Here is a 288,358-nt window from a genome sequence, read left to right on the forward strand (position 1 = left end):
GTTTGTCTTTAATATTTAATTAACTGTGCATTTGTATTCAGATATCGCAGATCAAATTTATTCGTTCATTGTTTAATCATAGGTTTTTTGATTGAGTTAAGTCTGTCAATTGATATTTTATCGTATGTTTTCTTTGTTGTGATGTTATGCTATTGTTTCAGAAAAAGGGAGAAGGTTTGGATCCATTAAAACGTTTAATCCCGCTGCAAATGTTTGCACCTGTCCTAAGTCAGGAATCTGATGTACAGTAGTTGTCGTTTGTTTATGTAATATATACGTGTTTCTCGTTTCTCGTTTTGTTTATATAGATTAGACCGTTGGTTTTCCCGTTTGAATTGTTTTACACTAGTAATTTTTGGGCCCTTTATAGCTTGTTGTTCGGTGTGAGCCAAGGCTCCGTGTTGAAGGCCGTACTTTAACCTATAATGGTTTACTTTTTAAATTGTTATTTGTATGGAGAATTGTCTCATTGGCACTCACACCACATCTTCCTATATCTATTGTTCTGTAAACAACATTACAATTATAACAATCAGTTTTATTATAATACAAACATTAAATGATGTACAAAAATATACTAAATAGTTTACATTTCAACCAAAAAATAAATTTAAAAATCGGATTCTGATGACAATGTATGGTACTAATTTGATTGAAAAGTAGGAAAAGTGTTATATATTTAAAGAGGATATCAAAGATTATTACAAACAATATGAACGTGAATATGTAGTCATAACTTTTCGTCAGTTTTTCTTACTATATACAACATATTCGGCCTCTTTCAGCTTTTTTTTTTAAATAAGAAATCTTGTTTTCTGTCATACCAAAATATACCTTGCTAGATTTTTCATTTGTCAGGCCTTAATCGATTGTAGAGTAAATTGAATTTTGGTTTTTTGTCCTTATAGTTGCCTCATTAATTTGGATACGTCTTTACTTCGGATATATTGCATTTTATCAATAAATGTTGGCTGTTTAATGTATGGTTCGTACTATATAGTTATCAAAGGTACCAGGATTATAATTAAGCACGCAAGACGCGCGTTTCGTCTACATCAGACTAATCAGTGACGCTCATATAAAAAAAATTTACCAAGCAAAACAATTTAAAGAATTCATAATTTACTCTTTTGCCTCTATCATATGTTTGTGCAAAAGTATCGATTGTAAAACTTGATTTATCAAATGAATCGATAATCCCTTGAATTTGTCAAAACTATATATGCTCCCTATCTTGTGTTGATCAATAGCGAATATTTTGAAAGGTATGTCTATTGATTTGATCATGGGAATTGTTGAATTCTTTCGAATTTACATCACTTGCATGTGTTTACCTCTATACCTGTTATCTCTACCTGTGTGACGTATACATTCTGACGTCAATCCCGCGATTCTACACCAGAGTTGTAGTGAACCTAGCCATTCAAATATTTCAATCCTTTAAAGAGGGGGACGAAAGATACCAAAGGGACAGTCAAACTCATAAATCTAAAACAAATTGACAACGCCATGGCTAAAAATGGTTGATTTAAAATTCAAAAAAGAGTAAACAATGAACGTGGTTGTTAAATTTAATTTATGCTTTTTTGTGCATCTTTGTTAAATATTTATTTGTTTTGTTCTGATTGAGATTGTTACACAGTGATGACTATTGTACATCTATTTTGAAATTTTTTAAATATAATTTTGACGCGACTGTCATACAAGTGAAAGATTTAGCACTATAAATTGTTATCAAAGGTACCATGATTATATTTTGATACGTCAGACGCGCGGTTCTTCTACACTAGACTCATCAGTGACGCTCAGATCAAAATAGTTATAAAGCTAAAGAAATACAAAGTTGATTATAAAACCAGGTGCAATCCACCATTGTCTAATTCAAAAATGCCTGTACCAAGTCAGGAATATGACAGTTGTTGTCCATTCGTTTGATGAGTTTCATGAATTGATTTTGGCATTTGATTAGGGATTTTTTTCTCGGAGTTCAGCATTTTTGTGATTTTACTTCAGATAAGTTATCACATGTATATCTGATCATAACTAACAATAAACGATTTTTCATGGGGTTGACCAAATGTCTAAACTAACTATATGTCCAAAATAAGGTTTACCACATTTTTTGTAGCACTCTTGAACAGCATCAGTATTGTATTGGTATGTTGATGCGTTTACTAAATCGAAGCAACCTAAATAATAAAATAGAATGTATATATAGCTTTATATTCAATAAATGCAAAATTAACAAAATGAAAATTATCTGAAAGACAAATAAAGTAATCAGCAGCAATGTTTAATGATAATGATGAACTGTCGTTATATTCTGTAATGTACTAGACCGGCAAACTACGTCAGAATTCCAACTTCCTTGTTCGCAAGGTATCAGTCCGCAAGGAGACTTATCGTCCTTATTGAATACATTATTCTTACACAGTGCCTACTTTTTTGTCCTTAGCAAGGCAGCATCAAAAACAAATGCTAACCTTTGGTTTGACATTGACGGCCACCAAACTCGCATCTGCTTGCGCCTACGGTGAGCATAATACGGTGAGATCACTTTCGCAATCTGCAGTATCATTGAATGGGACATATTTTTAAAACAGTTGATACGAAATGTCATCACACAAAAGCATGTATTGGTCGTGAAATATTTCATTATTTGTATGGAAATAAATGTTTGAAACTGAAGTTAATCAAACTGCTTAAATAGTCAGTTTCGAATCGGCTAACAAAGTTCGTCTTGTTAACATTATTGGTGTTCATAATATTTAATGAAATCCATAATCTTAAAATATGGTAAACATATGTTATAAAAGTTATATCATCAAAGTGAAAACTCGTATATAACAACATTATCAATTACCATCGTACCTGTTTTCCCTAACCATGGTGTCAATACCTGATGATTGCCTGTCCATATCCTTTTCCCCTTTGTCCTGTTGTTGCACCCAACAATGTCGTCTATATTTGACAGCGTTCCCCCTTGACTGATACACTCTTTACGTGCTTCAATTCAATTTGACTTATTTTGGATTTGAATCCATACAGTTCGAGGTTGCCCTTTAACGATTGTTTTACATTGTAATGTTTTTGTAGATATTGCCATATAGATATATATAGCTTCAATAAAACCCTCTATTCATTTAAAAGGTTAGTAAACAAAACAGAATGCCGAACGCAATCTGTTAAAATTGAAGTAGTTTATATTTTATAATATGTTTTCCTGCTTCCCTATTACATGTATTTATAAATTTTACTATTTTGTTTTAATGACATCGACTACTTCATAAGTCCAAAAACTATTCTCCTTACAAATATAGATTTATTTCGTCTTCAAGCCATTGTTCAACTACTAAATTGTCTATTCTTCTTACCAGCACACTTGGTACAATTAAAAACCTGATAATAAATTGTTCAAATAAGGCCTTCGAAAATAGTGGAATAAATTACTTTTGGAGTGTCAAGAACTCGTTGGAAGTACTTGATAAATTGCATGCTTATATTGGTGATTTTGAATCTGTTCAAAGTTTTGATTTTTCTACCCTGTATACCACATTGCCTCACATTCTCATTAAGAAAAAATTCACACACCTAATTAACTGGGCATTCAAAAAATCAGAATGTGAATATATATGTTCAAACTCTTTTAGGTCATTTTTTAGTAGCAATAAACAAAAAAACTATGTCAATTGGACATGCTTTGATACTATATATGCCCTTGAATTTTTACTAGATAACATTTTTGTTCGCTTTGGGGATTCCGTATATCGTCAGATTATCGGAATTCCAATGGGGACTAACTGTGCACCACTTATTGCGGACCTGTTTTTTGTATTGTTATGAGTTACAATTTATGACACAAATAAGCACAGTCCCATCGAAACATCATCTGATAAACAAATTTAATAATACTTTTAGATATTTGGATGATATTTTAGCTCTCAATAATGACGACTTCAGTATGTATATTAATGAAATTTATCCTGTTGAACTTACTTTAAATAAAGCTAATACTAACAATGACCACTGCCCTTTTCTCGATCTTGATATCTATATCACTAATGGAAAGCTGAATACTAAAATTTATGATAAAAGGGATGCTTTTTCATTTCCTATCGTTAATTATCCGTTTTTAGATGGTGACGTTCCCTTGTCACCATCTTACGGTGTTTATATATCTCAACTTGTACGATTCGCTCGTGTATGTAACAATGTTTTAGATTTTAACGAGAGAAATTTATGTATTACTGAAAAATTATTACACCAGGGTTTTCGATATCACAAACTAGTCAAAACATTTACTAAATTTTATCATCGGTATAAAGACATCATTCGTAAATATAGCTCAACATGCAGACTTATGGAAATATTCTTTATAAAGCACAAAGGTGTCAGTATTCACCTCAGAAACTTACAAAACCTTTGAATAGACTTATTAAGAAAGGATATAATTACGATACTGTTGTCAAGTCATTAAAGATTGCATATTTTGGCGTTAATATTGAGTCACTGATAAGGTCTTTGCATCGGAACTAAACACATTTATTCTAAAAACAGTTGTTGGCATGACACGGGTTATATTTTTCTCATATATGTTATGATGGTATGATACTAAACCCCTAACGGGAAGGATTGTGCCTGATGTTCATATGATGAAATCATAATCTTTCAGTCAGTTTAATTGAAGTCTGGAGCTGGCATGTCAGTTAACTGCTAGTAGTCTGTTGTTATATATGTATTATTGTCATTTTGTTTATTTTCTTTAGTTACATCTTCTGACATCAGACTCGGACTTCTCTTGAACTGAATTTTAATGTGCGTATTGTTATGCGTTTACTTTTCTACATTGGTTAGAGGTATAGGGGGATGGTTGAGATCTCACAAACATGTTTAACCCCGCCGCATTTTTGCGCCTGTCCCAAGTCAGGAGCCTCTGGCCTTTGTTAGTCTTGTATTATTTGAATTTTAGTTTCTTGTGTACAATTTTGAAATTAGTATGGCGTTCATTATCCCTGGACTAGTATATATTTGTTTAGGGGCCAGCTGAAGGACGCATCCGGGTGCGGGAATTTCTCGCTACATTGAAGACCTGTTGGTGACCCTCTGCTGTTGTTTTTTATTTGGTCGGGTTGTTGTCTCTTTAACACATTCCCCATTTCCATTCTCAATTTTATTTTTAAGTAAAATTTTTCAAAGTACGTTTTGAAGATCTTTACATTCAAGATTCGATTTGCTCAAAAATTTATAATTTCCCGTTCAACGCCAACATATTGATTTGTTGAACCAATATCTGTAACAATGTTGGTATAAAAATTGGAAAGAAACTTTATGAATGTATAAACAAACTCTCAGTTCTTTAACACATTGTAGGGCAAAATAGTTAGAATCAGAGAAATTACATTAAAATACCAAATTAACCACTCATATTGAATATAAACTCAACGAATAATTATGTTATTCCGTTTAGTGCCATTTACTCATTTTTAGTTCAGAAACCTTTGTTTTTGTGTTCAATATTTAGCTAATTTAACTTAAAATATTTTTTAAACTCGTAACAATTTGTAGCACTCTTTAAATGTCCATGTTATCAGTGGTATTGTGTAATGTTAAGATCGTTACATGAGTTTTATACATGAAATTCCAGTGGAGTACAGTAACATTAAGATATATTATCTAACTCAGTTTATAAACGTTTAAAAGCAAGTACGTATTGATTGTTGTAATCTTTAGATGACAGAAGCTGTGACTACGTATTACAATTTATTAGGACGGGTTCAAATTTCTATTCACCCATTTAAATTTTCGCAAAAACCTACCTAAAATATCCTTTTTTTAATACGACAAACTTATATAAAAAAGATTGAAAAAAAAACTGACAACGTCATGGCTAATCTCACCAAAAACAGAGGATGATCGCAGGTGCCCCAAAAGGTTAGGCAGACCCGTTCAACATTTCAATATGTGACACCCGTCGTGTTGCTTATGTTGTTTACAAATCCGTTAAATAGTCTTATTCGGTAGGTCACATTCGTGAAAAGGGAATGGTATTGTAGCTGAGATATAAGGAACACATCCGAATTGACAACAACTATCATATTCCTGACTTGGTACAGACATTTTTATGTGTAGGAACGGGAGATTAAACCTGGTTTTAAAGTTATCTAAACCTCTCACTTGTATGACCGTCGAACAAAATTCCATTATAGTGACACCGATGTGTGAAGAAACATATCGTTGTGATTAACTTGTCGGGTTCCAATCTACCCCAGTAACGGCAAATATGCAAACACATTTCATAACTTTTGAAAGAAAAAAGTTTCCAATTTGAAATGTAAGGAAAGAGGGAATGACTTCCCAAAAAATTAGCAATGGCTTATGTATCGAAAGCTAGCATATGGACCTTACTTTTTTCTGATTTTGTTGGTTAATTTGTACATAAACTATCAATTTATAATAGGGTTTTAAAAAGCATGTTATTTTGAAACGGAGGGGTTATATTTCTATAATAAATTTTGTTTTCTTTTCATTCATTGTTGCTGATATGCTTTGTCTATATCCCTTTTGTGTTTCTTTGTTACACATGACGTGGCTCTGTACTATTATTTTCCGTCATTGTGTTATGTCATGGTAAATAGTTATTAATATATTTCTTTGTCATTTTTAGTGATAAAGATAATAAGACAATGATGGCTGATGTACCCCAATTTTTGACATTTTTAATTATTATGAATGTTTGTTTTCTTCACACATCGTTGTCAATATAATGAAATTTTTTTATGCGACTGTCATACAAGTAAGAGGTTCAGATAACTTTAAAACCAGGTATAATCAATCCACTGTTTCTACACCAGAAAATATCTGTAAAAAGTCAGGAATATGATAGTTGTTGTCAATTCGTTTCATGTGTTCAAACTTGGTATATTGCCATTTAATTAGGGACTTTCCGTTCTGAATTTTCCTTGGAGTTCAGTATTTTTGTAATTTTACTTCTTAATATCTTTGAAGCTCCCTTATTTAATACACAACAAAGTAGTGTTGCTATAATTTAAGTTACATGTACGAAAAATCAGTCATCCATCTTCTTCACAAAGGATTTTCTTCTGTCTTGAAACAAAATATTTATTTTTAGATAACACAAATATAACTAATGAGATTGATGAATATTGATGAAAACTTGGAATGGGCATGACCTGCAACAAATGATTATTCCTTATATAAAACGGTCGACTTGCGTCTATACATTCAACCCTTTATTTGTTTCTCCATTAAATTTCTTTATAGTCAATAGATATAATTTTCCACATTTTATGAAGTGTATGTTAATAAGTGGTACATACCAGCGGCTAAATTGTATAGTCCAAACGATATAATTAACAGTTTTTGTAATACAATTCTTTGTAGTTCCATATTTTGAATATTTACTACTTCCTTGTTAAGGTACACATTTATCAGATTTGTTTTGTTTATATTTTGTCCTGATTAGATAATGATTTATACTATCTGTATGATAAACTGCATAGCCAATAGACCTGTACTATTTAGAAATTAAACATAAACTGACGAAACTTTAATCATTTTACAAGTATTTCAATTTTATGTACTGTATAAGTAGACAAATTGCGTGAAGTCTCACGATCTCTTTTGTGATTGTAAAACAGTACAGTGTATTTTCATATATAAAAAAGAAAAGAAATGTGTATGTAAGCAAATAAGACAAATATCCATCACATACCATACGGCAATTATGTAACCATATTTCGATAATTTTACTACCTTCAAACATTATCAAAATTAAAAACGTATTGTAAGATACACAAGATTTTTACACATTTCTGAGATGACAAAATTGAGAAGAAGGGACAGATGTAATTTTCTTGTATTAAGGTGAACATCCAGGAACAACCTTTTATTACACAAACATGTATATATCTAAATGTATTTCAAAAAGATATATATGAATGAGTAATGGATGTCAATGAGTACTCGAATACTGCAGTATGGGTTTGTAGTACTAAGTATCGTATTCCAAAATAATACTCGACTAAGCGGTTCTCTTCTAGATGTTTTTTCTATTTGTAAGTTTGTACGTAACTCAACCGTAAATGTTGCTTTGAAGGCTTATCTTAGGCATGAGTTTATTTAATTTGTCATGATAAAATTAATCTTAGAGTAAGAACTGTATATCAGCAAAATCCAGATTTTTTTTTTTTTTTTTAAAGCAATCTCACTGTTTCTGAAACAATACGTATTGGATTCTAAAGAAGATAATTCAGTTAGTGCACAAGTACACAAATTGAACAGACCTTACAAGAACTGAGTTGCGACAGCTTTTAAAATCTAAATACAGATTTTCGTTTTTTTATATATAACAAAATTTAGGAGAATATTATTAGTTACACAGTGTGTAATTGTCCTAATACGAGAATTTATCGGGTCAATAAAATTCATATCGGGTGAGGCGAAGCCAAACCCGATATGAATTTTATTGACCCGATAAATTCCGTATTAGGACAATTGAACACTGTGTAACGAATTTATCCTGATTTTGTTATATTACATATTATTATATTTAAATTCAGTATAAGGACAATAGCAACCAAATATATTTAAGATATTTAGTCATGTAAATCTGAAACTGTGAAAAAAATTAAAAAAATTAGGACTATGAAGCATCTCATTTTTTAATTTTTTTTATTAGGTCAATGGTATAAGGGAGATAATCCCAATTGACGTAATAATTAAGGAAGATAATTCCTATTGACGTAATAAAAAATTGTACTGAAATTTATTAGGACAATATCAGCCAATCAAATTGCGAGAAATTATTCTAATTATTCTTAATCAGGATAATTTGATTTATAAATTTTATTTGGAATAATTAAAATATTATTTATAAACGACTGTCTTAAACACGTGTTTCAGATGTTGAATATTCACGTTAACATACTAGTATTTAATATGTTTTGAATTCTCAAAATAGGTCTTTTAAAATCAGTTTTTATTATTTAAGTCAGATATTTCGATGACTGCAAAAAAAAATTATACTTGTTAAAATTAGACAATTTGAATTTCATATCGAGTGACTGAAACCACATCTGAGGTTTCTTTATCATCAACATGAAAAATCTAGAAAAGAAAACTGAAAAATTGATATTTACGATTGTGTTGCCGATATAAAAAAAAACAAGAGTGTACTATGAAATATATTATCCCTTCGAATTACTGGTACAATATCTCATACATGTATGAGACAGTTTGTTGGTGCTTCTCTAAATACCAACGTATATTTTATTGACCATTATAAATGTATTTGGAGGATTTTTAGCTGCAACTTGGTTTAAATTAGTCGTGTGTACATTTCGTTTCATAGCAATAATATTGTGTGTACATTTCGTATCAAAGCAAATAATATTGTGTGTCATTTCGTATCATAGCAAATAATATTGTGTGTACTCGGTTATGCTTTAAAGGAAACGTTGCAGCAGGCAAACCCTTCCCGACCAGTAGGAATCTGTTACGAATTAAAATGACTGCGTTTAGACAATGAAATGACATTGCAGATTATTAAGGATAGTAATCATACTTTTTCACTTTTTGTGTCGTTTCGCTGTCTGATCTCAAACGGTTGCAATAATCGGCAATGTGTGAATCCCGCATTAAACAGAGGTCATGTAGGTAATTAAGTCATGTTATCAACATTTTTTTTTATTATGAGTATTCATTCTTTGTCTTCTCTATTACAGATATAAATCTTAATCAAAAAAATTCAACTTTGAATACTCAAAAACAAATTGAGTTCTTAAAACTCCAACTTTGACCTACAAACACCATGATTTCTCGAAACTTAAAACAATGAGTTTAAAGTTGAAGTTTTAAAAAGGTTGTTTTTGGGATCGTATTCGTCGCGTTATTCGAAAGTGCTATCGTAATTATTATTGGATCCATCTCTTCTTTTAACATCCATTTGAGAAGTAGTGTTGTATGTGGGGTAATCTCTATCACATAACACGGAATTTCTATCATAGATATTGTTCCAATCGTTACAATCAGGGTTTTTGATATCATAAAGTCTATCCTATTCGTTCTTTTAAACGAGGAATGGAATTTCCACTTTTTGGATGAAACAAGGTTATGTTGTCCCAGGGGTTAATTTCGTAAGGTTTCCAGTCCTTACATTTAAAATGGTCCTCAATGTACATAATAGTAAAACAATCACAACCCTGATAAAATAAAATGAATTATGAATTCGAACCTATATTTTGTTACTTATTTTTTTCTTTGATTTTAAAAAGAAAATCAGCAATAGTTTTCAAGCTAGTATGTGAAAAAAAAACCATTTTGAAATTACAATAACATCATTGGAATGTTATCGTTTAAAATACATTGTGTAAGGATCGACTGAATATAAATCGAAGAACATAAAGTTGTTTGAAAATTCGGATTAAATGAGTATTAAGCTTACAACGCTAAATCAAACATTTCAAAAGCAGCAAAACAGATAAAATGACACAGAAATTAACAACATTTAATCTCTTGTGGAGAGTTGTCTCATTGGCAATCGTACCACATTTTCTTTTTATATTAACTCATCAGATTGATACAAATTGAAATGCATCTGACAAAAACACAAAGTGGACGTGGTCAGGTACTTGTATATCTCAACAACAAAAAGACATTAAGTATTGATCTGAGTGTACTATACTTTATCATGCCCATTTCATTATGATCTTATTGATTAAGCTTCAATATAAATTAATGGAGATTCAAGATCTTCGTGAATTAACATAGAAAATCCCACATATCAATAGAGTAAAGATTAATAGGAATACAAGAAAAATAAAACAAATACTTGGTAAAGTAATATTAATATCGACGCCGAAAATAACCACGTGATAAAGTAGTGAATAAAACTTTGGAATCGATACTGTTATACTTTTTGTAGGCGTTCCATAAGAGACTCGTACTGTAGAGTCGTCTATATAATATATCGCGCGTGGCTTGATGGATAGATTTACACATCCAATAAATTCACCGTTTGGTGTGTAGATAACTAAATTCTTGTTATCTTTATCCAATACGATTCTTTTCCCATCGCGGATGTTGAAACAGACTTTTGAGATGAACTTTCTGTGACTGAGACTGTCGCTGACTTCACTTTTTTACTTACAATCCTTTGCCGAATGTTTTCTCTGCCTTCGGTAACTACATTCTTTGTTTGTTCTAAAACGACTTGAGCTTCACAGCGTTTTGTTTCAGGAGAAAAGGACCCTTGTCTGTTACTGTACTCACTTTACCAATCGATTCGTCTGATAGCAATTTCAATATATTTGGATTTGGAGAAAAAGTGAGGATAACATCACTCAGCCAATTTTGTGAGGCCAAGGATTTCAAATCTTTGCGGGCTTCCTCTATTATTCGTATGTCTTCCTTCATAGCAAGAAAATATTCCATATTCGAAAACTTGTTTTCAGCTAACTTTCTTTCGTTACATCTATTTAAAACATCTCCAATTTCCTTTATTTTGTTATAATCAGTGTGTAACTCTTCCTTGATCTTCTGACAAATATTTGAGATTTCATTATCTATTTTTTCCATTGATTGATTAAATATTTTATCTGCTTTTGATTTCATTCAGAACATCCTTTTTTTCTTCATTAAGAACATTTACAATCTCACCAAAACTCCTTTCTAGTGCATTAAAATCATGTCTGAAATCGCAAATTTGATCTTTCAGTTCGTGTGCTTCAGCAGAATGCTTGATATTGCACAAATCCTTCTCTGAAAAAATATCGTCACATTTATTATGATATGTAGAGACACATTTGTCACAACATGGAACGTCATGTTTGGAGCAGTAAGATCTGATGTTACGCCTGTGTTGAGAACACAAGTGATGATTATCTCCCATTTCTTTTTGTTTGTTTGATGAAACTGTAACAAAAAGTGATATAAAAAAATTATGCAAAACTTATTCTGGATTGATTAATTTATATGTATGTAAAATAAAAAAAAATAAAATAAAAAAGTGGCGTATTGTTTGATTTCGTTTACTTTTATTACTTTTTTTTTTATTATGTTCTATATTAAAAAAACTCATTTCAGCTAGAAATGATTTACACTTCAATTATATGCGTGTTCAACTTTTAAAAAGAAGAGAATGCGAATATTGAGGGTGAAACAAGGGTTAACCATTTAGTAGAATGACTTTAATCACAGCAACTCATTCTTTTACAGCTAAAAACAATAAAATGCATATGTTTGTAACCTACAGTGTATAATACGAAATCAAACAGAACCTAAATTTTACTGTTTCTTTTATTTTATGATGGTGTGCGCCCACTTTCTTTCAGAAAAGCATTTATATTCTATAGATATAAGTAGATGTGGTGTGAGTGCCAATGAGACAACTCTCCATCCAAATAACAATTTTAAAAAAGTAAACCATTATAAGTCAATGTACGGCCTTTAACACGGAGCCTTGGCTCACACCGAACAACAAGCTATAAAGGGCCCCAAAATTACTAGTGTAAAACCATTCAAACGGGAAAACCAACGGTCTAATCTATATAGAAAAACGAGAAACGAGAAACACGTTTAAATTACATAAACAAACGACGCATATTTTTGCCTCAAATGTCAAATATTACACAACCTTATTGCTTCGGACATGGTCATACATTAACAATTATCAAAACATTTTTTTTGTCACCTTTTAGATGTTTTACATGTACCTCAGGAATTGATTACTATAACCTTGGCAGTTTTAGGCAAAGTTTTGAAGTTTCAAACACTTGGTTGATGTCACTGCTGGTGACTATACCTTTCCCGTGTATAACCCCTGCCCAGACAAATTTGGGTTGACATGATCTATAATTAATATGAACATAATTATCAAATAGCTGTTGTCAAAACGTTGAACTTTTCGAGATTCTAAGCATATTTAACCACATAAATAAATGGTTTTAACTGTAGTTTACTGATGACAAAACCTTTAGGACTTATGAGTTCTAAATGCTTTTTAATAAGGTGTTAATATTGGCCTGATTTGATACTCATTTGAGAGTAACTGATTGTTCTTTTGATACCGAAAAGACTCGTTTGAACTACGCATCTAATGTCCTGGTATCTATAATAAGTTTCTACTGTCATTCAAGTGAAATGTTTAGCTAGCTATATTTGGTTTGAGTGTCGCGATTTTGAACGAGTTAAGAACAATGTCACGTGTTTCTTTTCATACTAGGAGCGTGGAACTCAACCATTTAAACCCCTTTCTGTTGATGTACTGATTAACACCCTCAGTGAGAGAAAGTTAGTCCCATCTTCAAACTTCTAAAGTCTTTCTGACATTCATACATACACTACTAGTGTTTAGCTGTTTGCATAAATACTGACATGCACTTTAAACTACAACAGATAACCTACAGTACTTTATCAGTCTGAGACAAGGCTATTCAAACTAGATATTGATTATTTTCTTTGCATGCATTGTTCAATAATGTTTTCCTCAAGTACAAAGTTCAAATTGATAAATGATTCAAACGTGATGTAAAATTAAAATGATTTACTGATAAAAATGTCCAGAACAGTTTCTTAATGTAGACTGCTGAAGATGACGCTGACTTGAACGACTTTAGCTTTTTATGTTTGGCCATTTTATGCTATAAAGATTGTGATGTTTATTAAGAGAAAACCATTGCATTCTCAAATATTGACAGGTTCTTGATAATAGTGTATGACAGGTAGCAAGTTTGGTACACTTTACTGTAAATCACTCGTGCATGTGCAGTTATATGTGTTTTTGTTATGGCAAGCAACACAACACTTACAACCTATTCTGTTATTAACTTATTTATAGTGAATAAAACAAATGAGAAAATAGCAATGTACTATTATTTACTGTAAGCCAATCATGTGTTAAACATCGTCATTATGAACAGGGGTTGTCAAGTGGTCTTGGAAGTTAATATATCACTAGACTTTTAAAACTGAGGTTTTGAGTTCAAACCCCCCAAGTAGCATCCTCTTAAAACTCAAATTGTAATTGACTAGGAGTTCCTGCTTCCTCCACAATAAAACCATACATACGCAGTTGAGCACCATTGTTACTTGATTCAAAAAGACATAAAACATTCACTATATACTATGTCCTGATTGCATTACAATGTACGTCTTATTTTTGGTTAAGTTGGTGTTCGAAATCAATATGAAAATTGTACTTGTAACCAAAGTCTTTAAAAAATAATGGATTCACTAACAAAACTCGTTTTTAATCATTCAGTAGAATAATCTTGATAATTACTATAAGAAAAATTGAATATCAAGCTTTTGTTCATATATCTTCCAACGTTTCTTTGTACTTTTATATTGGATCCCTGGTTTTTGGTATGATCGTTCCTGGTGAAGTAAAATCCGTCAGAGCGTTTTCATTTAAAACTTGCGTTATTTAGGTACTCTTATTATAAAAAGATTGTATACATGTACATACAGACAATATTTCACTTAAAACTACGTGATTTCTAATTTCTGAAAGTACATATTTATTTAAGAATTGTTAGCATTATTTTGATTATCATATTTCGTACATTTGTGGAAATATATTACGCTAATAATAAACATAATATTCTGTAAAATTCAATTATAATAGTACTAAAAAGGATACAATACAAAGCAAGGTTTTACACGATAATAAATTTTGTTACTAGTTAATTGGTTAATATGAAATCATCGAATACAAGCAAATGTACAAATTGTTAAATTCGCAATTCATGATAAATATATTATTTCCCAAAATTTGATGTTAAATTTTTGTTTGTATTTAAAACTTCAATCATAGATATCATGAAAATGATCACAAAATCAAACATTAAAATTTAACGCAAATATGAAAATCATTTAATATACGGCATATTTTGTTAATAGTGAACAAAAAGGTACAAAATGCTACACAGAGGAACAAGTGGTTAGTATGGTGGAGTTTCTTATTGATAATATATTTGTTGAATTTGGAGGTAGACTTTTCAAAACATTGTCGGCATTCTTATGGGACAAACTGTGCGCCTCGCCTTGCCGATCTCTTCTTATTTTCATGTGAATCAGAGTTCATTCAGACACTTTTTAAAAACAAGAAGATCAAAGAAGTAAGGTCATTTAATTTCACTCTCAGAAATATTGAATTTCAAGACTTAAGCCCCCGACCCACTAGACCACGATCGCACCACACTTACCGCGATCTAAAATAAATTCAGATCGTGTTGAGGTCGCGGTATGAGCGGCATGAAAATGTAAATTTTCGTTGCGTTGCTTTCACGATGCTACTACGTCCTCCTTACGCTTCTACAACATCCCGCTACGATTATACCACGTTCTCACTGCGCTTATTCTGCGACCTCACTTCGCTTATCAATATCTTTCTACGCTCATCACGTTCACACTACGACCATACCACGAATAATTTGATTGCAACACGATCTTACCACGCTTCTATTGCGATTATAGCACGTTCTTACCACGATAATACTACGTTCATACCGCGATCTTACTACGTTCTCAGCAATAACGCCAACATCGTCTTCCATTTCAATACAATTCCATTCCTTCTATTTCTGATTAATACGTAGATTTCCCGGAAACAATACAGACATGCCACTAAAATCTACTAGAACACTTGGGAGTGGTGGTAGGGGTTGATGTAGAGGCAGAGGGAGCTCTGATAGTATTTGATCCTGTTGAAGCAGAAATGACGGACCGACCAATCCAACCTAAATTACAGCCTATTGATGGTCCATAAAGCTCAAATGACGATATTTTAGTGAACGATAGCAGATATGACACAGATGTGTTAATAGATATAGGAAGATGTGGTATGAGTTCCAATAAGACAACTCTCCATCCAAGTAACAATTTTAAAATTAAAGTAAACCATTATAGGCCAAGGTACGGCCTTAAACACGGAGCCTTTGCTCACACCGATTAGCAAGCTATAAGAGCCCCAAAATTACTAGAGTAAAACCAATTAAACGGGAAAACCAACGGTCTAATCTATATAAAAACGAGAACAAAATTGAGAATGGAAATGGGGAATGTGTCAAAGAGGCAACAAACCTACCATACACCAGACAACAGCAAAAGGTCACCAATAGGTCTTCACTGCAGCGAGAAATTCAGTCCCGCACCCGGGGAGGCATGGTTGAGGCGTTAGAGAAAATGAACAAAAAGTTCTAATTACATACAGACAAACGTAACTTGGAGAGAATTAATATATTTTTTGTGAAAATGACAATGAGAATGATGGTCGTAGTATGAACGTACTCAGGTCGTAAGAAGAGGGTGATGAGGACGACAAGGGCATGCTAGAATCGTACTATGGTCTTGAACTGCGTGGTATAGTCGTATTGGAAGCGTAGTTTGTTCGCAGTGAGAACGTGATGGTCGTAGTGAGGTCGTGATAACGTCACTGTGAGATCGTAGCGCAGTCTCTCCGAACAGAATCACGCTTTCGCTATGCTCTCGCCGCGATTGTACAGCGACCTTTGCGATCTTACTACGATCTTAGTGCGCTCTCAATACGCTACTACTACGACCTGATTTCGCCTCGACCGCACCACGATTGTTTTGAACATGTTCAATGTTGGCCACGCTCATCACGATCTTGAAGATCTCACCACGACCGTGATACGACCTTACTGCGACCTACACGATCGTACTACAATCATCAAAATTTGCATTTTTTTCACAGATCGCAGTGCGATCTTGGCCTATGGGACTGCGGTATTATACCTCGAATTTGACATACACGGTCAACTCAGTACCAGAACCTATAACAAACGAGACGATTTTAATTTTGAAATTATCAATTTCCACCAACTTAGTAGCAATATACCAAATTCACCTGCATATGGGATATACCTTTCTCAGGTTATTCGGTGTTCAAGAGCTAGCAGCTGTTACTCAGACTTTGTAAAACGTGACCAGTGTCTGAGCAGAAAGTTGATGAACCAGGTTTTTTTTCATCGGAAGGTACCAAGACTTTTTTTAATAAATATTTATTACGTATCACCATCACAAATAATACAAGTTGGTCTTGATGTATAGATTCATCATACTCTTTAGTTTGTTTTTATTGATATCCATTTGACGTGGGTCTGTAATTGTACATCCCGTCATTATGCTATTTTTCTATGATTATTCTCGTATTCTTGTCATTTAATTTTGCTAATGTGCTTTGTCTATATGTCTTTTGTTGAGTTTTTTTCATACATACAACGTGTTTCTGTACTTATAAATCCTGTTATTGTGCTAATGTAAAACATTTTTGTATTCGTATCGTTCATTTTTTCTTATGTGCTTTGTCTATATGCATTTCTATGTTTCTTTGATACATATTTGTTTCATGGTGATTAAGAACATAAAACAATGTTGACTGCGGTAGCCCTTTTTTTGACATTTTTACATATTACGTCTGTTTATTTTGCTCACACATCGTTGTCAATATAATCAAATTTGATGCGACTGTCAGACAAGTGAGAAGGTTTAGATATCTTTAAAACCTGGTTTAATCCACAATTTTCTAAAAAAAAAGAAAATGCCTGTACCAAGTCAGGAATATGATAGTTGTTATTCATTCATTTGATGTGTTTGCGATTTTGAAATTGACATTTGATAAGGGACTTTCTTTTTGAATTTCCTCGGATTTTAGTATTTTTGTGATTTTACTTCTACATAAAAGGCGAAAACCAAAGTTAAAAACATCATTAGTCCAAAGTGCTTATCTGTATTTACATTCAAGCTGAAAATTTGGCGTTAATGATTTATACGATCCTTAATAGTTGAAGAAATATGTAATCAAAAAGGACCTAAATAAAATAGCCAAATCCAACTATGGTGATTGGGTTGAAATCTTTGCCTTGCACAGTCTTTAGTGGGCTGATGATACCCCCGAGAATTGATAGATCACCTGGAGATGTACTTCCTTGGATTATCATTCAGCAGAAACGTTAAAAGTTTGACATAGAAATTAAAGATTGCGTTTATACTTTAGTGAATATTCATGCACCAAATTTATCTTAAATTTGTTTTACAAATTTTGAAAAGTAAAGTTACTTTATTGGAAATGATAATTTAAAAGTGATAACAGTAATTCGGATGATATTGAATATAAAAACATAATAAATGGCCTAATAAAATTGAGAATGGAAATGGGGAATGTATCAAAGAGACAACAAGGTCACCAACAGGTCTTCAATGTAACGAGAAATTCCTGCACCCGGAGGCGTCCTTCAGCTGGCCCCTAAACAAATATATACTAGTTTAGTGATAATGAACGCCATACTAATTTCCAAATTGTACACAAGAAACTAAAATTAAAATAATACAAGACTAACAAAGACTAGAGGCTCCTGACTTGGGACAGGCGCAAAAATTCGGCGGGGTTAAACATGTTTATGAGATCCTAATGCATGCATATGCATACAACCATAAAACAAAACTCACCAAGAATATTCAACACCAATGAGACTTATTCAGAATTTAGGTCCAAAATACATGATTTCACACTGTAAAAGAAAGGCAAAACAAAACATAAGTGAAAGACATGTTTCTTAAATACAATCAAACATCAAATACAAATATTGACCGACATTTTATGAACGAACGACATATTGTAAAGATGAGGTAATAAAACATTTTATGGAGAAATAATATATAATGTAAGTAGATAAAAAAAAAACACAATAAATTAAAATAAAAACAAAAAGAGCTCAAATCAGGTTGAAAATTTAAAGGATAAAAGGAGAAAAAGGTTTGAAAAAGTCAGACAAACCAGGAAAACTTTAACTTCACTTAGATATAAAGAAGGCTGAACCATCCAAAATTTTACAAATAGAAAAAGACTTTTAATAAAAGTATTTATAAACGTACACATCTAGCTTTCGTTTTTTTATATATAGATTAGACCGTTTGTTTTCCCGTTTGAATGGTTTTACACTAGTAATTTTGGGGCCCTTTATAGCTTGCTGTTCGGTGTGAGCCAAGGCTCCGTGTTGAAGGCCGTACATTGACCTATAATGGTTTACTTTTTTTAAATTGTTATTTGGATGGAGAGTTGTCTCATTGGCATTCACACTACATCTTCCTATATCTATATAAGTTTTATAACGATTATATTAATGACACAAATATTGATCAATATCAATTTACAACACTAGAGAGTGATTTTATGGAAAGAAAATAGTCTTGTGTGAAAGAGGGAAATACTATGAAACTGTTTAATCGCGTAGTAGTCTTAGCCATATGCTAATTCTAAAATACAGTTTACATTTTTACCTATTGTGTCTGTTTGTTTTGTTCACACATCGTTGTCAATATTGAATTTCTGTTCGATTGTTAAATAAAGGAATATCAAAAACTTAATGCTGGAAAGCAAATATAAAAATATGAAAAGATTATTTAGAATTGGAAGAAAACACATTGTATCTTGATAGGCAACATAATAGTCATTAAATCATTTATTATACTAAATACTACTTATCTATTTCACATTTTTGCCTTGAAAGACAGAAAAATTCACATTTACTGCATTTCTTTTCGATTTTAAAATATATTAGTTTTTGTTATTTTGCCTTTAACATGTCTAAGGCGGTGTAATATTATAAAAAGTTCACACAATCAGCTACTGGGTATACTGAAATAAATATCGCATGGTCGACAATAATACATTGGCTAAAGTAAATAAATATTTGTTATAGCATAACAACTAATTTCAACAATAAAACCATATAACAAAACATTGTCCAATTTAAAACAAAAGTGTCTGATTTGTCCTACGCTTCAGAATGAAGTTGACATTCAATGAGCATGCTAAAATTGACATTGTTGCATGGTTGATTTTGTTTTGTTACACATGTAAACAACAAAGTTTTTAACTTGAAGATTTACGACGTAGATAATGGAGTTAATAATACTGTTCATGTCTGTCTGTTTATTTCGTTCTGCTCTAACGAAATGCTTACAAAACAACCAGAACGTAAATCAATTTATAATTCACACAAGGTCAAGAAAAACGTCATTGGAATGCGAATGCACAAATTCCGAGGTCACGGAGGTTCATACACCACTCGTCAACATCAATACACAAACGTTGTCCGGCAGTAGGGTTGGAGCTCAAAATCGATATCTGTATAGTATACAGATACTGTAGGCGCGCGATATATTGCAAAAAAATAATAATATTCTGACATTACACAACTAAAATTGTAGTTATAACATAAATGATGTACAATAATATGAACATAATAATTTGATGACAATTATAATGTTCTGTACATACAAGGCAAACTATATGTCTGAACAGAAAACAAATCTTGAGATGCATATTCTTTTTCATAGCAGAATGCATGCACAGTTACAGACACCAAGTTAATATATGAAGAATTAATATTAACTTGATAAAGTCGTCAAACTGTTGTAATAATTTTATGTTTAAAATGTATTCTCTAGAAGAAAAATAATTAAAAGAATATACAATTACATATCCGGGACTGATTTTAGAGAAATAGTTTTTCCTTACACCTACTGGCATAGATTGATACTCTTTATTCTCAGTATGTTATCGTTAAAAAGAGTAGTACACTTATATACTATATTTATTTAGGAATCTTATTTTTATATTGAATTTCAAATTCAGACATACCTGTGGGTAGCTCAAAATAATATATACATTAATAGTAGAGCTTGTTGTTTCCTAACCAGGAAGAGATTTTAAAACGATACTTGTAAATTGAAAACGAAAAATTAGAATCGTTACCGGAAACTATTTTTACCGAACAAGCTTGATGATATATCATGTATATATCGATAAATAAGATTTTTCATATAAACTGGTTTATTTCATGATCGAAAATGACATATGATGATTGAGTTTAGATGTAATGAAAACTACCAGTAATATTGATTACAAGACAGTTATCCTGTTGAAAAATATAAAAAAAGCTTTAGAATTCTAGACCCGTGAAGTAAATTGCTAACATCGTGTAATACATAGGGGAATAAAAAAACAAATGTTGACGTCAGTGACCTCATGACTCACGATCAGAATCCGGTCAGCTTTATTTACTACGTATTACACTCGATTTAAAAACAAAAGACGGTACGTCGCAGTTTAAAAGCGTTCAAACCTCCATTTAACGTGATACCAAGAACACACACAAACAAAGAAATAAAAACAGATGATATTTTCCTTTAATACTTATCTATAAAAACTAAACTGTCGTACTTTATTATTGTGAGAAACGGCTGTTAAAACTATTTTGGTTGATGATTCAGAAACCCTTTGTTTTTGTAGTTATTCTATACAAATATTTGACAGTGATAATAAGTCTCTAGAATTTCAATATTGTTTTGTTGTTTTAAAGGATTGCATATATGAGTTTTATTCATGTGAATCTGGAGTTTTGTTTTGAAATCTGGTGAAAACATTGTGTAATATAAGGTTATGAAAAAAGATAATTTTTTAACTATATAATAATGGTTCTTGGGTATAATATTTCAAAGGAATTTTTCTATTGACTTAAATCTTTGCCTGCATAGTTTTGTTTCGGTTTTTTTTCTATGCAGCTTTAACTACCTGTAGATTTTGATAAGTTGTCAGATCACTGTCTCTACTTATATAAAACAAATAACTGCTAAGGGAAACAGAATTTCAGGCCTCCCATTCATGAACAGCATGATCAGTAAGTTCTTTTTAAGTCCATAATTCTAAATCAAAAACAGAGTAAATGTTTTCTTTAATATTCCATATTAATTGTTTGTTATACAATAAAAAGAAGTTGAAAATAATAACTTAGAGCGATATGAGTTTCATTTATCAGGAAAAATGAAATAACAACTTTGAACAAATTGCATTAAAAATGATCTTAAACAAAGAGGCGATGAACTAAACGACCATTCAAACTCATAAGTCGAAAATAAATTGACAAAGCCAAGAATAAAAAGGAAAAAGACAAACAGACAAACAACAGTACACAAAAACCAACATGGAAAATGTTGGACAAATGATTTTGAACTATATGAATACTAACATATAATCAGATTTAGTAAAAATAAAACAAGTCTCATGTTGGTCTCTTGTGGACAGTTGTCTCATTGGTAATCATACCACATCTTCTTTTTTATAAACTAGCTCATCCCTCTAATTAATAAACAATCCCTTTGAATTAAATGACAGTTTATACTGTTAAATTTAACATGGAACACCAACGTTTTTGTTGTATAATTGATTGGGAAATAACTTTTTTATAATTTATTTCAGTTTTGCAACGGTCCGGTGTATTGAAAAATTTTGGGTGCTTGAGGTTTGACCAGCTGGTTTGTCCTGTTTGAGTACAGATGGACGGATGCGAGTTGAAACACATTTAGGCTTTTGAATTTAAAATATTGCATGAATATACTTTTTACATTTTATGCCAATATCAATTGTCCGTTAGTTTTTTTTATATTCAAATGAAAATTGTACTCAAACAATATGATATGCAAGTAAATTACACCAACTTGTTTAACCACTACTTGTAAAGAAAACAGTATTTGTAATAGGATAACTTTCGATCATCGCCAGTTTGATCTGTATTGAAAATATTTATGGTTTGATAAACTTTGATCGTATTTGAAGAAACTAAATAATGCAAAACGCTTTAGAAAATCAATTTTTACAATATTATTTTTCCTGTTACATTTTGACATAGAACTTCTACTTAAGCTGCTGCCAAAACAGAAGAGAAAAACATTCTACACAGAGGAACAAGTGATCAGTAAGCTGGAGTTTCTTATCGGCAACATATTTGTTGAATTTGGAGGTAGACTTTTTCAACAAATTGTTGGCATTCCTATGGAAACGAACTGTGCCGACCTCTTCTTACTTTCACATGAATCGGAGTTCCTTCAGACATTTGTCAAAAATAAGAAGATAAAAAAATCGAAGCAAGATTATTTAATTTCACTTTCAGATATATTTATGATGTTTTTTCCTTTAAAAATCCGAACTTTTCAGATTGGCTTCCATTAATATATCCCCAGAACTAGAAATTAAAGAAACAACTAACACGGTCTCTTCCGACTCATGTTTAGACGTATTCCTCGAATTTGACATACACAGTCAACTCAGTACCAGAATCTATGACAAACGAGACTAATTTTATTTTGAAATTATCAATTTATCCCACCTGAGTAGCAATGTACAAACTTCACCTGCATACGGGATATACTTTTCCCAACTTATTTCATATTCAAGAGTTTGCAGCTGGTAAAACGTCACCCGTGTATGAGCAGAAAGTTGATGAACCAGGAGTATGTCAAAGAACGTCTCGTCCTTTTTCTAAAGAAAAGTTCATCGGAAGGTAACAAGACCTTGTTAATAAATATTCCGTATCAACTTCATAAATAGTACATGATGGTCCTGGTGTATAGATTCTGCGTACGGACGTTCTTTGTGATCCTAATAACGTGTTATATTGGTTTTTCTATTCATGTGTGTGACGTTCACATTCTGACTTCATACACGCGACTGTACATTAGAGTTAATGTGAACCTTGCCATTCAGTAACAAGATTTCAAATATTTCAATCCTTTATTGGTTGATTCAAAATACATATACAAGTAAGCAATGAATGTGGTTGTTAAATTTGATAGATGCTTTTTTGTGCTTCTTTGTTTAATATTTGTTTTTTCTTTGTTCTAAACTGAGATTGTGACACGATGATGACTGCTGTACCCATATTTATAATTTTACGTATTATGTCGGTTTCGTTCACGCATCGTTGTAAATATAATGGAATTGTATGCGACTTTCATACAAGTGAGAGGTTTAATCCACCATTTTCTACATTTGAAAATGACTGTACCAATTCAGGAATATGACAGTCGTTGTCCATTCGTTTGGTTTGTTTTATCATTTTTAATTTTGACATCTGATTAGGGACTTTCTGTTTTGAATTTTCCTCGGAGTTCAGTAATTTTGTGATTTTATTTTTTGAAATAAACCGGTATACTCTTAACCACAATTTAAAAAAAAAACAAGTGTTTAAACAATCTTTCAACATAGTTAATGATTACAAACTTTTGTTTCATTTAAAGATGGTTTTGAAATTGTGACACGACACCAAACTCTTTGTTTTGAAACTGCAACCAATTACAAAAATTGCATCGATTAAGGAACATGTATTGCTCGGAAAATCAATGATATGCTGTTAACATTACAACATTCTATCTCTTTTTGAGTTTTATCTGTTCATTTGTAGATAAATGATTAGGGTGAATCGAAATAATAATAAGTTAAATAAAAACCAAAACGCCAACAAACAGGGAGCATGATCGTTTATGTTGTAAGTAGAAAACACACATTCAATGCAATGATAAACGCGAACTAAAATGCAAAAATGCCAAACTCTCATACTCATGCAAGCATAAAACAAAGTTATGTAAAGTACAACATGTATATCAAAGCAACACAAAGGTGGGTGGTTTGTCTGATTAATATAAACTGTCTAAACATTCTTAATAGTTATTTTTAAGGACAAATTAGCAAAAACGAAAAACCTCCATGTTGAATATTTTAATAAATAAGAAAAAAGTAAAATTTATAAACTATTTTCTTAAATCACATTCAATAATTGTTTCGGTTGAAATATATCAATTATAGTTCCTGTTCGAATGTTAAAACAAAGGAGTGATCTTGTTGAGGGTCAGGCTTTTTCCAGGAATCCACCATGACCTATTGGATTTACAATTCTGGAAAACTACATCATAATATGCTCCAGTCTGCTGGTTTGAGTAATTCCATCGTAACAAACCATTATCGATACAGAAAATGTCGGCAAGGAAAGTACCAGCCAGAATCAAAGTCTTTTCTGATACTGACAGCCTTTCTGAAACTTTACAAATTATAACATTAGGCAAAGATCATATATGATGCGACATTTTGATATTATGAAAATTTAGAATCAGACACTTAAAGAAGTAGATCTATAGGAGTCATGCTTGTAGGTGAAACTAAAGAGTCCTACAAATTCGGTAATACTTTTATATGTATCAATATAAAATGCGTGCATGTGAATTTTAGGACTCTTCGTAGCGTAATTAAGACAGAAAGTAATTTGCCAAGACATCAATTTATTCAGATCTCAATAGTTTAACAAGAAACCCATGTTCACACATATGAAATTCATAAGTATTCGAATTACTCCTTTTCTGATGATGTTTGATTATCAATTTCATGATTTGTTACTTATATGAATTTTGTAACTTTCTCTGCTATCAGAATTATGTATATTTTGCATAAGCATGTAATTTAATGTATTTTTGTAGTATGTACTTTTTTTCAAAAATCAATATTAGTAGAAGTAGAGTATATCACTGGCGTCAACGTGATGATCGTAACTGCAGTTACGATCATCCCAATATGGTGGACACAAATATAGGGAAATTTTATTAGGCTGATTTCTCCACTTTAACAGGTTATTTTCAGATATGTATTATTTCAAGAAACATCTTTATAAGCATTGCCAATGAAATATTTTTTCGGACTGGATGGAAAAGCAACAAGAAGAATGAAAATCGAGATACAAAAAATCACGATGAAGATCGTAACTTTTATTTATTTTTATAAACGATGATCGTAACTTGTACTTAAGATGATCGTAACTTGTACTTAAGATGATCGTAACTGTCTGTTCCAACGAAGCATTTTCTGATAAATGAGGACAAATAAAGCTGTCTAGTATGCGACAAAATGTACGTTATCAGCTGATATTGTGATAATAATGAGGAATCATCACCGAGGGGAGGATAACGTTCTTTGGTAAGTGCACAAATGGTTATGACTTGGTATTTCTTATTTATCTTGTTCAATATTAAAATGCATTGGGGGTTAACAGCTTTATATTGATTTCATATGTTTTATATAAATAAGGTATTGGACAGTTTGTGAAAATTGAAGATTTTTTTTTCATTTTTTTCCTACACTTTATAGGGACAATAGCACCTGTCGAGGATCTGGTATTTTTGGGGAATTCAGACTTTATAATTTCTTTTATTAACAGATTTACGATTTTTAAGGGAGAGGTTGGAAAAATAAAGCATTAATAAGTGAAATCATATCTTGAATTAAAATAAACCCCAATGAAACCGTCAATAAAGGGAGCTACTATTTGATTTTTCTTTTTCTTTACATAAAGAGTCAACCCATGGTAAATATAGGCAACAGTATTTCAGGGGCGTATCCATAGATTTTCAAAAAGGGATTGGGGACTGGCTGCCTAAGAGTAGGCCCGCTTCAGTCATGCTTTATTGATTCCCTATACAATCAACCAAATTTCCCCAACAAAAAGGTGATGCAAGCACCTTGATCCTCCCTCGAAGTCCACCTCTGTAGTCTTCCAATTTTTAATAGTCATAGTTTGATTAAGAAAAACCAAGATCAGGCAACAATTTAAAACCGATAGAAAGTCATCAAAATAATGTAACTTCATGCCCTCCTTTACTTTATTCAGTGAAAGTTTCGGTCTGTATTCTTAAATTGTATTATGAGAATGATATTTATATCAACTTCATATCCACGTAAATTCATTTTGAATGTTTACCTAATTACTCATAAGAAAATAGTGTTGGGGACATTTGCATATAAGTCTGCTAATCCCCCTTATGTCATTTCTTTTCAGAATAGCGGTTTTCATTTATTCTTTGTTTGATTTTAAAATAATATTTTTTTTTATCGTGACTACTAAATAGGGTATTCATTTAGTGGAAATAAACATTCGCAAATTTTGAGTTACGATCATCTTTTTATAAAAACAAGTCAAAGTTACGATCATCTGTAGACGAAGTCACGATCATCATCGTGATTTTTTGAATCTCGATTTTTGTTCTTCTGGTTGTTTTTCTGTAACTTATGAAAAACACATTCAACGGCAATGCTTATAAGATAAAGATTTTTCTTGATATAAAACAAATATGAAAATAAGCTGTTAAAATGGAGAAATCAGCCTTCTAAAATATCCCTGTATTTGTGTCCGCCATATTGGGATGATCGTAACTGCAGTTACGATCATCACGTTGACGCCAGTGGTATATGAAATGAATTGTACATTTACGTCAATTGGTTAAGATTTCATTTTTGGGTACGGAAACTACCGGTACACAGAGGCAAAAAATACCAAACAGACATTAAAACTCACAAGTCGAAAATAAACTGTTAGCTTTTTATCAAGTCGGACTTTATTAGTAGACCATACGGTATGGAGTTTGTCATTGTGGAAGGTCGTATAGTTGTCTATAATTGGTTACATCCACTTCATTTGAACTTCAGTGGATAATTGACTCGATGGAAATCAAACCACATCTCCTTATTTTTAAAATTGACAAGGACTTGTATTTAAAACCTGTTTCACACGAAGTAGATATAGGTTCAGAAAACAAGAACAAGTCAAAATATAGTATACTTTCAGAACCTTACTATGTTCATATATATAGATAATTTAGCTGATCTGTAAAAATAACATCTCCATGCCTTATATATCATGTACTGTAGTACGACACTAGCGAGACGGCTACAATGCAGGCGATTTGGTGTCACGATATCTCAGTAGCATGGGTTAGAATCCCGGCGAGGGAAGAAAAAAAATTTGAGAAAGCAAAATTACAGATATAACATTGTTGGGTTGATGTTTAGACGAGTTGTATATATATATAATTTTACAAATATTACATTTATGACAAAATATAAATTTCAGAGTTCGCACTCCTCTAATGATTTCATTAATGGAGGGTTCATGCAAACAAGCTGTTGAAACAAGAGTTTCTAGTGGTAAACTTGAAGCCATATTATTCAAAGACAAATGGAAGACTGCATAGATTAATTAACGTTATGGAATACTTAAGTTACATGACCATGAACATGTTCTCATTGACCTTAATTGTAGAATCTCAATATGAGACGTATCACCAAAACTGCAAATGTAGAACAGAAAGTCACGAGACAAAATGACAGAGACAAAAAGTCAAGGACAAACAGACATATCGATTATGAAATAATTTTTCTTTGAATAAGAAAACCCATTTTTAAACCCAATTTTGTATCTATCTTGAACTATAGTATATTAAGCAAATTTGTATTTAATATTTTTAATAAATTTCAATAATGATCAAATAATTGTCAAGATTATTATAACAAAATGTCAAAGTGGTTTGGTTCTTATATGGCTTAATAGTGTCAAGAAATATAACCTTTTCATGCTTAGAATTTAGTAATTTTTCATTTATCAAAGCAAATGCACAATTACCTGAACCTTACAATTAATATATGAAACATATTTTAAGATCTTTCTGTTATAATGTTTTATATTTATTATATTCAAACAATTGTCAATAAATTATTTGTGGCCTTTTTGACCTGTAACTGTTTTGTCCAGTGACCTTCTGTCCGTTTATCCAAAACTGTATGCATAATGATCAATACAAAAGGGTCACTTGGGTTTGCTCACCTCACATGATCACAATATATCATCCCTTGTTTTTTAAAATGGTTTTGTGGTTTCTATTTTGTTTACCCTTCCACTTATATTTTACCTAATTTTTACTATATCGAAAAAGGGTATACTATATATGGAATGTACTATCAACGACAAAAAAATAATAGTTAGCGTCTTTCATAATTAGCTTTCAACTAAAACACCTTTTTGTTGTATTCTTCGAAAGATTTGTTTGCATGTTTGTTTGAATCGTTTTAATCAGTTGTTTAATGTCTGTGGTATATGTTTTCAGAGTTTTGGCAGCTGAATCCCAATTAATTAACATTCACTTATTATATCTGTTACTCACCCAATTTTGTTAATATAACGAAAGTAATAAAAACTGTCATATTAAACAATCAATTAACACATGAAAATGTTCGCACCAAATCAGAAATACGGCAGTTTTTTTTATCTCTTCGATTGATTGATATTGTGTTATTTTGTCAGTTTTTATAAACTTTCCCTTTAAAATTTGCATTGATGTTATTTTTGTTATTCTTTTTTGTTGATCTAAATATAACTTGTTCTCATTTATAATCTGATACCATTGACATCGGATTTTACTTATAGTATGATGCGCTGATGCCTTGAATATTACTTTATGTCGTGATTGATTTCTCAAAGGATATATTAACTGGAAAATTGTTTTTTTTCACTCAACTTATATTCATAGTATGAGCTATACTTACATATTAATTTAAACTCGTTGGTTGTGCCACTTCTGTTCGCCTGTGTAAATACTTTTGTACCTTCCTTTTTCTCTGTAAAGGCATGAGACGTATCTTGAATCTTTCCTATTTCCTTTTCTTGTGTTTTGATCTACAGAAGTGTGATTAATAAGGAGAATATATATATATATAAATTGCATGTACCAAGTCAGGAATATGACCGTTGTTATCAATTCGTTTGATGCGTTTTAGCTTTTGATTTCGCCATTAGAAAGCTTCCAGAACTTTCCGTTTTGAATTTTCCTCGTAGCTCAGTATTTTTGTGATTGTATGTTTTGCCACTTTAAAACTGTCACTAAACGATCAGTTATCACGGTTAAGGAAGTATGTCGTATAAGAGAATTTTTAAAGCATTTAAGTTTAGAATGAAATACATATTTAAATCAAGCATTTTGAATACCATAACTAATAAAAAGAAAAGATTATAATAAATATCACGTATATGCTGTCAGAAAACACACAAGGCTAGGTATATGGATGTCTTCACAATATTTGGCCACACTCTGTTAAAAGGCATACAGTTCCGACTGCTTTTTCGGGTTCTATTTTTTGGTTAAACCTGGAGGTATAATACAAGAGTTGCCTAAGTTGTACTTACTTCTTTCTGACTTGTTAACAAGTTTCATGAAACAAAATCTGATTGTTTTTAAAATATATTAGAATTCAATCACCTTAAATGAATTTGAATGTTCATCTTTAACGAATATACAAACTTCTTTTCCTGCCCCATCTCTTACAGTAAAAGAAAGGTTCTCAGCCGACCTACAAGAAAATCTTTTAAACTATAATTTGATTTCAAACAAATATTGTGGCCTAATTTATTTTGTTATTTTATCTGTTTTTAAATTCAAACCACAGAAGTATAAAAAAAAATTAACTTTATAGAAATAACGTATATTCATAGCATCAAAAAAATAGATACACGTTTCTCTAGTGAGCTTAGGGTTGGCTGGACCTACCTTGTGGGTTCATTGCACAATTATGATAAAATCATTTCTGACCTTTTAATATATATGTATAATTTTCGGGCAAATTAGAAACATAAATAGAAACAAAGGTGAATTTAAAAAAAAGGAAAATGAGTTCGTACAACTTACAGTAAAATAAGTTTAAAAACTCCAACATCAATGATTTTGTTGGAATAATATTGTATGTTGATTCCATAGGTTAAGTAAAAACAATTAATTTTTAAAACCATTAAAGATGAATAATGATAATAGATTGAATAAATAAGGAGGAGACCAAAACTTATCTTGTATCTTTTTTTTTTCATTTCAGTCAGGGTTAAAAGAAGCTGTAGAATACTCACCAAAAATGGCGATATGATTTAACATCAGAAGACACCAAAAGGTAACAATACGTTTTCTATTTTCCGAAATAAACAACCTATGCGCTATTCAGTATCTGGTGGAGAGTTGTCTAATTTACAATCATATCACATCATCTTTATTATATAAAGCTCTATATAAATTGACCATGGACGACAAAACTCAAACAAAACTCCATTTTTCGAGAACAACACTATACAAACCAAGCATTATTTGATGACAAAATCAGATGTAGGGTCCTGTATTCGTGAGAGATATACACATTTAATACTTTGTACCAAAAATCCACAAATATAATGGAACATAAATATTATGTACACTTGAATGCTGACATCAGAAAGGTTTCTGTTTTGGATAAATCAATTAACTGATACATACTCTTGTTTTATATCTCCTAGTTTTAATCCCTTTGGACTGTTAAATAACAAACGTTGCCGACGAAACTGGTATGGTCTTCTCAGTTCCATTATTGTTCTCTTTTCACTATCATAAATCTTTAGAACCAAAGGCCTAGTTTTGCTACAACAGAATCTCCAACATTTACTGGAATCATCTACATTTAGAAATATTAAGCACATAAGAGATAATGACATACCAATGATGGAAGATGTTTTTTTTTCCTTTTTCAGCTATTGTTTACCAACATCTTCGTCGCAATTAATTGAAAAAGAACTGATTCACTCTTTCAAAATGTTAAACTAAGCTTGGTGTCTTTTGTCGTACCTTTAAAACATCTTAAAATGACAATAATGATTATAACAAAATGTGAACAAAATTGCTTTCTCCGATTTATGTATTCTTTACTATGTGATTGAATTAGTTGGATAATTATTATAAAAGACCAAAACTCACTAAACGCAACTGACAATTGACCTATGAAATCAATCGATTAAATTATTTATCTTCGAACTCTTTAACACATTCAAATCAATTTGAAGATAACAATGAATATTCAGTTATATGTATGGCATTACGCGTTAGTTTTACCAACACTTCTATCATTAACCACTATACAAGTTGTGTTACAATATTATTTTTCTACAACAGTTTAGAATTTATATCTGTAGTTCTTGTGAAAAGACCTAAAACTTGACACTCTACATAAAGAATAATTTCTTGCAGGTACTTTTTTTATGACATCTACCTTGATATATGAAACAGTATTTTTGTGTATCAATTATATTTTCAGATGGAAAAAAGTAGATTTTCTACCCTGGAATAGATAACATCAGTTGTATTCGGCAAACATTTTGAAACGTTTTGTCCTTTAATTTCGCACTTTATTTTGTCTATTCAGCTTTTGTTATTCAAGTGTCACTGATAAGTCTTTAATAGGCAAGGCACACGTCTGGCGTATTAAGTGTCAATACTGTTATATATATGTGACCAGCCACGACATATCCAGGCTTATGGAGGTAGTACGTCATTGTGAGAAAAACGCCGTTAACTATATGTGAATAGCCATTTCCAGTCTTAGGAGGGTACATTGTCTAAAATTTGATTTTTGTATATTTATCTAGAATATTCCGAAACAAAACTCTCTGTCATGTTATTATGACATATTTGTTGTAATAGCAACGAAACGAGACATTTCGAATACCGGTATGAAAATGAGACTGTTCTATGAAGACTTTTACTTATCGAAGGCACTAATTTATAAAACACAAAATTATTGTATTTATTGGCTCTTAGTGATGTTAAATAGCGTTTTTGAATAAAATTTCAAAGACTTAAATTTACTGCAATGCAAACAATTCTTATCTCTATTTTAGAACATGTAATTTAAACTTGTTGAAATAAAATTAGTTTAAAATTTGTCAAAGTAAGCTTTAAGAATTCCTTTTTTTAATTTAGATTTATTATGCATGTCTCTAAACATAGTATGCGACGCGTAACAGTTTATAAGTAAGTGTTCTCATATATTAATTTGATACGGTGCATTTATTATAAATATATTTCAGACTTCATTTATGAAAGAAAATATATACAGCAGAGCATTATTTGTTTGTTTGTAGCTCTATTTTAGAACATGTAATTTAAACTTGTTGAAATAAAATTAGTTTAAAATTTGCCAAAGTAAGCTTTAAGAATTCTTTTTTTTTAATTTAAATTTATTATGCAAAAGATGTCTCTATACATAGTATGCGACGCGTAACAGTTTATAAGTAGGTGTTCTCTTATATGCATTTGATACGGTACATTTATTATGGATATATTTCAGACTTCATTTATGAAAGGAAATCTATAGAGCAGAAATTTGATTTTTTTTTGTATCAGTTTAAAATGTAGATTCAAATATTTTTCACTTCAAACGTTAAAGTAAAACTTCTTAAAAACTTATGTATGATGTATATTTCGGCGTCCGCAAAAGAGAAGCAAAGGAAAGTGTTTATCTCTTCTTCACAAATACGTATTTCATTGAATCTCGATATTTATCATGTTTATAATTTTTCTAACAATGACGTTCTACCTCCATAAGCCTGCAAATGTCATGGCGGGTCACATATGATGAGTTCATATAGTCTGGTAAAATACCAGTTTTGACATCCCAATCAACACAAATTACACAATTCAATTAATGTAGGCTTTCCAAATAACATTCATTAAACGATTCACTAGATAAATACTTTGTAGGTGTGTTTTTACTATGTTTGCCCTTGGTAAAAATTCCCAATCTGTATTTTTTTTTTAATAAAATAGCCTAAATTTCTTTCTTAATTTAACAAGTACCCATTACATTGTATTTATCAACCTTGACATATTTAATAGATTTGTGTCAGAATTTCGGTTCTTCAAATAGACAAAAGAGGGATGAAAGATGTAAGAGGGGCAGTCAAACTCATAGATCGAAAATAAAATGACAACTCCATGGCTAAAAATTAAAAAGACAAACAGACAAATAATAGTACATATGACACAACAAAAGTTAGAATGATTTGTCATTTTTTTTTTATTTTCAGGTCATAACGATTTAGTTTTTTTTTTTTTTTTTTTTTTATTGCAAAAACATTAAAAAGTTGTATTAATTCTTTTTTACTAATATCAAAGTATTGTTTGAATGCATAATTCATGTAAGGATGCGATAATTCATCTACTTGTACACATCACTCTTGATTGATAAATACAAAGGGACTGATTAGGAGAGGTGAAATCTACCCAATTAACGAGTTGTTTAAACAGTTAGCAAAAGTACCAGGATTATAATTTTATACGCCAGACGCGCGTTTCGTCTACATAAGACTCATCAGTGACGCTCAGATCAAAATAGTTAAAAAGCCAAATAAATACAAAGTTGAATAGCATGGAGGATCAAAAATTCCTAAAAGTTTTGCCAAATATGTCTAAGGTAATCTACTCCTGGGGTAAGAAAATCCTTAGTTTTTCGAAAAATTCAAAGTTTTGTAAACAGAAAATTTATAAAAATGACCATATAATTGATATTCATGTCAACACCGAAGTGCTGACTACTGGGCTGGTGATACCCTCGGGGACGAAACGTCAACCAGCAGTGGCATCGACCCAGTGGTATAAATAGTTAGCAAAAGTACCAGGATTATAATTTTATACGCCAGACGCGCGTTTCGTATACATAAGACTCATCAGTGACGCTCAGATCAAAATAGTTAAAAAGCCAAATAAATACAAAGTTGAAGAGCATTGAGGATAAAAAATTCCTAAAAGTTGTGCCAAATATGGCTAAGGTAATCTACTCCTGGGGTAAGAAAATCCTTGAACAATAGTCCAGAACACATTTTTTATGAAAGACCTATGGAAGATCCGATGTGCCACAGGCAATACAAAAGGTAATGTCACCTAAATATACTATAGGACCCTTTTTATAGTTTACTTTAAGATTGGTACTAATTCAAAGGTATAAGAAGATGTGGTATGAGTACCAATGCAATGAGAGAACTCTCCATCCAAGTTACAATTTGTTAAAGAAACCAGTATAGATCAAAGTATGTCTTCAACACGAAGACTTGGCTCACACCGAACAGCAAGCTATAAAGGGCCCAAAAATTAACAGTGTTAACCATTCAAACTGGAATACCAACGGTGTTATCTCTATAAAAAAGAAATTGAAAACCAAGAAATACTAATGAACCACATCAACAAACGACAACTACTGAACGTCAGGTTTTTGACAAAGGACAGGTACAAAAAAGTACAGCTGGTTCCAACCGTCACCCGTACCTGAAGCCAACGTGTAACATCACAACATAGAAAGACATATTATAAATATCAATTGGAATAGCTTAACTCAATCAAAAAGAAATATTTACATAGATGAACATACAATAGTTCATGTCTTCTTTAAATTAATCTTTACACTTTTAATTTTTTTTATTTGTAATTCTCGTAACGGCTAGCAATTTATAATGGTCCTTTATGTCTTTAATTTTAGCTACGTCACTCTCTCGTGGCTGAGTTTTAGTGTTAATACTTTATGGAACGGAATATGGTTTTTGACTTTTATTTCATTCATAAAATAAAAAAATGGATTTTAGCCGTATTTTCCTCTGGGTTTTTTTTTTAATAAATCACTAACTCCAGATATTCCTGGAAATATCAAATATTTCCTCCTACGATGTTTGATCAAATTCTTTACCTCAACCAACAATTTTATTTTTCAAGTTTGTCATTTTCATGACATAAACACTCACTAAACTCAGATCAGTTATATTATTTTGTTCGTCTGTTTCAGGCGCATATCAGGCTACAATTGTTAAATTCATTTCAGATAGGCAGTAATGGTAACCTCTTATGTCATAAACTTTGATGTGTTAAATGGCTAATTTCGAAGCTAAAATATTTGCACATAAGTGGTAAAAAGTTTGAGAACGCAGTTATAAACGTTTTCCATACTTAAGCATGTTAAGCACACACTGAAAAGCTTTTTGTAATGCGCCTTCTCGAGGTACAAAATCTTTTTTCACACAATAATTTCTTCTAAAATTCAATAGTTTTTACACCTGTATGCGTTGCTCCTCTGCTCTCCAAATCAACATAAATAGTGACTAGTTGAAACATGTCCAATATCACTGCACAAAGATTTTTTGTTCTGGCACTATTTTTGTGTTCCTCAATTTGAACGCATTAAGGATATTGACACATATGCTTTGATTTGTGTTATGCGTTATCGTTATCGTTATTTTATAGCCTTTCTTTGTAAGACAATTTCTATAATATGAATTCTTTAGAGCTTCTTTCTTAAATCCGGCTGCAGGATTTTCTCGCTGTGTAGAAGATCAATTGGTGACCTTTGTCTATTTTCTGCGCTTTGTCCGGGTTGTTGAATATTTGATAAATTCCCCATTTTCAGTGTCAATTTTATGGTATTTTTTCTTAATTTATCGTACAAAATCAGATCAAGGTGTTTGACCGAAACCTCAAGCACAATCAGAGCATTCTTTATATATTTATCCAATGCTTGTTATATCGTAGTTGGCAATGATTGATGTCTGTCATAATAGTTTCTCGTTTATTTGAAGCATATATCCAGCAATTAAATTTATCCTTTTATATTTATATTTATATTTTAATCATAAGGGAACCTTTCATAACTTACAAATGCGGTATGACTTTTGATAATTGTCTTCTTATTCAAGACCAGGAAGTTATATATCAGAACGAAGGTTAAACATTTGGACATAGTCGTTATCATGAGGTCTTTTTTGGAGAGTTGTCTCATTGAAACACATACCACATCTTCTTATTTTTTTATAAGACTCAATAAAAAAACGTTTTGTTTTTTTAAATCATACGATACTTACCTAATTCTTCTATCGCTTCCATAATTTTTTGATTATGCAGATCACATATATCAAACTTATATCCTTCAAAAGAATTATATCTATGGTCATATTATATTTTATCGTTATGAATATGTGACCCGTGATCAGTTGTAAGCATCGTTTCAAACAATGAATTATGAAGTATAATGTTCCAAGAGAAATTCAAAACCGTGTTTTGTTACTTTAAACGATGCACAGAGAGAAATAAATAAAAAGGTATGTTAGCTGATTATTGTGTCATGTGTGTATAGCCATTGGTGTTAATTTTAAGTTGACCTTATCACAATTTTATCTGTATTTGATGTAGCTTTCAATATGCGTATGGAACATCACACAAGAAAACTAATAAGTCCATTACATTTTTTTAACAGCATGGCAAAAAAAATAAAATATGAATGAATGACAAACAACAGTCTAAAAAACACTGCATAAAAAGAAATTAAAATTATTAAGCACCACAAACCTAAAACACTGGATTATCCAGTAGGGTAGAAAGATTAATAAACGGTATATTTATAATTATGGTAAAAATTCAACAGAACTTATCACTTTCAAATGCTGACTAAAACAAATACAGGATGAACTTACCTCTTACCGCAAAATTTGAAAGGTGTTGTTTAACGATTATTTCGTCTAGATCATCGAATTTTGCCATCCATTTGACGGTTTCGTCATGAAGCCTGACCTGTGCCATTTCGCCGGCTTGCTGAATACCGAAATGTTCACTATAAAATTTAATATTTCTATTTCATTGTTAATCCGATCTGTTTATATTGTGAAACTAAAGAAACCTTCGGTGGTTGAATTGAAACCTAAGAAGAAAGTTTGATTGTGCAAATACATTTAATTATAAGGTACTTGCATTAGCAAATAGTTATATCTTATTACGATTATACATTAAAATTTCTTTGTATAGATTTTGTTATTTAAAAATTACGAAGACTGTATGATTTTATCTATATAATTTCACCTTAAATAATTTGTATGCCTTTATATGTATTTAATAAATCAAAACACTGCACGTCGTTGAACATTTGCATGATAACTTGATTTTTATTTTTAACACATATTAACATGTTAAATGCCTAACTGTTATTTTAGGGAATTTTTTGTTGTTAAATTTGATTGTTTGTTTGGTCAAAAGCAAAAGCCTCTGCGTTGTCGAATATTTCTGTAAAATGCGCACATCTATGAAAAATATTTACTGCCGTAAGAAGATATTTCTGTAAAATGTGCACTTCCATGAAAAAGTATTCTGCCGTAAGAAATTTGATATGCATAGTTTTTATTTACCAAAATGGTAGTAGTCCACGAACCAATAGCGAAATTTGTAGGGTTTTTAAAACCATTTTTTACAACACTGAGAAAGACAATTATCATGAAAAGACATGATCAAATCTTTTGGAAGTCAATTCTGTATCAATACTTTAATGTTAAGGGAGTTTTTTGACAAACAAGGGAACAAAAGGGATAGGCTTATCACTGTTATTAAACTTTGCCTGAGTGAGTGTGAGTCTTGGTTAATTGATGACTTCTAAATAATCAACGAAAAGTCTAAGTTGGGTATGCAATAAAATATCGCCAGTACTGAAACTTTAAGAGCCATTTGAACAAATGTGACCTACTACTAAGAAAATGCTAATCTATGTAAGTCATCTTTGCTTAAAGAGCTAGATCCTTAGTTTCGTAATGATTTTTTTTTATTAAAACGTAATCAAGAAAGTTTTGAAGTATGTCAGTCATAGTTAATGATAACCTCAGTCCACAACGAGCTGAACAAAAATGCTAAAAAATGAAAATGAATCTATGAATTTGTGTATCCGGATTCTTTTAAGGAGAAAATTAAATTACTTTTAAAACACATATACTGGTTTTGTTAAATCCATGGTCACTGTAAACATAATGTTCGATTGTTACCCGTTGACGCATTAAATAGTTGTTGTCTTTGATTATCACTTGCCCTTCTTATGCACCTACTGACTCAAGTTATACCAGATCACCTGACATCTACATCCATGCTTCTTTGTGCTTCCAGTAGTGATCTCAGCCGGATATGATTATCACCCCTACATGATCACCCAAGCGTGATTTTCTTTTTCTGTAACATTTTGGCGAAAATGTCATATCCACAATAAAACTTAGAAATATCTATAACTGCCAAGGCTTGTGTAGAAAAAAATCAAGAATGTGTGTTTGAGAATCGAACTAAAGATCTTTAGCATATAGAATTCATACCCCTATACCAGTACGAGTGGATGCAAACTCATGTTAAATAAACATATTTAAACATTTTACTAAGGGATCATAAAGGGTATATATAATATAGTAATATAAGGATTGTGTGGCGTTCTAAACAAAATTTTATGACGGAAAAAATATTTTTATCTTATCTAAAACAGCTAGGATGTGAATAAAAATATTCCATTTTGTTAATCTAACACTGACACACCGCGTCTTCATGTGATAACTATTACAGCAACTGGTTTTTAATCCCCTTGGCCGCTGACACCTAATTGACCTATGTTAGCACTTGTTATCCTATACATATATAGACCTTAATCTTTCGTCACCTTATAAAGAAGTTATATAACACAAATGGTGATTTTCGTTACCTTAAGACACCTTTAACAAATAATTACACCTGTTCACCTTATACATATTATTATGTTAACCTTAATTACCATTGGTGTCTTTTCACAAATATTTGTTTTGGTTATCCCTGTTACCTTAACATTGGTGACCCCTGGTCACTTTTCACAGATGTTTTTTTTTTTATTACCCATGTTACCCATACACCGATTTTTACCTTGGTTACTCCGACGAGTATTTTTTCACAAAATAATATGTTGATTAACCTGGTAACCTCACACCTATATTGCTCATGTCCTATAAACAAATGTTAAACGTTTGTGTATAATTGAATTTTTATTCTCAGAGATTTGATTGTTAAATCACAGAATATAGATGTGTTTACCAGGAACTAATCAAAGATAAATCAGAGCTTCCTGAACTCATGTTTCCCTCCCAATATGTACAAGTTTACAAAAGCAATTCTATAGTAATTGTATGTGTATTTTCAACTGATGGCTACAAACATCTAAAAGACTTCTTCGAGTCAGAAAATGTTTATCATGACCTTCGACTCCGTACTTTATTTGGCTTTCTCATTTTTTGTTTTCATTAGAACGTCCCTGGTGAGTCTTTAGTAGACGAAAATTTTAATCCTGGTATCTATGATGAGTTTACTTATGAAACACAAAAATATAAAAAAGGAACCATTCGTCAATAAAATAAAGATAGGCAACCCCAGACGACTGAATATTTTAATAACACATTATTATTAAGCAAGTGACCGCCGACTATTCAAGGGAACATGTTTCCAAAGAGTAATAACAGAAAATCCTTAAAACCAAATAGAAATGTTTTGATAAAATGATTAGATGCAGCCAAAATTAGCATACTGTAATTTAGTGAAAAAGGTTTAAGTCAAGGATGATAAAAATAATACTAAATAATTCGTGTAGCTCGGTGAATGTGATCAATATTTTCAACTCTTCTGCTCGACGTAGACTCAGTCATGGTCATCGTCATTATACAGCACCTACTCTGCATGATGTCTCTATTAATGACTTGCTTCCATTTATACAGAAGCCGTTAGGTATTCATCACATTCGCACGAAACTGTATTCATAACCCCTTTCTAAACTTCATTCTGTGTTCAATTTATGTTACTGTTACAAACCCTCATTCAAACCAATACAAAATTACAACTATAATTTCGGATATTGCAAGTCACAGACGTTTCAAGCCAGTCCGCATTTGAAAATTTGAAAAAGATAAAAGATCTTTCCTTAATCTTTCCTTTGTCAACAAAGGTCTCGATATCGTCAACTTAGGCAATATACTTCATCATAAATTAGTTCAATCGAAAATACCTCCTTATTTCAAAGATCAGTCTGTACCTATCATTTCTTTTACCTATACCAAAACTATTGCAACTTAAATTTTCAATTTCAAACAGGTTTTTTAGGATCTCAATTTGACGACTTCAAGTCTAAACCTCCTGATTGCACTATGTCGTTTTGGATCATTTGCATTTGAACTTTTGAGTGAATCTTTTTTTTATTTCTTAATATTTTTTTATCTTGATGAGTCTGTCATGAATGAGTCCTTTGATATAGTTAAACTCATAACCAGCTGATAACTAGTTAAAATTAAACAAAAGAAATGGAATTCTTTGTCACAGAAGATATGAATGGTATGGTTGGAACTTTTGAATTGATTACGTTTATTTCTATGGGCTTTAAATGTTTAATGTAGGCGCATAATTTGGGAGTATTTGCATCCTATACATGTGTGTACATTAAAATTATAATATGAAGTTTCGATATATTTGTCAACTTAAAATAAAGTACAGACAAATTTTCACAAAACAGTCGATTATGGAAGGTGCAAATACATGAGAATATTGTTTTGTGTTTAAGCATAAAGTGCACCGAAAAATGATCCAAAAGAAAGATAACAGATTGGCAATTCACAATTTTTAATTTGAAGTGTGTATGTGTTAACGGTTTTCTCATAAAAAATAAAGAAAAAATATCGGATACATCACTTCGTTTCAGAGTTAGTTATTTTATATATTTATATATACATATAGGCTTAATATTGATATAAAAGTATTAATAGAGAGGGACGAAAGATACCAGAGGGACAGTCTAATTCATAAATTTTCAAAAATTCCGAAATGAAGTATATGGGAAAGTAAAATACATTTCTAGTGAGTCTTTCAACAGAGAAGGTGTTTTAATAACAAACGAAAAAGTTTTGTGCTTTACCAAATGTTAAGAAAAGTCGGACACGCCGTATTGAACAACCATTTGATCTTTTTTATTTAAAACCCTTGACGAAATTCAAGGCGATATTAAAATTTCACAACTTAAAAAAATCCTTTTATATAGGATAATTATCCTTTGAAAATGTTTAGTCTATCCTTCAATAAAATATTCAATATAGAAGAGTACTTTCGCGCTCTTAATACCGATCAGATAAAAGTTTGAGTGACAAAAGGCATAATAATAAAAGTACATTACATGATGCATAATCACTGGGGTAAAGCTGATAACCGTAACTGCATTCACGGTAATCCCAAGATGTCGGAAGAAAAAAAAGGTCAGTATCTGTATTGTCAGTTGCAGTGTTTCTATATATATATCATTTTCTTTACAAAGGAGACATTAATACGATGTAAATTTATAAAAGATTCACAAGAAAATCACAAATTACTTCTGAGAAATGTGCATGAAACAGGAAATTCGATTTTAAAAAATCGCTAAGGCGACCGTAAATCACAATCGGGATGACCGTAACAGAATCAGCAATTCATAACAAGGGTGACCGTAATTGGTTAAAAGATGACCGTTCTTTGTAAAGGATGACCGTTATTTCTAAATAATGACCGTAACTTTTAAAGGATGATCGTCAATTCTAAGAAATATCCGTATTTGTATAACTACCTTTTTGTAGCAAATGATTAATGGTGTTGATATTAAACGTATTTATATGAGAGCACTATCCTATAGGTAGGAGAAAATAAGACGTGCTTTAAATACATAGTTCACCATATATATCATTTTTTACGGTAGAGGGTATAATTTTAGAAATGAACTTACAACAAGACATGCACATGAAAAAGTGAGGAAAACATGCAACAAAAGCGCGATTAAATGACACCTTACAAGTATAATAAAAAAAAAACATTGTGCTGCACAGCCTCCAACTAAAAGCCAATAGATTTTTTTTTATAACTGGAATTCCTTGTAATGACATATAATAAATGCACGTTTTTTTTAAAATGCCATTGGATGTACAGCCATTGATATTATATCGTCTTTGATTTGTCTTCTATTTTGTCTTGCAAGTAAAATAACAGAACCTGTTTTTAAAATACTACGATCAAACTAGTGAAGGCGAGCTCCAGCAAAATAGATCCTTAAAATAGTCTTGTGCGTATAGCGTATCACAAGGGGCAGGAGCGGATTAATCAATTTTTCAAAAAAAGGGGGTCCCAACCCAGGGTAAAGGGGGTTCAAACTATATGTCCCCATTCAAATGCACTGATCGGTAAATAAAAAGGGGGCTCCAACCCCCGGAACCCCCCTTTTGGGTCCACCACTGAGGGGAACCTTGTATATACAGCAATATTATTCATATATAAAGACACACTAAGATTTAAATCTGCTTCCTCTGGAACCATATACACAGGCTCAATTACCGGATATTAATATGTTTGATTAGTGTTTTTTATGCTCCATTTATGGGCATTATGTTTTCTGGTCTGTGTGTCCGTTCGTTTGTTCGTCCGTTCGTCTGCTCGTTCGTCCGTCTGTCCCACCTCAGGTTAAAGATTTTGGTCGAGGAGGTTTTTGATGACGTTGAAGTCCAATCAACTTGAAACTTAGTACACATGTTTTCTATGATATGATCTTTCTAATCATAATGCCAAATTACATTTTTTTCCATTTTAACGAAAATTATAGTGTAGATGAGGCATGTACTAGAGACACATTCTTGTTTCTTCATCTTTTCGTCGTATCTCTGTCAATTTGTATTAAAATTTAAAGTCGTTATCAATAAATATTTCATTGTTTGCGAGAAATTTGCAATTTACTATAATTGTCATGAACTCAAAATACAGCAAATAGTTAAAAATAAATGACGAAACATGTTTATATCAGCTAACTGAGCCCCTATTGAGACAAACAAAACAAAAAGCTATGAATACAAATACGGATATTCTTAGAATTGAGGGTCATCATTTAAAAGTTACGATTATCCTTTATAAATTACAGTCATTCTTTACAAATTACGGTCATATTTTACAAGTTACGGTCATCTGTTTACCAATCACGGTCATCCTTGTTTTATGTTACGGTCATCTTGAAAATATTTTGATAATGATTTACGGACATCTTATCGATTTTTTCAAATTGAATTTCCCGTTTCCTGAACATTTTTCGGTAGTAATTTGTGATTTCTGTGTGAATCTTTTATAAATTTACATCGTATCAATGTATAGTTTGTAAAGAAAATGATACAGAAACACTATAACAGACAATACAGATACTGACCCAATTTTTCTTGGGATATGACCGTGAATGCAGTTACGGTCATCAGCTTTACCCCAGTGATAATAGCTATTTGATATATTTGTCTTTAAAAACAAATGTTTTGTTAGAATGGTAATGATGCTATGTGTATAAAATCGGTTTTCAAGAGATGAAATGACAGCCCGTCATCTGTACAATGGCTTCCATTTTCGAGATTGAAAAAAATAGGTTGAGTAATGGGGAATCAGTTTTGACGAAGTATAATCCTGACTGTGAAAGAAAACTTAAGTTCATATTTCAAAAATTCAAATAACATAAGAGTTAGCCTTAAAGAATCAATCCTGAATTTATTTTACTTTCAATCAGAAATAAAGAACTTTTTTATCGCATTAAAACATATTTTTAACCGTTTTTGTCGGGTAATCTCTTTCTTATATTTGCGAAAGGTGTGATGACAATTATCATAGCACAATATATGAGCATAGTGTATGTAGCTTTTTTTCAAAATGATCAACATAATACACATTGCAAAAAATCGTCAATCAAGCAGTTTATGAAGAACATCAAGTTACTTGTTTGCTATATAGATAACAAACTGCTATTTTATACAACATGTTTTTATTATTTTTAAATATCAATCATTCCTGTGGGTTTTTTTTTTTACATGCATAATTATGTGACATATTTATAAAGCGTTTAAAATTTCTGATAGTGGGTATCTGTATCATAGTATCCGTAAAGGAAAGGGAAGGAAAAATGCTATTTAAAACACTGCATAAAGAAATCCATAAACTTTCAATAGACTATGGAAATTGGCCCAACGCTCTGTTATTAATTTTTTATTACATTTTTCTTTTATTATCCATAGTAGAAATAATTTAACATCATGAAGGTAACTTATAATGTTTTACAAAACCTTATCTTATCTTGTGCTTCTTTGTCTCTACTCTTTAACACAAAGTTTGTGATACATTATGCATAAGGTAGCTATAAAGGTATTCGTACAATATTCAAAAGTAAAATTTCAAAAAATACCGAAGAAATTCGAAACGGAAAATCCCAAATTACTTGGCAAAATCAAATGCTCAAACACGTCATACGAATGGATAACAACTGGGGTATTCCTGATTCGGTATAGGCGTTTTCTTATGCAGAAAATGGTCGATTGGACCTGGTTTCATAGCTAGGTAAATATCACACAAATGCATTCTAGAACATGTAAGTTATATATAAAATAAAACACACACCATATTAAAAGTGTTCGAATGTTAAAACAAAGGATTTATCTGTTTTTGATAGAATCCGGGTCTCCGTCTTGTCATGTTGTATTTACAGTTATAGAAAACAACATCAATAGTTTCTCCAGTCATCGTGTGTGTGTTATGTGTTCTTAAAATACCCTGATCCATGAAGAAAATATCAGTAAGGAATGCAGCAGACAGAATCAGCGCCTTTTCTGATACTGACAGTTTTTCTGAAACTTTAAAAAATATAAACAAGTTAGTTTTTCTTATTTTTACTGTCCGTCTTTCATATTTGTTTTTAAAGATCAGATTTTAAAAAGTGGAGAGTTGCATTGAAATCTACAAAAAAGTCGTTTTATACAATCACATATTCGTAATTCATCACCCCGGAATCTACGCCAGCGGTTGTCTTTTTTAACCAATTTTCTAACCATTTTTTCAGCTAAGGAATCATGTCAGCTGGAAGGTCTTTGATATTTACAATTTAATTTTTTACATATATTCTTTGCTCTGTATCTAACATATTGTAAAGGAACGTTAGTATTCAAAGTAATTGTAAAACATTAATATCTTCAAAATAATGTGTACTATTACTTTTTCTATCTTGATTGCGTTTTTTGTATCTTTGTAAAGTATATCATTAATGTTCTATATACGTTTGCTGCATCATTGTAACAGTGTTGTTTTTCTAACTGTTGTCTAGAAATCGGCACTAAATTCTATTTTGCCTGTAACACAAATTATACGTACTCAGGTTGTACCCTGAACTTGGATACTTTTCATTCAACTGATAATTTATATTTTTTAAACTATGTCTCAAACGCATTTCGGAATTGTCGGGTTTTAAACCTCTTTTACTGGGTTCTAATTAGTCCTTACAAACGATAAGTCAGATCTGCTGGTAAACAAAACAGGCGTATTGTACTTACAAAAAAAACCAATCAAATAGAAGAATCGTTAATTTGAATTTCACAGAGTATCTGAGATTTTAGTGAAAAAAAGAATGAAAAGATTAAATTGAGAACCAATATTTTGAAGTTATAACGGACAACACAGAAAAAACCCAATATGGAAACCAAACAAAACACTACACAGATACAGAATGAGCAACCCTTCAATCATTGAAAACATGATTTGACTTAATAAGCCCTTTCTGTCCACTAGTCACCCCGTTGTAAAAGTCCTGTAAAAACATTGAAAATACGGTTGATAGTGCCAAGACACTAAAGCAGATTGTTAAATGTCTGACTTAATAAGATGGAATATTCTGTTGAGCAACGATTCATAATATCGTCGTATATATGTTTTGTTTCAAGCACATCGTGATAGTTTTGTGTCAAGCACATCATCGATATGTTTGGTTATAAGTCTATTATTGATATGCTTTGTTTCAAGCACATTGTCGATATGTTTTGTTTCAAGCACATTGTCGATATGTTTTGTTTTAAGCACATTGTCGATATGTTTTTTTCAAGCACAGTCTCGATATGTTCTGTTTCAAGCACATTGTCGATATGTTTTTTTAAGCACATTGTCGATATGTTGTGTTTCAAGCACATTGTCAATATGCTTTGTGTGAAGATATTCATCGATCTGTTTTGTGTCAAGCAAATGGTCGATATGTTTTGTTTCAATCACATGCTCGATATATTGTGTTTCAAGCACATGGTCGATATGTTGTGTTTCAAGCATATTGTCGATATCTTCTGTTTCGTGCACATTGTCGATATGTTTTGTTTCAAGCACATCGTTAATAAATTTTGTTTCAAGCACATAATTGATAAATTTAGTTTTATACACATTTTCTAAATGTTCTGTTTCAAGCACATTGTCAACATGTTTTGTTTCAAGCACATTTTGGATAACTTCAAAAACGGATGATCGATCGGCTAACGCAAAGTGATGACAAAAGCGCCACTGACTAGTTAACTAAAACAATGTGAATATGAGTTTTTAAAAGACACTTACTTTTGTCGATAACTTCAAAGACGGACAACTGATCGGCGAACGCAAAGTGATGACAAAAGCGCCACTGGCAAGTTAACTAAAACAATGTGAATATGAGTTTTTAAAAGACACTTACTTTTGTTTTATTTGTCCAAGCTTGAATCAACTTGAACTCTTCAATAAAATTGAGAAAGGAAATGCGGAATGTGTCAAAGCGACAACAACACGACAATAGAGCAGACAACAGCCGAAGGCCACCAATGGGTCTTCAATGAAGCGAGAAACTCCCGCACCCGTAGGCGTCCTTCAGCTGGCTCCTTTAAAATATGTAAACTAGTACAGTGATAATGACAAAAACTGTAGACAACAGAAGCAAAATGAACCAGAACAACGATAAGGTCTTTTCCGTTCCATAAGAGTTTTGTGTTCATAACTGCTTATTCGTATCGCTAAAGTTCTTGTTCTGCTGCAACATAATCTTCAGCAACAACTGGAATCATCTATATCAAATGTTATTAACGAACAGTTTAATCTCAACGCTAGAACATATCGTTACAGGATATAAGCAAATAGGTGTTACAAAATCTGTCTATCGTTTTATGAAGCAAACTTTGACATTATTTGTTTGTGTATCACGTCTCATTTTGTAGACATCTTCAATGATTCTATGCAGGAAAGTTTCTGTAAATACTTGATTATTTATCTTTACCTTGTTCCTGTCTCATCTTTGCTCTTATGTCTCTCGATTTACTTTTAATAGCATTACTATGTATATTTCAAATGAGAATCGGAATTTTGAAAAGGGCTCTAATTAATGCAACGATTGCAGAAGAACGTGCATTTGAAAAGTATATACATCCACTATATATATTGCGGTCTGTATTTAAGCTCCATAGGTAGATAAGGGCCCCATGCATCTATCAAAACTTCTTCTGTCATCAATGCTTTTATGTTACCCTGCACCTTATATTTTATTCAATGTAAATCTAAAATATTATTTAAACATTGCGTTTACTTGTGTTCGACGGTAGACAAATCATTTCAGATAAATCTTAATGGTTAAAATCTGAATAAATACACAACGTAAAGAAAACAAAGCAGTTGCTGAAATACCTTTGTTATGATTTTCATGAGCATCTATACCTTTACTCGTATCTCTTTTATACAAAGGAAATTTCATTTCTTTTATATGTTCATCAAAATACATGTTTAGTTAACGTTTAGAAGTTTTTAGGAAATGAAGCTTATAAAGGAAGAACATTTGTAAACGTTACGGAAAACAACATAATATTTGTCTGTGCTCTTATAAATGGGAGGTTTGCCAATCCATAAAACTAGATCCAACCATGCAATCTGTTTTCCTTAAAGTGTTCTGAACCAAGTCAGGAATATGGCAGCTATTATCAAATGTATCTATGTATTTGGCGTTTGTTTTTGTAGCAGTTCAGTGTTTCTGTTGGTCCGTTGTAGTCCTCTTATACTTGACTAAATTTTACTTTGTGATCCGGATTCATTTCAGCGGTATACTACTATTGTCTTTATTTACTATGTTGTTTTCGATAAAGAAAAACAAATCATCAAATCATATTTACCGCTTTCTTCTACTGCTTCCATAATTTGCTGATTTTGCGAATCACAAATACTAAACTTGTACCCTGAGAAATAAAATTGAGTCTATTAAATATATGTACGTATGTATTATTGGATCATTACATATTCATTTGACAAAGTTATGTCCCTTAATCAGCTGATACTGTGACCTTTATCATGGGTTGTCATTCACCCCTTAATTAATTGTTTTTATTAAATATCTTTTTCTAGATATATAACTACATTTTGTTTTTATTTTAACTAAAATTATTATCTGCTTTGGCATTTATTTTCTCTTTAAAGATGATATATTTAGTGAAATGTATAGTATCATATTATTGTGTATGACTGTTTAATTGTATTTCATTTAACAATGGGGTTCTTTCATTTGCTCAAATTAACTTTTATTCTAAATCTGATATTGGCATACATTGGGTTTAGGTTTCAGTGTCATTTTTAAAAATATTATTATGAAATACTGGGCAAATCATTGATTTGACGTAAATGAGTTTTTATTCAGATAAAAACACAAAAAATATTTTCAAAAGTACTTGTATAAGAATACTTTAAAATAATCTTATATTATTCTATCAAGATGTTCCAACGGTGGTTATAATTTTACAAAAGAAGATTGCATATGCTTTTAGCCAATAAGACGGTAAATAATTATAGAATATAGTAAAATGAAATAATAATCATAATTATTTATCTCCCCTGTCTTATATTATATTAGTAGCAGAACAAGTAATCCTCGATTTCCGTTAAAAAATTAATGATATATCAGTTTCATAAATAAAGCTCTCAAAGCAAATTTAATGAACCTACCTTTTACACCAAAGTTCATCAGATGCTGTTTAACAATAATTTCGTCTAAATTCTCAAGTTTTTTCATAGCCTTCTTGAGTATCATCATGAGGCCTGATCTGTGCCATTTTAGTGTTCAGCTAAATAATACAGTATAGCAGCTAGAGATCTTTAAATGTAGTTCGTAATCCTAATTATTAACACTCACCGAGGATCCAGACTGTTTATGTTTTATTACCAAAGATACCTTCCGGGTTTTAATTGAGAACTCGTTGACAAGAAAAGTAGAGTGTGTCAAAAAAATTAATTAATAACTAAGTACTGTTTGATAATTATATCATATTACTGATGAACATTTAAATTGTGTGTAAGCTTTAATCTTTAATTTAAAACCTACATAATGCAAGTACGCATTGGTATACTTTTTCCTATTTGTGATTTTCATTTCGTATCAAAAGACAGCACGTGTACCTGTGGAATGATTTTTTCAAACGTTTTTGACATATTTTGAAATGATTTATTGGTAATGTACATTTAATTTATATTGTTGGACTCTTATTTTGCTTGGATGGTTTTTGAAACAAATGTTTATTTTGACGATTAGTTTCTGTAAAACTTGCACAGCTTTGAAAAAGTGGGACATATCAGAATTGAGAATGAATGTATTAAAAAAGATCTTATGGCTTTGTCGTATACAAGTATAATTATATGAATTTATCATAGCATAGGTCAAAATCCAGAACCTCAAATTTGCCTAAATTTCCAAGCCAAGGGTTATGAATCCTAAATCGGACGGCTTCGGTGCAAATTTTAAATTTAACAGATTATTGGCGATCCAGCGCTCTTGAACCTGAAAATATCCTATGATTTTTTAATGAAGATACAAAAAATGATATTGCATTAAATACTAGTTAGGACTAAAAAGAGTTTTTCAGTAGATTCAAACATTCTTTCCGGAAGGGTCTTCATCCACCTTAACCGTTGAATTTTTTTTGTCATTACCTATAGCATTATCATTTTGCCTGTTTGTTCAGTTTTTCATCAAACTTGCACATATTTCTTACTTTGCCAATTGTTTTACTTAAAAATGTATGTAGCGATACTTCTCTTAAAAGGATGTGTACGATATTTGCATTGCCCTGCAGATCTATTACACATCTCTTAACGATATATGAAGGTTCCATTTATCCTCGAATCGTTTTTCTTAACCTACTCTACGCAAGTACGTATTGGTATATTTTTTCTATTTTTGTTTTCCATTTCACGTCATAAGACAGCACGTGGACCTGTCGTATGATTATTTCAAACGTTTTTAACATATTTTGATATGTCTTATTAGTAATGTACACGATAATTAATTTTGTCTCTTATTTTGCTTGGATGGTTTTTGAGACAAAACTTGCTCAACTTTGAAAAAGAAAATATTTCTACCAAGAGAAATATGAGAATTGAGAAAACATGTATTAAAACAGATATACCAGTATGAAGTTATAACAAATGTCGAAATCTAGAACCTGAAAATTACCTCAATTTCATGGTCAAATGTTATGGATCCTAGATAAAAAGACCCAATGTCTATAATATATATTGTTTAAAAGTTATTCCACCAAACATCTTATTTTGGATATTTAAGGGGAGAAAACTCTTATAATAATCACTAGAGCACTTATACCTAGAAAATGTATTGGCGTTGTGGCATCTTGCAACATACAGTTATTTTTTCCAAAACTCTTTTACAGTTTCTAAGGAGTTGCGATAACAAGTTCAAAATTTAGAAATTGAGCTAAACATTTGACCTAAACTTAAATTTCCTGCTTATGATTTCCTTGCGTACAACATTTCAATCTTAGTAGCTATGATGCGTTTCTCTCCTTCCTGCTAATGAACCAACACATTCATATCAAAAGCGACTTACGGTTTAGGAGTTACACCATCGTACCACTTATGTCATCCACAAAAAGAGAAGTACATTTTAATACATGTAGCCAGACAGCTTCGGCACAAATATTGAATTTAACAAATTATATTGAGGAAGAATCGATAACTTCATCCCTTTCTAAAAAGAAGCGATAACAAACAAAAAACAGAATATGGGTGATAACTCCCATATGGAAAAGTGTTCAATTGAAAACGGTGATATCCAAAAGCGCAATAACTGTTCGAAATCATATGCAAAGTATCATATTGAAATGCTGCTAAACAAAAGCGACATTTCAGAAACAAAACTTGTGGAAAAAAAAATAATTGAGTGAACAAAATCAAAATGTCTTTCAATTGAAAGGTGGGAATTAAACGCATCTGCGACAAGCGGGATTTGATATCAATGCCGCCGCAGCGTTGACATGCTAGTGATCATTATAAACAAACTACATAGACCACTAGTCTACCATGGCCCTAAGTGTGATAAGTATGGTATCTCAAAGTCACATGATATTTTTTTCGACGTGTTAAAACCGTGCCATGGGATTTTCTTCGATTTATTCCTTGAACTTAAATAATTTTCACTCGTGTCATAATGCCTTGAACGAAAATCATTTTAACTCAAATGATGTTTCCTAGAAGTACAATTATTTTCACTTAGGTTATGATTGGTTGGTGAAAGAAAAAAACTACAACTGTTTCATAATCAGCATATGTTTGTCATTAAATATCACATAATCTTTGTTTCACATTAGAATTTTTGAATTTTAGAAAACAACCTTTGTATGGGTATACTTCCTGTACCCTGTAATATAAACATCTATGAAAATAAGTATAACTGATGGGACAATGATCTGAAATGGGAGTCAAATTATTAACGATCAAGTTATCAATGCATTCTAAAAAAAACAGTGAACTCCATTGCATAGCTAACAAAGCTGCAGCCATTTTATGTTACGCGTGTACATTTACCCATATGATCCCCTGTTGTCCTTCCGTTTATTGTTTTGCTCCCCGATAATTATATTAGTCAATCAATAAATGAAATGGATATATCAAATGTTGGCTTTGATCGTTCCTGATATAGGTAAATCCTGAAAAGAGCGCATTACATTTATAGCATATCAAAAATTAAAAGGGGTATAATTGCCAATAGTGTTGTTTTCATTCAAAACTCCTTTTTGGCCATATGAGAAACAATTCAATCTATTTCATTTGACTTTGGAAATTCTACTACGAAGTCAGAAATGGTGTTTGTAAAGGCATTGAAATCGTCTTGGATCACTATGTTACATGTATAGATGATATGTGTATACATCTTACACTTTAAAAAATTGAAATTTATGATTCTTCATTAAATTTCTACTGACTTTGATGCCCAAAATTAACGGGTTTTATGCAATTGAAATACTATTTTTGTGCTATTTGGCATTAAAGTTCATTGGATGATATTTGACAATTAGTTCGTCTAAATTGCAGTTTGTTGTACCTGTTTGGGTATCCTCATGAGGGCTGATCTGTGATATTCTAAAAAAAATATGTAAAATTTTACCCCTACCGAAAATTAAAAAAAATAAATTTATTCATCTTTACCAAGAAAATATTCTGGTTTACAAATTTGTAACACAAAATTCTGATTTCGTAAATGATTATACTGTATCACATAACCGATCTTTGTGTGTATTTTAATTCAAAAACGTATCCATTCAATGCAAGTAAAACATAAGCGGAAGATACCAAAGTGATATTCAAACTCATCATAAAAAAAAATGAACGAAAAACAAATACGTAACGCATAAACAAACAGCAACCACTGAATTACAGGCTCCTGACTTGGGACAGGCACATACATAAATAATGTGGCGGGGTTAAACATGTTAGCGGGATCTATGTTTGTGTTCGATCATACAGTATAATAAGTCGGTAGTTGCCCGCGAATGGATTTTTTTTAATTCTTTGCGTTTTATTTGTTGATTGCAGTTGGTTTTTGTTTTGTGTCATGTGGAGATATGATGTGATTTTGTTTTTCTTTTGATGTGTTTGCATCTTAGATTGGGATTGCACCGAGTTATTTCATGATTTCTTTTGTGCTATATTTTCGATACATTTTTAGTCCATCGTATAGCATCTTACAATTGTCCGGCGACATAATGTGATACTTTTTTTGTTCGCCAATATTATTCATACGATTTGAATTTACTATTTATATCTTTTTCTTTCCTTATTAGTTTACCTACAGTCGAAAATTTGCAAGACATTAAGAGTCTTTACTTATTTAACCGTTTTACATTGGACTAAATTTTATTATAGTTTATCACATAAAGACTCGATTGTATTACAGTACTTTACTTGAATAACCGTCCCACTGTTGGTTGTATGTTAGTTCTTCACAACTCAGAAACAGATTCAAGAATAACAAAGTTGCCTTATATTAATTTTTACCGTATACGGTGGCTCACTCTATTTTTCTCATACTTGCTCACTATTACAAGTCAAGTACTATAGTAGTACACCGGTGTCTTCATATTTCATGTACTGCTGGGCACATGCGTATATATATTACTCAAGTGTGAAACATGCAGACAATACTCTACCAAAGCAAGCCAGAAAACAATCCATCAACAAGGAATTAAGATTGAGCTAAGGGGTGCTCGCTCCAGTCATGCTCCAGTGATTCCCTATGTTTAATCAAACATATTTTTCCGACGAAAGCCCTCTCCCGCCTATATTCTTGAAAACGTTGTTCTTATACATACTTATCTCCATGTTATTGTCTCAAGTCTTCAGTCTCTGCACCGAACACTTACAATCAACCAAGTCGTTGCTAAGACGGTGCTTAAAAGAGCAGCGGCTTGGGTTAAAATTGTACTTACTAGACAGTCTTTGATAATCTGTTACAGTTTTGTACAAGAGTAATGTTTGGGATGCTTAAACCTTTAGCACATTTTGTAAGTTGAAAAATGATTATACTAAAGACCTTTTTTGGGTGTTAACACTTGCGGTTGACTCGCATATTTTATGTTGAAAGTACAACCTGTTAAAAAAAATATGATTCTAAAAGATAACGAAAATTAAGCATATGCTCTTTTAACTGTTCTTGAACAGGGCTCCAATTTAAAAAAAAAGAAAGAGATCAGATGATCAAGTTCTTTGAAGAAGGAGAAAGGGGAAACCAATAGCACTGCTATACCATCTTAGAAATTATATAAATTATTACCATTAGTATTACAAGACTATGAAGGATGCATTCACGTCTCTTCTGTTATGGAGACGTTTGACAAATTCTGTATATATAAAAAACAAGTTCCTTTTGTGACATAACTTTATTCATATATATAGATTATTTATCCAACATATCTTTATATATTGCTTTCTTTAGTTCAAATTGGAATCTCAGATAAGCATCTGGTACTTTAAAACCTCTCCTCTCTGTTCCATGCCTCTGGTCGACATGTGTACTTCAGAATAATTACTGACTGTCAAATGTTATAGCAGAACTACAGACGTCGGAAAGGACGCGTTTTCTGACTCGGTAAGGAAGGAAAAACGACGATTCTATCGGAAAGGAAGCGTTATGAATATACACCGTGAGTATGAGATATAAAATTAAAATGTTTAACTCGATCATAAAGACATATATACTTGTAGCAATGAGATAGTGTTCCGTATCTTATCGATTTGATTTGCATAAACAAGGCATAATATAGTAATGAGACACCAAAACATCATAATAATCAAAGTGGAATCGACATTCCATGACAAACAAACAAACAATGAAAACGACGAAAAGACACAAGAGATTCTACAAAACACAGTGTGCACCAAAGGGATTCTACAAAACACAGTGTGCACCAAAGAGATTCTACAAAACACAGTGTGCACCAAAGAGATTCTACAAAACACAGTGTGCACCAAAGAGATTCTACAAAACACAGTGTGCACCAAAGAGATTCTACAAAACACAGTGTTCACCAAGAGATTCTCAGTGTGCACCAAAGAGATTCTACAAAACACAGTATGCACCAAAGGGATTCTACAAAACACAGTGTGCACCAAAGAGATTCTACAAAACACAGTCTGCACCAAAGAGATTCTACAAAACACAGTCTGCACCAAAGGGATTCTACAAAACACAGTCTGCACCAAAGAGATTCTACACAAAACAGTCTGCACCAAAGAGATTCTACAAAACACAGTCTGCACCAAAGAGATTCTACAAAACACAGTCTGCACCAAAGAGATTCTACAAAACACAGTTTGCACCAAAGATATTACAAAACACAGTCTGCACCAAAGAGATTCTACAAAACACAGTGTGCACCAAAGAGATTCTACAAAACACAGTCTGCACCAAAGAGATTCTACAAAACACAGTCTGCACCAAAGAGATTCTACAAAACACAGTGTGCACCAAAGAGATTCTACAAAACACAGTCTGCACAAAAAAAACCGGAATATGCTGAGAAACACGGGAAGGACTCTATCCCATATTAATCTTCTGTGGAAAGACAATTTTACATATCATATTTTACTACGCAATTTTTTAATCGTTTATTCAAATATAATTTGTGATACCTTTCTAATTGTTACTTTAATACTTTGTGTACATTTAAAAACTAGTATCATGCTGACTCCCTTTATTTGTTTATGTTTTACATGTTTTGTACTTTTTTATCAGATTTTTATGTAACGTTGCCTTTAATGGGCGCAAAATTAGCAATTTGTTTGTTATTTGTCATCATGAATCTTGGTTATACATAACTGAATATATAATTACAATTGCAGTATCTTTGGTAAATTCCAACGACTTGTATTTTTCATATTTTAAACATCACAAATATATTTTACTTAACCTTCTTTTCTACTTTCATTTAAAAGTTAAAGAAAAAAGAAGAAAAAAAGAAGAAACATAATTGGTTTTTTTTTGGGGGGGAGGGGGGTTGAAATTGCACGGGTATTATACCCTTGTTTTATTAGTTTAAAAAAGCAGATAGAAAGAACTCAAATAATCAAATTCTTTTAGATAACTTTAACGCTAGCATTTGTACCGTGTTGGATTAGAATTGCAGCATATCTTTTTCTCCCGAAAAAATAAGTTACATGTTAATAACCCGTCATGGTTTTATTTTTGTCTACCTATTGTAATGTTGCATTTTGCCCCGTCTTGGGTGTACTTTTTGTCTAGCTATTGTAATGTTGCAGTTTGCCTTCTCATGGTTTTTACTTTTTGTTTAGCTATTGTAATACTAAATTTTTACCCGTCATGGTTTTACTTTTTGTCTACCTATTGTAATGTTGCATTTTGCCCCGTCATAGTTTTACTTTTTGTCTAGCTATTGTAAAGTTGCATTTTAGCCCATCGTGGTTTTATTTTTTGTCTAGCTATTGTAATGTTGCATTTCAACCCGTCAAGGTTTAACCTTTTTGTCTAGCTATTGTAATGTTTGCAATTTAACCCGTCATGGCTTTACTTTTTTATCTAGCTATTGTAATGTTGCATTTCAACCCGTCAAGGTTTAACCTTTTTGTCTAGCTATTGTAATGTTTGCAATTTAACCCGTCATGGCTTTACTTTTTTATCTAGCTATTGTAATGTTGCATTTCAACCCGTCAAGGTTTAACCTTTTTGTCTAGCTATTGTAATGTTTGCAATTTAACCCGTCATGGTTTTACTTTTTTATCTAGCTATTGTAATGTTGCATTTCAACCCGTCAAGGTTTAACCTTTTTGTCTAGCTATTGTAATGTTTGCAATTTAACCCGTCATGGCTTTACTTTTTGTCTTGTGTTGCATGTTTCTTATATACATGTAATGTTTGCATTTTGACCAGTCATGGTTTTACTTTTTGTCTTGTGTTGCATGTTTCTAATATACATGTTATGTTTGCATTTTGAACCGTCATGGTTTTACTTTTTGTCTTGTGTTGCATGTTTCTTATTAAAGTGTTGATTGATGTGTGTTTTCAAAATGGCCCTGTCATATGCTCAAGGTCTGTCAAATTGGTCAAGGATGTCTCTAATGGCGTAACAGCCTCTGATGCCATTATCACTGACCGAGGACAAATTATAGGAATAATTTGAAAACACCCAAATCTTAAAACTTTTATTAACCAAACCGTCAACGTTAAACATTTAATCAAGCCAAATATTTTCGGTTAAACGTCAACAAAGGGTCGTTCCACTGTGACTGATCTCTGGCAAATGAGACCAAATGCTGATGTTCAGATACTTCATTAAATATTCCACATAAATGTATATGTGAACAATGAAATCAAAACATAAGTTAAGATAATTAAAGAATTTAGTGAATAAGTGTGGAGCTATTTTCTCTAAGTAAATTCACAGTCAACAGTGTGGAGCTAATACCATGAATACAGCTCCACTGGTCTCATTAAGACCCAGTACCTAATATTTCATTTAATAGTCTATACTTTTTACAAGTCAATTTAAGAAGGTATAATTCCTCCATGACAATGGCAAAATCTTTCAACTGGTATATTCACTAGCTTTCGCAGCGATATAGTTTATTTTGCATCATCTCATATTATAGCAAAGGGAGATAATTTCATCTTCGTTACAGGAGAAATTGTATATATTTATACCAAATGCAACATTGAGATAATGTTGCAAACATAATGCATCAAATCTGTTAATAAACGTAAACATGTAAGCATTTTAACCCTTCATGGTTTTCTTTTTTGTAATAAAGTGAACTGGTATAATACCAATACGTTTGAATGCATTTGATTTGATTTCACAGCAGTTTACAAACTGTAAAAACAGGAAATAACAACGGAAAGTTCAATTTAATATAATATTATATAATAAATATTATTACTATAAAATAAATAAATTATTAAACAAAAAAGAAAGTTTTTACATATTAAAATATTTGATTTGCTTGTCATATCTATAAATAGTTAAGACAAACGCCTGTTTGTATTTATAGAGAGAATGAATAGTGTCTCATACATAACCTATAACCCTAGGCATTACAAATGACAGATTGTGGTGGTGGGAGGCAATCCATCACTCTTAAAAACTCAACCGAAAATGAAAACATTAAATTGTAGACTTATTTGTAAATAAAATTTGTATGCCTGTCTCTTTTTTACGATTTAATTTAGTTTAGACCTAGCGAAAAGTTAAATATTTTCGCTTACACCAGATTTTTATGCAAAGAGTTATTCCAGCTACATGTATTTGTACTTATAATAGTACTTGTTTACATCTTTTTCATTGTTTTATATTTTGCTGATAGCTATATCATTGGCAATAATACCACATCTCTATTTTGATAGTTGTTTCCTTTTTCCTCATACGGATTGTACGGTACGTTCTTGAAGCATAAGGACGAATAATAATTTTAAATGCAATCTTACTGGATAGAATCAGACATATTCTAGTAGTAGCCTTGGTCCTTCAAATGGTTGTCTTCAACATCTATATCAGGTAAAAAGTGTGGCAATATGATTACACAATTCTGGGAGTTTGGATGAGAGGTCCTTAATTTCTGTATTCTTTAAATGTTTGGCTCAATATTCTTTATCTTCAAAGTAATAGCTATTCTGTAATAACATATATGTATTCTGGACATTGTTGTATTCATTAATCAATATAATTATTTTTACCCAATTCTTTAAGTTTTGCCGTTATTCTTTATATCTAACCCCATTATTCTCTACTCTTTATTAACTTTTTGCCCATTATTCTTTTTTTGCCGATTATTCTCTATTCTGTAAACACCTTCCACATCCTTATTTATAATCGGATTGGATTTGGTGAGACTGATGGACATTATACGAATATGCATACATACGAAATGTGCTAATTTTGAAGTAAGAAAAAAAGAAGCTGAAAAAAAACTTATCCATATACCCTACCGGGTATCATGTACAAATTATTCTGTTCTTAGTTCTTAGATGACAATCTAATGCATGTTATACTTTGCAGTAATACATCTTGTACGTTGATTGCCATTAACGTCCAGTAGGATATATCCCAAACATTCAAGAGAAGTGGGGACCATTAGATATTGATTTGATTCTGTGGCAAATATTACAGACATCTTATAAATAATCTTCCGTATACTGCCTTCTTTAAAAATACTGTATGAATTATAAATACGAAGATGTGGTATAATTGCCAATGAGATAACCCTTCACAAAGAAGTACACCACTAATGCATGGTCCCATTGCTTTCTATGTTAAATTCCTCAATTTCAAGCACACACACAGCGCTTTCATTTTAAGTGCAAATAAAGTGACATTTATTGCATGTCAAAGCTACAGGGAAAACGGTACTATTTATTCTGCCATAGGCGACAATACTAACATTTTTTAATTTTAACAATTTTTATAATAAAAACCTGGATAAAACAGTTATGTGTGGTGTTAGTACTTTATTACTCCATTTTAAAAATTGCAGCCAAATAGTATCATGACCAATTTCCTACGGAGCTTGTTTATGTTATCCATGCCCACCGTCATTTTGCAGCAAATTTATAAAATTTTGAAAGCCTTTTCGAATAATTCTCTAGAAAATATTTCAATAGGTTTTAAAATTTATATTGTAAATATAAACACTGCAGTTATTCATAGATAAATAAAAAAATATATATTGTACCCTTACATCCAATCACGGCGCTCCTAAGTTGACTTCCTTCACCTGTCTTGGGTACACAAAAGGCCAACCTAATGCTAGGAAAATGTAATACTACCGTTTTCCCTACACTGACTTTATGAGGTTTTGTACTAAAAAAATCAACATACATTGTATAGCATAAAAGAAAGAAATGGTTCCCGGAACTTTGGATTTACCAAAACAGGTACTTCAGATCTGACAAACAGGCAAAATGTACCCTATTTTTAAAATTTGGTGCAGTTTTTTTAAATATCCAAAATTATAAGTCAAAAAGTGTTATACAATGATCACCAGTCAATCAGCTTTTATTTGATACCAAAAATACATAAATATTCTACATATTTAGAAAGTAACACTCATGCGTAGGAACTATTTTGTGTTAAATATTTACTACTTTCTGGTATGTGCTTTCTGGCTGTGCCCGAATCAGTGGTGTTACACCACAAGAGACCAAATGACAGAGAAATTTACAACTTTAGATCCTCGTACGGCCTTCAACAACGAGCAAAGCCCACACTTGTATATTCATTTTAAGTGACAAACTGAAGACGTTGTATTTAGTATAACATTTTAATTAATTACCTATGACTTGTGGTTTCAAATTGATACAATATCGGAAGTATTTGTTATCTTACAGCGTCTTAATTGTCAAGAGGTATTATTAGCTGTCGTTTAACTAATGGTAAACAAACAACTTATAAGTATTATGAGATCGAGGCTTACTGTAGTTTTAGTTTAAGCTATACACAATATTTTTAATTTGTGTTTATCGTAAAATTAATAAACAACAACACATAGTTTAGAGTATTAATCACTCAAAATAAAATTTTGAACATATCTTAATAATTTGAATGAATTCATTCTATGGTGTGTTTCCATACTATTAAAGCTATGATAACAATAAGCACGTGTATGTGTATGCAGATTTATCAAATGTATGAAAAGGTTGACAACGGTATAGATAGAAAGGTGGAATCAACGTCTTTAATAGTGTAACTTCTGCTCACTGAGAGGTTCCGTTTTGCTGTGCGAGATTAATAAATACGCAGCCACGTCAGGTCGGATTCGGATCATCAAATCTCGTACATACTGTATAGCGCGGCAATATACAATAGTTATATTTCATGACTCGATTTAAAACAAAGAAATTGATTTGTACTCTCAAAAGTAACCAATAATGTACAAATGTACGGGGATATAATCTGAGAGGGTCTCTGTAACGAAAAATTAACAAAAGTAACAAATAACGTATAGGGATTTAATCTAGCATGGTCTCTGTAACCAAAACTAATAAAAGTAACCAACAATGTAAATGGATTTAATCTAGCAGGGTCTCTTTAACCAAAAACACAAAAGTAACCAACAATGTATAGGGATATAATCTGGCATGGTCTCTGTAACGAAAACTAAAAAAGTAACAAATAACGTACACAGATATATTTAAACTGGCAAAGTCCCTGTAAACAAAAACTCACAAAAGTCACCAACTATATAAACTGGCAGGAATCCTGTAAACAAAAACTCACAAAAGTAATCAACAATGTGTATATAATATAATTTTATTATGCTTCACGTTCAAATGCTATATTTTGATTGGCTAATACGAGGGTGTTAATTTACTCTATCACATGGCTGAGCGGTTGACATTTTTTTTTAATGTTTCCCTCTCGTCGAAACCAATCAGAAATCGATGATTTAAAAGACAATGAATTGAATTTGCATCAAGTAATTAAATACAATGATTGAGTTCTAAGTTTTACGTCAGATTTTATTATTTGACTGTTAAAATGAAAAAAAAATGAAACATCTTGCTTAACCCTCTTGCTGCCAAAGGGACATTTATGGCTTCTACACATAAATCTTGTTGATTGTGTAGAACGTCAAAGGTCCATGGTAACGTCACAATACTGAGGGGCACTGACTTTTTTTTCTAATACCCGTAACGTTGTTATGTACGTGATGTCATAGAAAATACTTTTAAAATAAAACTTGTAAAAGACAATAATGTTAGGACATTCAGTATAATAAATTAAATAACACATAGCTGAGAGGATGATAGAGCAGATTGGTACCCCTTGAAAAAGCATTGTCAACCTTGGCTTCGCCGCAGTTGACAATGTTTTCTCGGGGTAACAATCTGCTCTATCACCCTCTCAGTTATGTGTTATCTATATATTAGTTTTCATTGGGCTGTGCAATACTTATTGACGCATGTTCTATCAACGTAGACCAACTTGGCTTGCATGCATAAGCGTCATTGGCCTTTAGTAACTTTAATTAAAAAAAGTGTTTATTGAAGATGAAACAGTGTCTGTAGATCATCACAATGACTACGCACTTGATGATGAAAGGGGATAAAAGATGTATATATGTATCTGACAAGAAGCTGGCCGGATATGAGGTCTTGATGGAGGATTGCTATTTTCCGTACTTGTCTCCATTTGTGATAATCCTAAGAGATGGCCTAATATTGACCTTAATATTTTCAAGTTTAAAACATGCAATTAGTCAGGCCTTGTATAGGTGACGAATTGTGATTTCTACTTGTATTTGAACTTATTAACCTAGATAAAAATTCTGCTGGGGAGGATGATTATAAATTGGAACAGGAGGGGGATTTATATGTGCCAGGTTTACTCTATATCGACGGTATACCAAAGAAGTAACAGTCAAAAGAAACGATATTCTTCGTCTAGAAGGTAATCATTGAATTTCAATGATGATTGACACATTGAAAATCAGAGCTCCCTAGCCGTTTAAGCTGTTTACAACATTATTTTTTGTTCGTTTTTGTTTTTTTTGTAACAAAATCGACAGTTAACAGAATTTGCAAAACAAAATCGACAGTTTACACAATTTACAAAACAAACTTTAAAAGTTTCTAATTTTCATTATCCAATCTTTTTCATATTTTGTTAAAGATACAGGTAAAGGTTACTAAAATTCATTTCCTGATATTAAAAGTATGAATCAAATTCTTTGAGAAACAGACATCATTCACTAAATATAACGCCCAGTTTTAATATTTTATCTTATTGTTTCCTTGTAAAATTAATTAACTTATCAATCAAACTTTTGGTCCACAGACGACATAAATACAACTGACCAAAAACATTGACATTTACACGGGGTTTTTCTTATTCATTTGAGAAAAAAGTCTCGTCTTGTGGTTATTAGATGGATTTCTGTTTGAACAATACAAATATATGTCAACGAAGTGTCGATTTGATGAACCTTGTGTGTCTGAAGACGGCGATCACATCAAATGTTTTAAATCCGAAATGGCAATCAAAAATTGTGTTCATACTTTTAATTGTGCAAGAATATTGATCAAATGGATAAAAAAAAACATGACTCCAAACTGATTGGAAACAGTTGCATGGACTAATTCATCATATTGTTTTTTTAAACTTATCGTACCTTATGAAAGAGCACAAAATAATAAAATTAACAAAGTTAAACAAAGTAACTAAAGGTCACAACTTAGTGTTCGAACGTTCGCCTATGAGTCTAGTATGGAATTTGCGCTAATTCTGATATTATCGCTGATTATGAAATAATTTGCTTTTTTTGCACGTTTGTATTTTAATGGTTTGATGGCATATAATGATTAAACAACAATAAAGCAACAAATAAAGTAAAACAGTATCTTCGAACCTTCATCTGTACCGAAGTACCGACTAGTACCAATATAAATTATTCCTAAAATGTGTATATCATTGCTTGACCAATATAGGCGTACCATGCACAAAATAAATAAAGTATTCCTAAAATGTGTATATTATTGCTTGACCAATATAGGCGTACATGTACCATGCACAAAATAAATAAAATATTCCTAAAATGTGTATATCATTGCTTGACCAATATAGGCGTACCATGCATTAATAAATAAATATGTAAATATGTTGCTATCAAAAAGCAGTTAACGTGTATATATAGTGGCTATACATCGAAGGAACTTATTATGATTTATATAAATGTCATTTTCAAGTGTCACGTGACTTATGGAAAAAGGCGTCATTTTCTCACAACGTAAATTTTATCAGCCTGAGTACAGACTGATACAGTTTATTTTTTTGTTGTTGATTTTTTTGGGGATTTGTACAGTGTGCCTGCTTCTAATAGCTGATTTTCGGTTTTTATATTGAATTCAAATTTTGAGTTGTTTGTTATTATGTGAAATTGACATCTTTCCTGACATGCTTTCGGCAAATTGACAAATCAAGGTAAAGAAAAATGTAAGTAATATGTTATTTATATATTTTGTTTATATTAACATGATATCAACATATTGTAAATATGTTTACATTCACCTAGTAGGCTACCAATTTTTAAGGTTATTTATTACGTTATATTCGGTTTTATAATGCATCATCATGGTATTAGATATTGTATTCTTTTTTAAACAGTCCGCATTAGAACTGAGGACAGAAATCTTATTATATTTATATGTGCATTGGTTTTCTGTTGAACAGTTTGCAACAAACGTTTATATGTGTACAATAATATGTTATTTCGAATTCATACAGAGGTGTAAATGCTTAATAGTAATACAATGCCTTTGGTGACAATTTTATGAATTAAATCAGTATTATAGTACTATATATTAAGGGACGACATCAAAAGTTCAATGTAGGATAAACAAAACTTTAATTCATTTAGTTTTTCACTGACCCCTATCCCCTCTTAACTTAATTTGGGAAAAATTGATTGACCAATAAGGATAAATAAAAAAATCGATGTCAATTAAACAAAACTTGCAGCAATTTTGACCCCCCCACCCCCCCCCCCCCCCCCCCGCCACCAAACTATTTGAATCAAGTTATTTTTTTTATCCTTCATAGATTTTTTATTGGTCAATAATTCAAATAAATCGTTATTTGTTTATAAAAATAAGAAGACCTGTGTTTGTAAAGTTTTTTTTAATGATACTCACAATTTCCATCTTTACATTTATACAAGAACTAAATTAAATCTAAAAATCAAAGTTAAGTTGACATTAGTTTCGGATGATGTCATTTTGTTTTGTTCTTCATTTATGAGAATTGCTGTCTGCATCTTTTTCTCCATGGGCATTGGCGCTAGAATTAAACATCTACCTTAAAGTTTAAAAGTAAAGTGCATGTACACTCCATGACTAATATGTTATTTTGAAACGGATTTTCTTATTGATATATAGGTGTATATGCTTAATAGTAATAAAATGCCTTTGGTGACAATTTTTTTTATATCTCAAGTCAAATAACAAAATGCATCGAATACTAAAGAAAAAATTACGAAATGACAAAAACAAATATCACCCCACAAAATGTAACAGCCAAAAGAGGAATTGACTAATCAACACAAACATGACATAGTCCAGCAGAAACTTAATTTAGATCAGGAGTAATCTTAGGTTAGGGTGAGGGTTAGACACCAACAAGTAACCCAACCACTTTCTGTATGTACAAGTCCCAAGTCAGAAGCCAGTAATTCAGTACTAGTGGATGTCGTTTATTGCTGTAAATCATATTTGTTTTTCGTTCATAGACATAAATCAGTCAATTAGTTAAGTTTCTTGTATGCATTGTTTGACATTTGTCATTTCGGGTCCTGTTATAGCTTAGTAAGCAGTATGTGGGTTATGCTTATTGTTGCAAGACGTAGGTGACCTATGGTTGTTAACTTCTACGTCAGTTGGTCTCTGATGGAGAGTTTTCTCATTGGTAATTAAACCAAACCTTCTTATTTTGATATAAGTTCTGGAGTAGTTTGTTTTTATGTAAGTTTTGATTATTTTAATAAATTTTTACACAATATGCTTTCTTTTCCACCAGAAGAAGTTATCATTCCCAAAACACTTTTGGTTTTACATGTTTCTTAAAATTAAATTTTGAGGGTTTTGCTAAACTTAAAACAAAACAAAACAAACCAAACTGTATTGCTATTTTTCCTTTCGGTGTATCTAATATCAAAATAATTTTGTTTACGACCTGTCATTTGCATAAAACGATCATTGTGTTCCGTTTGTTTCCTTCGCATATATGATAAGTTTCATACAGGGTCATACGTATATCTCGCGGTTTCCTTTCAAAGCTACACACTGATTCAGATTTTTATTGAAGACTTGCCAAAAACATAACAAAGGCCAAGTTTATACATACATGTATACTTTTATTGTTGTCTATATATACAAAACATTATATATACCACAAAACTTTTAGCGGTTTATTACGAGCATGAACACATATCAATCTGATAAAGTTTAAGATGCTCAGCAGTCGAAGTAAGCTATTAATGTAACATGTATTCAAAGATTTGTCTTTCCGTGTTCAAAAAAATAACACTATGCTGCATTTCATTACAAAATCAAAAAAAGTCATGGAACGTCACATTTCTTTCAAAGAGACAATCAATATTCATGGACATACATGTATACCGTGAACCAAATTATTTCTGCGAACGATCTTTTTACGACTTTGGGGCGCCAGGATTATTCTCTTGTATAATTATCAAACTTGAAGTATCTCTAATATCATCCGCGAAAATAAAACGATACCGGCTAAAAGGGCTGTCAATGACAAAAATAGTCATCAAATAGCAAAACCTAAACCTAAAGACAGAACAACATTAATCCTATCAAAACTTAAGGATGAACTCAGTTCGTAATTCTTAATTTTATTGTCATATTAAAAAGGAAAATAATATAACTGTGACAAATTAATACAGAAAATAAACAACAACAAAAAATAACTGATTTGAATACATATAGGATAAATCTTCAAAAATATAGATTGATCTTTTCATTTTTCTATTCAAGTTCAGATGGACTCACTACCCCCTCCCCCTTTTAATCCGATCATTTTTAATTCCCTAGCGTCGACAAAAATCACCTATCGGTAACCGTAACAGATGTTACAGCCGAACTACACATTACCATAAATTGATTACAAGAAATAAGTTTAAAACTTCCTACAAATTTAAAGTATATTTTAATCTAGGATAAATATATTCAACTTAAATTAACGCGAGCATAGTTTAACTTTGTAAAATCTAAAATTGAGAATACAGTACAAAGTTTGAAGAAGGGTGGATGTTTTTCGGAGATTACACTTCTACAGGAAATCTTACATTAATATATATCCTCCAACTTATATTAAGTATACTTAGAATGAATCTTTAGTGATAAAAGTAGCTTCCTGTACATCCATGTACCCTTTAAAGTAGATATAGAGAAAATGTCAAAATTATATGAAGGACTGATTATTTTAAATTTTTCTTTTTCGAAAAACTGACTGAAAAGAACTACGACGCGCTTTTGATCATAAGAACTTAGTAAATCTATTCAAATTATCGTAAAGGAAGTTCCTTATTTAATTGCAAACTTTGCGATATGGACAGATGTGTGTCACTGAGTGTTTACGTTTATCTTTGCAGTATGTATCAAGGTCAAGGAATAAAAACTAAAATTAAGATTTTCATTTTTTTTTTAAGAATTTCGATATTACCAAAAAGGTTGTTCTTCTTATAATTCTGCATATATATTGTACTGAAGGGCGAGTAAGAAGTTGTATCGTTCGGTAACTCATGAACACATATTTAACCGATTTAATCTCTCGCGTATTTCTGTCAATTTTGAAGTTTTCAATGCAGTATTTTGTAGATTTATCTGGTCTTTCGTAAGTTTTTTTAATTTGTTCATGGTATTGCCGTCCGTGCTTCTTAGTCTTATGTTTTTGTCATTGCAATCTTTGTATCATCTGCCTCTGTTTCAGTCGACAAAAAAGAGGTTTCGAAAATGCAGACTCCTATTTTCATATGATATGGTATGTAGCTTCCACTAGAATGTCCAGGCCTATGTTCAGAGGTTTGGACAAAGCAATAACTAATGTTTTCATATGGTAGGCTATATTCTACTGGAATGCCCCGGCCTATGTTCAGAAATGTTTACAAAACAATATCTAATGTTTCCATATGGTAGACTATGTTGCTACCACTAGAATGTCCCGACCTATATTCGGAAGTTTGATAAAGCAATGTCTAGTGTTTTCATATGGTAGACTTTGTAGTTTCTACTAGAATGCTCCGACCTATGTTCAGAAATTTGGACAAAACAATATCTAATGTTTTCATATGGTAGACTATGTTGCTGCCATCAGACTGTTCCGACCTATGGTCAGATGTTTGGAAAAAGCAATGACTTATGTTTTTATATGGTAGACTATTGGGGCTTTTTATAGCTGACTATGCGGTATGGACTTTGCTCATTGTTGAAGGCTGTACGGCGACCTATATATGTTAATTTCTATGACATTTGGTCTCTTGTGTAGAGTTGTCTCATTGACAATCGTACCACATCTTCTTTTTTATGTGTGGAATCCACTAGAATGACCCGGCTTATGTTCATATGGTATGTAGTTGTCACTTAAATGTCCTGGCCTATGTTCCACTGTCAATTTATTTTCACCCTATGCTACATTCATATTTCACAAGGTAAATGTCCATCCTCAACGTCTGTTCAATTTTTGCACAAGTTGACGTTGGATGTTAAACTTTTTTTGTGTGTCTTGGACAGATCTTTTTGGTATTGACAACCTGGCTTTAGAAACTTCCAAACTGATACCACACTTTAAAAAATAATAATTAGATTAATAGATGTACATTCAAAAAGGTGAAATGATTATTTATTTAAATTACAAGTTGACATTTGTAATGCACCATTGCAACATGCTCTTTTTGAACAATGTTAATATAAGAGTGAGGCTTGTGGGTGGTCTTCAATGTGTCTAACCCTTGACAATCATTGAATTGTGTACATGACTGTTAGAAGTCCCGTATCAAGCAACCTTGTCTTATATTTTTAAGAACGGTATAGATATGCGTTTATATAGGGAGAATTATCATGTAAGCAATTAAGATGGATAGCTAAAACTTGATTTGCACTCGGAAACCTTCTTCCGGAGTGACTTGTTTATGACAAATTCAAATATTTCTCCTTTTAATAGGTCTTTCCGGTAAAAGCAGTTCTGTAGTATTACATACGTACATTCATTTGATATAAATGCAACATAAAAAATTTGCGCATAATAATTAAATACTATTACGGTCAGCAACTTCAAAAACAGAATAGACTATTTCTCATCATAAAAGGCTTCCTTTATGTTTCGTTTAATAACTCATAACAACTATAGACTGATCTAGTTTATTTTGTCGTGTGTCCCAAATAATAGAGATATAATATCGTGATAAAGTTTTATTAACAAATACAAAAGCCAAAAGAAAGAAAATAATGGCGGGAAATTAGCATAACAAAATCAGGCAAAATATCGGTCTCTGTCCACGTTTCAAGGGTCTCTTGTAAGGTTCTTGTCTATCAATTGTTTGTCATTTTCGAAGTTTTTACCATTTATGTTATCTTTTATTTGTTCTTTTAAAAATTCAGCTTACAATTCATTTTAAAAAATGCAAATATGGCGCCCAATGTAGTCATCATTCTTAACCCTGCGTTAAGATTTACATTTATTCTCATTATCATAAGTGGCTATTCAAGTTGACATCTTGGACGTATGACATCCAGTCTCGTTTTACGATCATTAGGGTTGCAATATAGGGGCATCCTTCATTTATCTTATAGATCGGAAATTACACACTACGTTGTTCTGGGGTACAACACGGGTTGGTTTTATGCAATTGGGTGTCCTCTTTGCGGTCCGCTTTTAAAAATAAATATGTCGAATTATCCAGAAATCATAGACATTGCTTTAGAATGAATATTATGAACACAAATCGTATGTAATAGCAGAATATACACACTATATTTATTATGTCGGAAAATATAGAATGTATGTGTACGTTCAACGAAACAAAAGAAACCGTCCAACGAGTCTCGCTTTTCTCTCTGAAAAACTTAAACAAACGGGTATCCTTATATAATTTAGCTTTTAGATTACTTTACTAGTATAATTCTATAAAATATGAAACTGATATAACTTTTTAATTTTTTTAACTGGTATAACTCTTTAAATTATTAAACTTGTACAACTCTTTAAATCGTATAAACAACAAATATAACAGGAAGTACATGAGTATCTCTATCTAACTGTTGTGTCCGGTGGCTGTGCATTACCAATTCGACTAGCAGTATTATGAAAGATCTGTACATTTATATTTGAGGACATTTTAAGTTTAATAACGATAATTTGGTTGTTAGTTTCTGTGTCATTTGGTTTCTTGTGAAGAGTTGTCTTATTGGCAATCATACCACACCTTCTTTTTTATACATTAAATAACATATTTAAAATCAGGAATTATTTGGGCATTCAATAATTAAATGATGTTTCCCTGTGTCTGGCTTTAAACTTATTCTAGACCGGAAACTTGCCTCGTATACACTTTTCTTCCTGTTTCTAAATTTGTTCAAATAAGTGCACAATGAGCTTTTAGCGCACCAAATAGATATATCACTCAAGGGACATACAAGTTTGGCTAAATAACGCTTAGTAAGTAGAGAACGAATTTTAAATGAGACTAAAGTTCAATAGATCATTCCTGTATGTCACATTACTTTCCAGGACTCACAACGACTTTACTGCTATTTAATTGTATTTTTCTACATCTAATTAAAGCTTCTGTTTTGTTATATATAATTGTATGATACAAACATTTATTTTTTTAGCTTGGTAATCTACATTGTGCCATTGTGTTGCTCTGTATAAACGATCAAAAGTAAACATGCTTTTAAGCGGTGCAATTTAGAGGAAAATTTGCAACAGTTTATGTTTTCTTTACACGAAAAAGTGACCGAGAATCAGATTGTCCTACCATAATGTCGATAAAAAGTCGAAACATAATATACTGCTGAATTAAAAGTCAGTAATATGAAAATACTAGTAGTCTATTATACATGGTTAAGACTCTGTCTGGTACGATTTATAGCGATGTGATGTTTAGTTTGATCATAAACTGATATGTTTTGTATTGCACAAAAAGAATTGACTGAAGGTCATATATGCAGTGCTTTGCCATACTGTTTAAACTTGAAATTCGATCCTTGTCAATCACAACAGCTCTCCGTGTGCTACTAAAAGTTATCATAACTTGACCATTATGAAAATATGAATGGCCGTTCACTGCATTAATAGTTAGATTGGTTTTAACATATTTTATTTTTTATTTCAGATTTCAATATGGCTATTACAAATCAAACCGACAATCAGACATGGACCCTAGAAGAACTTGAATACAAACAGTTTTTAAAAGAGGACATTTTAGTTGTCTCGTATCTCGTCTTACTATCAGTGGTTGGAACCATTGGAAATGGACATGCTCTTATTGTTTATTATTTTCGGTATAAAGTTTCAAATCACAGGACATTCGTCCTCTGGTTATCAGTTGTGGACTTACTCGCCTGCTGCCTCGGGATACCATTTGAAATTTTTGATCTCCGATATAGTTATACGTTTCAAGCAGTTGCGCCATGTAAAATATTCCGATTTTTAAATCATTTTGTAAGTATGGGATCTGGACTTTTGCTTGGAGTTATTGCCCTTGAGCGGCACCGTAAAGTTTGTACGCCATTCAAACAGCAAATGGACGAAAAGTGTGCAATGAAAGCCTGCGTAATAACAATAGTTGTTGCTTTGGTTTTGTCAGCGCCTAGTTTTGTGTTCTATGGACCAGCTGCTAAGAAAACCGGCTCAATACTTGTCGGTAGCGATTGTACAGTGCTTGCCACATTTAAGGGAAGTTCGTACTTTTGGGCATACAGTGGTCTCTTCTTGTTAATAAGTACCACCATTTTCATAATTTGTGTAATCGCTTATGTCCATGTTGGAAGAGTTATGTACAAGCAAATGGTGTTCAGAAAATCAGCTCAAATTTTTAAACAAAAACCATCAAACGGACTATCACGATCATCTAGTCATGAGAATGGAGCGTGTGTTAATGACGACGAATCGAGTGTGAACACGGATATGCGTGTCAAGATCTCTACAATAGACCGAAAAATTACAAAGCAAAACAACCAAAAACACAAAAAGTTTGTGTTAGATCGATCTAAACGTATAACGCTCATGTTTCTAGTTGCAACAGCAGTGTCTTATTTGGGTTATTTACCATATAATTTTATCATTTTGATAAAAGTGCTAAATCCAAAGGCCTACAGAGCAATGGATCGTGTACTCGGACAATTTATGGGAGTATTACTACGTGGGTATTTCTTGAACAATGCATCAAATCCAGTTGTGTATTGCTTCCTTGACAATAGATTCAGAACGGAATGTAAGAAATTTTACTCACGTTTAAGATTATACTTGTGTACAAGGAGGGAAAAAGAATTATCATTTTAGAATTCCTATTTTGTGCGTTGTATGCATTTTTAAATTACGGTTAAACGTCTTTTTACCAAAGACACACATAATGGCAGCAAATTCGATGATCAAGTTTATCAGTTCATTACATGCAAACTGACAAGACTGTTTGTGTATGAACTAGGCGAGACAATTTCGATGTTGCAGAAGATATTTCACCGGAAGGACCGATGACAATCGAACACAATTCTTAATCCGTTTGAATTTTCTTCGTGTATTCATGTAGGCCTGGAGATACTATTAAAGAAGTAACAATATCCATTCATCACTATATTTCCAAAACACTGCCTTCATTCATTGTTACATAGAAATTTCTTTTTTAAATAGAAGCATTATCTTTTTTTTTTTTTATTAAATACATTTATGCTATAAAAGCGTTTTTATTAAACAAAATGTTGTTTTTTTATTTGTAATTTATTTCAGACTGTGACTGAATCATTTCGGGGCCTTTTATGGCTTACTATGCGGTATGGGCTTCGCTCATTGTCGTTCGGTCGCCTATAGTTGTTACTTTCTGTGTCATTTGGTCTCTTATGGAGATTAGTCTCATTGACAATCATGCCACATCTTCTTTTTTATATTTAACAGCAATAAATGGCATGTTTATGGTAAGATATATAAAGTTTGTTCTAGGTTAGGTGTCCGGTAAAGGTATTGTGTTAGGATAATGTATTGGTTTGGTTCAATGCTATGTTCAGGGTTAGTTTACCTCAATCTTGATTAGTAAAAGTAAAAGAAGGCCGAACAATCATCTGTCTAATAAACCCCAATATAATACAATGAAAAAAATGGCCGAACTGCTTAAGTAATCAATCGACTCTTTATAGATTTATTGACCTTAAATGACATTTTTTTCTATCTATAAAAGAGTGTTTTGATTAATTCATATCCAGCAAAACAGACCAACACGGCAACATTTTATCCAAAACAGTTTCCATTCAAAGCAAGTATTCTTGCATTTGAATCCATCTGCATTAATAAAGTTCGAAAAACATGAAGGCCGAAAATATGATTTACTGAAGCAGCTGAAAGCACCAATAAACCGCTCAATAAAAGAAGATCCAATCCCATTTCTCTTTTCAAGGATGAACAATTCACTGCTATGGAATCGGTGTTCGAGTTTTTTGCACCTGATTCGTGTGCGGAGTCATGAATGCAACCATTGGGCCGAGTTAAATATAAAAATAAATGATACATGTAATTTCTGCTTCCTCGCCATTACCCTGCATTTAGGATTAAGAGCTTTCACACTTAATTGGCCTCTTTATGGTGTTTTTTTTTTCGAGCGTCACTGATACGTCTTTTGTAGACGAGGCGCACATTTTAATCAAGGTAAGTATATCTAGGAAGAATTTATTCGACATCTAAGTATTTAAACCAGTTGTGGTATGGTCGTCAGTTTAAACTTTTAATCCGGTGATAGGAGCCATATTAAACGCGAGGTGTGAATGTTTTCGCTCTGTGTTGAAGGATTCACTATGAATTTGTGATGAAGAAAAGCAATACAGGCGCTGTTCCTTTGATTTTTGTGTTTTGCCGAACATGTTCTGTTATTTTACATAAATGGATACTCACATATCCTTTCTTTTCTAAAAGAGAACCCTAGTTACAGTCTTCAAATATGGAAATGTGGCTGTGCACTGTGGCAAACCAAAGAATATTCTGATTAATCGAGATGTGAATAAATTAAACAAACACTATGAAAGATATGTCAATAGCGTATAATTTTCCATTGTCTTACTATTAAAGAACATATAATATGAAGATAAGACACAAGACAACCACGTGGTCTCCACATTTGATGGTGAACAACCTGTTTTTCGGGAATCACAACAAATTTCAATATCGATCACTGGACCAACAAAATTTCATTAAATCAAAATATCTTCAAATATATGCATAACAGATAAAACAATATAAATAATAACGATTTGGTAGATAGTACACCACAAGCACAGAAGAAATAATTACCAACAATACCGAATCAAAGAATAACCGCAGTATTATAAGGAGGCAACCATTTGATTTTCTAAGGAACCGGGAGATTTTGGAAATACGAATCCTGCTTGGATAGATTTGGAAATAAATAATACTTCCCAAGACAGGATGAAAACTAACATTCTACCACACAAACTGCAGGAAATAATTGTGTTCAAAATAAGAATAAGAAGCCGGCGTAGCTACAGGGGAGAGCGGTGGAAATACATGTTCCCAGTTTGATAAAATATAAAGTTTAAAACAAGTATTATCATTTAACATTTAATTAGTAGTTGTACACCTTTTTCTTATAATTTGAATTGTGATTTATTTTAACACCTTCCCATTTATATCCATCGTCTCTTTGTTTAAATAAAATAGTCATTGGAAATATGAAATTCAAAGCCCAGAAGTCCCCGAACACAGACCGGAAGTTTTGATTTACACTATTATTGCACTTAACCTTGACCTGTTTGGCGAATTCGAACATCGTTATTCCTTTGAACACAAGAACGGTCTGAGCAGTACAGTAGACTATACCGAGTAGTCCACATATAAACTCAATGTATAAATGAACTATTAACAAAACTAGGTGGAAATTTAAATCCTCGGATCCAAGAATCCAACGATATACTGCAATCGGCGGTAAATAATTCGTCCATGAATATGCTACTGGCCAATAAAAAGTTTCTAAATAAATCCATGTAAAGTAAAATGCAACTGCTCCTATAATTATTGAATAAAATGATAATACGTAGAAGTATCGTTGATTTCTAAATCCTATACAAGTTCCCACAAAATAGCAATGGTGGTCACGTTTCAGAATGCAAGTTCTACATATATTACAGTGATAGGCCCGTGGAGGTATGTGTATTTCACAATCCTGGCAGTAATTCCATGAAATTCCACCATCATCGCGTGGACAGTTCCTAAATTGTGGAGCATGACCATTTGAACGTGCTCCGTCTGCAAGAAATGACTCGAAATATTCTGGTGGATTATTCCATCTTTCTTTTGTTTCAATTGAGGGGTTGTCACGTGTCTTAGTTATATTCGTACTATAAAATATCGTACAAAAATAATTCATAAACCATTCGACACAGACAAAAACTGTAAAAACTTTCAACCAATATCGAGTCCATTCATCAAAATCATCAAAAAGTCTTGGGATGATAACACACAAAAACACGTAAAGCTGTGTAGTTGACTGGAACGCAAATGTGAGGCGAGCATATTGTTTTGCTGCGTTTGCAGATTGAATTGAGCGTTCTTTGTCGTTGTATCGATGGCGCCATTTTTCCATGAGCGTCATGTCGTTCCATGCTTTATCTGATTGTTCCTCGTGTTTGTCAATATTTATTCTTACTGTCGCCATTTGTCAAGGTCTGCAAGGGAAAATAACGATAAACATATTTAAAATTTGATCGTCAAGAATATTGAAAATTAAAGCATTTTTAGCGATAATGTCGATAATGGTCAATTGATTTTAATAGTGTATTTTAATGTTTTTCTCATTCTGATTAAAATCAGATCCCACTTATCCACTTGCGTTTATTCGCAAGTGAATGGACTGTTTTTTGCTGTTACACCAGCTTTCCTATAGGTTAGGGTGCGCAAACATGTTAAACTCCGCTGCATTGTTTGTAAGTAAGTCAAACTCCTATAATTCAGTGGTTGTCGTTAGTTGCTTTATATCAAATACTTTTGTTATTTTTGTTTTCTGCATCAATCAGAACGTTAGTTTTCGGGTTTGGATTGTTTTACGTTTATCATATCGAGGACTTTATTGCTTGCTATTTAGTATGGATTTTGCTCATTAAAGGTCGTATGAGGACCCTTAGTTATAGCATTTACGTCATTCGTTCTCTGGTGGAAAATCTTCTCATTTTTGGAATTAAATCTTGTCTTTTTTTCATATATTTTAGGAATAAAAACAATGCGAAGACTGCTTACAAAACATTGAAATCTAGTGTGGAAACAGCACGTTCGTCATTCACGTTTTGGTGGCAATATTTGAAATTGAAACGATTTTTAATTGGTTACAAATTAGAGCTATATTTTTCTGATGTGTGTGGCTTAAAAGTTTGGTTGGCATGTTTTCTTTGTTGGTTTAAATGTTTGCTCAAGCGTTTTAACTATGATTGACATCTGCGATTAATTCAAATATCTATTGTCATATAAACTCTGAACAATAACAGATAGGCAGAGCTTTAGCTTGAATACAGAATACTTATCATCAAAAGTATAATGTAAAAAAGCTGAAGCCCGAATATATCCATGCATTGATTGCAGATGTCAAACTTAATTACAATGCTTGGGCAAACACCAATGCAAACAAAGCAAGCAAGCTAACCAAACATTTAAACTACAAGCATTTGGAAAATAGCTCTAACACGATATTCATATTAAAAAAAAAACCTGTAAAATACGAAGATAAGATGCTTGGATATACTTGGGAAATTTGTTTAAATTTTGGGATTTTTTTTTAATTGCTGCTTGCTGGAGTGTCCCACAATTAGCAGCACTACAAGAAGACAAAACCAGAATCCAAATTGTCCATATAGTGTATCGAAAAAGGGGGTGCATGGTTATCATAATGTGCCATTCTTTAACAACATAATTCACTTTAATTGCCATGAACTTTGATTTATTTGGATACATTAGTGAAAATAACATAAGGTTTTATCAAAGTGAGGAGGAAACACATTAAATGCATATATAATCCTTGTATCTTAACTTTTTTTCTCAACCAGTGTATCCTGTAAAAAGGGGGTTGGGGTCTGAGCATGGATGAATGGGAAGTAAAATAGAGTCTTTTCCAATTGTTAAACGTATAAAATTGCATCACTAGTTTGAACATGGTAAATAAATAGTTCAAATTAGAAAAACACGTGAAATAGAAGTTTCTTACAAGCAGTTGTACGGAAATAACCCTTTTAATACTGCTCTTGTGTATAATCAATGTGCAACTTTCAGTGGCGTATCCAGTGGTCCGCGGTTAAAACCAACCTTTTTTATTTGAAGATCAATAAATTTGAATGGGGACATATAGTTGGTCTTTTAAAAATGACTCAGCCCCCGACTTTACATAGATAGTAAATTACGATCGCCGGCTAAAAAATCGCAAAATAAGCCGAAAAAAAATGTTAAATTATTGATAACAGGAAACCAGGGTTATAATATGTAAACAGTATAGTAGTCCCAGAAGGAACATAATAAAAGGGGGTACGTGCTAATTTAAGATCATTTAAGCTTGTTTGAAAGACACCAAACGTGACTTGTCATAGCCAGATCGGCTCGCTAGCAATTTAAAGGAAGCTATATCAGACTTTATGTATATATATAAATAGTATATTGGATTTTAATATTGATCATTAAAAGTGTGTGTGTCCAGTGTCCTGAGGAGGTATAACAATAACAAGTTTAAGCTACTTTACGTTATAATACTTACATACAAATCAGTTCAAAATAAAGCTTTCTTTTGAAATGTTCGGACATGACTCGTTAAAACGTTTCAGTGATCAGTTCTATTTATATTTATATTCCTTCACTACCAGGTAAACAATGCATACCTGCCTGGACTAAATCAATGTTATAAATTTATAATGTGATCCCGGAACATAAAATGTGTATATTAGTCCCTGAATGAACCTTACAAGACAACTTGTGTGGTTTTTTTTTTAAATATTAGCCTCTGGATTAAAACAAAAGGGTTACGGTCATTAGTAGCTTATAAAGTTTGGTGATGGTTAAATTTTATGCCCATAAAAAGCCAAAGTCATCCACTTCTATTTAGAAGTAAGGCAGCAACCATTTGATTTTCTGGGGGGGGGGGGGGGGGGGCTATGGTTTTTTTTTGGAAAAAAAGTTTGTTTCCAGTTTTTGGAGAAAAAAATAATTTGTTTTTGATTCTGAGAAAAAAAAATTGTTTGTTTCACCCTCAGCTGCCACTATATGTAATGCTAAAATTGAAAGAAAAAAATTGTTTTCGACTTGTCGCGAAAAAAATAGATTGTTTTTCGCCGCAAGTGAAGAAAAAAAGTTTGCACAGAAAAAAAAACCATAGCCCCCCCCCCAGAAAATCAAATGGTTGCTGCCTAATACTGTATGAAATATAAATATATGCTACTTTGAATATATAAAAAAAAAGGAATAAACCTGCATAAATACATTTCACTTTTATCGATGACAAATTATTCTATTCGCTAAATTGAGTAATCTTTCTCATCGTAAAAGATAAATATTCATCTTGCGTCACATGTTTATTGAACTTTCATAAAGAAGTTATTAAAACGAACAAAGTTGTTGTAACATGTCACTTTTTCGTCAATCAATTCAATGCTATACATTTTTAAAATCAATTCTGAGTGAATAACCAAATATCTAAACTTTTCATGACCAGTCAAGCATACACAAAGTTTTTTTTAATTATTTGTAAGCTTATGTATTTGTCATAACAAGTTGGTCGTCAATAATTAAACAGAATCGAGTTATATCGGTCAATTAATTATGCCATTGTTGACCATTGGTCAATTAGTTCGACAGGTAATATTTATTACCGGTGAAAATCTGGTGCTATTTAATTTTTAAAATACGTTGACACATGCTAGCAGTGAAATTTTAAAATTCTACAGGAAAATATAGATTTATGTATCTTTTGAATTGAAAGCACAAAAGTTATTCCACTCAAGGTAAGATTGATCAAATTAAATTAATAGCACATAAAGTAGTTATACCACAAAATACACTTTACACCCGAATTATCCGGCCGACAAGGGGTTATATATATTAATCGACAATGTTTCATTTGAATCCCCCTCGTGTTTCTGTACAATTGTAGGTAGATAGTCTTCTATATATGTGTCCCATTCCATTATTTTTTCATTGCACGTACTATAATATTGCAAAACAAACCTATCGGGTACACTATCAGGTATCTGTGCGATATAAAAACAGCGGGATAGTGTACCTTTTGTTGCTAGGAACTGAGAGTGGTAGATATGATACCCTGCCATGTCCTTCGGTGTTTTGCTTGATATTTTTCTTTGTATCGATCGGATGATACTTTTTTTTATTGTTTGTTGTTTAATACCACTGTCCCCGATTCGGGCGAGGGTCGGGCGATCTGAAACATGTTTAACCTCGCCATATTCTTTATGAACCCATCCCAAGTCAGGAGGCTGTTCAGTAGTTGTCGTTGGTTCACGTCTGTCATATTCGTAAATTGTTTGTTGTAGATTAGGCCGTAACTTTCCTCTAATGAATTGTTTTATATGACGAGTTCTTTTATATTCGACTATACGGCCAGTGGTGGTTCCAGGGGGTGCGGTGGGAAATGCGCCCGGACGTTACGAATAAACACAATTTCTTTCATAACTTCATGATATCAATCCAGTTACCCATATTTAAAACTCTCCAATAATAGTGACTTGTCGAAATCTCAGTTGACAAACCTTAATCACAAAAAGGAGGGTAGTCGAAGTGTTCTGGAAACTCTTGTACGGCTACTTCGTTTCTTAAGTACACACTTCTATGTGCTAATCTTTTGTTAAAGCTGTCTTTTTATATGCAAAAGTTCCTCTTGGATACACCCACACTTTTCCCACATTTTTATCATCCAGGATCTGCCAATGCAACGATAACTCAGATATATTAACAATTCTGTCCTACTGGTATAATGGGTCACGTTATGTATGTATACTTATTACAAGTACAAGCTACCATGTTTTAGAGCATTTTGAAATGAACGTATGTTTCTCTATTAAACAATTTCTCAATAAACATTATTTTTATGCGCAAATATAGTAGTAATGTGCGCGATGGCAATACACCGACGATCTAGATCTATTCAAAAGTATCTGGATGTCGTCCGATCACCGTAAAACTGTTTTGTATACAGGAGTTGCTTGTCGATATAAAAAGGGTCATTTCAACCAGTTAAAGTTTGGCTCAATGCGTTCGGATTTTACACTATCTCACACGCGGAACGTTTAATGACCAAAGTAGTTATATATAATAGGAGACTAACAAAAAATAAGGCGATTAGACCGAGCTTAAAACATTGCGACACTTGATTTATCAGACCTTTGTTTCTTTTTCTACAGATAATTTAAAATGGCAACGATTCGAGTAAATATCAACAAACAAGAAGAGGAACCAGAAAAATCATGGAAAGAAATGACACTTATGGAAAAGTTCCGGAAAAAATACAGCGACAGACGAGAAGTTGCCTTAAAAGATGCTGGAAGAATGGCAAGATACGCCTACATATCCATTGCATTCCAGACTTTGACACAACCGTATATGTTTCTGTGCTTTATTATTCCCAGACTTTTTGAAGAATACGATTCATGGACTCAGTACTGGTTAAAACTAATGTTTATGTTCCTGGTCGTGCAAACTTTAATGAACTATTTTTGTACGTTATTTTACTCTACAAATATTATAAAAACTCGTGACAACCCAACAGTGCAAATGAAAGAAAGATGGGAAAATCCCCCAGAATACTTTGAATCTTACAACGCAAACCAACCTCTAACGAACGGAAACGCCAAACATCTCATGAACTGTCCACAAGATGAGTCTGGGTTGCCATGGAAATACTGTGACGAGTGTGATTTTTATATTCCGCCACGTGCTCACCATTGCTATGTTTGCAGAACGTGCATATTGAAACACGACCATCATTGTTACTTTGTAGGCACGTGTATCGGATTCAAAAACCAAAGATATTTTTTCGTTCTAAATTTATATGCTTCGCTTCTAGGATGTATTAGTTTTTATTCCACCATCAAATATTTACAATACTTTTACTTGCCGACTGCATACTCATGGACAAACTTTTTCCCACCACTCGCCATATTCCGGTGGTGTAATGGAGCAGAGGATTTGAACATCAATACCATTTTACTTCTATTGCAGATATATAATGAACTTTTATACGGCGTATTCGGCATCATATATTTCACATCACAGTTGACATTAGTTATTAAGGGAGTTACAATGTTTGAATTTTCGAAAAGAGTGAGAGTAAAATGCAAAAACAGTATAAACCAGAACTTCCGGTCTGTATTTGGAGATTTCTGGGCGCTGAACTTTTTATTTCCGATGACAATTCTTTTCAAGCAAAGAGACGATGGGTTTAAATGGGAGGGTATTAAAGTCGATTACAACAGTAATTATGAGCACAAATTGCCTAAATAAAATATAAAAGTATGGTTCAGTTTATGAGTTGTATTTAGTCTTTAATTTAATTTTGATGTCGTTTTTGAGGAACGGACATCGATTAGAGACCGGACGTCGATCTGAGTCTTGTACATGCATATATGTATATACACAATAGAGAACATTTGCAGTATTTGAGTCTAAGATAATAACGATGCGAGTTATTTCCCTTCCTTATGTGTAAGCACTGCATACAATCTATATAGTTCAATGCAGTAAAGAGCTTTCAAATGGTGAGAATTAGATAAACCAAACCTTCCGGTTTGATTTAAAGATCTCTAAAGAGTTTTAGGCGATGAACTCCATTACTCTTAAATTTTGACGAATAGTATAAAAAAATAAAAAATCTCTGAGTTTCACAATTTTTCAATTTTCCAGCCTTTGGAAAAGAAAGTGTTTATATTATGAAATACTTTCCATCTCAATACCAGACCATATAGAACTCCAGTATTGTGACATAAATTTTCTAAACGTTATGATATCTGTCATTAGACTGTTTGGACAGTTTAATATAATAATCTTTATTATTTCTTCTGATCCTTGTTTTTGTATAACGAGGCAATACATTTTGTACATACATAAGCGATATAGTGACGTTGGTGTCAATGATTCTGCTTCCAAGATTTTTCTCGCGTGTCGCAAGTGATCTCTCGTTAGTTTTAGTGCAATAAGTCCTAGATTGTCATAAACACAAATTTGTGGCGTATACACCAGTAGGGAATGATATCCTATGAGGCAATGAACCGGTTCGTTGTTATCCAAGAAATAAAACAAAGCTAATTTCCCATTGACGTCCTTCAATGAGGCATCAGCTCCTTTTCTGAGAAGCATGGCAATTTTGTAGCCGTTACCAATCTTTGCTGCAAACATCAAGGCAGTTTTACCACATGCATTTGTGTCGTCTGTTGATATTTCATCAGTAAAAGATTCAATAATTTTTTCAGATACCTGTTGATTCTGTACAAGACAATGAATAAGTCCGTTATCAAATGTGTCTCTAGACTTTTTATTACATCCTAGGCTAATCATATAGTTTGTCATGTTTTCTGGACCAAATGTTGCACCAAAGAGAAGCGGCGTCATTCCATATGTGTTGCGATATTCTATATCTGATCCTGCTTCTTTTAAAATTAAAAATGGTTCCTGCAAACCTTTCTGTGCACAAAAATGTAGAAGAGTGTTTCCAAAAATGTCTATTTCCTCACATGGATCTGCACCATAACGAAGCAAAACATGGAGACTCTTTTCTGAACAATCACGCAATGCTTTCATTGTATTTCTAAAATGGAGAGCAACGCCATCTTCTGCATTAATTTCGCCTGGATGTGTTCTAGGCCAATACTGTATACAAATGTTAATTGCAGTTCGTCCAAATTTGTCTCTGATATTGACGTCTGAGCCATATTTGCAGAACATTTCCACTAACTTTGCTCTCCTCAGTAGGCAGGCCAGATGTAATGGAGAGAACTTAAGGGTCCTTGAGATATACTCTTCCGATTCATCTTCAAAGCTGGAACAATCTGTATGGATGATATTCAAATCGAGTCTCTGGCTGTTTATTAGTTTGAGACATGATTTGGTATCGTTCTGTACAATAAAATCATGTAGTGTCCTCCATAGATTATTGTGATCTGATGTCTGGGGTCCGTTCCTCGTGTATGGATTATTTTCGTTAGGTGTTTTGGAATAAACGCAGCCCATCTTCTCTGCTTGTTAGTGACAGAAAACAACACCAAGAACGTCATTGAATGCGAACGTCACAACAAGAGATTTCTGTCAACGAATAAGTATGACAGAGCGCAATATAAATTTTCGAGAAATAATTTATTTATTAAATCGCAGTAAAAATTGGAACCGACCAGATATTTGGGACTCAATAGCTATTTCAAGATGGGGGGGGGGGGGGGGGGGGGGAACGAACATCTTGACTTATGACGATGATCTGTTTGGCTGTTTAAAATCTTGATGTACGAAGACTGGCGCAGCAACGCTCTTTCAGAATTAAGACGCAGCGCTGAATCAAATACTCCCTCCCTCACAGTATTCATTCGATAAATTGGAAACATTCGTTGTTGATTACTATGAAGACAGTAATTGGTCAAATATATTGGATCGTAGACTTTTATCTCGAAAGTGAACATTTTCAAAAAATCTTTAACAGGTCAGAAGCAACCTGTTGTGTTTCATATTATTCAGATAATGATTTCAAATAATCTATGTTTAGATCGGAATCCGACTGGTCAGGAGATTCCTGAAATACTTTCCACTGGACGCTTAGCAGACAGCAACCAATCAATATACAACACTAATTTAAACATAAAGGCAATGTACTATTTTGTCAACCTAATCGTCATTCTTCATGCAATTTACAACTTATCTCGGAAATTTGATTCTAATTAAGTACTTTTATTTTATTTTCGCTGAAAAAGATTTAAGTATGATGTGATCTATTAGTGCCAAGTTCTGTATATAAGTATATCTGGTAGCCTTAGTTTTCTGTTTAATAATATTAAAGCATGACGCACTCATCGATTATTTTAAGATTGCTCGAGAAAAAAGTTATTTTGGGGTGCCTTTCTTTAGAACATTAAAAAATTGCAAATGCAAATAATCCCTCCTGCGTGTTTGTAATAAATATCTTAATATCATTAAGTTGGCTACTTTTGGGACAAATTACGTCCAAATTATAGTAACTCAGTCTATCTAGTCTCCCGGCGTTTACGTAATAAGTGTTTTACGATTGAGTTAACTACTTTTAGAACAAATTACATCAAAAATATAAAAATGTCTACCTATACTTAAAACAAATTTATTTCATTTGATAGCTTCATACATATTTATTTTCACCACTTTCAATTAGACAAAACGAGCCCTTAATATTTATGACCTGAACTTTTTACATGTAAATTCATCACCTATTTTCCTATCTTATGCATAAAATATCAAATTCTAAACTTGGAAGATGTATCAAGAAAAATGTGCAAGTATAGTAAGTATATAATAGACATTTGTAAAGGGGTCTTCATGCTTTCTGCTTTTGTGTTAAGTTGAATGCTGTTCAGTACTTTAGCGTATGATCATGGTATGTACATAGTATACTTGTATGAATTTTATTTTCTTCGCCTTCTTAAAACTCATTTTCTCGCATTTAAACAGTATAAACAGTAGGGATAAAAATGTAGGTTTAAGAATTAAAAAGATATACCAGCCTAGAAAAAGACGAGAGAAAAGAAATAAATTAAGTTAGAACCGGTATCAATTAAAAAAAGATCTGAGAGTTAATTTAATTACCATTGTTATGTTTTTTCTCTTAATAATTAATTGGGTAATTATGTGTCAGTTTTTTTTATTCATTGACACATTTAAACAAAAATCAAGTAATCACATGTACCATGCAAGTATTTACCTGGTTGCTAAGAATAACAATCACAGATATACCCGAGATCAATTGAGTGTTTACAATCGGGTGGAATCCATTGGCCATGAAAAATTATTAACAACATCGATAAACGTGGAGCATAAACTGTGTAGGTAAATATTTTTTTTTTTTTTTAACTATCAAACATTAGGATTGAAATGTTAGACACATTAAGAGTTTTCCTAACACAATTATTCCTTTAAAACAAATTAATCAACCAATTTTCCTATAAGGTAATCTTCGGGTATCAGCGTATGTGTTTGGAAGGGGGGCTATATACCGGTAAAAGACCGACAGTATAGCTAAACTTTGGAGAAAAATGGAACATCCCTTTTGACAATATCTTCAAAGCCAGTTCTTTGTGTATAAATACACTGTGCTATTTGTCTGACTGATGACACTGTTTGTATTCGCTTTTTCTATTTTCATCTTTTTCTGAGCGTAGAGCATCATATTTTTAATGCAACTTGGGACTGTTATTATACTATTAAACTGTATAATAGACCCAGATGCAACCATCTGACACTGAGGATCAAGCATTTTTATTTTGATATGCTCATTAAAAATCTATATTTTTCCGTCTTCGGAATAAAAAGATTCTATATTTATACATGGGAAACTTCTAGAACAAGTTGCAACAAACCCTATTTAAATCGGTACTTCGACTAATTTCATTACAACAAAAACTAACGAAAACCCGTTGATGGCGAAGCATGGAATCTGTATTTCAAAATATAAATGATACATGTAATTACTTCCTAAAAAACGGCCATTTAAAAAGAATAGTTGACGTATTCAAATTGTTTACAAAAGGATTGACATCGTAGATCAACTGTTATTTACCCTGAGCAAATGTATAAAAACTTTAAATTTTGACATAATTCAGTCATGTCATAGACAGTAAATACAGCTAAGCTTATACACTTGGTCCTTCAACTTTAGTCTGAAAAACCCAGATTTTATTTTAACAATAGTTTAATTTAGGATCAAGATTTTTTAAAACACTTTAAATTGTGTCTTTCAAATCTGTATTCTTTATTTTTTCTAGCCATTTTTCTCTAATTTGTTTGGCGCAATATTCTGCATTCTTTAAAATGTTAGCACTCTTATTTTTCTCCATTTGATTTTTGTTTTGCCAATTTTCACTATTCTTTATACTTTTGTTCTACATTCCGCACTTTTTACCCATTATTTTCTATTCTGTAAATCCCGTCCAGAATCTCATATATATACAACGTATAACAATAAAAAATATAAATAATTATTTCTCGCACCAAATTACTCGAAGATAACTGCAAAAAAGCTAGTTTTCTGATAATTATTGTCAAATTCTGAAAGAGCTTTTAAGTTTTGCAGAGTGACAAAAGAACTATTATTTTTGCACATTTTGGATTACTATGTTATTGGTGTTAGATAATTGTATTTAAATGCTACAACATGGGAATTTCTACAAATGTAAAAATAGAACATGATATTCATCACCGATATTCTTTATTCTAACTTTTGTTTAATGTACATATATAACATATAACATTAATCAGATTCTTTAGGAATTTTTCAGTTCAAATATTGTTATCCAAATTTTAGCTCCACTTTCCTGGCAAACTGTATAATAATATAATTTATTCTTAAACACTTTTTTTTCAGACAAAAATGGCGACTGTCAGAGTTAATATTCCACAACAACAAACTAAAGAAGAAGATACATACACGTTTCAAACATTCAAAGAAGAAATTAAAAGGAAATGGACACATAAACGTGAAGTAAAGCAAAGTGAACGAGATCTCGCTCAGTCATTTCCAAAGGTTCTTTTAGCTCTCCAATGCCCATCACAGCTTTATCTGTTTTTATTTTATATTATTCCACGGTTATTTGAGGATTATACAGATGAAACACAAATATGTTTGCAATTGTTTGTATGTTTTTGTTGCGTGGAAGGGCTGCTGAACTATTTCTTATGTTTATTAACCAATTCGGATGTGGAACCACGATCTTCTTCGAAAATAAAAACGTTTGATGACCCGCATGCACACACTAATGGACATGTTCCGAATGGAGTCCCCGTATCACGTGATGATGGGGAAATGCCTTGGGGATTTTGTGCCATTTGCGACATGGACATACCACCGCGAGCGCATCATTGTAAAATCTGCAAAAAGTGTATTTTAAAACGAGATCACCATTGCTTTATGGTAGGAAATTGCATTGGATTCTACAATCAAAGATACTTTTTCGTTTTAGGATTTTACGCAATACTTTGTGGACTAGGGGCGTTTGCGTGTAATGCCTGGTATTTATATCTATTTTACTGGCCAACAGCATATTCATGGACGAGCTTATTTCCTCCGATCGCCTTCTACCGTTGGCTTTTCGGTTACGAAAATATAGAGCTTCATGTACTTATTCTGATATTCCAAGCTTATCCTCAGCTGTTTTTCGGTGGTTTCGGTTGTATTGTGGTCAATTCTCAAACTTTGATGTGTTTTCTTGGGAAAACTGCACATGAACTTACCTCTCACATCCCAATCAAAAACAATAATTTCTTTTTCACGAATTTTGAAAGTGTGTTTGGAAAACATTGGCTGTTGAATTTTATTTTTCCAATGACACGGTGTTTAAAACAACCGGGAGATGGCACTTATTGGGACGGCATAAAAATTGATCATGTGTCAAATTCTGATGACAAAAATAAAGTGGTGCTAAATATGTAAACTATTAAGTGTATTTGTAAATTTTAAAATTTTGTAATTTATTTTTATATGTAAATCACCGTTTGTGCAATATTATATTGAAATGCACCATTACTCAGATTTGTGCCATATTAATATAGATAATTTTTATATTAAAACTGGTTCGATTATTTTCAAGTATATATATAAAAGAGATGTTAAGTTTACATCAACAAGACATTCACTGGGCCCAACAACACAAGATTAATTGTTAGTTGTTTAACATTCAGTTGCAAATATTTTATACATGTTCAGGACGACACACGCTAACAACACAATATTTTAAATGTTTGTTGTTTAACGTCCAGTTGCAAATATGACAGACAACACCCAATGATAACCCAAGATTAATTGCAAGTTGTTAAACGTCTAGTTGCAAATATTTCATACATATTCAGGACGATACAAGATTGTTAGCTTTTTAACGTCCAGTCGCAAATATTTCGTGCATGTTTAGGACAACACTAACACCCAGTTGCTAATATTTCATACATATTTAAAACGACATGAACTAACAACACAGAATTAATTGTTGTTTGTTTATTGACCAGTTGCAAATATTTCATGCATTATCAGGACGACACACACTCACAACACAAGATTAATTGTTAGTTTAACATCAATATGCAACTTTTTCATCAAGTTGCATATATTTCATGCCTGTTCTGGACGGCACACACTAACAACTGAAGATAAATTGTTTTGTTGTTTTATGTCCGGTTGCAAATAGTTCATGCATGTTTAGGACGACACACACTAACACAATATTTATTGTTATTTAATTAACGTCAAATTGCAAATAGTTGATACATGTTCAGGACGACACACACTAACAACACACGATCCATTTTAAGTTGTTTAACGTACAGTTGCAAATATTTCATACATGTTCAGGACATGACACACTTACACCACGATCTTAATTGTTTATTGTTTTTCGTCCAGTTGCAAATATTTCATACATGTTCAGGATGTGACACACACTTACAACACACAATTAATTGCTAGTTGTTTAACGTCCAGTTGCAAATTTCATACATGTTAAGGACGACACACAATGATTACATGTTCAGGATGATTCACAATAACAACACAAGATAAATTGCTAAATGTTTAACGTCCAGTTGCAAATATTTCATACATATTCAGGACATGACACACTTACAACTCGATTTAATTGTTTTTTTGTTTTTCGTTCAGTTGCACATATTTCATACATGTTCAGGACGACACACACTTACACACACACGATTTATTGTTAGTTGTAAAATGTCCAGTTGCAAGTATTTCATGCATATTCAGGACGACACACGGTTAATTGTTAGTTTTATAACGTCCAGTTGCAAATACTTCATGCATATTCAGGACATGACACACTTACAACACGATCTTAATTGTTTTTACATTTCATACATGTTCAGGAAATGACACACAATAATAACATGTTCAAGATGACACACAATAACAACACAAGATTAATTGCTAACGTTTAACGTCCAGTTGCAAATATTTCATACATATTCAGGTCATGACACACTCACAACACGATCTTAATTGGGTTTTTTTGTTTTTCGTTCAGTTGCACATATTTCATACATGTTCAGGACGACACACACACGATTTATTGTTAGTTGTAAAATGTCCAGTTGAAGGTATTTCATGCATATTCAGGACGACACACGATTAATTGTTAGTTTTTTAACGTCCAGTTGCAAATATTTCATGCATGTTCAGGACGACACACTCAAACAGCACACGATTAATTGTTAGTTGTTTAATGTCCAGTTGCAAATATATCGTGCATGTTCAGGACAACACTAACGTCCAGTTGCGAATATTTCTTTCATACTAGGACGCCACACACTTAAACAGAAGAATGGTTGTTTAACGTCCAGTTGCAAATATTTCATACATATTCAGGACGACACATACTAACAATTCAATATTAATTGTTTGTTGTTTTATGTTCAGTTGCAAATATTTCATACTTATTCAGGACGACACACTTACAACACGATCTTAATTGTTTTTTTTGTTTTCGTTCAGTTGCAAATATTTCATACATGTTCAGGACGACACACACTTTAACACAAAAATGGTTGGTTTAACATCCAGTTGCAAATATTTCATACATATTTAGACGACATGAACTAACATCACAGGTTTCGTTGTTATTTGTTTAATGTCCAGTTGCAAATATGTCATGCATTTTCAGGACGACACACACTAACAACGTCAAGATGCAAATATTTCATCAAGTTGCAAATATTTTATGCAGGTTCAAGACGACACACAATAACAAAACAAGATTAATTGTTAGTAGTGTAACGTCCATTTGCAAATATTTCAAATATATTAAGGACGACACACACTAACAACACAAGTTTAATTGTTTGTTGTTTTATGTGCAGTTGCAAAGAGTACATGCATGTTCAGGACGACACGCAATCAATTGTTTGTTGTTTTTCATCCAGTTGCTAATATTTCATACATATTCAGGACGACACGTACTAAAAACTCAAGATTAATTGTTTGTTGTTTTATGGCCAGTTGCAAGTATTTCATACATATTCAGGACGACACACACTTACAACACAAGATAAATTGTTTGCTATTTTATGTCCAGTTTCAAATAGTTTATGCATGTTCAGGACGACACACACTAACACAATACTTATTGTTAGTTGATTAACGTAAAATTGCAAATATTTGATACATGTTCAGCACGAAACACACTAACAACACACGATCCATTTTAAGTTGTATAACGTACAGTTGAAAATGTTTCATACATGTTCAGGACATGACACACTTACACCACGATCTTAAGTGTTTATTGTGTTTCGTCCAGTTGCAAATATTTCATACATGTTCAGGATGTGACACATACTTACAACACAAAATTAATTGGGAGTTTTTAACGTCCAGTTGCAAATTTCATACATGTTCAGGACGACAAACAATGATTGCATGTTCAGGATGATTCACAATAACAACACAAGATTAATTGCTAAATATTTAACTTCCAGTTTCAAATATTTCATACATATTCAGGACATGACACACTTACAACACGATCTTAATTGTTTTTACATTTCATACATGTTCAGGACGACACACAATAATAACATGTTCAGGACGACACACAATAACAACACAAGATTAATTGCTAAATGTTTAACGTCCAGTTGCAAATATTTCATACATATTCAGGACATAATACACTTACAACACGATCTTAATTGTTTTTTGTTTTTCGTTCAGTTGCACATATTTCATACATGTTCAGGACGACACACACTTACACACGATTTATTGTTAGTTGTAAAATGTCCAGTTGCAAGTATTTAATGCATATTCAGGACGACACACGATTAATTGTTAGTTTTTTAACGTCCAATTGCAAATATTTCATGCATGTTCAGGACGACACACACTAACAGCATAAGATTAATTGTTAGTTGTTTAATGTCCAGTTGCAAATATAACGTGCATGTTCAGGACAACACTAACGTCCAATTGCGAACATTTCTTACATACTAGGACGACACACACTTAAACAGAAGAATGGTTGTTTAACGTCCAGTTGCAAATATTTCATACATATTCAGGACGACACATACTAACAACTCAAGATTAATTGTTTGTTGTTTTATGTTCAGGACGACACACACTAGCAACACAACATTAATTGTTTGTTGTTTAACATCAAGTTGCAAATATTTCATACATATTCAGGACGACACACTTACAACACGATCTTAATTGGTTTTCGTTCAGTTGCAAATATTTCATACATGTTCAGGACGACACACACTTTAACACAAGAATGGTTGGTTTAACATCCAGTTGCAAATATGTCATACATATTTAGGACGACATGAACTAACATCACAGGTTTAATAGTTATTTGTTTAATGTCCAGTTGCAAATATGTCATGCATTTTCAGGACGACACACACTAACAACGTCAAGATGCAAATATTTCATCAAGTTGCAAATATTTTATGCAGGTTCAAGACGACACACAATAACAAAACATGATTGTTAGTAGTTTAACGTCCATTTGCAAATATTTCAAACATATTCAGGACGACACTCACTAACAACACAAGTTTAATTGTTTGTTGTTTTATGTGCAGTTGCAAAGAGTTCATGCATGTTCAGGACAACACGCAATCAATTGTTTGTTGTTTTTCATCCAGTTGCTAATATTTCATACATATTCAGGACGACACGTACTAAAAACTCAAGATTAATTGTTTGTTGTTTTATGGCCAGTTGCAAGTATTTCATACATATTCAGGACGACACACACTTACAACACAAGATAAATTGTTTGCTATTTTATGTCCAGTTTCAAATAGTTTATGCATGTTCAGGACGACACACACTAACACAATACTTATTGTTAGTTGATTAACGTAAAATTGCAAATATTTGATACATGTTCAGCACGAAACACACTAACAACACACGATCCATTTTAAGTTGTATAACGTACAGTTGAAAATGTTTCATACATGTTCAGGACATGACACACTTACACCACGATCTTAAGTGTTTATTGTTTTTCGTCCAGTTGCAAATATTTCATACATGTTCAGGATGTGACACATACTTACAACACAAAATTAATTGGGAGTTTTTAACGTCCAGTTGCAAATTTCATACATGTTCAGGACGACAAACAATGATTGCATGTTCAGGATGATTCACAATAACAACACAAGATTAATTGCTAAATATTTAACTTCCAGTTTCAGATATTTCATACATATTCAGGACATGACACACTTACAACACGATCTTAATTGTTTTTACATTTCATACATGTTCAGGACGACACACAATAATAACATGTTCAGGATGACACACAATAACAACACAAGATTAATTGCTAAATGTTTAACGTCCAGTTGCAAATATTTCATACATATTCAGGACATAATACACTTACAACACGATCTTAATTGTTTTTTGTTTTTCGTTCAGTTGCACATATTTCATACATGTTCAGGACGACACACACTTACACACGATTTATTGTTAGTTGTAAAATGTCCAGTTGCAAGTATTTAATGCATATTCAGGACGACACACGATTAATTGTTAGTTTTTTAACGTCCAATTGCAAATATTTCATGCATGTTCAGGACGACACACACTAACAGCATAAGATTAATTGTTAGTTGTTTAATGTCCAGTTGCAAATATAACGTGCATGTTCAGGACAACACTAACGTCCAATTGCGAACATTTCTTACATACTAGGACGACACACACTTAAACAGAAGAATGGTTGTTTAACGTCCAGTTGCAAATATTTCATACATATTCAGGACGACACATACTAACAACTCAAGATTAATTGTTTGTTGTTTTATGTTCAGGACGACACACACTAGCAACACAACATTAATTGTTTGTTGTTTAACATCAAGTTGCAAATATTTCATACATATTCAGGACGACACACTTACAACACGATCTTAATTGGTTTTCGTTCAGTTGCAAATATTTCATACATGTTCAGGACGACACACACTTTAACACAAGAATGGTTGGTTTAACATCCAGTTGCAAATATGTCATACATATTTAGGACGACATGAACTAACATCACAGGTTTAATAGTTATTTGTTTAATGTCCAGTTGCAAATATGTCATGCATTTTCAGGACGACACACACTAACAACGTCAAGATGCAAATATTTCATCAAGTTGCAAATATTTTATGCAGGTTCAAGACGACACACAATAACAAAACAAGATTAATTGTTAGTAGTGTAACGTCCATTTGCAAATATTTCAAATATATTAAGGACGAAACACACTAACAACACAAGTTTAATTGTTTGTTGTTTTATGTGCAGTTGCAAAGAGTACATGCATGTTCAGGACAACACGCAATCAATTGTTTGTTGTTTTTCATCCAGTTGCTAATATTTCATACATATTCAGGACGACACGTACTAAAAACTCAAGATTAATTGTTTGTTGTTTTATGGCCAGTTGCAAGTATTTCATACATATTCAGGACGACACACACTAACAACACAAGATAAATTGTTTGCTATTTTATGTCCAGTTTCAAATAGTTTATGCATGTTCAGGACGACACACACTAACACAATAATAATTGTTAGTTGATTAACGTAAAATTGCAAATATTTGATACATGTTCAGCACGAAACACACTAACAACACACGATCCATTTTAAGTTGTATAACGTACAGTTGAAAATGTTTCATACATGTTCAGGACATGACACACTTACACCACGATCTTAAGTGTTTATTGTTTTTCGTCCAGTTGCAAATATTTCATACATGTTCAGGATGTGACACATACTTACAACACAAAATTAATTGGGAGTTTTTAACGTCCAGTTGCAAATTTCATACATGTTCAGGACGACAAACAATGATTGCATGTTCAGGATGATTCACAATAACAACACAAGATTAATTGCTAAATATTTAACTTCCAGTTTCAAATATTTCATACATATTCAGGACATGACACACTTACAACACGATCTTAATTGTTTTTACATTTCATACATGTTCAGGACGACACACAATAATAACATGTTCAGGATGACACACAATAACAACACAAGATTAATTGCTAAATGTTTAACGTCCAGTTGCAAATATTTCATACATATTCAGGACATAATACACTTACAACACGATCTTAATTGTTTTTTGTTTTTCGTTCAGTTGCACATATTTCATACATGTTCAGGACGACACACACTTACACACGATTTATTGTTAGTTGTAAAATGTCCAGTTGCAAGTATTTAATGCATATTCAGGACGACACACGATTAATTGTTAGTTTTTTAACGTCCAATTGCAAATATTTCATGCATGTTCAGGACGACACACACTAACAGCATAAGATTAATTGTTAGTTGTTTAATGTCCAGTTGCAAATATTACGTGCATGTTCAGGACAACACTAACGTCCAATTGCGAACATTTCTTACATACTAGGACGACACACACTTAAACAGAAGAATGGTTGTTTAACGTCCAGTTGCAAATATTTCATACATATTCAGGACGACACATACTAACAACTCAAGATTAATTGTTTGTTGTTTTATGTTCAGGACGACACACACTAGCAACACAACATTAATTGTTTGTTGTTTAACATCAAGTTGCAAATATTTCATACATATTCAGGACGACACACTTACAACACGATCTTAATTGGTTTTCGTTCAGTTGCAAATATTTCATACATGTTCAGGACGACACACACTTTAACACAAGAATGGTTGGTTTAACATCCAGTTGCAAATATGTCATACATATTTAGGACGACATGAACTAACATCACAGGTTTAATAGTTATTTGTTTAATGTCCAGTTGCAAATATGTCATGCATTTTCAGGACGACACACACTAACAACGTCAAGATGCAAATATTTCATCAAGTTGCAAATATTTTATGCAGGTTCAAGACGACACACAATAACAAAACATGATTGTTAGTAGTTTAACGTCCATTTGCAAATATTTCAAACATATTCAGGACGACACACACTAACAACACAAGTTTAATTGTTTGTTGTTTTATGTGCAGTTGCAAAGAGTACATGCATGTTCAGGACGACACGCAATCAATTGTTTGTTGTTTTTCATCCAGTTGCAAATATTTCATACATATTCAGGACGACACGTACTAAAAACTCAAGATTAATTGTTTGTTGTTTTATGGCCAGTTGCAAATATTTCTCACGTGTTCAGGACGACATTATCCTGTGCAATGCCAAGGTACAGGTATTAAATATTCTCGTCTGCTATTTAAGCAGAACGAATAAAACATACATGTTTATATACTTTACTGCAGAAACGTTGTATATATAGTTAACAATGAGAAAAGACCGTTTAATTAAGAAAACTACTTTGATAAATTGTATTTAAGTGTATTGTATATAAATGTCATCAACCTTGGGAGTCAATGCATAGTGGACGGATTGGACTTGATTTTCACATGATGAAGACATCTTTTAATCTTTCAAAATAAGGTCAAGAACTGGCATGTCAGGAACTACTAGCAGTCCTTTTATTTATGCTGATCATTGTCATTTTGCTTAATTTCTTCTGTTATCTATTCTAACATTAGATTTCTTTTACCAGAGTTTTACCGTGTCCTCATAAAATAAATGTTCTTCGCCCAGGAAGCGACAGCAGAGGTCCAACCGTGAAGGGCAAAAATGGACAGAATATTCAAGCGTGATACACTACAGGTCTGAATTTGGATTGTAATTAAATATTTGACACATAGATTTCTAAGTTATTCATTCCTTATTATTATTATTATTATTATTATTATTATTATTATTATGTATTTACATTGTATCATAGATTAAATTTATTCCTTCTTTGTATGTTCATTTGTGTTACGTCTATTGATTGAGTTAAGCCATTTTCTATGATGTGATGTTACACTACTGAATTAAAGAAAACATGCATGTTTGTGGATTTTTGAATTCGTGGTTTTGCCAAAGTATCTATACAGGCCTAAAGAAAAATAGTAATTTGGTTAAACATTTAATTACGTGGTTTACCGTTACCCTTGAAAATTGGTATCCAATGAATATTAATGAACAAATGGAAGTGTTTAACGACCTTGACTGGCTATACAGCCCTCGCACGGTCGGTTATATATATTAATGAATCCACAGTATTATTTCAGATAAGGATGCAGGTTTGGTACCATTAAAACCCTACTGCATTTGTTTGTACCTGTCCTAAGTCAAGAATCTGATGTTGAGTAGTTGTCGTTTGTTGGTGTGGTTCATAAGTGTTTATTTTTAGCTCACCTTGCCCAAAGGGCCAAGTGAGCTTTTCCCATCACTTTGCGTCCGGCGACCGTCGTCGTTAACTTTTACAAAAATCTTCTCTTCTGAAACTACTGAGCCAAATTAAACCAAACTTGGCCACAATCATCATTGGGGTATCTAGTTTAAACAAGAGTGCACATGCAGAAATGTCTCGCTGTCTTTACTAATCATTGATATTATGTTGATAGTCCTAAATGTAAAGCTTTAATACACTGACACGTAAACTTAACATAATCAAGAAAACTAAACATTGACCAATGAACCATAAAAATGAGGTAAGGGCAGAAGAACCATACCAGGTAGACATGTACAGCTAACAATTCTTCCATACAACAAATATAGTTGACCTGTTGCTTATAGTTTAAGAAAAACAGACCAAAACACAAAAACTTAACACTGTTCAATGAACCATGAAAATGAAGTCAAGGTCAAATAAAACATGACGACTGACATAAAGATCATAAAATATTTCCATACACCAAATATAGTTGACCTATGGCATATACTATTAGAAAAAAAGACCAAAACTCATAAACTTAACTTTGACCACTGAACCATGAAAATGAGGTTAAGGTCAGAGGACACCTGCCAACTAGACATGTACACCTTATAATCATTCCATATACCAAATATAGTAGACGTATTGCATACAGGATAAGAAAAACAGACCAAAACGCAAAAACTTAACACTGATCAATGAACCGTGAAAATGAGGTCAAGGTAAAATAAAACCTGCGCGACTGATATGTAGATCATAAAATATTTCCATACACCAAATATAGTTGACCTATTGCATATAGTATTAGAAAAAAAGACCAAAACTCAAAAACTTAACTATAACCAGTGAACCATGAAAATGGGGTCAAGGTCAGATGACAACTGCCAGTTGGACATGTACACCTTACAGTCCTTCCATACACCGAATATACTAGACCTATTGCTTATAGTATCCAAGATATGGACTTGACCACCAAAACTTAACCTTGTTCACTGATCCATGAAATGAGGTCGAGGTCAAGTGAACTGTCTGACGGGCATGAGGACCTTGCAAGGTACGCACATACCAAATAGTTACCCTATTACTTATAATAAGAGAGAATTTAACATTACAAAAAATATTAACTTTTTTTCAAGTAGTCACTGAACCATGAAAATGAGGTCAAGGACATTGGACATATGTGACTGACGGAAACTTTGTAACATGAGGCATCTATATACAAAGTATGAAGCATCCAGGTCTTTCACCTTCTAAAATATAAAGCTTTTAAGAAGTTAGCTAAAGCCGCCGCCGGATCACTATCCCAATGTCAAGCTTTCTGCGACAAAAGTCGCAGGCTCGACAAAAATGTGTCCGATGAATCGGACAACCCGTTGTTGGATTGCTGCCCCTGAATTGATAATTTTAAGGAAATTTTGCTGTTATCTTGAATATTATTATAGATAGAGATAAACTGTAAACAGCAATAATACTAAGCAAAGTAAGATTTACAAATAAGTAACCATGACCGAAATGGTCAATTGCCCCCCTAAGGAGTTATTGTCCTTTATAGTAAATTTTTAACAATTTTCATAAAATTTGTAAATTTTTATTAACATTTTCCACTGAAACTACTGGGCCAAGTTCATTATAGATAGAGATAATTGTAAGCAGCAAGACTGTTTAGTAAAGTAAGATGTACAAACACATCACCATCACCAAAACACAATTTTGTCATGAATCCATCCGCTTCCTTTGTTTAATATTCATATAGACCAAGGTGAGCGACACAGGCTCTTTAGAGCCTCTAGTTTTATATAGAATAGACTGTTGGTTTTCCCATTTGAATGGTTTTACACGAGTAATTTGTGGGGGCCTTTATAGCTTGATGTTTGGTGTGAGCCAAAGCCGTGTTGAAGGCCGTTCTTTTACCTAAATTGGTTTATTTTCATAAATTGTCACTTGGATGAAAAGTTGTCTCATTGGCACTCATACCTTATCTTCTTATGTCTTATTAAAGACCAGGTCCTCCACAGGGCGCAGCTTTAAACAACCGCAGGAGTCAAACCCTGAACAGTTGGGGCAAGTATGGACACAACATTCAAGCTCAATACAGCTCTGAATTTGGTTGCAATCAAATTTTTGACATAATATCAGTTTCTGACACAAAACAAATGTCAAGATCTTACAGATCTATTGCGCAATATTGTGCAATTAAAGATTTCTTCTTTTAACGTTTCAAAAATTTGGAATTTGAAAAAAAAATGAAAACAACTACCATCCCCCTTTTTTTTGCAACGAGTCCAAAACCTGACCTCCCTTACACTGCTTAAGACTGCAATTGTATTAATTGTCCATTGTCCAGAAATTCCTAGTTTTTCCCCTTTTTTGCCCCCATTCCTGAAACATTTTGAGCCATAAGCTCCTTAAGTCAATTCTAACCATCCCTTCATGGTATGGAAAAATGTGGTTTAATTTCAGAAAGATTCATTCACTTAAACATAAGTTATTGTTTGAAAACTACAACAATTATTATTTTGGGCCCCCTTTTTGGCCCTGAATTCCTTAACTATTGAGACCTTAACCCCCAAAATTAATCCTATTGAGACCTTAACCCCCAAAATTAATCCCAACCTTCCTTTAGTGGTATTGAACCTTCTTGTAAAAATTTATAGAGATCCATACACTTAAACACAATTTATTGTCTGTAAACTAAATAATGCTTCTTTTTGGCCCCTTATTCCTAAAGTCTTGGGAAAATTAACCTGAAACTGAATCCGAGCCTTCCCTGTTTTATATGAAAACTTGTGGTACAATGTCAGAGAGATCCATACAGTTACACACAAGTTATTGTCTTGAAACTAGAAAAATGCTTGTTTTTGGCCCTTAATTCCTAGACTGTTTGCCAAATAACCCCTTAAGATAATCCCAACCTTCTACTTATGGTATTAAACAATGTGGTACAATTTCAGAACAATTGGAATACTTACTAATACACAATTTTTAGTCCTAAAACTAGATAAATGCTGTTTTTTGCCCCTTTGGCCCCTAATTCCTAAACCTTTGGGATCATAACCCCCCAAAATCAATCCCAAGCTTCCTTTTGTGGTTACAAACATTGTGTAAAAATTTTATTGATTTCTTTTTACTTATTCAAAAGTTATTATCCAGAAACCCTTCGTCTTCGGATGACCTGATACCAAAATACAACCAAATTTTTCTTAATAATTGTGTTCATATAAAAACTGATCAATTGTTGAAAACACCACTCCCAACCTCGCCACAAAGGCAAACCTATGTCTCACCTTCCCTTGCAGGAGTCAATAAAAGGTTACTGGGATTCCTATTCAAAATAAACTAGTTGACTGTCAATAATTTCTTTATAAAGTGATCTCATTGCATGGATATTGATTGGTGCTTAAAGTCCAGTGGCAATTGCTACATGCATATCAACACAAGGACATTTAATTTCATACAACTACAAACCTTGCTGTATACCAAACAAAATTATAGTGAACAAGTCACCATACATTTGACTGTATATTTGACACTTATAAGACCACAAATGCTATAATGCCACATGTTTAGATGAGAATTTATACAGTTTGACCAAGCAATGACCTCCCTTATTCCAAGGTAAGCATGTTACACAAGACAACCGAGGCAGTTTAAATGAAAAGAAAACTACTTATTCTGATATATTTGTATGTACACATTTACAATATAGCCAAAATTAAAGTTCACATCTTTATGTAAAAATTCATATTTCAATCAGTATACATGCAAATTCATTTTTCTATCACATAATTTATAATTTCATCAGAATAAATTCAACTAATAAAAATTTCATTGCAAAAAGTTGATTTTTGAAATTTCATTGTTTTTGATATCTATGGAAATTGTATCAGCTTATTGGCTTCAGACTCCATAAACACTTTCAGTTTTAATAGCACATTTGAAAATCCTGAGTTTAAATTAAGAAAACAACGTCGTCTGCTAACATGACTTGATTTGACTCCATCATTTTTTCAATTGCGGCAAAAATGTCATCTTCACTGAATTCTCCTGCATGTTCTTTTTCCATCTGTCCACGAACTTTGTCCAATGACACAGACTGGGCATGCTCAGACTTAAAGAGGTTGAAAAGTGAAGCTCTAAACATTTTCAATCTGTATGTAAAATGTAAAAAATTGTTGTAGATTAATTCAACACTAAGATTTTTAAGATAGCTAGAAATAATGCAAGAAAGTTTATTAAGCTAGAAATATTGCAAGAAAGTTTATTAAAACAATAGATATGTCCTTTCCTATCACATCTTTACATTTATTCTTCTAAAGGAATAATATTGTAAATTATCTCCATGGAAATGAGATGTCCAAACACTAATTTAACTGTGTACCAAATATCATGCACCTACTAGTAGTTCCTAATAAACTGACCATATCTTAAACTACTACATTGTTAATCTGACAGCAGCACGCTAAAGTCTCACTTTTTTTCTCGACTTTCTCATTCTCTATGACAAATTTTTAAAACTACAGTCTCAAAGCTCAATTTTTGGAACATTTCAGTTAAATTGTGACTATAGACGTTTTTTTAAGCCTGGGCTGCTTGGCCTGTGGCTAAGCATGAAGACTTCTTTCTGAAAGTAAGATAAACATTAAGATCTAACTTGATTTCTTACCGTTTTTCATCGAATTCTGCTGTTTTAGTTGAAGATTCTGTCTGCATCTGATCATCTGCTTGGTCCTGTCCACTCTTTCTTCTCAATTTCTTCTTCTTTTGAGATTCAACCAATTCTAAAAAAGGTTCAAAATAAAAAAAACCTGTTTTTTTAAAGATTGAAATTAAGGGCGGTTCCCTTAAAACTTGCATGGTACCCGGGGAAGGCACTTTGAAAACAGAGTGACAAACCATTGAAGTGATTTAGAGTCCTGCATAATTTTTAAACTGTTCAACGCAATATTTCACATCCACCCATAGTGGCAAATCTAAGTTGCCCTCCCTGGGTCCCATGTATGTTTTTATGGAACAGCCCTAAATATCTCTCTCAAAACATGATTAATTTCTATGTGATATCTTATTGGTAAACAAAACAAGAGCCTCTAAATTAATCCACAACAGGTAATTGTAAATGACAAAACCTACCACATTGATAAATCAAGTACATAGACAATAATAGTGTATTGACTTGACATGTCAACGATATTAGGATGAGGCTTAGAAACGGGGAAAACGAGGATATGCCGAGCATTTTCCCCCCGTTTCGTGCTGAATCCTTGTATCGTTGATATGTAAAGTCAATGTACTATTATTGTCTTTATATTGCAATCTAAAAAAAAAAAACATTTTCAATTGTTGTTCAATGTGTTAATTTTATTATTTGATTTAAATATTGGGAAACTCCCCCTTTTATGAAAAGGCCCCATATCATGCAAGCGAAATATTCAACACAATGAAATGTACATTTCCTGATGAAACCCTTAATCGATGGTGAAAGAATTGCTTGAGAATGAACTAAAATATCAACAATAAGCATAAAACATTGATGATTTAAGTGAAATATTTTTTTCTAAAAATTGTAAAAGAAATAAGCATGACAAGTTTGAGTCGACTCATTGTATACATTGGAAACAAGAACAGGTTGAATAGGTCGCATGAATAATTAATTACAATTTCGGCAATTTCTATTTAAATATTCATGAAGAAAAGTGATATCAGGTCAGCGACTGTGTATGACATAGAAATATACAGTTAACGCATTTTGACTGCTCAAATAGAACGAGTGCAGTATAAATGATTATAAATTTACAACAGCTCAAAACAAGTCTTGTACCCCTAAAGGACCATGTTTGGTTTTCTCAATTATTTTAAGACCTACCGTCCTCACTAGCTGTGTCATCTTGTTCAAAGTCATAAGGATCATATCCGTCTTCTCCTTCTTTCTTTGATGGGCGTCGGTCTCTTGTTTTCTTCCTGTTTAAAAAAAAAAAGTTGCTTTAATCGTCTATATATTGAATTAACAATATCTCACTTCCTGTTTCATCCAACATTAGAACTTTTGTCACCATGAAATACTTATTTTTCTTAAATAAGTAATAACGTACGGTCTGCATAACACTTTTCAGGATCCTCTGAATTTTTTGAAAAAGTTCAAAATTTGAAAACAAACATTGTATTGAATGACAACATCACAATTATCAAAACAAAAATAGGAACAGTTTTTTGATCATTGAAAATCATACACTTTTCATTCAATATTGTAAATAAGTAAATAAAATGTATATATGCATGTTATTTTTTGTAGAACAAGAATGTGTCCATAGTACATGGATGCCCCAATCGCACTATCACTTTTTATGTTCAGTGGACCGTAAAATTGTGGTGAAAACTCTAATTTGGCATTAAAATTAGAAAGATCATATCATAAGAAACATGTGTACTAAGTTTCAAGTTGATAGAAGATAAACTTCATCAGTAACTACCTAGACCAAAATTCTAACCTGAAGTGGGACGGACGGACGGACAGAATACATAATGCCCATAAATGCATAAAAAAAAAGAATGTGTCTGAGGAAGCGAATGCTCCCTCTAAAGCTTGCTAATTATATGTGAAAATACTTTTGGGAAGGACAGACAAAAAGACAGACTGTCAAAGGTAACATTTTATGCCACTTTCACCTAGCGTTAGGGGCATACAATTGTATAAAAGATTTACGTACGATTTTTTAAATGAGACTTCCCCATCCACTTCATCTTGCTGTTCATCAGCACTACTCTCTCCAGCTTCCCCAGCGCTGTCTTTACGCTGTCTCTTCTTGGTCTTCTGTAGAACCTAATAATACATAAACAGAAATATAAGAGATGTAAAAATGGTTTTGTTCAATTATTCAATCCATCTGGGTTAAGTATATAGTTTGTATTGCCAAAGAAAACATATTGTAAACAGGAAGTTTATGATTCAGTTTTAAAGCATCCATACATATATAAATGTTATCCTGTAGGAACCAAAAAGGTTTAAAGTACTAAAATGAAGCACACAATTTTTTTTCAAATATTTCATGCTAAATGCCAGTTTTTAACAATGTGCACACTTTAAGAATGGGTGTATTACAAGACTTACCTTTTTGAAGTAGGCAAACTGTACAAGTTCTATGGCTGCCTGGGCATCTTCCAGGTCTACAGTTTTACTCAATCTAGCTTTGGCATGAGCAGTGCCTAGACGGATCATGGTTTCCAGTGATCGAGCAGTAACTGGCTGAGTCTGAAAAATAAAGTTACAATTTACATTTTATTGAGATGTTTTCTTCTTCGAACATTAAGGGATAGCATAATTTTGATCATGAAACTACTGTAAACCAACTTATTTTGTAACTTTCGTATGTAGAAAAATAACCGTTATTTTTCTACATACGAAAGTTACAAAATAAGTTGGTAATAAACGTGAATATAAATCATTGCGAAAAACTACATCAAGCAAATCAGAAAATTGCAAAACTAAATAGCTGTTACATGGTCTAGAAATAAAGTATCCATGAAAATAAAATGGTTAACAGTTTTTGAAAAGATCCCAATATGGTCTATTATCTATGAATAGCAGATCTTGTGGCCAGAAATTGAAACACTTCTTGTAATACTTTTTTAAGGATATAAATTGGTTTTCGTTTTTGTTTGTTCTAATCAGATCTTTTCAAAGGATTCATTTCTTTCTCTCCACCTGAATTTATTTAGATGAATCAACAAGGTTATCTCAATTGGTCTCTTGGGCTAGAAGAAGGTGTTCATGGTTTCCATCTTTAACTTTCTTTCCATCAACAATAAGCACTATAGTAATCTTTTTCAATAATGGTATGTAAAGGTTACAGCAGAATGCATCGAGTGTGTATGTAAAAGTAATATCTTTGGTTAGTTTGCCTGTTAGCTGAACTGTGAAGTTATTACTAGGTTAGGAAAACAACCCTCCTTTAATAGGAGACTAGTCTGACAAATAACCTATCTATCTGTCTGTAGGACTAGACTATTCTGGACGGAGGGTAGTATACCTAACCTTACGACTTCATGGTTTAGCAAACAAGCAAGCTAACCAAAGATTATACCTTTACCTACACACTCAATGAAATTGGCTGTAAACGTGCCACCAACTTACCCTAGCCAGATTTTCTCCCTGTACATTATCTTGACTACGTAACTTTGTATACTCATCAGCAATGTATTCTGCAGCCTCTCTTGTCAGTGCAGGTTTTAAGGCTTTGGCTACATGTATATACTTCCTCATAAACTGCATACTCACTATCCTACCACTGCAAACACATTGAAATATTTAAAGAATTTTAATCTTGATACATGTATTTTTTGTACCGCTGTGGATTCATTTATTTTCCTGGGTATCAATTTTCTTTAATTGAGGAAAACTTGCATTTTCTTGGATATTTTATTTTGTGGTGTTGCCAATTTCTGCATACAAAGCCAACAGAAAATTGAAAATTCGCTGCTCACCTGTACCTACGAAAATTGGTATCCAAGGAAAAAATGAATACACAGTATAAACGTCTTAGAGAGATTTTAAAACAAAACCTTAAATTACAAATAATTAGACACTAACATGTTTACAACAATCACACTTGAAATTACTCAACGAGGCTAAAATTATGAAAGCTTCTCATGCCAACATCACAAAAGTGTTTTTTTCTTTCTTTCAATACAGCTATCTAAAATCTAAAAGTTAGCCCACCTGTCTAAATTTCATTCAAAAGAAAGCAAAGAGAGCACCAGCTGAAATGTATAGCCTGCATAGTTTATCATGATTGAAATTAAGGCAAAAGTCTATAATATGAAGATGTTACTACTTATATATACTTAAATATCACATCAACATATAGAATTTAGGATAAACAAGTGAGTATAATTGTGTATAAGAAGTATAATAACTGTTCAAGACTTACTTTACAATACTTTCACTCTTTATTATTAACCTTTTTTTTACCCAACCACAATTCTGGTAAATAGTTGACTAATTCAACATCATCCAGGGATCTGACTATTGCAGGAATATACACTTCTCAGGTGATGTTGAAAATTATAGAAATTGGAGTGGTTATATTCTGACACCAATCTGTTCTCAGTAAAATGAATTTTATGAATTTTTTTTGTGTCATTTGGTTGCTGTCTCTTTGATATTTGCACAAGATTTCTCTCCACTCATGTTGTAATTATTTTGTTTCGTCTTACTTACGATTTTCCTTTATTTTCACCATGTAACCTTTTGTCATATTTATCATAAATGGGTGTCTCTCCTTCATCTTCCTTGTCAACATTGGGGTCAGAGGTTGCCAAGATATCTACATCACTTCCAAAAGGAAGAACTGAAAAAATATTTTGCTAAACTTTTTATTTTATGTAGACGAAATGCGCGTCTGGCGTTCTAAATTATAATCCTGGTACCTTTGATAACTATTTATTTCCACTTCAAACATATACATGATATATTAAATCAGAAATCAGTTATTGTGAAGTTATTTTTGACATGCATGTGTAAAAAGTACGGTACTTTTTCCTGGACTGAAATCACAAAAACTTGAAATTGAAACTGTTGATACATTTTTTTTCCTTATTACATTTTTCTAATTAGTATTTTTATATTTACCGTCTCCATCTTGTTCTCCTGCATTTCTGTAACGATGCATACGTAAAACATGATCAGATATCATTCGGTCATTCTCTGGATCCATCTAATAATAAAAACAAACCATAAGGACATTTTAATCAAAATCAACCATGTTTATAGATGTTCTGACCTTTAACCAACTGGTTTCAGATATCTAGGACAGATCTACAGGTCAGATCTGGCTAAAAGACACACTAAGGAGGCATCTTAGAATTTTGTCTACAGATTGAGAAACCATTGTTGATTAAAGATGGAAGACGACTGCCTTAGTTTTGAATGATGTTGAGTAGGTTAATAAGGTACAAGAGCATACTAAAGTTAAATTGATATTGAATAGGTAATAAATAAATTCTCATTTTTGTTTGCTTTTCAAAATTATTTTTTCACAATATTGATTAAAAAGAAAACTGTGACAGAGTAAAACAGATTCAATATTTCACATGTTTCATGTCAGGGCCTTTTAATGTCGAATATACAATATGATATTTTCTCATTGTTGAGGGCCATTCAGTGGCCTATAATTGCATACATCCATGTATTGAACTCCGTTAGACAGTTGTCTAATGTCATTCATACCGCATCTCCTGACATAACTTCCATAACTTTATTATCACCTAGGGAAGACTCTGAAAAGTAATGTATTTAATTTAATGTCAGGGCCTATGGTCATAAAATTTTACTAAATACTCTAAGAAAGATAATGTGTGCTCAAAACACAAAATCCATATTTTGATTGGTTGAATTTTTAATCTGACTACGACAAACATACTCCAGGTTTTAGAAATCCTTGAAACCTTTTATAATAAACTTACCTTGTCCAGTACAATAAACAGTAGATCAAAACGTGACAACAGTGAATCCTGCAAGCCAATATTCTCCATAGGACTTTTATACTGGTCATACTGTAAATATAAACTAGCTATTATAATAACATTATTTACATATAATTACATGTCATATGTCTAATACTATCTGAATTTTCTGATATATGTATATAAGAGATTTCCCAAAAATAAATGGAAAATGTGTCTATGGACCACAGATCTGCTTGTAAATATGCACAAGTCAACTTCCACATACAGATGCAGGATTCATGTAGTTGAGGCCTGTCTTGTGGTTATAAGCATTGTTTATCAGTTTCATAACAAACGGCTAAGGGCTATTCCAGAAAAAAATGTATGGGGGGGTTGGAAGGCAGTTTTTGTCAGCACCCGCCACCCAGACAATTGTAATTGAGAATTATAGTGCATTATAGTGTGAAAAGTTGCTCTGATACCCATCACGTATGTATTATTAATACAATGTGCCTTCCAACCCCCCCCATACATTTTTTTCTGGAATAGCCCTAAGGCAAACTAACGTTATAGAACGGAAACGACAGATTTGGCAATTTTTCCATTTATAAAGGGTAAAAGTGACGCCATACAATTTCTAACTTGATCTGAGTTTTGTGGTAATAAGCATTGTGTATAAGTTTTATATCATTTGGTTGAGGTAAATTTAAGTTACAGAACCGAAACTATAAAGGGAATAACTCATGAACTGTAAAAGTTACGCCACCCAATTCATTTAATAGTATAGATACAAACTACTAGTAAGATTGTTTTATCTATTGACTACATACCCTTCCATATACTGGATTAGCAGCAGCCAACACACTGCATCGGGCATTCAACTTAGCATGAATACCAGCTTTGGCAATTGTGACACGTCCCTGTTCCATAACTTCATGAATAGCTGTCCTATCTATGTCAGACATCTTGTCAAATTCATCAATACAAACCACACCACGATCAGCCAACACCATAGCACCTGCCTCTAATCTTCTCTCACCTTCAAAACATTAGAGGTCAATGTAGAGAAACAACATACGGATTTAATTTTTTTTAACAAGACCAATTAACTAAGCCCATACTGCAGGTTTATAAAAAGCAAACATATGATGATAACTGTAGATTATTTACTTTATTATTTGTTGGTACACGTGTCTGTATAGGTGAAGACAGAAAAACTGTTCAATAAAATACAACCACAGAATAACTGTTCAATAAAATACAACCAACTAGACTTTGAGTGTATGAATTGTCAAAACCACAGGATCAAATCAGTATTTTTCAATACATGAAAATAACAAATTAACAAGAATGTGTCCATAGAACATGGATGCCCCACTCGCACTATCATTTTCTATGTTTAGTGGACCGTGAAATTGGGGTAAAAACTCTAATTTGGCATTAAAATTAGAAAGATCATATTAAAGGGGGCATGTATACTAAGTTTCAAGTTGATTGGACTTCAACTTCATCAAAAACTACCTTGACCAAAAACTTTAACCTGAAACTTGCACTATCATTTTCTGCATTCAATGGACCATGAAATTGGTGTCAAACTCCAATTTGGCATTAAAATTAGGAAGACCGTATCATAGGGAACATGTGCACTAAGTTTCAAGTTGATTGGACTTCAACTTCATCAAACACTACCTTGACCAAAAACTTTAACCTGAAGTGGGACAGACGGAGGAACAGACCAGAAAACATAATGCCCCTTTTCTATCGTAGGTGGGGCATAAAAATAATCAATTTGAGCATTAATATTAGTATGATATTACACTGAAGTTAAGTAAAACATTCAGATCTCCTCAACTTTTACTATTCTGCTATACTTCAATATACAAACGGTTTATTTTATGATTTCTTCAGCAGTTTTTACCTATACTATGCACAAGCAAGATTAATATACTATTTATTAACAGATTTAAACCTCTTCTAAAAGTAAAGTTACAGGTCTTTTGCTAATATGACTTGACATTTATTTGATCAACCCTAAAAACAAAATACGTCAATATTATGTCTTGAGTTTTCGCCCTCTGGGTTTGATTCATTTGTCCAAGTAGTTTGACCATACCTGTCTCCTGATCTGAGGTAACAGCAGCAGTTAAACCCACACCAGACGATCCTCTTCCTGTAGTAGCTACAGCTCTAGGGGCTGTGTACAAAACATATCTACAACAAATACACAGATATGGTAAAATTTACTGCATACAGATACTGCAGAATCAACATCATTTGTCACTTCATCCTTTCTTTGCATATAATACAATTATTCCAATAAAACAGTTTTTGAAAGATAGGGACTTCAAATATCCTCCTAAAAACACTTTCTTATTGTAATTTTATGTACATACAATGGACTCGCAACCATAAATTGCGTAAATAAAACTTCTCTTCTTAACTTTTCACATTCTCAATGGAATAGCCTTAGTAAATAGTGTTTCAAGCACCATGGATGAAAGTCGGTCACTTAAATTTGACTATCACAAATAGCAGAATATTCATACATGTAAAATAATACATTATAGCATTTCTTATCAAATGTTAAGTTTTATAAGTTAGCAAATAAAAGATCGATATTAAAGCTAATTTTTCGAAATACTTTTTCAATCGTTTAAATGGGAGACCATTCAATAAATTATCCAAAGTTATGAAAAAATGACATGTACAAATTTATTTCAGTGTTGATTTTGCTTATTTGGATAAGGGCTATTCCAGAAAAAAATGTATGGGGGGGTTGGAAGGCACATTATATTAATAATACATGGGTGATGGGAATCAGAGCAACTTTTCACACTATAATGCACTATAATACTCAATTACAATTGTCTGGGTGGCGGGTGCTGACTAAAACTGCCTTCCAACCCCCCCATACATTTTTTTCTGGAATAGCCCTAACATAATTCAAATAGAATAAGATCTACAAAACTAAAACTTCAATCCCATGTTGCTTCATATTAATACTATAACAGAGAGCTTTCACAACTGTCCTCTGTTCTTTTGATTTCAGTGATCTGGAAGGATTTTTTCTCTATGGGCCCAGTGCCCCTCAAAATTAAATTCAAGGGGCCATGTTAAAAAATAATGGGCCATGTTGTCAAATGAATGGGCCATTTGAATTGACTACAGTGAAAAAAGTAAACAGTGTATATCTCGGCTAAGAGATGGTGGTACTTACCTTTATGATTTTAAATAATATCATAGATATTGTGCCTGTGATTTTGTTATTTCAATTCAACAAAGAATGTAAAATAATTTCTTCCAAACCAGATAATATTTAAGATATCCTTTATTTACAATGTCTCTACTGCTACTGTTGTCTTGTTCATGTGCATGGATTTTTTTACATTAAATTTGGGTCTTCGTCGATACCATACTTATTCCCGACGTTCCGTATTAGAGGATGTATTTGGCATTTCCTCTGCACTTCTTGTATTATTATTACTTCATCATGATGACAACAATAACAGTAGAGAGTATCATTAATTGATAAAACAAAACAAAACAACAATTCGCTGAAGGCATGTTTACAAAATGTCAAAACAAGCCAAAGACCAAATAGTGACAAGGACTGTTAGTCGCCTTTTATGGAGACAAAAACTATATTCATAAAAAGGCTTTGGGGTTTTTCAACGAAAAAGTAGCAAGCTGAACTAAGTTAAAAGATAATAATTAAAGACAAATCTCGTCTGTACTAGCCAAATTTTACAAATTTAAGGTTGTAAAAAATCATATCTGACATGAATGATGGTTAATTACGTTTTTTTGGGTAATCAGTTACACCCATGGTTCTATTATTTCCATAGGAAAACACCCGAGACGTCCCAAAAATATATAGGTGCTCCTATCATTGGAGGAACATTACACAGCTGTGTACACACACATGGCAGCCCGGAACATGATCGGTAATCCATTTGACGATATCTGTAAATGTATCGAAACAAAGTGAAAAATATCGTGCGCCACGTGGGCGCTTACATAAGTCACTCTATGTGCCATTTCGGGTCGATATGCGCTATAGGCGCAGGGCGCACGACTTTCCCGATCACTGGATTTACATAACACATAACAGTGAAACCTTACCGTAACATTTGTGACTTTGCAACAGAAGGGTCTCCAATCAATAACACATTGATATCCCTGAAATATAAAATATAGGATTAATGGTTGTTAGTATCATAAAAGAGACTATGAAATGTCTTTCCAAATTTGATTAGTAGAAATATGATTTTTTTTTACAGTATCAAATAATATATAGGGGTCATTTTCCGGTTGGTTGTACATGAACCTTTAAATTGTTTTCTACTTGTCGTCTGTATGAATTATAGGAGATGAGGGGTCTACAGGGATGATTCCAGGTGTTTTCAAATGGGTCCCTTGAACATCAAATTGGGAATTTTTATTCTAATTGGGAATTTTTTAAGCATAAAATCTAAGACGAAATAACATTATTTTCCTGAAAAACGGAAAATGTACATTATTAAGTTTAACCTGTACACTGATGTTCATGTAAGTTGTAACATTTTGATTAATTCTGATTGGGCTACTGTTATTACATGAATATCATTGAACATGATGCACTAGTCTATCATCTTAGCTATAGTTACCTAGGCCTATTACAAAAACATATATTTCAGCTAACATAAACCAATGAAAAAAATCATTCATCTGGTATTTTTCAACAGCAGGTCATCTCTATAAATTTACTTTAATTCAAATGGATTTCAAATTGAACTGGTCAATTGTCGAATTCAGAAAAGCAATTACAAAAGTTCATATACTTAATTGATAAGATATTTAAAGCATTGAACCAGTGTTCTTTAAAATTATTTGGATCATCTTCAAAACTTTTGAAATAGTTCAATAATGATGACATTGTATTTCATGAATGGTCCATCTTCAACATTATTTTCAAAAATTGCTCAAACTTGTCTTTTGAGGAAATAATTTCTGTTACAAAACAAGTTTTCATCATATTATATAACCGGCTCTGCTGGGCGATCTGCTTTTACGAGATCGGCGTCCATTAAACCTTATCCATCAGTGTTATATCAAAATTTGAATTTGCTCTCTGCCGAGGTCTGCTTTGACACCCATTTTTATCAACCTGCTGGGCGATCTGCTTTTACAAGATCCAATACTCCCATAACATAATCAATTGTATTCGGCTGCTAAAATTGTTTCCCACATGTTGACATAATTAAATCGTTGTTACTAAGATGCGATCGTAAACAGCATTCTTATCCGGATTTTAAAACGTTTTGACAACAAACTATAAAAAAATTATAGTTGCCTTAATCGGTGACAGAAACTTTTCCGGAAATATCGATTTTTATTTTATTTTCCTGAATTGGGAATTCATTTTCATGTACATTTTTTGGGGCCGCTGGCCAATTTAAGGGCCGCTTACCGGCCCTAAACTATATAGTGGAATCATCCCTGGGTCTAGGTCAATAATACAGCACACAGAATGACAGATAACAAAAATTGCCAGTTATTAAGTCATTTAGAGGGTATTTACAGAGGCATACAAGAGCTCACCTCTGACAATGCAATGGCTTCATAATGTAATTTGACCTTGAAACAACTTTTAAGAAGCTGGAAGCCAACTTATTTTTTAGTACACAGAACCTATGTTTAAAATATTAATAACACCTTGTCACAGACAATTTAATTAAATGTTTTGAAAGTTGACGAGAAACCCAGACCATACAGTGTTCTCCCCAGAAATTTTGGATAGCATCACATTTGGCGTAAAAAAATAAATAGTATTTTTTTTCAATGTAATTTATCGTGTCATGGCAACGCTTTATTTCCTTTATGTTATATACATTATTGTTTATTACAAAATGTATTATATTGTTTGTATGCTATAGGCCCTTATTTGGTAAATAAAATATTCTATTCCACCCTATTCTTTGTTTTTATATTGTTGAATTCATAACTAAGAATACAATTAAACTATAACCATGATAACAGTATTTTCAGTTTATGTTTTCTATATTCATTTATAGTTCCAGAATAATTTTTTTCCTCTTAGTCTAAATAATAATATATATGTGTGGTTCCAGTTACCCTACCTATACCCAGCTAAATGAATGAATGGTTTATTATAGTGCAACCTGTATAGATACAATTGCACTAAATATGTAGGAAAAAACATGGGTTCTTAATAAAAAAATTTGAATAGAAAAAATTCTTTATCATGTCTTTTAAACATATTGGTTCATGGTCCCAGTTGTTTCTTTTTACAAAATGATATATTTTTAACAAAGTTATCTACAAGTAGTCTGTTAATGCTTAGTTTTCTCTTTATGTATCATTGTTTTCTGTCTACTGTGCCATTTGTGCATATGTGGTTATTATTGTAAAATGCGGATTTTTGTCATATCTGGTCCGGTTCCGATCAGTAGTTTACACTAAAATATTAAATGGCCGCCGAAAGCAATGAAAAATACGAAAATAAACAATGTTTGACAAGAGATTTGGAATGAATATGGCGTTTTTAATGCATTAAATGGATGAAACATATGCACAAGCAAATTTTGATCATTTTCTAAAGAAAGTACAAATCTTATTTTGCCCAAAATCAAAATTTTCACTCTCGATTTAATAGGAAGAGAAAGAAAGTAATACTAATATATCAAAAGTCGTAAAAAGCTAAGACTCAACCTCATTTTAAAAGAAAAAAATTGTTTGTTTCTTTGAAATTTCATTTAGCAAACATATATTTCGATTTTTTTTTATGATTTTCTGATTACGTTTTCTCCTTGTCGAAATTTGCAGATTGCAAACCACGTGGTATTAATCATGTCAAAGTGACAGCTTGGGGTATTCGTATCCAAACAGTTATCACCCAAAGGGCAATTAACACCTATTTAACCACTCTAAATTGCCTCTATTGTCCGACTTGAAGGGATTACAATTAAAAGTGATATATTTTTTTTATGATCATAAGTGGTAATTAGATGAAAGTTCAAAATTTAGGAACGAGAAAAATAACATCCTGAAAATAATTATAGCATCGCGGTAATAATTATAGCGTCGCGGTAATTATTATAGCGTCACGGGAAGAAATATAGCGTCGCGAAAACGGCCTGGGGAGAACACTGCCATATATTACTTTTGGTGCTAATTTTAAATTTCTAGTCAAGAGTGGTTCTACTGAAGTTGATTTCAGAATCCATGCACACATGAGTACTTCTAATCTTAACATCACGTACCCTCTTATCCTTGTTCCATTAGCCAACACCTTTTCTGTGCCTCCCAATAACATGCACAGCACAGCCTTCTTAATATACTCATGTCCATGTATAGAGGGGGCCATTGATCTACCCAGAACTTCAAAAACATCCTGTAAACAAGAGAAAATGTTAACAGTTTAAACAAGTCTCATTCATATAATGCTAACATTTGATTATAAAAGTTTTATGCATTTTGGATTTTGTTCTTCTACATTGTGTATCAATTTTCCTGTTATTGGGGAAAGATTATTTATTTTGTTGTGGTTTATTAGCTTCATCAAAGTAACATAAATTTTGTATTAACAGTTAAACCTGTGTAAACCAGCTGGCAACTGGACTATGAAAAAAGACCGGTTTGGACATTGAGCCGGTTTATTCAGATTTCCCTTTTGACCGGAAGTAATGACTTGTGACTTGGCTATAGAAATTCCAGAAACGAGTTGTTCCTCAATAAAAAAATAATATTTTAACCTTGTTTTACATTTCTTCGTATGTTAATTAGACCTCGGTAACATCAGTCTCCAACTTGTCAATTTCACTTTCACTTTGCTTTTACTGTTTTGTATTTGCATCATTATACTGGCGTTGTTTTGATTGTGACACGAGAGTTTTGTTTTACTTCCATGATCGTTAATTTCCAACGTTGGTATGGCCGATTAAGATGTCACTATATTATCAAACAAAATTTCATCAGGATCGAAACATTTCGTACAGTGTAAAATACTCATCGATTGGTGCTCTTCATTATCAAGGTCATTGGTTGAGGGGTTCGCAACAGGGAACCAGGAGTTAGAAAAACACAATGAAAATTCCTTACTCTGCGATTTTCAAAATATTATCCAACGTAAGTTCTATCCGAGATATATTCAGCATGCTTTTTAGTTTAATTGACACTAGAACAGCTCACTAATACCATGTGTAAGTTCGCGGTTTAACACCTAATTGATTATCCTGAAAGTCCATCTTGTATAAACAAATATGTTTTGATTGCATATCAATCAATACTGTTATTATTTGAAATTAATTAAGCAAACCGGTTTTGACAGGTAATAATTGATGTAATTAAGAGTGTTGGGACCGCATCATTAGACCGGAATTCGGAATACACAGTGGCTGGTTTACAAAGGGTATTTTAACAAAGACTTTGAAGGGAAAATAATGGGACTTTAATTTTCGCCCAGAATGAACAGGAATCCAGTTTACTCAGGTTTGACTGTATAGAGAATATATTTTTTTAGTTTCCCTGTTTGATATTTATGCTTCTATAAATTCAGAACTTTAAATGAAAATTAATTCAACAGTATAATATGGTTGATGAACATGTTGTTTTGAGTTTTCTTCATAGGTATTAACTTTCATCATATCAGATATTTACTGTGTTTTTCTGTCTGCTAAACTTTTTGATTTTAGCCACATCTTCTGCAGAAAACAATGGTGCCATCTCTTTACTCAGTAACTGTACATTATTTGCTATTAAAATTGTTCTGAAATAAAAAAATCACATATAAGGCTATAGAAAATGTTTCCAAGGTTCATCTAAATAATTCTTGAAGAAGCAGCCAGGCATCTTTTATTTCTTTTTAAAACTGCTTGTCATTGACACTAAGCAAAAGATTATTTTGATATTTTCTTTAACACTTACACCGTTAAATCACACGAAAAGTAAAATACATAATAAATGCACACAATAATTTCTAAGTTACAGTGTTTTGTCGCTTGTGGCAACTATATGTTGAAACATCTTTCTAAGCAAAATGATCTTTCCGACAGATAAATGTAGATCATCATATTACTTTCACTATTGGTATATGCCTGCCAACTACATTTCAGTTCATTACTGAAATACTACAGACAAAACCAGTAAATTACAAACAAAACCCTTATATATAAACATGCTACTCTTAATTATACAATATTGCTACCCTTGTAATATGCCCTTACCTGAATGTTCCTGTGGTAAATCCATTTCTTTTACCTGGTAAACATCTGTACATGCCAATTACCTGAATACGATCTCCTGGCTGCAATAGAATATTGTAAAAACTATAAGAATGTAAGAATAAGCAGTTGTGGTATAATTGACAACGAGACAACTCTCTATCAGAGACTAAATGACATAGAATTTAACAACTATAGGTCAACAATGAAGATTTCTTGAAGATAACATTTTTATTTAAATTCAAAAACCTAATTTAAACAATATATTTTTATTCTTTTTGAAAACAACAGCACATATACTATAAATTCATTATTATTTGTTGGATACCAAGTAAGTGGGATTCATGGGCACAAATGAACCTTGATTTTGAATGCTTGTCTGATAAATTTTCATAGGCTTTGTATGCAGAGAGAGAATAGTAAAACTTTGAAATTAAATATCCACGAAAATAAATGCATCCACAGTAGTCAAGTAATCAAGTCTGAACATAATTTTCCTATCTCTACAGCTAAGATGTACATAAATGTTCTTACCTTACAATTATCTACCAAGTCATTGTCACAAATAATATCAACAGATCTGGGTAACTGTCCTGCTGGTGCCTTCTCTGGCATTTCCTAGAGAGAAAATAAAACAGGTTCATTTTTAAAAACATATATTCAGCCTCATCAAATAATTTTCTTTTTTGATTTTAAACTAATGCATGTAATGTGATATCTTTCTTTCATGAATTTGAAGAGCAGAAAAACTTGTCTGAACCAAAAAAACTACTAGTCAAATACCATTATTCTGACATGTTTCTTTCGTCTAATTAAACTGAAAATAATGCAGATTGATTATTTCACAGTCACTTCTTTGAATTTCAAAGTATAATCACAATTTTTTTTAAAATATGGACGTTATGTAAATATAATTTATTCATTAATTTTTGCACTATTAGGCAATCTTTTCCAAAATCTTTTACTACTGATGAAGAAAAAGAACTGATGCTTCTACCACTTCAATGGGAACTAAGTGATATCACTTTACCTGTATGCTAAATGTTTGATGATCTTTGTACACAGACAATCCAAATTCTGTCTCTAACAAATTACCATCTTCATCCTGTAATTATATCATTTATTTATCAAACATCTATTGTCATGACTTTGTACTAACAAAGATTCATTAAATATACTCTGGCTTGTGTCGAGTGAATCACAGTGAAAGAGTTTGATTACAGGCGACTGAAGGTGACAAAATTCTAATTTATTACCCTGTAATGATATCAATGGAAAAAGATATTTTACAGTGAAAGATCTACACCAATTAAGATGAATGTCATCAAGAGCAGAGTGTTCTGTCTTTGAAATAAGGTACTATATATTTTTATTTTTTTTATTATTGCAAAAAATTGTGAAAATTATAGGAGCAATTTAATTCATAAAATTTTTGAAAGCATCATTGGTGTGTAGCATGTCCTGAAATTGTAGTAATTTAAAATGCAAACAATAATTTATGAATTACATATGTACATGTACAAGCTTGAACATGTTGAATGCTTAATTATGGTTCTTCATAATGGGGAATCATGGTAATCTATGATTTATAACCAATGTGAACTAGTCTTAAATATCTAGATGGTTTATCCTCACATTTATAATTTTTACTTTATTAAAATTTGAAATTGAACAAATGAAAATCAGTAAGTGCTCATACCATGCATACATTTGAAAATAAGTTTTTTTCTTCCTTAAATGTGACAAATCAACTATTCCTTTAATAAATTCATATCATCCTAATTTTAATTGGTTCATGAAGGGATAATATAAAATTATATATATTTCCCAATATTATAAATGAATGTGCTATAAATAGAATATCTATTACAGATACCTTGGTAGGGTAGATACTAGATGATGGCACAGCCTCTAATGAGGTCATATCTGTGTAACGTCTTTCTAATGATTTCTTGGTTGCAGGACAATAATGTACACTTCTCACTACCTTAGGTCTAATAAGTGAACCTGGAAAAAGATTGTAAACAGATTATGTAAAGCTCAGAGTTATTTGTTTTATACAGAGCAAACAGCAGTTGAGTCAAAATTCACTCTGTGCTGGTTTGTGGTATATCTCTGTTCATATGACCAGGTTAGAAACATGAGTGATAGAAACAATAATCCCCATCTAAACACCCCCCCCCCCCCCCCCTGTTTCACAGCGAATCACTCAAGCCTAGCAAGTTTAGTTTTAACCCAATCCCCTTACAAGTGTGTTCTGTATATGAAGACAATGCCTATTGATACCTTTAATAAAACTTTTTGCTATAATACAATAACACCTGCTGTCATGGAAGATACTCTTCCACCAATATTTGATTTTTTCACTGAACAAAACTAGTTTCAATCTTAGATTTATTTGACAGCAAAGTTATGTTGCTTATTTGGTTTTAAAAGGTTTTTATATCCCCAACAATCGACCGATTAAGCAGATATAAACTAAGCAAGCAACTTTTTCTTTACAGTGAGAAAAATATATTGTTGATATAAATTTCTGTGCAAAAGGAGCACAATATAGGTACTTACATTTGGTGACAATGCCCTCCACACAAACCATATTACCAAGGAATCGAGATGTCAAAGACCTAGGTGTTACATGCTTGGCACCAAAACTACAATAAATAAATTTTACATCCTTTATATTTCATTTAAAGAAAGTCTACCTTGCCAATTCAAAATCATGACAAATATTCATATTTGAATGACTAAATAATTGTGTGTATCTTTTACATGTTTAAAGAAATTTTCATATAATTATTATTGCTACATTTCAAAATGTTTCATTTTTAAAATTAAAATCCTCAGAAATTTCTTACTTTTAAAAGAGAAAATAATACATTTTATTTGTGGCTTTTATTTTGCTTCATGCTTAAGCAAACCATATACTAATATTGCATTTTCATTTTAATCAAATTGCTGTACATGTGTGTAAAAAGATAGATTGGTGAAAACAAACCTTCCTTCAAATCCGACAAAGAATTCTTCATATTGTTTACTGTAGGTTGGATCAGCTGATGCTACAAACTCCTTGAGTGCTCTCTGGAATGCAACACACTCTTCAAAAGATTCATTTACTAATCTGCAAATAAAAATAACTATTGAGATAAACAACAGAATACACTTTTTATTTGTATCTTCTCACAACTTAGACTTTTTTCTGTAATTTTTTTGTTGAATTTTAATCATTTACATGATTTAAGAATTAATAAAAACTTCTGTATTAAAATGATTGAATTAAATATTATTTTATTTTCAAGTCATTGATTTTTTCCCCTGGTATGACTCGGTCTGAATTTTCAAACCTACCAGGCCTGAAGCTCAAATTATGGAAAATTTTAGTTAGCTTCGGTTTGCTTGAAGAGATTATTTTAACTTGGCTAAGCGTGAAGACGATTTCAAGAACTACATGTTTCTGACAAGCACATGGTCTGATTTGAATCTTGATCATTTAAAATAACTTACGACAGCGCTCTTTTTGCATTTTTTCTTCTGAGATCATTTATGTTAACTTTAAGCCTCACTTCGTTGTTTGTTATCATGTCTCTGACTTTCTGCTGATAAATTCCCTGGTCTTCCTGAAATCACATTTTACATGTTTTATACATAATTTAGATGCAGGTATTAAGGTTCATAATAACAAATGGAAAAATATGGCTGTATTTCAACCTCAAAAACTTCTCTGTGTACAGACTTTATACCTGTGCAGTTTGGAAAGTTCTAAGGCCTGGCATTGACTAGATATATAAAAGTTTAACATATTTTGATTATCAGAAAGATAAAATCATTTTTGGATTATAATCAACCTTAATGTTGTTGGAGTTTAGTGGGACGTCCTTTTTCACTGAACTTGTACACAATTTTTATTTAAGAGGGCCAGCTGAGGACCACCTACAAGATTTCTAGCTGGTTTGAAGACCTACAGGTGGCCTTAGGTTTGGTTGTTGTCTCTTTGACATGTTCCAACAGAAGGCCATCAATGGGTCTTCAATGCAACCAGAATATCCTGTAAGTGATCCTAATCTGGTCCTCCTAAATAAAATTGTGTACAAAATATATTTGATTTATTCTTAATTTTTTTTGTCTGCGAAGTGTCACAGCAAAGTATTACAATAAACTTTAAAGACGTCAATAATTATTTGGGGGGGGTCGCCCCGATTTTCCGACACCCCGTTAGTCTGACACCCCACTAGTCTGACACTCTTCACTTAGATTATGAGATTATATAACTATGTAAATGCTTGAAATACTGAACGAATGAAAAATAATTGTAAACTGCATTGTACATTAAAAGATATATATATAAAATAAAAACACTCAAAAACTTGTTTACAAGTGCTTACTTTTAGTAACAGTCTGTGGGGAAAATTCATAAAACGGATATTTTTTAGGGACGACGTCAACAGTTCAATGTAGGATAAAACCAGGTGCTCCGCAGGGCGCAGCTTTATACGACCGCAGAGGTCGAACCCTGAACAGTTGGGGCAAGTATGGACAAAACATTCAAGCGTGATACAGCTCTGAATTTGGATTGTGATCAAATTTTTGACATTACATGGTTTTTTTTACACAAAACAAATGTCAAGATTTTACAAATCAATTAAAGATTTCTTCTTATTTAAATCTAAAATTAAATAGTTGACACAGCATAGGTTTCTGACACAGAATGAATGTGGTCTAATGAACTAAAAAGTTTTTTTTTGCCTTTGAGCAATTCACTATGCTGTTGAATATTAATCCTCTCAAAAAAATGTTTGAAGAAATTTTCTTTTTATTTATGAAATCTGAAATGAGAAAAATTTAACCCCCCCCCCCCCCTTTTTCACATCCCCGTTTCCCTTTTTCCAAAACTGATATCAATTCAAATTTCTAATGGAGTTTGCAACAATAACTACTCTTTTAAATACATCATAAAATATTAAAATGTAAAATAAAGTGCTTGTTATCACTGAATGGTAAAGATTGGTTGGTAGTAAAAGTGAATATACATTGTTTATTGTATAAAACAATAAAAAAAACTTCATCAGCAACATTTTATATTGGCAAATTTCCAATGAAGTTATTTACATAAAGTTATTGGCAAATAAAAATAGAAAATGACATCATAGTCATGTCTGGCAAATTTCCAACATACATTATCTAAAACATTTTAGATAAGATAAGGAAAAAAAGCTTCATCAGCAACATTTTATATTGGCAAATTTCCAATGAAGTTATTTACATAAAGTTATTGGCAAATAAAAATAGAAAATGACATCATAGTCATGTCTGGCAAATTTCCAACATATATTATCAACTACTATTCTATACAAAGAAAGATAACTCCAATTGAAAATTAATTGCTATTGCACAATATTGTGCAATTAGATATTTCTTGCTATTGTGCAATACTGTGCAATTGAAAATTTCTTGCTATTGCACAATACTTGATATGGAATCCTGATTTGGACCAACTTGAAAACTGGGCCCATAATCAAAAATCAAAGTACATATTTAGATAAAGCATATCAAATAAGCCCAAGAATTTAATTTTTGTTAAAATCAAACTTAGTTTAATTTGGACCCTTTGGACCTTAATGTAGACCAATTTGAAAACTGGACCAAAAATTAAGAATCTACATACACAGTTAGATTTGGCATATCAAAGAACCCATTTATTCAATTTTTGAAGAAATCAAACAAAGTTTAATTTTGGACCCCCATTTGGACCAACTTGAAAACTAGGCCAATAATTAAAAATCTAAGTACATTTTTAAATTCAGCATATCAAAGAACCCCAAGGATTCAATTTTTGTTAAAATCAAACTAAGTTTAATTTTGGACCCTTTGGACCTTAATGTAGACCAATTTGAAAACGGGACCAAAAATTAAGAATCTACATACATAGTTAGATTCGGCATATCAAAGAACCCCAATTATTCAATTTTTGATGAAATCACACAAAGTTCAATTTTGGACCCTTTGGGCCCCTTATTCCTAAACTGTTAGGACCAAAACTCCCAAAATCAAACCCAACCTTCCTTTTATGGTCATAAACCTTGTGTTTAAATTTCATAGATTTCTATTTACTTATACTAAAGTTATGGTGCAAAAACCAAAAATAATGCTTAATAGGGCCCCTTTTTGGCCCCTAATTCATAAACTGTTGTGACCTCAACTCCAAAAATCAATCCCAACCTTCCTTTTGTGGTCATAAACCTTGTGCTAAAATTTCATTGATTTCTATTTACTTATACTAAAGTTATTGTGCGAAAACCAAGAATAATGCTTATTTGGGCCCTTTTTTGGCCCTTAATTCCTAAACTGTTGGAACCAAAACCCCCAAAATCAATCCCAACCTTCCTTTTGTGGTCATAAACCTTGTGTCAAAATTTCATAGATTTCTATTCACTTAAACTAAAGTTATAGTGCGAAAACCAAGAAAATGCTTATTTGGGCCCTTTTTGGCCCCTAATTCCTAAAATGTTGGGACAAAAACTCCCAAAATCAATACCAACCTTCCTTTTGTGGTCATAAACCTTGTGTTAAAATTTCATAGATTTCCATTCACTTTTACTAAAGTTAGAGTGCGAAAACTAAAAGTATTCGGACGCCGGACGACGACGACGACGACGCCGACGCCAACGTGATAGCAATATACGACGAAAAATTTTTCAAATTTTGCGGTCGTATAAAAAAAACTTACTTCATATAGTTTTTTACTGACCCCCCTTAACTTAATTTGGAAAAAATTGATTGACCAATAAGGATATATATAAAATCGATGTCAATTAAACAAAACTGGCAGCAATTTTGACCCCCACCCCAACCTATTTGAATTAAGTTTTTTTTTTTTAATCTTTCCTTGATTTTTTTATGTCGTCCCTTAGTCACTTGATCAATATTAAACAGTATACGCATCATCTGAATACTAGTAATATTAAATTATGTTGACTTAAAGCCAACTCGATATTACACTTATGTACTCGGGGAATGAGAATGTCGTCGCAAAAACTTTTCTGTCATTTAAAGTTTTATTTACATCAGGCTGATCTGAGGCCGAATTATAAATACTTAGTTCACTGTCAGGTATCGATTTTCGGACGATTTTAAAACAGACGTAGATGTATGCGCAGTAATACTTGTTTGATAAACAACTGCGCCATGAGCGCATGATACGCCCGTCGTCTTGTGTGTGAATTTTTATGCAACTATCATAAATAGTTTCTGATATATGGCGCCACATCAACATTTAACAAAAAAAATTTATTTAGTTTATTCACTGACGAGCAGTGTAAATTTTATTTATGTCCCGTTTTAAACGTTCTTCCAGTTTTTTTTATTTTCTCACAACTTGTATAAACTGCAGCTGGTGTCACTAGTCCGACAGTAAAGAATTACTTTTCTAGATCCCATATGATCACCCTACAGTTTAGTTGGGATAGACGTGGGCCGGCTAAGTGTTTAGATTTTTATGTGATATTTAGGTGCTGTAAGAAAGTACTTTCATCTATTTGCCAGACCTACTTTTAAAAAAAAAAAAATAAGTAGTTCCCAGATTTGAGATATACCTTTCACTTTTTCCAACTGATTTCATTTTTGACGTAATTTTTTAACCTCGTGTTTATCTTTCTAGCAATGTTCTCGTTAAGGTATGCAAACACGCACATGCGTTTGATGGATGCTTCATAAAACACTAGCTGAGTTTTGTTATTATCATAACTTTCCCTAAGCTATCAAAATCAAAGTGATGGAAATCACTCATGGAAAGATTAGAAGAGTAGTTTGAATTATTTCGAATTAAGGTATGGTGGGGAAAAATGAACATTAATAAAACACTATTGCTGAAAATTACATTAACAGCAGGTCTTTAGAAGAAAACTTGCTTTTCCAGAATGAGGATAAAATGAGCTCAAATTAAATAATATGGGTCTCTGAATTTGCACAATTTTATTTAAACTGCAGTTTATTTCTTATCCAAATAATGTTGCCTGTTCTGAAAATCAAAAATTCTTCTAGTAAATGTTACCAACTATACTTGTAAGACATAAAATCTAAACCAACAGCTAAGAACTTTAAAGTGTCAACAACAATAATCTAAAAATGTTGTTTTGGGGCATTTTGTAAGTTGAAACAGAGGTTATATGACATTGAAGATTAAAAGTTGTAGAGTGCCTTTTGATTAATTTTTTGTAAAAGTACTTTTCAACACAGGGCATTGAAAATGTACCTTTTCAACATAATCAAATTAAAAAACTTATTTATTGAAATGTGGATTATTTCTTAATTGCAAAAATATATATTCACTTCTAATAGAAATTTAAATGACTAAAATCAAGGATTTGTATAGTAAGACACATGCACTATACAAATCCTTGCTAAAATAGACATACTGATTTATGGGGAATAACCCAATAAACAATGGTTTGCTATAATTAAAACTTTTAAAATTTTAAAACTGTTTCAAGCCAATTCCTGATAAAAAAAAAAAAATGTGAACTAATCTAAATTGTTGATTAATTATAGATGAATATTGGAAATTTATCAAGTAAATTATAGGCCTTACTTGAATACATTTTATATATATTCATATTTATATTAAGAGATCTTGTTAATCCTTAATTAATCATTTATCTTTCAGATATAATTTACAGAATCACTTTAAGTAATGTAGATCAAAAGTAATAGGCAATAAATAAATCATCCTTATATATATCAAACATCTAATATATACATTTGTGTATTCAATTATGAAGTCAAATATTTGTTTATTGAGAAGTATATTGTACACTGTATATTGCATTGGGTCTGTATAATTATGTAAGTCTTATGTTGATAGGTAATGTGGTCAATTTGATTGACAGTTTAGGAGGTGGGGCATTGTAATTAAAGGTCCACCTTGTCTCTGATTGTTTAGTGGTAATGACAGTTGTCAATCAAACTATTATTGTATCAATACTCAATTAGTTAATCAAACTAATTAATGTCTGCAAATGAACACACCTTAAAGGGGTACTAGCTACGATATATATAAAAAAATAAAGTATGATTTTTTTTAGATCAATCATTAATCAAATTGGAATAATAAAATAATAATTTGATTTTAGCAATCAATTTCCTTTAATTTTGTTGAAATAAGCGATTAAACATAATTTTTGACTGATTCACTTGCAAGTGAAAACGTCATCATCATTCTAACCGGTATTCATGTGAACTTCAAGTTAACCCCTAGCTAGAGATTGACAACGCATGCATTGTACGTGTACTGGTTATTTAAAGAAAAAGAATGTCAACAATGAAAGTGAAACTACAGTAAATCATTTGATTACTAATTCGATGCACATAAAATCATTCTTATATGGTTAAAAACAATGAGAAACATCTATTTTTAATCTATAAAATAAAATCAAACAGACCTATAAAAATCCAATTGCACGTGTTGGTTTAATCTATTCGTATCTTTATTTTTGTTTACATCGCTTATATGGTCATCTGAGGTCAAATCGATAGTTAATTAGATGGCGTCTGGACTAAAATACACACGAAACGAACCTATATGTTATCTACCCCATGCTCTGTAAACTGTTTATTTTAGACTTTTGATAGTTTGGATAAATGTTTTACATTGTTATAAACCAAATATGAGAATTTGAGTCAAATCGGTTACAATGAATTTGACAGCTAGTGCCCCTTTAATGACATACATTATTAAATGAACTGCTCCAATAATATATCTATTTTTCAGTTTATATGAGTATTATGTGCACATACATGAGAACCATAGGGAACTATATTTCAGTGTGAATACATTTAGTAACAGTAGCTAACCTGTCATGTTGTAAGGGAGGCCGGTGCCTTAGTAAAGATATAGAACAAGTTCTAATCTTTCCAAAAACATGTGGACATTTACTTTTGTTTTAAATCATTGTATGTTATGATAAGTCCCAAGTAATTCGAAAAAAATATGACACCATGACACACGCTAATTGGATAAACCCGAGAAGATCGAAATATTTTCATATTCACGTGCAGGGACCCATTTCAGCTACTTGATGAAGGGCTCTATTTTTAGAACGATAGGACATTTCCAATTATAAATATTATAAAATAGATTTACGCTACGACTGTAATCAAATAAGGGTAAATAACGCAAACGATAGCGAGTAAAAGCGTTAAGAACTCATAGTTTTGGCATATAAATGGGTTTTCCTTTGAATTAATTGGGTTATTGAACCCTGCAATGGGCAATTGCATTGGGTTTTTAATTATTTTTATTACGTGATCACGCAAATACGCAGCTTATCTGGAGCTCTGCATAAATCTTTTTGAGATACGACGCGACATGTGAGAACCCCTCCTTTTTTTTTTTTACAAAATACTCAATAACTCAAAATAAAAATTTTGAATCATCACCAAAAATATACAGATCTTTAGATTAATATAACTAAGGGTGCTATAAACAGTTTCGTATAAAAAACTAGGGGTTATTCCCCAACTAAAAATAGACATGGACGGAAGTCCCTTTTTATCAAGATAATTGGTGAAAAAGTATCATGTTTTTTGTATTTGGTTGTAAAGATAATTAACTTCAATGAAAACAGGTTGAATGATTAAAATAATTTAAAAAATGTAAACAGTCTGTTTTTTTGGCAGTGAAAATTCAAAACTTATTTGCAGCCACTGTAGCTCTTTTCGGAGCAGGCGAACGTAGCCTGAAGCATGAATTTTTTGAAAGACCAGGTAAAAATCTATGAAATTCATACAACTTTGATTATGAAAAATGTGCAGGTATCATGTCTTCAGGGGTGTTCACATGACCTGATTTCAGGTTTTTTAAGCTTAAATTAGGCAATGTTTTTCCCAGTTTCTCTGGATACTTTTTTATACTATTAAAAGTACACTTTTTTTTTATTCCATTATAAACTAGAGAACATTCTGATTCCAGTGATATCTAGTTTTATACAGAACATTAAATTATTTAAATTAAGAGTTTATTAAGAATTCTAGAAAATGGAAAGGTTTAGACCATGGGATGTTACTCCAGTGTTGTCATTAGTTTTCTTCTTAAAAAAAGGCTTTCCATTGGCCAAAAACTATTTTGTGATTATGTATGTATAGTCACACCACTGTGATCATGTTATGTATGTGTGGTTAAACCCGTGATCATGTATTTATTTGTCACAACACTGTGATTATGTATGTATGGTTACACACCTGTGATCATGTATGTATGGTCACACCACTGTGATCATGTTATGTATGTGTGATTAAACCCGTGATCATGTATGTATGGTCACAACACTGTGATCATGTATGTATGGTTACAACACTCAAGCATTGTGGTTTTCAAACTTGTTTATGTAATGGTCAATGTGCTGTTACCATTCTGGAAAAGTTTAATTATTGTTGTCATTTTATGATTATCAATGTTGTGTTACCATTCTGGAATAGTCAATCTAAGGATACTTTTGAAAGATCAATTAAATGATAATTAACACTACATTGACCATTCTGGAATGGTAACACTACATTGACCATTCTGGAATGGTAACACTACATCGACCATTCTGGAATGGTAACACTACATTGACCATTCTGGAATGGTAACACTACATCGACCATTCTGGAATGGTAACACTACATTGACCATTCTGGAATGGTAACACTACATCGACCATTCTGGAATGGTAACACTACATTGACCATTCTGGAATGGTAACACTACACTACATTGACCATTCTGGAATGGTAACACTACATTGACCATTCTGGCATGGTAACACTACATCGACCATTCTGGAATGGTAACACTACATCGACCATTCTGGAATGGTAACACTTCATTGAACATTATCAAAAACAATACTTTGAACAATGATTGCATTTTTTGTAGATCCAGATTGGTAGTACAATAAAATGAAGGTGATAATAGAACCTTAAGATATGTAAATTAATAATCCATCACTGAAAACTTTAAACTAAGCATACTGCTCCAATTAGAAGACCATAGATTCCATTGACAACGTCAGCAAATGTTAAGATAAAAATTGATTATATTACTTTTCATTTTGATTGTCATCTTTTTCACTTTAATGTTTACATATATGTAGTTAGCTTTTTCAACTACAAATTCTAAATGAGGATGAAGAAATGTGTCAGTGTTATGGAGGTAGACTGATTTTATCAGTCTAAATAATTTTCTGAAGATTAAATTTCAGTGGATAATAAAAATATTTTGACAGATATGTGACCCAACCATAAGTCATATATTGAGTCTGTTACTTTAAGTGCATTTCCAAAACCGAGATACTTAATACATTAGCACCATTTTTTGTTTATTACAGTTTGACCTGACTACACTCCTGACTTATTTTTAATTACAGATAGAACAGCAAACAAGCATATACTTTCTTCCTGGAATTGATCAAGTTTGTTTTTGCTCATTGTTGAAGGATGACCTATAGTTTTTAAATTCTATGACATCTGTTGTCTGGGGGAGAGTTGTCTAATTAGCAATCTTACCACATCTTAATTCAGTTCACCTGCATCAGATTAACTATTTGACTAATAGTGTGAAAGGGCAGTTCTATAAAAAGTATACTGGGAACCCAATGAATGAAAAATTAAATTTACCACTTTGAATGGGTGACAATTTCATATTGTAGACAACTATCAATACTAGATCCAATCTGCCCACATCTAAATTTTCATTTTTACACAACTAAAACAAATACAGGAATTTAAATCACCTTCTATGGATTGCTACTTTATTTTCAATGTGCTTTTCATGAATACTAAGTGTCTTTTAATAGTACCGCTGCTATGAAGTGTTTGTGGTAAATGATGAGTTTTTTTCGTAACAGATGTTGCTGTTTTATTGACTCCTTTCCCACATCACCTTTTATTCATATAATCATCATTTATTTATGATTGCAAATTATGGTTGGTAACTTTAATTACTTCTAGGCTCTTTTAAATAATAAGTTGCTATTCATAAACTTTTTTAAAATAATAAAGTGCATTCTATCTGTTAAAATAAATATTTTATTCAATATCTGTCAATTGCATCCTTGACAGATTTTGGTAGGTATCCATTGTTGGTTAATTGGAAACCACTTTTCCAAATTTGGTCCCGTGTTACTGTTTCAATGAACGGCTCCCTCTTTCCTCTTTGTCCTGAAATAGGCATTGTGCATGGAGACCAGCTTGTCGACTTACTGCCCTTATACCATAGTATATGTATATTGTGACCACAAATTGAAATTACTTTTCCAATTTGTGGCCACTCATCGCTGTACTTTTCCAGATTTGTTAAAACAAAATCATCTGCCTTGAGACCTTCCTCCATTATGATTGGTTGAGACTTGGCAGGCTTTGTTTTCTTCCCAAGGATAACCTGAAAAAGATGAGCAACCAGTTGAAGTGCATGGATGATACATTTATTATAAGATAATAAAACATATGAATATTTGTAATATTTGTTTGATTCAAGGTACTTGATATGTTTGATTTTTTAATGAATATCTATCGAGTTGTCAAAATCTACTGTTCATGTATTTACCAAATAATCAAAAAGAGTGGTATAATGCATGATGGGTACAGATTTGACCCTGATTTTAAGTAAATGTTTAAGTTATCATAAAGACATGTGAGAAAGTTAAATAGAACTATTTGTGTCAAAGTTTTATTCGAAAACGATGATTTTTTCATCCTAAATAGGTCAAAAGTAAGTGAATTTGAGGAAATTTGACAAAATTGTCCAGATTTTAACCAAATTTAGGACCAGTAAACATAGAGTGCAGGTGTCAAGAAACTAGATATTCAAGGTTTAACATGTAAAATGTCATTACAAACTCTTTTTTCAAAAAATCAATTTTGTCTACATATGTGCTTTAGGTTTCTTGTCCAAAAAACATAAAATTTACTAATTTTTATTGATTTTTCATGGACAATAAAAATGAGTACTTAAAAATGAGTACTGTTTATGACGTCATCAGCAGAACACAAGAACTTCAATTTTCAACAAAAAGGCATCGTTTGTACCTTGTCACTATTTTAGCTATTATTCATTGTGATAGTGGTCAATAAATCCAAATTTGAAATTTAGTGTAAAAAAGAGAGCTATTTAAGGGCCTTATCAAAACTACTCCTTTTGTATATATTTATTTCCAGTTCGTGTACCAACAAAGTAAAATAAAGTGTCATGATATTCATATATTTCATATGTAATATTCATTTATTGCAAACTATAGCAATGTTGAGGAACTTATGAAGAGTTCAACTTACAGGTGGCATGACATCTCTGTTTACTACTATCTCTGGCACTGAAAATGTTGTTATATCAGGAAGTGGTCTTTGCGCAACAAATCGGGCCAATTCAAATAGTTTAAAACTCGAGTCATCATCTTCATATTCCAGTTCTGCAAACATTAAATATTTGAAATTAATTTCATATAACTAGTTTAAATTTGATGAACCAAAATTAGGCATACAATTTCTACTTAAGGTATGGGCGTCTTTCTCATTCTTAGATTTAAAAAAAAAACAAGAATATAAGTTCCCAATTTTCAAAAATGTTGATGCAGGAATACAGCTGATGAATGTGAATAAGCATTTAAAAGAACTAATTTATAGGATTATAATTCATAAATATTCATCTTTTGCTCTATTTTGATTGTTTTTGAATTTACATTTTAAGGGGAGGTAACTCTAAAGTAGTGCTTTTTCTAAAGGAATCTTCCTGGAATTTTGCTAATATTTCAGCTGGAAAAAACACATGGTTACCCTGCCTTTTTTTAAATATTCTCAAAGAATTTTATTTTCGTATTTTATTTTATTATTTAGTTTAGCTTATGTTCACAAAATGATGTTTTTTTCCTGTATAAGCAATACAAAATGTGTCATTTTGTCACAACCTGTAGCATGAGAAAATGCCTGTTGACCTATCATTTTTATCATTTTTTTATAAGATATAAAAATTTACCATGAACTAATATATTCAAATAGAAAACATCCTTGGGAGCAAGTTAGAATTTCTTTTAAGCTCTGTTTTACTCAAATAAAGGGAAATATAAGGAAAAGAAAATTCTAAATAAAAGACCACAGTCATAAACTCCAGTTCTACAAATAGTTTGTGCTTAAATAATAATAACTCTGAATTACCAGGCCTTACCTTCATTATGTTTTTCCTGGAAAAATCTCTCCCACCATATCATATCTTCTTTATCTATGTACTTCCTTGCTCCTAAGATCGAGTTTTCCACTTTGTCCAGATCTTGGAAATTGGGTTGTAATAGTTTTGGTTGAGTTGTGGGCAGCCTTAATAGGGGATATCTATCAGAGCCCTCACATTCTCTCCAAGCCTATAATTAAGATTAGAACATGAAAAGTAATCATCAATTATTTTAAGCTGACAACTATAATACCAGTGAAAGATATTTCATAGTTCTATTAATTTACAGTAAAAGGCTTTTGAGCCTTAAATGAATGACAAAGAAACATTTTAAATTGTGAACTTTATGTTTTTTAAGTGGTTATTTATAGACCACATCTAATTTTTTTAATTTATTTCATGTATAACCAATTGACACACAATTGCGCACTCGTTTAATCCATGTGTTATTCGATCACAGGTTGTCTTATTTTTTATATTCAAATACGGCGATTAGTTATACTATAATAAATAGTAATTGAGCCAAAAAAGAATACAAAATTGTCTCAAATATGAATTGAATTTATGTGTGACACAAAACAATTAAATTTTTTTTTTAAAGCCTTGTATATATGAAAAGGACTTTTTATTCTTGATACTGACTTTATCACTGTTAAATATCTGGTGAGCCTGAAGGAAAAAGATCGAAGTATATATTCCAAGATCTAGTGTATAATATATTAACAATGTATTACCTTTGTAGTTGTCCATTCTTTGAAGACCATTTTTGTTTTGCCATTTTCTAGTTTGAACTTATAGACATGGTGTCTAGAATGCCCACTCATTGGTGCAAGGTAGGGAGTAATCCATTCAGAATAATTATATACTTGGCACGTTTTGATACTGGTTGGTTTGGGGTTATAGCAGTTTTGAAATCCATTCATTAGTGAATCCATGGTTTTACAACTATTGTGGTTTAACCAAATGGAAAACCTAAAATTGAAAAAAATTATAAAGAATTCAAAATGAGCCATGTATATATAACATACAAAGTAGGTCTGGAGTCTTTTTCTTGTACGTGTTGGAAAAACATCTAGTTTGAATTAATTTCACACCTATCATTCAATATAAAACAGAAACCCTAAAAAATGTGAATTTTAAAAAGTTAAAGTGTCTTAGAACAGATTTAAAATTGTATAAAAAAGTCATTTGAAAGTCAAGTGGAGATAATTATATTTATTAACCAACCAAAAGTGCATTATTGCCAAAAGTGACTTCATTAAAAACTACATATTTTCTGTAATGGCCCTGTTTTTTTGTGTAATGGCCCTGTTTTTCTGTAATGGCCCTGTTTTTTCTGCAATGGCCCTGTTTTTCTGTAATGGCCCTGTTTTTTTGTGTAATGGCCCTGTTTTTCTGTAATGGCCCTGTATTAATGCCCAGTTTGTTTGTATTAAGCCCTGTTAGGGTTTTTAATAAAGTTAATAAAACTAAGTTGTAAAGAGTATAATACCTTTTTGTATTTTATTTAATTTTGTAACAAGCAACCAACATTAAAGAACCATATAAAGGGATCACTGTTCATCCTGTTTTTTAACACATATCTCTTTCAACTTAATATCTTGGATATTTGGTATATTTAAAGCTTTATAATGGTGAAGTGCAAATTATTTTGTTCAAACTAAACTGTCATTAAAAGAGTAAGATAGTACATCAAGTTAGCAGCAACACATACACTTTGGTTCAGTTGGTTAATAAATGTATTAAGAAATGGGTGTTTTTATAATGGCCCTGTTATATGTCCTCGACCATTATTACAGACCTTGGACATATAACAGACCTATTATAAAAACACCCATTCATTAATACTATAGTAATTTGATAGGAAAGTCTGTGTTTTGTTGTTTTGTCTGCAAATAATATTCATGGCTAGCTTTTATTAATTGATAGATTAGTAGTAACCTATATCTACCAGATACTCTGCAGGGCGCAGCTTTATACGACTGCAGATGTCTAACCCTGAACAGTTGGGGCTAGTAAAGACACAACATTCAAACTGGATACAGCTCTGAATTTGGATTGTGATTAAATAGTTGACACAGCATAGGTTTCTGACACAGAATGAATGTGGTCTAATGAACTTAAAATGTTTTTTTTGCTTTGAGCAATTCAGTATGCTGTTGAATAGTGTTAAACTTTGGAATATAAGTTTCATTGTATTATGCAGTCAATTGAATGAATAATATGAACTATAACGTGGACATCTTTGATACAGATGAGGAAGTGTAGCTAGGTGTTACAGATGTTAACAAAGATGAACATCTACATTTATGTTAGTTGATATGTCTTGTAGATGCCTTACTTGTTAACTCACACATCATGTGACCTTTACAGTCATGACTTTAAAAAGTTTTAAAAAAAATATATACTTTTCAACTCTTATATATATTATACTTTACCTTGAAAACATTTGATCTATGTCTTCATGAGTGTGGCCCACCATAAGGAAACTTAATTTTATTTTCCTGAATACCTTCAGTTCCACTAAGAAGGCCAGGAAAGACATCAGATATCTGAAAAAATTGTTTGATGCTAAATAATAGACATAAAAACTTCAAAAGGTTAACATTTTTTTAGGTAGTCAATAAAGTATGATCGTCACTGTCCCCCATTTATGACAAATTCTGGATTCCCAATTGTTTTAAGAACTTAGAAGATTGAATATTTACAAATTGCTTGTTGCAATATTGTTTAAAAATCAAACAGCTCAAAAATTTTCATAACTATGAATCCTGGAATTATTTAAAGCAGTTAATTATTACAAAATCAGTTTCATTTCTATGAAATAGGTACATCAAAAGAAGACAATGGTGAATTTTAGAGATTTCTATTTGTGCATTGCATTTGTCACTATTCTTAATATAATAATCATACCGGTTTTTGTTCTCCCTCCCACAGTTATCCATCTGAAGGTATAGCACTTCAGGTAACGAGTCCTTCATCATGAACAGAATATTCATTAAAGTTGAAACGGTTAAGTTACTGCCATGAGGCCATTGAAATATGTCAAAAAATCCATAAGCACCTATCCCATGGACAATGGCACCAAGAAGATGGGTTTTAAGCTTCCACATTCCGTCTGCAAACTTTGGTGTTGCTGTGAAATGTGGAATCATAGTCTTTGCTTGGTCCATTGCGTCCATGATAATAGATAGGTACTTATCAGGATTCCTCCTGGCCTTCATGGCATGTTTGTAGTACTTTTCTCTTTCAGATCTGAAATATAAAATTAATAGAAATAAAAACATAAAATTTTACACTAGTAATTTTGGGGCCCTTTATAACTTGTTGTTCGGTTAGCCTGGGGTCCTAGCTAATCTTGTTGCAACGCACAGCTAGATTGGGCCCGGATGCCAGGCTAGTTGTTTGGTGTTAGCCAAGGCTTAGTGTTGAAGGCTGTACATTGACCTATAATGGTTCATTTTTTTAAACTGTTATTTGGATGGAGAGTTGTCTCATTGGCACTCACACCACATCTTCCTATAACTATATAAAGAAATAAAATGCTTTGCTCCTTCATGAATGGGGCAATAACCCCCAAACTCAATCCTGGGCTTTCCTTTTGTGATATGGAACCTTGTGGTACAATATAAGACAGATTCATACACTTACATACAAGTTATTGCCTAGAAATTACAAAAATGTTAGTTTTTGGTCCCTCTTTAATTCCTAAAGCACCATAACTCCTTAAATGAATACAAACCTTCTACTTGAGGTATAAGACATTGTGGAACAATTTCAGAGCAATCAAAATATTTATAGTCATACACAAGTTATTATTCTGTTTTGGGCCCCCAATTCCTAAACTTTTTGGACCATCATCCCCAAAATCAACCCCAACCTTCCTTTTGTGGTATGAACCTTCTTATAATATTTCAAATAAGATCCATTAATGTCAACTAAAGTTGTTTTCCAGAAACCAATGATATTGTTTTGTGGTAATAAGCATTGTGTGTAAGCTTCATGGCATTTGGTTGAGACTAACTAAAGTTGGAGATTGGAAACAAGAATTTTAATATTTTTTCCATGTGTAAATGGGCATAACTTCAGAACATATGAAACCAATTTTTACCAAATTTCAAACTTGATCAGTGTTTTGTGTTAAAAAACCTTTGTGTATAAGTTCCATAAGATTAGGTTGATGCAAACTGAAGTTAGAGAACTAATGTGAAAAGATTGGTTAGCAGGAATCAAGAAGCTATTCACTTTTTTTATTTTTGTTTCTGTTTATTTATCTATTTAATTATCTATTTATTTATTATTATTTATTTCTTTTATTTTTTTTTGGGGGGGGGGATATTTAATATTTGGTACTTTAAATCTGTATACCTAATAAATTTAATTAGGAGTACCTATGATAAGATATTTCAAAGAATGAACAGTAACTTACTTCTGTTGTTTAAGATGTGTATCACGTTGCTGCATCAGCTGCTTCCGTACCTCCTTATTCCTTGTAGATTCTATTTCATTTTTCAGAAGAACACAAGTATTACATTCTGAAAATCTTGATCTCTGCAAAATATTATAAGTAAAATATCAAATGATTTGCATGAATTTGGAGATACAAATTTATCTATAATAAGAAAAAACTAATATGACGGGTTTCATAACAAATTCCCAATGACCATCATCATAAATAATCATCCATATCCCCCTTTTTCAAAAGAACATTAAGGTCCAAGTCAGTTAAATTTAACAAAAAAGTTTTAATTTTCATCTTATGTTCGCTACTCTGTTTTAAAATAACAAGCTTGTGTTTGCATATATCTTGAAATAATTTTTTATGGAAACATAGTTTGCTTGGGCAATAATGAATTTGTACATTTCTTTGGATATTAAAAATACAGTTCCAATTATAACTTCATGACTTACTCTTGGTATTGCAATATGGCGTAGTTCTGTTCTCCATACAAGAAGGAAATGAGACAGTGATATACATTGTGAAGTTGGTCCCTCCAATTCACTGACCATTGTACTGTAAACTGAAGATTTTGTTAAACAACAAGGTAGATGAAGCTGCTTACTGTCTGGCATAAAACCGGCATAAGAGTTTGCAAAATCCTGAAGCCACGCTAGGGCAGTCAATGTTTTTGGCTCTACACTTCCTAATGGTCGTCCACTTTTCTCTGCTGTTACCTTTCCATCTATAAAAAAAAAAGTTCAAATTTTATTGCTTAATTTATATTTTTTTTTTACATGTTTGAACCAAGTAAATAGGGTTGACATACAGACACAGTATGCTTTTTAGAATTTGTGTGTTGAAATTAATCTCATGATATTTAATAGGTGTTTATGATTATGTTTTCATACACATTTCTGAAAAAGGTAAAAAAGAGTAAAATAACATTCCTACCTAAAACCTGCTTTTGAATAGTATAAAACGTTGACTCTGGAATTCCTAAGGTAAGCCTCCATGCCTTCAGACACACATTTTTCGATCCTACAATCCATTGTCTTTCACTTCCTCTTGAACTAAAAATTGAGACATAGATTTGATTTTTGATCATAGCCATAAAAACACAATATTGTGATAAATTCTTTCATTCCCATAAAAGAAAGTAACATTTTTAAGTAATTGTTTCAATCATATGAAAGACAATTTTATTAAACTTTTTCTATCATTGCATGTTTTGTATCTATAGATTTAAAATAATATGGCCATTTTAATTATCAAAATGTTTTAGTAAAAAGAAATAATAGATATACTCCCTTAAGGTGGTAACTTACACTACAGGGAGATAATTCTGTAAGAATCAGCTGACCATTTAAATCAAGTGGAATTGTTAAGGAAATATAAAATTAACAAGCCAAATTAATATTAGTAAAGGTGTCAGGTACCACTTTATGTCTTGAAACTTACTTTGAAGATAAAATAATCCAGTCAATTATACATTGGCTTCTCTCAGATTTTGTTTTTTCTTGGAAAAGGTTTCTTGCCATTGCTAGATCTTCAACTTTCACACCTGACAGGCAAAATACAGAACAACAAAATACTACTTGGAGTGTGTCTAATGCAAGAATCTTCATTTTTCCTGTAAAATAAAATGTATTTTAGCCATAAATATTTAAAATCCTAAAACACATTTTACACAATCTTGGATGCTGTATGGGTTTTACTCAATGTTGATGGCCTATATTTCAATGGCAGTCAGCAGGGTTTAGGAACATCAGTTGTTTAATCTGCTAGTCAAATGCGTTTTGTTAAAATATATTTTTTCACTATTTTGTATGTGCTGTATTTAGACCATTCTACAGTGAAATTTGTTACATGCACACGTATAAAGTTTTCATCTGACAAATTCATAGGTTGAACATTGTTTTCACTGCTCACTGATGATACCCCCGCCGCAAGTGGATACAATATTAATAGTGTAAAAATATGCAAGTGTTCGGTAAACAGGAAGTTGTCGAGTGATAAATCTGAAAACGCATCACACTGTATAGCTGACTTATATAAATCCTGAAACCAAATTTCAGAAATCCTTGTCAGGCGCGTAGCAACCCGTACGCAAAAACGCAGTTGCGTACACATCGAAAATTTGACAAAAATAAAAATATGGTAAATCTAGTTAGAATAAAACTTAAGTAATATAATTAATTATAAAGTGTTATAAAAATATGTTAATAGTCACTTTGTAACTATATTCCGTTCCGGAAACTAGTTGACAAAAATAAAAATATGGTAAATCTAGTTAGAATAAAACTTAAGTAATAGAATTAATTATAAAGTGTTATAAAATATTCCGTTCCGGTACCTAGTTTTCTCGTTACATTTTCGGGACCAGCATCGTGATTGTGCAGCTGATGCAAACAATTAAAATAGCCAAGTCCTCGGTGTTTCAGAATACAAAAAGTGCGTTTATAATGCCTCCTTATTTGCAACTTATTCGCCGTTTTTGTTTTACTTTCGGTCTTGCAAGATGGGTGCCTCGTTTATTTAATTATTCCGTTCCGGAAACTAGTATACGTGTCTCGAGATTAAAAGTGTTTAATCTCCATGTGCAAAATTTAAAGTGCTTGTTTTCCTTGCTTTGTAAAAATAAAAGACTCATTTTTGGAAGTTGATAAAAAGAACTCAGATTTAATTTGAAGCTTTTCCTTGCAGATTTTGGGACTTCAAAAGTATTTATATACAAATGTATAGTTAAAAGTTTCCAAGGATTTATACCCGGGAATCTTTAAAATACTTAACATATATGCATGTATGTCGGTCTAGACGGCAACGATAGAACAATCTTTCAGTACCATGAGACGACTAAAGAAATACAATGAAATCCATCCGTTTATCTGGGCTTGTTCTATTGAACAAAATCACGAAAAACAAATTTCAACAGACACGGTTTTGGATAACTGGAAAGGAAATGGTCATTGACTTTCAGAACTAACTTTGAGAATTAAAAGCTAAAAGAAAGACTGCTTGTTCTCTTATAAAATAAAACATAGAGAAATGTGATTCGATTTATTTATGTATTTTCTCAATAAAAAAAAAATACCCTTTAAGGCTTAGAAATTTGGATTTTCTCAGTGAATGTATAGTGGGTTGAGACTGATTATAGGTAGCAATTGAAATATATGGTGGTGGCACTATATATATTTTAATTGTTACGTAATATATAAATAAGCTCTACCCACTACACATAAGTTTTTTGTTCTCTATTTGTTTTTTCAAATTTAATTATTTTCAAAAGTTGTCTTGTTACTCATGAAAATAAGATTTCTATGAGGTCATTTTCAGTCCCAGGAAATCGCGAGAATGCAGGATATTGCACCATTTACTCTAGAGCTTCTGTCGGCCTTGAGCGGCCCCCAGACCCCTCGCCGTATGACTTCTTTCCCCGGCATTGCGTACACATCATTTTGGCCTAGCTACGCCCCTGCTTGTATTGTAGTTCCTAAGAAAAATGTGTCGAAAATTTTTAACTTGGCTATCATGTGTAAAATCATACAAGTGTTCGGTAAACAGGAAGTTGTCGAGTGATCAATCTGAAAACGCATCACACGGTATAGCTGACTTAGATAAACCCTGAAACCAAATTTCAGAAATCCTTGTATTGTTGTTCTTGAGAAAAATGCGACAAAAATATTCATGGGACGGACGGACTGACTGACGGACTGACAGACGGACGGTACGACAGACTGACGGAAGGACAGACAGAGGTAAAACAGTATACCCCCCTTTTTTAATTATTAGAAAATGGACAGACATATTGACAGAAAATTCTTATGAACTATTCCATATTTACCTTTCCTCTCTGAATGCCTGTCATCCATTGTTCTTTTTTTGGGTAATGTTTCAACAGAACCTATAATTCATGGAGAAAAAAAAATGTGTATAACTGATAAGCTGCCTCAAGTTGTTGTATGGGTAATAGTTTTACATAGGAATATTTGTGACATTATTTTAGACGTGAATTTCCATGAGAATTAGTCTAGGACCCTAAACTTATGATATCAGAATAAATTTACAGTAATTGTTTTAAAATTATGAACTTAAATTTTTGTATTTGATGCGACTGACATACAAGTGAGAGGTTTAGCTAGCTTTAAAACCAGGTTTAATCCACAATTTTCTAGATAAGAAAATGCCTGTACCAAGTCCGGAATATGACAGTTGTTATCCATTCGGTTGCTGTGTTTGAACTTTTGATTTTGCCATTTGATTGGGGACTTTCCTTTTTGAATTTTCCTTGGAGTTCAGTATTTTTGTGATTTTACTTTTTATACTTGTAATACTTGTTCATCTTGTAAATTTAAACCAGGACAAATTTACTACTTACACAGGAACACTGATGATAAGTAGGGAGATTTTAAATCTTATCTATGTTGCATGTAATATATTACAAAACATAATATCTTATATTAAATTTTCTTTCTTCTTCATTTGAACATTAAAAATATTATTAAAGAAATTCTATTTTCTATAAATATATATATATATATATATATATATATTAGTATACCATGTTCTTCAAAGTATGAGAAATCTTCTTCCGTATCACTCTCCTCATCAATGTCTTCATACTGGTATGGATCTAGTAAACATTTATAATCATTTATCATATGTTTAGTAGTAAATGCAGTAGTTTTACATATTTGATAAATAGCCTGCTGTTTAATCCATATTGCGCAACTTTGATGCACACCCTTTATAGCATACCCTTTATCACACCCCTACTTTTTTTTCTACATAGTCAGTTTTGTTTAATATAAGCAAACTAGGGATGCCACATGTAGTGAAGGATCTGAGTTGTCTGATTCATATGAAAATTTCATGGCAGATAGATCACAGAATTATATTTTAATATCATGTTAGAATTGCTTTAAATGCTTTTAAAAAGATTTTAGCCGAAAAATGCATTTTGCTCCATTGTTATGTTTTTTGCTATGTCGTGGAACGACTACTAGTATCTTAATTGGTTGGCGGGCTGCCGTCATGGAAACATTTTTTGAACAAGAGACCCGAGTGATGAGTGTGTCCATGTAGTTTCAGAAAAGATTTATGTAACAGTTTACGGACGACAAATGACGAAAATCTCACTTTTGGCCAGGTTAAGTAAAAAAGGCTATGTTTATTGGTACGGCATAAGTCATAAGCCATCAAGTATCTTCATATACTTGCTAGGCTTATCCATAGATGTTATACCCATATGCATACAGAATTTATTTTTTCGAATTTCATGATGTCCAGATCAAAAATTTCTTAAACAGCTTTTATTTTTAACACATAACTGATCTTAACTGTATGAAGATTGTTGGTTTATTTTGTCACTTTTTTATGTGAACTTTTATTTTATGTTAAAAAGTAATGCTTATATTATATTAATATCTATAAAGTTATATTAAGTATCATTTTGCTACAAGCTTGGACTATTATACCAACGGCCCGAATTTCATCAAGAAATATCAGTTATTTCCCCTTAGTTTACGTTTTCAAATAAATCAAATTTTACTGTTTTTATTTATTAAATTTATTTTAACCATTAACGTATTGTGTATGTTATCAAACATTGTCATACATCAGTTTTTTATATCAAAATAAAAGCAATAATTAGAAGACAAATATGCAAAGCTTGTTTTTAGATTGCACCCAACCATTTAATATCGACATGTCTATATACTCCAACTCAAACATACAATTCCAAATAGCGACCGTGCAAGGGCTATATAGCCAGTCAAGATCGATAAACACTTCCATATTTAAACACTCTGAAGGCTGAAAAGCCAGTAAAGGCCGTTAACAAATCTCACTAACAATATTAACCTCTCCGCATTTTTTGCGCCTGTCCCAATTAAGCAGCCTTTAGCCGTTGTTAGACTTATTTTATTTTAATTTTAGGTTATAGTATATTAATTTAATTCTAGTGTCTTGTGTACAATTTGGAAAATAATATGGCGTTCATTATCACTGAACTAGTATATATTTGTTTAGGGGCCAGCTAAAGGACGCCTTTTGTTTGCAAAATTTGTTTACTACATTAAAGACTTGTTGGTGACCTTCTGCTGTTGTTTTTTTTTCTATGGTCGGGTTGTTGTCTCTTTAACACATTCCCCAATTCCATTCTCAATTTTACTTCCATATATATACCGACCGTGCAAGGGCTGAAAAGCCAGTCCAGGTCGTTAAACACTTCCATATATATATACCGACCTTTAAGGGCTGAAAACTATTTTAAATAGTTTTAAATCGTTTAATCTTAACCCAATGCATCTAGTCCCAAAAAATACTACCATTAGTTTATAAAACTACCTAGATAATGTTGAAGTTTGTAATGCAATTTATCAGGTAATTACAGATTTTAATATTGAAACTGCATCATATTACCTAAATATAATGCACACGATCTATTTGAGTAGTCTAAATGCGTTGACTGTAAATTTCTATGTCATATACAGTCACTGAGCTGATATCACTTTTCCTCATGAATATTTATTTTAAATAGAAATTGCCGAAATTGTAATTAATTATTCATACGATCTTTTCAACATGTACGTATGTGCTTGTGTCAAGTCAGGAGCCTGTAATTCAGTGGTTGTTGCTTGTTTATGTGTTTCATATTTGTTTTTCGTTCATTTTTTTACATAAATAAGGCCGTTAGTTTTCTCGTTTGAATTGTTTTACATTGTCTTATCGGGGCCTTTTATAGCTGACTATATGCGGTAGGCCGTACGGTGACCTATAATTGCTAATGTTTGTGTCATTTTGGTCTTTTGTGGATAGTTGTCTCATTGGCAATCATACCACATCTTCTTTTTATATTTTGTTTCCAATGTATACAAAGACTCGAAATTATTTCCGTTTAAAATAAATTAATGTCATAACGCAATGTGAAATAAACCTGGAAATGATCGCAATTACTGATTACAACTGACTACTCGCAGAGTGATACTTAGATTTGAAACACCAAATGACTTTGAAAGAAAGAAGTTCCAGGCATATATTTTTCTTACTTTTAACTATATATGTTACGCTTTCGTATAAATATAACCGACTTTACGGAATGGGATATTGAAGTCAGTTGGGGCTTTCGTCCCGGGATTTCGACAAATTCTTTAGCTAGATGTTTAAGGATAATTGTTTCATTAGCAATGACAAAACCCATCTATATGTTACATAGAGGAAAAACTATTTTGGCGCAAATGAAACGGAAATGCCAATTGGCGCAAAAGAAAAACATCGAATGTAAATAACTGTGTTCATGGGATGAAAAATTTAAGTATGAATATAAAAAGCACAATATGAATAGTAATGATTAAAATTTTAATTTGAAGTTCAGTAGAAAGAAGTTAAATAACTTAAAATTTCAGACCACATACGGGCCTAGGAAAACAGCACTTGTCTTTGAAAAAAAAAACCGCCAGAGAAATACGGAAATGATAAAATATATTCAATAACAACATTAAGAATTGCAGTAACACAGTAAATCAATAAAAATTAATGTACCTTTGTATTCTAAATCTTCTTCCATCTTTAAATGCTGAAATAATGGTATGTTGTTTTCTTAAAACCAACTGTCAAACTTATTCCGCAATTGAATATCAGTCACAACGTCAATTTTTTTCGCGGAAAATTCGGATCGACGAATCAACGTTCGAGTTAATTGTTGACGTTTAAACGGGTTCGGGAAAGCAACGTCACATAGCTTGAAATGGAGACGGCGACGTGGGATTGTACTGTCGAAGACAAGAAGTTATATATCTGTGTGAATGGAAGAAAGATGGTTGGCGACGACGGGGAGTGTCTAGTATTGGAGGAAATTGGACATGGAAAGTCAGGTGTAGAGTTATGGGTAAGATTTGATCTTTTGTTTTCAAGTACAGACTGACTAACGGCACATTACATATTTAGGCCAATAATGAAAAAAATATATATATATAGGACAAAATTGATACTCGAGTGATAAATAATGGCCTGTAAATAATTCCCTTTACCACCTTCCCTTTTAAATTAATGTTTAATGACTGAAAATGTATTTCACTACCGTGTGACACGGCTGCTGCATTGCGGAGGAATATACGAAGAAAAGAAAATGCTCAAAGGATTTTTTTTCGAGATTTTCAGCTATGTCGTAGATGTAAATTGGTAAATAGGAAAAATTCCGAATTGACTGACATACCTGATTTTAATTTATAGAAATACTGTGGTGCCGATTTTTGTGTCATGACCGGGAAATTAGATTTGAAAAAATCGCTAAGATGACCGTTAATCATTATCAAAATATAATGAAGAAATCCCAGAAATAATAAAAAAAACTTTTGACTTGTAGTTGGAGGCTGTACATCGCATTTTTTTAATTTTACTTGTAAGGTGTCATTTAATTTGCTTTTTTTGTTCCATGTTTTCTTCACTTGTTCATGTGCTTGTCTTGTTGCAAATTCAGTTTAAAAATTAAACCCTCGACTGTAAAATAAAATACATATAGTGAACTATGTATTTGAAGCACGTCTTATTTTCTTTTACCTATAGGATAATACTCTCATATAAATACGTTCATACCAACACGATTAATCATTTGATAAAAGAAGTAGTAATATAAATACGGATATTTCTTAGAATTGACGGTCATTCTGTGAATGCAGTTACGGTCATCGGTCATCGATTTTTAGTTGAAATGATACTGGGACATTTTTTGAGTGTGAACTCACCTTTGTCCAACGACTGTGTACACGTTATCGTTTTTATGAATTGTTTTAGCGTGAACACTTTTTTGTGTAGTCATTACACAAAAATCGGAACCACAGTATTTCTATAAATTAAAATGTTTTATAAAATCGCTCATGGCTTTACTTGGTAATATTTTTTTTGAAAAATATCGCCTGATTTTAGTTGAAATGAAAGGACATTTCTTTAGTGAGAACTTACTTTTGATTGCTTGATTGTCGGTTGCTTAACGTCCAGTGGCAAATATTTCATGCATATTAAGGACGAGAACAAGTTCACGATAAATACGATAGGTAGGTCTTGTCATAATCTGATAATAGAGGCAATTTGGGATGATGGTCGGGGAAATTTGGACTGCCACTGGAAAATAAGGGTAAGTTGGATAGGGATAGAAATCTTGCCTTGCAACAGGCAACCTACGGACCCTCATTGAGTTGTTGCAAGGGTTCTTAACGTGCAAAGAGCGTGGCACTCTCTTTACACGAGACAATGGATTTAACGTCCCCATTCTAACCGGACGTGGCTGCGAACTAATACATCCCGCACAACCAAACGGACACTCCACTTCAGCAAGCGTTTTACTGCCGGTCGGGAGAAGACCGAGTGACCATATTTCTCTTCCCCAGTCACCCTTGGGGGAACTTACTTTTCTCCTATGACTGTAATGATGTTAGAAGAAACGATAGTCCATAAGAAGGCATTATTTTTAGAGGGTTAACATAATTCACATGCATGTAACACGGTTGATGTGTGTGATGCCCGAAAAGTCCGAGGTATAAAAAGACAGTAGACCAATAGAGATGTAGAAAATCTTCACGATGCGAAAAATATCAATATAAGGAGATGTGGTATGATTGCAAAGGAGACAGCTATCAACCCAAAGTTCAAATAAAGTTGATGGAAAGACCAGTTTACTAACGGAGATTTATATAGATCTTTGACATAAATATCTACAGTTGTTTCCCTTGATTTCTCTTGAAATGCAGATTACACTTTAAAATAATAATTTATATCGATAAAAATATAAATCTATAGAAATTTCACTGCTTACTATTATTCAATTGTTCCAGTAAAGTTTGAAATCTTCTCAACTACATCATAAAAAAATTATTTTGAAACTTATTTCAGACATCTGTACCTTTTACACAACCGCACAATAACTTTAAATAAGTAAATTTAAACACAAGATTTAGAATAAAGATAAAAAAAAAAAAAAGAAAGGTTGGGATTGCTTTTGGGAGTTAAGATTCGAACAGTTGAGGAATTGGGGGCTAAAAAGGGGGCCAAATAAGCATTTTTCTTGGTTTTCGCAACATAACTTAAGTACAACTTAATAGAAATCTATGAAATTTAAACACAAGGTTTATGACATTATTAAGAAAAGACTACATTTGAACCGTCCTGGGATTAAGATTAAATGGGTATTAAGCCTCACATGTTACCTTTGAGCTCTTCAACAATGAGAAAAAACAGATCCATACAGAATGTTTAAGAAATCCCAAAATGACTAATGATAAAACATTAAGAATAAGAAAACGTGTGTCACCTGCAGTTTTATAGAATTAAGTTAATGTTATTAATTTAATTTAGATGAGTATGTGTAAATGAATTTTACTTTTATTATTGCTGAACTATTGTTTGAATGTAAGTTTCATACATTTCATGACATATACTCATATTTCAGTTGTTTAAGGAGTTGCAAGGAATTAAAGACTTGAAAAGAACAAGCTTTTTACAAGAGGCATTGGAAACCTCACTTAAAGATTCTACCGCAAAAGTCAAAACTGCAAAAAAAAAGAAGAAATTGGAAGAGTGCATGCTAACCATAACAAAAAGCAAAACAATGGACCAGTGCAGAGAAACATATCCAGATCACTGTGATGGGATAGACAAATTTTTAGGTACAATTTGCTATTTATTTATATTCAAGAGATACCAATCTTCATTAAAAATGGTTAATAGGTGTGATGGATACTTTTTAAACTGTATCCTAAAAATAATTTGGTGACTGGATTATATGGTTTTCTGTTTAGAATGGATATAATTAAAATAGCAGCACACATTTTTGTAAGAGTAAATGTAGAGTATTGGTTTGTACAAATATGAAACTGATAAGCTGCTTTAGGCGAAAATATAGTTTGTTATATAATATGAACTTTATCGGGGGCCTTTTATAGCTGACTATGCGGTATGGGCTTTGCTCATTGTTGAAGGCAGTACGGTGACCTATAGTTGTTAATGTTTGTGTCATTTTGGTCTTTTGTGGATAGTTGTCTCATTGGCAATCATACCACATCTTCTTTTTTATATTTGTCTTTTGTTGAATACCATACATTCACTTTGTATCTCTGGTTGAGTTTTGTTTTGTTGTTTTGCTGTCTGATTTATCAGTATCAGCAGCCTCATTAAGGATGTTTGCTTGTAATATTTTGGATTTTTTGTCAGTTTTTTGAAATCCTTAAAAAAAATTGCCCATGAACCCCCATTTTTCTTTTCATAAATCTTTTACATGTATAATTATATGCCATTTGTAAAAGTTTTATAAAATTTTATTTATTTTTTAATAGTTTTTGAGAACTTTAACAGGTCAATGATAAGGCTAAGAAAAATCAAGAGAAAACATTTTCCCGCCAAAATTTAAACGACTCTTATCTCAAAAACAAGCACATGACCCCTATTTTTTTTTTGCTTCTTCAATTTATCCCCTATCAATATATACTAGTTTTAAGAAAAGTTATTTATTTTGAAACTGAGCAGCAAACTTCCTTAAATCTCATCTTACTTTAAATTAACACATCATAGATACTAGGATTTAATTTTGTATTTAAGCCAGATGTAGTTTTTTCTTCAAAAGACTCTCAATTTTCGTATTCACATGTTTATATTGAAACATTATGTGATTTAGGGAGCTACCATTTGATTTTTATGGGGTCTAGGATGAAATTTGAAAAAAATAGGCAGGACAGGAGTTTTGAGTAAAAAAAAAGGCAAGATGAGACACTTGCAAAAAAAAAAAAAGGCAGGACGACAATTTAGGTAAAAAAAGTCAGGATAAACTAAAAAAAAAAAAAGGCAGGACTGAATAGAGTGAAAAATAAAAAGGCAGGACAGAGATTACAGCTAAAAAAAAGGCAGGACAAAATTTTTCATCCTAGCCCCCCCATAAAAATCAAATGGTAGCTCATTTACAAATCAAGATCAGAATTGATATTGACTGAATTTTAATTGATCCTTTTAAGTTTATGTGATACTTGGAGTAAAGCTTTAGATTTAGGACTATTAAAATAATATCAATGATTAGTAAATAAGAAAAGACATTTCAGCGTGTACACTCTTGTTTTCTACAAATCAAAGTGGTGATAGGATTTTCCAAACTGGTTTATTATAGAAGTATAATACATAGGAATCATGATGCATAAATATAGGAAGATGTGGTGTGAGTGCCAATGAGACAACTCTCCATACAAATAACAATTTAAAAAGTAAACCATTATAGGTTAAAGTACGGCCTTCAACACGGAGCCTTGGCTCACACCGAACAACAAGCTATAAAGGGCCCCAAAATTACTAGTGTAAAACCATTCAAACCGGAAAACCAACGGTCTAATCTATATAAACAAAACGAGAAACGAGAAACACGTATATATTACATAAACAAACGACAACTACTGTACATCAGATTCTTGACTTAGGACAGGTGCAAACATTTGCAGCGGGATTAAACATGATGCAGACTGATTGAAGGTTAAGAGCCTCTAAAATATAAGGTATTTTATAATAAGTTAATTGATGTTGTACACAGTCATGACCAACTGTTTTAATAATTTTTTTTTTTTCAGATTTAGATATTACAAAAAATTGCATTCCATCATCTTTTGTTAGTTACTGCCAAGAAGCCGTGGACACAGCGGATCTGGACAACACCATTCCTGAAGATTTCAGTCCAGATATTAACATTAACATTAATCTAAATGGAACCAATATTTCAAACAATACAATTGTAAATAATATCATCAATCATATAAAGAAACATACACTTAAAAAATTATTGAGTAAAAAAAAATATATTTTGGAATCCATTGTTGATAAAAATGATATATGTGATAGTGATAATAATGATATTTGTGATAGTGATAATAATGATATTTGTGATAGTGATAATCATGATAATACTGCAGATGATTCTGGATTCCCAGATACCTCTGAAATGAATATTAGCAGTTTTGATACTGAAATTGATTTGAATAGTATATGCACAGAAAGTAATGCTGAAACCCAGCAACCTGAAACCTCAAGTATTGTGTCTCAGGACCTATTTGTTGATTGATATTTTTAACCTTTAAGGATGTACTTAGGTGAGGTATTTGAATAAGTGTTCAGACTCCTTGATGTTTTGCCATATGATACAAGGTAAAATGTTTTGCCCCATAACACCTACATGACCTATTATCTTTTTTCATAAGACTTTATAGCTCATAAAAGATCATTTGACAAAATTTGAGCAGATTCTTGATTTTCTTTCTTTTGATTTGAGACCAAAACAATACCAATGCAAACATGAGGTAAAAGTCCAATTCAGCCTTTTCCCGCAAATTTTATAAATCAAATATTTTGAAAAAAAATCTCCATGACCTATCAATATTTTTAGCTTATTTTGATCCTGAACTATAATACTCTTCCAGCTTAAAGTATCAATTTTGAAATCTTGATTTATTTAACTATACATAAGATTGCCTAAGTACATCCTTAACAAAATTATTATTCAATTAATTGAATCATGAATAAGACTTATAAGTTAATTGAAGTACAATATGTGTAATAGTCATATAGAATATATCAAATGAATAAATTATTATCAAATTCATACATGTGATTTTATCGATAACAACAGATGAGAATATGCTCAACAGAATAAAAGAGCATTTCAAATTAAAAATGTATATAATGTAGACATTAATAATCAAAGGTTCAGGTATTGTGCTGTATAATAACTGGGATATTTAACTCTTGTTTAGTAGCTATAAGCACATATTGGTATGTGATTCTTGTTATGTGGCTCTTCTGTGTTGTTCAAAGTGTAGATCTGTAATGTAATCTCATCTCATTTGGGACCTAGTTAATTCTTGGCTTCTGAACTGAATGCATTCTTGGATACATTTTTGCAAAGGCTACACTGTAAAATGGGATTTGTTTAAAATGCTCTTCATTATGGAATTCCAAGGAATGATGTGACATTTTTTCTCATTTAATGGTTTGATAAGTGAAATAGTAAAAGACTTCATCATACACAGACAATTTTGGTATGCCTTCAAATTAAAATAGAACTAAAAAAGGTGTATCAACATTTACATGGACATGTAGGTAGATATACTATATAAATCATCAGACATGTATGAAAACAAACCAATGCACATTATGATTATATTGATGTGTACAGTTAATTACACATACTTTCCTAGTTTGTGTTCCAAGAAATTATTGGAAATTGCATACCATCTACAGAAAAGACAGTGATATTCAGCTTGTTTAAATTACCCTAAATACTGTTTCCAAATACAGTTAATATAGCATCAAAGAATTATCAATGTGGTAGCAGTGTTTGACCATTCCAGAAAAGTCAATGTGCTGTTACCATGGTCGATGTAGTGTTACCATTCCAGAATGGTCGATGTAGTGTTACCATTCCAGAATGGTCAATGTAGTATTACCATTCCAGAATGGTCGATGTAGTGTTACCATTCCAGAATGGTCGATGTAGTGTTACCATTCCAGAATGGTCGATGTAGTGTTACCATTCCAGAATGGTGGATGTAGTGTAGTGTTACCATTCCAGAATGGTCAATGTAGTGTTACCATTCCAGAATGGTCGATGTAGTGTTACCATTCCAGAATGGTAAATGTAGTGTTAATTATCATTTAATTGATCTTTCAAAAGTATCCTTAGATTGACTATTCCAGAATGGTAACACAACATTGATAATTATAAAATGACAACAATAATTTAACTTTTCCAGAATGGTAACAGCACATTGACCATTACATAAACAAGTTTGAAAACCACAATGCTTGAGTGTTGTAACCATACATACATGATCACAGTGTTGTGACCATACATACATGATCACGGGTTTAATCACACATACATAACATGATCACAGTGGTGTGACCATACATACATGATCACAGGTGTGTAACCATACATACATAATCACAGTGTTGTGACAAATAAATACATGATCACGGGTTTAACCACACATACATAACATGATCACAGTGGTGTGACTATACATACATAATCACAAAATAGTTTTTGGCCAATGGAAAGCCTTTTTTTAAGAAGAAAACTAATGACAACACTGGAGTAACATCCCATGGTCTAAACCTTTCCATTTTCTAGAATTCTTAATAAACTCTTAATTTAAATAATTTAATGTTACAGGTATCCTTATTAATCAGTCCACCACTAAGGGTCACTTATACATGGTCCCTCAAAATATGACGTCATAGAAAAAAACTGTTGATTGCACCCTAAGAAGTGTAAGGTGTTAAGCAATAATCATAAATCCTTTTTGAGATACGGCGGTACATGTGAGAACCCTCGCCCCCCCCCCTCTTTTCTTTTTTTACAAAAACTCAATAACTCAAAAATAAAATTTTGAATTGTAACCAAAAAGTATACAGATCTTTAGATTAATATAACTAAGAAATGTTTTAGCGATAATCATAAATGGCTATTGAGATACGGCGTGACATGTGAAAAAAACACCCCCTTTTTCAGTTACAAAGTCCCGTAATTTTTATTTTCACCAAAAAGTATACAGATCGTTTGACCATCATAAAAAACAACTATATTAGGTTTCATGCAATTTGTATAAGTCGTTCTCAGGTTACGGTGTGACATGATTACGCCGGACAGACAGATGGACAGACAGACTGACAGATGGTAATTTGTATACCATAATAAATGTAAGTCCCGTCATAGTTTTGACCGGCATATGAAAACAAACACGTCAGAATTGCCATAACATTCAAGTTACTCCAAAAATTAAACCTGCATTTATTTTGTTGATATTTTAATACCTGGCCTAGCTATAGATGCTTTTTTGTGATAATATACATGTACATGGTTCTTTTTCCTGGTTTCGTGAAACTACTATTGCACATTCGAATACCGGTAACAAGTAAGAATATACCGATCTTCTTATGGGACTTTCTTTGTAGTGTTGTTTATATCCTTCCAGATGAACTAGTTACATTGCAGGTTGTGAGTCGGAGTTTTTGTTTTGAACAACTTTTATTTTTCTTAATTGTCAAATTGAGCAAGAGACAACCCGACCAAAGAACAGACAGCAGCCGAAGGCCACTTATGGGTTTTCAATGCAGCGATAAACTCCTGCACCCGGATGCGTGCCTCAGCTGGCTCCTTAACAAAAATATATAGTGATTGTTTTACTTGAACATTTGTAATGTCATTTTTTCTTGTATACTTACAGGTCGATTTTTTATTTTGCCTTTAATAGAGATACTCTAGGGGTATCCCTCGATCTCATCTTCGCTAGCCAAGGGTTACGATCCACTCCCGCTCTCTTCACCCTTGGCGGATTGAGATAAAATTTCGGAGACACAGGGTAAGGATTTTTATTGGTTGCAGTCGAAACTTGCTGCATCCAATCAAAAAGCGCCTTTAACATGATCACCTGTAAATGTGGAAAGTGTTTGTAAACAATTGCCACGTGTTTATTGTGCTACAAGTCTTTACATCCCTAAAAATACGACTATATTTAGTGACAACTTGAATGTTTTTAATCAACTAATAGAAGTTCCTGTGTATGTTTCATGCACAAATGCATGAATGTTGACGTATATTTTCGTTTCCGGCTTTACCAAGTGTGTAGAATCTGGACACTACCGTCTTTTTACCTTCGAATTGAAGAGTTCAAGTGCTACCATTGGTCAAGAATAATGTATTTGGAATGGGCGTGACTTAAATCTTCCGGCAGGTGGCGAAACATTGTTTTCACAAATGTTGGCTCAATCCGCCAAGGGTGGATCGTAACCCTTGGCTAGCGAAGATGCCCTCGATCTAAGTTGCAAAATTCCTGAATTTGTGTTTATTTCAAATACAATATAGAGATCTATATAATAGGACAAACAATATACAATCAATGGGGCGTCGGACTAATGGGGTGTCGGACAAATGGGGAGTCGGACCAGTGGGGTGTCGGACCAATGGGGTGTCGGACTAGTGGGGTGTCGGACCAATGGCGTGTCGGACTAACGGGGTGTTGGAACATCGAGGCTGCCCCTTATTTAGACTATAATTAACTTCTATTGCATGCTTTGTCCATTGATCATGACAGATGTCTTTCAGTTTCAGTCCGAGTTTGAGTGATCTACTGAAGTAAATAACTCGTTCACCGATGAAAGGAATCAAACGATTCATGGTTTTTGTATCCTTTTACTGATATTACTGAGTGATGTCTGATGTCAGTGATAATCAATGAAAAGTAAAATGCTGAACTAAATATTAGTCAGTGATTGACAAATAATAAGTTATTTTTCAGGAAAGTTACAGCATCGTTTTTTAATATACTTACTCCATCATCAAGGAAATCAAGATATTCTCTCTGTATTTCTATTATTCGCTGATCTATTTCTGCTGCCATTTTCCTCGACAATGTTATTTTCCTAGGTTCTTGTTTCTTTGTGGAGGTAATGCTGTAATTTCCCGCCGTTCATGTCACATGGGAGTTATTTTTAGTATATTTATTCCACGTGGTTTCCGTTCGTAACTTCTCTATCTTTTTGTGAAACTGAAAGTAGATTTTTCTGTCTTTCTTTTAAAAATCGTTGGAAAATGTAATGTCTGATCGTTGCAGAATCAAAATATATTTACAGAACCAAAATGTATTTGTATGGAGTGCTAAAGGTATTGAAATAACATCGTGAAAAGTGAAATTAAAAAAAAAACCCACCAAAACACCATAGGCATAGGTGCCAAAAAAGTATAAATTATTTTGTAGTCTTGCACTATAAAATAATGGTATACAAATCCTTGCTATAATTAAATTGAAAGTAAGGACTGGAACCAATAAATCTATCATGCATTAGAACTCAGCTATTAAGATTGCAGAGGAAATATGTAAAATTCCAAGAAGATAAGCCAAAAGTGAACAAGACACCAACACAACAAAAACAACAAAAACAAGGCAAACTTTTCATGTTTGTTTCCCCCCAAATGAGTCTCTAACGCCTCTAGAAGTATGGGGCATTTCATTTATACAAATTTTGCTGTTGGCAATAACAAGTTTGGAAAAGAAATACCACTATATTAGCTGCGGAACCGTAGCTCTTAGGTCCTTATGTTATTTTTCGACTATTTGCGGACATGCGGAACCATAGCTTCCGCAGCTACCACTATATCAGCTAGTCTATATCTTTTCTGGTTGAGTCTTAGTCCAAATAATAATGAGGGGGGGATAGGGGGTCTGTTAACATGTTAACAAATTACCTCAATTTTGGCAAAAACAGTTAACAAAAATTGCAAAAATGCTGATAACAGTTAACAAAGTGGGTTGAAAACAGTTAACAGCTTAAATTGATCTCAGATAACAGTTAACAACACCTTTAAAAGTGCCATAACACGTTAACACAAAAAGGTATTTCCCAAAATATTTTATAGATTCTTGTACATCACAGCTTGACCTCCAAAACTGTGTCTCAGATTTCCAAAATCATCAATAGAACAAATTTTATATCCAATTGAATTTAGTGATCTCTTATGAATTGATGTTGCAAACTTCATTGAAGATTTATGAGAGAATGAAATACAATAGGAAAAATCTGAGACATAGTTTTGGAGGTCAAACTGTGTTGTGCAAGAATCTATAAAATATTTTGGGATGCAATATAACAAAGAAGCTAAATTCATTCAAGTATGGACATCACAATATAGCAACTAATTACATAACAATTAATTATGTACGGTAATAATTATGTCATAATGAAATTATCACAATTTGAAAGATTAATCATTCTTCTTTCTTTTGGTACCTCATTTATAAAATTTAAAGAAGGATCAGGGGTTAAAAATTTTTGTTACAGCTAACTAGCCCAGGACTTATTGGCAGCAGGATTTTACTAGCTCTGTTGGAAGAACTGCTAGTCCATCAAAACTGACCTGCTAGCCCTAGTATGCCTTAAAAATCAAGAGTTTGCTGCAAAATACAAAGTGGGTGTCCTTTGTTTTGAAGGAGACATTATACACTGTATTTAATCATTTTTGTTGATCTGTTGTTTATTCTTTTGGTGCTTAACCTAACTCAGTTGTTCCCATATTCAAAGCAGACTTTTTTTTTGCATGTTTGGCGCAACTAACGGCAATATTCACAGAGCATTGTCTGTCTTTTCATCAGCAACAGCCAACCTTGCCAGGGGAATCATTGTGTCCCAGTTCTGCCAACTTTTCAGGAAGTGAATGCGTGATTTTTTGGCCAAATTGTAAAGATGAAAGAGAAAAAACAATAGTTCAAAGGAAAATGCCGCCAAATAAGCATGAACATGTTTGAGTCTCGCGCTAAAGACTTGGCAGCCCTTCTGTCCTGGACACCATTAATTTTTTTCCGCGGCTTTTCCCTGTCGTATTTAGCATTTTTGTGGGATGAATTTTCAGCCTCGTTACTCCTTTCATCTACCGTTTTTCGTTTTGAAACTGACGAAGTTCCTTGGGTTCCCGTACTAAAATATTAAGAAATATTTTGTTGCATGGTTTCGTGCTCAAGAGCTGTGCAACAAAACAGGTCAATACCAATCAATACATCATACCCCCAAATACCGTTAATTGAAAATATCGGCACGATAAGCAATGTACAATACCCCAAGCCATGGTATGAGAAATCGATATTTAAAGTACGAGAATTGCGATCAACACATGATACCAGGCCACCCAGACATGCCAGAGTTATTTGTTCTATTTTTAAAATATGTACAACAGGACCTGTACAAACCAGTTCAATTCTTGGAATCCCAGAGGATTTAATTTAATCGAATTGGCTAACAGAGAATAGTGATGAAGGGATTTTTTTTTTATTTTGGAAACGTCAAGAAGTATTTTTTTACTAGTCCGTCGGGCATATCAGATTACACATTTTAATTGCCCGAGGTGTAAATGATCTAGTCCCGGGCGTCGGGCTAGTGGATTTTTTAACCCCTGAAGGATGAGTGGAATTACATCAGTTTAAAGATGTCTGATTGCAGGGATGATTCCAGGTGTTTTTAAATGGGTCCCTTGAATATCAAATTGGGAATTTTTATCCCAATTGGGATTTTTTTATGCATACAATCTAAGACGAAATAATATCATTTTCCTGTAAAAACGGAAAATGAATATTAAGTTAATTTCACCTGTATACTGATTGAAGAAATTATTGGATTCAGACTAGGGAAGTTGTAATACATGAATATCATTGCATATGATGCACTATCATCTTAACTTTGGTAAACGAGGCCTATTACAAAAACATATATACCACAACTCGAGTACCAGCTGACATAAACCTATGGCAAGCCGTTTAGCTATTTATTCGAATTTCAAATTATCTCATAATATATAAGATATCTTATGTAATATATAAGATATCTCATATAATATATAAGATATATTGAAGATATCTTGAAGTATATGAAATATCTTACAAATATGTTTTGTATAAGATATCTTCATGATCTTATATAATTTGGATATCATATTAAGAAAATCATATGAAATATCGTATAATTTATATACGATATCTTTAATAATATAGAAGATATCAAATATCGATTTTAAAATATATATCTTACATATACATTATATAAGATATCTTACAAATATACTTTATATAAGATATCTTACAAATATACTTTATATAAGATATCTTACAAATTTACTTTATATAAGATATCTTATATAGTTTATAAGATATCTAATATAATTTATAAGATATCTGATAAAGAAAATTATATGAGATATCTTATAAACTATAAGATATCTCATAAATTATTTAAGATATATCGTGAACTATATAAGATATCTTATAAACTTTATAAGATATATTTCAAACTATATCAAATATCTGATGAACTATTATATAAGATATCTGATAAAGTTTATGAGATATCTTGAAATTAGATTAAATAGCAAAACGGCTTGCCATATTAACCACTGAAATAAATCACCCATTGGGTAATTTTTCAACAGATCATCTTTATAAACTTACCTTGATTTAAATGTACTATTTCAAATAGAACTGGCCAACTGTCGAATTTAGAAAAGCAATTACAAAAGTATATATATTTAATTGATAAGATATTTAAAGCAATTGAACCAGTGAACTTTAAAATTATTTGGATTATTTACATATCTTTTGCAACAGTTCCAAAATGATGACATCGTATTTCAGGGGGGTCTCATTTCACGAATGGTCTATCATCAACAATATTTTCAAAAACGCTCAAACTTTTGTCTTTTGCGGAAAAAAGAGCAAAATATAAAAAAAAATCTTTTACAAAACAAGTTTTAACCACATTACATAACCGGCTCTTCTGGGTAATCTGCTTTTACCATTAAAATTCATTCATCAATGTTCTATCAAAATTTGAATTTGCTCTTTGCCAAGGTCTGTTTTGACACCCATTTTGACAAAAAGCATATTTTTGATCAACGTGCTGAGCAATCTACTTTTACGAAACCAAATTCTCCCATAACATTTTAACTTCAATTGAATCCGGCCGCCAAAATTGTTTACCTAATGTTGACATAATTAAATTAAATCGTTGTTAATAAAATGCGATCATAGTCAGCATTCTTATCCGGATTTTACAACATTTTGACGACAAATTATGAAAAATTATAGTTGCCGTAATCGGTGAATTACCGATTTTTGTTTTATTTTCCTGAATTGGGAATTAATATTTACAAACAATTTTTGGGGGCCGCTGGCCAATTTAAGGGCCGTTAAGCGGCCCTAAACTATATAGTGGAATCATCCCTGGATTGGGGATGAAAAATATTTGTATTGTGCTAATTGTTGACACTTCCTCACTAAAAGTACCAGAAACAATTATGATTGAACAACAACAGTATCATGAATATCTATTCTTGGAAACTGTAATAAAGATGGTAATTAAACTACATTGTGGCTATGTGAATCACTAAATAAAATGTTTAATGGAAGAATGTCATAAGAGGTATTTCTTCAAATAAGAATTGTGTTTTTAAACTATATATATATACCCTTCAGACACCTTGATTTTGTTTAATGAAATGATTTTTCAGTTATTTGTATATAGAGACTTTAGGCTTTGAAGAATTTTTCATTTTTTTTTCACATTTAATGATATTGTTATCCCTTGACGTTTTATAGTTTTCGTATAGATACTATATGGAATGGGCATAATGATTTTGACTTTTCACAGATTGATATGAATTGGTGCATGATATTATTTCCATATACATGAGAAACACATATATGCCATCAATTTATTATGTGTGATAACGTTAACATCTTATCTCAAAATAAGTTTTTAACCAGATGAAGACACCATTTCCAACTTATAAATAATAAAATTAAGCAGTAATAACTTGACAATTTACTGAAAAAAAAATCTTGGTGTTATTGTTAAAAGCATTTATTTCAGTGTCATAGTACATTCAGCAGCTCTATTATTGTATAAATTTAAACTGATTTGAGACAAATGTAACATTGATTGACCCTTGTCATTTCACATTTGATTGGGTTGATGATTTATAACATTTTGTACCTTGATAGATTCTGTGACATTGAGGGAGGAATGGAGAATTGTTGGATCATTGGTGGGATGTCTTCCACGTTTACCTCGACAGAACAACCAACTTGGGCTACCTTTACAGTTACTTCCAGAGGAAACCACAATGTTACTACAAAAAGGTATTACATTAAGCAAATAAACCCCACGATAGTTCAGAGTTCTTATTCAGTGATTTGAAAAATTTATTCTCATTGAATGATTTTATAGGTTTTGAATAGTAAAATTCATGTTTCTACATCTTGGAGTCTGGTTAGTATTCCAGTGATTTTACAACCCTCTTATTTGGGTCCGAATATGGGCCCCTGTCTCAATGAGAAATATGTTCTTTTTTCCAATTTTCAGCTCTAAAATTCTCAATTGTATATAGACATCATTGTAAGGTTTTGTTGGTGTCTTAATGTGGTATTTTGTTTAAAAATCTCTTGAAATTGTCCACAATTTATGCAATTAAAACTTATTCCTTCTCAGAATGCAGAATTTTGCTCTTAATTTTTCAAAATTTTCTTTGGGACCAAATTGCACGTGGCTGGTGCGAACTAATATATTTTCCGCAAATCCAACATTTCACGAACTTATATTCCCAATTCCATGGGCCCTGGGCCCCTTCCCTTAAACATAAGGAAAATCACTGTATTCAGTTTGTCAAGCTCTGTTCAATTTTAAAGTAATATACAACTGATGACATTATACCTTTTGACTCAAAGCAGTTGTAATGTCATGACTGCATTTGAAAATATATTATCATGAACAATGAGCTGTATAGAAATGTTTATCAATCTAATACATATAGAATAAAGACATTTTTGTTTTTGTAACTGACTTTATTAACAAGAATATCAAGCAAGCCAGCTAGGGTATAACTGTATTTATTTTGGGTTGAAATAAAATGAAATAGTTAGTAAAACTACTGTAACACGTACAAAATGTGGGGATAGTTGTTTGATTGTATGATTGTATGAATGATGAATGAAGTCGCATGCATTTCATTGATAAATTTACGCAGATGGCCTTGAACACAGGACATTGCAGCACTTATACATGACATCAGTATCAAATCCTGTCCATGATCTGAAAAACATTAGGCAGTATGATCAAAGGGAAAATGTACAAATTACTGATAAAATGTTTAATAACAGCAAATGTGCATGCATTTTTATTTGATCATTGAAGGTGTGTGTCTGTTGGTAAAACCAAAAGAAAACTTACTGGAGTCAACACCTGAACAGGTCAAAGAGCATGAAAAACTAAGATCAGATTTGTACAAGGAGCAGGTAACCATATAAATGGAAAATTGATACATTGTAATCTATGAAAACTGGAACTTTTTTTTCAGGGCATACTGTTTGAAAACATTTAGTTCAAAACATGAAATGCTTTCATTTTTAACCATAAATCTTTGACAGCATGAAAAAAACCATGTCTAATTTTTATACACCTCTCTACAAGACATATTATGTTATGCTGTCAGTCAGGGGTACTACTTATATAAGTAATTTTTATGCTCCACCTATGATAGTAGAGGGGCATTATGTTTTCTGGTCTGTGCGTCTGTTGGTCCGTCCGTTCGTTCGTCCGTCTGTCCCGCTTCAGGTTAAAGTTTTTGGTCAAGGTAGTTTTTGATGAAGTTGAAGTCCAATCAACTTGAAACCTAGTACACATGTTCCTTATGATATGATCTTTCTAATTTTAAAGCCAAATTAAACTTTTGAGCCCAATTTCACGGTCCACTGAACATAGAAAATGAAAGTGCATGTTTCAGGTTAAAGTTTTTGGTCAAGGTAGTTTTTGATGAAGTTGAAGTCCATTCAACTTGAAACTTAGTACACATGTTCCTTATGATATGATCTTTCTAATTTTCAAGCCAAATTAAACTTTTGACCCCAATTTCACAGTCCACTGAACATAGAAAATGAAAGTGCATGTTTCAGGTTAAAGTTTTTGGTCAAGGTAGTTTTTGATGAAGTTGAAGTCCAATCAACTTGAAACTTAGTACACATGTTCCCTATGATATTATCTTTCTAATTTTAATGCCTAATTATATTTTTTATCCAATTTCGCGGTCCATTGAACATGGAAAATGATAGTGCCAGTGGGGCATCCGTGTACTTTGGACACATTCTTGTTTTCATAAATTTCTGTTATGTGTGGAACTTTACATTTTTAACCAGATTTTTGTGACAAAAATGTCGCTTATTGATTTGGGGATGTACGGCGGGTGGCTGGGCGGTCGGTCGGGCGGCGGCAACCAAATGTTGTCTGTGCATTTACTCATGATCCGTTCAACCAAAGCTTTTCAAATTTAAATATGTTGTTACTGATGACAAAATGGAGGTCAAGTTCAATAATGTAGATTTTGACTTTTACCATTCAGGAGTTATGGTTCTTGAAAGATTGAAAAATGGCATTTCCATTCATGTTGTTGCATTTACCCATGAACCATTCAACCTAAGCTTTTCAAATTTTAATATGTTGATACTGATGACAAAATGGAGGTCAAATTTGATATTGACGATTTTCACTTTCACCATTCATCAGTTATGGTTCTTGTGATTTGGCAGGACACAAATAAATGTTAATAAATCCGATAGCTGTCGTTGTGACAGCCTCTTGTTTGTATATAGTCTGACAACAGACCTCTGCAGTTGTATCAAGCTGCGCTCAGCGAAGCGGTTTATTTGTTGTAGGAGTACTTGTAATACTAGAGATTTTGTAAAAGTATTACAATAAATCTATGAAATTTAAAAACAAGGTTTATAACCACAAAAAGGGAGGTTGGGATTGAATTTTGGGGGTTATGGTCCTATAAGAATAACGAATAAGTAGCCAAAAAAGTCCCAAATAAGCATTTTTCTTGTTTTCATATAATAACTTTTGGAACTTCCGAACAGTGTATGGATCTCCCTGAAATAATACCATAAGTTTCCATACCAGAAAGGGATGGCTAGGATTGGCTTCAGGGGGTTATGGCTCAAACTGTTAAGGAAATTCAGTAAAAAAAAAGGGTGCTCTGGTTAATAAACAATTACTTGAGTACAATATCATGTTTGAACTACCTGCCTTACACTGCTTTTAAATTATGTATAAAGAAATGTATTGTTTTGAGGTTATTAGCTGTCAATTTATTTTTAGTTAGTTACTAATATTTAAGCCTTCAGTCATGTTTAAACAGTTTGGTGATCGAATTCCTAAACCATCTAATGTTTTACACCAAATTAATACTCCATCTTGGCTTAAATGATGAATAGCATGATTTGTCCCATCAGAAACTAGAATAGAGCCAGTTGAAGTTATTTCAACATCCCTTGGAAAAATATTTTCAAAAATTTCATTTCCAGCATAGATCCAATTAAGATTTCCTGTCCAGTTAATTGATACTAATCTCCCTTCTGATGAAATGCTTACTAAATCAACAATGTAAATATTTTTTTCACTATCGGTCTTGATTCGTATTGGCCGAGTAAAAAGCTTTTTATTGTCTGTATCTAATTCATGCACATTTTCAACTTTCCCCCTGGTACTAAGAACTATAATTCTACTAACACTGTTAACTTTTGAAGTTATAAAAGACTCTGACTCTACTATCCCAACTAAAACATAATTATTCTTGCTTACATGGACACCTAATGTTATAAACGGTGAAAAGGAATAAAATGTTTTAATATCACTGAGGTCACTAAGTTGTAATATTTTCAAATCAAATCCCTTCTCTGAGACAATTATGTTTGTGCCATTTTGCATCATAGCCATGTCATACACTGTTTTGCTGGTCTCAGTATCAACGCTTATACAGTCATCTGATATCCTTACTTTCTGCAGTTTATCTTCAACCAATCTTGCCATGACAGCAGAACTATTATCCACTAACAAAATTTATGATGTCCAGGAGGTTGTGCTGGTTTCATAAGTATTCATCAGTTCAAATTTTGGACCTGAGTAGATATGACCAAAAATACTATAAATAGCACTATCTGAAAAGTTTCCTTTTATGAATTCATAGTTTTTTAAATCAGTTGATGAAATGCGAGCCTTTTCCAACGGTTGTTCATTAACTTGAATATTTGCTGTTAGGACTTTTGATACATCAAAGGAATCCAGAGCCTCACTGAATTCCTTTTTTGTCAACTCTAACTCCTTTTTGGTTTGGCTAAAAGCTGCTAATTGTTTTTGCAAAAATTCCTTGTTTGGCTCCCAATGGAAATCTACTTCACTTAACAGCTTTTTGAAATGAATTTGTACAGCATTTTTTATTTGGTTTTCTTGATTGGTTATATTTTCCTTTATTTCCTTATAATATTTTTGTCCAGTTGACATCTGTTGTTGCAGTCTTTCTTCCTCCTGTGAATAAAATTCTATGTTTGATTCAACTTTATTCTTATAGCTCTTCATTTTTAATAGTTTTTCTTCATACACTTCACTTATATCGCAAAAGTCATGGTCTTTATGCAATTCCTTTATACATTTAGTACATATTGTTACGAAACAGTCTTTGCAAAAAACAGAGCATTTTTTACCTGTGTGTAATTGGCAGTGTATTCTCTTTAGATCAGTTTGGTGAATTGCGTTCATTGCAGCTTCAGTTCCACATTCTTTTATATCGAATACATGATGTTCACTGAGAGTTTTGCTTTTTGAATGAAACTTTGCGTTACAATTGTTGCAAAATAGTAATTCACATTCTATACACTTCCATTTTAGATATGGCGACGCCTCACAAATTTGACACACTGTAAAAGATTGTGCTATGTGTGCAGGTTGAGAATAAGCCATTGTCTTCAACAAATGTTCAATATACAGGTTGAGAATAAGCTTTTTTCCTCAGTGTACAGGTTGAGAGTAAGCCATTTTCTTCAGTATACAGGTTGAGAGTAAGCCATTTTCTTCAGTGACAGCTGTTCAGGTTGAGAATAAGCTGTTATTATACTTCATGCAGTGAATAGATTAAAATTTTGTGACTTGCGCATTGCTTTATCTAAACATTATTTATAGTGCATTTTTAAATAACTCATTATCTTTTACTTACCTGACGTAATTATGACTTTGCACTTAAATACTTTAGATATAGGGGGTAGATAAAATTAAATACTTTAGATATATTTAAATAGACATTTTCTTCCTATGATCTATTGATTTTATATTTTAAAGTTAAAATATGAATAAAAGGAGATATTGGGCATTTGACATTGACATATTTTAAATTGCCAAAAATAGAAGACTGAAATTTTGGAATGTTATTATTGTTCTTTTTATATAATGATTTGATTTCTTTTTTTATAATGATTTGATTTCTATTTTTATAATGATTTGATTTCTATTTTTTATCAATCTAATTAAAATTAAATCTCTCACTCGCTCATTTTTTAATTAGATTGATTTTTTATATAATGTTTTGAATCATGTATTCCATCAGTTAGCATCAATTTAAGTATGGTATTATAGTGGCAAATCAAGGGGTTTAGGGGAGAGGGTTTGAAACCCTCCATTTTTTTGACAATCAATACTTTAGAATGGTGATTAATGGTTGGAACCCCCTTTTAAAAGGGGCTGAATATGTCCCTGTATTATTACTAGAAAAGAGAAAAAAATCAGTTAAAGTTTTATTATCTTTAGAGCCAGAGATTAGATCATTACCAAACTAACATTATACGGCAGTTAGTATGACCTGTTTACATACAGATATATACCGAAAAAAAGGTGTTTCTTCTTCTATAAATCTAAATAGCTTTGATCATATATATATCCATGGTGCCACTATAACATTTTTATCTATAAATGACTAGTAACAATTTATTTATTCATTGGGATAGAGGAACAGAATTTTAGCAATTTATTTTCACAGACCCAAGATATTATCTTTCAAAACCCCCCTTTGTCCATTTTAAATACAAATTCTGATTGCCATTTAAAATAAACAATGTCAATGAGTCAATGACACTTTTTCAAAGTATATTTAATAAAACATGTCTGATCTTTATTTAGAGGTATACATTACAATATGGTTAGTAAATACATCATCTGTACAATAAATAGAATAAAAAGAAATAGGCAATCTTAGATACCAAAGAGATATTCAAAGTAATGGGTCAAAAAGAAACTGACAATGCCATGGCTAAAAATGGAAAACCACACAAAAGACAATATAGAAAACTTAAGACTGATCTTGAGCAATAGAAACACAACCAATAACCTGGGATCATCTAAGGTCTTCAGTAGGGTAAGCAGATCCTACTCCATATGTGACTCTCTTTTTGCTTGTGTGAGTAGAAACCCAGTGATAATGATAATTAGAAGGTCACTATCAAAATTAAAACTGTCATTGTAATTTTCAGATTGAACTTTTTAAAGATGAAAGAAGGAAAGAAATGATGCACAATCTTCATCAGATCAAAGAAGGAAAGAGAAAAAAGCTAAAGGAAGAAATAGAGAGAAAGAAAGAGGCAGGAGAAACAGTCAATGAAACAGATTTAGATGTAGAAATAGATATAGACACTATACAGATACCTCCAGTTGCTCTGAAAAATTCTCTAGTACAACTTTATACTGGTTAGTTAATATGTCATTCATTCAATGAGGTTACCATTGGCTTGAAGGGGATGGCTACCTTTGATTTAATGCTTATTAAGATTTTTTGTGCATGAAGTATTTACAGCTAACAATTTAATATATTTTTTTCCAAATCTGTTGTATTGAACAAGGCTTTCAGTAAAACATCAAGGAAGACTTTTGCTTGAACTTTCTTTATTTCTTAGTTAAACATTAAAACTAATTCTTTGTATTACATGTTTCATATTTATCAGATTGTGTTTTATTACCAACTCCTGTACTTGTTCTTCCTTAGCTCCATATTATTTCCAATTTTCTAAATGAGAACATTCTGCAATGAAAATATTGAGTTGTCTCCCTTTCTACATGTAATTTTTAATTTCAGCAATATAATGTACCATTATGTTGAAATTTTGAATTACATTTTTGAAGTACATGTAACATTATTGTTTTTGTAATTAATATGATGTTAATTAATTTTTGTACTTCATACTGCCCAATTAAGTATACTTTGCCTTAAGAAATATTACAAGAAAATTGTCTAGATTTGATTTCTATCTCCTTGTAGTGGAGACCTATGCATTAAAAATTAAAAGTTAATTGATGATTCACTTCTGAAAAGATGAGTTTTTTTTAATCAACTTTCTCTTTGTTTAACTTTGATGAATAAATACATGGTATATGATGGTCTAATAAGTCTTTCATTATTTGTAGAAAGTCCATATAATGAAGCTTTAGATGAATGTGCCTCTGAATGGAGTTATCCTACCAGTGACAAAGAGACTACGAGATACAAAGTATTTACAGATTTATGGATGAAAGGGCATTATCTAACCTCAGGAAGTAAATTTGGTGGAGATTTCTTGGTTTATCCAGGTGAGATTTACTAGATAATTTATAAATTGTGCTCTAAAATTTCTTAACCAAATAAAAGTACCTCGATAAAAGAAGGTGTGGTATGAGTGCCAATTTGACAACTGTCCATCCTGGTCAGAATTTATAAAAGAAAACCATTATAGGTCAAAATATGGTCTTACCTTGTCTTGGCTCGCAACACACAGCAAGCTATAAAGGGCCCTACAAATTACTAGTGTAAAACTATTTAAACGGGAAAACATGAATATATGTGGTTCAAGTTACACAATCAACCCAAGTTAAATCCATGACCCTACATTTTTTTTTCCATTTCTGAGAAATCATTTGTTGAAGATTTTTGTTGAGAAGATTTTTGTTGTGAAATTTTAATTTCAATTATTAAATTCAGACTTCTGTCATCTGAATTTCCATTAATAGAAATATCTTCTACAGCTAAAATTGTTTAAACTTCTTTTATTAATTTTTCTCTAATTATTTGGCAATTTTTATATCGTTTCTAGACACATTGTTTAAAAAAATTTAATCAACATGTGGTTTGCTATGATCTCTAAAGATGATAGACTACTTTATAAGGTAACATACCTTTATCAGCTATTTGGATGAATTTAATTGTGCTTACAGGTGTTATAAAAGAGAAATCAAGGATTTGTATAGGGACTATACTATACAAATCCTTGCTAAAATAGACAACTTTGTATTCATATTGGGAAGAATTGAATAATGAGAAATGCACTTTAAGGGGATTTTCTTTTATCAAAAATGAAAAGTTACCTGGTATTTGATAATCATTTTAGAAACAGAATCTTAGATAGTTTCTCAAGAATTATAGGAATTATCCAATCATTTTCTTAAGTCCTGCCCATGGTCTCACTTTAAAATTGTTAATTTAGCTATTTTATCTGTAAATTCCCATAACCTACTGGTACCAAATGATGTAATCGACTTTGTTTAAAAACAAGCCTTGTATTTCTAGATCTGGCATGCAAGCTTGTTCTGCATGTCAACAAGTTTTGTAGTATCATGCTTTGCTGGCAGGGAATGTGTATATTGATCAATTTCACATGGGGAAGATGTTTAAGGAATAGCTTATTTCTTCTTTTTATGCATTAGATCTATACTGTTGAAAGAAAGACAACTCTTAATTTGTTTGAGGAGGTGTCTATTTTAAAATTTAAATACTTTTGCTAGAATATTATAATTAATTAATATTATAGTATGTGAGTTCTCACTTTGGATGTCATCAATACATACTTGTTCTTTGTAGGAGATCCTGCCAAATTCCATTCATTTTACATAGCTGTGTGTCGGCCATACAAACAACAGATATCCATGTCAGACTTTATATCATTGGCAAGAATGGGATCGAATGTTCGTAAAACTGTGATATTGTGTTCTGTTGATGACAATGATCAGGTTGTTTACACCTCGATACAATGGACAGGAATAGCTTAACAGGGTAATGTACCTGCTGGTTTATAGATGTATTCTCTGTTAGCAAATAGGCAAGCAATACATGGATACATTGGATAATGCTGTGAAGTTAGGGACAGAGAGAGAGAGAGATGTGTACAATTGGAAAATGTAGATTGAAAATATAAGAATAGAAGGAAATATCTAAATTGTTTTTAAAGTTTAATGCATGACAATTGTGTCAGGCTGTTGATTCTTCTTAAATATTCAGGGGTTAAAATTTTTTGTTACAGCTAACTAGCCCAGGACTTATTGGCAGCAGGATTTTACTAGCTCTGTTGGAAGAACTGCTAGTCCATCAAAACTGACCTGCTAGCCCTAGCATGCCTTAAAAATCAAGAGTTTGCTGCAAAATACAAAGTGGGTGTCCTTTGTTTTGTTTTGAAGGAGACATTATACACTGTATTTAATAATTTTTGTTGATCTGTTATTTATTCTTTTGGTGCTTAACCTAACTTATTTGTCCCCATATTTTTTGCGTGTTTGGGGCAACTAACGGTAATATTGATTCACAGAGCATTGTCTGTTTTTTTTTTCATCAGCAACAGCCAACCTTGCCAGGGGAATCATTGTGTCCCAGTTCTGCCAATTTTTCAGGAAGTGAATTCGTGATTTTTTGGCCAAATTGTAAAGATCAAAGAGAAAAAACAATAGTTTAAAGACTAAAGACTTGGCAGCCCTTCTGTCCTGGACACTATTAATTTTTTTCCGCGGCTTTTCCATGTCGTATTTAGCATTTTTGAGGGGTGAATTTTCAGCCTCGTTACTCCTTTCATCTACCGTTTTTCGTTTTGAAACTGACGAAGTTCCTGGGGTTCCCGTACTAAAATATTAAGAAATATTTTGTTGCATGGTTTCGTGCTCAAGAGTTGTGCAACAAGACAGGTCAATACCAATCAATACATCATACCCCCAAATACCGTTAATTGAAAATCTCGGCACGATAAGCAATGTACAATAACCCAAGCCATGATATGAGAAATCGATATTTAAAGTACGAGAATTGCGATCAACACATGATACTAGACAACCTAGACATGCCAGAGTTATTTGTTCTATTTTTAAAATATGTACAACAGGACCTGTACAAACCAGTTCTAATTCTTGGAATCCCAGATGATTTGATTGAATCGAATTGGCTAACATAGAATAGTGATGAAGGGATTTTTCACTTTCTATTTTGGAAACGTCAAGAATTTTTTCTTACTAGTCCGTCGGGCATATCGGATTACACATTTTAATTGCCCGAGGCGTAAATTATCTAGTCCCGGGCGTCGGGCTAGTGGATTTTTTAACCCCTGATATTATTAATTTTGAGAAAGTGTCAAAGTGAGTTTATATTGCCTATTTGTTTTTACACACACTAAGTTTGAAATATTCTATACATACTCTGTGCCATCCTCTATGAGTATAAAAAAAAATAAGGAGATGTGGTATTGATTTCAATGAGACAACTGTCAATTAAAACATAAGGACAAAGATGTAAACATTTACTGTTACAGGTGACCATACAGACTTCAACAATGAGCAAATAGATATAAGAAGATGTGGTATGAGTGCCAATGAGACAACTCTTCATAATAGTTACAAGTAGTAAAAATTTAACCATCATAGGTCTAAGTATTGCCTTCAACAGCAAGCTTTAAAACCCATAAAGAATAGAAAACTGTAAAAGGTAAGTTGGGAAACAGTTTAAATATGAAAACCAATGGCCTGATATATAATCAAATTTATAACAAACAATGCAAAACAAATATGGCAGACAGCAACCAACAACAACTGGATTACAGGCTCCTTTCTTGGGACAGACATATAGAGAATGATGTGGTTTTTTGTTGAGCCTGCAACTTTTCTCGCCAAAAGCTTGACATATGGATAGTGATCCGGAAGTGGTGGCGGCGGTGACGTCCTTAGCTAACTCCTTTTAAAAGCTTTATATTTTAGAAGGTGGAAGACCTGGATGCTTCATTCTTTGTATATGGATGCTTCATGTAACGAAGTTTCCATCAGTCACATGTCCAATGTCCTTGACCTCATTTTCATGGTTCAGTGACTACTTGAAAAAAAAGTTAAGATTTTTTGTAATGTTAAATTCTCTTTTATTATAAGTAATAGGATAACTATATTTGGTATGTGCATACCATGCAAGGTCCTCATGCCCGTCAGACAGTTTTCACTTGACCTCGACCTCATTTCATGGATCACTGAACAAGGTTAAGTTTTGGTGGTCTCAGATACTTTAAGCAACAGGTCAAGTATATTCGGTGTATGGAAGGACTGTAAGGTGCCCAACTGGCAGGTGTCATCTGACCTTGACCTCATTTTCATGGTTCAGTTATAGTTAAGTGTTTGTGTTTTGGTGTGTTTTTCTTATACTGTATGCAATAGGTCAACTATATTTGTTGTATTGAAGAATTGTTAGCTGTACATGCCTGCCTGGTGTGGTTCATCTGACCTTGACCTCCTTTTCATGGTTCATTGGTCAATGTTTAGTTTTCTTGGTTAATGTGAAGTTTATGTGACAGTTGTAATAAAGCTTTATATTTTGGACTATCAACATAATATCAATGATAAGTAAAGAAGGCGAGACATTTCAGTGTGTGCACTCTTGTTACATGAATGTAAACAATAACCTGTCTTCTAACCTTTGACAGTGAGGTTACAAACCAACTTATTTCAACTGTTGTAATCAGCTTGAAGGATCTCATCTCATCAAATCAACACCAAGCATGAAAAAACAAATAACAAAAAGTACAGATCTAAGAGTACTAACAATAGTGAAAGTTATTCAAGGCCCAATTTGACCTAAAATATAAACAGTCTAGTCTTAGCCTAAAATGTCTATCAGAACACCTCGATCAAATATAGTCAGTGTAAAGGCTTCTAATCCAATTTGAATGAGAAAATGACAAAATATGTACTTGTACTGACAGGATATAGGACTGCAAGTGTTTATACATGTAGTAATATCTGTGTTAATTTATACCTATATTAAAACTAAAATTAATCATACCAAAAATAATAATTTCTTTCTGAAATCAAATTCGGGAAGCAAAAGCAATAAATAAGAATGTGTTGAACTAGGTTGTGTTTTGAATAGCTGTTTCTTTTTCATTACATTATATAGTAAATGTTTGCATCAATTGTGTTTTGTTAACCCATTCATTCATCTTCTTGCTCTTATACATAACCGTAGTCAAAATACAACAGATAAATCCATGGTTAACTAGCTAACTAAGTACCACAGTATATATTTTCTCCCGATTATTGATAACATTGTAGTGATGAACCTGAATAACTTATTAGCTTATATTCACTTCATTTGAACTTTGGTGGATAGATGTCTCATTGGTAATTATACCAGATCTTCTCATTTTCATAATAATAGCCAGTCATTTTTATAAGTCCAAAAAGCTATAGGTTCTACTTTTCAAGTGTCAGCTAGCATAGTTCATGTAATGATTTTTTGCTTGAAAACAATTTTGATAGAACATTTGTTTTCATTTAATTTTTACCTCAATGTGCACCTTCTTCCATATCTTATTGTTAATTACCAGATTTAAAATTTGATGGTCTATAATTTCTTCTTTTTTTGACAAGAAAAAAAGAGCTGGACATTTTGTTTTGTTTATTGTATTGGTTAACTTAATAGTCATGTTGTTTCCAGTTATTTTGTTTTTGATCTCAAGGATGTATGTTCCAATTCCAAATCGACTTTTAGTCATTAATTAAAGGCACAACCTTTTCAATCTGATTCCACAGATTGTGCAGTTTCTTGTTTGTTTATGTCAGAGGTAGATATGGTAGGTTGCTGATATTTAGTAATTTCATATGCAGTACATGTATGTAATGTAATTTTGTATGCTGTTACAAGTAGATCAGATTTTTTCTACTAAACATTGTGAGAACTAGTCATGCTTCTATCAATTTGGAGTAATCAGGTTGTTTAATGTTATTTTTTCAGATAAAGGGAGTTTAAAAGTATATTGTATGTAAAGTCTATTTGTTTTACATGATCATACATGCAGTAATATGGTAGTCCATCAATTATCTGTTTTGTATGTGCTTTATTTTGCCCCAGTGCCTTTTTTATGGATAGTAAAACTTTGGTTCTCGGGATGTACTAGTGTATTTTCCATCATGTATTAGAATGTAAAAAATCAAAGGTAAAATTTTACTTCTTGTGGCTTAACCATTCTGCTGATAGGTAAAAAGTTCTAACACTTTGTATTTCAAGATGAATACCGGGGTATCTGTAATCTGTATTCACCTTGTAGATTTGCTTTTTAGATCATGTAGATATTGCATGACTATTTTTGGCTGCCATAGACATAAATTTCTATACCCAGTTGCAACATGGCTGCCAAAGACTAAAATGGTTGCATGTCAATGGCAAAATGGAACACTTTTACATAAACATACTTATATGTATATCTTATTATCTATATAATCAAAACAAGGTGTAAATAAAATAATTTTATTCAGTAACAAGAGATTCAAGGAACACAATCTATGGTGGATATCATTTTGAACACATTTGTGGCAGATATTATTTATGAACACATGTCTGGTCATTATAAATTGAACACATTGGTGTTCCCGTCATTAAATAATAGCTTACTCACTTAATCTGCGGACACATACACAACTACTCCATCAGATACATTTCCATCTTTTTTACACATGCACACTACTATATATACACTCAATTTATTGATTCACTCATGCAATCCAATGACGGTATCATTCATGTTTTCTCTTTCACAATTTCATATTTCTGAAACACATTCTATACCCCTCTTGATTTCTGTCATAGTGATGAGCACTATAATTTTTCACAACCCTGTAATTTCATTTAATTTCTGAATATCTTCTCCAAAAAATCAACAAGTCATATAAAAATGCCCTTTCTGATTGTTGATTTTAATGAATGTATATTCTGTTGTCAGCTTTTTCAAATATCAAAATTTTTAATTTTCCAATTTGGAGAATACCTCTGATTAGTACGTTCTTTTCAAATCTATTCTTTAATACATGTACATCAAAATCTGTTATCTCTATATATGTAATCTACTCTTGCATCAAGTCATTTCTCCTTCTCATTCATACAATACATTCAAATAAAAGTGAAATAAAAAATAACAAATAAAAATAATATGAAAAAAACATTGTATAAAATATTTACTAGAACAAAGTTTGCAATACATGCAAATGTAAAAATAAGTGTATAAAAATTAGAAACATAAAAAGTTTACATATATTGTGCATACATGCATATTTTCTTAATTTCCCTTTTTGCCTGATTTATGATATATATGTTAATAATATATATCAGACAACATATCTAAGCTTTAATGCTACTATCTTTTAAATTTCTATAAGAAAAATTGACTTAATAAGTCTTTAAAGCACAATTGAATTGCCAAAAGTTTTGGTCATTGTGAAAGTATTAAATAGCATAGAAAGAAAAAAAACTTTTAAAGTGATTATTCTAAAAATCATTGACTAGAAATAAATATCTAAAAATGTGTGCTTTTTAAAGGCTCTTTCAATTCACCGGCTAGCCCATCTTGGACTTTTTGTTGCTGAATCTTGTCAGCTCATCAAAGAGCTATTCCTCCATATGTGCCCATCATGGAAAATGGCCAACCTTTTTTTCCCCAGCTGCTCAATAGCAAACTGATTTTCTATCACAAAGTCATCTCCAGTGTAAAGGGAAATAACTTCATTTTCTCTTGGTCTCCTAATTGGAGACAACTCTACCTGGCCATTCCTTCAGCTAACTCCACAGCATTGCTTGCTGGGATATATTGCACTTTTAACCTGCAACCAAGAGTTGCCTTATGAGCTACAGTCTTCTTAGATTCTTTTTACTCTTTTTACCTCCTATAGACGTGGTCTTTGCCTTCTTAGGTGACATTGGTACACACGGTTTTGAGCCATGAAAATTGTAAAAGCATTTGGTACAAAAGTCAAACAAACAATCCATGTTTTGACACTGTCCTCTTTCCTGGACCGGTAATACTTTGGACACTTTGGAACATTTCGGACACTTTCTTAATTTTTCATCATTCTTCAGAGAACTGGCAGCCTGCAAATAAAAGACACTATGAAAAGCAAGAAAACTATTTTATATTCATAATGAATTTGTAGGAATACCATAACTGAATATCAATGTATAAATATTTGATATACATGTATGTTTCTTTTTTTATCATTCTGTGCTAAACTGTTTTATGTCAGCTTTAAATGCAAAGAACATTAATTTTATACTTTGTTTTTATAATTTGAATTTCTTGACTAATCACAACCTTTCACAATTTTTGATACCTTTTCTAACATTTAGAAAAGCTGATGTACATTAATTTGAAGAAGAACTTAGCTGATTTATCTTTGTGCAAAATTTTTGGAACAATTTTCTGGCAACAACTTTTCAATATCCCATGGCCAGCACCCCTGTGTATGTTGACATTTACAAAATGTCTGTCTTGACTTTTGGGTTGTGGTCTTGGGTTGCTGTCTCAATGACATATTCCACATTTTTTTTAAAATATATACATTTTGATTTATAATCCTTATTTAACATACCTTTTGAAATAGATTAACTTTAATAGAACATGGAGTCAGTTGTTTGGTTAGTTTTCCTACAAGCTGTAGTGGTGCCAATGTGGTCTGACTATTCGTTAACCCTCGGAACTGCTTTGGTGGAGATCTTTTTCCTGCATTCTCCTAAAATCAACAAAAGAAATGGTAAATTTGTTTGAAAATGAAGTTTCCCTGAAACAGACCTATGTCCATCATTATTATTAAGAAAATGTATTGTCTGAAAGGTAATCATGGTAATGGGTACAAATGCTTAGAAGATTTCTAAAAGCAACAAAATAAAATAAAATATACAAGGTCACAACCATATGTATGGATTGCTTTATTAAAAAAACAAATGAAACTTTCATTGGTAGGAGAAAAAAATGGGTCATCTGTTAATATTAAACAAAATGAAATCTGAATGCGCAGAAGTACATGTAAGTAAATGTGTTCCAAACCATTTTACTTGCCATCAAACATCATGGCATATCTATAGTGTGGCCACATTTTGTTTGTATTTTGAATTGCTTCATCATTATCAGTTTTTTTTTAAACTCATTATAGAAATATTTTCTCTTTGAGTGTGAGACTGAATTTGAAAGAAAAAAAGAACTTTTAATTTGCATTATAAAAGGATAATATTGTTTTTTGTTGCTTCTCTTCTTTACAATATGATCTTAACATGCTTTATAAAGCTTGTTTTACAACATCCTATCAAAATGTATTTGTTTTCCATAATTAAAATATAGTGCAGTTTACAAAATCTTATCATTATTGAAGGGATTTTACCTTGCCAATGATCAGTCTGTCTGTGATGGATCTCTTTCTTTTCCGACTGACTGGATCACCATTACATACTGTCTGCCATCTTCTGCTCACCTCACACATACTGAAAAGGGATATGGCCATTAGATCAGCTGTATATATATGTATACAATTAAAGATATACTAGTATTACTACAACATTTTTTTAGGGGTCTATGTACACATATACATGTACGTTTAGACACAGATTACACTCTTATATTTAACAATCATTGTGCATGTATATTACATGTACTTCACTTGTACATGTTGTAACTACATAATTCACAAAGATGTTAAAAGCACTTTTAGCCATTTCCATAATTTTCTCTCTTGACAAAGTGTTTTTACAAAAGAATTTATTTTCTTCAGTTTTATGTATATATTCATATTTGTCAACCAGTGTCTTTTTTTTAATGTTGAGATGAGTTTTCTACAGTTTTCTTGTTGTTGAAAAATTTCATATAACTTTCATAACTTGATGAAGTATATTTTATGGCCTAATCATGCTAATAAAAGAAAATGTATTACTAGCTCATGACCAATAGTTAGATGTATACCTGCATAAATCTTTTGGATCTAAGTACTGAAGTATTGCAGAACAACTTATGTTTCTATCCGCTAGTTCTGAGATGATGTCCACATGATCAAGGCCCATCTTCCTTCCAATCACTTTTTCAGGATATATGGGTGAAAATTTAAGCATAACTTCATCAAATCTTTCCACTAAACTTGAAGTGTAATCGTCTGTACCAAGTTCCATGGGACAAGGTTCAAGGTCGAGGTTTAAACTGTAGGATGGAATGCTAACGGACTGCCTCTTACTTCTTTTACTTTCCCTGATGTCATCACAATCGTCTATTGAGTCAGCGAAAAATGTGGAACCTGGTGTTTCAAAGAAACGATTGACTTTGACATTAAAAGCACATGTGTAACTATCATCCAAACCACTATCACCTCTGTACTTGTACATATCATTAAAGTTTGTAACAGGAGTACATTTATCATTTCTACAAACTGTACTTGGAGTACTCATACACATTGTTTCGTCACCACAGCATGAGTCTGTGAAGGATTCATCAAATCCTGAATCATTGACTTGACCTGTTGACATTGATCTTGTGACCTTGGGCGTCTTCTGGTCAACCATCTCTCGTGTTAGAATTGGAGTAGATGTGCTGACAGACCTCATCTTTGCTGGATTGAAAGGTTCCATACATGTATCTGAACGGAAATCTGTTGACATGAGCGGTCTCAGGAATGGTAACGGTCTGTGTAACAGGTCATCCATTCTTCAAACTAAAAGAGAACAAGTATATATCATAATTTAAGTTACTACCATGATTACCCTTATGAAGGTACATTTCATGTTTATTTGTACATCCTGTACAATATAAGAAAGTTTTTTTACTATGACTTATAAGAGTGGGTTACATGTATGTGTGCAAGTACAGTAGCTTAATAATGCTTAAACAGACAGCAAAACTTAATTTAAAATAGTTTGTTAGCTTTGATTTAAAGCCACCAAAATTAAACCACACAGCTAGCTTTTTTGATGTGAGAAGTTTCTGACTTGTAAGACTTAATGATAAATCATTAGAGCACATGATTGCAAAATGTTTCCATGATTGAATTATACAATTATACATTACACTGTGTATGCATAACAAAAATAAACATGCTAACAAAAGTTTTCAAGTTTTCAGGTTTGTCTCCCTTTAATACAATGGAATCTATCACAAGCACTTACAAAAAATGTATATATATATATATAATAATATTTTTAAATTTGCATTCTGTACACCGTGTTTATTTACTTTTGCTATATATATATATATATACAAAATTGACTTAGGGCTATTCCAGAAAAAAATGTATGGGGGGGTTGGAAGGCACATTATATTAATAATACATGGGTGATGGGTATTAGAGCAAATTTTCACACTATAGCGCACTATAATTCTAAATTACAATTGTCTGGGTGGCGGGTGCTGACAAAAACTGCCTTCCAACCCCCCCCATACATTTTTTTCTGGAATAGCCCTTACATGAAAATGAATAAGGTTTTCCATCATTTAAAAGTTTTAGAGAACAAATGTACATATGCAAACATATATATAGCTGTGGGTTGGTAAAGTGCCAGATAGAGAACTTCTCAATTCTTGATTAAGTTATTGTTTTAATTCATTCCAGTTGTGTTAATTGAATTGACACATATATTGCAACTTAAATATGAAGCATTTGATATATACTCATAATGGGCAGAAAATACCTATAAACTGTCAAAGTATTAAATTTTAAGTATAAGTACAAAAATGAAACACATGATGTGACAGCTTGGACAAACAAATGCTTATATATACAATGACAGCTTGGGGTACACAACATTGGTAGAGCTTGGACAGACAAATGCTTATTATTGACAGCTTGGGACAAAAAACAGGTGTGTACTCAGAAGATTTAGTTCTATGTCTGAGAGCCATAATAAAAAAAATATACTTATAATTCCTTAAAAGGGAAGACAACACAAGTTTCAAAATGTCTAGTTTTTTTTTAATTAATGGGGGGACACATGATTAATATGATGATAAAAATAAAATATTTTACATCTATCCTTCTGTCTAAGATAAGAAGATTACACATCCTTAAGAAACAAGAATAGTTTTACATTGTAAATTAGTTAAAGCTGATTTAAAAGAATATACAAGCATGACAGGTAAGATAAAGCAAAGTGTTTATCTGAACAATGTCAGATTCCATTTTTTACATTTTAAATAATGTAGCATGTGCACTACACAGTACTTAAATAATGTATTGAATGGTTAATTTGACCCATGTCTTCTTGGTTCTTTCCAAATTCTTAAATATCACCATTGCATGTTTAGATCATTATAATAGCATAATTAGGGGTATCTTTCTGACAATTATTGATGTAAATTCAAACCTAAACTAGTAATTTTTCACACAAAAGACCCTCATCATCTACCTTGAACAAGTCGATTATCACTTTTAACATATATATATTGTAACCTACATTTAATTTCATTTTTTAAACACATTCATAGAAAAAAGTGAATAGGGAAATGCACATGTAATTTACATTATGTACAGTATGTGGTAAACCCTAAAAATTAAAAATAACATTTACTTTCATCAGCAAGTTTCTTACCTTATTTAAAAATATTACTATATATTATAGAATAAAAACTCAACAGAGGTCAGTACTTCCTCCTTTACCAATTTTTTTTTTATGGTCAATCTTCTCTTAGACATTTTAGAAAATAATAATCCCTGATGATATCATAAATGAAGATTAAGTCTTGACAAAAATCTAAGTAATAAAATTCATAATCACAGACCTTATCAGTTGCTTATCAGGATATATCAGTTCACCTTGTAAAAAAATCCTTTGAAAATGTAATACAACTTTTTTCTTGATCAAAGGTCTTTTTCACATTTGATTACAAGATAGCAGATTTCTACAATTTTTTAACAACTATATAGCTATTAAACTAAAGATTGACAATGAAATGTAGGACAATATGCAAATGACCTGAGGTGATTAAAGGTAATTATGACACTTGCATTCCTCAGGTAATGCAGATCAAATATTTTGTCATTAACTAATGAACTTTCAAATAACTGATTGACACTGGTCAATTATATAATTACTTTCATATCTTTGAATTCATAACATGTGTATATGCTGTTTTCTCATTTTAACATTGGTATTTATGTTCTGTGTTTCATGCTTGCATACATTTATAAGTAAACTAAAAAATAAATCAAATATGACTAAATTGAATCATGGTACTACCTTAAAATGATTATTAACTAAAATCTAAATATTTACTTCAATAGGTTTAAAAAAGTTTATCATTTCTTGTTTTAATTTATAATTTTATTATCAGTTTTTGAAATATTAATATATGGAAGACTAATTCATTGATAAACTAAAGTCAATTTATAAACAGTTTATCAAAACTTCACAATGCCTAGGCCTGGCCTGGTAAAATATATTGCCTCAATACATCATTAACTATGATTAAGATTAAGAAAAGATAATGCAATTTTAATATGGATTCTTTTGCATCGTTTAATCTTCCATTTGTTATCATGCAAAAAATTGCATGTTCTAACCCTGTACTCAGATATTATTTGAAATGACTTCATACAAGTATGTCATAGATAACAAATATATAGTGAAAATACATGTTGGTATCCAAATGGGTTTATTTCAGGGAACAGAAAGTTATGAGGAAGACCTTTAACCAATTTTGAAATTAGACAGGGAGAATATTTATTTTTACCATGTTTACTCTGCATTGTTTGTGCAAATTTTTAAAGCCAGTTATTTTCAGTTCTTACCACCCACTACATTTAAAAGGGGGGTTCCTAGCCCAGGACAAAACGGGGGGGGGGGGGGGGGGTTCCAACTACATGTTCCCATAAACTAAATGGGTATTTTTAATTATATATAAGAGGTATTGGATATTTTTAATGCATTTTTTAACCAGTTGAACATTTTACAGGATTGTTGGTTTAATACTGTTTAAACTTTTCTGAAAAAAACCTTTATCTGCTAATTATTTTGCCTAAAAGTTTGAATTTTTGAAAGGGACTCATACATTTAGTTTTTCATTTTATTGCTTCTAATTGTCTCATTGTTAAAAAAAACAGCTTGGGTAAGGGCTTCATTGTTTCTTATGAAGTTTTTGAAGTAACTATCTGTATGTGATTAATTAATTGAAAAGAAAAATTATAAAAAAACGTCAGTCATAGAATGTTGGGAAAGCAGAGGCGGATTTAGGGGGGCCTGGGCCCCCTTAATGGGAAAAAAATTGGTTGCTTATATAGGGAATCATTGAAGCGTGACTGGAGCGGGCCCCCACTTATGAAAAATTCTGGATCCGCCACTGGAAAACTTTTGTATTCTAACTGCTTGATACGTTTTAATGCATGCTAAAATCTAGCTGCGGAACCGTAGCTCTTAGGTCCTTATGTTATTTTTTGACTATTTGCGGACCATAGTAAAAAAATAACATAAGGACCTAAGAGCTACGGTTCCGCAGCTAGCTAAAATCCAACCCCCAAAATAGATCATGAATTTATATTTTTAGTAATATTTATATTTATTATATCAAATATTATTGGATGCAGAATTGACTTTAAATAGGTGCCCATTTGACTTTTTCTATATGAGGGGGGATAGGAGGGGTCATGGTCCCCAAATCCAGGGCTTAAAAACACGAAATCCCGAGGTCCAAATTTGAAGAATAAAAATCCCAGATCCCGAAATTCGAAATAAAGAATTCCCGGATCCCGCAATCCCGAGCTTAAAAACACCCGATCCCAGAGTCCCGATAAAGGTCCTATCCCCCCCTGGATGCAGATTTGACTTGTATCCGTTAAACCTAGGGTATAGTCTCAGGTTACACTTAAGAACTCACTATACAGTTTATAGAGGTGTATAAACAAAATCTGCAGATGTTATGATATAAATCAATGATTTACAGGTATCCCTTCCTGACTTTGCCAAATATTCTTTCAAATCATACAAGATGTGACTTACTCACAGTCTCACGTTTATTCAAAATTTTTAAAGAATCTTAAACAATATTAAAAGGATTAAGGCATAAATTAAACTCGTTGATTCATATCTCATATCAAAACACCATTCTTTCTGTAAAAATTATGCAATTTTAATTTTGTAAACAAGTGGGCTTGGTAGTGTCAAAGCGGGAAGGTTGGGACTTTGGGACACGCAATCAGTGCAACCAAAAATGACTTACCATTCAAAATTGATATAAGAATCGTCGAAATCAATACGCTAGGTAGTGAAATGAGTGTGTAAAAATATAGATTCAACAGTTAAAATGTTAAAATATATGCACAAATGTCTGTTTTCAAATATTTTTCTTCAGATAAAAATTGATACTTTCAAAATATTCGCCAAGTAAATTTGACCAATCAAATCGTTCTTCTTTCGAGTCACTCCGAATAAAGAATTGTCATAAGGATAAGTCTCGAGAAAACCGAAAACTATATACTCTCGCGAGATATTATTTGTTTACAATTTTAGAACTTCCTGTTTCGGAGAAGCAAAAACGAAACAACGTGCAAGTTGACAAATTTGCATTATTTCTCCTAATTATTTAAGGAAGACAACAAGTAAAGACACAAACTGCAGTATGTTTCAAATTCATTGATTTATCTTACAATGTAGGGAAATATTTGAAGGAAATGTCATCTGATATACAAAATTTGGAAAAATATACAAAATCCAGAAAAACACCATACAAGATCATACAATGATTAATAATAAAAAGTCAAATCTTGAAACATAAGCATTTAAAGATAACATTTTTTGTAATATAAATGATTTATTTACAATGAAGCATACAGACGCATTTATACCAAAAAAGCACAAACAAATCAAATATATATATATATATATTGCATGGGAGATAACTCCAGTTTATAGGCAGTAGGTCTTTTCATCATTCCAGTGATCAGGTAGGGCGTGCACCAAGTGCCAATTGCGCTTTTGGACCAGAAACGGCGCAAAGAGTGACATTTGTAAGCGCCCACTTGGTGCACAATATTTTCCTCTCTATTTTATGTTTAAATATGGTAAAATGGATTTCTGATTGTGGTTTCGTGTCAGTACTGTCACCTTGTTAATATACAAAACTGTGTAGAATTCCCGCCAATGATTGGCGCATCACCTGTCTGTGCGTACCCATGCAGGTAGGAATAGTCAACACGCTAGGCAAATACCCAAAAGCCTTTGTTCGAATGTAATATTTGTTTACATGAAAGGCACTCAGTCAGGATTCTACTTCATCAAAATTATCTCCCCATTACGCCAGTTCATTTTCACAATCATAGAAATGGAAGCCATTGTAGGGATGGCACGCTACTAATTTTGCTCTTGGAAACCGATAAATATATCCGCATTGCACCATTACGATCCTTATATATGTCAGTTGTATTTAAAAAGACAAATGTATCAATTAGCTAATGAGCATCAGTTACATTGTAATAATCTTGTCTGCATTGATTTAACTTAAAATTATTGTCTGATCAGTTGCCAAGTGGAATTTTTGAAAATTCATAAACATTTAAAAAAATTCTAATTAAATTTTTCATGGAAGGGCAGACTAGATTTTTTTAGTGGTTGAAGACTATAAACCCTAGTTATCACACACACAAAATTCTAATTTTTGAAGATATGCATTTTCATCATCCAATTTGAAAGACTGTCGTCAAGTACTTTCAGTAAAAACATAGCTTTTCGAACACACCTACTCTGTTTTTGTGATTCATTAGATAGGTATTTCACTTGACCCATATATTTCATCTTATAGTACTGTGATTGTTTTATTTTATAAAGTCAACCTTTAGCTTTGGTTTATAAAAATGATAAAAGTTGAAGCGAGACAATGTATGAAATATTCTTGCTTTGTACGATATCAAAACAAAATATTCAACTCAAACACGCCCTAATATAGAAAGGTGCACTCGATTTTCTTTTTTCTATACAATTGTTACCCATTTGTTGGAATTTTTTCATGAGTTACATAATAGAAGGGCTGACACGAAAATTACTGAACAAATAGATTGAAATGTTTTCCATCCATGGTAATTTTTAGCTCACCTGGCCGAAAGGCCAAGTGAGCTTTTCTCATCACTTGGCGTCCGTCGTCGTCGTCCGGCGTCGTTCGTCGTCGTCCTGCCTTAACTTTTACAAAAATCTTCTCCTCTGAAACTACTGGGCCAAATTTAACCAAACTTGGCCACAATCATCATGGGGGTATCAAGTTTAAAAAATGTGTCCGGTGACCCCGCCAACCAACCAAGATGGCCACCATGGCTAAAAATAAAACATAGGGGTAAAATGCAGTTTTTGGCTTATAACTCAAAAACCAAAGCATTTAGAGGAAATCTGACATGGGGTAAAATTGTATATCAGGTCAAGATCTATCTGCCCTGAGATTTTCAGATGAATCAGACAACCCGTTGTTGGGTTGCTGTCCCTAAATTGGTAATTTTAAGGAAATTTTACTGTTTTTGGTTATTATCTTGAATATTATTATAGATAGAGATAAACTGTAAACAGCAATAATGTTCAGCAAAGTAAGATTTACTTATAAGTCAACATGATCGAAATGGTCAGTTGACCCCTTTAGGAGTTATTGCCCTTTATAGTCCATTTTTAACCATTATACGTAAATCTTAGTAATCTTTTACAAAAATCTTCTCCTCTGAAACTACTGGGCCAAATTAAACCAAACTTGGCCACAATTATCATTTGGGTATCTAGTTTGAAAAATGTGTCTGCTGACCCCGCCAACCAACCAAGATGGCCGCCACAGCTAAAAATAGAACATGGGGGTAAAATGCAGTTTTTGGCTTATAACTCAAAAACCAAAGCATTTAGAGCAAACCTGACATGGGGTAAAATTGTATATTAGGTCAAGATCTATCTGCCCTATAATTTTCAGATGAATCGAACAACCCATTGTTTGGTTGCTGCCCCTGAATTGGTAATTTTAAGGAAATTTTACTGTTTTTATACGATTCAAATTTTTCGTCGTATATAATTTATTGCTATCACGTTGGCGTTGGCGTCGTCGTCGTCGTCGTCCGAATACTTTTAGTTTTCGCACTCTAACTTTAGTAAAAGGGAATGGAAATCTATGAAATTTTAACACAAGGTTTATGACCACAAAAGGAAGGTTGGTATTGATTTTGGGAGTTTTGGTCCCAACATTTTAGGAATAAGGGGCCAAAAAGGGCCCAAATAAGCATTTTCTTGGTTTTCGCACTATAACTTTAGTTTAGATTAATAGAAATCTATGAAATTTTGATTCAAGGTTTATGACCACAAAAGAACGGTTGGGATTGATTTTGGGAGTTTTGGTTTCAACAGTTTAGGAATTAGGGGCCAAAAAAGGGCCCAAATAAGCATTATTCTTGGTTTTCGCACAATAACTTTAGTTGAGGTAAATAGAAATCAATTAAATTTAAACACAATGTTAATGACTACAAAAGAAAGGTTGGTATTGATTTTGGGAGTTTAGGTCCCAACAGTTTAGGAATTAGGGGCCAAAAAGGGACCCAAATAAGCATTTTTCTTGGTTTTCGCACCATAACGTTAGTATAAGTAAATAGAAATCTATGAAATTTAAACACAAGGTTTATGACCATAAAAGGAAGGTTGGTATTGATTTTGGGAGTTTTGGTCCCAACAGAATAAGGGGCCCAAAGGGTCCAAAATTAAACTTTGTTTGATTTCATCAAAATTGAATAATTGGGGTTCTTTGATATGCCGAATCTAACTGTCATGACTGTGTATGTAGATTCTTAACTTTTGGTCCCGTTTTCAAATTGGTCTACATTAAGGTCCAAAGGGTCCAAAATTAAACTTAGTTTGATTTTGACAAAAAATGAATCAGTTAGGTTCTTTGATATGCTGAATCTAAAAATGTACTTAGATTCTTGATTATTGGCCCAGTTTTCAAGTTGGTCCAAATCGGGGTCCAAAATTAAACTTTGTTTGATTTCATCAAAAATTGAATAAATGGGGTTCTTTGATATACCAAATCTAACTGTGTATGTAGATTCTTCATTTTTGGTCCTGTTTTCAAATTGGTCTACACTTAAGTCCAAAGGGTCCAAAATTAAACTTAGTCTGATTTTAACAAAAATTGAAATCTTGGGGTTCTTTGATATGCTGAATCCAAAAATGTACTTAGATTTTTTATTATGGACCCAGTTTTCAAGTTGGTCCAAATCAGGATCTAAAATTATTATATTAAGTTTTGTGCAATAGCAAGTCTTTTCAATTGCACAGTATTGCGCAATGGCAAGAAATATCTAATTGCACAATATTGTGAAATAGCAAATTTTTTTTTAATTAGAGTTATCTTTCTTTGTCCAGAATAGTAAGCAAGAAATATCTAATTGCAAAATATTGTGCAATAGCAAGATTTTTTTTTAATTGGAGTTATCTTTCTTTGTCCAGAATCAACTTAAATCTTTGTTATATACAATATACAATGTATATTCACTTTTTACTACCAACTGATAAATTAAAATAATCTTTACCATTCAGTGATAACAAGCAGTTTTTTTACATCTTAATATTTTATGATGTATTTAAATGAGTAGTTATTGTTGCAAACTCCATTAGAAATTTTAATTGAGATTAGTTTTGGAATAAGGGAAAGGGGGATGTGATTAAAAAAATTGGGTTCAATTTTTCTCATTTGAAATTTCATAAATAAAAAAGAAAATTTCTACAAACATTTTTTTGTGAGGATTAATATTCAACAGCATAGTAAATTGCTCTAAGAGAAAACAAAAAATTTAAGTTCATTAGAACACATTCATTCTGTGTCAGAAACCTATGCTGTGTCAACTATTTAATCACAATCCAAATTTAGAGCTGAATCCAGCTTGAATGTTGTGTCCATACTTGCCCCAACCGTTCAGGGTTCAACCTCTGCGGTCGTATAAAGCTACGCCCTGCGGAGCATCTGGTTGGTTATTATCTTGAATATTATTATAGATAGAGATAAACTGTAAACAGCAATAATGTGCAGCAAAGTAAGATTTACAAATAAGTCAGCATGACCGAAATGGTCAGTTTACCCCTTTAGGAGTTATTGCCCTTTATAGTCAATTTTTAACCATTTTTGGTAAATCTTAGTAATTTTTTACAAAAATCTTCTTCTCTGAAACTACTGTGCCAAATTAATCCACACTCGGCAACAATCATCTTTGGTGTATTTTGTTTAAAAAATGTGTCATGTGACCCGGCCATCCAACCAAGATGGCCGCCATGGCAAAAAAAGAACATAGGGGTCAAATGCAGTTTTTGGCTTATAATTCAAAAACCAAAGCATTTAAAGCAAATCTGATGGGGTGAAATTGTTTATTAGGTCAAGATCTATCTGCCCTGAAATTTTCAGATTAATCGGACAACCCATTGCTGGGTTGCTGCCCCTGACCTGAATTGGTAATTTTAAGGATATTTTGCTGTTTTTGGTTATTATCTTGAATATTATTATAGATAGAGATAAACTGTAAACAGCAATAATTTACAGCAAAGTAAGACCTTAAAATAAGTCAACATGACCCAAATGGTCAACTGACCCCCTAAGGAGTTATTGTCCTTTATAGTCAATTTTTAATAATTTTCATAAAATTTGTAAACTTTTACTAACATTTTCCACTGAAACTACTGGGCCAAGTTTATTATAGATAGAGATAATTGTAAGCAGCAAGACTTTTCAGTAAAGTAAGATGTACAAACACATCCCCATCACCAAAACACAATTTTGTCATGAATCCATCTGCTTCCTTTGTTTAATATTCACATATACCAAGGTGAGCGACACAGGCTCTTTAGAGCCTCTAGTTTTTAGAATCGGAGGTTATGCATTTTCTACATCCAACTTGAAAGATACCCATGTCGTCGACTTGATATCTAATTGTTCTGCTTAACTATGTACTAGATAAATTGACAACTTATGCAAATGGTGTTTTTAAAATAAAACACTTCTTAATTGAGAAGAAAATTGTAATTTTGTTTGTTTCTATTAACTTTTAAAATTTTTGTCACTATAGTAAACATTACCGTAAGCATTTATCGCCTTCTCTAACAAAGAGCTTCGATTCTTTTGTTCTATGTCAACCGGGTTTCCGACTGCACTTAAGTGTCCTTGGCAATTTTTGGGTGTTTGACACGTTTGAATATTTTGAAACATGCCTTTGGCGAATTGTTGCTGTGTCAATTAATGTCACTCTCTACTGTCATGACTGTTATTCTTTTTAATGTACAGAAGTAATATTAAAACAAGAAGTGCAGAGGAAATGCCTGAAAAGTCCTCTAATAGGGAACGTCTGGAATATAGTATGTCAATCGAAGAAGACCCAAATTTTATTAAAAAAAACATGAATATGAACACCGCAACAGTACCAGTTTTAACATTGTAAATAAAGGTTATCATAAATGTTGGCCTGTTTGGATGTTTGGACAAAGTTATTCATTGGAATTGAAATTATAAAAGCACAGGAACAATATCCATAATATCAATTAGAATCATACCAGTAACCACTACCTCTTATTGTAAACAAACGACCCACTCATTTGACAATATGGCCATTTAATTAAAAAAAAATGGCCCATTGAATTAATTTTTATATTTTTAGGGGGCCTTGTGCCCATAGAGAAAAAATCCTTGAAGATCACTGCATTCATGATCACACATAAATTGATTAATGAATTTCTGTTGTTTAAACGCCAAAAAAAAACGAGAAAACCATGGACCTTCGAAAGTAAAACTGACAATCCTAGTCAATTAAGATTTGAGTTGAATGCACCCACACGAGCCGAGTTCAATCTCACAACCTAAGACCACTTGGCCACCGAGGCCCCTCATACATAAATAGTAATACCACCAAACGCATTAACATGCATACATGTTCTGATCTTTTTGATCTTTGTTTTGATCTTTGTTATATATATTTCCCTTCTCATCCATGTGATCAAAGACAAGAACAATAGATACAGAACTTCTCATTTGTCAATGAGACATACATGAGTTCCATCTCAACAATGTTGATAACAAGACAGAATTGAAGGAAATGCATTGTCAAGTTTTGCTCTTGTGAAAATTGGAATGGCTTATTATCTCAATAAATGATTTTTTGTTTATTTTCAGGTAATCATGGAGCAAGCAAAAGAAGGATCAGCTCCTGCCAAACAGCAGACAATGATTTATATATGTGGGGGTAAGAAAAAATTACAGAAAACAATTATATATATATTAAAGTTTTTAATCTGGGAGGACTAAATATTTAACTGAATGCCAGTTATGTTCTGAATAAAAAATATTTTGCTTATCAATTGTAATTAAAACAAAAACAATAATTAACAGAAAAGTATGGTTAAATCATCTATTTTTTTTCTAAAGATTTTCTGGAGTTTATCTTCCTTTCTATGTTTACGTATGGTTGTTGATATGTCCTCTCACTGGGGGGCCCTTGATTGGAATATTAAAAAAAATGAACTTTATACATATATTTGATTTATACAAAATGCTAACTTTAAATTTACAGAGTGTCACCAAGAAAATGAGATAAAAGCAAGAGATCCTATCAGATGTCGTGAGTGTGGTTACAGAATTATGTACAAGAAAAGAACAAAAAGAAGTATCCTTTGATGTATAATCATTAATATGAACACAATTACTCAAAAATAATTACTCAAGAACACAGTTACTTAAAATGATCAATGGTATGCATTAATACACTTAACTTAAAAAATTATTATGATCACACAAAACTTGCATTGATTACTCATGAACACAGTAAATCTGAATGATTCGTGGGATTCATGAAAACACAGAAACTTAAAATGATTACTCATGAAAAAACTAACTAAAAATGATTACTCATTAAAACACAGTAACTTAAAATGAGTACTCATGAAAACACAGTAACTTAAAATAATTACTCATTAAAACACAGAAACTTAAAATGATTACTCATAAAAAAAACAGTAACTTAAAATGATAATCATGAAAGCACAGTTACTTGAAATGATAACTCATGAAAACACAGTAACTTAAAGTGATTACTCATGAAAACACAGTAACTTGAAATAATAATCATGAAAGCACAGAAACTTAAAACGATTGTCATGAAAACACAGTATCTTAAAATGATTACTCATGAAAACACAGTAACTTAAAATGATTACTCATGAAAACACAGTAACTGAATTTTAAAATGTATTCGATAAAAATAAATGGATGACATGGGGTACTTGCAACAAAGTAATGAAACATTGACCCTTATTTTGCGAAATCCACTTTGCGAAATGATCTTTTCCAGCAAAGAAATGAAACACTTCAGTAAGTAAAGAATAGAGTTATGACATAAAGCACATTTCAAATAATATCTAATATGTTCATAACATCAACAAAACTAAAGTTTACAATTATAATGTGAAGTAATAGAGTTCATTTATAGAATAAGGGTAATATTCTGATGATGAAGTATTTTGTTACTTTTGTACCAAAACTTTTTGTGATTGATTGATGTGGGCTAAATTCTTCAATAAAGGGGAGATAACTTTGTTCCTTAAAATCAGCAATCTGTGGTTTTGACTTTAGAATTTTCCTTTTTATTTTTGCTTTCATTTAGAGGATTTTTCTTTCTAGTTTTATGCTTGAAAATTCATACATTTTTTTTTAATATGGTCAGAGCAACTTATGGTTGAATTTTGATTTCTTTGCCGTACATTATATGATTATTTTTTACACAACATGTAAAAGAGTGTTTATGCCTAATTTCACTAAAAAATAACATGAATTGCAAATCACTACAAAAATTATGTAGAAATACAACTTACCAGAAATAAAAAAAATCTTATAAAGATTGATGAAAAAATAAATAACCCACTGTGCATCAATGACAAGCAATGAATATTTCATTATTAAAATTTTTTGTATTTTAAAGTTTTCAAAATTCAAATTTAAATATGAAAATAAGCTAAAGTTCATGGATAACCATGAATGTATACTGGGGCAGCCCCTCTTCCTACAGTGGTAAGTCTAGAAGTTAAACTTTTATCATATATATCTGCATTGTCCTTTCTATAGAGGTAGATGGGGAATGCACCTCAGATAAAATTAGTGTTTCTTTAGAGATTCCATACTAGTTTATAGATGTATAATTATATGGAATGTTTTATTTACATGATTTATAGGATGATTGAGTTAAAAGTGAAATATACTAAAATGCTCTTACACCAGATTCTAACTGATGTGGAGAAGTTTCATGTTAAGATGTGAAGAGTTGTTTTAATATCCTTAACTTATTGACAGTGATAGTGTTTGATGCCAGGTGAAGATATATACAAACACAGAACCTTTTAGAAATACAGACACAAGTGCAATTTGAGCAGGAGCTCTTGACAATTCAACAATCCTATTGGCTATGTGAAACATAACATTTGAATGAATATCAATGATTACATGTTTGTTTTATTGTTGAATGGAAACTTATAGTCAATAAATATAAAATAATGTATTATTACTTTAAAATATATTTGAGATCTTGCCTGTTGAGTGTGGACCATGAATGTGACCTGAACACATTTAATAAATAAATACTGGGTGTATACACAAGAACAACTGACCACATTAACTTTCAATCATATTTTTACTCTTATAATATTTATGAAAAATTACTTTCATTTGATTAATTTCTGGAGAAATTTGGTGTGGATTTAAGTGGAGTAGGGGGTGTTTTAGAAATATTCCATTTCACTTTAAAATCTTTTTAGAAACTCCACCACTTTTATAGATATTTTAACCATGCATGTTTCTATTAACCATTTAACTATAATAACATGTAATATAGACATGAATAAGAGTTCCTCATACAGTCTTTAACAAATATGAATACATCATGTACATTATGTCAAGCTCATATCATATTGAGCAGGAGTCTCTTGAAGTTGTGAATAGAACAAAAATAATCAAAGATCTGTTATATTTGGAAGTGCCTGCAGAGAGCATTTATGCAATTTTTTTATTCTGGCAAAACCTGGTTAATCTATTAAAATTCTTGATGGTTAACAATCATGTAGATTGGACTTTTGATGGATATTTATAGTTGTCATGTAAGCTATCATACCACATCTCTGCATTTTTTTCCTCACCTGAAAAGAAAGTTGAGTCCAGAGTAACTACCTGGTGGCGCTATAAATCATTTGTATAAAGCTTTAAATTTCAGAAGGCAGAAGACCAGAATACATCATAGCTTGGAAGCATACGCCTTATGATACAAAGTTTCCGTCTGTCATGTATGTCCATTGTTCTTCTTGACCTCATTTTCATGGTTCACTGCTTGAAAAAAGTATAGATTTTGGTCATGTGAATTATCATACTCACTTATTATGTGTAATAGTATAACTATATTTGATAATTTTGGATCCTTGCAAGGTTGTCAGGTCTGTCAGTGAGGTTTAGACCATTTCATGGGTCAGTGATTGAGGTTATGGTAGATTTCTTCAAAGATACTACATGTATAATTAATAGTTTAACTTTATATGGTTTGCAAAACAATTTGAAGGTTTACACATTTATCTGACCTTGATCTCACTTCAATGTCCATTAGTATCAAGTTTTGGTGGTTTTGTATGTTTCTTAGATAATATTAGAAATAAATCAGTTGAATTTGGTTGATGACCTGTCTGGCAGGTTTCATCTGACCTTAAGCTTTTTCCATGGTTCATTGGACAATAGTTTTAAGTTGTGGTGGTCTGGTCAATTCTCAGATACTAAATGAAGTACAGACACTGACTATATTTGGTGTATGGAATGAATGAAAGGTTTCATGTTATCTATCAGCATGATCAGGTTTTATGTGGCCTTGACCCAATTTTCTTGGTATTATACACATGTTAGTTTTCATGGTTGGTCAGTTTATCAGATGAAACAAGTATTCTTTTGGGTATTTCATGGCAAAACATAGTTCCCTACCAGTTAAAAATTCATTGTATGTGTATATAGTTCAACTTGATATATAACTTGTCATGGTGTTAATTATACAACAAGTATCAGGTCAATATCTTTAACAAAAAGCCGGAAAAAAATTCGAAATTAATCTGTAACTTGTCATGATAAAACCATACATCAAATATCAAATCAATATCTGGAAACAAATAGAAAAAAGTGTGGAAATCTGATTTGCTAACTGACAGATGGACAGACGAACAGACAGTCAGAGTGCAAACCTTAGGTCCATTTTGACTTCGTCGTTAGGGGGACTAACTATATTTGGTGTATTGATTGAGGTAAGGTGTATATGCCTGGTTTGGTAGACCTTGACCTCATGTATTTGGTAATGTAAAATTTGTGATACATGTACAAAGACTTAAGTTAAATATAAGTTCAATCAAAGGCACAAGGGGAGGAAACTCTGGATCATTTTGAAATAAGGCCTAACAGTTAGTAGTTAGAAAGGTCACTTTGACTTTTGTAAAGCTCTAGTTATCAATTGTCAACTTCCTTTCGGACTAATATTATGGCCCTTAATTGCCTCAGTTGGTGTTTAGCATGTGCATATTAAAATTATACAGGTATGCACTCATTTCACTTTCCATGCTCATAAAACACAATCTTACCTCACTGAGAATGAGATAATAAAATTGAGAATGGAAATGGGGAATGTGCCAAAGAGACAACAACCTGACCATAGAAAAAAACAACAGTAGAAGGTCACCAATAGGTCTTCAATGTAGCGAGAAATTCCCGCACCCGGAGGCGTCCTTCAACTGGCCCCTAAACAAATATATACTAGTTCAGTGATAATGAACGCCATACTAATTTCCAAATTGTACACAATTAAAATAATACAAGACTAACAAAGGCCAGAGGCTCCTGACTTGGGACAGGCGGGGTTAAACATGTTTGTGAGATCTCAACCCTCCCCCTATACCTCTAGCCAATGTAGAAAAGTAAACGCATAACAATACGCACATTAAAATTCAGTTCAAGAGAAGTCCGAGTCTGATATCAGAAGATGTAACCAAAGAAAATAAACAAAATGACAATAATACATAAATAACAACAGACTACTAGCAGTTAACTGACATGCCAGCTCTAGACTTCAATTAAACTGACTGAAAGATTAAGATTTCATCATATGAACATCAGGCACAATCCTTCCCGTTAGGGGTTTAGTATCATACCATCATAATATATGTAACCGAAGGGGCGTGGTTACGGGGTCATGATTTTATTCGTAAAATCATTAGAAAAACTATTACGCTATGAAAGTCACCAATATCAGGAACTAGTTGTTGCAGTTCACAAAAATCCAACACATTCAAGTCATATAATTTAATTCCAAGCCAAAAATCTAGTATAACATATACAAAGGATAACGTCAACACAATATGACTCCTACTGTATCTAATGGATCTTACTATTTCTCAGTATATTCTTTTTCAACTAAATTTACAAAGTTTACAATAAGTATTTATACTAGATATCAAAAATAGACAATACTCAATTAACATGACAATACTCAAATTAAAAATGACATTTCAAAACTTTAATCTATAAGTGACAGCATTCACATTAATTAATACAAAAGATAATTATAATTTATAATACTCATATAATCTCATTCTTTCAATAATTTTCACACCTTTAGTATGAATTAATGTCTTTCATATTAATTTCTGTAACTCAATAAATCTGTCTCAAATATTTGAAAATCATATGTCACTAATTAAGATTAACACATTATTTGTCTATACATGTAAATATTTAAATTTGTAAAATAATATCTTTTCTAAAAGTTCAATTTCTAAATAAATAATAAAATAAAAATTAAGTCCAAATTAGCCTGGTGACAAATGGCTCCTCCTCAACAAATAACACGTCCTCGTGTTAATAAAAGTTAATAAAAACGTCCTCTATTGTTCCTACTGTTATAATTAGAATTAAAAGATTGTCTTTGATTGTAACCATTCACTGGTTGATGCCACATCTGCTGTTGCGGTTGTTGTTGGTTTTGTTGTTGCTGTTGTTGTTGGTTTTGAAATTGTCTTATCTGCATTTCAAGCTGTACTATTTTTATTTCATATTTTTCTCTTTCTTCTTTTCTGCCCATTGTTGAATCTTTAAATAAATCTAATGTTTTTTGTAGTTGATCATAATCTAGTTGAAGTTCTAAATATATCGGATGTCTTTTCACTATTTCATTGTACTCTACATCAATTTTGCTTTTCTCCAAATATTGTTGTTTCTTAAAATCATTACTCACTGTAATTATCCTTAAATTTTCAGTCCTTAAGAATTCATTTTGCCAATAAAGATCATTAATATTTAGGTTGTCTGGTGTTGATTTAAATTTATCCAATTCTTCTCGAAATTCCTCATTTTGTTTAACATAAAGTTGAGCTCTTTCCCACATTGTATGCAATTGTTCTTTTAGGTTGCTTATTTCCTCATCTTTCATATTATGTTGATCCTTAATTTTTTCACCATTGATATTTTTCTCCTTTAATTTTTCTTTTACCCTTTTTAGTTCCACTTTAACTGAATGATTTGTTTGTAAAACACTTACGAAGGCTGCATTTCTGATATTAGAAAATGGCAATTCAAACATTGGCTGTTTTCTGTCCATATGTTGAATCCATCTTGATCTATCCCGTTCTGTTCTTCTTTTACTTTTCACTTTGGTTTTCTTTATTGTTGTTTGTTGTTCTTTTGCTTTCAAAGACGGTATACGAGCAAAACACATTCTTGCATAATGTCCCTTTTTTCCACATTTGAAACACATTTTAGAATTAGCAAAACAAATTCTGTTATGTAATATTCCACATTTGCCACACACGCGTCTTTGACTAGGAAAGTTCCAGAGTCTCCATTGAGGTCTTAAATTAATATCCATGTTGTTAGATTTGTTGATGAAACTGGGAACACTCACTTGCTGCTATTAAAGGTACTGGAATCGTTGTTGAGCATAGAAGTCAACGTGCCCGGGTCCTCCACCATAATGTAACCGAAGGGGCGTGGTTACGGGGTCATGATTTTATTCGTAAAATCATTAGAAAAACTATTACGCTATGAAAGTCACCAATATCAGGAACTAGTTGTTGCAGTTCACAAAAATCCAACACATTCAAGTCATATAATTTAATTCCAAGCCAAAAATCTAGTATAACATATACAAAGGATAACGTCAACACAATATGACTCCTACTGTATCTAATGGATCTTACTATTTCTCAGTATATTCTTTTTCAACTAAATTTACAAAGTTTACAATAAGTATTTATACTAGATATCAAAAATAGACAATACTCAATTAACATGACAATACTCAAATTAAAAATGACATTTCAAAACTTTAATCTATAAGTGACAGCATTCACATTAATTAATACATAAGATAATTATAATTTATAATACTCATATAATCTCATTCTTTCAATAATTTTCACACCTTTAGTATGAATTAATGTCTTTCATATTAATTTCTGTAACTCAATAAATCTGTCTCAAATATTTGAAAATCATATGTCACTAATTAAGATTAACACATTATTTGTCTATACATGTAAATATTTAAATTTGTAAAATAATATCTTTTCTAAAAGTTCAATTTCTAAATAAATAATAAAATAAAAATTAAGTCCAAATTAGCCTGGTGACATATATATGAGAAGAACATAACCCGTGTCATGCCAACAACTGGTTTTTGAATAAATGTGTTTAGTTCCGATGCAAAGACCCTATAAGTGAATCAATATTAACGCCAAAATATGCAATCTTTAATGACCTGACAACAGTATCGTAACTATATCCCTTCTTAATAAGTCTATTCAAAGGTTTTGTTAGTTTTTGAGGTGAATACTGTCACCTTTGTGCTTTATAAAGAATATTTCCATAAAAAATTGGATGTGAAATACCTGAACGTATAAGAAGTCTGCATGTTGAGCTATATTTACGAATGATGTCCTTATACTGATGATAAAATTTAGTAAATGTTTTGACTAGTTTGTGATATCGAAAACCCTGGTGTAATAATTTTTCAGTAATACATAAATTTCTCTCGTTAAAATCTAAAACATTGTTACATACACGAGCGAATCGTACAAGTTGAGATATATAAACACCGTAAGATGGTGACAAGGGAACGTCACCATCTAAAAATGGATAATTAACGATAGGAAATGAAAAATCATCTCTTTTATCATAAATTTTAGTATTCAGCTTTCCGTTAGTAATATAGATATCAAGTTCGAGGAAAGGGCAGTGGTCATTGTTAGTATTAGCTTTATTTAAAGTAAGTTCAACAGGATAACTTTCTTTAATATACATACTGAAGTCGTCATTATTGAGAGCCAAAATATCATCCAAATATCTAAAAGTATTATTAAATTTGTTTATCAGATGTTGTTTCGATGGGTCTTTGCTTATTTTTGTCATAAATTGTAACTCATAGCAATACAAAAACAGGTCCGCAATAAGTGGTGCACAGTTAGTCCCCATTGGAATTCCGATAATCTGACGATATACGAAATCCCCAAAGCGAACAAAAATGTTATCTAGTAAAAATTCAAGGGCATATATAGTATCAAAGCATGTCCAATTGACATAGTTTTTTTGTTTATTGCTACTAAAAAATGACCTAAAAGAGTTTGAACATATATATTCACATTCTGACTTTTTAAATGCCCATTTAATTAGGTGTGTGAATTTTTTCTTAATGAGAATGTGAGGCAATGTGGTATACAGGGTAGAAAAATCAAAACTTTGAACAGATTTAAAATCACCAATATATAAGCATGCAATTTATCAAGTACTTCCAACGAGTTCTTGACACTCCAAAAGTAATTAATTCCACTATTTTCGAAGGCCTTATTTGAACAATTTATTATCAGGTTTTTAATTGTACCAAGTGTGCTGGTAAGAAGAATAGACAATTTAGTAGTGGAACAATGGCTTGAAGACGAAATAAATCTATATTTGTAAGGTGTTTTGTGTAGCTTCGGAAGCCAGGACATAGTTGGGACTTTCATTGTATTTGGCTCTGCTTGTAAAGCGGTAGCTAAAAGTTTATGTATGTTACAGATGTCGTTTTCTGAAAATGGAGTCAGTTGGAATGTTGGTGAATTGGTGATTTCTTTTTTCAGAACCTCAATGTAAAATTTACGTCAAACAATAATAATATTAATAGCAGCTTTATCGGCCAGGACAAAAACAAATTTCTTGGCTAGTTCTTTTAGTTTATGTTTGAAACAAGAAATAGGTTTTTTGTGGTTATTGTTAATAGTAAAATGTTCTTTAAAATGTTGAATACGTATATCAACTATCTTCATTACTGAAATAAAAAAAGAGTCCAAAGATTTTTTGTCAGCTTTTTCCCGTTTTATCCATTTTATACAGTAAGTATGGAGTGAGTCGACTTAGAAATGGATGAAAATAAATATAAATACAAATCAAAACATCGGTATTCAGATGTGATCAAAACAAGATCTTCATCTGGTGCAAGAAATGTTTTACTTAAAAATGGAAATAACACTTTATAAATTTCGAACGTCCGGAACGCTTTTCTAAATTTAATCTCATCGGGGACGCTCACATCTAAACATTAGAGATCCAGTGATTAATAGATACGTAGAAACGTTACTGTAGAGGCGGATTAAGAGAGTGCGCCCCCCCCTTTTCTAGGAAAAATTTGGTTGATTGTATAGGAAATCACGGAAGCGTGAACGGAGCGGGTCCCCTCTTAGACAGTAAGTGGACCCCCATTTCTGGAATCGCCACTTCAACTTAGGACCTACATTACAATTGAAACAGAAAAAGACGAGTTTGATATGGAAACTAAATGTCAGAAAAAATTGTCCAGAAAAAAAACCCATAGCCCCCCCCCCCCCCCCCCCCCAGGAAATCAAATGGTTGCTGCCTAAGACAATCTTTTGTTTCATTTTTTTTTTTTTTTTTAATTTCTAGCATGAGGCATTTGCCTCAATGTAGTTACGGCCCTGGTCGTGGATGATATCACGACAATCATTCCAATTAATAATTCACGGGGGATGATATTTAGGTCCTTTACTGAGGAATGATTTTAACTCTCGGTCTTGAACGATGTTATTAAGATCTCCTGTTATAACATGGGAAATGGGTCCATTAAATATATTCGGAGGTACTACAATTACATGAAGTAGGTGTATTTTCACTGATATTAACATCTTTACACAGTTGACTATAATTAAACACAAATTTTCGGGTAGATTTCTTGTAAATGTGACAAATAAGAGGTAGCTCAGTATTGTCAAAATATCCAGGAATTTGTTCTTTAACAGAATGGTCGTTAAATATACTGGCAATATTTACAAAATCAAAACCTTTATTGACATACTTTATTTTAATAAAATGTTTTTTATGATCTTCAGGGCGATCAATTTTGGGAAATAGTTTAGAATAACAATATGCCATAATAATTTGAACAATTTCATACTTAGGACTGCTATATGAAATTGTGTTGCAATCCTCCAAAATTTTATTTAACTTATTAACCGGTAATGAACAGAGTTTTGTTAACAGATAATGTCTGCCGTTGTTTTTTGAAATAGAAATTAGGTCAGAAATATTGGTATGATTGGTCCGAAATTTTCTTTGATTGCCATTTGTCCTACGACCGTGAGAACGGTTTTTACGAACAGTTTTAGAAACTATATCCAAAATGTTAACGGAATCGGTTCTAGATATATTACAAATTCCCATGATATTATTATTAAGACCGAGAGGGTAGACTGTCTGTAATTTTTTAATCCAATTTAATTCAATTATTTTCCGTGATCGTACAAACTTTGAATGAGATTCACCAGGCTGCTTATTTACTACTTCTAAAGGTTGAACTGCTAAATATTTAAAAGGATGGTTGTGCTTCTTAAGGTGTTGGTAAATGATACTTTTGAATTTATTGGGTCTTTTAAAACGATACAGATGTTCTTGAGTGCGTTTAGATAAATATCCTCCAGTTTCTCCTACGTACTGAATACCACATCCCGGTTTGTTTCATGTGAGTAAATAAATAATACTGTTTGTTTTTCAAGTTATATCAGTTTCAAAATTCAAAGAAAATGTGCGACCATTAAACGTGGACCTAACTGTATTGTTGGTGGAAAGACGGGGACATGTAAGTCATTTTTTGGCATGACACTTATCGATAGAAGGGTAACCAGGATTTTTATTGTTAAAAATGTTAGTGATAAACCTTTTTTTTAAACAAAGCAAACAAATAAAATTGAGAATGGAAATGGGGAATGTGCCAAAGAGACAACAACCCGACCATAGAAAAAAACAACAGCAGAAGGTCACCAGCAGTCTTCAATGTAGCGAGAAATTCCTGCACCCGGAATAGTCCACCTTTAAAATTTCCAACCCAAGCATAAATACAAAGAAAACATATGCATATAATATTTGATTTTATTCAAAATAAGAATACCTATATATTCTTTAACACAACAAATTATCATTCAAACTTGTAAGGAACATCTTATTATACATGTATGTGCATGTACTTTTACAACCAATTTGAGTAACATTAATATAAATAAATCTAATTAAAACATTCAATCATTCAGTAGAAGTCTGTTCACATAATCCTTTTATCAACAATGAAATTAATGTAAAATTTCTAAAGGACAATAGTATTAGGGTGCAATCAACAGTTTTTTACGTGACGTCATTCTGTAACAGGGCATGTAATAGTGGACCCATCATGCAGAAGTCAGATATTCAAAGTTATATAGATATCTATACATCAATGGAAAGATAATTCTATGAACTTTCTGATTAAATAAAAAAAAATCCAACATCTCTTGTTTAAACATGCAAATTGGTACAAGTTATCAGCTGGAAATTAGGCATTTTCCCCCTAAAAAAACTTAAAAACAGACCACCTTTGGACACACGGATCAGTAACCTGTGCATATATTTGAGATTTCTTATAATATGTATTTCGAAGAGCTTATCCGGCTGATTTAAGAAAATGTAGTTTCAGCCTACGTTCGCCTGCTCCGAAAGGAGCTATCTTACCTGACAAATCAAAGTGCTTTTTGCAACAGGTGAAAATCAGCTGTTTATGGAGTTGCCTCCCATATAGTAGGAAGTCACAAAAACATTTTTTTTTTTTTAAATCTTGACAAAAGTGGCATTTTAATTGAACTTCAATATATGTTTTTCACATTGAACATAAAAAACAATCAACTTTTTCATTTAGTGGTATATAAATAGCAGGGAATTCCATCAGTATGTAAATCTCACTGGGGAAATACCCCTAGTTTTTAGTACGAAACTGTTTATAGCACCCTTAAGCAAAACCTTGTATGCGATATATAAAAAATTCTCAGCTTTTCTGAATCTGTACACTATACCGATTAAAATGATGTCTTACTTTAAGGATTGTGACCACAAATAGTGAAACTACAGCTCTTTTTTTATGTCGCGCGGTAGAGGCATATTGGCCAGTGGCAAACAGTTTAACTGGCAAATCCCAAACATTTCCTGTATCACATTTTCATCAGTTTTACAAAGAAAATAAATCATAAAATAGGGTTTCTTTTAAATAAATAGAATAAAAACTATGAAATAGGCATGAATAAAGTTACTTTAAATAGATTTTGTTCCTAGTACTATATGAACTAAGTTATAGCTGAGTTGAGAAAATATTGAAATAGTGTTTTTCTTAGGAATGGCATGTGTACCTTTTTGACTATAAAAAGTACCAAATATATATTATAATGAATAAAACTTTATGTAACACTGATCAGGAGTAAAGGTCAAAGTAGAAAAAATCTACACTTTTCATATGCAACTTTTGGTTCCAAATATATGAGGGATTGAATAAAAATATCATGACGTCGCAAAAAATTAAAAAACTTCAATATTCGCACAGAGTCTGGTTTTCTTATATCTGGTTGCTATGTACAAATCTGTAATATTTGCATTAAATATACCAAACTGATGCTTTTAAATTAATGTATACATGCCGTACAATATTTTTCAGAATTATTTTACTCCATTCGCAAACACATGTCTATGCTAAAACATCACTAATATTTTGTATTTGTCCCTTAAGGGTGCAATCAACAGTTTTTTACGTGACGTCATTCTGTAACAGGGCATGTAATAGTGGACCCATCATGCAGAAGTCAGATATTCATAGTTATATAGATATCTATACATCAATGGAAAGATAATTCTATGAACTTTCTGATTAAATAAAAAAAAATCCAACATCTCTTGTTTAAACATGCAAATTGGTACAAGTTATCAGCTGGAAATTAGGCATTTTCCCCCTAAAAAAACATAAAAACAGACCACCTTTGGACACACGGATCAGTAACCTGTGCATATATTTGAGATTTCTTATAATATGTATTTCGAAGAGCTTATCCGGCTGATTTAAGAAAATGTAGTTTCAGCCTACGTTCGCCTGCTCCGAAAGGAGCTATCTTACCTGACAAATCAAAGTGCTTTTTGCAACAGGTGAAAATCAGCTGTTTATGGAGTTGCCTCCCATATAGTAGGAAGTCACAAAAACATTTTTTTTTTTTTAAATCTTGACAAAAGTGGCATTTTAATTGAACTTCAATATATGTTTTTCACATTGAACATAAAAAACAATCAACTTTTTCATTTAGTGGTATATAAATAGCAGGGAATTCCATCAGTATGTAAATCTCACTGGGGAAATACATTTCAGAGAACAAATAGTTTTTAAATTAAATGGGAGATAACTCTACAGATTAAAAAAAAAGTTTTTGAAGGTAATTTGTAGGCATTTTCTGTTGTTTATTTAATTGTTTTTCATTTAATAAATATTTCATCCAAAGAAAATATACTGAGGATTAAAGTTTCAAGTGTTTTAGTGACAAACATGGTTATTGCTCCCCATCTCCTTACATGGTGTTTAAAAATGTGCCAATTGGGAGGGGGGGGGGGGGGGGACTCCATTTCTCTCTTTTTAACAGCATTACTACTAGTAGTTGTTTCTCTGGTAAAAATCTAAAAATAAACATCAAATCATTTTAACACTGCATAATATATAGAATAAACGAGAACCATAGCTAGAAGCTATCTGTAGTATTATTTTGGGGAATCAATTAAGCTATAATGATATGAGTATGAGGGTATGCTTGTATGTGGGATAAAAACTGAATAATTTCATGAATTAAAATTTCAAAATATGTATGGGATGATCTATAAAGAATATTTTCAAAAACTTAAAATTAAAACAGTTCTGATGTCAGTTTTATATACAATAGAGGTAAGTAGATTTTGTATATATATAAAATGCATTTCCTAAAACTAAACATAATGATAAACACAGCAGACAAAAAATAAATATCATTTTAAGAAATTTTAAATAAAGTTTTTTAAATGAATAATTGACAAATTGTTCATATTCTCTCAAAATTCAAGTTCAGATTAAGGATATGATTTATAGTACTGAACAGGTTTACATGTACGTGTGGATCTGAACACATGTAATTATCAATGTTTGAGACCATATGAAAATTTAATTCTAAATATATCAGCATGTTTATGATTTTCTACAAATATTTTGTATTCCCATTCATCCAGGTTTTTCCATCTCCTTCATTCTTAAAACATGGCATTGGAAATATGAAATTTAAAATCCAGAATGGACCAAACACTGATCGAATACTTGTTAACAGGTTCGTTTGGTAAGTTTTCTTTCCTTTAACAAACTCATAACTTGTCTGACCCCCCTTAACTAAATTAAACTGCCATATAAAGAAAAATATTGAAGCTAAAAGTGTAGTTATGTTAAGATAAAATATCAAAATGTGAAAAAATATGCCAAACGTGGTACTCCCAAATAACCAAACAACAAGTGCATATGGTAAAAAGTATTTAAAGAATTCTGGCCCAAGAAATGTAACATAGTGGGCACTCAAATATGTCATCATGAAATAAAAAGATAATGCACAGCATAGCAAGGTATGGAAAGCACAACAAATAAAATATCGCTGGTTGTGAAAGCCAACGCAACATCCTACAAAGAAACAATGATGGTCACGCTTCAATACACACATATTACACAGAGGGCAATGATGTGTTCTTTCTGGTACATCCTGATTACACTGTTTACACGTCTTCCAGTCTTCTCTTGTTGTGGCACTGTAAAGGGGCAAATCTCTTGGAGTACAATAGATTGATTTCTTTGCTCCATATCGCAACAGAACATAATTAGCTATGAAATTGAAAAAGATGTAAATTGTCAGATAACGTATGGATGAAATTGATTCTTCATCACGATTTCCTGAACCGTCTTCGTAGGCAAATGGAATTGTCACAAAGAAAGTCACCACAAATAACAGTAGAGAGTATCCTAAAGCATATGAAATTCCGAGGTAGTTTAAAGCACGGAGATGGACTTGTTTTGTTTGGTCCAGTTCTGTGTTGGAACTGTTGGACAATGTTTCAAGTGATGTAAACAGTTTCCTGAAATAATCAAATACAGCAAGTGGAGGAAGCATTGTTCTATTTTCACTTTAGTTAAAATTGAAGCTTCAATAATTGATTTTCTTTGCTTGTGAAAATTTAAATGTCATAAACTTCTGCACTTCTAATAGATTGGAGCTTAACTATATCATTGGTAACCACTCTTTTGTAATAGCACAGTCTTTGAAGAGTTGTTTCACTTGCAGGTTCTTCGAGGTAAGATAACCTTCTTTTTTCTTTCAGTATCTGAAATAATAATCAGAATTGTTAATCAAGTTAGGTCACATAAATAAGACTACAAAAATTGAAGTGCCCTGTAAAATTCTAATTTTTGTTATGATAATATTTATATACAGGAACAGTTAAAGAGAAGATACATTAAAGTTTTTACATTTTTAAGAATATTATTTATCTTTTAAGTCAAATATCCACATCATACAGTCTAACATCCATCAATTTTGATCATCTTAACTTTCATTTTAGTAGTTCATCTGTCTAATTATTTACATGTAGCAGAGACAAATATAGAGATGTTAAAATCCATGCTTTAATTCCTGCTTCTTTGTAGTTGACTTAGCATGCTTAGGTCAAATTATTAATTCTTAATGTACATATATTATGATTCTCTCTGTTCTCTGAAGTGATTGTCCTAATTTTATGATAATCATGATAATGGGACAATAGTTTTGATAAAAATGTGTTCCCTTGAAAGGAATATAAAACACAGAGGCAAAAAAAACCTTTAGAATTAAGGAATTATATGTTTTATGATTTTCTCCTTTCTTAAATTGTCGGAAACAAAAGCCTGGATTATACCATGATTTTTTTTTAAATCATTAAACATATAATTCCTTAATTCTGATAGAGGAATTTTTAATTATTTTACCATTTGTTTTACATGGAGTCTATGGGAGGGACATTCTGAGATTTATTAATACATGTAACAATGTGTAGTAATGTGGTAAATTAGTTAAAACATATGTGTTGATTTTTAATTTGATATTTAAAAGTGGAATCTTTCCTTCTGTATGGAGAGAAAACATAATTAAGCCTATTTTTAAAGGAGGGTGTTTTAATGATCCTTCAAACTACAGGGGTATAGCTACTTTCTAAATAGGTTTATTCCCACTTTCATTGTCAGCCCTTAAAAATACAATTAACTTCTGGCTTCATATCATTAATATGGACAGTGAGAGTATGGTAAAGAAAGCATACAATGAAAACTTAAACTTTCCTAATGGTTTTTGTAGTAAATTAAAAGTGCTATTAGGTAAACTTGGTTTTCAGCATGTCTGGGAAAATCAAAATACTATGTCAAAGAAAAAATTACTTTTTTCATTTCAAAGGAAATTAGAAGAGGAATTCATAAAATACTGGAAATAAGCTCTTTTTTGTGACTCTAATAATGGTAATAGTCATGGTAATAAACTAAGAACATATTGCAAAGTTAAAATTAATTTTGAATTAGAAAAATATCTTCTACTGGACCTTAACAAAAGTGTTATTTCTAAAATGGTAAAAATCAGAATTAGTAATAGTAAATTACTAATAGAAGTTGGTAGATATACTAGAACACCTTTAGAACAGAGAATTTGTCCAATTTGTAAGGATGGAATTGAAGATGAGTTCCATTTCCTCATTCAATGTAAAGCATTAGAACTTAATAGAAATGTACTTTTTTGTAATTTAAGTGATATAGTTCCATCTTTTGTTAATATGCGTGAACAAGATAAGTTTAGTTTCATTTTGAAAAGTAATGATACAGACATTAGTACTGTAAGTGTAGCTGGAATAAGTGATATGTATGATTTGAACATTCATTTAAAGCAAACATAATGTTGTTAAGAGCTTTTATAGTATTAAAGCTGATTGTAATAGCTTGAATTAATAATATTGTATGAATAACACCTCCACGCAATGTAAATATAAAATATGTATCTCTTATCATGATTATTGACAAAATATGTTTGGTTTGTTTTTTTTGGTTTGTTTGTTTGTTCGTTTATTTTTTTTTGTATTTGTATTTTGTAAATGTCGGCTGGTATCATTTCTGTATAGGAATTTACACCAATAAAATTATTTGATTTGATTTGATTTGTAATAACAGCACTTATTGAAAATGAAAAAAAAAAATCCTTTAAGGTATGTATGCTTTTTTGGGGCTTAAAAAATAGAGAGGGTTGGTGTGTACAATATAATAGGAAAAACCCTCATTTTTTATTTTGACTTAATGCATTACTACCAGACATCAATAACTTGGAGATGCGTGCAACCTGCTAAATAGCTATTAAAATTAAACAGATTTCTCGAAAAGTGGTGGCTGAGGGATTTGACCACCAAAATTTGCAAAGGACCGACACAATTTTGGTATTATGTAATAGAAATAGTATTGAGGATCAAGCTGTTTTTCTTCAGGGACCACCTGATATAAAAAGATGTTGTGGAATCTGATTTAAGTCAATCAGTGCCTTTATCATGTTTATTGCCAGTATCTATGTGTATACTGGACATAGTATACATGTATTGCCCTTAAACATATACATGTAAAAACATTTACTAAATGGAACATGTTGGAGCTATTCAAGTACACCATTACGTTTTCTATTTAATAACTCAGCTGACAGCACCTGTTTGTTCCATGTTAAAGGTTGCTTAGGGCATGAAAATGACAATTAACAATATTTTAACCTTGAATAATGAAAACTGTAAAAATAGTTGTATCACCTTAAACATGTTAAATGTGCAGCTATAATTGAGTCTATGGGAGGGACATTCTGACATTAACAGCGCTTATTGAAAATTGACAAAAAACCTTTAGGCCCTATGCTGTATTTGAGCTTAAAACATAGGGAGGGTAGGGTAATAGGAAACACATCTTTTTTTTTATTTGACCTTACTGCATTACTACCAGACTTCAAACTGACAATAATTAAATTATAATTACAATGTATCACAGTGGAAACAATCGCTACTATGGAGCTATTCAAGTACACCTTTTAGTTTGCGCTATAGTGTCTTAGCTGACAGCACCTGTTTTTTCCCCATGTATAAGGACTTTAGTTTTAAACAAAAAAGCAAGCATGACATCTCAATTAATAAATGAATTAACATGATTATTTTAACCTTAAATAATAGAACGAAGAAGAAAACAGTGGTTGAATGACCTTACTTTGTGCAGCTATGATTGAGGCAATATAATCAAAGTGTTTAAAATGTGTTTAAATTTTTATTGTCATGCATTTCAAAGTTGGGAAATAATATGGGGACGGAGTCCCCAATAACAGTAGAAAATTCAATAAAAAAAAAATACGGGAAAATTTCCCGAATTTTTCTTTGTACTAATAAACTCAAAATCGTTCAAATTTTTTTTGTCGTGTTTTGAAATCCCGGACCTGCGCAGAAATGTACAATGTACTTCCTTTTTCCGGTCTCATTTGTATGAAACTTTGAGTAAAATATATATTTATCAGTCTAGTATAAAATAGGAAGGAACGCGCAATACCAATTTCATTTTTAATAATTCCTTGAAATGAAAAAACGTTACCTGATTGTTTACATTGCACATGACGTCATAATTTAAATAACGTCACAACTAAATCCCTAACAACAGAACCAAAATCGGAAACGTTACGGTATTTCCGTTTCTTTTTTTTTAAACAAATATTTAAGTTACAAAAAAATAATTCACACAGACTTCGTCCCCATTTACAGGTAATGCCTGCCTCATATTATGAACCAATTAAGAAATTGCTTGATCTAGCTCTTAACCTTAGCAGTGATATGAGATTGCCACGCCCATTTTGAAGATAAGATGTTTTACAGCAGTATTGTCAAAAAATGTACCATAATTTGATATAGTGATACCTGGAAGTCTTAAATGTAGCATTGAAAGAATTGAAAACGTATTTGGGCAACTTGTTGCTTGTTGTTGATACAATCCAGGAAGTAATTTAGAAATTATTTACAGCGCCTGCGCATTTCATATTTCCTGTTCATTCCTGAAAAATTGCAAGACGCACTTCAACTTCATTTCTTTGAAATGTACACTATTTATTACAAGAGCATTTGTTCTTGAGGGTAAATGTCTTATTATAAACACATGCTAATCATTTCTAAGATAAAAATATATCTGTGTTGAGTTTAAATCAGGAATTTACCTTTCAAGAAAATGGCGGAAGGTCGGCGTACCGTTTCGCCATATTTAAAATCAGTAGTTTTGAATTTTGGTTTCACCGAGTAAACAAAAAACCACGTGAAAACGTTCAAATCAGAGCAGACAATTTAAAAAAAAAGGACAGTGACTGTTATGAATTGTTTAAAGTTGACCATTGAAGTTAAAATCATTAAAAATGCATGACAATGAACTACAATGGCCCTCACTCACTGAGCGTCGCCTAAAGACTCAAAACCAGACTTATCATGTTCTACAAGGTCATCCATGGACTCATTGCAAATTATCCCATCACTAGACACTAGTCCTCATACCATCAGATACTAGAACAAGAAAATTACATACCCAAACATTTCGGCAAATATCCACCTCTAAAGACAGCTACAAATGTTAATTCTTTCCGCAAAAGATAATCAAATGGAACTTGTTACCACAAGTTGTGGTAGCATGTCAAACCATTGAAACCTACAGAGATCAGTTGACTCCAACTGTTCTCCACAACATAATTTAATTCTATAAATAACAATGTACATATTTTTTAATCACGTTGTTTTCTTTCATGTAAATATCACCAAGAAGTATTCCACAAATTTAAAGATAAATTTTTGTTCATATTTTTTTAATCATTTACATGTACTCCGCGCATGCAACAGTTCGTAATCTTCAATCAATGAAGCTGTAACTGAATATCAGAAGAAGAAGACATTGGGTGAGCACTTCGGCTCCAAAATACAAAAAAAATATAACCTTTTCTAAAGCATACAGAATCTAATTTCTAAAGCAAAAATACAGAATCTAAAGCAAAAATAATTTCTACAACACTTATAAAATTTGGACTATTTAACAGGGGCTCTTATCCTAGATCCTGCTTATTGTTTAGTCTCAATCCCATATTCATGCTTAATTATTTTACCTTCACGTGTCACGCTTAAATAAAATTGACCAATCCCGCATCACACTTATACCCCAATGCCAATGAGACCCACTCAATACAATACAATTACAATACTAGAGTTGAAACACAATTTGAAATAGCTGTAAAAGGCAAACTTAATCTAAGTTAATATCATTTAAAAATTGCTCCCTTTTATATAATAAAACAATAATCACCCATATATGTAAAGATCACTCTAGACTCTTAACTTTTCAGATTCACAAACCTGTCATATCTTCAATATAGAGTGCTGTGAAACAGAAAAAGATGCCCTGGAATGGTTATCTCATTATATATTAACTTCACACATTTAAAATCTGGGTAGAAAATTAAAAGGTGTATATTTTATTAATTGCCAATAATTCCACAGAAATTTGAAATTCAGTCTATAAAAGTCTGAAATTATGAAGTTGACTATCACAGTACAGCTTCTGATCATAGAGAAGCGACAAAAATGCAACACACATTTGAGGGATCTATATTTATAATTATAAGCTCTACTGGGATACCCCACATTATTATTTAAAAGTTAAGAGTCTAGAGTGATCTTTACATATATGGGTGATAATTGTTTAATTGTCTGAAAAATATTGCTATTTATATTAATAAATGTTTTGAACTGAGAAAACTATCAATATAGTATATACTATAGATATTGTTTTATTAAAGATGTTGAGAATATGGCTCTGATCTGGTTGTAGATTAACAATGATTAACATCTAAGGCAGCAACCATTTGATTTTCTATTGGGGGGGCTATGGTTTTTTTTGGAAAAAAAAGTTTGTTTCCAGGTTTTGGTGAAAAAAATCATTTGTTTTGGACCATGAGAAAAAAAAAATGTTTGTTTCACCCTCAGCTGCCACTATACATGCTATATGTAATGCTAAAATTGAAAGAAAAAAATTGTTTTCAGTTTGTCGCTTAAAAAATAGATTGTTCTATGCCGAAGGCGAAAAAAAAAGTTTGCACAGAAAAAAAAACCATAGCCCCCCCCAGAAAATCAAATGGTTGCTGCCTAAGAAATAGTTGAATTCATGTTTATGATTTGTGTCATTATTGTTTCATTATTGTAACAATTATAAAAATCATTGTAATAAGTTGCTTTGCCCTTCATGGGCCCTTTAATTGGAATAAAAATATCTTATCTTATTTACAGACTTTTATTGATAGAATTTCAGATTCCTGTGATAATTAAGACAACTCTTCATCTGAGACCTAAATGTGGATTCATCTATTTTCGTGGGTACCAATTTTCGTGGAATAAGGAAAACTCACATGTTCGTGGATATTTAATTTCGTGGTTTTAAAAAAGTCTGCTTACAAGCTATAGAAATTTTGTTATTAGTTCAACATTTAATTTCGTGATTCACCAACGAATAATAATGAATCCACAGTGCATGTACAAGTTTATAGGTTACCCTGCTGCCTTTAACAGTAGGCCCCCCAAAAAACCATACCTAATGATGCTGCAGCAATAACAAGCTATTCAAGAACCTAAAATTACAAAGGAAAACATTGTCAAACAAAAAATTAAGCCTGATTTATGTAAAAAAACAATAAAGGAAAACAGATATGATAATTATATACAGCAACAATTAACAGACAACCTTTGAATTACAAGGCCTAGCTTGGGAGATGCACATATTAAATGAAGTACATTAGTCTGTGACTGTGTTAAGAATGAATTAGTTTAAACATATTTATTTATAGTGGATTGGGAAACAAGTTTTGCAACTTATATTAATCAATTTGCGGGTGCGAGTGCTGCCTTGTAGCGGCATTAGCCTGCTCTTTTTCGAAATCTACAAGTATGTCTTTAACTTGCAACTCTCTTAACACGGGCCAGCCATTTATCGTCCCCTTCCGACGGACTATCATTGCTTCCTCAAGACCATTCTCGCAAATGGTGTCAAGGGAGAGCCGAAAAGAATTATCATATCAAATCAGCATGAGTAGTTGGAAATCCATGTTATATTTGCTACTGATCATTAAAGTTAATGGTTCTACAACAATCCTTTCATCCATGAAACACTTTTGAATCTATTCTTATAATAAGACATGAATGAAAAAATATTATTTTTAAGGATGATACACTTTAATTTGTGTAAGAAAAAAGTTTTAATACATCTCAGAAATGCATATATACAATGTATATGTTCCAGACCATATGAGTATTTGGACCGTACGCGTACGGTCCGGACCGTATACGTATACTCGTACGGTCCGACCATATGCGTACGGTCGGACCGTACTAGTATACGCATACAGTCCAGCTGATGTTTTGGGATCATATTGGTTAAATTTAAACAAATATTTATCAAAATCATTATTTTTAGTTATATAAATACAAATTGATTTTATTACATGTATATGGATGAAATGATTAAGCGAACAATTGAAATTAAATATGTGTTTATTTTTATATCCGTGATTCCTATTTTGGTACTCAAGGACTTAGGTGACACTGACTTCCATAAAGAACGTCATATTTTTTTTACAGTAACATAATTTGTTCATGCACGTTGCTTTGCATTTTTTTTGTAAAGTTCCTTAATATTCTAAAACGATTGTCCTCCCACTCTAAGTTTACTTCCGATAACTTCAATTTTAATTAGCATACTTGGCTTCAATATATGAATTACTGACATGCTAAATACAGGAGATTAACAGATTAAATAAACGTGATTTTTTAAAATAGTTATGACATTATTTTGTTTTATTTCAATTACTATTGAACTTTTTACATTAATTTGAGATGTAAGCTATGTTGATCTGTTATATACATTTGTATCTGATAAACGTGACCAACTTCTTAATATTAGTCAGACCGTACGCGTACGGTCCGACCGTATGCGTATTTTGAAAATATACGCATACGGTCCAAATACTCATACGGTCTGGAACATATATATATATATATATATATAACATTGTATTATGTAAGTTAAAAATATAGATTGGCATTGTACATGTTGTACACAAGTTAATATGCATGATTTTATTTGTATACAAAATATAAATCAGATATACATTTGATATTTTGATAATGTAGTTGACATGGTTGAATTGTATATATACTCTAAATTGAATACAAAGAAATGTTATATGTCTTGCATATCAGTTATTTGTGATTAAATAAATATCAGTCATTGTTGCAAAGACTTTATCAAATGCCTAAACTATAATATCTGTAGATATGAGGAGTAAAATAAAGTGTATAGGATATATAGATTTTTCAATGTTTTTATAAACTGTCACACATCATTGTGAGGCAAGGCTCTTTAGATTATATTGTTGTTTCAGGTTTCTCTAAAAGATTCTCTGAAGCTGAAGGACGCCTCCGGGTGTGGGAATTTCTCGCTACATTGAAGACCTGTTGGTGACCTAGCTGCCTTCTGCTGTTGTTTTTTTTCTATGGTCGGGTTGTTGTCTCTTTGGCACATTCCCCATTTCCATTCTCAATTTTATTCTATTTATTTATTTGCATTTGATTATTGAATTATTTTATTTTTGCAGGTATGAGAAGTGTTTTGACTAATAACTTATTATGGAGACTCCATTAGAAGGTAACAAATAATTCATTAAACATGGACGTACTGAACATTTTTGATTTTGTTTACATTAGTATTAGTATCATTAAATTTTTATAAACATAAAAATCAATATTTTTTTATAGTCGCTTTGATTTGAAATGTAGCATTGTATATAGGGCAGTATTTAATTTGATCAGAATTGAAAAATAGTCTTTAAAAACAAATCAAATATTACCATCTTGTCTGAATGCATTCCTATGTACATTGATGTATAAAATGACATGTTGGAGATATTTATCAATGAAACAGCTTTGATACAACATCATGAATATTTAATTTAACATCAGCAGGAATTAATTTTGAGTCCAGGGTAAAATTATAAAGATGTATAAGAGTGTTGATTGTATAAACTGAATCACCACACTTTCCCCACTATAAACTATTAAAGAAATCTACTTTAACTTGAAATTTATTTATATTTTAGGATGTGATGTATGTGGTGAAGATCATGCTACAGTGCTGTGTCCTGAACTTGGTCTACAGAATTCTGATCTTGAAGATGTTGTTGTTACAAGGTATTTAGATAGGCATTCACTAATAAAACTTATATATTCATGTTGTATGGTCAAAATTAACGGAGAAATGTACATTGCAGATTTAATTGAATAAACTCACTATAAAGCAGGGGAACAGCTGTTCTATTGTATCTCTTATCTCAAATTTTAAAACAATTAATTAGCATGCACTTATTGGATAATGTATAGTGATTTTGTGGTAGCAATGTTTTAAAAAGTTTTAAAATGTTATATACATATGATATAAAAATTGTAAATATCAACATCCAGTGGATTAATGGGATTTTTACTCCAAAGATTATTAATAATTATACATTTAACAGAATAAAAAGCAGCAATACAAAACAAGATGTATGAAAAAAGAAAGAAAAATAGGCAAATCTGTAAATATAAGTGGTCAAAGTTTCTGGATAATTGGAAAATTTAAAGAAATACAGTTTCAAGAAAAACATACCAAATATGATGCATTATATAAAATTTTGCAGGGCAAGACTGACATTACCTCATTCTCTGCAAGCAGTAGATTTAGGCAATGGAGAGGTGACCGTTTACAGCACTGAAAATCTTTGTAAAAAAACACAGTTTGGACCTTATGAAGCCAAGAGGACAACACATGAATTTAATGATGATGGTTTATTTGTTCTGAAGGTGAATTTATCATTCTAATGTTTATTCCATATATAATTTCATATTTTTAAAATGATTTAAAAAAAGGAAATTTATATTCAATATTTCACCTTACACCTTACTTTTTACAGAATAATATGGGTTTTCTTCATTGTTGTAGACTGTACAGTGGCATATATATTTGATTAGACCTGTTTCATTTGGACTTTCTTTGAAAGTTGTCAAATTGACAATCACACCACATCTCCTTACTTTATATTATATATACTGTAGAATTTCAAAAAGGAGATGAAAATACCATAGAAACTAAGGATTTCTGTTGTTTCACCTAACACAGTATACACACAATGAAATTACCCATTGTTTACATTGATAAAGCTGAAGCAAGCAATTTCAAATATCATCCAGATAGAATGTAAAGAGAAAATTTTACAAAGTAAATCACTGCAATGTATATAATCCAAGGAAACGTAAAATCAGTTTCAGTATGAAAAAACAATCTCATTAAAATCAGATATTGATAATCGTAGTGAAAACTAACAGCTGATATTAATGTGATTATATAAAAAAAATTACAGCATAATGGTACTCTGATGCTAAAATGCCAGATAGAGAAAACTGATGTTAAATTGTGAATATATATACTGTTTAAGGAGGCTCAAGGGTACAAAAATTTCACAGAAAAAATTTAAACATTTTTTTTTTTCATTTTAAATTTTATTTGTTGCACTATTAATTGTTACTTATGACAATGTATGTTATGGTACAAAAAAAAACACATAAAAAATCAATTTGTTTTGGCCCCATATGACTTTTAATATATTTATATCATTGAAAAAGCTCCAAATTATCTCCCTTTGGTGCAGAATGCTTTTTTTTAATTAAAATTGAAATATCTTTTTTAACTCTTCCGTGACCTATATTTTTTATTGTTTTTTTCAAATCAGCTGTTCTTCAACTAAACAATTGTAAAATTTAGGCAATTTCTGTAATTTAGTTTTTTTTTTATTTTCGATATTATCAGATTATTACATGGCATTTTTCATATCGCATGTATTATCAGCCCTAGGTTCAATATCAGCCCAAGAGCCGCATGGCTCGAGGTCTGATATTGACCGAGGGCTGATAATACATGCGATATGGAAAAATGACATGTTATGATCTTTTTATCATATGCTTCAACAATGGAGTAAAATAACAGATTCATATATTGATCCTTTTACGTGGTTCCCAAATAGAAGTTCAAAGATTGAAAAGTTCACGGACGTCGGACCCAAATTTAGTACATTCGATATCCAATCTTTCTGCAATATGCCTCAACAGAGGAGAAAACATTTTTGATATGGACGACTCGACAAAACAAAAACAAAAAAAAAACACACACACAACAATATACATAATGAACACTGTTTGGAAAAGTCAACCTTTTCAAAGTAACTTTCTAAATTATGTTTGAAACTTATAAAGAATGCATTTGTTTAATAATTTGTTTGTTTGGTTTTTTTTTTTTTTATTTTGTTTGTTATTTTTTTACACAGTATACTTTTCAGTATCTAAATAATTGTTTTGTACACTATGTCGTAATGTTTTTCACTGAAAACGTAGCATTGAGGTGTATTTTCCGGAATTTGCCGAGTATCACCGGAATGCCATGTGATAACGTTACGGAAAGGCATGTGATAACAATCAAAGCATGTGATAAACTTTTCATATCAGCCCGCTAAGCACCAATTCGAAAAATATGGAATTTACGTTAATTTAATGCTTTTATCATACAGTAAAAAATCATATGTTATTTAGTCTAAGTATATGATAATACCATATATTTCTCCTATTAGTCAAACAGAAAAAAAGTAACTTAACAAAAATGCAAGCTTCTCTGAAAGGCAGATAGCTTAATGAACAGTGACCCCATTTTATTATTTTATTTTTGTATTAAGTACAATGTACAATGTATATGATAAAGTTCATTTATAGAAAAAATAGCAAAATCCTTTATAAAAAAAATCTATTTATACCAGCGAGCCCCCTTAATTTCACCATATGTAATTTGATTGGATGAGTAAATAGTATTTTTCACAAATGTTCCAAAATTTAAGATCTCTTTTTTTTTTTATCGGTGTATTTGTCTCTTTGGAATTCCATGTGCAAATGGGAAATACCATGTTTAAAATTAATAGGACTTCTGAAGACATCTAGACTTTTGTTGGGTTGGATACAGAGAACATTCTGTTGTATTAAACAATTATATCAAGCATGATATATTTGTTTAAAATCAAATTGATCCTTTTTCATGTTAATCTCACTTTCAATTTTGTTATTGTGTTCAGCAAAGATAAGATCTAAGTAGATATTTTTGAGCACCTGAATAAATTGTCTGCAAAAAATTAGTTGATTTACTTTAAATGACATTTTTTTTTTAAAGATTTTGACAAAAGATGGCATGAATGTCAGTCTGGACACAACAGAGGAGAGTGAATGTAACTGGATGTGTTTGGTCCAAGCTGCTACTGAAGTACATCAACAGAATCTGATGGCATACCAACTGGGTACCAGTATATTCTACAGTACAACCAGGAATATTGACCCTGGGACAGAGTTACGTGTGTGGTATGCTCCACAGTATGCTAAACGCCTGGGAAAACAACCTATTCCGGATGGCTATAGTAAAGGTAATACCATCGGTCAGGTGTAATACTGTCAGTCAGGGGTAATACCATTGGTCAGGGGTAACACTGTAAGTCGGGTATAAAACTGTCAGTCAGGTGTAATACTGTCAGTAAGGGGCAATACTGTTGGTCAGGGATAACACTGTTAGTCAGGTATAAAACTGTCAGTCAGGTGTAATACTGTCAGTAAGGGGTCAGGGATAACACTGTTAATAGATTTTGATTTTCTTTTCAAATTTTTAATTATTTTTTTTAACGACCTATTTAAATCTCTTGTATTCAAAGATCAATCCATGCCTTCTTGTTTGGTAATATTTTTTTTTATTAGATTTCAACCTTTTATTTTCAAGACCTAAAAAAGATGTTAAGTAACAGTGCAAATTTTTAATAATGGCAGACACATGAGATTTGCATCGTCCATGATATTATACTTTTATGAATAATAAAGATAATTATTAATGACAGACTTGTCTGCAATATTAAAAACCACAGTAATGAAGTCAGAAAAAATTCAAGACAAGAAAAAAATATGATTGTTTTGATATAAAGTATCTAGTTCAAGAAACGAATTCTAAGGGACATACTCTAACTCCAAAATATTTGTCCTTTACAAACTACAAATTAATTTAAATAAAAAAATTTCAACTGACTTTACTGAAAAACATGTGAACAGAATGACATCATATTTAGTCATCAACTTGGCAGTGATGAGTTGTAATGTGTGAGCATGTTTAAGATCTGTCAGACTTAAATTTGCATAAAAAAGATTAATTTTTAATACTACTATTTCAATTAGTTGAAAATATCCTGCTGTTGGTTATGAAGGCTACATATTGTGTATTCAAAGTTTAAAAGTTTTCACACAGCTTTTATATTTATTTGTTGATTTCTGGTAGATCAAGGATTCAGATTCTTCAGTTCTAATTTCTATTGGTCATTCTGTATCACATAAATTCAATAAACAGTTTTTCTTCACTTGTAGGATTTGATGTATATAATAGTGAAAATAAGAATAGGTGCCAAAAGAATAGTATGTCCCTCTTGAATTATTACATTTTGATGTTCTGTTAACCATAATATCAGGGTCAAAACTTCATTCAGAATAAACATTAAACAATGTACATGATAATGAAATTTGCATTCATTGATGTAACTACAAACAACTTTGAACCATAAATTGTAACCGACCTTTATAAAAAAAATATAATCTATCACATTTCAAGGTTCAAATCTGGGTAAAAAAACCTCATGTGATAACTGTATTGGCATTCATTTCATGACCAGGCTGCGTGGTAGGATTTTAAAAAGTTGATATGACCACAAACTACCTGAAACGAAAACTTTAACCTGACAGATAGATGCACGGACTAGAAAACATAATGTCCATCTTCTATCTTAGACAGAGCATACAAAAAAAATATTGCATTAATCTCATACATGTACAATATTCTACCAGCACAATATTCGAAAAAATCATTTTGTAATATATGTAGAAACTTTTGTTTTCAGTTATGCTAGGGATGAAGGTTGTCTATCCATCAGTAGACGAATTGGCAGAGAGCCAGATCATCAAAAATGTTGTTGAAGAGGGAAGCAAACATTTGAGTGAATCACCAGAAGAGGTCATTGAAAACCAACAAATGGAGATTAATACTTCATTAGAACAAGGAATGTCACAGGTAAACATCACAAATATAGAACAAGGAATGTCACAGGTAAACATCACAAATATAGAACAAGGAATGTCACAGGTAAACATCACAAATATAGAACAAGGAATGTCACAGGTAAACATCACAAATATAGAACAAGGAATGTCACAGGTAAACATCACAAATATAGAACAAGGAATGTCACAGGTAAACATCACAAATATAGAACAAGGAATATTACAGGTAAACATCACAAATATAAATTATGCAATGTGAATAAAGGAATAAACACCAAAGACAACAAAAAAAACTTTACAATGCAGTTAAATCCTAGAAAGATAAATTGATTGGTTGTTTATTGCATTTCTGCTACCAGTACAAAAATAAGAATATAAGGCTAGATTGCCAAAAATACAACTATCTACCTGAAACAAAATGGCATAAATGTAAACAACTATAGGTAACTGTATAGCCTTCAACAATGAGCATTACCCATACCATAAAGTCAGCTTTAAAAATTACCAGTTTTGTACTTCCTTACTTATCTTCCATTATGGACACTAAATCTAATCTCTCATCATGTTCAAATTTTCATTTCTCCAAAATACTACTAATGAATTTCCCATTTACCCATTTTTAGCTCACCTGGCCCAAAGGGCCAAGTGAACTATTCTCATCACTTGGTGTCCGTCGTCCATCGTCGTCCATCGTCATTAACTTTTACAAAAATCTTCTCCTCTGAAACTTCTTGGCCACAATCATCATTAAGGAATCTAGTTTAAAAAATGTGTCTGGTGACCCGGCCAACCAACCAAGATGGCCTCCATGGCTAAAAATAGAACATAGAGGTAAAATGCAGTTTTTGGCTTATAACTGAAAAAACAAAGCATTAAGAGCAAATCTGACATGGGGTAAAATTGTTTATCAGGTCAAGATCTATCTGCCCTAAAATTTTCAGATGAATCAGACAACCTGTTGTTAGGTTCTGCCCCTGAATTGGTAATTTTAAGGAAATTTTGCTGTTTTTGGTTATTATCTTGAATATTATTATAGATAGAGATAAACTGTAAACCGCAATAATGTTCAGCATAGATTTACAAATAAGTCAACATGACCAAAATGGTCAGTTGACCCCTTTAGGAGTTATTGCCCTTTATAGTCAATTTTAAATGATTTTTCGAAGATCTTAGTAATCTTTTAGAAAAATCTTCTCCTCTGAAACTACTGGGCCAAATTTAACCAAACTTGGCCACAATCATCATTGGGGTATCTAGTTAAAAAAATGTGTCCGGTGACTCGGCAAACCAACCAAGATGACCTCCATGGCTAAAAATAGAACATAGGGGTAATGTGTGGTGTGACCCGGCCAACCAACCACGATGACCGCCATGTCTGAAAATAGAACATAGGGGTAAAATGTAGATTTTGGCTTATAACTCAAAAACCAAAGCATTTAGAGCAAATCTGACAGGTGGTGAAATTGTTTATCAGGCCAAGATCTATCTGCCCTGGAATTTTCAGATGAATCAGATAACCAGTTGTTAGGTTGCTGCCCCTGAGTTGGTAATTTTAAGGAAATTTTGCCATTTTTAGCTCATCTGGCCCGAAGGGCCAAGTGAGCTTTTCTCATCGCTTTGCGTCCGGAGTCGTCCGTCATTAGCTTTTATAAAATCGTCTCCTCTGAAACTACTTGGCCAAATTAAACCAAACTTGGCCACAATCATCATTGGGGTATCTTGTTTAAAAAATGTGTGGTGTGACCCGGCCAACCAACCAAGATGACCGCCATGGCTGAAAATAGAACATAGGGGTAAAATGTAGATTTTGGCTTATAACTCTGAAATCAAAGCATTTAGAGCAAATCTGGTAGGTAAATTGTTTATCAGGGCAAGATCTATCTGCCCTGAAATTTTCAGATGGATCCGACAACTGGTTGTTGGGTTGCTGCCCCTAAATTAGTAATTTTAAGGAAATTTTGAAGTTTTTTGTTATTATCTTGAATATTATTATAGATAGAGATAAACTGTAAACAGCAATAATGTACAGCAAAGTAAGACCTAAAAATAAGTCAACATGACCAAAATGGTCAATTGACCCCCTAAGGAGTTATTGTCCTTTTATAGTCAATTTTTAACAATTTTCATAAAATTTGTAAATTTTTACTAACATTTTCCACTGAAACTACTGGGCCAAGATCATTATAGATAGAGATAATTGTAAGCAGCAAGAATGTTCAGTAAAGTAAGATGTACAAACACATCACCATCACCAAAACACAATTTTGTCATGAATCCATCTGCTTCCTTTGTTTAATATTCACATAGACCAAGGTGAGCAACACAGGCTCTTTAGAGCCTCCAGTTTTATTTGTTTTTTTGCCTCAAATAAAAAAAAATTATGATAGACCGATAAAAACTTTAATAGGCAAACATGGTCAGTCAACATAGCTGAAATTGTCAGTCATCTCCTAATTTTAGTTATTGCTCTCTTATAAAGATTTATACTCATTTTTAGTATTTTTGTCCATTATCTTGAAAACTATAATAGACAAATCTACACTGTAAATAGTCAAAATGAGCAGTAAGACAAGATCTAAAAGAAAGTGGATTTTTGAATGTTGTAGAGGTTCTATTGTTGAAGATGCACAAATACCTTAGGGACAACAAATGCTCTCTAGTTTAATCTACTATTTATAAAAAAGAAGATGTGGTATGATTGCCAATGAGACAACTCTCCGCAAGAGACCAAAATGACGCAGAAATTAACAACTATAGGTCACATACCGTCTTCAACAATAAGCAAAGGCCATACCGCATAGTCAGCTATAAAAAGCCCTGAAATGACAAATGTAAAACGATTTAAATGAGAAAACTATTTGTTTGTTTCAGACTGAAGAAGATGAACAACAGTTGATACCAATAACAAACTATAGATGTCGACGTTGTGGAGAAGGATTTATGACGGAGATTGAACTTGGAAAACATATTAGAGAACATATAAATCCACCAGGATCTGGAAGGAGAGGAAGACTACCAAAAGTGGACAAAGTCATCAAGATTTTACCCAAAAAAAAGAAGACAGGAAAAATGGAAAAGGAGGATACAGATAGCTGTGAGAATGATGAAGAATTCACACCTAAATCTTACCAGATGTTCAAAGTAGAACCACAAGATCCAACACGCTTACGAGTTCTGCCCAAACGTAGACTGAAAGGGAAAAGGACTACTGGATTCTTAGTTGATGAAGAATTTCTGCTGACTAAATCTCAAATTAAAACAGAACCCGAAGAAATCACAGCAGAAGTGCATGTTGAGAACATAAAGAAAGATGAGTCATCTTCTACCAAAAGAAGACGTGGCAGACCATCTCAAAAGAGTAGTAAAACTGCAGAGTCTCCAAGTTCAAAAAGGAAAAAAATATTTGAAAAAGAAATTGAAACAGAGAAATGTATAACACAGTCAGATGAACTGAGAAATGATTGTGCAGGGGAATTGCTTGAGAAAGTTGATACAGTTAATACAGATGACAAAACTGTTGATAATCATGGTACTGGTACCAAAACTGTAGATGATGATGCGCATATGAATTTACAATGCACAGCTGCTGAAACAAATGAAATAATTTATGCTCCAACTAACAAAGCTGACAACGACAATCAGAATGAGAATGCTAATGCTATAACAGAGGAAGTCACATCAAACCATGAGTACAGTTCTGCAGTGTTAGAGTCGTCAGAGTTTCCTTCTGATTATCTTATGGCGTCAAACAATACAACAAAAGAGAGTGAACAGAGAAAGAATGAAGAGTTGAATAAAACATCGGAAGAGGAAGGAGATACAGAAGAAAATGGAAAATTATCAGCTGTCGAAACTGAACAGAAAGTAAAAGATGGAGAAAACAGCAGCAAAGAGAACATAGATGAAGAAATCAGAAATGAAAACAATGAAGAAATCAGCAAAGAAAACATAGAGGAAGAAACTAGCAAAGAAAACATAGAAGAAGAAATAAGCAAGGATAACATAGATGATGAAACTAGCAACGATCATATAGATGAAGAAGAAGGCAGCGATAAAAGCAGTGGGAAATCAGAAAAAGAAAACTCTAAAAATAAAAAAGATGACAACAAAAAAATTCACAAGAAAATTACCAAATCAAAAAAGGAAAAAGATAAAATGAAAAGAAAGGCAAGATTACTACCTATACCAATGGAAGTTAGAGATACGCCTAATGGTAAAGAGTATATTTGTACCATCTGTAATAAAAAATATAATACTGAAAGGTACTTGCGTCTTCATGCTCCAAAACACACAAGTGAATTTAGGTGTGAAACGTGTGGCAAGTCTTTTGCTAGGAAGGAAAGTTTACAGAAACATGAATGTCGTTTTTCTGCTAAGATTATTACAAAGGAGCCAACTGAATCGGGACAACAGACAGAAGGTAATCAAATGTATAGTTGTTCAAAATGTGAAGAACAGTTTTATGACCTGGTAGAAGCAGAGAATCATTTGCAAGTACACAGGATTGGAATTACATGTGAACATTGTAAACAAGTATTCTTAAAAAGGGTCCAATGGAACCAGCATGTTTGTCCAGATGTGGAAAAATCCAGATATTCATGTGACATTTGTTTCCAGACATTTGGGAATGAACAGAGCTTGTTCCGTCATGTTGCAATGCACACTGATATCTATAAATGTGAAAAGTGTGAGAAATGCTTTTCACGAAAGGATTCTTTGCTTCGTCATATTACTACTTGTTGTCCAGATAAGGCTGAGGATTACGGTGTTTTTTCATGCAGGAAATGTAGTAAAACTTTTGGAACAAAGCTAGGATTGGAAAATCATGAAGCAAGATGCAGCATGCATTGTTGTGATGCCTGTTTTCAAGTCTTTGATACAAAACCCAGTTTGGATGAACATAAATGTAGACCTCTACCAGAAAACAGTGACTCTAGCACAAAACAAGTGAAATTTAGCTGTAGCGAATGTAATAAATCGTTTAAAAACCTGCATTATCTTCTCCAACATAAACAAGTTCACTGTAATTCTCATGAATGTGAGGTATGTGGCAAAAGGCTGAAAAGTCAGGAAGATAAAGAAGATCATGAGAGATTCTGTCTCGCAGTGAATAAAATAAAAATGGAAGGCAAAATAAAATGCGATCGTTGTGGAGAAGAATTCTTTTTAGCAAAAGAATATAAAGAACATTACCAGACACATACTCACACGTATCACTGTGAAAAGTGTGACAAACGATTTGTAAAAATAGGCACTTTACACACTCACCAGTGTGTGACAGCAGAAGGCGTTAATTGCCAGTTTTGTAAAAGAGATTTTAAAAGTAAAAAAACATTTCAACTACATATGGTCACACATTCAGATATTGTGTCACAGTGTCCAAAATGTAGTAAATATTTTGAAAATGATCTTTTTGATGACCATTCATGTGATGTGGAAGAATCGAAAGAAGAGGAATCATCTGCAAAGTATATGTGTCACCTTTGTGGGAAAAATTTTGTCAGCACTAGTAATTTAAACAAACACATGAAAGTACATGGAGACAAGTCCATTTCTTGTCCATATTGTGACAAAAAATTCCATTATCCAGAATATCTTAAAGTTCACATAGCAGGTGTCCATGAAAAGAAGACCCAGTATCAATGTTCCGAATGTGGAAAAATTTTAACGTCAAAACCAGGACTTGTGTCGCATATGAAATTATTTCACTGTGAAACTAAAGAAGTGTATCCTTGTCCAGAATGTGGGAAATGTTTCAGTCAGAAAGGAAATATGAAAACACACATGTTTTCTCACGGTAAAGAACGAACATTTCAATGCACATATTGTACCAAGGCATTCAAATATCCTGACCAACTCAATCGTCACAAACTATGTCACACATTGGGTATGAAATTCCAATGTGAAATTTGTGAGAAGTCTTTTGTGAAGGATTACGAGTTACAAAAACACATACAGGTTAATCACAGTAATAAAATGTATGTGTGCGAGTTTTGTGGATCTCGGTGTGGACTTAAGCATACATTACAGAGACATTATAAAAGAAAGCACAATGCGTCTGCTCACCTGGTTGATAATGCTGAATACCTGGAATCGCGTTACCAAGAAGTTGATATTGACAACTCGCCAATGAACAGGACAAATATTGTGTCAATGGTGGAATTAATGCCACAAGCTGCCGCTGAAGCTTTGAGTAGTCTGTCCACATCAGTGGGTCAACAAACTGTAATTTCTAACGAAGTGGCACAATTGATTAGTCAGGACGGAACTATAGTACAACTTCCTGGCCATGACAACATGTTTACAATTCCTACAAGTCAGGACAGTGGGGGTGATGAGCAGACAGTAGTCATTCTTCAGATTGTGAATCCTCAGGAACAACAAATAGAAGTCCAAGAAATGGAAACTCAGGTTATAGACACAATGGAGTTAGAAACAACAAGTCAAGATGTTACAGACTATCAATATACTGAAAATATCATCAGTACATCTTGAATCTAATAAACATTACAAAATGCACAAATTCAACATAATTATCCCTTTTTTTTCTTTTTTCTTTAATAAAGTTCTGCTAATATTTTTAAAAGACCTGTACACATCTCTTTGTTCAGTGACCATGATGCCGAAAAAGATGTGTTTTTTTCTGAAGCAATCTTTAAACATTTTTGTCTAACCCAGAACTCTACTGACAACAAATTTTTGATAACTCATTTTTACAAATTTAGTGCTAAATCAAAAATTATTTGCTTTACGGGCCTTTCTATATGCCTGAAAGTTGTATTCTGTAAAATTACTCCTGTTTAACCTGTGTGTTATACCTTATTTCAATGTTCCATTTATTGTACTAAACTGAAATATTTAAAAAAGATCAAAGTATGCGTATGCTGTTAAATTTTTATTTCTATGAATTAAATTCAGAACTAATATATATATGTTTTGGTGATGTAACATTTTGTTTATTAAAATAATGAGTATTGCACAATCACAGTATGAAAAATAGCATCTAATTGTATGGTATTGATAAAGTTTAACGGTTTCATTCTTTCAAGTATATTTGAAACTGTTAATGCAGCTTTTGCAAGAAAATACCAATCAATGCTCTTAATTGACTTAACAGCAGATTCAAGATTCACGGATTTGGTAAAAGATTATAAACACACTTTTTTTTTTACTTTACATCACTTTTAATTGCCATGCATTTGTACAAATCTGACCTCTGTTAAGATGTGTTAATGATATTGACTGAGTAACAGCATGAATTAGTTGTGAATGAGTTTAATGTGTGAGCAAATTTGTAAGTACCTGGGCTAACAATACTCATAAAGTTTTCGTGCCTGTATTTTTATATTATAATATTTTTTGTTTATTAGGAAGAGTTAAACTTAAACTGTATTTACAAAACAGGAGTCACTGGTATTAACTTTTGTTTAGATTTAAAAAAAAAAATAGAAATCTATCAAGCTGTGATACCCACTTGAATTTTTTTTTAAAAGTAAAGAAGCATAAAAAAAAGATCTATGAAATGGAAATTTGTCTGAAGTAATACAAATGTTACAGAATCAGAGGCGGATCCAGCCATTTTAAAAAAGGGAGGTTCCCATCCCAGGACAAAAAAGGGGGGGGGGGGGGGGTGTTCCACCTATATTTCCCCATTCAAATGCATTGATTGGTTCCCCCTGGATCTGCCATTGAGAATTTAGAATACAAATATGTATTATCAATCACATTTTCTGATTTTCTTGTTCTGTTGTTTTATCATGTTTATGAATGTTGACAATTTTAAGATATTTCTTTCTTGTATGAATTGTATATTTGTCTGGTTAATTTAAAGCTATTGAATAAAAACAGTTATTCAAAATGTATTTAGTGATTGTAAAATCAATACTGAAGAAAAAGAGAGCCACTAGAAAACTGATTAAAAAAAGAGAGAAGATACCCACATGAACCATAAGAAACCAAAACATAAATCAAAAGAAACAGCTGTCAGCAACATGACTTAAAGAATGAAAAAAAAAGACTTATGTCCCAATTCAAAAGCATTGATCATATAAAACAAGGGGGCATTGGTGGATCCAAAACTTTTCATAAGGGGAGGGGGCTGCTGACTGACCTTAGGGGGGGGGGGCTCCAGTCATGCTTCAGTGATTCCCTATATAATCAACCAAATTTTTCCCACAAAAGAGGGGCCCAAGCCCCCCTAGATCCACCTAATAAGGGGGGGGGGGTTCCAACCTTCGGAAACCTCCCCTTGGATCAGCCACTGAAAACGTTAGTGCTTGTGGTGGGTAAGCAATTACTGCTTCTTTGGCATCATCAGTTATGGTCATCATTACAAAATCAGTGATAATTAGCAATCATAAACAGGGCAAATAGGACTTGATTTTAACTAATACAAAAGGGACATGTATTAAATGTACTTTAGTAACCACTAGCAGTTGATGTATTAGAGGGAATGGCCTGTGTACAAAATCCAAATAATGTTAAGTTGATAAAATTCTTTGGCTATTTGGATTATAAAATAACAACATGTAAAAAAGCTAGACTTAAGGATAAATAACTTTCGTTTTCATATGCTCATCCATAGAATGAATTACATATGATGGTTTACTGTTGGCCTCAATTATGCATTCACTATTTTTACCTTTCATAGATGTTAGAAGATGTGGTATGAGTGCCAATGAGACCACTCTCCATCCTAGTCACAATTTATAAAAGTAAGCCATTAAAGGTCAATGCAAAGTACTGTCTTCAACACAGAGCCTTTGCTCTCACTGCCCGGCAAGGTTGAAGCTATCAGGGCCTCAAAAATTACTAGTGTAAAACCATTCAAATGGCAAAACCAACTGTATAATCTATATATATATATCGTGAAACGAGAAACACTTATGAAACTCTTTTTAACAAACAACAACTCAGAATCCTGACAGGACAGGTGCAAACAATTGCAGCAGGTTTAATGTTTTGATGGTACCAAACCTTGGCCCTTATCTGAAGCAATAGTGTAACATCAAAAAATTACATGCATTCATAAGATTGTGAGGCAGTGGCAGATCCAGAAATTTTCATAAGTGGTGCCTGTTCCAGTCATGCTTCAGTGATTCCCTATATAATCCAACAAATGTCTCCCACATACCGGTAATCATCTTTATGGTTCAGCGATTGCTTGAAAGAAGTTTTTTGTCAGTTATTTTGAGTGAAGGGATAGATATATTCGGTGTCTGGGATCTTTGCAAGGTATATCAGATAGGCTTCACCGGACCTCGACCTGTCTTATGATCTAGTGAGCAAAGCTATGTTTGCCCACGGTTTTATGCGGGGTTCGTGGATCTCATTCTTTAGTTTATGTGTTGTGGTACTGTCTTTCGTGTTTTGCCATGAAATTGTCAGCTTGTGTTTGCATTATAAGTTTGAATATCCCTTTGGTATCTTCCGTATCTCTTTTATATCTCATATATTTTGTAGGCATGCCTATTTTGTATATGGAATTCATCTCACTTTGTTTCTAATTTTCATAGTTTATTGGTCAATTTTTCTAAGGTTTGGACCGATTCTCAGAAACTATAAGCAATAGATTCAGTAAGTTTGGCGATGGAATTAAAATAAGGTGTAGAACATGTATGTCTGCCAGGTTTCATCTGACGTTGACATAATTTCATTGAATTGTAGGGGTACCGGAATTGTAGGTATTTTTAGTTTATATCAATTAGTATAAGCAGTAGATCAACTATATTTGGTGAATGAGATGATTATAAGGTGAACATATGGTTAGGGTTTATTTTGACCAAATTTTCATGGTTCTGTCTGTCAATATAAATTTTGCATGGTTCTGTCCGTCAAAATATTTTCATGGTTATGTCTATTTCTTAAAATAATTTTCGCTAAACTAATACACACTGTTGTTTATGGGTTAGCTGAAGCCGATTCCACGATTTTCTCGCTGTGTTGAAGACCCATTGGTTACATTGGGCTGTCTTTTGCTTTTTGGCAACATTTCCCTTTTTCATTCACAATTCATTGACAGGGCCTGTGTGGCTTGCACCCCCCTTTTTGTGCGAAAAATTTAGTTGATTATATATATAATCACTGGAGCGGGCACCCACTTAGGTGAGTCAGTGTGCCCCCTTACAAAATGTTCTGGATCCGCCACTGCAATTCTCAAACTATATTTGGTGCATAGAATCATTGCACGATGGACATGTCATCTTCCAGAACTCGCATGACCTTTACCTCATCTTTATGGTAGTTTCGTTTCTCAGATAATATATAACTAAAAGGCTCACAATATTTGGCGTAAGTGATCCCGTATTATGTTCAACCCCGCCACATTATTTAAAAAAAAAGTATGTGCTTGACCCGAGTCAGGAGCTTGTAATTCAGTGGTTGTCATTTCTTGCAGTATTACATATTTGTATTTCGTTCATATTTTTGTACATTTATTAGGCCGTTAGTTTTATAGTTTGAATTGTTTTACATTTGTGATTTCGGGGCCTTTCATAGCTGATTATGCCGTATGGGCTTTGCACATTGTTGAATGTTGAAGGTATGATGGATTGTCACGAAAACAATCGCCAACACTTATTTTACATTATTATTAACCATCTTTATTATCAAAGAATGTATCAAGTGCTGGTCGTTTTTCATTCACGCATATCCATCTACCATTCCGAAGTCATGTCGCTACGAAATTTCATGCCTTTATGAGAGTCTGGGTGAGGTTTATAGTACATAGATAATAATGGGACAATATTGCAGAAAAATGGATTAAAAAATTAGACACGCAGAGAAAAATAGGCAAAAAATAAAGAATAATGAGGTTGCTAAAGTATAAAGAATAGGAAATGGGAATAATCAATATTAATCCAATAGAGAAAAATAACTTATTAAAATTAAAGAATACACGAAGGATCCCATATCAAGACCATCTTGTATTGCAGTAAACGTTTCACCATTGGTATGATTTTTGTAAATAGCACCTAAATATAAATATACATTGAAGTTTTTAACGGCAGGTTTTTATTCCCAAGCTGGCTTTTAATTCGTCTTGAAGGACATGATATCTTAACAATTTAACGTTTTAAATGAAATATTTCACATGTCGCATACGAAAACAGTCAGTACAGTATCTGCATAACCTACTGACATGAAACCAAGCTATCCTAATTTCTAATATCGGTGGCTGCACTTCTCAGAATATTGTATACATCAACGTATTTTAAAAATTAAACAACACAGGACGACACGATTCTTTTCAGTGTCGTGAAACAAAAATTTGTCCATAATGCAGAACTTATTTGCCTTTGATACAATCGGACTAAAAATCTGAAACCCTGATACTGGTCATTCATTTTATTTTATTTTTTAAATATGAACAATCAGGCTGGAATTACGAGACACTGCTGCCACTCATTTTCTTATTTTCCACGTTGCAGCAAATGTGTACTGTATGGATAGGTAGAAGAACACATTATATAACTGAAAATAAGGTAAAGAGACTGATAGAAATCCAACAACAAGAAAAAAGGGGGTCCATACCCCAAACGCGATTAATTAAACTATAAGGCTCGTTCTTCGAAAATAATTTGAACGTATTCAATTGTCGAGTTGTTCTTAGTTCAAAAAATGATGAAAGGATATTTAAATCATTCATAAGTACTGATTGACTATACGATTACAAGTAAAATTCAAACTTTGTTAAAAGTCTATTTAAAGCTGATATATAAATCATACCTTCCGTGACATTTAATCTTTTGTAAGATTTTTAAGTACATAAATTAGGTTTATATATTCTATTTACTTATACATACTTTCATTGTACACTCTTTCGTGTAATTTTTAAATAAATAAAATATTTACTTATAAATTAAAAGATGCCAAAATTAAAATTTGGACCAAATTATTAACTTAATACATATGTAAGTTATTAAACACTCAAAGCACAACCGTACGATCTGCTTGAAATTTGAAGAATATTTCTAGTCACATATTGCTCAATTATTCATTTTAAATGCATAGTATACGCCATATTGGATTATTTTTTTCTGATATAAAGTGCATGGACGGTTAATTTAAGAATTATGTGTTCTAGTTTCTTGGATTACGCGAGTTATTGTGTTATGCATTTTGCATTGCAATAATGTATTAATCACGATAACTTCCATTCTCAGCATCAACCTTTGAAGAAAAAGTAAACATTTTGTTAGCTTTTGCATATTTTCTGGAGACACTTAAGGATACATAATGTGCTCCGAAAACCAGACAAACGTAACTGAATTAACGCGTATAAAGGAAGAAGAGAGCAAAGAACCATATGACCATTTAGGAGCTATGCAATTTATCATTGCTGTTATCGTTGTATACAGTGGTTCGGTAACGGCAATGTTTATAGTGCGCATATTCCGGAAGAGATTTCTAGTTACAGAAAAACGTGATCTAGACGCCGAAACGGATAGTTTCTTAAAGACAATGCCCAAAATAAGAGTCAGACTGGAACAGGAGAACAAACAGCGTACGATACAACAGTTAGAAAAAATGTACAGTTTTCAAGAAAAGGAGCATAAAGGAACTACAATGTTTGGGCGCAATTTGGCGCCTTTGTTTGCTCTACCAATGACTTTGGGTGGAATCGAGGCAAGTGATATTTCAGGAGAAATAGTACCACCTACAATAAATGCAAACGCATCAAAACCATTGAAATCTCCTGATCAATGTAATAATGTTAACGAAAACAATGACACTATAGTAACAATTGACGACGAGCAATAAACAGTGTACGTATTTAAGGAGGGTTGAACCTGACGCAAGTATATTCTCGTGTCTCAGAATGATTAAAAAGGTCATCTTATATTTACAAATTAATTAGTGTAAGAATTTAGAAATTGGGACTTGTAAAAAGCCAAGTAAACATGAAACCAGCCTAATCTCAGCCTCTTTCACGGAGATTAGGCAGGGTTAGTGGTCGACCATTTGATATTCTGACGGAATGGGAGGATCGGATTCATCACTTTAGTTGTATATGTTGCTACGCAAGCTTTTTTTTGTCGCAGCTTTGCCTAGTGAAAATGTATTAATCTTGTATCCATTATTTTGTGTCTTGCATTTTTTGTTGCCGAATATTCATTGTCATACGCTCTTCTGCAATTTATTCGTTTTTAATTCTTACTGATGCCAAATTATTCACTTTCAAAATCCTTCTGCTATTTTTGAAAACCCAAAGGACAGGAATGACGTGAACATCTCAGAGATCTGTTCTGTTGGGTATTTTATAAAAAAACAAAAAAACAAAAAAAAAATGAGCAAACAATCACTGTATCCAAATCATTACATTTTTTTCTCACATGTACATGCATAACGTCACAATCTAACATGCTCTGTTTCATATACTAGTATACACCTATCATAACCATAAATCAATAAAAAACTGAAAAAATCTGAATAGTGTGGACCATGAGTTGTTATTTGCTAATTGCGTTGTACAAGCCGTTGGTTTTCTGAACTATGTCCAGTGCACGATGTTAACGATGTCAACGATGTAAACAATATAGGGTTCAAACAATGTAAACGATGTTAACACAACATCGTTTTAACATTGTATACATCGCGATGTCAACGATGTATACATTATATAAGGGTTCAAACAATGTAAACAATGACACTATATCGTGTTAACATTGTAGATATCGCGATGTCGATAATCTTGTATAAACATCCTTCACTGGACATGAATGGGTTTTCTTGTTTGAATGGTTTCACATTTTATCATGTCGGGCCTTTAATAGCTTTTTATACTATCTGCGTCGTTTGGTCTATGGTGAATAGTGATCTCAGTGGCAATCATACCATATCTGCTTATTAAAATACTTTTATAAAAATACCCCCCCCCCCTTTCCAAAAAAAAAAAAAAACCAAAACAAACAAACATAACAAAACAAAAAAAACAAAAAAAAACAAAAACGAACAAAAACAGAAAACCAAACAAAACTGAAGAAATAATGTCAGCTGTATCTGTTACACTCCTTTTAAAAATTGCAAATGAAAAGCATAAATTACAAAGAGAAAAAAAAATTAAAACCCACTTTGAAAAAAGAAACCATCAATCCGAAACGAAAAGGACTCTTCATGAAGGGGAGAAATGAAAAGCTAGAGGTGCACGATAAAGAAAAACAAAACAACAAAAAAAAGACGTACACGAAGAATGTAATGTTTTTTTTAATCTAAAATCTGGACAAATTCAGTGGTTTTCGTTTGTTGTCGGTCATATATGGTTTTTAATGTTTATTGTTGTGTCATAACGCAGGCCGATGATTTTCTAGTTTGAATTGTTCAATGATAATTCCCGTAAAAAGATTCAATTTGTATTTGAAATGAAGCTTATAAAAGTAACAATATTTGTCTTATCCTTTGATTTATCAAATAATTACCCAAACAGATATACATATATAATTAAAGGTACGTCAAAATACATTTTTTCAATATATAAATGTGTAGGAATTTGGATATCTCAATGTGTCTTTGCTATTTATGTGCTGTTATTTGTAGCAAGGTTTCCGATTTATAACATACTAAAAGCCTGTCATGAAATTTTGCAAACTAGATATTATGGTTTATTATTGACCTATACTATGTAATACCTCCAATAAAATCGTTACACACATATTTCGTTAAAGAAGGTATCAAATCTAGTTTTATAAAAGTTGTTTGTTGTAAATATCTCTTTATTTAAAATACAAGTTAGATAAGGCACAGTCAAACTTCATGAGTTTGTGGGACACCTTTCAAACTGCATATAATATGTAAACTATGGACAAACCCTTGAAAGTATACTGAAAATTAGGTAATAAAATTTAAGATACGCAAGACATTATGATATTATCGCAAAATATTCAATCATTATGCGTTTGAATTAACAAGCAGTTTAAATGATATCTTTTGTGTACTACCTAATACTTACAAAATGTAGTTTAATCTCTTTTGACATTTTTGAAAATTATATTTGTACTTTCGGCTACACAAATAATAAGTTAATTTTATTATTTTGATATGATATAAAATAAGTGTTCGCAAACCCGTTCGCTCTAAACATATTTGGATGGTTTTTTTTTTATTTAATCAAAATATTGCATACAGCTTTTTATTAATCCTCCTCCATTACAAATAATAAAATAGTACATGGGAAACGAATTGGAGATTTGATCACAAAAATCAACCTGTTAAAGTAAAATTAAGACAATAATCCAGAGAAAGAAATCAATTGATGTTTATTATGTAACGTGTTTCTGTTTCTGTAACAAGCCGACAAAAATAGCTTGCGCTTCAGCGGTTCCAAATTAAAATGTCCAAATCAATGGTATTTTCATAGACGAGTCCTTGATATGATTATCGTTATCCATTTAGAGAAACTATACTCAACAAAAGTAGCATAAATGTTTGGACGAAATTTGGCGCCTTTCTTTGTCATATCAATGCCTTAGTGTGGAATCGATATCGGTGATATTTCAGGAGGAAAAAGCTGCACCTGCAATAAATGCAAAAGCAACAGAATCATTGAAATCACCTGACCAATGTAATACTGATAACGAAAACAATGATACAGTTATCAATAATAAGGATGAACAACAGAATCAATAAGAAATATATGCCCCCTTTTTATCGTTAATTCGTCATTACTCGATGATCTTACATCGATTACCATTTCTTTCAAAATAAACTTATAGGAACGGAGTATATCTATGCATTGCCTTTTATCTGATGTTGTGTAAAGCAAGTTGTCAGATTAATAAAACACCAAAGCCTGACATGAACTACAATAAACTAGATTTATCTTTTATGTATTAACCTACCAATGCTTTACTTTCCATAAAATTATTTCTCAAATATGTTGTCAAAGTTTAGGTATCAAATACTCCAGAATATATAATATAAAAAAGAAGATGTGGTATGATTGCCAATGAGACAACTATCCACAAAAGACCAAAAATGACACAGACATTAACAACTATAGGTCACCGTACGGCCTTCAACAATGAGCAAAGCCCATACTGCATAGTCAGCTATAAAAGGCCCCGATTAGACAATGTAAAACAATTCAAACGAGAAAACTAACGGCCTTATTTACGTAAAAAAAATGAACGAAAATCAAATATGTAACACATAAACGAACGACAACCACTGAATTACAGGCTCCTGACTTGGGACAGACCCATACATAAATAATGTGGCGGGGTTAAACATGTTAGCGGGATCCCAACCCTCCCCCTAACCTGGGACAGTGGTATAACAGTACAACATAAGAACGAACTATAAAAATCAGTTGAAAAAGGCTTAAATCATTAATCACTTTAGATATTAACACAATGCAAGTTATATGTATTATTTCAAAATACCTAACACAACTTTTGGATTCTGTTTGAACTACGTATGAGTACAGAATAAATAATCTAAATATATTGAAAATAAAGTAACCAAATGCAATAAAAAAGCAAACAAACCAAAATATCAAGATGAATGAAATTGTTATCACTTAAGATGGTAAAATATTGAATTGTAAAATTGAGAAACACTTTCAATAATTTATTGTGTGTACTTACTAATATCTTCTTAATATATAGTTTAATTTGTTTTGATAGTTTTTGCAAATATTTCGATCTACTTTCAGTCAACTCAATTGATTTGTTAGTTGACTAATTTGTATATTATACACAAAACCATTCGTTTGATATGTTGGAGCTTTTGATTTTGCTATTTGATTAAGGATTTCTGTTTCTAATTTTACTCGGAGACGGTATTTTTGTTATTTTATTTGTTCGTTTTTTTCTTTTATCTGATCGGTAGGTCACATTTACGAAAAGGGAAGGGGATTGTAGTTACGACGTAAGAAACATATCCGATATTGTATTTGAAACGGTTATTCCATAACGGTCAACCAACTCGTGATGGCGTCCGTAACACCATTTGGAACTCTTGATTGAATAGCTTCCTTTTGAGCAGCAACCCTCTATCAAAATATAATGCTATTATGAACCAAAAACAGAAATCTAAACTTCGAAAATTGTGCCAATTTATTAGAATTATAAATGACAAACTGGATTCTCTCTGATGTTAACCTGTCGGCTATACTGATCATACCGTTGTAAAAAACTCATATTTAATGCTTCCTCAACAAATGTACATTATATGCAATGTAATGTAAACTAATGTGTTTTTCTGTATACCTTTGTCCAACTTAGGTGATACCAGAATAAAATGATATATAAAAAAATGATATATATATCAAGGACATCATGATAGGAAATACAAGCGCGAGAATATCGTATCAATAACCTCACCTCACCTATCCTCTTCATGACGGTCGGCATTTAAGGCCCTGATACATTTTTTCATTTTACACGGTCTTTAACTGCTGTTCTTGCTGTAGCCCAGCTATTCCATCCATGTGATGTTCTTTCAGTCTCTACATTCCGTCTCCAGGTGGTTTTGGGACGTCCAACTTTCCTTTTTCCCTCTGATTTCCATGTCAGTGCAACTGAGCATATACTGTTGGTATCCATCCTTAGTACATGGCCAATCCATCTCCAATGCCGTTCTATTATATTATCACTGAGCTTCTTTGTTCCAGCTTTTATGTGGAGGTTTTCGTTTGATATAGTATCAGGCCATCTTATTTTTAATATCTGTCTTAGACATCTGTTTTGGAAGGTGTTCAATTTCTTCTTGTCTTGTTCAGTTGTTTTCCAGGTTTCACATCCATACAGTAGGACTGATATGACTAAGCTGTTAAATAATCTGACCTTTGTTTTAAATGACAGTACCGATGGTCTCAATATTTTTCTTAGCCTGCTAAATTGGCCTATAGCTTTCTTCAATCTGTTGTCCATGTCATTGTCACAGCCTCCTTTTGTTGTAACTATTCCTCCTAGGTAGGTGAAGCTATCAACATCCTCTAGGTCTTTCTCATTTAACTTCACTGGGTTCGCATTACTTTTGTTTTAGAGGTTTTTATCTTTAGTCCTATTTTGCTGGCATTTTCTTGAAGTTTATCTGTTTTCAGTTGTATGTGTTGGAATTTAACTTCACTGGGTTGGTATTTGTGATGTTCATCCGTATTACTTTTGTTTTAGAGGTTTTTATCTTTAGTCCTATTTTGCTGGCATTTTCTTGAAGTTTATCTGTTTTCAGTTGTATGTGTTGGAATTTGGAAGACAGTAGTGCTAGATCGTCAGCAAAATAAAGGTCTTCTAGTTTGGTGGTAAATTTCCATCTAATTCCTGTTTCATGATCTTTAATGGTTTGTTTCATGACATAGTCAATGGCTAACAGAAATAATAAACGAGACATCATGCATCTTTGTTTTACTCCCATTTTTACTTTAAACCATTCCGATTGTGTATCATATCAATTGGGAGATATATACTCCGTATGCAGGCCTGCTGGAATGTTACTACATAGAAATGGAAAGTTCACAATTGGGAAGCTGAAATCATCTCGTTTGTCGTAAAGTTTTGTTTTCAACCGACCCTCATTGCCCATTCTAGATGTAAGTCAAGATATGAGGCAGACTTAACTGTATTTGTTGTATCCTATTTCTCTAGTTCGAGTGGATACTTGCGTTCAACATAGTCACCAAATTTTGAATTATTTGGTGAAAGAACATCATCTATGTAGCGGAAAGTAAAGTAGGTCCTGTATGAAGTTAACCTTATAATTGATAAGGAACAAGTCGGCTAGAAGAGGGCAAAATTGGTTCCCATTGGCATGCCGAGAGTCTGTTGAAAAACACGTTCTCTAAACCTAACAAATATGTTGCCAATCAAGAAATCAAGCATCTTGATAATGTCAGTTTCAGAGAATTTTTTGTTTGAATCAGTGTGATCCTTTACAAAGTAGGATTTATCCCTCCCGAAGACAAGATACTTGTATCTTCTTTGGCCATTCTTTTTTATACCCTTTAGATAAGGTTATTTACTACCCCCGATCCCCTTCCCACAAAAAAATAACTTCTTCCTATCTCAGTGGTTAAAGAGCAAATTGTCAATATCATGATGTTTTCAAAGAGTCCACACGAATAACAATATAGTTATTCATTTTTTTATATTATGAACAACACTGAGTCTGTAATAGCATTATGGCAATTTCATGAACATGGTTTCTTTAATGTATTTTTACACAATATGGAACTTTCATGCAAGTTTCAAATTGCTACTTTAATGAATTGTGATTAACCAAATGACTGAGCTTTTAGATCACAAAATGTTAACGTTAGCACATCTTTACAACAGAATCCATGAGATGACTCAAAACCAAAGTTAAGAATTCTCAATGGCATATTTTTCGGAGATATAGTACTTACAAAATTTAATTTAACCTTGTTTAACCCAATAAATCAACCAATACATATACTTGCTGAAAATGTACATAATAACGCAAATTAAGATTTTCTTTGAAATTCAATAACAATATGTAAATTTCCATTGTTTTTGGTCCGAAAGCACATGCGTCGACGAAACAGAACTTTCAACATTTTGTTAGTTATAACAAATTACCGATCTGACTTATTATGTACATGTAGTTGTCGAACTTTGTGCTCTATGTTTTCTTATCTAAAATATTGATGAAATACAAACGTTTTTGTCAACCTCGCCAAATCTCGAAATATGGCCTGTTCTGGATGAAGATAGCATCTTTTCGAAGAAATGATCGACAATTTACTTATCACATGTTTATTTAATTTTAAACCCTTTTTATCCTAAGAAAATTTACTTTATATTGGAACAATAAAGAGCCGTTACCGAATATAAAATACGTTTCTTATATCAATCTGCAAACAAACTAAGTAATAATTATGGAAATAAATAGGGATGTCTCTTTTGTCAAATTGAGCCAGATTGTCTTAAAATAGAAATAGGAAGATGTGGTATGATTGCCAATGAGAAAAATCTCCTTTCAAATAACAATTTATAAAAGTAAACCATTAGGTCAAGGCACGGCCTTCAACACGGAGCATTGGCTCACACCGAACAGCAAGCTATAAAGGGCCCCAATAATTAGTAATGTTACAGTGGCGGATCCAGGGGGAGGGTTCCGGGGGTTTGACCCACCCTTTTTTTGGACGATCAATGCATTTGAATGGGGACATATAGTTGGAACCCTCCCTTTGTCCTGGGTTTGGAACCCCCCTTTTTTTTAAAATGGCTGGATCCGCCCCTGTGTTAAACCATTCAAACGGGAAAACCAATGGTCTAATCTATATAAAAAGCACATTTACAAAATATTTAAACTCTCCTTTACTTGAAATGTATTGTTACATATATAATAAAGTCACAAAATGAGTTAAATCTAATTTTCTTCTTACCGACTAAAACCTATCTTAATATACCGCTGATATCAGAATTCGAATTATTTGAACACTTGTCGATATCATGATGATATGACATTATTAATCTTTCTTTAAATAGGTCTCGACAAAATCAATAGATTGCTTTTCTTTTTTTGTTCTAATGTCATTAATTTTATTTACCTTTCCGCATATCAGTATGCTTTGATAAGGGTTCGATATTGAATTTACTATTTTATCAGGTATGCACACCTGAACGAATTACTTGGGATCATAAAAATATATACGAAAGACTTTTTGACGAACATTTTTCAAATACGGAAGTTTCTTTGTTCTCTATCAAAAGAAAGTGTCCTTGTTAATTTTTTAAGATGAATGTGATGCTTATATTCATATGTGCATTTCTTTTATTGACAACTGTAGATCGAGGTAAGTGCATATATCAAAATATATATAAAAACTGCAAAATTATTTTCTGTGCTTGTTATTATGACAATGATAACCTCGACGGATACAAGGAGAGAACCCTTAATCACATTTTCACAACATCAATTGTATTTAGATGATTATAAAATCCTTGCTGATATTTCCTTCTCATCTTTATACTGTTTTCATGTTTCATACAGTTTTTTTTTGCGGATGTAGTTTAGGATAGCAAATAACATCAAAGAAACAAAAATTTTAGGAACAGAACCTCGAACTGAAAATAAATGCAACTAGAATATTCAAAATTAAATGTATAACACCTAGGTTCATGATACATGAATATAGGAAAATACTGCACTTTTAACGCACGAATCATGTTCACTAAAACCAACGTTTTTGACGGAAATATAACGATCTCGAAAGTGGTCTATTATAACATATTACAAAATAATGAACAGAAGCTAGACAAGAATATAAGTGTTACCACTTTAGACAACATTTGATTGCTTCCGAAATTCAATTCTCAACACAACGGGTGCCGCATGTGGAGCAGGATCTGCTTACCCTTCCGGAGCACCTGAGATCACCCCTAGTTTTTTGGTGGGGTTCGTGTTGTTTATTCTTTAGTTTTCTATGTTGTGTCGTGTGTGCTGTTGTATGTTTGTCTTTTTCATTTTTAGCCATGGTGTTGTCAGTTTGTTTTATATTTATGAGTTTGACTGTCCCTTTGGTATCTTTCGTCCCTTTTTTAGACACCCAGAAGATGGAGATGTCAAGCCTGTGGTTTATATAACTAACGCAGTGAACGAAACATGAAAAAATGAGGTGTGGTAGCAGTACCACTGAAAAAAGCTAGCCACTAGTGACCAAATGACATAGGACACCGTACAACCTTTAGCAATGAGCTAGACAAACATCGTATGAGATCATATAGTTCATGTTTATGAATATATTTTTTGAAATATGAGAAATGTCTTATTTACTGACGAAATCAGTAGAAAGACGTAGTTTTAGATATTGATAGATCAGATATAATCTTAAAACAAAATCACCTGTCACTTATTTGAGATATTTATTTTTTTATCAGAAAGGTATTTCGAAGTTCAGTATTTTTGTGATTTTACTGGCTAGGTTATCTTTAAGCTCATTTGTGTTTTCAGTTTCACCTGGACTTTATATGAGTTTGAATGTCCTATTGGTATCTTTTTACTCTTTAAAAAAAAACAAATGTCGCACACCTTCTTTTTATTCATGCTACAATGTGTAGTAAATACTTTCTTTGAAATGGACTATAGAGGGTAAGAAGGTCTGTACATAATACTTTTAATTTGTTTTTATTATTGATTTTGTGAGTTGGTATTCTTTGGTATTTCTTTACTTGTACATACAGGTTTAAAAGATATTCTCATATTTTGTCAGAAGTATCCAAAGAAAAAAGCTAAATTATGTGACAAGACAAATTGAACGAAAATATATTGTATTATAATTCATAATTTCAATTTATAAATTCCTGTTGCGATGCTCATCAACGCTCAAATGTACCGAAAACACTTCCGCTTTAACCGAAATTCTGTGTAAATTTCTATCTTTTTACTGGACTTGTGATGACTATAACTTAGACAAATCGTATAAATAGCTATTTAATATTATAGAACGTATGTTGACCTTAACCCTTTATCTTGTCTTTATCTTTCTTGCGTTGCTGTCTAATTTAAGTAAACCAAGTTTTCTTTTGAAAATATTTGGATTGGTACACTTTTTTTTAAAAACTTATTAAGATTTACATTATGAGTGGTTTTAAATGTATAATCACGTTGAACTTCCTTATGTCATGAATAAGATATTATTAAATTTGAAATTTGTGCCAAAATCAATAATACAAACCTTTAAAGTCTGACATTTTATACAGCTGCAATAACATGCAATTGATATGATTCGATGGTCTTCAAGAAAATTTAGCCATCAATAACGATAAGAAATTGATATGCAGATAAACAGTTTATGACAGACTTCATACGAGAAATAGCTGCAACACCCGTATAAATGATGTCCTTAAATTGAAGAATCAAATATTTGGTGACTTGAGCCAAAAAGTAACTCATTTGCGCCACAACGTAATTGCGCCAATACTTCTTTTGTGCCACCTAATTTTCAAAACTATAGGTATCATTTGCGCCAATGAAACAATCATCCTAATAAAATTATCCCGCTTTCTGCCTCGATACACAATACAAAGTCATCATCTTTGTTTAACAACACCAATATCATCCAATATTCTGTGAAATTCTGCTTGACTTTTAGGTTGAGCCGGATGCAGTTTTATTCTCTCCATATACATTGACTGACGCACATATTTTAAATCTTTCTTTTCTAAATTTTCTTCTTCAATTTTGAAGAGCTCTGAATTTTTTTTTATTTTTGAAGGTCGCTCTGGCAACATATCGGTTGCTTTTCTTTTGCACACAGTTCTCAAAATTTGACGTTCTTATTTCTGGACTTTAGTTTCATGACATATAATCTAATTCTCCAATCAAAATAATTGTACAAGATTCATCTGTGAATAACCTAGCACAACACGACTTAACTGTACATCTCCACCTTATTTCTCCAGTTTTCCTTAACTGTTACATCTCCACCTTATTTCTCCAGTTTTCTGTACAAATGCCTGACGGAATTTTGTGTTCTTCAACAATGATGACCGGTTTTTCCTGTATCAGATTCTATTTTCTTGAATGGTATATCAGACACTCTTGACTCGTGAAAAAATATTTTATTACTAAACAATTTATTTTTTGGCGAGTTTTCTTAAATTTGATGAGTGTTCAATTAAATCTTAAGTGGAAATTTTAATAATAGTACATGTATGATAGGTAAAACATGTACAGGTATTATATAAGGAAAAACATTTACAGGTAAATGTGGCACAATTTCATTTCATTTATTGGCGCAATTAATACCATCAAAATAAAAGAGAGTGGCGCAATTAATACCTTTTCAAAACTACAATTGGCGCAAATTGATTCTGCCCTATGCTTCGATGATCTTCTAGAAAATTTAGCCATCAATAACGATAAGAAATTGATATGCAGATAAACAGTTTATAACAGACTTCATACGAGAAATAGCTGCAACACCCGTATAAATGATGTCCTTAAATTGAAGAATCAAATATTTGGTGACTTGAGTTAACTAGAAATAAAAGGTACCACTGATGCAACTCTTATAAAAAAGATGGAGATATTTAAGAATTATCAATGATTTTTTTAGATAACTATCTACCAGTGCTTTAACGAAGAAGTAGATGTAGACAAGTAAATGTCACCGTACGGCCTTCGACAATGGGTGATACCGGGCATACGATACAGTTTTGATCCCATATTGAAATTTTGATGAAAACTTGCATATAGACCATTTGTCTACCCGTTTAAATCAAATATGTAATAAAAAATATACCTTCATGTGCTACTTTTTGTGTAAAATGAGGTAGAAAATTCAGATATTTGTTCAAAATTCGGATTTGTTGACGTATTTTTCCTTTCGAAAGAATTACATATTTTTTTTGTTTTAAAAGATAAACACAAACTGTTTTTTGTTAAATTATTTTTAATATATATATATTCAATATAAGTATCCTATAAATTTGTGCATTTTTTCTTAAAAATAACTATTTTTTTTCCAAATGTTCATGAATTAAAAAAACATTTTTTTTGTGTATATTTATCCAGTTTAAAAAAAATAGCATTTTTGACTTTTTTTGGAAAATAAGTACAAATGAACTCGTTTTCAAGTTAAATCAATTTGAATGATAAAAATCAGTTGAAAATGAATCTTTTCCCGATATATCAGTTTCACGTAGCGAAAATATCATTTTACGTTAGCAACGTCATTACCTCCCCTGTAACTGTATCGTATGCCCTTAAGTAAGCTATCAAACGCGACGAGAATACAAAATGTAATACAAATGAAAAAAGATTAAATATAACGTGATTGATATAATAAATACAAATATGAGATATAGTAACCAACGACAACCACTGACTTGTTAGCTTATGACTTAGGACAGAACTACAAATTGTTGCGGGGTTGCATATTCTTGAAATTAGCAATGAGGGTCGAATTAGATATAATCTTTATAACATTAGAAATTATTGATAATTTCCTATCGTGAACTTTCTATTTCTGTGTAGCACCTTCATAATCGGTTACATATCTCATAGCTCTTAGTTTATACGCTAAAACAGTCATCGCGTTTACAATTATAATGTCTGTGATAAAGGGATACTGCTAACGATAAAGATTTTTTACCAAGGTCCCGAATGTTGAATTTGAGAACATCTCTTGGAATGTTGAAAGTTGTAGAACGACATCAAGATCGGTTAAATGTTATGGGATATCTATGTTTCTGATGACCTTTGATATATTCTTCTTGCTACAGCCACAATACCGTCTTCTGTTCATTAAATGTGATATTACCAATTACGACTACTGAACGAATTGTTTTTGCAATATGATACTAGAAAAATAAACTTTTGTGGAGCAGGAACAGAGAACTTTTTCCGGGGCATCTAAGTTAAAATCCGATTTTTGACACGTGAAATTAAAACATCGGTAATATACTAATGCCTCTAACATGTTTATATATGTTTCTTAATCTTTTATTGATATTCTCATCATGTGTTCCTACTTTTTGTCTGCGCATTTTGTTATTTTATGTCATTTGTTGAACAATGGTTCGTAGAAAACGTAAACGTTTGTACATGACATTGTATGTGGACTTATGTACTCAACGTAAATCAAATTCAGTTTTTTCAAGTTTTTGATAAGAGAAAAACCACCTATTTCACCTTTATATAAGAACTAACAATTGCGGATTATACAACAAGCAATTTGAAGAGAAAAAAAAATGTTTGGTTTTACAAGAACTTTAACTTGAACACGTTATTAATTTGCATATTTGCACAACTGGTATCGACAAATCAATAGTAATGTTAAACATTTTGTTATGAATTTTGAAAACCAACCTTTGCATAGGCGCCAGAACTAAAAAATGCCAAATAGTGGTGCCTTACCAATTGGCTTTGTTTAAATTTCATAATTAAGCTTTTCTTGCGCAAGAAACTGTTTAAAAGATCTAAATGCAGCAGTAGCAAACATTTTTGAACAATTCTCTTCTTCAATTCAACATTTAAAAAGTATCTCAATAGTTATCAAAGGTACCAGGATTATAATTTAGTACGCCAGACGCGCGTTTCGTCTACATTAGACTCATCAGTGACGCTCATATCAAAATATTTATAAAGCCAAACAAGTACAAAACCTACATTGTGCTTCGTTTACCGAAAGTGTTACTTAGAATAATTGTTTATGCATGGAAATTAATTTCAAAACATGTGTATATATATTTGAAGCGTTTGAAAGTACAAAAAGGTACGAAACTGCATATCAGAAGTCTTTTACTTATGACGTTTCAAAGGAGAAATGCAAATTTCGGTATAACAATCTTAATGTAGTTCTTGCGATACTTTCAAGATGTTGAATTAAATAAACAGTTAAAGAAATGTTTGATAGCTCCATGAAAACGAACATTTCAGTTTCATTTATATGTTTGGGAGAATAGTAGGATGTGTGGCCCTCGGCTGTTTTCAACGAAATATGGAAATCTATGAGTTTAACAAGTCGTTTTTCATGGATACTTTAAAGAATTGCTTTTCAAATGCATCGACAGCATTTGTACTTCTTGAAATGCCAAATTGTCTATTGATTTGGAGTATGACAAAATTTAAAACACATCATTTTAAGAAAAGTATAAATCATAATGCCATGTATAATGATAATGTTATAATGTAATGCTGTAATGGTTACTTTATCACGTACTTTTGTACAACTATCACAGACTAAAGCAGGCATTTCAACTATCGATGAATAAAGCAGACATTTCAACTATCGCAGAATAAAGCAGATGTTTCAACTATCGCAGACTAAAGCAGACATTTTAACTATCGCAGGAGCTGTGTTCTTTAACATAACGCATATATTAGACACGTTGTTTGCTAACATATAAATGGCTAATATATGTATAGAATTTATATCTCGTTTTCAGATAAAACTTGACTTTGTATTTCACCTATATCAACATTCGAACTGTTTAAACATTTGACGATAGTATGATGATAGAATCAAATAAACCTTTCTTTAAATAATTTCTAAAAAAATCGATATATTATTTTCTTTTATTGTTCCAATATAATATTTTTTTAATCTTTTTGCGTATTAGTATGCATAGATAAGGGTTTGATATTCAATTCTGCTATATGATTGGTATGCACAAGTAAACGAACTGCATGTGATCTTACTTTTTGACGAAATATTATCAAATACGGAAGTATCAATTTCCTTCATCAAATGAAAGTTTAATGAATAAGATGTTTGTTTTCATATATACTTTTTTGTTTTTTGGTTTTTGTGGATCCAAGTAAGTGTTTATCACATTCATGAATGCATGACAACATAATTAAGTGGTTTTTATCAACTTCATAATGAACACCCTTAGTTGATCTATGCTCGTTATAGTGGATGATATTAATTATTCAGTAAATGAATTCTATGTAGCCGAAATCGATCGTCATATTAATAAAACTAAGGACAGTGTTACAAAATCTATTTCACTGATTTTTTTTTTTTTTTTTTTTTTTATAGATATGACAAATTACATATATCTTCGTGTTACTTATTCTTTAGTATTCTATGTTGTGTGTGCTAATGTTATTTGTTTTTCTGTTTTTCTGTTTTTCTGTTTGACTTTTTTTCATTTTTGGCCATGACGATGTCAGTTTATTTTATATGCTATAAAAACGTTGATACAAAGCTACAAATTTTGTCACAATCGATTAGTTTTTTATTTGTTAACATCTTATTGGGATTATATTGCAAATCTCAAATCGTTTACCCTAACTTTCTAATGTTTTATATAGTTTGGGCTTTATTGGTCTCACATTTTAAAGTTGTGTTACCTTTCTGCCGCATGTAAATGTTTATTATAGATCTTTTTCGACCAGCACAAATAGTGACCGGAAAAGATACAATTGAAATAAAACATCGGAAGCCTATTAAAAACCTGCGACCATGTAAATTCCTTTGGACACAAAATTATATTTGTAATTGTTAGGTATCTTAACCTTATTCTGAAAGAGTAAAGTAAACACTTATTTATAACACATTAATGATTTACAATAGAAAAGACAATTGTAGATTGAGCAGTAAATTTTATTTACAATATACTTCCTCGTCATAAGTGGTAATAAAAGAACTTAATTTCATTTTTAGTGTTTTGCATTAGGGTTGTTGGGGGGTACTAAATGGTTTAAGGTCACCAATATGATAATGTTATTCACAATTTATATGTGATAAATGCAGTCATAACTGACGACGACATTGAGATAAACAAAATGTCAAGAGGAAATATCATGATGACTCAGAAATTAGAAACAAAGCAAAAGTAAACTTTCGAGGAATGACTTTCCTTCTGTGCAAATTTGCCCAGTATTACGTTTTATTACATTTTCAATTACGTTACTAAACAAAAATGAATTAGTAATTAGAAATTTTCCTTGGTATGTTAATCCCCATGCATTTATATGTATCTAACTTTTCCATGTTTCTGGCTATTATTGTTTCAGAAGAGTTAAGTCTGGAAAAACATAGGTTATATAGTTATATGTGATTCATCAATATTTTCAAAACCTGCACCACCATGGCAACTAATGATTTAAAATTAAATTTCCTGTTTCATACGCAGTTTGAGATTAACAATGACGCAAAACACTACGAATGCAATAATTAGTGTTAATAAGGCTCTTAAAGGTTATGTTGTCAATATTTTTACTAATAATTAAAAGGTAACAAATCTTAATAGATCCCCCTAATCATTAAATACTATAACCTTATTTTGTAACAATTTTCTCGAGTGCAGAATATAATTTTTAGATTTGTTTAACATACTTGGCAATTTTCAGTGACTATCAACAATCTAGATGTTTCTTCGACAGAATCTATATACTATTTTAATTCTATCCATTTTCTTAGTTTTATTTATTTATGTACACCTGACCCTTAACATTTTCTTATAAATATAATAACCCTAATTGATACTTTTTGCATGTTTTACAAATATGATCATGCTGTTTGCTATGGCAAGCCGTTGTTGAATTTATGCCTATTTATTAATATCAAAAAATCACATTAATATTAAAAAATGATTTTTTAATATTACAAAATCATTTTTTAATATTACAAAATCATTTTTTAATACTAATAAATCGATTTTTTAATATTAGATAATACGCCGATTTTTTAATATTAATAATAAATGAATATTTAATATTAAAAAATCATTTATTAATATTAATAAATCATTTTTATGCCCCACCTACGATAGTAGAGGGGCACTATGTTTTCTGGTCTGAGCTTCCGTTCGTGTGTTTGTTCGTCCGTCCGTTCGTCTGTGCGTCCGTTCAGGTTAAAGGTTTTGGTCAAGATAGTTTTTGATGAAGCTGAAGTTCAATCAACTTAAAACTTAGTACACTTGTTGCTTATGATATGATCTTTCTAATTTTAAAGCCAAATTAGACTTTGACCCCAATTTCACGGTTTACTAATCATAGAAAATAAAAGTGAGAGTTTCAGGTTAAAGTTTTTGGTCAAGGTAGTTTTTGATGAAATTGAAGTCCAATCAACTTGAAACTTAATACATATGTTCCCTATAGTAATATCTTTCTAATTTTAATGCCAAATTAGATTATTACCCAATTTTTACAGTTCATGGAACATGGAAAGGATAGTCTAAGTGGGGCATCCGTGTACTTTGGACACATTCTTGTTTAATATTAAATAATACGCCGATTTTTTAATATTAAAAAATCATTTATTAATATTAAAAAATCATTTATTAATATTAAAAAATCAACTTCAGTGTTACCTTAGCGTTTAATATTAAGCAAATCAATCATCATCTGTCAAAGGCTTTAATGATGATTATTGGACAAGTCGGTCCGGAGAAATTTTGGACCGATTTTGTTAAGTCAACTCGGACCATCTTATATCGATCCAGACAAGTATTTAAGGAAATTTTAAAGTATTTAATGATTATATACAATTAAATATTTAATTTTGAATTAAATTTTCTTTTCAAAGTTCCTGTATTTGCCAAAATAATTTGATCCATGTGAATGAACTTAATCCTACGGAAGCGTATTAGGGACATCACAAATTGGCAATGACCGATATCTGGCAAAAATAACTATTTCGTATGGCAAGCCGTTGTGCAATTTATTGTACCACTGAATGTATTTTTTTTTTAACTTTTCTGGTGATAGCCACGTGGTTAGATATTCTGCATTGCCCCTATCAGACCTTTAGTCTCTGATGCATGATTTTTTTTTTATTATTAATTGTTTTGGCTTTTAACCAGCTGTCAGTAACTGGGAGTACTCTCAAATTGTATTTTTTTTTGTTAATTCGACCTGTTGATACTTTTAATTATGTTTTTTGTTATTTTATATTAATATGGATCTTTTCTATATACCAGCTTTGATTATTTGGAATATCTACTAATTTTCACTTCTTCGTACTACATTTGTATGAACATCAAGATTATTCTCCTTAAATCTGTACAGGGAAGTTTTAGCCAGCTCTAATTGTATAGTTTTATTGTTGATATTCACCCCAATTTGTATCTAGTGTTAAATTATGTATTTATATGACATAACTTTCTTGGTACTCCTAATTATTGGAAGAATGTTATACACATAAGTAGTATACCTAAAACGACAAAGTTATTTTTCATTTACCTGTAGATTTTATAAAAACCGGTTTTTTTTCTAAAGTGATTATTTTCGAAGGGTTAAATATTTCGCGGTGGTGTTTTGCCATGGCTTTGTTTGGACTTTTTTGTTTGCTTTTTGGCTTTGTATGTTTGTCCCTAATATTTTATTAACTGTGCATTTGCATTCAGGTATCGCAGATCAAATTTATTCGTTCATAGTCTGTTAATTTACGTTTTTTTTTTATTGAGTTAAGCCTTCCAATTGATATTTTATCGTGTGGTTTTCTATGTTGTGATGTTATGCTATCGTTACAGATAAAGGGAGAAGGTTTGGTACCATTAAAGTTGTTAAAATTGGTTTTTAAGGTCATGCTAAAACAATAGTTACTTTAAAACGTTTTGTAACTTTTGTAGTTCAACGGACGATTATAAAAGTTTGCTATTACTATCATTCATTTTCCTGACGGCATACCAAGTTCCAAAAGTGAATTTTAAATTTAAAATGATAATGGATATATGTGTTATAATTCTGAATGGAGGTCATCAGTTTTCTTTTCCCCAATTTGTTTATGATAATACTCTGTGTTCTTGATTCATTTGTTTCATTATTCTGTACAGTTTTTACTTTAGCAACCATATTCTTTATTATGATATATTCCAATAAATTTGTTTATAGTTCTCTAAACTTTATTTTTTATTGACATTTAATCTTTGTTTTTGCATTTCATTCCCAATTCTGAAAACCTATACAGACACTGATATGTGTCAATGAAAAAAGCGAGTAGGTTGAAATACACAAATAAAACGTTACACATTTGTGTGTTTCTTCCAAGTAAAGAACTTTATCATTAGTTGTTGTGTTTCCTGCTTATTGTTTTATTTTCATTTTTATTCGGAGAGTTTGGTGTAAATTGAAGTCAGATTCTGTTAAATTTTGTAACAATAATTTTGACTCCGGATGCGTAAGAGATTGACGTGTATACACCTGTCTATTGTTAAGATTATGTGCTGTCATCTAGATATCGATTTGGTATAATAGTCTTTGGGTTGTTGTTTCATATTTAAATTCTTCACATCTTCTTTAATTTTTTCTACGATAATCATCATCTTAATATCTTGTTGACTTTTTATTTGTAAACTTGGAAGAAACTTTAGCTTGTAGAACAAATGGTTTTGCTTTTTTGGTATCTATCAACTTACTGTTGCGACGACAGACATTTTTATTTTTCTTTCAATTTTCTCATCATAGAGTAATGTATTCAAAAGTATAGAAGTTCTTTGTTATAATTCAACTAAAAGAAGATGCACATAAGTAGAATGTCATATAAATTAAGTTACATAGTGTAGTTAATTCTTTCAATGTTAAAAAGTATAAATGTATCCATTGTATGCCAAATGTGACGCTGTAACAAAAACAAAAATTCATTTTTAAGAAAATCATTTGTCTTCAAAACTCTCATAAAATTTATCGAGGGTTTATATTTGAAGATCGAAATTCAAAATTTTCTTTTCAAATTTCTTCCTCGTAAATATAAAAGTTAAATCAATTCACGGACATTATGATTTATTGTTTTAATATTTGTTCAAAAGGAAATATTTCACCGCGTTTCATCTGTAATTATATTGGGGATATGTATTTGCTTAGCTGGCATTGATTCAAGAAATTGACGGATGTCATGCTAATAAATTCTTGCTATAACATTTAAAATACAATGATACTGCAAATGCCAAACACGTCTTCCTCGAAATGTTATTTGTAAATACGGAAAGAACGCATTCTTTGAACATGTTGAACAATATGTTAAAAAGATAGTTCCTGGTAATGGATAACTTGTTTGTTAAAATTTATTTGACCTCTATGCATTTATCATTATTAAATGTGTATACTTAACAATTAAAAAACCATGTTTACGACTACATGCTTTTCTGAATACTTTATTCCTATTTTGAAAGTCACCATCGAATGACACATCATTTAATTTACGTTTACTTGATATAGTATTGGTTTGTTAAGCCATTGTCCCCCGTGTAAAACAGTTGTATTGGATCTCGGAATTTCAGATGAACTGACTGTTATTTATCATTTAAGCAACAGCATAGTAAACATAGATCAATGATTAAAACTGTCACAATCTTTCGTATAGTTGTCCTCTTAATTACTTGAACACAAGTGTACCTGTTGAAACCTATTTGGAAAGCTCTTATAGCTATCATAATAACATGAGTATCCATCCAAGTTTTTTTTAAGGGACTGTCTTGATTTTACTATGGTAATGGTACTGAAGTCATTTTGACTGCTATTTGACTGTTCAATTTCCGTGTTGTTTCTATTGGTGACAATCATGTCTGTCCTTAGCCCAGCGAAGGAAACTATGTCTTCTTTTTTAAAATTCACATTTTTATTGTTGAATTTCTAGATTTTTTTTACACGACCATGCATGTGTTTATTCATTTAGTGACGCCTCAAGGTGAAATAAAATAAACTAAAAATTGATTCCACACATAAACAAATATGACCCATATTACGGCCTTGAATGACGTAACAGGACTGGTGCCTTTAGTGGAATAGAAAATGTAGTTTGGAATCATATTCTTACCTCTCTGCTTTACACTAATTTCATGTCGGAGAGTCAGCAAGGCTAATTTACTGTAAAACTGCGCATGCTGACCGCTATAAAATCAATTCTATGCTTTTAATTTGGAATGCAATGCTCAAGTTTTCCTGTATATTTTCTTGTTAGCCATATGAAAAAGAAGATGACGTAAGATTGCCAATTAGACACCTCCCCAAATGACACAGAAATTACCAACCATAGGTAACCGTACGGCTTTTAATAATGAGCAAAGCCCATACCGTATAGTCAAAATTTTTCTTATTGACCATTTTAATCTCTGTTATTTGTTGATTTATCTTTGTGATTGACACCGTGATATCCTCTCTGAGTATACACAAGTGGTTTGATTTAGTTAACAAGTTGAAAACTTATATTTTTCGTATTTAACATTATGATCCCAGCTGTTCCTACTTGTGTAGAATGATAAGTATTCACATATCTTAAGAGTTTCGATACAGTTACAGGAGATTTAATGACGTTGCTAACGTAAATTGATATTTTCGCTAAGTCAAACTGTGACATATCGGGAGAAGATGCAGCTTTCGTCTGTTTGTTATCATTCAAACTTATTGATCTTGAAAACGAGTCCATAGACCCCTCTTTTTCAAAATGACATTTGGTTTGATAACGTATGAAGATTATGTGTGAACCAATTTTCATAAAAAAATTCAATACTGCACGTTTTTTAATTTGATAAATATACAGCAAAAATGACGTTTTATTCTACATTCATGAACATTTAATTAATATGAGTTATTTGTTAAAATAAAATGCACAAATTTTATGTCATTTATAAAAGACAGAATTTACAATTTATTGAAAAAAAACAGATTGTGTTTATCGTTTAAAAATGAAAATACGTCCACAAATCCGAATTTTGAGCAAATATCTGAAATTTCGACACCAATTTACTCAAAAAGTAGCATACTCTTAAATTACATATTTGAGAAAATCAGGTAAATAGCCTATATGCAAATTTTCATCAAAATTTCATTATGGGATCAACACTGTGTTGTATGCCCTTAGGGATCATAGAAAGTAATCATATATTTAATGAAAATAAAGTATTCTGAGATAACGACTTTACTCTTTTAAAAATGATATTTACAATGTCAATACAGTGCAGAGCGATATTTCGTGTTTTATAATGTGACCGATTATTACGTGGATGTAATAAAATCCATGAAATTTTAATTGCTTTCGTAAGATTTTTCAATAAAATTTTAACTTTTTATTGATCTGTTTGAAAGACAATTGCATTGTATTTCTACTTCTTTGGAATACTGTTATTTGTTTTCCATATGTTGTTTTCAGTATATCTGGCATGAATCTAGGTAAACACATAATGGCGAAAAGCTGGGGAAATTAAGGTATCATTTAAGATTTTAAAAGTTTCGCAACAATGTTTTAAGTATATTGCAATTCGAGGTTTTCCTTGTCTTAAAATGAACTCTTTTCTGCACAAAAAGCGTAGCTAAAGAAAGCCAAGTTTCTATAAAAATAGTAAATAAATTGAAATGACTGTGCCATTATGTTTACTCCGGAAGGAAATACTACCTTTGTTATCTTTTGTTGTGTTTTGTAAAATGATTGATATGTCCTAAAACTAGAAATAAAGTTTTAACGTATATTAATTGAAGTTGTTGATAAACTAACTTTTAAAACATCCTGCCAGGTAAAACCGAAGGGTACATTCCGTTCTGATAAGGAGGGTAAAACACGACAGATTTACAATAACCGTAAAAACAATAACACGTCTCAATGTAAAAAATAAATAATTTAGTGTACACGAAATACATAAGCACTTCCTGTAAAACAAAAACTTTGACATGAAAGTGTGCCTTGACATGTATGTCAAAAACATTTAGATAAATATGAAATATCAGTATATATCACGTTTATATTCAATCTTTGTTTGGTCGGAGGGCAAATGTGTTGATTACAAAATATAATGTGTTTTCTTTTCCGTATTTTTAATGCTATAATTGATTTGTCTGCATTTACTTCAACTCATATTTTTTTGGTTCCCATCATACCCCTTTTTATACCTATTTACCACAATAATATATAAAGAGGGACATCATTATTTGAATATCTGTTTCAGTTTGACATTATTAACTTTGATAATTATCACAGCTGTTCCTTATCGTTTATGATGTGTATTTAAAAAAAAAGTATCCATTAAATAATAATTGAAAGCAGGTACTTTACCAAACTGTACTCAATTAAATTGATTTATAACTTGAGCTTACTTATACAATCATATACTTTATAACAAATTCCAGTAGAATATCAAACGTATTTGGTATGATATTTCAATAAGAACACTTATGACGGTACAAAAAGTCATTTAAATGTAGAAAAGACCGGGCTAATGTTATATTAAGTATTTTATCAGGGATTAGAAAGTAGTTTTGAATTCGATTGTGTAATTGCACTCAAAAGTTGCTCATAAAACCATTACAAGAAATATTAATTGAACACATAGATTTTCCTAATTAAATCAGCTTTTCATTTCTATTTTCATTGTGTTTTAGTAAAAATATTTTTTTACTTTGAACACCTTTATTTTTACTTAATGATTTATTTCAAATATTATTCTTTGCGACTATTTCGGATATTTCGAAACGTTGATTTGTCAGTTGAAATAAGACTTTCAATAGTTTTTTCTACTTCCGAGTACATTTGGTGTACAATTTCGGAACCTGTATTCAAAGACCATATGTATTAAGAGACTACTTTTGCCTTCTCCCTTGAGTGGTCTCTTAATACTGGTTTGACTGTACTATAAGATCTGTTGTTTTTGTCTTATTTACTTTTTCGTCGTTGTTTTAAATGTACATAATATGACTGACAGTCCCACACTCCCCGTTACGTAAAAAACAAAGGAGCTATTATTCTCCTTTTAATTTTAAAAGATACATCAATTACAATTATGTCGTATGCGATGACACATTTATTCAACGTACTAGTCGTGAGTTAAAGATTGTCCGAACCGTTCTAAATATGTAAGAAATTAAAAATCATGGAACGTTATACATTTTACTTGAAAAACCCTTCAACATTAAGTCTTGTCACCAATTTTCTCTTGCATCATATATTTTATTGTAATAGTTGTGTCATTTAATACACGTAAGGAGATAATACCATTTTCTAGTCTTATGTAGTTCTTTGATTTGTCATGTTGCAAACTTAAAACTGTATGAATAAATAACACTTTATTGAAGGGTTTGAAAACTTCAGATTTTAACATTGATCAAGGTAAAATGTCAGTACACATTCCTTTCCAGCTACGGCATTATATTTTTTTGCAGAAAATCAGTGTTAGTAAAACAATCAATAACAAAGCATCTAGAAAATAGATTATATACGAACATACAGGTGACAAATACACTAAGAAAATAGTTGGAATGTAATTTCTTTTCAAGTTCGAATGGCAATAAAATTCTTCATATATAATGATACTGCAAAATGTCAAACACGTCTTCTTCGAAATGTTATTTGTAAATACGAAAAAACGCATTCTTTGAACTTAATGATAAAAAGATTGTTCCCGGTAATTGATTACTTGTTTTTTAAAATTTATTTTACCTCTATGCATTTATCATTATCAAATATATGTATACAAGACAATTAAGAAATAAGACAAGTTTTACGACTGCAATGCTTTTTGAAATGTTCTATTCCTATTTTTGTAATTCATTGTCGTTTAACTTTTACGTACCCTCTTTCGAATGCACCCTGGTTTTGAATTTAGAAATAAAGGATGTACGCCAAAGGCACAATAACACGAACATTAAATCATTCAGATATCTGTTAGTCAACTCTGTTTTTACTAAAGTTGTCTACACAATTTGTACATATATGTGAAATAAATAAACAAAGATAATCAAAATCAGTCATCAATATCAAATTCTTATATGGCAAAATCATAAATATATCAGACAAAAACACCAACAGACGAATTTTAGGACTTGGAACAGTCACATGATTATTTGGCGTAGTTATTTTGTTATTATATAAAATTTCTGTATCAATTTTACTACAAATGGAGAGACCTTGCGAAAAGACGTTCGTTTATTTGTTATCGTATTGGTTGTTTTAGCAACGTATTGGTTGTTGTAAAAGACGAATTGAAAGAGTTGGTATTACTTTGCTTCATAAAAAAGAATGGCCAACGTAGATACAAGTATCTTGTCTTAGGGAGGGATAAATCCTACTTTGTAAAGAATCACTCTGATTCAAACAAAAAATTCTCTGAAACTGATATTATCAAGATGCTTGATTTCTTGATTGACAACATATTTGTTACGTTCGGAGGACGTGTTTTTCAACAGACTGTCGGCATTCCAATGGGAACAAACTGTGCCCCTCTACTCGCCGACTTGTTTCTTTATTATTATGAGGCTGACTTCATGCAGGAACTTCTTAGGAAGAAAGACAAGAAGTTAGCAATATCCTTTAACTCTACTTTCCGCTATATAGATGATGTTCTTTCACTAAACAATTCAAAATTTGGTGACTATGTGGAACGCATCTATCCAATCGAACTAGAGATAAAGGATACTACAGATACAATTAAGTCGGCTTCATATCTTGACTTACATCTAGAGATTGACAATGAGGGTCGGTTGAAAACAAAACTTTACGACAAAAGAGATGATTTCAGCTTTCCAATTGTGAACTTTCCATTTCTAAGTAGCAACATTCCAGCAGCACCTGCATACGGGGTATATATCTCCCAATTGATACGATATTCCCGTGCTTGCATTTCCTATCATGATTTTCTTGATAGAGGTTTGCTGCTCACAAGGAAGCTATTAAACAAAGAGTTCCAAATAGTGAAGTTGAAATCATCACTTCGTAAATTTTACGGACGCCATCACGAGTTGGTTGACCGTTATGGAATAACCGTTTCACAAATGATATCGGATATGTTCCTTACGTCGTAACTACAATCCCCTTCCCTTTCATGAATATGACCTACCGAATTAGACTATTTACCGGATTTGTAATCACATAAGCAACACGACGGGTGCCACATGTGGAGCAGGATCTGCTTACCCTTCCGGAGCACCTGAGATCACCCCTAGTTTTTGGTGGGGTTCGTGTTGTTTATTCTTTAGTTTTCTATGTTGTGTCGTGTGTACTATTGTTTTTCTGTTTGTCTTTTTCATTTTTAGCCATGGAGTTGTCAGTTTGTTTTGGATTTATGAGTTTGACTGTCCCTTTGGTATATTTCGTCCCTCTTTTAGCAAGTTCCCCCGTGTATAACTGTTGTATTAGGGACTCGTGTTTTTATATTAACTGACTGATATTAACGTCATTTTAGCGACAGCATAGTAAAAAAACCAACACAATAATACTGAACTCCGAGGAAAATTCAAAACGGAAAGTTGGCAAAATCAAAAGAAAAAAACATATCAAGCGAACGGACAACAAACGTCATATTCCTGACATGGTACAGGCATTTTCTTTTGTAGAAAATGATGGATTGAACCTGGTTTTATAGCGCTAAACCTCACTTGTATGACAATCGCTTCTAATTCCACTATATTGACATCGATGCGTAAACTTGTAGATCAATTAGTTAAATTATCTCAATCTTTCATATAGTTGTCCTCTCCATGACTTGAACACAAGTGTACCTGTTGAAACCTATTCTGAAATCTGTTATTGCTATCATAATTACTTGAATAATCCATCCAAGTTTTTTTAAAAGACCGTCTTGATTTTGCTATAGTACTCATGCCATTTTGATGCTATGTTACTGTTCATTTTCAATCTTTTGTTTTTCGTCGAACGATGGAAACTATGTTTTCTTTTTAAAATTCACCTTTTTATTGTTGTATTGCTAGAAAAATTACATGACCAATTTATGACTGTTTATTTATTTAGTGACACCTCAAGGTTAGATAAAACACACTGACAATTCCGCACATAAGCAAATTTGACCCATAATTAGCTATAGTTTTTAAATGGAAGTAACAGGACTGGTGTCTTAATGGAGCAGAGGATGTAGCTTGGAATCCTATCATAATCTCTCTGCTTTACATCAGTTTCATGTCGGAGAGTAATCGAGTATAATTTACTGTAAAACTGCTGAACGTTCCAAAACAAACTCTATGCTTTTAATTAAGATTGTAATGCTCAAGTTTTCCTGTATATTTTCTTGTTAACCATATTAAAAAGAAGATGACGTATAATTACCAATGAGACAGCTCTCCACAAGAGACCAATTGACACAGAAATTAACAACTATAGGTCACCGACATCAATGAGCAAAGTCTATACCGCATAGTCATCGTTTTTCTTTTAGACCATTTAAGTCTCTGTTTTTTATTTTTATTTTATCCTTGTGATGGACACCGTGAGTATATACAAGTGGTTTGATATAGATAAAAAGATGATAGCTTGCAATATTTTTCGTATTTAACATGATTATGATCACAGCTGTTTCTACTTGTGTAGAATGATGAGTATTCACATATCTAAAGAGCTCCGATAAAGTGACAGGGGATTTAATGACGTTGCTAACGTACATTGATATTTTCGCGACGTCAAACTGTTACTTATCGGGAAATGATGCATTTTTCGTTTGTTTGGTATCATTCAAACTGATTGATTAAAAAAAAACGAGTTCATGGACCCCTCTTCTTTAAAATGACATTTGTTTTGAAAGTGTATGAAGAATATGTGTACCAATTTTCATGAAAAAGTCTATAATGCATTTTATAAAAAAAGATTGATAAACATACATCAAAAAATTACGTTGTTCTTCTACATTCATGAACATTTGATAAATATGAATAATTTGTGAAAATGAAATGCACAGATGTGTAGGACGTTGATATAAAATAGAAGTTATAAATAATTTAACAAAAAAACAGCCTGTGTTTATCTTTTAAAATAAAAAAAGTTATGTATTTCTATTGAAAGGAAAAATACGTCCACAAATTCGAATTTTGAGCAAATATCTGAGATTTCGACCTCAATTTACTCAAAAAGTAGCACATGCCGGTATATTTTTATACTACATATTTGAGTAAATCAGGTAAAAACTAGCTTTTATGCAAACTTTAATCAAAATTTAATTACGGCATCAAAACTGTATCCCGTAAGGATCACATATTAAATAAAAATCAAGTACTCTGAGATAACGACTTCACTAAATACAATTAAAACATTTGAAAAGTTATTAACTTGTACGTGAAATTGCAGATATTAACTCATTTTCAAATTAATTATTGAGTAATGAATATCAACTTAAAAATTTGTTTTAGATTAAATAGACAAACTATACAAAAATGATATTACAATGTAAATACATTGTAGATAGATATTTCTTGTTTTGGAATCTGACCGATTAGTACGTTGGTGTAATTAAATACAGAGTTGCCCAGATTCCATGATATTTTAGTTGATTACATCAGATTTTTCAATAAAATTTGAACCTTTTTTGATTTGTTTGAAAAACAATTGCATTGTATTTCTACTTCTTTGGAACATCTTCATTTGTTTTCCATTTTACGCTCCAAATGTTGTTTTCAGTATCTGTATGATGAAAAGCTGAGACAATAAAGGTCTTCATAAAAAAGTTCCATCAACAGTTTATAAAGTGTATTGCAATTCAAGGTTTTTATTATCTTAAACTGAACTGGTGTGTACACAAAATACATAGTTCAAAGTAGCAATGTTTATACAAAAGTGGGACATAAATTGACATGTGTTATTTGATAAACTACAGAAGGAAATGGTACCTTTGTTATTTTATAATGTGTTTTGGTAAAATGATTGATATGTCCTAAAACAAGAAATAAAGTTTTAACGTACATTAGAGTAGAGTAAAACACGACAGATTTACAATCACCTTAAAACAACGACACGTCTTAATGTAAAAAAAGGAATAATTTAGTGTTCACGAAATAACTAAGCACCTCTCGTAAAACAAAAAACTTTGACATGAATGTGTGCCTTGACATGTGTGTCAAAAGATGTTAAATAAATAAGAAATATCAGTGAATATCACGTTTTTGTTTCTGCATGCCAGTAAAAAAAAACCCTATGGTCTTGTGCAATGCCAAGACACAAGTATCGATAGTAATTAACAGACGTTACACGACTGGTGCCCCTATTGGAGCAGACACTTCATGCTGAATGTTATTAACCACTCTTCTCTGCTTTATATTTACCGTCGGGGAGTCAGCAAGAATCGTGGACTGTAGGTACTGTTGATCGGTCAAGAATTACCGTAGTTCATTCCTATGCTTTTAATGGGGATTACATCCCAGCTCCTTTGTTCTAACAAGGGTGATCTGAGCCGGATCACCCCAGTTTGAGTTTCTTTGTTATGCATGCGTTCCTTTGTTCTGTAACATTTTGGCGGGAATGTCAAATCCACTATAAAACTGATAATTAAAATTATACGGAAAAGACTATCCATCAAAATTCACGTAGAAAAAATTCCAGCGTATATGCTGGGATTCGAACTCAAGACCTTTATCATAACAATCCACGACACTTACCACTACACCAAGACGACTAGATACGAAGTAACAGTAATTTAACATACTTAAAGGAAGCAAGATCTTTCTATAAGTGGGGCGAGTTTGCAGACCTTTATTCAGTGGGGTTTAAACCTTTTTCGTTATTAAGTGAGTTGTCAGGCTGATTGTTCAATTTGATTTTACACTTTTTAAAAACTGGGGCGAGTCGGTAAACAAGAGTGGGGCGATTTTTTTTTATAAAATGGCGACAAAGTATGGGCCGCTTGGCAAGTGGGGCAAGTTGACATTGTTTGATATCTACTCATCGTTTTTGGGGGTCATAAAGGGTATAAATCATTTAGTAGTATATACAGTATATTATAGTGGTTGTGTGGCGTTCTAAACTAGATTTTATGAATTGTAAATGGTTTTTGGTCTAATCTAAAACAGCTGGGATGTAAAATAGTTATCCCACTCGGACTTTTTGTGTCAGTGTAAGATCACTCTCTGGGCTCCGGCCATCGGGGTGATCTTACACTGACACACCGCGTCCATGTGGGATAACTATTAATTGTTATGCTCAATCGTCGGTTTATCTGTATTGTTTTGTTTTCCTATTTGTCATTTTTCTCATAGACAATTATACTATCTATTTTCGTTGACCTATGTTTATGATTAAGACATTGATATCCTCTCAGAGTACACACAATTGCTTTGATATATGTCTTACAAGTGGCAAACCTGAAATGCTTAGTGTATTAAATATGACTAGGATCATAGCTGTTACTTATTGTGCAGAATGCTATATATTCATTTATCATTAGGCATGTTAGCATCATGATAATCATATATTTAATGTACGTGACAAGGAAAACTAATAAACTGTAGGTGATACTGAAGACTGCAGCTCATCTCGAAGTTAATTTCTACTTAATAAATATCACAATCAATTTTTGAAGTAGAATGAAAAGGCAGATTGTACCAAAATGATAATACAATTTAAATACAGTGTACTAGATAAAACCTTCGTGTTAAAATCGGACCGATGAATACGTTTTAAAATAAATTTCTGTCAATACAGGGTTGCCCATATTCCATTTAATTTCAATTGATTACATAATTTTTTTTAATAAGATTTGTACTTTTCATTGATTTGTTTGAAAGCCAATTGCATTGTATTCATACTCTTCTGGAATACATTAAAGATTTCATTTGTTCTCCATTGTACGTGTCGAATATTGTTTTAGTAGCTGTGTCATAAATCTAAGTAATCTCAGTTCGCGCTTTTACTTTTTTTATTCGAGCGTCAATGATAAGTCTTTTGAAGACAACATGTTAATTATGGTTATCTTTGTCATAATGATAAATTTATATGACTGATTATGACGAAACGATGAGAGAATAATTATTAATGAAAGTTACCAGGCTTATAATTTGACACACCAGACGCGCGTTTCGTTTTCATAAAACTCATCAGTGACGCTCAGATCAAAATAGGTATAAAGCTAAACAAGAACAAAGTTGAAAAACATTGAGGACACGAAATTACAAAAAAATGTGCCAAATACGGCTTATGTAATCCATGCCTAGGATGAAAACATCTTTCGTTTTCGAATGAATCTTACTTTTGGTAACAGTAAATTTACAAAAATGTCCATTAAATTGATATTCACGTCAACACCGAAGTGCTGACTACTGGGCTAGTGATACCCTCGGAGACGAAACGTTCAACAGCAGTTGTATCGACCCAGTGGTGTAAAAAGGTACCAGACTTATAATTTGATACGCGAGACACTCGTTTCGTATTCATAAGACTCATCAGTAAAGCTAAGATCAAAATAGTTATAAAGCCAAAGCACAAATGTAAAAAGCATTGAGGACCCAAAATTCCAATATGTTGTACCAAATGCGTGTCAGGTAATCTATACCTTGGATTAGAAAATCCTTAGTTTTTCGAATGATTCATTCTTTTGTAAACAGTAAATTTATAAGAATTACCATATAAATAAACTCATCATAGATTACAGGATTAAATTGTTTAGAGAAGTCAAATATTGGAGGTTGATTTGTGAACAAAAACAAAAAGCCCTCCACCAAAAACAAAAACAACCTAAACTAGAGAGCATGAAAGAAAACGAAAAATACCAGCGGGACAGTCAAACTCATAGATCGAAAACAAACTGACAACGCCGTGGCTTAAAAAAAACAAAAAGAGACAAATAATAGTACACAAGACACAACATAGAAAAATAAAGACTAAGCAACACGAATCTCATCAAAAACTGGGGGTGATCATACTGTGTCTCAAGAAAAGTTTACATACTACGACTAAACACATTTATTTCTTTTTATTATGTGATATATCTAATTAATATGTGCACATTATTATAACAATATTATTATGTATTGTGTTATAGCAAGTACAATATGCGGAACAATCAACTTAAACACAGAATATGCTATTTATGAGGACAGTTCATTAGGTGAGAATAATTATAACTGTTTTCATAAAAAGTATTTTTCTTTCCTTATTATCTGTTTATTTGTATACCACACGAGTTAAAAGTTAAATAGATCTATAATGCTATGTCAAATGCACCTTTTATCGATATATTACTGGCCTTATATAAGATAGGTCATTCATGGAATACTATACCTTATTTTAATGTTAAAAAGGAAAAAATTGACTATCAGACCGGTTCATGAATTAATGACGATAGAAAGATGAGGGAATGTTATTTCTTATTGTTATCATATCAGACAGATAAGTCATATTAAAAGGTCAATGCTAGGCAAATTACTTAAAAATATTGATCAAAAGTTGAGATTTTAATGTCGAGATTCAAACAAAACCCTAATAGATTAACAGGACCTTTAATATAATTGATGATATATTAAAGGATTCTTTTAACGCTTGTTAATTTAAGGAAAGCTGCATACAGCATGGACGACACTATATGACTCATCATGGAGAGTTCACAAGGTCAATAATGCATTTGTAGATGTTTATTTCATCAATAGCACTGACCAGAATGACCTCTCCCTAATAGTGAATGTTACTGGTAGCACCGATTTAGATGTAAGTATTGTCTCTACCATTAGAGTTGTTATTGCTAATTGAGTTACTTAACATTTTTATCTGTGATTTTATGGCACTTGCAAAAGCATGACATAAAAAAGGACAGCAGTAGTATAATGATGTTAGAAAGTCATAAATCGATTGAGAGAAAACAAGTCTTGTTTACAAACTTAAACCGAGGGAAACACATCAAATATGAGAAGAAAACAACGGAACAACAGAAACAATGAGGTGCAACAAAGAGTCACTAAGGTCAATAATTCATTTGTAGATGTGTATTTAATCAATAGCACGGAACAGAATGAACTATCCCTTATAGTAAGAACACTTATATTTTCTATTTTGAAGTTTAAATTGTGCATTAACATGCGTTTTATGTAATAAAAATTCGTCAGTAACGCACGTATAAAAAAGTGGATAAAGCCAAATAATGTACGTAGTTACGTAGAGAAGATATCAAAAGACAATCAAATATTGGAATATCAACAAAACACATCATGGACAAAAGAAATGACGATATACCAAACAACACAAAAAGTAGACTCCAGTAGAAAGCAAAAGATGAACAGCAGGAATCAACACGTTCATTAGGGGGAAAATACGCTGCTTCCGAATGGTCAACATTGTTTTGCTCTACTATCGTGGAGGATCAGGGACAGAGGTAGTATGTTCATCACATTCACTCAGCTGTATGAAAGATACTAATTGGAATATATTATATCTTAGATTTATTCAAAATCAGATTTATATCCTTTTATACGACTGCAACGTATCGCATAGTAGTTGGCTTAAAACGAAAAGTTAAAACGTAAGGTGGTACTGAAGAATAAATGGTAATCCTTTTGAATTACATAAGCACACAAGGTGAACCCTGATTTTTGTTGAGGTCCTGATTTTTTTTTATTGAGGTCATGTACCTTAATCTCTTTTGTTCTGTATAGTGTTTGGTTAATTGTCTCTTGTCATCTCATGATTTTGTATTTTTTTAATGGAGTTTTCAATTGCGTTTTGAATTGTGTAATTGTAATTTCCTCTCTCTTCCACCAGAACAAACAAATGTGAGATACACTTCATGAATTGCATATTAAGGAATATAAACATATAGTTGATAATTGAATACTAATACTTTGTTTTATAATTTTGATGCGTCGAAGCTTCTCGTGTTTTCATGATTTATCTTCTACAGGAGCGCTCATATCTGAATATTTAAATGCAAAAGAAGATTATTGATGAGCTACATAAAAAATTAGAAAACAAAAGACATAAAAAATGTAAAAACCAAAAACTGATCTATGAGACACGTTAACAACAGTGATCTTGTTGATTTTATGAAACAAGACAGTTTTTATCTACATTCATTTTTCAATTAAAATGTGTACAAATACAGGATAATCTTTAAATATATTAGTTTCATGACGAGAACACACCTGATAATTGTACCAGTTTGATCCCAATGTGGTTCAAATTACTATTGAGGTCCAATTCCAAGCGTTAAGCATGTGTACCACATGAGGTCATGTACCTTAATCTCTTTTGTTCTGTATAGTGTTTGGTTAATTGTCTCTTGTCATCTCATGATTTTGTATTTTTTTAATGGAGTTTTCAATTGCGTTTTGAATTGTGTAATTGTAATTTCCTCTCTCTTCCACCAGAACAAACAAATGTGAGATACACTTCATGAATTGCATATTAAGGAATATAAACATATAGTTGATAATTGAATACTAATACTTTGTTTTATAATTTTGATGCGTCGAAGCTTCTCGTGTTTTCATGATTTATCTTCTACAGGAGCGCTCATATCTGAATATTTAAATGCAAAAGAAGATTATTGATGAGCTACATAAAAAATTAGAAAACAAAAGACATAAAAAATGTAAAAACCAAAAACTGATCTATGAGACACGTTAACAACAGTGATCTTGTTGATTTTATGAAACAAGACAGTTTTTATCTACATTCATTTTTCAATTAAAATGTGTACAAATACAGGATAATCTTTAAATATATTAGTTTCATGACGAGAACACACCTGATAATTGTACCAGTTTGATCCCAATGTGGTTCAAATTACTATTGAGGTCCAATTCCAAGCGTTAAGCATGTGTACCACATGAGGTCATGTACCTTAATCTCTTTTGTTCTGTATAGTGTTTGGTTAATTGTCTCTTGTCATCTCATGATTTTGTATTTTTTTAATGGAGTTTTCAATTGCGTTTTGAATTGTGTAATTGTAATTTCCTCTCTCTTCCACCAGAACAAACAAATGTGAGATACACTTCATGAATTGCATATTAAGGAATATAAACATATAGTTGATAATTGAATACTAATACTTTGTTTTATAATTTTGATGCGTCGAAGCTTCTCGTGTTTTCATGATTTATCTTCTACAGGAGCGCTCATATCTGAATATTTAAATGCAAAAGAAGATTATTGATGAGCTACATAAAAAATTAGAAAACAAAAGACATAAAAAATGTAAAAACCAAAAACTGATCTATGAGACACGTTAACAACAGTGATCTTGTTGATTTTATGAAACAAGACAGTTTTTATCTACATTCATTTTTCAATTAAAATGTGTACAAATACAGGATAATCTTTAAATATATTAGTTTCATGACGAGAACACACCTGATAATTGTACCAGTTTGATCCCAATGTGGTTCAAATTACTATTGAGGTCCAATTCCAAGCGTTAAGCATGTGTACCACATGAGGTCATGTACCTTAATCTCTTTTGTTCTGTATAGTGTTTGGTTAATTGTCTCTTGTCATCTCATGATTTTGTATTTTTTTAATGGAGTTTTCAATTGCGTTTTGAATTGTGTAATTGTAATTTCCTCTCTCTTCCACCAGAACAAACAAATGTGAGATACACTTCATGAATTGCATATTAAGGAATATAAACATATAGTTGATAATTGAATACTAATACTTTGTTTTATAATTTTGATGCGTCGAAGCTTCTCGTGTTTTCATGATTTATCTTCTACAGGAGCGCTCATATCTGAATATTTAAATGCAAAAGAAGATTATTGATGAGCTACATAAAAAATTAGAAAACAAAAGACATAAAAAATGTAAAAACCAAAAACTGATCTATGAGACACGTTAACAACAGTGATCTTGTTGATTTTATGAAACAAGACAGTTTTTATCTACATTCATTTTTCAATTAAAATGTGTACAAATACAGGATTATCTTTAAATATATTAGTTTCATGACGAGAACACACCTGATAATTGTACCAGTTTGATCCCAATGTGGTTCAAATTACTATTGAGGTCCAATTCCAAGCGTTAAGCATGTGTACCACATGTTAATTGGAATTATAACTTTGAAGTAAAAAAGAATTTACAGAAGTTTTGTCGTAATATAACTGTCTTATCTCTATTCTTCTTTTATTGATAACTTCTATGAGATGTTGATAAATGTTTGAATATGTACTTTTCTTTTGTAGCAAGTTGGTGATTGTAGTGGGTTGAAAAATGCAAGTTTTGTACTTACATGTGGTAATTCCATATCGCGTGTAAGTTAAACAGTGGTAGAATATCAAAGATACGTAACAATCATAACACATTTCCAATTCTATTAATAATTTAAATGCAACACTAACAACTTATCTATCAATAATTTTTTTAACAATGGTGACCAATACTGTACCAAGAAACAAAGCTATGAATTCCCATAAATTTGTATAAATACATATGACAGGTCATTTTTCATTCGATATAACGGCCAGTCGACTAAACATAAAGTTGCTAGACACGCTTTTTGCTTAAATAATAATTGAATTGAACAAAGGCAAAGCTTCAATTTTGAATTATAAAACATCTATGTGTTAACCGTATACATTTAATTACATATTATACTTGTCACCACGTCTGTTCTTATATGAACAACACGACGGGTGCCACATGTAATCAGAATCTATTCACTCTTATGAAGCGTACGAGGTCAACCCGGGAGTTTTCTATGTTGCGTTTTGTATATTGATGTTTGTCTTTTTTTCAATGGCGTTGGTAGATATAGGAAAATGTGGTGTGAGTGCCAATGAGACAACTCTCCATCCAATTAACAATTTAAAAAAAAGTAAACCATTATAGGTCAACACGGAGCCTTGGCTCACACCGAACAACAAGCTATAAAGGGCCCCAAAATTACTAGTGTAAAACCATTCAAACGGGAATACCAACGTTCTAATCTATATAAAAAAAAACGAGAAACGAGAAACACGTATAGATTACATAAACAAACGACAACAACTGTACATCAGAATCCTGACTTAGGACAGGTGCAAACATTTGCAGCGGGATTAAACGTTTTAATGGTACCAAACCTTCTCCCTTTTTCTGAAACAATAGCATAACATCACAACACAGAAAAACACACGATAAAATATCAATTGACAGGCTTAACTCAATCAAAAAACGTATATGAATACATTATGAACGAATAAACTTGAACTACGATATCTGAATGCAAATGCACAGTTAATAAAATATTAGGGACAAACATTCAAGGCCAAAAAACAAACAAACAAATCCAAACAAAGCCATGGATAGACACCACTGCGAAATATTTAACCCCTTCGAAAATTATCACTTTTGAAAAAAAACGGTTTTAATAATACAGGTAAAAATGTAGTAAGTGAAAATTAGAAGATATTCCAAATAATCAAAGCTGGTATAGACAAGATCCATATTAACATAAAATAACAAAAAAGCATTACACAGTATCAACAGGTCAAATTAACAAGAAAATACGATTTGAGAGTACTCGCAGTTACTGACAGCTAGTTAAAAGCCAAAAACAATTAATGATAAAAATCAGTCATCAGAGACTAAAAACAACTAAAACACATCCCAGGGATTTAGTATTTTAAGATCATGATCAGTCAAAGAATACATGACTAGTGCAATGCCAAAAAAAAAAAAAAAAAAAATTGTAGTTCGTTTTTGACTTAAGAGTTTTAATGCAATTCTGGTATCTTTTGCCTATCTTGTTGTTTTTCCCACAGACAGTTAACAAACTGGAAATACAATATAGTGACTAAAACACGACTTCTTCAATTTGACATATATCAAAATACCCCTTTGATATTTAATCAAAAAGATTTGAAAATCCAAAACCATTAAACATATTCAACTTATACTTATATACTAGTAACATTACTTTTTATATTATAATATAACTTTTCTTGTAAAAATATCATTCTATTATATAGCAGCTTGGTTTATATTTAAATCATTGAAATAATCATTTATTCGTTCCGTAAAACCCAAACAAAGAAAGTAAACACTTAAAGGACATTCAAATGCTTTCTGAATAATCTAAATCATGTTTTGATTTAAAGTTAATTTCTTGTACTTATGGGGGGAAGGGGGGGGGGAGGGAGGTAAATCAGTCGACTATCGACTCAAAAACTAATTGTATACTTTGTTTCAGAATTTTACAGTTGTGATTCAAGCTATAAATGATCATACTCCACACCTGTACAATACTGTAGGCATGATAACAGAACTAAGAGAAGTAAGTTGTTCTCGCTATTTAAGAACGACATGAAAATACAGAATATGATTCATGTATGAGTCAGTTCAAGTTGAATTTTATCTTATGACTGGTTTGCATAAGCGGACAAGCTTGGACAGTTAATTGAATTGTAATACAACATTTGTTTATTCAAGTCTGAGTGACTCATTCTCTATTGAAGAAAAAGTTCATAGGCGCTACCAAGGGATAAAATAAACTAACTTCACGGCCCATGCCATGTGCAAATGTCCAACAAATCTATGGCTTTATGAATTATTTCGACTCTAATAGGACAAATTCGGTAATTAAAAAAACTTAAGCAAAGGTAAGATTATCGTGTGCTTGGCTGTTTTATTTAACCTCTGTCAGATAAAAGTTACAAATTAAAAAAAATCTAAGTTTTACATGAATTGTATTTTAGATAACAAATAGAAAAAGGGGTTTAATTTTCATTATTCTTAATCCAACATTTTAAATTCTTTGGCTACTACTTACAGTCAAATCCAGAATTAACTTGTCATAACTAAGGAGTGAGTCGGCATGTTGCCTTACTGAAATCCACAAATGTTCTAATCTTGCAAATAGATAAGAAAATAAAATATAACATACATCAAAATCTATTTTCATGCAAAATTATCCAAACTTACGTATATGTAACAAACGCTTTAGAATTTTCATTCGTATGAAGTCAGGTTATGACATGACATTAAAGCTCCGAGATTTATTAATTAAATTTGGCGGAATTTAATTTTTATTTCAATTCATTAATGTTTTAAGCTCTTGTGCATTAATCATTTTTGTTTTGCATTTAAATAGGAATAACGATTTTGGTTTTTTTTCAATTTCAATTTAAACACAACGAAATCGACATAGTGTTTGCACATAAGCTTTGTTACATGTGGTTTCACGTGGGAGGTAAATATCAACAGCCATGCATTATGCTTATCTCTGAGTCTGCGCTAAGTACATTGTATAGATATATCGATAAGTTTATCATTTTTTTGTTTACAAATCTGAAGATGCACGTCATGTAAGAATGCCTTATTTTGTCAAAACTGTCGATTGTCTACAAAAAGGCAATCAATGCAACATGCTATGTGTTTAAACGAAAGAGGCTAGTGTTATCTATATGCCAATCATCAATCCAACTCGAATAAAAATATAGAATTAATAAAGCTAATTTTTGTTGAAACGTTAAAACGTTAAACAAGCTTAAAAAATTGAAAACAACACTTTTAATAGTTTCTTGCGTCCGAAGCGCTTTCCTGGATTTATCTTCATCAGGAACGCCCAAAGGCGACATTTGAAATCCAAAGATGTATAAATACAGAAACCATTGAATAGTAAATGTCAAACGATCAGCATTGTTTAACCTCTTGTCTATCTTCAAAAAACTATATATACTCGGAAAATAAACTTCTGATATTTTTCTGTGAAGGCAATTGAACCGTATAAGATATAATGCATCTTCGTAATAATCAAGCTATTCCGATTCATGTAAAAATATATAAAAAAGGCTGATCGTTGAACAAGTTCTTTTTAATCGAATGCATTAAGACTATACACATGTTCACCAAGTACAATAGTATGATACTTATTATTCAGGATTTCATGGTTTTGGGTAATGTCATTGACTTTCGAGATCGTGTTGAAGATGAGGATTGTCCCGAACAACTTTTAAAATATTTTGTTGAAGTTCCAATTGATGCTGATGTGGTGAGTTATATTTATCTGTACGACCAAATTGGAATTTTAATACATATACAAAATATTTATATCTATAATTGTTTACCTTCGTTAAACTATTTTCAATATGTCTTTTGCCGAAAGTGTCATTCTTTCCGACAATTGATAAAAATGCCTATCTGTTAGAAAATAGAAAAAAACTGCATTTTTTGTTGTTGTTTAATGTTACAAATGCAACGAAATGGATTTGAATGTTTTTATTTCAAATTGAGCTTGATATTTTAATAGAATGGGCAAGACGGAACCAAATATTTTGATATTTACGATAACGGAACGTTATACGTAAAGAGTGAATTGGATTATGAAACAACAGCTTGTGGGATTGGAGGAAACGGAGAACTCTACTTGGATGTTGTCATCAAGGTAAATACATCATGATTTGGTTTTGAATACTGAATACCGAATACACATTGCAGAATGAATAATTCATATAAACATGATATTAAAAGGTTGTTTAATGGTTGTCTAGGGACAACAATAAATTAAATTTCAAAATGACGTGAATGTCAGCACTTTTAGATCACCGTACATCATTTGTCAGTAAGAAAAACTCATACAATGTGTTGATCTATAAAACATGTACAAGGCCTTTCTTTACATGACATATATGAACATAAATTGGAAATATTTCAAACAAGAAAGTCAATGGTTGCAAAGTCGACAATCAGACTCCTGTCTTAGGACAGGCCTTTTAGAATAGGACTGGGTTAAATGATTTGCGAGGTAACAACCCTGTCATAAATGTTAACCCCGGTACAAACATATAATAAAAAAAATCCAGAGTTTGCGAGTTAAAATAAAAGTTGCCACGAACCGAGCTACAAATATGAGACAGCACAGTTAATTGATTCAACCCACCATTTTTTTCTTAAAATGTCTGTAAAAAGTCGGGAATATGGCAGTTGATATCAAATAGTAAAATTCAGAAAGGAAATGGGGAATGTGTCAAAGCGACAACAACCCGACCATAGAGCAGACAACAGCCGAAGGCCACAAATGGGTCTTCAATGTAGCAAGAAACTCCCGCACCCGTATGTGTCCTTCAGTTGACCCCTTAAAAAAGTGTCCGTTTCTATAAATGTTGGCGTTTGTTATTATTACAGTTCAATGCCTCTGTTGTTCCATAGTTTCCCTCTAAAACTTCATCATGTTCTTGTGTTTTCAACTGTTATAGTTTGTCACCCACATGTTTTTGCTTAATCAATTGCTGACTATTGAAAAGCAATACATTACTGTTACCTTCATTCATTTAAGAAATTATTTTGAAAAATACACAAGAAAATACAAAAACATATTTAAGTCCTGCTTCTAAAACAAAAAGAAGTAGGCTTCTGGCTCTATCACCCTCTCAGCTACATGTTATATATATAATAACATACCAAACATTAAGTCCATATACATTATGACTTTGTAGTTCAAAATAAAATCTTTTATAGTTTGCACTCCTTTGGCTGTGAAGGTTGGCATCTCTTTAAAACTTATGATATAGAAAAATCATATCTATAAAGTTATTATCTGTATATTATTCAAAGTTTGGGAAGTCGTGAACGAAACATGTTTTTTTCTCCTTTGAAACTAACTGTGCATATGGACCTCTTACTGGGGCAAAAAAAAAATTATGCATGCAAAACTTGACGTAAAATTTGCTTAATGCATATGATAAAAAATAATATAAACACATTAATTAGTTGTACAATCTTAGACTCTTTTAATTTTTAATTCTATTAAAAATTATGACTTTTTTTTACACAAGTATTCTACATTCCAAACGAAAAAACAAAAACTGAAGGAGTTGGTCCTGCTTTGTTTTATAAAAATAACAGGCACATGTACATTGTATCTTGTCTTAGGGAAAAATAAAGCATACTTTGTAAAAAAATCACTCTTATTCAAACAAAACATTCCCTGCAGTTTACATTCTAAAGTTACTTAATTTCCTAATTGACAACAGATTTGTTACGTTTGAAGGACTTGTTATCACCAAACCATCGGCATTCCCATGGGAACAAACTGTGTCCATCTTCATGCCGACTTGTTTTTTTATTTAAACGTGGCTGATTTCATACATAAACTTCTTTGGTAGAAAGAAATGAAGCAGTATATTTTTTACTTTAACTTTCCCAATATAGATGATATTCTATCGCTATATAATTCCAAATTGAACGCATCTACTCCCTCGATCGTTGGAAGCAGTTAAGTCTGTCTGATATCTCGACTTATATCTAGAGATTGACAGTGAGGGTAGGTAAAAAACAAATCTTTACGACAAAAGAGAGACTTCACCTTTCCAATTGTAAACTTTATATGTAGCATCATTTGAGTAGCGTCTGCATACGGCGTATAAATATCGCAGTTGATACGATATCCAGGGCATTACTATTATGTCATGATTTCCATAATAGAGGGTTACTGCTCACAAGGAAGTTATTTCATCAAGAGTTCAAGTAGTTAATTCGCGATCACCCCCATTGTAAGTTTTACGGACGCCGTCATGCGTTGGTTGACCGTTATGGAATCAGTTTCACTAAAAGATAGCGTATATGTTCCTACTGTCGTTACCACAATCCTATTCCACTTTTTAGAATGTTACCTACTGAAATGGATTTCTTCCAGTGCCGTAATTGTACTAATATGTGCAACACGACAGGTGACATATGTTGAGCAGGATCTGCTTACCCTCCGAACCATCTGTGACCACACCCATATTTTGTTGGGGGTTCGTTTTGTTGAATTTTTGTTTTTCCATATTGTATTTTGTGCGCTGTTGTTTGTTTGTTTGTGTTTTTCTTTTTCTAGCCAGAGCGTTGTCGGTTTGTTATCGACTGATGAGTTTGAATGTTACGGAAGTATATTTCGTCTCTCTTTTATACCAGAACCCTGTTTTTTTGTTTTCCCCGTACACAGTATAATACATTTGCAACTAAAGCGCAATAACGAAATAAAACAACCTGCTAGCATTAATCCATATATCACCTCCGTCGCAAAGTGGTCTGGTGACATACAAAGACCTGTCTTACATTCGTGTATCCTTCCATTTGGCTATCTGATTGTCTTGTCTTTAGAGAGCTCCCATGCGTACAATTCTTTCGTTTTTTTTTAAAGAATTTTATCAAAGGTGGAATCTGGGATCGGTTTGAAATTAAACGCTGATATATTGTGTTTCAATATGACCCTTGGGAATGTAAATTCTTTGGAAAATTAAGTAATAAGAGCACTTCAGTCAACATTTCTTCATTTTGATGAAACCATATCTGCACAAGTTATGACATAGGAAACATAAATTGTATGAACAATAGTATTGTAAGCAATTCCACGCCTCATTTATTGTGGTATATTATCAAAAGTTAAAAAAAAATACCATTAAAGATATATTTTCTCTGTTCCATTTGGAGGATAAGATTTAATAATGTTGAATATATCTATAAAAACATTGCAGTCTAATTCACCATCTAACTAAAGCTAGTATTTGAACTTTTTGTGTAAATGCCTTCTGAGTTTTAGAACATTATTTTGTGGAATAAATACAAGGCCAAATTATCTCAAACATTATTATATTTTTGATTTAATAAATACCAAAATATATGTTTTTTATAGTTTAAATGACTATTTCTATACTTAAGGATGTTGATGAAAATCCGACGACCACAACAGTTTCACTGACAATGACAGTAATGGATATAGACGATGAACCACCAAAGTTTATAGATATGTCACCAGATTGCAGGAAATGTAAAGAATGTTCCATTAAATCTTTCTTTGGCAATGTCTCGTATGAAAACAAGGTAAAACAAACTAATTGAATGTCATTGTTGATAACTGATAATAGCCAAGTGACAGTAATTAATAAGGACGCTGTCAGATTTAATATTTATATCAAAATCGGGAAAACGTGGGAGAAGAGAAATAACATGTGAATCGTGTTTCATTTAGTAAAATATGGACTTTAGGGTAGGCAAAGAAAAGTTTTGTTTTAAGGATTCCAGTCTGGTCTTTCAAACTGCCTTATACTATTCTTAAAATTGAAAACAATAGTCGATCAATTGCATGTGTTCCCAGCACGCTTATTGATTTACCTTCTTTAGGAAAGCTAAATGCCGAATTCATGAATTGAAAAAGACCACAAACTTCAGAAATAAAGTTTTAAAACAATAACAAGCCTTGAGTGATACCAGTTATTTTATTCAAATGATAGAATTCCGATATTTATGTTTTATATTCCTTACATCTATTAGCTATATTTTGTAAAAGAAACATCAAAAACATTTGTTTTTTAAGCATTGATTAATGTCTCAAAATCAAAGGAATGTTCAAAAATTGCAACCACAAAGAAATAAAAACAGGTTCAAAAGTTTAAAAACTATACCAACGCAAAGAAATTTTTATGTAATATTTGACTGAAGACCGATGATAAACTGAAGAAACTTATAGAAATAGAATTAATTTAGGGCGATGTGACAGTTAATCCCCAAATGATTGCTGAGGACATAGAAATTGTCAACAAATCTGTATTACTGTACTTTATTACAGGAGGTAAGCAGCATATACCTATATATATATATAAAAAACGGTCATTACATATAAAACGACAACCCATCTGTAATTCTGTACTATATCAGAAGATTTAAGCGTCATTTACCTATATATATATAAAATAACGGTCATAACATATATTACGACAACACATCTGTAATACTGTACTTTATCAAAGGAGGTAAGCGGCATATGTATATGTATATTTTAAATAATGGTCACTGCATACAAAATGTCAACACATCTGTAATTATGTACTATATCAGTGGCGGTATGCTACATATATGAAATTTTATTAAAATAAAAACCACCCAGCTAAAATCGTGTAACACATTAATCCATTTTCACCAGAGTAAGTACATGTGTACTCTATATAAAACAAGATGTGGTATGAGTGTCAAGGAGACAACTTATTTTCCAAGTAACAATCTATAAAAGTTATTAATTATAGGTCGAAGTACGGGCTTTAACATGGAACCCTGGCTCGCATCGAACAACAAGCTATAAAGGGCTCCAAAATGACTAGTATAACATAATTCAAACAGAAACTATCCGTCTATTCTATATAAAAACGAGAAACGAGAAACACCCTTTTATTTTTTATTCCTTTTGTAAATCCATTATGATTTGAGCTTTGTATAAAAGGTTGGACGAAGAAGATCTTTATACAATGTCTAAACATTTGTTTATTCTATCAGTATGTATGTCTCTACAATGTCTTTTGGATTATTGTGTCTTTATCTTGCTGCTAAATTGCAGATTTCCCAAATGTTATTTTATTTAAACGTGTATAATGTACTTATCTATTTAAGAAGACCATCTGTTGACGTCTTCTGTGATTGATTGAGTTGTAGAATTTATATCATCTCCGTTTTGTTTATCATTGAAGTATTAAGAACTATTTTCAAATAACAAAATTATTTCAGAAAAATATAGCACCTGTAAGAATTATTTCCTTTCATATTAAAATGAATTGTGCTAACATATAACATTGATGTCTTACAAATATTTTTGTATATTTAAAGCATGTATGTAAAATTTAGCAGTTTATGTACCATGTGTACTATAATAATAACAACATTCATATTTTCAACTCACAAATATTGTCATGCAATATAGGATAATATCATTTGTTAATGCAAATCACAACTTAATTTGTATTTTAGTTTATCCTGAACCATTCAGCAGTTTGTTTATAATAGATTTAAACAATGGTTCACTTAGCTTAATAGAATCATTCCAAAATGCAACAAATGATACTATTAAAGACGATTTCAGTGTTGTGTTGTACATTCAGGTACGAGACATGTATCAATTAGTAAGAAGCTAGTTTAATTTGTTTGGATTATTTTTGCGAACAAGCGTTAGCTAGAATTGAGTGCCTGTAGATCAATTTCCTTTGTGTTAAATCATACTTCTGTATTGAGAGACTGTTACTAAAACAACGATAAGCTAAAGGAAACAAAAGTGTCCAATGAACTTCGTACAAAATACCGTTTTTTTATAAGGTTGACTGTTTTTATTCGCAAAAATGATGTCAATATTAAAGTGCTGACAGGTTTTTATTCAATATCATATAATAAAAAAGAAATAACATAATATTCACTCCTTGAACGCCAATTTGTACCCCAGACGAGAATGTTGTTTACAAAAGACTCATTGCTACTCAAATAATATTTAATATTCTTAGAAAGAGAAAATATATTTTTAGCAGGAATGCTACTAAAATATACATATGTAGTCATTTGAATAAAAATTCAGATTTGCAAACACCTTTTTTAAAATACTTTGTAATCATATAAAATATCTTATCTTAAAGTATAAAGATGACGAAATCAATATCATATCATCACAATAATGGGAGTTTTGCATATATTGAGTGTGAAAAATAGATGCTAGAATGATAAAAAACCTCTGTTTGTAGGCTATTAGCAACAGAACATTACTTGGTACTATGAATGTTACATTAAATCTGACAGTTGTTGTTCCACCAGAGATAACAACATTTCAAGCATCAACAATGGAGGAGACAACCACGGAAGAAGAAACAACAACAATAGAGCAAACAACAGTAATGCAGACATCAACTGAACCTACTTCACCGGAAGTTAAAACTACGCAAGCTCCTACAACAAAACCAATAATGTCCGGCAGTAAAGAAAATGATGATGATTTAATAGTCATCATTGTTCCGATTGTTGCTGCTGTGTTGGTTATACTACTAATTATAGTGATAGTTGCAAACAGAAGAGCTGCAGCGGCAAAGAGAAACAGATACATAATGGAGAAAAAAAACCATGATATAAACGGCAAAGAAAAACATTGAAGAATGATTTTAACATACATGCTAAATGTGATCATATTCTGTGCAAATTTTAAAAACACAGTACCATATTTGATATTCGTATAACTATTAATTGCAGATATTTCAGTGACAATAGAATGTAATATAGATTTAACGAGATGTGTTAAGCAGAGTCTTTTAAAAAGAAATAAGTCGAAAAAAAAGAGGGACGAAAGATACCAAAGGGACAGTCAAACTCATAAATCTAAAACAAACTGACAACGCCATGGCTAAAAATGAAAAAGACATAACAGAAAAACAATAGTACACATGACACAACATAGAAAACTATAGAATAATCAACACGAACCCCACCAAAAACTAGGGGTGATCTCAGGTGCTCCGGAAGGGTAAGCAGATCCTGCTCCACATGGGACACCCGTCGTGTTGCTTATGTAATTACAAATCCGGTAAATAGTCTAATTCGGTAGGTCACATTCATGAAAGGGAAGGGGATTGTAGTTACGACGTCAGGAACATATCCGATATCATTTGTGAAACGGTTATTCCATAACGTTCAACCAACTCGTGATGGCGTCCGTAAAATTTACGAAGGGATGATTTCAACTTCACCATTTGGAACTCTTGGTTTAATAGCTTCCTTGTGAGCAGTAACCCTCTATCAAGAAAATCATGATAGGAAATGCAAGCACGGGAAGATCGTATCAATTTGGAGATATATACTCCGTATGCAGGTACTGCTGGAATGTTGCTACTTCGAAATGGAAAGTTCACAATTGGAAAGCTGAAATCATCTCTTTTGTCGTAAAGTTTTGTTTTCAACCGACCCTCATTGTCAATTTCTAGATGTAAGTCAAGATATGAAGCCGACTTAACTGTATCTGTAGTATCCTTTATCTCCAATTCGATGAAATCATCATATCTTGACAGTGACTTTTTATCTTTGTTCTTTTCGTTAAAGTATATGCCTTTACATTATGATTAGGTTTTTTGAATTATCCTGTTTCATTTTTATATGTGATCAACATTTTATTTAATTGTTATTGCATTGATTTTTAAAATATTTAACACCACTTTTAGCTGCATTGATTGTTTAATGTTTAGCGCTTAGAGTAATTTTAATTAGACTATGCGCTATATAAATATTGTAATATGAATTAATTAAGTACAATGCAAAAGCTGAGTAAAATATTTAGTTGCTCATAGTAATCAGATTACATGAAGATGACGCAAAAAGGAATATAAGTTTTAAACAATTTAAACAAATCGATCACAACTGTTATTCATTCGAAATTATCTAGGCCGTAAGACTTTCATTGTAAGAAATTTTGAAACATTAATGCTAATTCTTTATTGGTTATTTTTTACGACAAAGTACAGTTTTTATTTTCATGACAACTATGAAAAGAATCGTCAATGTGCAATTGAAGTTCAGGCAGTATTTCATTCACTTTGTTCCTTTGTAGTTTGTACATAATTACGTCACACTTTTCCTCACGACTCTACGGATTCAAGATCGATGGAGGCCGAATAAAACGCCCACATGATCTTGTGTCCCGTTCATCTTAAACTTTTATCTTATTTTATGTTCTCCCGGATGACATATCTTTATTTATCTTCATCATTTTATTTCAATAGCTAGTTGCAAAAGCAAAGCAATACCATTAACATGCTATTTATAATTATATAAGATGTCACTTCCAGATTAGTCACGTTCAGCGCCTAATATTTACTTTATAACAGATCAATTGAATGTTACAATTACAAACTTATTTATTTCAAAATAAACATTTTTAAAATGATATAAGGAGGACGTGCTTAGTAAAGAATTTGTTTGTTTTATATCATAAATAAGCCACTTAACATATACTATTGCTGCATAACCTTTATTAAGATAGTAACACAATATCTTATTTGATCATGTTGATATGGATACAAAATGAAATTAAACCATGACATTACCATTCATTTACAATTTATGTGTAGAAGTTCTCCGTTTTCAGCCTCAAGATATTGTTCTTCTCTGGTGATCTACGAGTGTTTTTCCTCGGTCACGTAGCCACAGTGTACCATCCGCACCAGATATATGTACCCCTGAAGCAAATAATCAATAATAGCAAGACGTACATATTCTAAAACCGTACCGGATGTAACTATTTCCAACTATTGGCCGTACAATTCATCCGCTTCATGTACATACATTTTCTGTATGAACAAAAATATAGTGTTTTTCAGGCTAACATATGATATACCTTGTTCTACAAAAATATCAACGGAATATCCGAAGGATAAATGATAACAAAACCTATCTAATTAGATAGATTAAAGGAGAAAAAGGCCAATAAAAGAAAAAAAGAGCCACCGTTAAAAGTAGCTACATTATCAAGAATTAGTAACAAAAAATGTAATTGTCATCATAACGTAGAACACTTTGACCTTACCTGACCTTGCAATAGATTTTTTTCCACTACTTCAGGTATACTTATATTTGGTGGTGGTGCTACACAGTGTTAGTAGTCTATATGCATTGTATATCAAAAGATGTTATAGTCATAATATTTTTATTTAAATTGTGATGTATAATAGTTTTCTGTTAATAGGCTCATGATGTGACAAAAATGCGGTATACGACTAATGTAACTGTCGATGTAAAAATCAAAGTGAAAAATGACGAAACAGCAGGAAAAAATGATGACGATTCAACCGGAAGTAATATTATTATGATCATACTTCCGGTACTAGCTGCAGTTATCATTGTAGTCACAATAGTGCTTTTATGGTGGCGTCGACAGCTGTGTTTTGCAAAGTCTAAATATAATGTAGACGAAGCTAAAGAGACCGTTAAAGAAACGTCAGATGACATTTTATTTACGCAGTATGCAGAGGTTAATCGTGCTAAATTGTCTGCGGATATCACAGAGGAAATAGACCAAGAAGAAAGCGAAAATGTAGAAGACGCTGAATACGAATTATCCATCTCTTTTGATGATGACGATGAGGAGAATCAAACTCCATAGAAAATTGTAATATAATGAAAACTGAATGTATATATTCCTGAACCTCTGTAAACATTAAATGAGAAATTCAATCTTACTGCATACTAGTCTCATCATTAAAATGCATTTTTATTAAATGAATTGCTAATACTGTGATGTGTTTTTGTTGTTATTAGATATCTGTTTAATCGAGTGACTTTAAAAGAAAAAAATGAATACAGGCATATCGATTACGAAATCCTACAAAAAGATATTATACATACAGTGCAGTTTATTAATATTGATTATAAAAATTTGTAACCGATCTTTCTAAGTCTTTTTTGGATATCAAGTTATCAAAAGTACCAGGATTATAACGATTATTAAGCGATACAGATAAAACAAAAAGCCTAGCTCTCATTTACCGAAAAAAAAAAAAAAACAAAAAAAACAAAAAAAAAAACCCATAAAACAAACCAAAATATATAAAGTATAGAACTACTACTTCAGGCCCGGTCGGAAAGAACATCCAAGAAAGTAGTACATATTTAAACAAAATAGTTCCTACGCATAGCTGTATCTTTTAATAGCGGGTATATTTGGTTAGTTGCGGTATCAAAAGAAAGATCCTTTTTTTTCCAAATAAATCTTTCAAAAAGGGTTCAATAGTGATTCCAAGTCCAGAAGTTTATGAAAATCTGATAGAAGGGCACATTTGACCTGTTGTCCAGATCAGAAATCCTGTTTTTGTACTATCAAACTTCCGGAAACCAGTACGCTCTGATATGCAATTAACGGTCTGTTGACCTTTTTTGAGCACAGTTTTTTTTCAGGATAAGGTACAGTTTTGAAATGAAATATCTGCCACTTTATTTGAATTTAAGAGAAAGTACTAGCCATTTATGCTTGAAATTGTAGAATTTAACATAGAAAGCAATGGGGCTATGAATTAGGGGTTTTTATCCCATTACAGGGTAAATGCTAATTTTTCATTTAAAGCAAGTTGAATGATTAAAATTTGTTCGTAAAAACGTCGGTTGACATTTCAGAGACAATTTCTGTTTTTTAAATGTGTTAACATTTCAATTATGTGTAACAGAAACGCCTGTACAAGGAGATAGATATCATCCAATAGTAAGGATATTCCAAGAAATAAATTATCTTGTATGATTGTTTCGATAAAGTTGCTGCTAACAAGAACGCTGTTGAACCATTGTCAGGTTAAAGCAATTTCTTATTAAATTTTACACACTATATAATGATCTGCTTAACTGATGTTGGAAGTCGTGTCAGATATGATCAGTGATAGGTTCCATTTGTCGTTTCCGTACTCTAATTATATTTTCGTCGTGTGTGTCATTATAGAATGCGACTTATAAGCTGCTTTCTTTCACTTAAAATAAGAAATACGGCGGTAGCCACTTGTGAAACAACAAACAACTACCCTTCGGAGCACAAGAATTAACATTTACTAAATCGTACCGTTCGTTTTGTCGTATTTCTTTTACAATATGGCGTTTTCTAATTTTATTTAAACTTAATTTTTGGATTTCCGTCTGGTAAGTGAAAAAATTGAAACAAATATATATTTCTGTGTAAAAACTATGGATATCTTCACCCTGGATCTCGTCATTGAAACAACCATGTTCGATGTCATCTTACATGCTTCATGATGTTCCAATACATGTATCTAAACTTTATAAATTTTGTTTTGCTAAATTGCATCACAAATTAGCAGCAAGCTCTTTGTTACGAATCGAAATGTTGCATCTCAGTGAATGCTATGTATTTATTTTGTTATATTGTATTCACTTCATTTCCGTATGACAGTTTTGTACAAGCCTAGATAGTTACAGTATTGAGGACTTTGTTCATTCGAATTTGTGTTCTTGATATTGACATATTGTTTGCACTTTTCAACTCTCCTCTTTGTAAAAGACTGAGGATACTGTTTAAAACAGCGTCCAAATGAAGTTGATTTGAACATGTATAGATCACCATAAAGCCTTCAATAATAAAAAAAATGTAAAATAATTCATACAAAAAGAAAACAAATGGCCTACATTTATGCTAAAACTATGAAAAAAGATAAAAAAAAAAAAAAAAAACCAGAAACAGACTAGTGCCTAGGGGTCATGGATTGTACATGAACATACAGAATGTATCGATGCTAAAACAGATTTGTGAGTGCTCATTCTTCTTCCATAACCGGGACTTTATGGGTTTCACTTCCCCAGGAAAGATAAAAGCCATATAATTGAAAGCCAAAAATGTTTAAGATGCATAAAGACAGAAACAGTTGAAGAGTTGTTTAATAAAAAAGGATCCGAAAATAATTGCCAACTTCATCTAAAATAAACTTGAGGATGAGTTATAACACAACACGTCATTAAGATGATAAACAACGTCAGCACCAAAAAATCTGAGTAGTTGCTGCATGCTATTGACTTCCGATCGAATAAGTTGAGAAATGTATATCTCATATTGGTGATGTTGATAATTTCAAAATTATAATCGTCTCAAATTTAATCTATAGTTACAACAAGCAGAAAATTTCAAGCCACTTTATGGCAATCGCTTACCAAAATATGATTATAAAATGATTTCAAGGATTCAGGAATAATCTTAACAGTACAATACCGAATATTGATAACCTTTTAAATTTACAGTTGCTAAGACAACACCTTCAAGTATACGTCTAAGGATTATTTTAACAACAAAACTAAATTTAATACGGAATTTAAGTTGAATAGTCTCAGTTTAACATCTCTAAGATGATTTTATTCTGTCAACCTTACAAGTCATGTTCCGAAATAAAATGAGACTGGAAATCGTTAAATGTTATTAACGTTATATTAAGTCGGGACTCCTGGTCCTGGCAAAATATTAATCAATATGGAGTTCGCATTATTTCTGATACACTTTGCTGCTACGCTGCGATGACTTTTAATTCATTTCGTTTTCCAGTGCTCTATTCATTCAAACACGCAAACATTTTGATAATCTCTCGATTAATTTTATCTTTGTAAATGTTGAAGGCCGTACCGTGACCTATAGTTGTTAATTGATGTGTAATTTTGTCTCTTGTAGAGAGTTGTCGTATTGGCAATCATACCACATCTTCTTTTTTATATTTAACAAAATTGGATACAATCGATATATTCATTATACATGCTATTATAGCCATTCTTTTGACGTTTGTTTTTTTCCTATTAATATCTAAGGCAATTCTGATAATATTATCCCCTAATGTATTGATGATTGCCATTGGATGATTTTGGCATACATTTGATTTGTGATGAGTTTTAGCAATGTACGGCCTATATATTTCGACAAAATTTAGATCATATCGAAAAGTAACATGACTATATACATTTACAAGTTTTTTTTCAAGACAATTTAGATATTATAACATGAAGACAATATTTCATAAACAACTGTCCGAAACAAACTATCGGAATATTTTATTTTCAATGCTTTTCAACAACTTCTAACTTCATTTGTCCTTTTAGACCTCTTTTTATTCGAGCGTTACCTAAGAGTCCTTTGTCGGTTAAACGTCTAGATCTGTCCGTCATACTTAATTAAAATCCTGGTGTCTATGTTGAGTTTACATTCAGGATTTGTTGATCAATTGCTTTATGTTGGTTCCATGTATATATATTGTATATGTGTAAACACGATGTAGTTTCCTTTGAACACTTTTATATCTCATTCTACATCTTTGTATTGTTGGATGACTGATTATTACCAAGGTATTTGTTTAAAAATTTAATAGGCAATAGAAACGATGTAGTTGTCGTGTGCTGTTCTCACATATGATCTCTTGAAAATAAATAAGTAAATGAAGAGTTTTATTTCAATTATAAAATCAATTGAATAAGACCTTATCTTCAATTTCGAAATACTAAGGCTTTTCTACCTCAGGCATAGATTACCTTAGCTGTATTTGGCAAAATGTTTAGGAATTTTGGTCCTCAATGCTCTTTACCTTTGTACTTTATTCGGCCTTTTTAACTTTTTGGATTCGAGCGTCACTGATGAGTAGATTTTGTAGACGTAACGCGCGTCTGGTGTATATACTAAATTTAGTCCTGGTATCTATGATGAGTTAATTTGCAACAATTTCTGCTTAAGATCATATTAAATTCTATTGTGGAGTCAAATTGTTTGATACAGATATCTTTGAATATTGAATTTGTTTTTGTATGTTGTTGCTACAAGTTATTGGATTACACTGAAAAACCCAAATCAATAAAAGATCATATTAATTTTTAATCATATAAAAATGTATAATGGACAGTGGGAACCAAATATGAGTAATGTGACTTTAAAAAATCTATGGAATGAATATAATGGAATTTGAATGATAACATACATTGAAATTGTAAGTAAAATACCAACTAAGAAATCAACCAAATTTTTCAAAGAAAAAAATTGAATTATCAACAAAAAAGACTTTCCAAAAACAATGGAATATTAAGCTGTGGTATTGTAAACTAACAGCCCGTAACAGAGTAGTGATCGAATTCGCGTTTCTTTACCGTCAGAATAAGTTACGTTATCGACAAACTTATTTAAGTGATATAATTTAATTTTTTTCATCGACAAAATATTTCATGTCCAACGTGTAAGCTTTCATTGTTTAAGTCGAAGTTTTTTTAACACAGTAAAACATTTCTTATAATCAACCTCTGTCATTGGCATTGTCATTTTAACGGTAAAGGATCAAATACGGGATCTCCGAAATTTCTATCATTTGTTACGAGAAAATCATTATTCAATCGAACATATGTCTTTGTTCATGACACATATTATGAAATACAAAGGAGTTAAAATGATCAAATACTTTCGAACTGACGGAAACAAAAATACATAATCTAGAATGTGTGATCTGTCATAAACAATGGCTTCGTCGTGCGAATCGACCAGATCATGTTACTTGTAACTGATCTTAGCTGTAGAAACAGTTGGTGCGACCTCGATAAAATCTTCATCCATTTAATATAAGCGATAAATATTCATGACTACAATGATAATGAATTTATTGGAGTCAAATCCACTGTTTCTACTGTAAACATGAACTCGTTGGTTAGTGCATTGAAGACACTTTTAAAGATTGAGATTGTTTGTTTATTCTTTTCACCTTCGAGGTATTAAAATTATTTCAGTGTTTATTTATCTCTTTTCAAATCTCTTCTGTTTAAAATTGTCGAAACTTCCGTTTAAGATTTCTGTGGTAAACTATCTATTCTATTGTTAGGACCATTTTACAATAAATATCCTTTGGTACAATGATACTTTTTTTTATAGAAGTATACATCTGCTGGTTATATTTTTTCTTTTATAACTTTCTTTATTGTGACGACGCGCTATGAAATTCAGATTAAATATAAATGAAGTTGTATATAAATTTTTGGCCATAAACACAAATCTTTTAAACAGTTAGACGAGTGCGTCAATGTTACAGTAGTCTGTTTACTGTAAGTTACTAAGCTTGGCCCGATTCATCTGTCATTTATGGAAACTAATTCACCACTTTCTGAGACATTCATTTTTATTTCACCATCAGACATGGAGCTACATTTGTAACTTAAGGAAAACTCTCAAATTAAAGAAATTTGACATGATATACTGAAACTTTCTTATAATCAATTAAACGACTGCTTTTCTTAGATATGTGATTTTCATGGTCAAACTTTTTCATTAATTAACGGACATTTTGAGATTTATTATTGTAAAAAAATGGTGTTTTTTTAAAGAAATCAACATTCAAAATTTAGAACGTCATGAACATGTACAGGAAGCTGAATTATTGCACATCTATGTACTACTTAAAATTGTACTTCGATCTGTTGCGTCCTTAAAGTGTTCTGACCGTCCTAAGATTTAATGTACGGAAATGTTTCGGTAAATTAAATTGAAATCCGAATTGAATGTTGGTATATTGCTGGGTCTTCCAAGTGCTCCACGAAACCTCTTTCGAAATTATTAACATCTATTTTATTAGCAATCAAAGACGGGCTTCAAAGTTATTGTGCAACTGCCTATTCTAGAGGGGGCTTGAATCAGATGTGGATACTTAAAAATTCAAAAGATCTTTTAGAGTACATACAATCTAACTCTCTTTCATCTTGTAACAGTATTAAAACATTTGACTTTCTACTCTGTACACTAGTATTCCACATTCCAAACTAAAAGACAAATTGAAAGAGTTGGTATTGCTTTGCTTCATAAAAAAGAATGGTCAACGTAGATACAAGTATCTTGTCTTAGGGAGGGACAAATCCTACTTGTAAAGGATCACTCTGATTCGAACAAAAAATTCTCTGAAACTGATATTATCAAGATGCTTGATTTCTTGATTAACAACATATTTGTTACGTTCGGAGGATGTGTTTTTCAACAGACTGTCGGCATTCCAATAGGAACAAACTGTGCCCCTCTACTTACCGACTTGTTTCTTTATTATTATGAGGCTGACTTCATGCAGGAACTTCTTAGGAAGAAAGATAAGAAGTTAGCAATATCCTTAAACTCTACTTTTCGCTATATAGATGATGTTCTTTCACTAAATAATTCAAAATTTGGTGACTATGTGGAACGCATCTATCAAATCGAGCTAGGGATAAAGGATACTACAGATACAGTTAAGTCGGCCTCATATCTTGAGTTACATCTAGAAATTGACAATGAGGGTCGCTTGAAAACAAAACTTTACGACAAAAGAGATGATTTCAGCTTTCCAATTGTGAACTTTCCATGTCTAAGTAGCAACATTCCAGCTATTAAACCAAGAGTTCCAAATGGTGAAGTTGAAATCATCCATTCGTAAATTTTACGGACGCAATCACGAGTTGGTTGACCGTTATGGAATAACCGTTTCACAAATGATATCGGATATGTTCCTTACGTCGTAACTACAATCCCCTTCCTTTTCATGAATGTGACCTACCGAAATAGACTATTTACTGGATTTGTTATCACATAAGCAACACGACGGGTGCCGCATGTGGAACAGGATCTGCTTACCCTTCCGGAGCACTTGAGATCACCCCTAGTTTTTTTTATTGGGGTTCGTGTTGTTTATTCTTTAGTTTTCTATGTTGTGTTGTGTGTGCTGTCGTTTATTTGTCTTTTTCATTTTTAGCCATGGCGTTGTCAGTTTGTTTTGGATTTATGAGTTTGACTGTCCATTTGGTATCTTTCGTCCCTCTTTTATGACACACAAAAAGAGAAACCAGAATATCTTGATGACCAAACGTATGTACACGTTGGGGCGATTTAGAGCTTTTCAGAAGGAGTGAGATTCCACCCTTGTTGAAAGCCTTGTGAAGACCTCTAGATTTTTAAATTTTCTCCGTTATTCTCATGGATAAAGCGTCGTCTCTCTGTAAATTACCCCATATCTTTTAATTTTCCTATTTATCGAAGGTTACATGTGAAAATTCCCATTGTATCATATCTGTTAAACTAAATGTATAAAACAGGCTCAAGAAAAGGCGAAATTTCTTTTTCAAACCCGAACTAGAAATCCATTTTTTTTTCTAAAAGAGCACCTTACATTATCGTCAATGAGTTCAGGCATGTGAAAAATTATATAATCATACACAAGAAAGAAACCCTGAACAGGCTTTCAGCAATAATTTTTACCTATTCAATATTAAGTAAATATTAACATGTACATGTATTTGATAAAGTACACATATAACAAAGAAACTGCCCGGTATACGACGTAAGAGTACACTTTTTACTGCACGCGTAGTCGGGTGCGTTCACTACGAGGACACATTGTAGTCCGAAAAAAATAAAGGACTTCATTCCTATCAAACACTTTTTTACTTGTTTACCAGTATATTTATTTTAGTTTTGGGTAAAATTGTAAAGGAAATAATACTATCAAGATAATTATCCTTCCATAAATCTTTTTTTCTGTTCTGACTTTGAAGAAATGACTACCTTTTGCCCAATCGAAATGGTGCATGGACATATTTTGTTTCATATTATTAGAATTATTTTCAATATTATCGGTATTAAACTTGATTATCGACACATGAAAGTTTGTCAGCATTGTCAATCTTTTTAACGTTAAAGTACCAATAGTTCGGTCACTACTCAATTAAGTTTGTCGATAACGTAGCTAATTTTGACGGTAAAGAAACATCAATTCGATCACTTCTCTGTTACGGGCTGTATATCATTTTATACATTTGACACTATGTATTTTCAGAAAAAATCTTTTATTTCAGATTTTATTTTTCCTTCATGTTTATTTATATATATATCAAATCTTACTTTTAAATTCATAATGTTTAGTCTATAATGTAAATAATTTCACTAAACGTTACTATGCTAATTTTTTGTTAAAGTGTTGAATACATAATGAACTAAGTATAAATTCTGTAACAGCCTTTGATAAAACCAAAACGGAAATACATGTGTCTCCGAAATATAAAATGTCGTATTAACTAATTATTTCAAACTTCAGTGCTGTTCATGTGACATTGTTTCTACATTTCATAATTTCAAAATAATTATAGGAAAAAGTTTTATAAATGAAATAACATTGAGAATGGGAGCAAAGAATGTATCAAATGACAACCGGACCAAAGACAAAATACAGCCTCCCTCAATACACACAGGGACTGTGACAGACGAATAAATGCAACTGGGTTAAACATATTTTATTTTGAAGTTTTTTTAACGAGTGTGATCAAAAAAAAGATCGGGTATAATTGACAATGAGACAACTCTCCACAGCAGACCAAATGACACAGAAATTAACATCTATAGGCAACCGTACGGCATTCAAGAATGAGCAAAGCATAGTCATCTATAGGAGGCCCGAAATGATAATTTAAAACAATTTAAACGAGAAAACTAATTGCCTAATTTATGTACAAAAAATGAATGAAAAACAAATATGTAACAAATAAAAAAACGGCAACCACTGAATTACAGGCTCCTGACTTGGGACAGGCACATACATACAGAATGTGGTGGGATTACATTCACTTTTAGAAAGATATCATTATCGATCGAGGAAAAAGATGTAATACATCGAGTAAAACATTGAACCATTTACACTTGTCAGTTGGTGTCTCATGCCATCATTTTATAATTTAGTTATTTTGGGGAATTTCGTGTTGATAGTCGGTCTATCGTGGATTTTTCCGTTAATTTATTTACAAATATGCATGATATTAGTGTTCATTAGATTTAGAATTGAACATTATTATAAGAAATTGACATCGAACAAAGCATATGTTTGCATAGTACAGACTGTAGAACTTAACTAAATAAAATCAGTAGATCTTTGGATGATTCATGACTTTTCATACTGATGAGACACATACATGTCTTCAGTGAAGGCCAGTCAGTACGGGAATATGGCAGCTGTTTTTCACATGTTCTGTTCGACAGCGTTTTATTTTGTAAGTTTATTTATGGTCTCCCCATTTTTCAATCTACCTAGGAGTTCGGTATTTTTGTTGTCCTTTATTTCGCTAGCTCAAATTCTTAATTGCATAAAAATTGAAATGCGATCCGGTACTCATCCTACAGATCACTACTGATCAACTATAGGATCATATACGTAACCATGCAGTACAAATTCATTTACACTGTCAACTATCTTATATTAGAATATTGTGAATAAGGTACATAACAAACCATATTACCACTCCTTACATACAAAACAATCTGTTAATAAAAAGAAACGTTTTTCTACTGAAGCTTGTTGGTTTGTTGTCTTTGATTAAACAATGTTTACATTTTCAGATGTCATCAATATCGACATTGCTGTATGACAGAATCATGATCGAAATGTTATTCGTTTTAATTGTATGTGTTTACGTCATGAATTTATGTGTAGCCTCT

At 31.9% G+C, this 288,358-nt stretch overlaps 16 protein-coding genes and 1 long non-coding RNA gene across 22 annotated transcripts; 7 read left to right on the top strand and 10 right to left on the bottom strand.

The window, feature by feature from the left end:
* Positions 1 to 24,583: 24,583 nt before the first annotated feature.
* LOC139497150 (phospholipid scramblase 1-like) lies at positions 24,584 to 37,284 on the bottom strand. The gene is made up of 6 exons (XM_071285239.1): positions 36,993 to 37,284; positions 36,384 to 36,446; positions 30,988 to 31,162; positions 29,953 to 30,043; positions 29,243 to 29,372; positions 24,584 to 24,917 (listed from the first exon to the last, which is right to left on the bottom strand). The coding sequence occupies exons 1-6, from the start codon at positions 37,096 to 37,098 to the stop codon at positions 24,700 to 24,702; spliced, it is 783 nt and encodes a 260-aa protein (XP_071141340.1). The 5' UTR covers positions 37,099 to 37,284; the 3' UTR covers positions 24,584 to 24,699.
* A 9,564-nt stretch (positions 37,285 to 46,848) lies between these two features.
* Positions 46,849 to 49,962, bottom strand: LOC139497151 (uncharacterized). Its single transcript, XR_011657693.1, has 3 exons — positions 49,117 to 49,962; positions 48,294 to 48,356; positions 46,849 to 47,201 (listed from the first exon to the last, which is right to left on the bottom strand). It is a non-coding gene; the product is annotated as an uncharacterized lncRNA (long non-coding RNA).
* Positions 49,963 to 63,747: 13,785 nt separating this feature from the next.
* LOC139498654 (cholecystokinin receptor-like) lies at positions 63,748 to 72,382 on the top strand. Of its 2 annotated transcripts, none has more exons than XM_071287149.1 (2): positions 63,748 to 63,887; positions 70,819 to 72,382. In XM_071287149.1, the coding sequence occupies exon 2, from the start codon at positions 70,827 to 70,829 to the stop codon at positions 71,985 to 71,987; it is 1,161 nt and encodes a 386-aa protein (XP_071143250.1). In that variant the 5' UTR covers positions 63,748 to 63,887; positions 70,819 to 70,826; the 3' UTR covers positions 71,988 to 72,382. The 2 variants fall into 2 exon arrangements, with proteins under 2 accessions (XP_071143250.1, XP_071143249.1); XM_071287148.1 differs by having other exon boundaries at positions 63,760 to 63,899.
* Positions 72,383 to 74,253: 1,871 nt separating this feature from the next.
* Positions 74,254 to 77,553, bottom strand: LOC139498655 (palmitoyltransferase ZDHHC22-like). The gene is made up of 2 exons (XM_071287150.1): positions 77,437 to 77,553; positions 74,254 to 75,370 (listed from the first exon to the last, which is right to left on the bottom strand). The coding sequence occupies exon 2, from the start codon at positions 75,358 to 75,360 to the stop codon at positions 74,272 to 74,274; it is 1,089 nt and encodes a 362-aa protein (XP_071143251.1). The 5' UTR covers positions 75,361 to 75,370; positions 77,437 to 77,553; the 3' UTR covers positions 74,254 to 74,271.
* A 924-nt stretch (positions 77,554 to 78,477) lies between these two features.
* Positions 78,478 to 81,212, top strand: LOC139498656 (palmitoyltransferase ZDHHC3-like). Its single transcript, XM_071287151.1, has 2 exons — positions 78,478 to 78,676; positions 80,090 to 81,212. Exon 2 carries the CDS (start codon positions 80,100 to 80,102, stop codon positions 81,186 to 81,188), a length of 1,089 nt encoding a protein of 362 aa, XP_071143252.1. The 5' UTR covers positions 78,478 to 78,676; positions 80,090 to 80,099; the 3' UTR covers positions 81,189 to 81,212.
* Positions 81,213 to 81,611: 399 nt separating this feature from the next.
* LOC139497652 (ankyrin repeat domain-containing protein 61-like) lies at positions 81,612 to 82,910 on the bottom strand. The gene has a single exon (XM_071285882.1). It carries the CDS (start codon positions 82,908 to 82,910, stop codon positions 81,612 to 81,614), a length of 1,299 nt encoding a protein of 432 aa, XP_071141983.1.
* Positions 82,911 to 84,647: 1,737 nt separating this feature from the next.
* On the top strand, positions 84,648 to 87,476 carry LOC139498657 (palmitoyltransferase ZDHHC22-like). 2 transcript variants are annotated; one of them, XM_071287152.1, is made up of 2 exons: positions 84,648 to 84,740; positions 86,275 to 87,476. In XM_071287152.1, the coding sequence occupies exon 2, from the start codon at positions 86,281 to 86,283 to the stop codon at positions 87,337 to 87,339; it is 1,059 nt and encodes a 352-aa protein (XP_071143253.1). In that variant the 5' UTR covers positions 84,648 to 84,740; positions 86,275 to 86,280; the 3' UTR covers positions 87,340 to 87,476. The 2 variants fall into 2 exon arrangements, with proteins under 2 accessions (XP_071143253.1, XP_071143254.1); XM_071287153.1 differs by having other exon boundaries at positions 84,648 to 84,736.
* A 12,414-nt stretch (positions 87,477 to 99,890) lies between these two features.
* Positions 99,891 to 153,086, bottom strand: LOC139498674 (zygotic DNA replication licensing factor mcm3-like). Its single transcript, XM_071287187.1, has 22 exons — positions 152,868 to 153,086; positions 119,387 to 119,499; positions 118,881 to 119,003; positions 118,451 to 118,536; positions 117,762 to 117,892; positions 116,916 to 116,990; positions 116,420 to 116,503; positions 115,889 to 115,968; positions 115,323 to 115,431; positions 113,927 to 114,057; positions 110,787 to 110,843; positions 108,778 to 108,875; positions 107,495 to 107,703; positions 106,683 to 106,772; positions 105,850 to 105,934; positions 105,439 to 105,568; positions 104,353 to 104,506; positions 103,330 to 103,470; positions 102,929 to 103,041; positions 102,088 to 102,182; positions 100,891 to 101,005; positions 99,891 to 100,375 (listed from the first exon to the last, which is right to left on the bottom strand). Exons 1-22 carry the CDS (start codon positions 152,934 to 152,936, stop codon positions 100,177 to 100,179), a joined length of 2,487 nt encoding a protein of 828 aa, XP_071143288.1. The 5' UTR covers positions 152,937 to 153,086; the 3' UTR covers positions 99,891 to 100,176.
* Positions 128,934 to 143,777, bottom strand: LOC139498659 (uncharacterized). 2 transcript variants are annotated; one of them, XM_071287155.1, is made up of 13 exons: positions 143,053 to 143,777; positions 140,072 to 140,143; positions 139,355 to 139,414; positions 136,972 to 137,143; positions 136,465 to 136,583; positions 135,984 to 136,255; positions 135,502 to 135,623; positions 133,986 to 134,327; positions 133,511 to 133,624; positions 131,807 to 132,044; positions 131,073 to 131,262; positions 130,187 to 130,320; positions 128,934 to 129,296 (listed from the first exon to the last, which is right to left on the bottom strand). In XM_071287155.1, the coding sequence occupies exons 1-13, from the start codon at positions 143,075 to 143,077 to the stop codon at positions 128,949 to 128,951; spliced, it is 2,208 nt and encodes a 735-aa protein (XP_071143256.1). In that variant the 5' UTR covers positions 143,078 to 143,777; the 3' UTR covers positions 128,934 to 128,948. The 2 variants fall into 2 exon arrangements, with proteins under 2 accessions (XP_071143256.1, XP_071143255.1); XM_071287154.1 differs by lacking the exon at positions 143,053 to 143,777 and having other exon boundaries at positions 140,072 to 140,785.
* Positions 143,258 to 149,188, top strand: LOC139499269 (uncharacterized). The gene is made up of 3 exons (XM_071287941.1): positions 143,258 to 143,398; positions 145,955 to 146,171; positions 148,110 to 149,188. Exons 1-3 carry the CDS (start codon positions 143,258 to 143,260, stop codon positions 148,595 to 148,597), a joined length of 846 nt encoding a protein of 281 aa, XP_071144042.1. The 3' UTR covers positions 148,598 to 149,188.
* LOC139498676 (tRNA-splicing endonuclease subunit Sen34-like) lies at positions 153,040 to 167,132 on the top strand. The gene is made up of 6 exons (XM_071287189.1): positions 153,040 to 153,199; positions 158,079 to 158,216; positions 159,268 to 159,368; positions 164,424 to 164,637; positions 165,352 to 165,513; positions 166,778 to 167,132. The coding sequence occupies exons 1-6, from the start codon at positions 153,133 to 153,135 to the stop codon at positions 166,963 to 166,965; spliced, it is 870 nt and encodes a 289-aa protein (XP_071143290.1). The 5' UTR covers positions 153,040 to 153,132; the 3' UTR covers positions 166,966 to 167,132.
* Positions 167,133 to 171,444: 4,312 nt separating this feature from the next.
* On the bottom strand, positions 171,445 to 180,344 carry LOC139498675 (F-box only protein 5-like). Its single transcript, XM_071287188.1, has 5 exons — positions 180,165 to 180,344; positions 174,933 to 175,671; positions 174,358 to 174,457; positions 173,572 to 173,712; positions 171,445 to 173,074 (listed from the first exon to the last, which is right to left on the bottom strand). The coding sequence occupies exons 2-5, from the start codon at positions 175,661 to 175,663 to the stop codon at positions 172,832 to 172,834; spliced, it is 1,215 nt and encodes a 404-aa protein (XP_071143289.1). The 5' UTR covers positions 175,664 to 175,671; positions 180,165 to 180,344; the 3' UTR covers positions 171,445 to 172,831.
* A 12,520-nt stretch (positions 180,345 to 192,864) lies between these two features.
* Positions 192,865 to 193,860, bottom strand: LOC139497653 (mRNA export factor GLE1-like). The gene has a single exon (XM_071285883.1). It carries the CDS (start codon positions 193,858 to 193,860, stop codon positions 192,865 to 192,867), a length of 996 nt encoding a protein of 331 aa, XP_071141984.1.
* A 7,066-nt stretch (positions 193,861 to 200,926) lies between these two features.
* LOC139498678 (palmitoyltransferase ZDHHC22-like) lies at positions 200,927 to 202,606 on the bottom strand. Its single transcript, XM_071287192.1, has one exon. It carries the CDS (start codon positions 202,487 to 202,489, stop codon positions 201,539 to 201,541), a length of 951 nt encoding a protein of 316 aa, XP_071143293.1. The 5' UTR covers positions 202,490 to 202,606; the 3' UTR covers positions 200,927 to 201,538.
* Positions 202,607 to 206,431: 3,825 nt separating this feature from the next.
* LOC139498679 (zinc finger protein 420-like) lies at positions 206,432 to 224,490 on the top strand. Of its 2 annotated transcripts, XM_071287193.1 has the most exons (7): positions 206,432 to 206,531; positions 211,076 to 211,125; positions 211,577 to 211,667; positions 212,153 to 212,315; positions 214,720 to 214,966; positions 216,473 to 216,642; positions 219,504 to 224,490. In XM_071287193.1, exons 2-7 carry the CDS (start codon positions 211,107 to 211,109, stop codon positions 223,125 to 223,127), a joined length of 4,314 nt encoding a protein of 1,437 aa, XP_071143294.1. In that variant the 5' UTR covers positions 206,432 to 206,531; positions 211,076 to 211,106; the 3' UTR covers positions 223,128 to 224,490. The 2 variants fall into 2 exon arrangements, with proteins under 2 accessions (XP_071143294.1, XP_071143295.1); XM_071287194.1 differs by lacking the exons at positions 206,432 to 206,531; positions 211,076 to 211,125; positions 211,577 to 211,667; ... (1 more) ...; positions 214,720 to 214,966; positions 216,473 to 216,642 and adding an exon at positions 216,651 to 216,822.
* Positions 224,491 to 234,671: 10,181 nt separating this feature from the next.
* Positions 234,672 to 234,986, bottom strand: LOC139497654 (uncharacterized). Its single transcript, XM_071285884.1, has one exon. It carries the CDS (start codon positions 234,984 to 234,986, stop codon positions 234,672 to 234,674), a length of 315 nt encoding a protein of 104 aa, XP_071141985.1.
* Positions 234,987 to 237,156: 2,170 nt separating this feature from the next.
* On the top strand, positions 237,157 to 278,653 carry LOC139498680 (uncharacterized). Of its 2 annotated transcripts, none has more exons than XM_071287195.1 (11): positions 237,157 to 237,387; positions 260,723 to 260,788; positions 261,233 to 261,384; positions 264,852 to 264,920; positions 266,840 to 266,923; positions 268,529 to 268,639; positions 268,898 to 269,032; positions 272,290 to 272,451; positions 273,115 to 273,199; positions 274,366 to 274,496; positions 278,105 to 278,653. In XM_071287195.1, the coding sequence occupies exons 1-11, from the start codon at positions 237,330 to 237,332 to the stop codon at positions 278,519 to 278,521; spliced, it is 1,470 nt and encodes a 489-aa protein (XP_071143296.1). In that variant the 5' UTR covers positions 237,157 to 237,329; the 3' UTR covers positions 278,522 to 278,653. The 2 variants fall into 2 exon arrangements, with proteins under 2 accessions (XP_071143296.1, XP_071143297.1); XM_071287196.1 differs by lacking the exon at positions 278,105 to 278,653 and adding an exon at positions 275,124 to 276,168 and having other exon boundaries at positions 237,160 to 237,387.
* The last annotated feature ends 9,705 nt before the right edge of the window (positions 278,654 to 288,358 follow it).

The sequence above is a fragment of the Mytilus edulis genome, chromosome 12, assembly GCF_963676685.1.
Source record: "Mytilus edulis chromosome 12, xbMytEdul2.2, whole genome shotgun sequence".
Classification (NCBI taxonomy): Eukaryota; Metazoa; Mollusca; class Bivalvia; order Mytilida; family Mytilidae; genus Mytilus; species Mytilus edulis.

Coding starts and splice junctions, on each gene's coding strand:
- LOC139497150 (XM_071285239.1), bottom strand. CDS start 37,098: ATGGCACAGGTCAGGCTTCATGACGAAACCGTCAAATGGATGGCAAAA. Junction 31,163..36,383: donor GGAAGCGATAGAAGAATTAG/GTAAGTATCGTA, acceptor TTCTAAATGTAG/ATGATTCCAGTAAATGTTGG. Junction 24,918..29,242: donor CAACGAGTTTAAATTAATAT/GTAAGTATAGCT, acceptor TAATTTGTAAAG/TTTCAGAAAGGCTGTCAGTA.
- LOC139498654 (XM_071287149.1), top strand. CDS start 70,827: ATGGCTATTACAAATCAAACCGACAATCAGACATGGACCCTAGAAGAA.
- LOC139498655 (XM_071287150.1), bottom strand. CDS start 75,360: ATGGCGACAGTAAGAATAAATATTGACAAACACGAGGAACAATCAGAT.
- LOC139498656 (XM_071287151.1), top strand. CDS start 80,100: ATGGCAACGATTCGAGTAAATATCAACAAACAAGAAGAGGAACCAGAA.
- LOC139497652 (XM_071285882.1), bottom strand. CDS start 82,910: ATGGGCTGCGTTTATTCCAAAACACCTAACGAAAATAATCCATACACG.
- LOC139498657 (XM_071287152.1), top strand. CDS start 86,281: ATGGCGACTGTCAGAGTTAATATTCCACAACAACAAACTAAAGAAGAA.
- LOC139498659 (XM_071287154.1), bottom strand. CDS start 140,171: ATGATAAATGATTATAAATGTTTACTAGATCCATACCAGTATGAAGAC. Junction 134,328..135,501: donor ACACATCTTAAACAACAGAA/GTAAGTTACTGT, acceptor TTTATATTTCAG/ATCTGAAAGAGAAAAGTACT. Junction 132,045..133,510: donor ATAGATCAAATGTTTTCAAG/GTAAAGTATAAT, acceptor TTTCAATTTTAG/GTTTTCCATTTGGTTAAACC.
- LOC139499269 (XM_071287941.1), top strand. CDS start 143,258: ATGGAGACGGCGACGTGGGATTGTACTGTCGAAGACAAGAAGTTATAT. Junction 143,399..145,954: donor AGTCAGGTGTAGAGTTATGG/GTAAGATTTGAT, acceptor CTCATATTTCAG/TTGTTTAAGGAGTTGCAAGG. Junction 146,172..148,109: donor TGGGATAGACAAATTTTTAG/GTACAATTTGCT, acceptor TTTTTTTTTCAG/ATTTAGATATTACAAAAAAT.
- LOC139498674 (XM_071287187.1), bottom strand. CDS start 152,936: ATGGCAGCAGAAATAGATCAGCGAATAATAGAAATACAGAGAGAATAT. Junction 116,991..117,761: donor CTAGTATCTACCCTACCAAG/GTATCTGTAATA, acceptor ATATAATTACAG/GATGAAGATGGTAATTTGTT. Junction 115,969..116,419: donor ACTTGGTAGATAATTGTAAG/GTAAGAACATTT, acceptor ATTCTATTGCAG/CCAGGAGATCGTATTCAGGT.
- LOC139498676 (XM_071287189.1), top strand. CDS start 153,133: ATGTCTGATCGTTGCAGAATCAAAATATATTTACAGAACCAAAATGTA. Junction 164,638..165,351: donor TCTAGTACAACTTTATACTG/GTTAGTTAATAT, acceptor CATTATTTGTAG/AAAGTCCATATAATGAAGCT. Junction 165,514..166,777: donor AGATTTCTTGGTTTATCCAG/GTGAGATTTACT, acceptor TGTTCTTTGTAG/GAGATCCTGCCAAATTCCAT.
- LOC139498675 (XM_071287188.1), bottom strand. CDS start 175,663: ATGGATGACCTGTTACACAGACCGTTACCATTCCTGAGACCGCTCATG. Junction 174,458..174,932: donor GATCCAAAAGATTTATGCAG/GTATACATCTAA, acceptor ATCCCTTTTCAG/TATGTGTGAGGTGAGCAGAA. Junction 173,713..174,357: donor ACAGACTGATCATTGGCAAG/GTAAAATCCCTT, acceptor TGTTGATTTTAG/GAGAATGCAGGAAAAAGATC.
- LOC139497653 (XM_071285883.1), bottom strand. CDS start 193,860: ATGGATATTAATTTAAGACCTCAATGGAGACTCTGGAACTTTCCTAGT.
- LOC139498678 (XM_071287192.1), bottom strand. CDS start 202,489: ATGCTTCCTCCACTTGCTGTATTTGATTATTTCAGGAAACTGTTTACA.
- LOC139498679 (XM_071287193.1), top strand. Junction 211,668..212,152: donor GAAGATGTTGTTGTTACAAG/GTATTTAGATAG, acceptor AAAATTTTGCAG/GGCAAGACTGACATTACCTC. Junction 216,643..219,503: donor TAGAACAAGGAATGTCACAG/GTAAACATCACA, acceptor TGTTTGTTTCAG/ACTGAAGAAGATGAACAACA.
- LOC139497654 (XM_071285884.1), bottom strand. CDS start 234,986: ATGGGAGTAAAACAAAGATGCATGATGTCTCGTTTATTATTTCTGTTA.
- LOC139498680 (XM_071287195.1), top strand. CDS start 237,330: ATGAATGTGATGCTTATATTCATATGTGCATTTCTTTTATTGACAACT. Junction 266,924..268,528: donor TGATAACAGAACTAAGAGAA/GTAAGTTGTTCT, acceptor CTTATTATTCAG/GATTTCATGGTTTTGGGTAA. Junction 274,497..278,104: donor GTGTTGTGTTGTACATTCAG/GTACGAGACATG, acceptor TTCTGTTAATAG/GCTCATGATGTGACAAAAAT.